Source organism: Poecile atricapillus, chromosome 24 (assembly GCF_030490865.1).
Source record: "Poecile atricapillus isolate bPoeAtr1 chromosome 24, bPoeAtr1.hap1, whole genome shotgun sequence".
In the NCBI taxonomy this organism is placed as follows: Eukaryota; Metazoa; Chordata; class Aves; order Passeriformes; family Paridae; genus Poecile; species Poecile atricapillus.
Window position 1 is genome coordinate 1065881 of NC_081272.1, and position 284315 is coordinate 1350195.

The 284315-nt window shown below is 50.9% G+C and overlaps 2 protein-coding genes across 2 annotated transcripts; both read left to right on the forward strand.

Moving 5' to 3' along the window:
* Positions 1–12066: 12066 nt before the first annotated feature.
* Positions 12067–197774, forward strand: HIVEP3 (HIVEP zinc finger 3). Its single transcript, XM_058856761.1, has 11 exons — positions 12067–12320; positions 12463–12572; positions 81521–81592; positions 104118–104210; positions 124404–124498; positions 145021–150711; positions 154859–155004; positions 178827–179002; positions 187367–187465; positions 192549–193609; positions 196231–197774. Exons 6-11 carry the CDS (start codon positions 145597–145599, stop codon positions 197005–197007), a joined length of 7374 nt encoding a protein of 2457 aa, XP_058712744.1. The 5' UTR covers positions 12067–12320; positions 12463–12572; positions 81521–81592; positions 104118–104210; positions 124404–124498; positions 145021–145596; the 3' UTR covers positions 197008–197774.
* A 38847-nt stretch (positions 197775–236621) lies between these two features.
* On the forward strand, positions 236622–240808 carry EDN2 (endothelin 2). Its single transcript, XM_058856804.1, has 5 exons — positions 236622–236777; positions 236991–237123; positions 238122–238241; positions 239525–239629; positions 240314–240808. Exons 1-5 carry the CDS (start codon positions 236720–236722, stop codon positions 240423–240425), a joined length of 528 nt encoding a protein of 175 aa, XP_058712787.1. The 5' UTR covers positions 236622–236719; the 3' UTR covers positions 240426–240808.
* Positions 240809–284315: the final 43507 nt, after the last annotated feature.

Genomic DNA, 284315 nt, shown 5'->3' on the forward strand with positions numbered 1-284315 from the left:
TGGAGGAATTGATGGAGAGACTCCCACCACCCAGACTTTGGTGCTTGACATTGCTCAATAATCCGATTAAAAAACATAATCAATTAAAACCAGCATAAAGAAACATCCCTAAAATTCATGAATAAAAAAAGGGATGGATCATTAAGGCCCCGTTCCTGGAGGAGAGGCTCCCACTTTCAGGGATGCAGCAGGAAAAGAGGGAATTCTGTGGTTTTTCTCTCACACTTCCTAGTAAATTAAAATTTGGGAGCGCTGCAGATTTCTGGGCTTTTGGGAGCAGAGAGAGGCTAAAAAATGGTTATTTCAGCTGAGGAGAAACGCTGCAGGTTGGAAATGAAAACACTTCCTCTGTGGTTTGCACGGAACCTGGAGCTGATGTTCCTCCTGACGTCCATAAAAACCCAGCCTCTCACTCCTGTGTTTAAACAGCGAGATTAAAAAATGGAGCAGTTTAATTAAATTTCTCTCCTAAATGGGGAACTTCTGGGTTTTCTTGAGGAGTGCAAGGTAGAGCCTGATCTTCACCTCCCCGGGTTGGGGCTGGCTTGTCCTGGGAGATCCTGGTGTGGGATTTGGGGAATAATGCTCCAGCCACGCCTGTGGCCTCATTGCTCGCCTCAGCAACAGCTGGGAAACCTCAATTTGTCCTCACACACTGACAAACCACATAAAATCCAACAGTTTCCACATGTGTTTTAAAAGGAATTAAGGAATTTTCAAATTCTATTCATTTGTAATTCTGTTACTTCTATTAATCCCAGGATTGATGTTTGGCTGTTGCCTCCATCCTGCTGTGTCAGGTTCCCCCAGCTGAGCATCTTCCAAATGCCCAAAAAAGTCCAGCTGATGTCCCAGATGTCCTGGTTGTCCTGCCAGGATGGAGGGTTTGGAACAGGATCTTTGCTGATGCTCAGGTCTCCCTGAGGTACCATCAGATTTTGTGTCCCAAGGTCACTCTCCGACCTGGAGGCTTCTCCATGGAAAAAAGAACCCCCAGGTTTGTGTTCAAAAAGAGGGCAGGGAAAATGCCCTGAGCAGCTGATCCTGGCTTTTCTGCCCAGAAACTGCTGGAATTTTGGGGAATTGGACACAATGGAGGTTAAAATATACGGGATTTTCATGAGGCAACTCTGAAAACGCTGAGGAATCACATCTGCAGTGGCTTTGTCAGCCCAGGGTTGATGGTGCTGGACCTCAGAGTGGGGGTTCCTGGGAGAAATTTCCTTCAAAGTTCCTTAAAAACATCAGGAATTCATCATTCCTGCGGGCTGGGGAGAGCGGTTATTCCCTTTTTTAGGATTCCAGCCCTGGTTTAAGCTCAGCTTTTCCTTAGAGGAAGAAAGAGACCAAACCTAAGGGCAGGATCCCAAAGAGGGAACCCAAACCCAGTGGGGGATCCCAAAGAAGGAACCCAAACCCAAGGGGGGATCCTAAAGAAGGAACCCAAACCCAAGGGAGGATCCCAAAAAAGGAACCCAAACCCAAGAGGGGATCCCAAAGAAGGAACCGAAACCCAAGAGGGGATCCCAAAAAGGAACCCAAATCCAATGGGGGATCCTAAAGAGGGAACCCAAACCCAATGGGGGATCCCAAAGGAGGAACCCAAACCCAAGAGGGGATCCTAAAGAGGGAACCCAAACCCAAGAGGGGATCCCAAAGAGGGAACCCAAACCCAAGGGGGGATCCCAAAGAAGGAACCCAAACCCAAGGGGGGATCCTAAAGAGGGAACCCAAACCCAAGAGGGGATCCCAAAGAGGGAACCCAAACCCAATGGGGGATCCCAAAAAAGGAACCCAAACCCAAGGGGGGATCCCAAAGGAGGAACCCAAACCCAATGGGGGATCCCAAAGAGGGAACCCAAACCCAAGGGGGGATCCCAAAGAGGGAACCCAAACCCAAGAGGGGATCCCAAAAAAGGAACCCAAACCCAAGAGGGGATCCCAAAGGAGGAACCCAAACCCAATGGGGGATCCCAAAGAGGGAACCCAAACCCAATGGGGGATCCCAAAGAGGGAACCCAAACCCAATGGGGGATCCCAAAAAAGGAACCCAAACCCAAGGGGGGATCCCAAAGAGGGAACCCAAACCCAAGAGGGGATCCCAAAGGAGGAACCCAAACCCAATGGGGGATCCCAAAGGAGGAAACCCAAACCTAAAGAGGGGATCCCAGGAATCACCCATGGGTTTCTCTTTCAGCCAATTTTGACATATTTTGGACAGGGAAATTCTGAGAAATTCCATGAGAAATCCTGAGAATTCCAGAGAAATCCCCCCACAGTTCCCCCAGGCTTGACTCTTCATAATTTTTGAACTACGGACATTTAATTATTTATAATTTATAATTATTTCTATTATTTATTTTATTCATGGCTGAAGCTGGGGATGCTGCAGCTCTGTGACACCTTGGCAAGGCCAGAGCTGAAAACACAATTAATTTATTGCATCATGAATTAATTTGTAATAAATCTTCATTAAAAGCCAAAAAAAATCACTTAATTATCTTTTTTTTTTTTTTTTTTTTTTTTCCTTTCAGGGGGTGTCACTGCAGGGCACCTGTGGGAGGCCAAACAGCTCCATTTTCCTGCTTCTCTTCCCCTTTTTCCTGTCCTTTGATCCCAATTCCAAGTGATGTTTGAGTTGGCCCAGTCTGGCAGTGATGACACCCTGGGTAATAGACAGAAAATAAAAAAAAAAACAACAGCCCAGGAATAATTTTCCTGTTCCAGACTGGAGTCTGCAAGCACCGAGAAGAAGTTCAAAATAAATAAATAAACCCCCAAAAAAGCCAAGTTGGGAATTGCACACCGAGCATGTTTTCCATGGAATGACTGAGGAAGGAGCCCGGGAGGTCAATTGAGTAGAAATTCGAGTTAAGACAGAGCAGTTCTAAATTAGGAGCTGCTTTGGCAGAAAATCTTCAGCTGGAGGGAGCCTTGGCCAAGAAGGAGTCTCAAGGAGGCTCATTAGCACCCCAGGAAGGAGGGTTTCCAGTTAAAGGGATTTCTGACATGGGAAGGACTGAAATCCTTCCCAAATTCTGGAATTTGAGGGTCAGGTTTCTGCCCAGGACTTTGGGACATGGTTAAACTCGGCTCAGATCCATGAAGGTCGTTTAAAACATCCCGAGGGTTGGCACAGGATCCATCCCTGGAGGGGTTCCAAAGCTCTGGATGGGGCACCTGGGGACAGCGGGAATGTTTGGGCTCTGGGAAGGGCTGGATCTGGTCTCAGAGGGCTTTTCCAGCCTCCAGGATTCTGAGATTCCATGAAAAGAAAACCCAGATGGCTGAAGTCTGACTTTCAATGTGAATAAAAGGCTCTGAAGGAGAGTTTGGTCCCCAAACCAATCCCAGCCTCTAAAATAATCCCAAACCTTCTGGAATCTGCGCTAATATTCCCTGGCTGAAGCAGGAAATCGGATCCCTGGGGATTTGGGCAGTTTTTGCTGGAAGATCCTGAGGTTGTCCTGACCTGCAGGATGGGAGCAGAATGGGATTTATGGAGCACGGGGATGTTCTCATCCCCTTCCTCCCACCCCGGGGGTGTCCAGGTGTGCCAAGGGATCCCAAGAGGAAAAACGAGGTTCTGCAAAGACCTGAGGCCACACCTGAGCATTCCCGTGGTGCTGGAGAGGAGGGGGAGGCTGGGAGGAGGGAAATTCAGTGGTGATTAATTCCAGTTTTTAATCAGTTGGTTTAATAGAGATCCAAATTCTTCCATGCTTGAGGTCCCCTGTGTGCTGGTCACTGCTTGATATCAATATCAAATGCATATTTTTGGTGTAAACAATCAATATTTCAGGCCAGCTCTCACAGCTCAGTGTTTATTCAACCTTTTAAAATCCATTTTTGGAGCTCCTACCTGCGGCTGCCACTCAGCTCCTGGCTGAACTCATTTTCTCCAGGGTTAATGAGAACAAATCCTTTGAACTCCCTGCTCATTTCTGTCTGATTTGGTGCAGGGCTCTCCCTGACTGCCTTTCCAGGGAAATTGCTTATAGGAATTATCAAGGGTTCCACTATGAAAAAGTTTGATTCAATTAATTAGAAATTCAGGACTTGGCCTTTGGCCAAAATGTAATTTATTTTCCCCAAGCCCGATTTGAAATGAAATCTTTGGGCAGGTTTTAAGCTAAAAAAAGAATAATCACAAGTTCTCTTAGCTCTTCTTTTCTACTGTTAAAAAAAACCAAACCAAATAAAATCCAACCAACCAACCAACAAAAAAACCCTCAAAAAAAATCCCCAAGCCCCAGTGACTGAATTGTGCAGAAATATTTAAATATAAAAGTGAAATCTGGGGGGTTCTAAGCCAGGCCTGGCTCTGCAGGGTGTTGATCCCAAATCCGTCAGAGGGGCCCAGTGCCTGTACTGGTCCCAGTACAGCTCTGGAACTTCCATGGAATTGTCCCAGGGTTTGGTCCACAGAAGGTCAAATGGATTTTTTTGGTGGAAATAATCAATATTTCTGGCCAAGTCTCCCAGCTCAGTGTTTATTCAACTCTTTAAAATCCATTCCTGGAGCTCCTGCCTGTGGCTGCCCCCCAGCTCCTGGCTGAGCTCATTTCCTGCAGGCCCAGCCTGGGCTGGGATCAGAGCAAACCCCGGGATCATCCTCAGGGTGGAATTCTCACCTGCAGCTCGAACTGCCCCCCTCCCCCAAATTCGGGGTTACTGAGCCACTCCAAAATTCCCAAGCCTCCTTCCTGGTGGAGGCACCTGGATACACCCAAACCCCCAGGGACCAGGACCTGAGCACGGCCCCAGGTCATTCCTGGGCCACTCTGCCAAGGGCCTGAGGCCAGGCTGTGGGGGGATTTCTGTGTCCCACATTCCCAACCTGCTGAGGATCCTCTTCCCAAGCTGATCTGGATCCTCTTCCCAAGCTGATCTGGGTCCTCTTCCCAGTCCTGGTGAGGATCCTCTTCCCAAGGTGATGAAAATCCTGTTCCCAACCCTGGTGAGGATCCCAGATTCCCAGTCCTGGTGAGGATCCTGTTCCCAGTTTCCCAGTCCTGGTGAGGATCCTGTTCCCAGTTTCCCAGTCCTGGTGAGGATGCTGTTCCCAGTTTCCCAGTCCTGGTGAGGATCCTGTTCCCAGTTTCCCAGACCTGGTGAGGATCCTGTTCCCAGTTTCCCAGTCCTGGTGAGGATGCTGTTCCCAGTTTCCCAGTCCTGGTGAGGATCCCATCCCCAGTCCTGGTGAGGATGCTGTTCCCAGTTTCCCAGTCCCGCTGAGGATGCTGTTCCCAGTTTCCCAGTCCTGGTGAGGATCCTGTTCCCAGTCCCGCTGAGGATGCTGTTCCCAGTTTCCCAGTCCTGGTGAGGATGCTGTTCCCAGTTTCCCAGTCCTGGTGAGGATGCTGTTCCCAGTCCTCAGCCCCTCTTTGCTGCCGTGTCAGGAACGTGTCCAGCTCTGCAGCTGGAATTCCCATCCACGCCCCCAGAGCAGTTCTGGCACTGCCGGGGTCTCTCTTGCTCCAGAGGAAATTTCTGTCCTGGGGTTTTGCTGCTTTCCCTGTGGTGGGACATGGGAAGCTGAAGCAGGAGGAGGATGGACAGAAGATAAACTCAAACCCCTGCTTGGATTTAAAATGAGCCCCAAACTATTTAAAGCTCAGGCTTTTCCAGAATTTTAAAACTGGATCCGCCTTGGTGATGGTTCTTTGGGATCAAGGGTAATTCCAGAGCCAGCTGGGATAGGGGGCCATGGGTTTTCCATCTTCCCTGCAGCAGGGAGCCCACAGGACCTGCAGACTCTCTTCCCTCTCTCCCCACACCACTCACCCCCTCCATCCCTCCACCTGGACTTTCTGAACAATTCTGGAATAATGAGGCATCCGTGACATCTGGGATGTGCTTTGATGTTCACAGAGGAGAAAGTGGTTCCAAAGTCAGGGATTTTCCTGGTCCTCCTTTTAAATCATCCCTGGGTTGAATCCAAGAGAAGGGATCAGAATTCCTGATGAATTCCTGAAGTGGGAAGAGGGCTGGAGAGCCCCAGGTTCCTCCTGCAAGGCTTGTGGCTCCTGTTAAAATTAACCCCCGTGGAGAAAGGAGAGCAACTCCCTCCCTACTACACCGAAATGATTTTATACTCACCCCCAGCCTTTATTTCATCCTCCTGCCCATTCACTATTTTAATTATGATTTTTTTCCCTCCTCCCTGGGCAGCCAAACCTCTCAGATTTTGCCTTTTGGTCGGGTTATTTCGGGAACTCATTAAATGCCTGGGTCACGTGCTTGTTATTAGAAAATGAAAACAACTCGGTGGCTGTGCCACGGGAGAGGCTTCCTGGTGAATTACCGGAGTTAAGCAGTGGCTTAACAGCTTGAGACTCCTGGAACATTAGGCAGGGTTTTTTTAGACCTTTAATGCACGGCAGATTACGGCGCTTCCTGCTCGGAAAGGTTTGAGGTTGTTGTTTGCGGTTGTTTTAATGGGGATGCTGTGGGGGGAAAACGCAGGACCCAGAGAGCGGCCCCTGGCTGGGGACAAGGCTTTGAGTAAAGGGAGGGGAAACCAAGCCATGAGCGAGGCCCATCCTGGGGCTGGGACCGGAGCAGAATCGTGCTGGGATCCGCCAAACTCCAATTATTGGTGTCAGACCTTGAGAAATCATCCCCCGGCTCGGGGTTTGTGGGCTGTGTGTCACACGTGGATGTGGGGTTTAGGGAAGTTCTCACCTTTTGCCCAGGCCTCTGGCTTGGGAAGCTTGCAGCTGCCTGCAGCAGCTTCACTGAAGCACCCAGCACCCCAAAACCCCCTCTGCTTCACAAGTTCTTTAATAACAGCTGATTATTCTATTACAGAATGAATTATTTATTTAATAGGCACAAAAAAGAACAGACATAAGGCAAAACAAACTAATATTGCACAGGAATAAAGATAAAAAGATAAATTACTCATAGCTATATTCAGCATGAGCTTAAAGGTGCATATTAATGTTACAGCTAGAGAAGAAATAACTTAACTTGGGATTCAATGGATCTCTGTTTTCCCAGTTTGGGTGATGGTCACTCTGCTCTCCCAATTTGGGTGATGGTCACTCTGCTCTCCCAGTTTGGGTGATGGTCACTCTGATCTCCCAGTCTGGGTGATGGTCACTCTGATCTCCCAATTATGGGTGATGGTCACTCTGCTCTCCCAGTTTGGGTGATGGTCACTCTGGTCTCCCAGTTTGGGTGATGGTCACTCTGGTCTCCCAGTTTGGGTGATGGTCACTCTGATCTCCCAGTTTGGGTGATGGTCACTCTGGTCTCCCAGTTTGGGTGATGGTCACTCTGATCTCCCAGTTTGGGTGATGGTCACTCTGGTCCCCCCTGTTTGGGTGATGGTCACTCTGGTCTCCCAGTTTGGGTGATGGTCACTCTGGTCTCCCAGTTTGGGTGATGGTCACTCTGGCTGCCCAGTTTGGGTGATGGTCACTCTGGTCTCCCAGTTTGGGTGATGGTCACTCTGCTCTCCCAGTTTGGGTGATGGTCACTCTGGCTGCCCAGTTTGGGTGATGGTCACTCTGGTCTCCCAGTTTGGGTGATGGTCACTCTGATCTCCCAGTTTGGGTGATGGTCACTCTGCTCTCCCAGTTACAGGTGATGGTCACTCTGATCTCCCAGTTTGGGTGATGGTCACTCTGATCTCCCAGTTACAGGTGATGGTCACTCTGATCTCCCAGTTTGGGTGATGGTCACTCTGGTCCCCCCTGTTTGGGTGATGGTCACTCTGATCTCCCAGTTTGGGTGATGGTCACTCTGATCTCCCAGTTTGTGTGATGGTCACTCTGATCTCCCAGTCTGGGTGATGGTCACTCTGGTCTCCCAGTTTGGGTGATGGTCACTCTGATCTCCCAGTTTGGGTGATGGTCACTCTGGCTGCCCAGTTTCAGTGATGGTCACTCTGGCTGCCCAGTTTGGGTGATGGTCACTCTGCTCTCCCAGTTTGGGTGATGGTCACTCTGATCTCCCAGTTTGGGTGATGGTCACTCTGATCTCCCAGTTACAGGTGATGGTCACTCTGATCTCCCAGTTTGGGTGATGGTCACTCTGGCTGCCCAGTTTGGGTGATGGTCACTCTGGTCTCCCAGTTTGGGTGATGGTCACTCTGGTCTCCCAGTTTGGGTGATGGTCACTCTGGCTGCCCAGTTTGGGTGATGGTCACTCTGGCTGCCCAGTTTGGGTGATGGTCACTCTGCTCTCCCAGTTTGGGTGATGGTCACTCTGCTCTCCCAGTTTGGGTGATGGTCACTCTGGCTGCCCAGTTTGGGTGATGGTCACTCTGGTCCCCCAGTTTGGGTGATGGTCACTCTGGTCCCCCAGTTTGGGTGATGGTCACTCTGGCTGCCCAGTTTGGGTGATGGTCACTCTGGTCCCCCAGTTTGGGTGATGGTCACTCTGATCTCCCAGTCTGGGTGATGGTCACTCTGCTCTCCCAGTTTGGGTGATGGTCACTCTGGTCCCCCCTGTTTGGGTGATGGTCACTCTGGTCTCCCAGTTTGGGTGATGGTCACTCTGATCTCCCAGTCTGGGTGATGGTCACTCTGGCTGCCCAGTTTGGGTGGTGGTCACTCTGGTCTCCCAGTTTGGGTGATGGTCACTCTGGCTGCCCAGTTTGGGTGATGGTCACTCTGCTCTCCCAGTTTGGGTGATGGTCACTCTGCTCTCCCAGTTTGGGTGATGGTCACTCTGATCTCCCAGTTTGGGTGATGGTCACTCTGGTCTCCCAGTTTGGGTGATGGTCACTCTGATCTCCCAGCTTGGGTGGTGGTCACTCTGATCTCCCAGTTTGGGTGATGGTCACTCTGATCTCCCAGCTTGGGTGGTGGTCACTCTGGCTGCCCAGTTTGGGTGATGGTCACTCTGGTATCCCAGTTTGGGTAATGGTCACTCTGATCTCCCAGTTATGGGTGATGGTCACTCTGATCTCCCAGTTACAGGTGATGGTCACTCTGATCTCCCAGTTTGGGTGATGGTCACTCTGCTCTCCCAGTTTGGGTGATGGTCACTCTGCTCTCCCAGTTATGGGTGATGGTCACTCTGATCTCCCAGTTTGGGTGATGGTCACTCTGCTCTCCCAGTTATGGGTGATGGTCACTCTGATCTCCCAGTTTGGGTGATGGTCACTCTGGTCCCCCAGTTTGGGTGATGGTCACTCTGGCTGCCCAGTTTGGGTGATGGTCACTCTGATCTCCCAGTTTGGGTGGTGGTCACTCTCTTTTTCCCAGTAGCCATTTAGGGGTTTAGATGCCACCTCGTGACACTTCCACAAGCTCTCACAGCTCTTTTTGTCACTCGTGGCTGTGGGAGCTGAGGCCCATGAAGGCCACCAAGGCCTGGGTGGCACAGGCTGGTGGCACCTGGGGATCCAGGCTCCCATGGGTGGCATTGGTGGGACCCCAACATCTCCATCAGCACCCCAGGTTCTCCTGGAGGGTGCCTTGCACACCCCGGATCATCAGTGGAGCTGATGGGGTAGATGATGGAATGTCTGGTTTTGGAATTCCTCTCGGAGTTTGGGAGAGGAGGAGCAGCGTGAACAGCTCAGTGGGGTTTTCTTTTGCTCAGTGGGGTTTTCTTTTTCTCAGTGGGGTTTTCTTTGCTCAGTGGGGTTTTCTTTTGCTCAGTGGGGTTTTCTTTTACTCAGTGGGGTTTTCTTTGCTCAGTGGGGTTTCTTTTGCTCAGTGGGGTTTCTTTTGCTCAGTGGGGTTTTCTTTTGCTCAGTGGGGTTTTCTTTTGCTCAGTGGGGTTTTCTTTGCTCAGTGGGGTTTTCTTTTGCTCAGTGGGGTTGTTTTTGCTCAGCAGCCCTATTCTCTCATCTCTCCTCTCTGGTTTCAATGCCTACAGTGACACACAGTGGTGATGGGCTCTGCTGTGCCACAGCACTGCCTGGACCTGGGGGACACTGGAGATGGTGGCAGTGGTGACCACCGGGCTCCCCTCGCAGGAGGATCCACCTGCTGATGGGGTTTGGGCTCCAGGCTGCTCCTCACATGGCCAGATAAGGAAGCGTTGGAGCTTTCACTCTCCCATCCAATCTGTTGCCCATTTCCCACGGAGTTTTCTGCCAATCAGCAGGGAACTGCAGGTTCCCTAAGCTGATTTGTGCCACAAATGCTGCACTCAAATCCTCTTTAGTTTCTGTGACAATGCAATTTTTTTTTTTATCCTTGTGTAAGCAGCCAGGAAATAAAAGTTGGCTTTTGGCTGTCGTGCTTCCCCTGTTCCCCCCTCGGCTCCTGGAGAGCCCAGCAGGCAGAGGTGGCTCCATTGTTCCTTAGGAGAACATTTTCCATTGTCCCTGGATGTGTCCACCCTCCATCTGCAGGTGTTTGCAGGGGAGGTGGATGCCGGTTTTCCTCAGGGTTATTCCATTCTGACATTCCATTGCTTCGGATTTTTGGATTTCTTTTTTTTTTTTGTCCTCACCTGCTTGGAGAAGGAAAATGATCGGATGAGGAGAAGTCTTGGGCTGTCTTCCCGCTTGAGGTGGGGATGGGATCACAGAACCTCAGACTGCTTTAGGAGGGACTTCAAAGCCCCATCCTGCTCCATCTCTTGGGCAGGGACACCTTCCACTGTCCCAGGTTAATCCAAACCCCATCCAACCTGGCCTTGGACACCTCCAGGGCAGCTTCAAGCAAGCCCCTATTTCCAAATCCCAGCTATTAAAAAGAGAAAGAAAATACTGATCTTGTTACAAAGGTCTGGAAGTGAGGAGCAAGCTGCGAACAAATGCCTTGAAAAAGGGTGGAAACTTCAGGAACGCTCCATTTCTCAGGGCTCATCCCTCCGAGCGGCCCCGGTGGCTGCGCTGTGCCCGGGCAGGCGGCTCCGGGAGCGGAGCGGATCCGCCGGATCCCCCCGGCCGAGAAAAGCGCTCCTCGCCGGCAGCGCCGCTCAAGGTCAAGCTGCTGGCAGCTCCATCCCTCCGGAGCCGAGCCGGAGGGGCAGAGAACCCTCAGCGAGCACCCAAATCCCTTCTCCGGGATGTGCCCGGGGGTGCCGGCGGCCGGGGAGAGCCGGGGGTCCCGGGGGGAACGGGGCGGCCGCGGGCGGGCAGCGATGCTGCGTCGCCGCTGACATTTCCGCCAGCGAGTGCCCAGCCAATTGGCGGGGCTGGAGCAGCCACACATGAAATATGATGATTTTCAGCAGCAGGAGGAGGAGGAGGAGGAGGAGGAGGAGGGGGAGAGGGCGGGAGAGCCGCCGGCTCGCATGCCGGGGGCTGCGCACAGCCTGGCCGGAGGCGAGCGCGGCCGGAGGAGCCGCAGCACCCCGGGGATGGCCCCGAGCGCTGAGCAGGAGGATGGCACCGCCAGCCAGGTGGGCCGGGCACGGTGGCACCACGGCCGGGGGACGCTGTCCTGGGGCCCGGGGACGCGCAGCTTTGGGGGGATCCGTCCTGTCCCTCCCCAGAGCTGAGGGCTCGGCGCTGTCCCCGGCGAGCTGTGGCACTCACGGGGCCACCGGCGCTGCTTAACGCAGGGCTGAGCTCTTTTGGGGGGGTTTCGGTCGGCTTTGGTAAAAACCCGGAATGCCAGCCCTGGAAGGACGCGGTGTTGCTGTGCCAGAGCTGCTCGGTTCAAACTTCGCAGCCTGGTTCTCAGTTTGATGGGAAGCACTTGACAGAGCTGCTCTGTGCCTGGCGTTAACCCTCTCCCAGCTCCGGCCGGGCTGGAAACTGTTAACCCCGAAAAAAATTCACTCGCAACAAATTTAACCCCGCTAAGGAGCCACGGCAGAACTCCGGGAATGGCATCCAGCAGCTGCTCCTTTTTATAATGACTTTGCATTTATCCCAGAGCCGGCTGGCGAGTTCGCACTTTATTATTATTATTATTTCCCCGAAGGGGAGGGGGTCCGATTAAAAATAATAATCATACAATAATATTCCCGAGGCAGCCCTGGGAGGGCAAACCACACCTCCCCGTGCTCCGACTGTGCCACCGCTGCCGCTTTATTAATTTCCCTGCGCCGTGAGTGACAGTCCTCCAGAAGTGATAATTGGTGCGCTGTGTCTTTAAAAGGTTAAAACCCTTTTCAAAAAGGCCTCGACTCATAGTGGGAAAAGACAAGAGAGGCTTTGGCTGGCTTTGGATCCAGAAAACAGCTGCTGATTAGAGTCTGCGTCTTCGGGCTGAATTTATTACATATTTTTCAGCAGCAGGGATTCTAGGAGGAAGCTTCCGTTTGGGTTTCTTGATCGTGGTTTATTTTTATTCAGAGGAATAACAGAGGAAGGATTTGTTCCGGCTGGAGCATGCTCACAACCTGCAAGACCTCCCATTATTAAACTGCCTACTTTGGGCTTTAATATCCATGTGGTATTTTTTTGATTTTTATTAGCGTTATTATTATTTGGCAGCGTGCATCTATCTCTATTTTTTTTTCTTTTAATTTTTAAATAATTTATTCCGAGAGGAAGCTGATCTCGCAATGAGCTTTCTCCTTCCTTACTTGAAACAGGTGCTAATGAAAGAATGCAAATAGCACCGGCTGAGCCGAACATTTCATAAAGAAGGGAACAGCCACCGACCCCAAGCGCTCCGGGATCTGCCCGCTGGCCCCCGGCAAAGGTAGGCACGGGGGCTTTTGTCGCTATTTTTTGCTGTTGTTCTCTGCGTGGATCTTTGGGATTTTTTTTTCTCGCCCTTCCTTCCTTCCTTCCTTCCCTCCCTCCCTGGCTCGCTGCGGGTGCCCAGCCGGCCGGCCAGATTCCATTTTTCCTCCCCGGAGGTGTCAGCCCGGCGTCCCCAGCCCCGTGTCCCCGTGTCCCCAGCGGGGGCGGCCGCGCCGGGCGAGCGCCCCGAGCCCGGCGCTGTCAGCGAGCCCAGCCCGGAGCCGCGGCCCCGCCACGCTCGCAGCTACTTTGCCGCTTAATTAGCCCTGGCTGTCGCATGAATTTATCGTCGCTTGACAGCAACTTCATTTTCTCCCACCGTGCGGGGAGGAGGAGGAGGAGGTGGAGGAGGTGGAGGAGGAGGAGGAGGATGAATTGGCGCTGGCTGGTGGGAGGCAGCGCTGGGGGCGGTGGGAGGCGATCGCGGGGTGTGACAGGGACGTGCCAGCCGGCCAGGGGCGTGCGGAGGGACACGGGCTCGGGGACGTGTTGCTCCGGGGACAGCCGCGTCCTCCCGGGGCCCCGCCGGCAGCCGGAGCCCGGGGCCTGCGCCGCTTCCATCGCTTCCCTCCCCGCTGCCTGCGGCTGCTCCCTGATGCTACAGCGCCCAGAGAAACGCTCCCATCAAAATAAAATAAAATAAAAGATTCCAAGGCTCGTTCCAGCAGCGAGGTCCCTGCTGGTGGCTGGATCCCTGCACAAAGCGCTGGGGTTGGGTTTTTTTTTTTTTTTTTTCCTTCTCCTGCTTGATTTTATTTGGCTGTAGCATTCGGGGACCAGCTGGAGGTTTGTCCTTCGGGAAGCCCGAGTTTTTCCCGCTGTTGGAGGCAGGTGGAGGCATCCGCAGCCCCTTGCGGTACCTGCCCGCGGCTCTGGCCGGGTTTTGTGCCGTGTTCCCAAGCCCGGGCTTGCAGCAGGGACTGCAGTGGCTTCTCCAAGGGCCAAATCCAGCCCTCCTTGGGGTGATCCAGCTCCTCTGGCTGCGGGAGCCTCCGAGGGCAGGGATTAGCCCTTTGTCTGGAAGTTTGTGTTTATTTTTCGGCGTGTTTAAGTGTTACATATTTCAGTTCTGGCTGTGCACGCAGGATATTTGGAAGGGTTTTTGCCTGAGCGTTCAGGAAAGGATCTGAAAGAAAAAGTTTCCCCGGATGAGTTGTGCGAGCTGAGGGTGGGCAGCACGTGAAACAAAATATTCATTTTATATAAACAGACCCTTGAGGCTTCCTCCAGAGAGAACTTGGGAATGCCTGACCTGACAGAGGAAAAGTACCCAAAACTCAGCGTGCAGCCTGGTCTGGCCATCCCTCCCCCATTCCAAAAGCGGATGATTTTTAATTAAGAATTTGACATGGGGTGTGTGTGCAGGAAAATGGGATTAAAATGTGCTCTGGAGGCAGCAGGATGGGAATATTCCTCTGCTCCTGGTTTGGGCCGGGAGAGGGCCGGCAGCACCTCGTGTCCCTTGCTCTGCTGCTCTAAAAGACAAATCCAGCTGCTGATGGCTGCTGGAATCCCCCAGCCTCGGGTTTTGGGATGTGAGAAGGTGGATTTTTCCCAAAACCCTGCGTTCCATGTGCCGAGACAGCTGCTGCTCCCGCAGGATTCATTCCTCGCCCTGCCAGTAACGGAGTTTGCCCAATGCTACTTTTTATATTTTTTTTTTTTCTTTTGGAGATTGCGAATCCTCCGAGCTGTACCAGATCCCTGGGGGGGGTCTGGCTTTGTTCCCTCCCCTGTGGCTCAGCCGGAGCGCTCGGATCTGTCCCGGCAGTGCCATGTGCTGCTCCTCCCCATGGCCAGCGCTCGCTCTGCTCAGGGAAACGCTCGGGGTGAGGCGAAGAAAGCCCAAGCGAGGGGTGACTGAGGGGGGACAGGACGGGAAGGCTTTTCCCCTATGGGAGGTGGCATTTCCCCTATGGAAAATGGGGTTTTCCCTATGGAAAATGGGGTTTTCCCTATGGAAAATGGGGTTTCCCCTGCGGAAGGTGGCAATTCCCCTATGGAAGGTGGCATTTCCCCTATGGAATGTGGCGTTTCGCCTATGGAAGGTGGTGTTTCCCCTATGGAAGGTGATGTTTCCCCTATGGAAAATGGTGTTTCTCCTATGGAAAATGGTGTTTCCCCTATGGAAGGTGATGTTTCCGCTATGGAGATATTTCCCCTGTGGGAAAGGTGTGGATTTTCCCTATGGAGATGTTTCCCCTATAGAAGGAGGTGTTTCTCCTATGGAAAATGATGTTTCTTCTATAGAAGGAGGTGTTTCCCCTATGGAAGGTGATGTTTATCCTATGGAAAATGCTGTTTCTCCTATGGAAAATGATGATTCTCCCATGGAGATGTCTCCCCTATGGAAAATGGTGTTTCCCCTATGGAAAATGGTGTTTCCCCCATGGAAGGTGATGTTTCTCCTATGGAGATATTTCCCCTGTGGGAAAGGTGTGGATTTTCCCTATGGAGATGTTTCCCCTATAGAAGGAGGGGTTTCTCCTATGGAAAATGGTGTTTCTCCTATGGAGGTGTCTCCCCTATGGAAGGAGGTGTTTTCCCTATGGAAAATGGGGCTTTCCCTATGGAAGGAGGTGATTCTCCTATGGAAAATGATGTTTCTCCTATGGAAGGAGGTGTTTCCCATGTGGAAGGAGGTGTTTCCCATGTGGAAGGAGGTGTCTCCCCTATGGAAGGAGGTGTCTCCCCTATAGAAAGTGGTGTTTCTCCTATAGAAAATGGTGTTTTCCCTATGGAAGGAGGTGTCTCCCCTATAGAAAATGGTGTTTTCCCTATGGAAGGAGATGTTTTCCCTATCAAAGTGTCTCCTATGTGGAGTTTTGGTTTCTGTGCTGCCTCTGGGGCCATGCACGTCTTCGTGCACAGCCCAAACCCTCACCCAGCCACGTGGGCAGGAGACCGTGGGGTTTGTCCCAGGGTTTCAGGGGAGGTGGTGGCACCTGAGCCCTGCCTGGAGCTGCTCCGAGGCCTCTGTAAAACCTGAGGGCCACTGAGAATTGGTGGCCCTGCATCCCCGTGATTTTATCATCTCAGCCCCCTGAGAAAGGGAAATTAAGCCCTTTTTGTCCCAGGGTGCTCCCCAGCAGAGTTGGTGGCACCTGGGCCCAGCCTGGAGCTTCTCTGAGCTCCTTTGTACAACCCCGGGGTCCGGGGGGAATTTGTGGTGCTGGATCTGCAGGGTTTTTATAATTTCACCCCCACTGAGAAAGAGAAAACTGTTTTTGTCCCAGGCACTGCAGCCCAGCTCGTCTGGCACTGGAAAGGATTCTGGTCGTTATTTTCCTTGAAACAGTCGTAAAACTCCTGTAAACACGCACAAAACACGAGGCTGGGGCCTCCAAAGGTCTCTCCAGCATCTTGGCTGTTCCTGGGAATGGCTGTGGCAGTTCCATGGGAATGGGGAGATGTGCTGGGAATTCAGAGAGCAGCTGATGGGCCAAAGAGTTTTATGGAACCCTGGAGGAGCCGGGGTCAGAGCGCTGAAAGTCCTCCTCCTCCTCCTCCTCAAGTGCTCTTTAATTCTGGATTTCCACCTGGATAAAATTCCCAGAATTTTCTTTCTGCTCAGGGGGAGGGAGAACAGGAGAACAGGAACTCCCTCATTTTTAATAGGGCCAGGAGTGGGGGAATCTGTGCCTGGTGCTGGTTTTGACTCTGGATTCATTTAGGGTTATCAGCCTCCCTTTTCTCCATGTCCTGCTGCATCTGAATAACGTGGGATAGCCTGGGAATAACATGGGATGGATGGGAATAATGTGGGATAGCCTGGGAATAACATGGGATGGATGGGAATAATGTGGGATAGCCTGGGAATAACATGGGATGGCTGGGAATGCTGAGCCCAGCTCCCTGATTTATTTCCCTCTGATACCTGAAGAGGAGCTTCCAAAATATCTCAGAGGGCTGGTGCTTGATATCCATATTTAGACATATTTTTGGACCCATATTTTGAACCCATTTTTATCTGTATTTTGGACCCATTTTTACCCACATTTTGGACCCATTTTTACCCATATTTACTAGTTTTTGCCCCTATTCCTGACCCATTTTTAGCCCTATTTTTGACCCATTTTTAGCCCTATTTTTGACCAATATTTACCCATTTTTACCTCATATTTATTCATTTGTACCCCTATTCCTGACCCATTTTTACCCCTATTTGCCCCTGTTCCTGACCCATTTTTACCCCTATTCCTGACCCATTTTTACCCCTATTCCTGACCCATTTTTACCCCTATTCCTGACCCATTTTTACCCATATTTCCCCCTATTCCTGACCCATTTTTACCCATTTTTACCCCTATTCCTGACCCATTTTTACCCATATTTTCCCCTGTTCCTGACCCATTTTTACCCATTTTTACCCCTATTCCTGACCCATATTTTCCCCTATTCCTGACCCATTTTTACCCATATTTTCCCCTGTTCCTGACCCGTTTTTACCCATTTTCACCACATTCCTGCCCTTCCTGTGGCACGGCTATCAGGACCCACAGGCCACATCTCTCCTTTTAGCTCTTTAAAAAGCTCTGAAACTTTTTCACGCCAAGAATGGAAACGTCGCAGCTCCCTAAGTCAGGGATTTGCTCTCGGTGCTGTGGAGGGAGGTGGGGGGACCAACGTGGCCTTTTTTGTTCCTTTTTAACCTTTCTGCGTCTTTACTTTTCCTCCTGTGTGGGAAACGGGGAGGAGGGAGGGAGGGGGAGCCTCCTGGCCGAGCTCGCAGTGGGAGTCCCTGGCAGATTGAAAATACAAATAATAAGTTCTGACTCTAAGCCCCAACTGCAGACAGCAGCTCTCGCTGGGGTTTTGGGGTTGTTTTTTTTATTTTAGATCATTACGTGCTGGGCAGGCTCTGGAAAATGCTGTGGAGCCAAATGGGGTTTGAGAAATCCCAGGGCTGTGGGTGCTCAGGGGGATCGGGGCTGTTGCAGGAGGAATGTCACACCTGGAATTGAAAAATGGGATCGTTTTAGCAGGCTGGGACAGTTTGGGCTCTCAGGGGGCTCTGGGATGCTGCTGGCATCCCCAGGGAGCTCTGGGAATTGCTGTCCTGGATGTGCAGCTGTGTCCCACGAGGCCCTGACCCCAGCAGGGAGAGGAGGATCCCATGGGATCCTTCCAGTGGATTTCCCAGTCCTGGAGCAGCCCAGATTTTCCCGTTGGAATTCAGCCTGTCCCTGGATGCAGGAATGCAGCAAGTCGGGATAAAACTGCACAAAAGCTCTGGGAATGGGAGGCCTGCACCTGGCAGGGCTGATTTTCCTTTTGCCGCTGGAATTTTGGGATGCAGCGGGAGCCTGGTCCCTCCTGGGCCCATCTGCACAATCTGTCTCGCCCCCCTGGCTGCTCCTGTGGGACCTCGGGAAGGAGCTGGGACAATAAATTCCAGGGCAGGAGATGCCCATGGATCATCTCCTGCCTCCCTGGGGGAAAGGGCCGGGGCTGCTGCTGACTCAGGGCTGGGATTTGGGGGCTGCAGGAGCCAGCAGTGAGCAAATCCTGATGTAACCGGGGCTGCTCTGGGATCAGCGAGCCCAAAATTGAGCACTGAGTAAAGGAGGGATGAGAAAAGCTGGTGGTGATGTCAGGGATGAGCTCAGGGGCCTTGGAAAAGCACCTCGGATCCAACCAAAACTTCTCTCCTGCTTTTTTAGCTGCCTGGAGAGCTACAGCATATTTTATAATCCCAGTGGGTGCTCCTGGATGGATTTGTTCCTGCTGGATGGATTGGAAAACAAAAGGTCCAGGACGTCTGAAATAACCAAAATTGGATTTTAGATGGAATTTTATGCACAAAAGAGCAGATTATTGGGAAAGGCTCAGCTGCACCATCCCAATCCCTGTAACCCCCATCCATCCCCCTGGGTTCCAGAGGAATTTCCAGTCCTCCCCAGCCGATCCCCCTTTGTGTTTTAGACCATGAAAATAAATTTATCCTCATCCCTCATCTCTCTTGTCCTTTCCCTGCCTCTGTGGTGCTGTTCAGAGTCCCTGCATTTGCAGGGATATTCATTTCACCTCCGTTTTGGTAGCTCGGGCTCGTATTTTGAAATTTTTTTTTTTTTTGTTTCCTGTACTTCTGGCATCATAGGGAATTTCATGGGAGAGTGCAAATTGCCGAGACAAACAACTTGTTTTGTTTTGAAGGGCTGTTCCAAAGCAGTTTGGTCAGATTTCTCCTGAAAAAAAAAAAAAAAAATAAAAAAAAAAATAAATCCTCCTTGCTGCAGGGAATTTGGGGCAAGAAAGGAATTCTCCTGTGCAGCAGGAATGTCCCCAAAACCACATGGTGATATTTGATTGATTATAACTTGGATTAGTTAATTGGAGAGGAATTCTGTGCAGGGAAAAAACAAAAATCTGGTACCTGGCAAGTGAAGGGGAGAGAAGGGAAATATTTAGGGGTCAGGCCAAATGGACTCTGAGGGGCACGGGGGAGCAGGAGAGCAAGAACTGCAGATTTAAACAAAAAAATCAGATAATTATAAAGATATTGCTGCTGGAGCCAAATAAAGTGGGGTTTTTGGGCTGTTGAGCCTCTTTTGGTTGATGGTGAGAACAAAAAGTGCTTCTCAGCTGGGGCAAAAATGACATTATTTCACTCCTAATTATGCTGGATCCATCAGTGGGAATTAATTTGGCTTTGGGAAGTCAGGAGGACCTGAAAGCGAAAATCCTATTGGAAATTTTGTTCCTAAATTGCAGAACGGGAATGATTTTTGTTCCCCCATCCACAGGTGGGGAGAAGGATGTGGGATTTATTTCTGGGTTTTCCTTTGGGGCAAAAATGTCCCTTGGCTGTTCCTCCTGGACACCTCAGCAAGGGCCCTGGTGTGGGGTTTGTGTGGGGCCAGGGCTGTAAATGACATTTCTGTGGGGTTTGTGTGGATCTAGAGCAGGAAACACCATTTCTGTGGGGTTTGTGTGGGATTTGTGTGGGGCCAGGGTTGTAAATGACATTTCTGTGGGGCCAGGGCTGTAAATGACATTTCTGTGGGGTTTGTGTGGGGTTTTTGTGGGGCCAGGGCTGCAAATGCCATTTCTGTGGGGCCAGGGCTGTAAATGACATTTCTGTGGGGTTTGTGTGACCCCAGGGCTGCAAATCTCATTTCTGTGGGGTTTGTGTGGGGCCAGGGCTGTAAATGACATTTCTGTGGGGTTTGTGTTGGGTTTTTGTGACCCCAGGGATGCAAATGCTGTTTCTGTGGGGTTTGTGTGGGATTTCTATGGGGCCAGGGCTGTAAATGACATTTCTGTGGGGTTTGTGTGGATCTAGAGCAGGAAACACCATTTCTGTGGGGTTTGTGTGGGGCCAGGGCTGTAAATGACATTTCTGTGGGGTTCGTATGGGGTTTATGTGGGGCCAGGGCTGCAAATGCCATTTCTGTGGGGCCAGGGCTGTGAATGACATTTCTGTGGGGTTTGTGTGACCGCAGGGCTGTAAATGACATTTCTGTGGGGTTTGTGTGGGATTTGTGTGGGGCCAGGGCTGTAAATGACATTTCTGTGGGGTTTGTATGGGGTTTATGTGGGGGCAGGGCTGCAAATTCCAGTTCTGTGGGGTTTGTGTGACCCCAAGGCTACAAATGTCATTTCTGTGGGGTTTGTGTGGGGCCAGGGCTGTAAATGACATTTGTGTGGAGTTTGTGTGGGGTTTGTGTGGATCTAGAGCAGGAAACACCATTTCTGTGGGGTTTGTGTGGGGTTTGTGTGGGGTTTGTGTGGGGTTTGTGTGGGGTTTGTGTGGATCTAGAGCAGGAAACACCATTTCTGTGGGGTTTGTGTGGGGTTTGTATGACCCCAGGGCTGCAAATGTCATTTCTGTGGGGTTTTTTTGTGGGGCCAGGGCTGTAAATGCCAGTTCTGTGGGGTTTGTGTGGGGTTTTTTGTGGGGCCAGGGCTGCAAATGCCAGTTTTGTGGGGTTTGTGTGGGGCCAAGGTCTCAAATGCCACTTGTGTGGGGTTCATGTGGGGTTTGTGTGGAGTTTGTGTGGGTCTAGAGCAGAAAATATCATTTGTGTGGGATTTGTGTGACCCCAGGCCTGCAAATGCCACTTCTGTGGGGTTTGTGTGGGAAGATTTTCCAAATCTTAGGATAATATCTAGATCAGGAGGAACCCAAGGAAGTTGCAATCATCCCGTATCCACGTTATCCCGAGCTTTATTTTGGGATCTGAGTGCACTTTAAGGCCTGTTCTGAACCAAACTGAAAATTCCAAGGGTGATTTCCCAGCTCCCTGCCCATAACAGGTTGCTCCTGTTGCTATTTCTGTTTGTGTTTATCCATATTTTTTTCCCCAATCCATTTGGATTTTGCTCTGGAGAAGCCGCTCAGGGCCTTGTGCTGTCTGCAGGAGCCCAGCCTTGACTCAAATCTTCATTTTATCATAAAAATAGCATAAAAATGTTCATTATGGACCATCTTTCCTGGCTGAAAAACCCCAAAATGCCCTCGGTAGTTGGGAGCAAAGGTGAAGGAGGTGGGAGAGGGTGTGAATATCCCAGAAAGTTGCGAAGTGCAGCATTCCAGAGTGGGAATAAGAGCTGGAGGTTGAATGTGCAATCACAACCTCCCTTTGTCTGCAGGCTGTTGATCGGGCGAAGCTGCAATCTCGTGGCAATAAATAGATATTTAAGATAAGCTCGGCGTGTAATTAAAGACTTCTGCCTCACGGCCAGATGCGCTGCCTTTATCTTTGTGTAAATGAGAGCAGAGCGGGGCTCTGCCTGTGCTGAGTGCCCAAAAAAAGGGGGAAAAAAGGTTCTTTGTCCCAGTTTGCATCCGTTTGCTGCAGGGTGGGAGGGAGGGAGGGATTGGGACCTTCCCTTCCCCAGGGAAATTGAAAATCTCAGTGGTCTAAGGGCGAAAGGGAATGAAATGTGTTGGTAAAAGGTGTCGCCTTCATCCAGGAGCGTTCCCCTGATTTTCCAGTGTTTTGGGATGGAAATTGAGGAAGGGAGGGATGGAGTTTTAGGGAGGGAGGGATGGGACCGACTCTTCCCCAGGGAAACTGCAGTGCTACAAAGGCTAAAGAGAATGAAATGTGTTCATAAAAGGTGAACCCTCAGCCAGGAGCCTTTCCCTGATTTTCCAGAGTTTCGGGATGGGAATTCAGGGAGGAAGAGATGGAAGTTCAAGGAGGGAGGGATGGGACCATCCCTTCCCCAGGGAAGCTGGAAATGTCAGTGTTCTGAGGAGCTAAAAGGAATTAATTGGTGATAAAAAGCGCACACACACAGCCAGGAACGTTTCCCTGATTTCCCAAAGTTTTGGGATGGGAATTCAGGCTCCCCGGGGCGGTGACTCTGCCCCTGCATTAGGGCTCCAGTCCCAACAATTTTGGGATCTCTGAGGTTGGAAAAGCCCCCCAGGACCATCAATCCCCACCTGTCACCAGCCCAGAGCCACATCCAGGTGCTCCTTGGACACCTCCAGGGATGGGGACTCCAAACCTCCCTTCCAGTGTCAGATTCCCCCTTTCTGCATCCCACAGAGCTGGAGCAGCACCCAGAGCACAGAAATCCTGGGAAAATGTGCCCTGGGGGTCTTGGGGGATGTTTGGAACTGCCAGGAAGGGCTGAAAAAATCCCCAAAATTCTCTTGGATCTCTGACCCCTGCAGCTCAGCAGGGTGGGAGGTTGGAAGCATGAATGGTCCTGGCAAAAAATCCACCTGAGAGGGGAGAATTCCATCCTGGAAGAGCCTTCCCGGCCCTTTTCTGTTCCAGGACCCCCTGGAACGGGAATTTTGTTCCAAGCAGTGCCTCTTTTGTTAGTGGGGTCTGGTTTCAGCTTTTCCAGCCCCGCCTTGGATTTCAGATCCCAAATTTGGGCTGGAATCCGTAAAAAATGGACGAGAAGTGATGCTGTGTTTTGGGGATAAAAAAATGGGAAGGAGGAGAGGAAAGCAGAATTTCTTTTGGGATTTGTACCTCTGGGAATTCCTGCTGGACTCTGGGATGGGATTTATTTGGAATTTCTTGGGTTCATGTATTGGAATTTTGCCATCTTTTTCTTAATGAGGTGGAATTGTTGGATTAAGTTTTTGAGTAGTTGTTTGTTTTTTTTTTTTTTTTTATGGGATTCCTTTATTTTTGCAATGAACTCTTGGTGTTTTACCTCTCTCCTGCCTCCCTCTCCCACTTAGACCAGCCCAAATCCTCTCTAAACTCAGTATTTGTACCTTGACCCTGACTAACTCTGACTTTCAGTCAAATATTTGGCTCCTGGATGGTTTCCCCCATTCCAAACCTGACGAAATGGCAGAGCCAAGCTCCCACCCAACAACCCCACTCTGCTTTTTGGGAAATGGGTTTTTCCCAGGCTAAACCCTTTTAAAACCCTTAAAGCTGCGTAAGCAGCTTAAACCCAGCTAAAGCCTGAGATCATTTTAAACAGCTTGTGCCAATATAAAGACTTAGATTAACTTAAATACCTTAAACAGATCTGCAGCTTTAGGGGAGAATTTGGCCAGATTTGGTTGATTATTTGATTTGGGTGATTTTGGTGTCACCACTGGGTGACTCTGCCCAACCACTCCTGGCTGGGAGACAAAATCTGGGAATTTTGGGGTTTTTTTTACACTTTGGATGTTCATTTTACTGTAAACATGGCAGGAAAACCTGAATTTGTGACCTTAACCCTGCCCTCATGCTCAGCTCGGGATCATTTGTAATTCCTGGACACTTGGGGTTGTTTGGGATAAATCCACAGCTGATTTGCAGGAAAATGTTGGATTTTGTTCCACCTGGTGAGGATTTTCAGTGCCTGGGCTGCCCTGTGCAGTCTGGATTCTCCTAAATCACTCTCAGAGCTTTGGAAATCCCAGCTTCAGTGTGGTGGCTTAATTAAACCTCATTAAAAACGGGAATAAACGGGGGAAGCAGTCCAGACTCTGAGGGGGTTTCTGCCTGCTCCTCACTCCACATCCGCCCGGTGTCCGTGTGGGATCTGATCCTTCCATTTATTTGGAGATGGGAAATTGGGATTAATTCAGGCTCGGAGATTTGAAGAGTTTGGTTTATTCCTGAATTAAATCAGGAGGAGTTTCACTCACCTGGAGAGAAGAGTTGTTCCCACTGAGGCATTTCCTGGGAGCTGATGGAGCAGCAGCCCCTGGAATGTTTTCTCCAGGAGATAAAATCCCCCAAAGCTGAAAGGAAAAACCATCAGGGAAAACTTCCACTTGGAATTCCTCAGCTGGGAAAAGGAGCTCAGGCACTTCCCTGCTGCTGGAATTTGGGATGGGATTGATCCCCTGGGAATTCCTGTTGGAATCTGGGATGGGATTGATCCCCTGGGAATTCCTGGTGGAATTTCAGATGGGATTGATCCCCTGGGAATTCCTGCTGGAATCTGGGATGGGATTGATCCCCTGGGAATTCCTGCTGGAATCTGGGATGGGATTGATCCCCTGGGAATTCCTGCTGGAATCTGGGATGGGATTGATCCTCTGTGAATTCCTGCTGGAATCTGGGATGGAATTGATCCCCTGGGAATTCCTGTTGGAATCTGGGATGGGATTGATCCCCTGGGAATTCCTGCTGGAATCTGGGATGGGATTGATCCCCTGGGAATTCCTGCTGGAATCTGGGATGGGATTGATCCCCTGGGAATTCCTGCTGGAATCTGGGATGGGATTGATCCTCTGTGAATTCCTGCTGGAATCTGGGATGGAATTGATCCCCTGGGAATTCCTGTTGGAATTTGGGATGGGATTGATCCCCTGGGAATTCCTGTTGGAATCTGGGATGGGATTGATCCCCTGTGAATTCCTGTGGGAATCTGGGATGGGATTTATCCCCTGGGAATTCCTACTGGAATCTGGGATGGGATTGATCCCCTGGGAATTCCTGCTGGAATCTGGGATGGGATTGATCCTCTGTGAATTCCTGCTGGAATCTGAGATGGGATTGATCCTCTGTGAATTCCTGTTGGAATCTGGGATGGGATTGATCCCCTGGGAATTCCTGTTGGAATCTGGGATGGGATTGATCCCCTGGGAATTCCTGTTGGAATCTGTGATGGGATTGATCCCCTGGGAATTCCTGCTGGAACCTGGGATGGGATTGATCCCCTGGCCCTGGGAACACCATCCCATGTCCCAGGAGGATCCATCCCTCCTCTCTTCCAACTCCTGCCGCCAGCTTTGCTCCAGATTTCCATGGGAAAGCGCTGATGCTGCAGCAGAGCTCCTGGGAAAGTTCCTCCCTTAAAATAAAACTGGAACAAGGAGCCAGAATGGGTAAAAAAGGGGAAAAAAAAAACCCCAAAACAGGAAAGGATCACAAAGTACCAAAAAATAGGATTGTGAGGAAGGATGGAAGAAGATGGAAAAGGAGAAATAAGATCCCGTGGGTTTGGTCAGAACATTTCCTAGAGAACAGTAAAAGTAAAAAATAGCCCAATTCCCTGAAAATTCCCAATAAAAGGGTTTTTTCATCCATACTCATAAATCCACTTTTAATGTGGATTTTTATTAAAAATGTTCCTTTTCAAACTTGGATTTCCTGAGCGTCTTTCTCATAACCTCCCACTGCTTTTCCATCTCTGCTGGGACATCCTCCCATGTCAAATATTGCTGCTGATTCCTGAAAATTCAGCAGGATTCCCGGTACCTCACTGAACTCCCAGCTTTTCCCTTCGGGACAGAGTTTGCTAGCGGAGAATAGCACTTCAAAAATTTAAATAGTAAAAAAAAAAGCTTTTTCTTTAGATTATTTCATGTCTCTAAGTGTTTTTCTGCATCATTTCCCATTTTTTTCCTCATTTTTCTCATGAGACGACCCACCAGAGCAGAATGATGTATGTATATATATATATTTATATATATTTATTTATACAAAGAATAAAAAATACTTTTTTTTTTTTGCCCCTGCAAAGTAGGAGTCAGGATCAAAGGAAAACACAACAATTTTGGATATTCTTGCTGGAACATCCAAAAAATTCTGTGTTTTTAGAGATATTGGTTGTTAAGGGGGAATAACAGGGAGATTGCCATGGTTGTGGCTGAAAGGTGTGTTCAGGTGGGGATATATTGATATATTTATATAAATATATCTTTATATATATAAGAAATAATAGATATTATATAATATATTATATATATTATAGAAAATATAAATATATTATATTAAATATCTTTTATATTTTATATTTTACATTCTATATTCTATATTATATTGAAATATATTGTATAAAATATATTATATAAAATATATTATATATTATATAAAATGTAAAATACAAAATATTAAATATAAAATATGTTATGTAAAATATATTATATAATATATAATATATAAATATAATATATAATATATAATATATAATATATAATATATAATTATATGTATTTATATATTATATAATTATATATATTTATATATTATATATATATATATTTATGTCCTCTGACTGCTCCCAATCTGTTGATGTTCAGAAGCTTTTAAAAAAGAATAAATTTAAAATCCAATTTTCCTTCCCCCAGGGACGAAGACTTACAAACCCCTGAATAAAATGAACTAAAATATAATTTTAATTAATATAATTATCTATATATGCAGAACCAACCAAAGGCCAGCCCAGCTCAGGTGAAAACTCTTGTCGGATCCATCGGATTATTAATTCATGGCATAATCAAAGATGGAATAAACGCAGCTCATTGCTCAGAGGTGATTTTCCAGGAATTCCCAGCCAGGAGAGCGGAGAGCGGCTCATGGGGAATTGGGGATGAGGAAAACCTGGGAGAGGAGCCCCCAAAAGCAGCTGTGGGTGGAGCCTCTCTCTTGGTATCGAGGATTTTGAGGAATTCCCTGAGGAGAAAATCAGCCAGGACAAGAGGGGAAGGGATGGGAGGAGAATTCCTGGGGAATCTCAGCTGCTGTTGGACAAAAATTCCGGATTCTCCGGTCGGGGAGATGAATTCAAGTGAGGATAAACGTGAGGAGCAGAGAGGAGAGAGGAGCAATTCCCTGATCCGGAGGAGACTGAGGTTCCCATCACCTCATCCCTGGGAATGGATAATGCCAGAGCTGAATCTGGGATTTGCCAAATCCGCAGCAAAAATCCTCAAACCCACATTAAATAAAACAATTCTTGATGATTTCAGAGCCCTGGGGAGGGCAGAGCAGGGACTGGAGTGGGAGAATCCTGGGGCACAGAGTTCCTGCAGCTGCTGGGATATTGTTTGGAGAACGAGGAATGCTTTTCCTTAGGGAAATCTTTAATCAGAATCTTAATTCTGGAGTTTTCTCAGCACGTTGGCTCCCGAATTTCAGCTGAGAGCTGTGTGGGCTTTGCCTCCTCAGCCCTGGCTGCGAGGACCAAGCCGTGCCTGTCATAAATCATTAAACACAGAGCGGGAGCTGCTAATTGATGACACGCGGCCATTCCCTTATTTTATATTTGGGATTTCCTCACGGGAATTTCCCTCCTGGATGGGTGGGAGTGGGGGCTGCTGCTCTGGGGAGCTCTGCTCAGGTTTTTGCTCACCCCCAGGAGAGCTGCAAACCTTCCCTGGTCCAGGTGAGGGCACAGGGGAATCTGCAGAGCCGATAATTAAATTTGGGATTTGCTGCTGGTTTTCCTTGTTTGCCTCAGGAGTAACAGTGAGATCCCTTCTGGCCCCTGAGCTCTGACATCCAGGAGCTCAAATCCTGCAGAAAACCTTGGAAATGCTCCTGTCCCAGCTGATCCTGGGGTCTCTGCAGGGATTTGTCCCCTCGGTGCCCTCCTTGCCGCTGCTGCAGGAATTGGGGAATCACCGAAAGATTTGGGTTGGGAGGGATCTGAAATCCCACCCAGGAATATTCCCACTGTCCCAGGCTGCTCCAGCCCGGCCTTGGGCACTGCCAGGGATCCAGGGACAGCCACAGCTGCTCTGGGAATTCCAGCCCAGCCCCTTCCCACCCTCCCAGGGAACAATTCCTGCCCAAGATCCCACCTGAATCCCTCCTGGTTTAATTTAAAACCGTCCCCCTTGTCCTGTCACCCTCTGCCCATGGGAAAAGTCTCTCTCTTTTTAATCTGCTCCCTTTAAATCCTGCTGGAGTCAAAAGCTGAGCTCAGCTCCTTCTCTTCTCCACCAGTTGCATTTCAGAAAATAATTACATCGTGTAAGAATTGCTTTTTTTTTTAAAAAAAAAAAAAAAAAAGGAAAAATGAGAGAAGACGCAGCATTTGGAGAGTTTGGGAATGCAGGACCACGAGCTGGATGCTGGAGCCTCTCCCAGCCTGGAGAGTCCCGTTCTCCATCCAATATCAGGGATTTGGGGATGCCAGATACACGCGATTCCCGATTTTCTCTGCTGCCGGCAGCTCCAGGCGAGCCTCAGTTCCTCCCTCGTTATCAGGGCGGAGATCAAAGCGCATCATTTAAAGAACAAATGCAGTAAATACCTGGAATTTATGCTCTGCCTCTTTTTGGGAGAGGGGATTGCCACAACAAGCTCGAGCTGATCCCGGGATTTGGCACCAGGAGCCGGGAGGTGACGTTACCTGAGGAGTGAGGAATTGCAGGATCCAGCCTGTTTCGCTCAGGAATTCAGATCTGGGAATATCCTCAGGATTCTGTGCTGACTCAGGGTTCTTTTCATCTTCCTTGTTGTGATTTATTTTTATTTTTATTTCTGAGCGATTTAGTTTTTCCTGCTCCGGGCCTATTTTTAGCATCTGGTGAAAAGTCGCGCACCTTGAAAAGGAGAAGCAGGGGGAGAGGCCGACTCTTATAAAGTTTATAAAGGGTTTATAAAGGCATTTCTGTCACTCTGGAGCACCTTTGCTCCACGAAAATTGTCCCTGAAGTGTCACTTCATCCTTTTAGTGCAGCCTGGAACTGCGGGCACAGCATCAGGAGCCCTCTGTGAACTTCCTCCCATCCCATCCAACAGCAAAACTTTCATTTTAAAAAATGTTTAAACTGGTTTAAACATTGCAGTTTCAGTTCAGATTACCCAATGCAGCACCAAATAAGAGATGGGTGCAGCCAGGGTGGGTTTAGAGGTGCAGCAGCCGTGAATCAAATTTAAATTCTTTGCTGTTGTAATACCCTGAAATCCCCTGCCCTGTCTATAAATTACAGGCTGATTAATTTAGACCTGTTAATGAAATAGTGCGGGGTAAAGCCCACCCCGAGGAGAGGAATGAACCCACAGAAATGTTTTTTGTAGATTTTGTGAGCAATTTAAAGGCATTTTCTGCCTTTAAACCCTTCAGTGATGCTGCAACCCTGATGTTTTAATCAGCTTGGAAAAGTATGGTGGGGGTGCTTGCTAGGGTGTGCCCACAAGGAGGTTTTTTATCTTTTTCAGTGGTTTCTGAATTTAAAATTGATATTCTTTGCCTGTGTTCCTCACCCTGCAGGATGCAGGGGCAGAAACTTCTCCTTCATCATCTGCAGCAGGGCCGGGATTGCACTGGATGATCCTTGTGGGTCCAGCTCAGTTTATTCCGTGATTTTCCAAGAGTTTCAATTCCCTGGTTTGGGGTTTCCTGTGCCAGCTGCTGGGAGAACTTTTAAGCGTGTGATGAACCATAAAAACACCACTTTGTCAAAAGAAAATGCGATGATTTTCAGCATTCCCACTTTTTTTTTTTCCTTAAGGCATGAAACCCAAAAAAACCTGGGAATGCCAGGCTGTGACCTCTCACTTTTCCCTTTCCAGAGGGGTTTGGAGGCTGGAAGGGAAAAGTTCCCTCCCTTTCCACCTTCCCCGTGCGGCAGATGGGGAAAAGGTGAAAAGCCACGAGCTCTGCTGTCGCTGCCCTCCCGGGAGCAGCCATTTGGCTGCTGCTTATCCCGAATTCTCCAGCAGGAAAAAGTCACAAATCCCGCAGAATTCCCAGCTCCAGGAGCAGCTGGCTCCGAGTCCGACAGGTGGGGCTGGGAGGAGAGGAGAGGGTTTGGGAGGATTTGTCCTTTGCTGGATCCAAGCCTGCCCAAATACCGGGAATTCCCAGCGGCGCCCCTGACATATCGGGAGCGGAATTCCCGGGGGAATCTCTGGGTTCAGTCAGGGGTCTCCTTGGAAGTCAGAAATCTGGAATTTCCACGCAAAGCGGGACAGGGAATAAAGCTCCACGCGCAAGGGAGAGTTTGGAGGTGTCCTGTGGCTCATGGGGACATCACCCTCGGCTCCACGGAAATCCCAGAGGAAGCCACGGAATTCCAGAGTGCTTTGGGTTGGAAGGGAACTAAAATCCCATCCCATCCCACCCCAGCCATGGCAGGGACACCTCCCACTGTCCCAGGGTCACCCCCACTGTCCCAGGGTCACCTCCCACTGTCCCAGGGTCACCCCCACTGTCCCAGGCTGCTCCAAACCCAATGTCCAGCCTGGCCTTGGACATTCCAGGGATCCAGGGGCTGCCACAGCTGCTCTGGGAATTCCATCCCAGCCCCTCCCCACCCATTTTTCCCGGGAGCTCCGGGATGCGGCACAAAGCTGTCGGAAGCCGGAGCCATGCGGCGCTTCCCGCTGACAAAGGGAGGGATTGTGGCTCTGGAGGCGCTGGAAAAAGTGGAATTTGTCCCTTGGCTGGGGAGGAATCCCGCATTGTTCCTCCGGGCCAGCCCCAGGGATCAGCCTGGAAGGCAGTGGGGGAGCGGGAGGAAATTGCTGGAGTGGATTCTGCCGGGATTTCTCACTGGAATTTAGGAATTCTTCCTAAATATTCTGGAACTTTTAGGAAATGTTGATGTGTTGTTTAGGAGGGAAAGGCAGTGAGGAGATCCTGGAGCTTTCCAGCCTGGAAATCCCATCCTCTACGGAATTCTGGACTGGCTTGGGTTGACCCCAAGTTGTGCCTGACCTCAGTAAAAGAGCCTTGGAGGAGATCTGGGGGGTTTTTAATGGAAATTAACCTCAATCCCAAGTAATTGTGATCCCAAATCATTGAGATCCCAAGTCACTGTGATCCCAAATCATTGAGATCCCAAATCATTGAGATCCCAAATAATTGTGATCCCAAGTAATTGTGATCCCAAGTAATTGTGATCCCAAATCATTGTGATCCCAAATCATTGAGATCCTAAATCATTGTGATCCCAAGTAATTGTGATCCCAAATCATTGTGATCCCAAGTAATTGTGATCCCAAATCATTGTGATCCCAAATCATTGTGATCCCAAGGCTCTGGCTCTTGTGGGTGCACTGCCCTTGCCCTAATCCCAGATTTCCCCAGGATTTGGCATTTTTACCTCAAAACTCTTCCAGATGAGCCCAAACAGCTGCAGCCCTGTTTCGAGGTGGATATTTTTCACTTAGGTTTAGAGACATCTTTTGGAAACAAACATTTCTGAGGAGTTTTTGTGAATATTTCTGAGGAGTTTTTATAAATTCTTGTGTCCCTCCAGTATCTCCAACAGCACCAGGCTGCTCCTGAGTCCTTTTCCACCCAAAACTGACTTTAGAGCTTGCAAAAACCATCCAGGCTGTCCAAAAATCTCTGTAATTCCAGCAAATCCAACCCAGCCCGGCGCATTTCCAGGCTGTGCAATCAGCTGGCCCAAGAGGACGGACAAATCTGGATCTTGAGTGGTTCTTAGAGTTTAAACCACGGTGAGAAAAGGTAAAAAGGGATAAAAACGAAGCTGTGGCCTCCCCAGAGCTGGGGTGTGACCCATCCTGGGCTCTGGCAAGGTCGGAGCTCCCAGACAGGAGAACTTTTCAAAGGAACACACATGGATCCCACCTCTTCTTTTTTTTTTTGGGATTAATATTTCCTGAGCGCTTTTCCTTTCAAGTGGTTCTGTTTGCAGCCAGGGCCTTGTTCGAATTAAAGAGGCTTCCCAAGCCTTTCAACCCAGCAGGTGTCCAAAGGGGGGAAAATTCCCTTTGAAGAATCCCAGGGTTCCAAAAAAAAAAAAAAAAAAAAAATTAAAAAAAGGGGGAAAAAAAAGAGTCCCAGAGTTAAAGAAATAAAAATAAAAAAAGGGAAGAGCAGCAAATGGTGGCTGGTGTGGTGTGAGGGGAGCTCAGGCGGGCTGGGAATCCACATTTTCCAGGGAAAGAGGGATTTGCAGGCAGGTTTGGGAATGTTTGTGGGGTCTGAGTTAATCTCTGTGGTGTCACCAGGGATTTTGGGATGGGTGCTGGAAAGGGAGAGAGGATGGAAAAAGGAGGTGGAACCTGGCAGGGCTGGTGTGCTGGGAAGGGAGGGAAAAACGGGCAGGAATCCCTAAAGGCAGGAGTTTGGTTTGGATATAAATGAGATTTCACGTCCCTTGGCTTGGATGAGATGTGGAGGAGTTTGGGGATGAAATCCGTGGGTTTTAGGGATGAAATGAAAGGAATTTTTAATGGAGCACAGTGATTTTGGGATGGGACACGGAATTTGGGATGAAATGCGGGGATTTGGGGGTGAAATGCAGAGATTTTGTGTGGATCACAGTGATTTTGTGATGGGACAGTGATTTCCTGATGAAATGCAGGGATTTCCAGATGGAATACGCTGATTTTGTGATGAAATGATTTTGGGATGGATCACGGTGATTTTGGAACGAAATGCAGGGGTTTCCTGCTGAAATGCTGGGACTTTGGGATGGAACTCAGTGGTTTTGGGATGGAACTCAGCGGTTTTGGGATGGAACTCAGTGGTTTTGGGATGGAACTCAGCGGTTTTGGGATGAAATGCAGGGATTTTGGGACGAAATGCAGGGATTTTGGGACGAAATGCAGGGATTTTGGGACGACATGCAGGGATTTTGGGATGACATGCACTGATTTTGGGATGACATGCAGGGATTTTGGGATGAAAAGCAGGGATTTTGGGATGACATGCAGGGATTTTGGGATGACATGCAGGGATTTTGGGATGAAAAGCAGGGATTTTGGGATGAAGTGCAGCCATCTCACACTGACCTGACTTTTCCCCCTGCCCTCCCAACCCAAACCTCGGGATTGGGTCATTCTGGTGATTTCCAGTGTTCCAGGATTTGTACCGTGCTACCAGGAATGAACAGGAATTAAGGAATTAAGAATTGGGAAAGGCTTGGTTGCCACAGTGCCCTGGCAGCTGTGGCTGCTCCCTGCAGTCCTGCAGGATTGTCCTGGCTGTGTTTCCAGGATCATCCTGCAGCACTCCAGGCCGGAGGAGCGGGAGCAGATCCCTCAGGATCCTGCAGGATTGTCCTGGCTGTGTTTCCAGGATCATCCTGCAGCACTCCAGGCTGGAGGGGCGGGAGCAGATCCCTCAGGATCCTGCAGGATTGTCCTGGCTGTGTTTCCAGGATCATCCTGCAGCACTCCAGGCCGGAGGAGCGGGAGGAGATCCCTCAGGATCCTGCAGGATTGTCCTGGCTGTGTTTCCAGGATCATCCTGCAGCACTCCAGGCTGGAGGAGCGGGAGGAGATCCCTCAGGATCCTGCAGGATTGTCCTGGCTGTGTTTCCAGGATCATCCTGCAGCACTCCAGGCTGGAGGAGCGGGAGCAGATCCCTCAGGATCCTGCAGGATTGTCCTGGCTGTGTTTCCAGGATCATCCTGCAGCACTCCAGGCTGGAGGAGCGGGAGCAGATCCCGCAGGATCCTGCAGGATGGGGGCTGAGATGTCCCGGAGCTGGCAGGGAGGGGGTTCAGGACGAGCCCCCCGCTCCTTCCCTGGCATCCTGATGTTCCCACGGGGAATCATGGAATTGTTAAGGTTGGAGAAGCCCTCTGAGATCACCGCTAAAGCCATCCCTGTGTTCATGGACTCTTCCAGGGATGGGGAAAAGCTCCGGCTGCAAGGGAAGGAAATGGAGGGAAAACCCCCAAATCCCCCCGTGCCTCGGTAATTGCCCAGGAACTTGGATGTGCTTTTTAATCCGGGCAGAATTTCCCTGGAAAGCAGCTTAGAGGGTTATTTGTAGCCTGTCATTAGCTGATTATCACAATGCTGATTGATGGGGGGCAGCTGATCCCGAAAAACCGCAGGGATAACCTGGGGAAGGGCAGGTGTGGCCTTTAGGGGACAGAAATTAAACACCCAACCCCAAAACACTCCTGGAATTAATCAGGATAATTCCAGCTGTTCCCTTCGTTCATTTCCCTGGGTTTTCACCGCTTTTTTTAATCCTACCTGGTGCTAAATGTGGAGCCAAACTTCTCCTGGAGGGGTTGTGGGTGGAAGGTGAGCTGATAGAATTAATAAATTACAGGTGAAATGATTAATTACAGATGAATTAATAAATTACAGATGAGCTGATCAAATACAGGTGAATTAATAAATTACAGGTGAAATGATAGATTACAGATGAATTGATCATTTACAGATGAATTAATAAATTACAGATGAATTGATCAGTTACAGGGGAGCTGATCAATTACAGATTAATTAATAAATTACAGGTGAAATGACAGATTACAGATGAATTGATAAATTACAGGTGAAATGACAGATTACAGATGAATTAATAAATTATAGGTGAGCTGATCAATTGTAGATGAATTGATAAATTACTGGGGAACTGATCAATTGCAGATGAACTAATAAATTACAGATGAGCTGATCAAATATAGGTGAATTAATAAATTACAGCTGAAATAACAGATTACAGACAAACTGATCAATTACAGATGAATTAATAAATTACAGTTGAATTGGTCAGTTACAGGTGAGCTGATTGATTACAGGTGAGCTGATCAATTACAGATGAATTAATAAATTACAGCTGAAATAACAGATTACAGATGAATTGATCAATTACAGAAGAATTAATAAATTACGTGTGAGCTGATCGATTACAGGTGAGCTGATCAACTACAGATTAATTGATAAATTACAGGTGAGCTGATTGATTCCAGATATGCTGATCAATCACGGTGAGCTGATCAATTACAGATGAATGAATAAATTACAGGTGAGCTGATTGATTACAGATGAATTAATAAATTATGGATGAAATAACAGATTACAGCTGAATTGATCAATTACAGATGAATTGATAAATTACAGGTGAGCTATAGATTCCAGATATGCTGATCAATCACGGTGAGCTGATCAATTACAGATGAATTAATAAATGACAGGTGAAATAGATTACAGATGAACTGATCAATTACAGATGAATTAATAAATTACAGATGACCTGATTGATTACAGATGAATTAATAAATTACAGGTGAGCTATAAATCCCAGATATGCTGATCAATCATGGTGAGCTGATCAATTACACATGAATTAATAAATTACAGGTGAACTATAAATTCCATGCTGATCAATCACGGTGGGCTGATCAATTAGGGCTCCTCCAAATTAAGAACACTCAGGGCAGGAGCTGGGAGAGCGTTGGAAGAGCAGAAACAAAGGGGAAGTTTGGGAGATGATAAATTGTGTAGGAAACAGCTCAATAGGGAATCATGGAATGTCCTGAGTGGGAAGGGACCCACGGGGATGATCAATCCCAAATCCAAACCCTGCCCAGACCCCCCAGCACCCCCAGCCTGGGCATCCCTGGAGCGCTGTCCAAAGGCTCCTGCAGCTCTGGCAGCCTCAGGACTGTGCCCATTCCCTGGGGCACCCTCTGGGGGAAGAACCTTGCCCTGATATTAGCAGGAAAAAAGCTAAAAAAAACCATTTTGGCTTAAATTATCCTCGAGCATTTCAAGTCCCACTCGTGCACAGCCCCTGATGTGGCACCTCCGTGGAAAAAAACACAGGGAAAAGGTTCCCATCCACTGGATCAGCACTGGGAAGAGAGCTCAGCGTTTGGATTTTTGGATCCCCATCCTCTCCCGTGGCTCGATGTTTCCTCCTCCTCCATCTGGAACGAGCCCAGAGGATGTAAATTGTCCTTAACCCTCTCCAGATGCTCGATCAAAGGTGCAGGGGGAGCGCAGGGGTTAAAGGCCGGGAGGGGAAAGCAGATGTGAAACCGAGGTGCCAGAGGCGCCCTGGGGCTGGAGAATGGGATCTGTAGCTGGGATGCGCCGCTGGGAGCAGCAATTCCAGAGGGAAAAATGGATTCCTTCACCGTGGGACTTGGGAGGCCGTGACAGCACAATTTGCTCTGCTTGGATTCTGATTTTTTTGGAGGTGTTGGGACGATTTCTGTTTGGTTTTGGTCGGATCTGGAAGTTCAGTGCCAGGAGTGGGGCTGTGTTTGCTCTCACAGCCCTCAGGTTTTGTTGGCTCCAGGAATTGGAAGCCATTCCCTGTGTCCTGTCCCTCCAGGCCTTGTCCCCAGTCCCTCTCCAGCTCTCCTGGAGCCCCTGCAGGCCCTGGAGGGGGCTCTGAGCTCTCCCTGGAACTTCTCCTCTCCAGCTGAGCACCCCCAGCTCTCCCAGCCTGGCTCCAGAGGGGCTCCAGCCCTGGAGCAGCTCCAGGGGCTCCTCTGGGCTCTCTCCAGGTGCTGCTGATGTTGGAATTCTGTTGGAATTCCGAGCTCTGCAGGTGGGGAATCACCTGAGCGGGGCAGAGGGAAAGAATCCTCCCCTTTCCTGCTGTCCCTCTTGCTGGAGGCGCAGCCCTGGTGGGATTTTATTGGATTTCTGCACCCCCAAAATGGGATTTGTTTAATTGGAGGGTGCCCAGGTTCCTGGAGCAGAGGATTTTGTGCTCCAGAGGGATCCAGGAGCCTGCCTGGATCCAGCTGGATATTTTGGTGTCAACTGGGCAGATTAAATTATAATCCCATTAATTTAAAGATTTATGTAGACGCCCTTCGTGGGGACAAATTCTTCCTTGGAATATGGCAAATATGGAATATTCCTTATTGGAATACGGCATTGTTCAAAGCTAATACCTGCAATTTTATATTTTTGTATTTATAAATAAGGCATCACCAGCAATAACAGGGGATGGAGGCAGAGGGAATCTGCCCTTGGATTCCAGCTGGGACACTCCCCCTGGATCACAGGAGCTGCCTCAGGCACTGCACCACCCGTGGCTTAAAGGTGAAAATCCCAAGGTTTTATTCCTGACCCGAGCTGTTCCCTGCAGCTGGAACGTGCTCAGCTCTGCCTCCTTCCCCTCTCCTTCTGTCCCAGCCTGCAGAGCCATTCCTGGACGGAATCTCAGCTCCTTAAACCCACAGCTCCCCATTCTTTATTATTTTATTTTTAAGGAGAGAGGCAGGCAGAGGATTTGCCGGAGTTTATTTGACCTAGTTAAGGGGAATATCAGCTTGCCTCAGGCAGGTAATTAATTTGTCCACACTTCCCCCCTGCTCGCGGCGTGGTGCCCGCTGCCAGGCTCTCCTGCAGGTGAGGATGAGGCTCCGCAGCTCGCAGAATTCCTGCCTGGATTTGCAGCTGCCGAGAGCAGCGGCAGCAGGAGAGCTCCAGATGGTGCTGGTTGGAGGCCGCAGAGCTGAGTGCGGATGATGAAGAGCTGCCCCTGTTGCTCTGCCTTTGGCTCCGGCAGGGCTGAATTCAAGGGTATTTCTGCCTCCAGAGGAAGATCCTGGTGGATTCCTTCTGTGCTTGAGTTCTTTCCTTGGGAGGTGTTGGGATGGTTTGTGTTTGGTGTTGGTCGGATCTGGAAGTTCAGTGCCAGCAGTGGGGCTGTGCTCATTCCCAGCTCCCAGGAGATCAGCCTGGGAGGAGCAGGATGGGGCTGGTCCCTGTCCCTGCTCCTGGGACAGGTTCTTTATTTATTGTTTATCCCAAGGTGACACCAATCCTGTCCCCTGCTCCTTTCCTTTTGCACTGCCTCTTCACAGCTCCCTGTTCCTGTCCCCACCTGGGACAGGTGACACCAAGGTGACACCAATCCCATCCCCTGCTCCTTTCCTTCTGCACTGCCCAGCCCCAGCTCCCTGTTCCTGTCCCCACCTGGGACAGGTGACACCAAAGTGACACCAGAGTGACACCAATCCTGTCCCCTGCTCCTTTCCTCTGCATTGCCCATCCCCAGCTCCCTGTTCCTGTCCCCATGGCCAGGACAGGTGACACCAGAGTGACACCAAGGTGACACCAATCCTGTCCCCTGATCCTTTCCTTCTGCACAGCCCATCCCCAGCTCCCTGTTCCTGTCCCCATGGCCAGGACAGGTGACACCAGGGTGACACCAATCCTGTCCTCTGCTCCTTTTCTGCACTGCCCATCCCCAGCTCCCTGTTCCTGTCCCCATAGCCAGGACAGGTGACACCAGGGTGACACCAAGGTGACACTGACCTCATCCCCCTGCTCCTTTCCTTCTGCATTGCCCCTCTCCAGCTCCCTGTTCCTGTCACCACCTGGGACACGTGACACCAAAGTGACACCAAAGTGACACCAGCGTGACACCAATCCCATCCCCTGCTCCTTTTCTGCACTGCCCAGCCCCAGCTCCCTGTTCCTGTCCCCATGGCCAGGACAGGTGACACCAGGGTGACACCAAGGTGACACCGACCCCATCCCCATCCCCTGCTGCTGGCACACAAACCCCTCGTCCCCCAGCGCTGATTTTGTCACTGCTGTCCTGCTCCAGGCTCTGCATTTGTGCAGCTCTGCATTTGTGCAGCTCTGCATTTGTGCAGCTCTGCCCTGCACCTTGGGGCTTCATTTTTAGCAAAGCATCGAACGAGGTGGGCACGGGGCCAAGGCACGGTGGCAGGGAGGTGACAGTCACCCTCCCAATGACAATCACTTGGTTTCAGGCTCAGAATCAGCCCAGCTTGGGGGGAAAAAAGGCAGATTTTTAATATTTAAGTCTCTGCTGTAGGAAATCCTTGTTTGCCCAAACTGATGTGGTTCTCACAGGTGTGGAATCATCAGTTCCCTCAATTTATTTATCCTCATTTTTTCCCCCATCCCACTGGAACAGAGGGATGTTCAGCAGGTAAAAAAAGTCCCTGGAGGGTTTTTTTTTAACCTGGAAATCCTGAACTGACAGAAAGACGAACCCAAAACTCTTGTCTGGTTTAAATAGTAGCATTAAAAGAAATAGAAAATAGAAATTTTCTTGGTAGCTGTGAGGACCTCTGAAAGAGAAGATCGAATTTAATGAGAAATCATTAAGAGGGATAAATAAGATAAAGCTGAAACTTCTGGGGCCTGACCCAAAGGTGTTCTGTGAGGTTTTTGGAATTTTTTTTTTTCATTGTTTTCCTAGATTTTCCTTGTTAGTGATGGTGGTTGAAGGGCTTTGAAAACAGACTAAAGGAAATGGAGATAACACCAATAAAAAGGTAAGAAATCAAAGGATCTGATGCAAGAAAAAGAACAATTAACACACCAAACTTCCAGCTGGGAGTTCCTTGGTCAGAACTTGAGGGGCCTTGTCCCATTTGAAATTATCAGAATTGCAGATTTTCCACCACAAATTCTTGGGTGAACCGGGATCCCAAGAGAAAGAGAGACCAGAGAATCATGGAATGGTTTGGATTGGAATGGTCCTCAAAATCCCTTTTTATGGATGGGCAGGGACACCTTCCACTATCCCAGGTTGGATTCCAACCTGGCCTCGGACACCGCTGATTTTCCTGCTGTTCATTCTGACCCTGGAGCTTCAGCTCCGGGATAATGGGAATGGGGATATTTTTCATCCCACCTCCCTGAAAATTGGCTTTTTTTTAATTCTAATTTGTTTTTCCCCAGTGGAAAAAAAAAAACAACAAAAATCATCATCTTAAAGAGTACAGCATGGTTTTGTTGTTTTTTTTATTTTTAAGTGGAGAACAAACTGGAATAAAGAATATCCTTTGATTTATGTGGTAATGACAAAAACCCTAATGGACATTAGAGGACAGGGAATATTTGTTTAATGCACCGTTGGATCATTTCAGTGCCGGTGCTGGGAAGCACGGGGCTGTTTTTTCTGGAATTTGTTGTGTTTTGGGGAAAAGCAGCGCTGTTTCTGGAAAGGAGAAGGGGTTTGGGAGGCATCGGGAAAGGCAGGAGTGAGGACAGGAGAGTGCTGGGAATGGGGAATGATGGATTAACAGGAGCTGAGCCAGGAATCCTGGAGAGCTCCGAGCAGCTTTGGAGGCGTTTGGATAAATAAAGAGGTTTTGAAGCTGTGACCCCCAGAACAAACATTTCCCGGGGTGGTTCCAGAATTCCCGAGCCATCCCTGCCGGCAGCAGCAGGAGGGGAATTCCCAGCCCCGGGAATGGGCTTGGGATCCTGCCGGGACAGGCACTGTTCAGCCTTTTTGGGGAGCCGATTCCTCGCTTTCATTTCCTCTCCCAAAATCCAGCCCAGCCTTGTTGTGGCTGCCCAGCCCCCGGGAGGCTGCAGGAGGATGAATTCCCCCGCTTGGGAATGATCACATCCATGTGCCTCGCGTTTCTGAATCACCGCTTCTCACCCCGGCTCGTGTCAGCAGCGCTCCCTTCCCTCCCAACACCCCCTTCCCAACATCAAACCCTTGTTTCCAAACAACTGGCAGGCTTAGGATGAGGGGGAAAAAAAACCGGGAAAACATAAAGCCTAGTCCAGAACTGAGGGAAAAGCTTTGGAAGCCGTGAGGTTTTAAGCGTGGAGCAGTCTGAGGTTTTTGGGGTGATTATTTATTCACTCGTTGGCATTTTCTCTCATGGGTTTTGAGGATTTAGGGTCAAGTTTTCTCGGGGTTGGTGCTGTTAAAGAAAAGTGGAACTCTCCCAGAGCTCCAGGAACGGGGCCTTTAAGGGAAGCAGCGTTGGGATATTCTGGGGAAACGCTGAGTTTGCAGCTTTCAGATCAATCTCGGGCAGAGCAGCTCGGAGTGACAGGGCTGGAATGGGATCCCTGAGGCTGGAATGGGATCCCTGAGGCTGGAATGGGATCCCTGAGGCTGGAATGAGATCCCTGAGGCTGGAATGGGATTCCTGAGGCTGGAATGTGATCCCTGAGGCTGGGACGGGATCCCTGAGGCTGGGACGGGATCCCTGAGGCTGGAATGGGATCCCTGAGGCTGGAATGGGATCCCTGAGGCTGGAATGGGATCCCTGAGGCTGGGACGGGATCCCTGAGGCTGGGACGGGATCCCTGAGGCTGGAATGGGATCCCTGAGGCTGGGACGGGATCCCTGAGGCTGGAACAGGATCCCTGAGGCTGGAATGGGATCCCTGAGGCTGGGATGTGATCCCTGAGGCTGGGATGGGATCCCTGAGGCTGGGATGGGATCCCTGCTGCTGGGATGGGATGAGATCCCTGCACTGGAATGTGATCCCTGAGGCTGGGACAGGATCCCTGAGGCTGGGACGGGATCCCTGAGGCTGGAACAGGATCCCTGAGGCTGGGATGTGATCCCTGAGACTGGGATGTGATCCCTGAGGCTGGAATGGGATCCCTGAGGCTGGAATGGGATCCCTGAGGCTGGAATGGGATCCCTGAGGCTGGGATGTGATCCCTGAGGCTGGAGCGGGATTCCTGAGGCTGGAATGGGATCCCTGAGGCTGGAATGGGATCCCTGAGGCTGGAATGGGATTCCTGAGGCTGGAATGTGATCCCTGAGGCTGGAGCAGGATCCCTGAGGCTGGAGCAGGATCCCTGAGGCTGGAATGGGATCCCTGAGGCTGGAATGGGATCCCTGAGGCTGGGATGGGATCCCTGCACTGGAACGGGATCCCTGCCACTGGGATGGGATCCCTGCTGCTGGAATGGGATCCCTGAGGCTGGAATGGGATCCCTGCCGCTGGAATGGGATCCCTGCTGCTGGGATTGCTCTGCCTGTGTCCTGTTCAGGGAGATCCTGTGGGATTTTACCCCTGGCTGGAGGGAACCGGGAAGGAGGAGTTACCATGTTCTGTTTCTTGCTCTGAACGCCTGGAGGGGAGCGCTGGTGATGGAATCACTCATTCCCGTGCACACACAGGTGTCTGTGTCCACCTTCCATGGAATTGGGGAATGGTTTGGGTGGGAAGGGACCTCAAAACTCATCCAGTTCTACCCCCAGGGACACCTCCCGCTGTCCCAGGCTGCTCCCAGCCCCAGTGTCCAGCCTGGCCTTGGGCACTGCCAGGGATTTATGGGGGGCAGAGATTTCACCCCACCTGTGGGGACTCAGCTCAGGGTGTGAAATGCCCTGTCCTGGGGGGGATCTCAGTTCAGAGCCTCTGGTTTGGGGCCTGTGCCCAAAATCCGTGTGGAATTTTTGGGAATGCTCTCAGTGCTGGGTGAAGCCGTGGGGCTGCAGCAGAGTGAACTCGCCATGAACCGCGAGCGTGGGCTGGGCTCAACCCCCGGCTGCTTTCAAATCCTGGGCTTAAAAGGAGCCTGTGTGTTCCAGGGGCAGCAGGGGCCAGCTCTGGCCATTTCTGTCACAGCCCTGGCCCTGTCACAGCTCTGACCTGATCCCTGTCCCAATCCCTGTCCCAATCCCTGTCACAGCCCTGTCCCAATCCCTGTCACAGCCCTGTCCCAATCCCTGTCCCAGCTCTGTCCCAATCCCTGTCCCAATCCCTGTCCCAATCCCTGTCCCAATCCCTGTCCCAATCCCTGTCCCGATCCCTGTCCCAGCCCTGTCCGTGTCACAGCTGTGTCCTGATTCCTGTCCCAGCCCTGTCCCAATCCCTGTCCCAGCCCTGTCCTGATCCCTGGCATCCCATCCCAGCCCAGCTCAGCCCAGCCCAGCCCATCCCATGGATCCCATCCCATGGATCCCATCCCATGGATCCCATCCCATCCCTCTCGGGGGCTGGGTGGGGACAGGAAAAGCAAATCCGTGGCTCTGAGGTAAAATCTGCATTAGGAACAGATCCCCAGGTTGGGAAAAGGGTTTTCCTTGGAAATGTGTCCTGAACTTCCTCAGCTGAGCACTCTGGGAGCAGGGTGGGATCAGGGTGGGATCCCACATTGATCAGGGATGGGATCAGGATGGATTCAGGTTGGGATCTCACATGGATCAGGGATGGGATCAGGATGGGATCAGGATGGGATCCCACATGGATCAGGGATGGGATCAGGATGGGATCCCACATGGATCAGGATGGATTCAGGTTGGGATCCCACATGGATCAGGGCTGGTGGCAATAACAGGAGCTCTCTCAGGGCTGCTCGAGCATTTCCCAGACCCCTCTGAGCGCAGCTCTGCCGTGCATTTTCCCGTTAATTGGCCTCATTAGGCAGGGAAAGGAGCCGTAGCAGAAGCAGGACTAACAGCCGAGAAATGGCTTTTCATTTGGAATCCTGTAATTCCTGCTCTGGCCCGGAATTACCCTGGAGAACGGCTCATTTTCCAGCCCTCACAAACCCGCGCCCAGTCACGGCCGGAGCCTCCAAGAGCAGAAATCATTTGGGAGAACCCGAGCCTTAATCTCGAGTTTAATCCCCTTGCGTAGGGCAGACACCGCCGCTCACCCACCCACGGCCGGGGCTTTAATCCAGGCTCTTCCCAGCCCCGATTTGTGGCAACTCCAACACTCGAAACCCTTGAGAAGCAGAAATTCCCGCGGCCACTTCATCCCCAAGCGCCTCTCGTCGCTTTTGTGCCGCCGATAACCCGGGGGAAGCCTGGGGATTATCCTGAAAACAAGAGCGGCTGTCTCCCCTCGGCAAAGGAAAAAGGATTAACTCCTCGCTGGAAGCAAATTAATTCAGCCAAAACATCATCAGCTCACCTCCGGCAGGTCACCGAGGGCTGATGAAGTGGCTCAGTGGCTGTGACCCCGCTGCTCCTTTGGTTTTGTCCTTGGAAATAAAATTCTGAGACCCATACTGAGATTTTTGGGGCTGGGATACGCGCTAGCTTTTAAAAAAAATTAAATAATAATTAAGGAGAAATTCATTGGATTGGGTTTTCTCAGGCCAGGGGTTGGATCTTGAAGTGGCCATCTCTGCTCGGAGAAGGAAAAAGGATTAATTCCTTCACTGAAAACACATGAATTCACCCCAAAACAGCATCAGCGGGTCACCCAGGCCGGAGGAAGTGGCTCAGTGGCCGAGTGACCCCGCTGCTCCTTTTTTTTGGTGAGTTTCTGGAAGCCAAATTCTGCCACCCATACCAAAAATTTCTGGGCTCAGCAACCGCTGGCTTGCTTTAATTTAAATAAATTTAAATAATTAAATAATTAAATAATTAAATAATTAAATAAATACAAATAAATAAATCAATAAAATCAATACAAATAAATAAAGAAATAAAATCAATAAAATAAATCAATAAAATAAATAAATAAATAAAAGTAAATCAATAAAATAAATAAGTAATAAAATAAATAAAAATAAATCAATATAAATAAAATTAAATCAATAAAGACAATAAATAAAAATAAATAAAATCAATAAAAATAAATCAATATAAATAAAAATTAAATAAAATAATAAAATTTAAATAATAATTAAGAAGAAATGAATTGGGTTTTCTCAGGCCAGCGAGGCAAAAATATTTCCACCCCTGCCAGAGCTCTGGTCACTGGGAAATGGTCAGGAGTTTTGTTTCCCTGAGCTTGGGGAAGCCTTTTGGAGAGGACTCAGCTGGTGGCTTTGGAGGCCTAAGGAATGCAGGAAGTCCCCGCAGAGGATCAGCTTTGCTGTTCCGAGCCGTTCCCAGCTTCTCCAAGGAAATCCCATCCGAACATTCCGTGAGCTCCCCACGCCCCCCGATGTTCTGCAGGAGGTTCTTGTTGGAATAAACCCTTTTCTCATTGGATTCTTTTCCTTTTTCTCTTCCTTTTTCCTTTCTTTTCCCCAGCCCCGTGCCAGGGCAGGAGGAGGTTTTTCCCCTGGAGTCAGGAGTGGCTGAGTCCATGGGGTTGAAGGATTTTGGGAGTGTGAACACAAAACTGCCCCGAGGTCACTGAACATCCCAGGGAAGGGAACGGCCTTGGATCCTCCCCAGATCTGGAATTCCAGGCTGGAATTAACAAGGCCTGGAGGCTCCAGTGTCACTGCAGCGCTGTTTGGAGGGAAAAAATGGGAGATTGGCATGGCCAGGGAAGAGGATCCAGTGGAGAATCCGAGTGGGGAGCTGTAAAATTGGCTTTTAGTTTGCAGTTCATGCCCTGGATCAGACGTAAAACATGGACATATAGGGGTATTTTATGGGTATAAATTTATATTTGTAATAGAAATTTATAAATTATCTATTATATATATATATTTAATATATTATAATACAATATAATATATATTATAGTATATATTCTATTATACATTCAAATATAATATAATATAATATAATATAATATAATATAATATAATATAATATAATATAATATAATATAATATAATATAATATAATATAATATAATATAATATAATATAATATATTTAATATATAGTATACTGTATAGTTATACAATATAGTATAAACGTATATATTTATATGATAGAGTGTATTTTATAATTATAGAGTATATTATACATTCAATACCATATATTCTGTATTAGTATATTATTACATAAAAAAATTTGAAATATACTATATGATATAGTACATTTGATTGGATTATATAATAAACAATATATAATATTAACACTTTATTTCTGCTATAAATATATTCTAGATATAATAGATATTAATATATAATATATAATATATAATATATAATATATAATATATAATATATAATATATAATATATAATAATATATATTATATATTATATATTATATATATAAAAAGATAATATATATAAAAATACATTCTATATAATTATATATATATGTTATAATACTACTAATAATGTATCAGTGTATAATGTATCTACCCTGTATAATACACGTATAAACGTATAAAATAGTCCATAAATATAAAAAGAAATAAATAGAATTCCAGGATCACCGGGGCTGGAAAATCCCTCCAAGGTCACCAAGTCCCGATCCCCATCGTGTCCCCAGCCCTGAGCCCTGAGTGCCACATCCAGGAATTCCCTGGACACCTCCAGGGCTGGGCACTCCAAACCTCCCTGGGCACTTCCAAGCCCTGATCCCCTTTCCATGGGGAAATTCCTGCTGCTGTCCCCCCTGAGCCTCCCCTGGCCCAGCCTGAGCCCGTTCCCTCTCCTCCTGTCCCTGTTCCTGAGAGCAGCTCCTGATTTTCCCCCATTTCCAGGCAGGAATGTTTGCGGGATGAGCCCCTGGGCTGGAGCAGAATCCAGGGATTCTCTGAGCCCCTTCAGCCCGGGATTTTCTGGAACCCCCTCCTTGTGTTCCCCATCCCTGTTTCCAGCGCTGCCTTTGCTCCCCGTTTTTGGAATTTCGGGCAGGATTGGGGCTGGGGCTGGTGGAGGGAAAAAATGAACTCCAAGCGGGAGCGGGAGGGCTGAAATCAAACCCCATCCTGCCTTGGAAAACAAACAAAAAGCAGTTAAAAAAAAAAAAAATAAGAGAGAAAGATTTGCAGACCCTGCCCAGATGGTCACCGCAGGGTCCCGTGGGGAGCGGGGATGGAAATCAGGGAAATAAGGGGATTTTAATTCCTGCAATCATCACCATCCTGTCAGCTCGGCGCTGGGGAGAACAATCAACAGCTGACTCTGATGGGACATTTCGCGGTTGCCATTGGAAACGTTCGCGGCTCCTTCCAAAAACCCCGAGCCGGGGGAAGGATGCGAACGCCGAGTGCTGAGCACGAGATTCCTGCTCGCTTTCCAGCAGGGATTTATTTATTTCTTTATTTTTTTTTTCCTGGGGGTCATTTGAGGATAAAAGCAGACAATGATTGATCAGGGGGAAAAGTGGCTCCATCTGGCTCGGGGATCCGACGGTTTTGCGCCGCTTTCCCAGGTAGTTTTCCCGATTAAGGAGCTCGATTCTATCCCGAAAATAGAATTTTAGATTTGTGAGAGAGGCTGAAAATCCCCCGTGGTTTCAGCAGAGCTCCGTGGTAGTGATACAGAAACATTTTTAATTGCAACCCTCTGCTCTTAACAGCCTTTCATCCACGTGTTCCCTTTTTTCTGCATCCTTAAAAGACTCCTTTTGGATGTCTTGTGGCAGAAATGACTCATCTCACCTGACACGAGGAGGGAAAAAACCGGAGCCTGCTTTTTTCCCTGCCTCCTTTCCTTCTGATCTCGGAATTTATAATTCCTCTGCTGTGTTTAAACCCTCAGCATCCCCTCAATTACGGCGTGAGGAGAAGAAAACAACCCCGGGCTGGGCTGGGGGAGAGGAGCAGGAGGAAGGACAAGGCAGTGGGGTCCTGGGAGGGGTTTAGGGCTGCTTGTGGGGTTTAGGGTCAGGTTTGGGTTTGTCCCTCTGTTTATACCCCTCAAGTGCCAAGAAAACCCACAGGGAAAGGAAAAGGAAGAAGAAAAGGGGAGAGGAAAAGGGAAGAGGAAGAGGAAAAGGGAAATGGAGAAAGAAAAGGGGGAAAGGAGAGGGTGTGTGTAGAATTCATCCATTTTTTCCCTCCAAATCTCCAGGCACTGGAGGTCACTTGGAGGGAGTCACAATGAGCTGGGACCTTTTAAAAGTCATTAAGTCCAACCCTCTTAATGAGCAGGACACCTTCCCCTAAACCACTTTGTCCAACCTGGCCTTGAATTTTTCCAGGGATGGAGCAGCCACAGCTTCTCTGGCCAGTATCTGACCACCCTTGCAGTAAAATAAACCCTTCCTTGGATATTTCCAGGTTTGGGGCATCCCGTGCCAGCCTTTGAGCACCCTCACTGTAAAAAAAACCATCTCCTCCTTACTCCTAAATCCCCCCAAACTGCTCCTGTGTCCCCCCTCCCACAGCTGAAGCTGCTGGCAAACAAAATGTGTATTTTTATTTCTTCCCCACGTTTCACCTGATGTGTTTGTGTTCGTATTCCTGTGGCCTGAGTGCTGAAATAAACCCCCAAATCCCGAAATATCCCTTTCCTGACCTCACCTCTGCCCTGGTGACAGCAGCACCTTCCCGGGGGGACATTCAGCCTTCGGATACCCCAATAACCCCAGGGGCTCACATTTCCCCTCCTCCCTCCCCTGAGTGCCTCAGAATTATCCTTCAAATTTTGGCTGAGTCAGGCAGGTTGGGAGGGAAATGTTGGAATATTCTGGGGAAGGCTGGGGTTAATTAGTGCTTTATATAATTAGTGCTTTATAAGTGCTGGCTGTTGTGTTCTGGCCTGTTGATGTGTCTGTCATGCTTCCCTCCTTCCCCTGCGTTTCCCTGGGGTTGTTTTGGTTTCTCTCTTTCTTTTTTTTTTTTCTTTTTTATCCCAATTTATTTCCTCCTCTCCCGGTGACAGAAATTGGAATCCTGAAGCTCTGGCAGCTGCAGAAAGGTTCAGGTTTGCTCCCTCTGCTGCTGCGAGAGGTGAAAATAAAAGGCAGGAAGGGGTGAATGAAATCTGCAGTGCTCAGAGCTGGCAGCTCTGGCTCAAGTCTTCTCCATTCTCCAAGTTTCTCCTGATTTTCCAGTTTTTCCTGGCCATGGACCTGACCTCCTGCTCACTTTTCCCATTCCCTGCTCATCCTCTCCTGCTGTTAAATCTGGCCCAGGGCAGTGTGGGATGAAATCAGCTCTCCTGAATTCCCAGCAAGAGAGCTGCCCATCCATCCTTTCCCTCCTTATTTTCCAGCTGTCCCAGCCATTCCCGGCCCGCCAGGGCTGTCCCGTGCTGCGGGATGCGGCTGGAATTCTTCTCCAGCTGGAATTCCTCCCCAGCTGGAACCTCCTCGCGGCGCAGGGTGAGAGATTTAAAGGCTGTTTGAAGATTTGTTTCCTACTGAAGTTGATCCAAACAGACAAACCAGGCTGGGGAAAGCTCCAATCCCAGATTTTCAGCTTGGAGAGGAGGGATAACATTCCCTGAGCTGGGAAGGACAGCCCTGGCTCCCAGGAGTGACCACGAGCTGTCACCTCCTGGGGCTCCATGGGGAAGGCACTGGGGTTGTCCCACGCCAGAGGGACCAGCCAAAAGCCATCGCTCCATGATTTCTGTGCCTGGAATGAGCAATTCCAGGGGGAAAAACTCCAGGAAAACCCCGTCCTGTTTGTATCCCAGGCTTTGGGGCTTTGGGGGGGACACAGGGACACCTTTTCATGTCCCCTCCAAGCACCCCCAGCCTTGCTGGCCTTTCCCAGGTGTTGATTTTCCATATTTTCACATTCCAGGTTGCTTCCTCTCCCACCTGTGCCTCATTCTCTGTAATTAACCAGCGGGCTCATTAATTGCCCTGTGTTAATTCGGGGTGTGAATTGAAATGGAAACGAGAGCCGGAATCTCTTTGTTTTCTGCCCGGTGCCCGAGCTGGAGCTGGGCTCCCTCCCCTCATCCTGATCCATCCCTGCCTTAAAACCAACCCTGGATCCGTTTCCTCCTTTTCCACCGGGTGTTTGACAATTTTTCCTGCTGTTCTTCCCTCGTTGTTGTTGTTTCTCCATCTGTCTGTCATTCCGGGGAGGCTGCGCTGGCTTTAATTAATGAGGATTGTTGTTGGATTTGCGCTCATTATTCCTTCAGGAACGGGGCTTTATTTCTCCTGTTGGTTTTCCATTTGGAGCTGGCCTTTTCCAGCACAAAACCTGCTCAGTTTAAAGGGGATTATTGGGGTTGAGGGCACTCCGCCTAGGCAATACTTCCTTTTATTCTTAATTTTTACTTTGCTTTTAGCTGAAACCTGCATTTTTCAGCTGGGGAATGCCTGGGTGTAGAACAAGGAGATTTGGGATGGGTTAAACCCCAGTACTGGTGACTAAATCTGACTTTTAGGAGGTTTTTAGGCAGTCCCAGAGCTCTGGGCACACGTGAAGGAGGCAGGGACAGATCCATGGTGTGGCAAATCCTGGGATTCTGTGGGTTTGCACTGAACCCACTGCAAATGCCACGTTTGGAGCCTTTGGGATTTTCCTGGAGAGCTCTGGGACCAGTGGGATACTCACGGAGCTCAGGATCCCAGCCTGGATCCCAGCCTGATGTGTCCCTGCATCCTTGCTGTGTCTGAGTGCCTGAAAATCCCCTTAAAACCAGGTTTAGACCCCAGCACTGGGGTTTGATCCAGCTCAGAGCTCCTTGTCCCACACCCAGCATCATTCCCAGCAGCGGGAGGAAGGATTTGGGTGGGGATTTTCCTTCGGGTGCCTCTGGGACACCCAGCCCTTCTTAAACCAAGCCCAGAGGGTTCCATGGGTGCTGCTGAGCTCAGCCTACCTGGACCAGACCCAGCACTCGAGTGGCCACTGGGCTCGGGTTGTGCTGCTCCTGCCCAGGCTGTGACTCAGTGATTTCCTCACTTACTGGAAACCCAGCTCGGTGTTGCAACACCGAAAAAATCCCTCAGCCAAACCCAGACATTGACCAGAGCTTCAGTCCTGAAGGGAGAAAACTCTGCCTCAGGAATCGGGGTCGCTGCATCTTCTCCCAAATCTCAATTTTTAGACCCTGGGTTGTTTCCATCGTCCCTGGCCAGGCTGGATGGGGCTGGGATAGCAGAAGGTGACTCTGGGTGGGATTGAGGGGTCTTTGGAGCTTTTCCCAACCCAAACTATTCCACGGTTCTGGAGCTGTGAGAGCTGGGGGTGCTCAGCTGGAGAGGAGAAGCTCCAGGGAGAGCTCAGAGCCCCCTCCAGGGCCTGCAGGGGCTCCAGGAGAGCTGGAGAGGGACTGGGGACAAGGCCTGGAGGGACAGGACACAGGGAATGGCTTGAGATTGGCAAAGGGGAGATTTGGGTGGGATCTTGGGAAGGAAATTTAAAGCCCCAAAGGCAAAACCAAAGGGCCCTTTAGGACTGGCCAGGCCCTTTCTGAGCTCTCCCTGGAGCTTCTCCTCTCCAGGTGAGCACCCCCAGCTCTCCCAGCCTGGCTCCAGAGGAGCTCCTTCCCAACCAGCTCAGGGTGGAGCCTTCCCTCCCTTTTTTCCCCGTTTTCCCTCCTTTTTCCCACCTTTTCCCTCCTTTTTCCCACCTTTTCCCTCCTTTTTCCCACTTTTTCCCTCCCCTCTCTCCGCTCCAGCAGGACCCGCTCCCCACCCCGGCCAGAAAAGCGTTAATGGCACAGGAGGAAGATTTTTTTCTTCCCTCTCCCCCTGGAAGTTTGGGAAGCATGTGCCTCGATTTCCAGATAAAGTAGCCATTGATGGGAATTCCGGGAATAAAAGGAGCTTTTCTTTTTCCCTGGCATTGAGGCTTTGTCCCGGGAGTTCGGTGAATGCGTTTGTGTGTGAGCGTGGAGGGGGTGTAGGAGCAGCCCCTGGCAGCAGGAATTTATTTAGAAACCGCTGGATTTTCCCCTAATCCATCTTTTTTACACCCTCTGGAATCATCACTCAAATGCCTTTGCAATTTCTGAGGTGTCTGATGGGACACAGGGATAGGAGGGAGATAAAATCCCTCCCCCTGCCCCGTGCAAATCACCCTCAACCCTCTCCCAGCATCCCTAAAAGCTGTTTGGTTCCCAAGTTTTGCCCGGGAATGTTGAGAATTTAATTCCTTTAATTGAGGGAATCACGGGAATTGTGCTGATGGTCTGCTGGTATCCAAGTGGGGCACAAATTGTGGGGGAATTTAAATTTCTGTGGGGAAGGAGCAGATCCAGGGAGGGAATTCTGTGCAGCTCCAGGATGAGGGAATTTGGTGTGATTCCAAGGATGGTGAGCACGGGTCAGATGCTCCATCCCAGTTCTGCAGCAAAGAGAGATTTCTTTAAAAAAATTATAAATATCTGGATAAAATATCAACATTCCTAATTAAGGAATAGAAATCCGGGATGAGGGAATTTTAATTCCCGTGTAATTCCAAGGACAGGTGAGCACAGCTGAGATGCTCCCCCCCAGTTCTGCAGCAAAAAGAGGTTCCAAATTAAAAAAAAAAATATATAAATATTTGTGTAAAATGTCAACTTTTGTGAGGAAGGAGCAGAAATCCAGGGAGGGGATTTTGTGCAGCTCCATGATGAGGGAATTCTGTGTAATTCCAAGGACAGGTGAGCACAGGTGAGATGCTCCCCCCATCTCTGCAGCAAATAGAGATTTCTTATTAAAAAAAAAAATTATAAATTATAAATACCTGGATAAACTTCTGTGAGGAAAGAGCAGAAATCCAGGGTGGTGGGAAGGCAATGCATGGAAAGCATTTTTTTGGGAAAAAAAGGTTATTTCAGGGAAAAAACCACAACTTCCCAATCCTTAGATTTGTCCCACCTGTCCCACTCCACCCTCTCCCTCCTGGGCACTTCCAGCCTCACCTGCTCCTTCTTTTCCATGGGAATTTCACCTGGAAATTTCCTGTGGATCCCTCTGGCTCCCTGCCTTCCACGGAGGGGAAATTCTGGGGTTTAATGGAAGCTTTGCAGCCAAATGGGATTAATTTGGGATATTTTTTAGCAGGAATGATGCATTTCAGGTCCTGGCAAAATCAGAAAAATTTGGGTGACAATTGTGCAGCCCAGAGATGTTAATTTGCTTTATTTCGAGTCAGTGTTGGGAAATGTGTTCAATCCCAAATCCCTGCTCATTCCTGTTAACCTCCCTGAGTTTTTTTAAAAATGGGAAAATCCAGAAGTGTTTGAAGTTCCCCGCTCTCCGCAGGGCTCTGGGTTTGTCAGGGTGAAACAGAGGAATAATTAAGGATGGAAAAAAACCCATGGAATTATTAACGTTGGAAAAAACCTCCAGCATCACCAAATCCTCCTGCAAATCCCAGTTCCATCCCAGTGGATGGCTGGGAATCGTGGCCAGGTGTTTGTGCACTTGGCTTTTACAAAAATGCAGCTTTTAAACCCATTTTGGGGCCTGTGAGGGACTTTGAGGGGGCAGAACTCCCCGTGGCTGCCCTGATTTTTCTGGCTGAATTTTGGGAGGAAAAAAGTAAATTTGGGCTAAAAATCCTCCCGGCAGCTGCTCTGGGTTCTCACAGGAGGGGCAGAATTTGACTTCAAGCCACCAAAATAAATGGTTTTACCCAAGCCGGTAATGCTGGAGAATTCCTTTTATTCCCAGATCATTTTTCCCCCCTGTGGTTGTCCTGGGAGGTTCCTCACCGCGATCCGTGCCCGGCCAGGCTGGCAGTGCTGTAAAAAAATCCCCCAAACATCCCAAAAATATCCAGGGAAAGGGAAAATTAAACCAGAACAGGTCAGGCGACGGGGCCCAGCCCAAATATCGAGCGAGGCCTCTAATAACCGACCCGGGATAGCAACGGAACGTGCCTGGGTTATTTTCCCGGGAAAAGGGGATATTTTGGAAGGGGTTTGAGGCTCGGTAATTGTGGCTTGAGTGGTTGTAAACAGCCTGGCTGTAATTGAGGCTGTGGGGTCAGGGTTTAATTGCTGTTTTCTGGCTGGGAATAGAAACCTCCCGCCGTGCCCCCGGCGCGCTCGGCAGCTCCGTAGGGAAAAATTCCCATTCCAAGGAGCTCTGCGGGAGGATCGGCTCCCCTTCCTCCCCAGGCGGGGTGTGCAGGGCCAGGGGAGCGGCCCCAGCGCCTCTCTGCTCATCCAGAGGGACGGGAATGAATTAAAGTCCCAAACGGTTCTGCTCCTGCTGGAATTTGGGGTTGGAATGTGGAGAAGGTGAGGGAATGTTCTCCATGCCGAGCCTCCATCACACTCGGTGCCTCCTCAGGACACAATTCCCACAATCCCGGGATGGTTTGGGGTTGGGAGAGACCTCAAAGCCCATCCCTGCTTTATCTCTGGGACATTTCCCCCAGGCCAGGTTCCTCCCAGCCCCATCCAACCCACAATTCCCAGTGTTTCAGAAGCTTCTGGAATACGGCTGGAATTGTGCCACGGCAGCCCAATAAAAGTTCCTGTTTCCCTACGGAGAGTCCAAACAGGAATTTAAAGGGAAAACAAAGCCTTCAGCCGGCCTGCAATGCTGGATTTTATCATTTGGTTGCACTCCTGGAGGCTCCTGATGTTTGACTCGATGGCGTTTGGAGAGGCGGTGCCGTTTATTCCCGATCCGTGAATGAAATCCAAGCGGGAAGGGCAGCAGGAGGTGTCCTGTGCTCCCTCCCTGTGCCTGCCAGGCTGATTTAACGTCCCCTTCCTCACCCTCCTGTCACCTTCTGAGCCACGACCGAGTAAATAAATTCAAGAAATCATATTGATTTATAAACCAGTAAATTATCTTGATTTATAATCAATCCCGACTGATTTTAGCGGGAATTCTGAATCCCGGCGTTCGCTCAGAGCCGTGAGGAAAATCAAAACGCAAAATCCAGTGGGATAAGGAATTCCTGGAGGCACAACCCTCCCCTCCTCACCCCACGCTCCCATCGCTCCCAGCAGCTTCCCAGTGCCTCCCAGTCTGGCGGCTCGGGACGTTTGGGAGCAATTCCAAGCCTGGAATTCTCGCTGCTCGTGGCTCTGGGATGGCCGGAGCTGCTGGGAATCTTGGGTGATCCCCGGAGGAGATTTGTGTTCTCCTGGGGATGGAGATACAGGAAATTCCAGCCCGTGGCTGCTCCTCGAGCTTCCCTCTCCCCCAGGAGCTGGGAATTCCTCATCAGAGACGCTGGGAAAGGAAAACTTTTGCAGGAAAAGACTCAAAAAATAAGATATTTTTAAACCAGCAGGCCAAGAGGCGTCTCCATTTCATCCCAAACATTTTCAGTTTGTTTGGAGAATTTTGGGATGGCTCAAAATCCAAAGTTTTCTTTGGATCCGGCCTGGAGGATTTGGGTTTAATTGGTTTCCAGTGACACCACGGAAATGGAGCTTCCTCCTCTTTTATTTATTCACCCCAGCTCTGCTGAGCTGCGAAGTTCAGCTCAACTGGAATAAGAGAAGGAGAAATAATTCTGTTCCCATGAATTTCTTGATTTATTTTGGTTCCGAGGCAGGAATGTGGGGGGAAAAATCTGATTGAATTCCAAGCCCAGTTGGATAAACCAGGAGTGTTTTGGGATGTTCCTTGGGATGCTGGATTTGTGCTTTTAGAGGTGTTTTCCAGGGATTTGGGAGAGGTTTCTTCCAGCCCTGTCTCCATATTCCTGATGTGGAATGAGTCTGGAATAATTCATTGATTGGGGTCCTATTTTGGGGGACCCAAACATGGCAGAATTTTGGGAAAAATCAGGATGCTTGGACGAGGGAATTTTTTACCTTTTTCTAGAGGACTCCAAATCTTGAAACTTTGAATTAGGAACATCTTGGAATAGCAATCCAATACTTTTACACGTGAAAAATCCTTTGAAAAGTCCATTTTTTGGGTCGTTTCTTTTGCTGTTTTCACAGTTCCTCACCCCATGTGTAACTCAGGTGCCGCTGGTGTTGTTTATTCCATTTATTCCATCAGGAATCGCTGTCCTGGAGCCTCAGGCAGGGCTCCAGCTCCGGGCATTTGGAGCCTGAGGTTTTCCTGTGCCCGTCTCACGCTCCCGGCATGGCCCTGGCATCCATCTGCCAGCCCCAGCTGCTCCGTGGAGCTGAGATCCATATGGGCAGGGGAGAAAAGATCCCCTTGGACCCAGATCCACCATGGAATTCGCTTGGAAAATCACCTCCTCTCCTGTCCTTCGGGAAAGAATTACTATTTCTCACTCTTCGTTGCACCATTTTTGCCACTCTGCGGTTGTTTTGATAGGAGTCAAAGCAGGGATGAAGTCAACGGGGGGTGCTGCAGGTTGGGATATTTCCATGAGAACCGCTCAATCCTGATTTTTCTCCTTGGGATGCTGTTTTTCCTTGGAGAAGCTGCTGTTTCCCAGCTCCAGGAGAAGCTCTGCTGCCCCGGGGAAAATCCTCTCCAAACCTCATCAGCTCCTGGGGCTGTCACACGTGGGAAGATGGGGAGGGAAATCCCATCCTGGTTTTGCTTCTTTCCCGACAAATTCCCTCTGATCCCTCCCTCCACTCCAGCAGGATCTGGATGCTCCCTTCCCACCCTGCCAATAAATATTTGATTTTTGCTGTTTTAAACCCATTTCCTCCGGGTTCTCTGGTGAGATTCCCGCCTGACAGCTCCGTGTGGGAATGAGCTGCCCTTCCTGGAGCCCCGCTGTGGCTCCATGGAGAACTTTTCCAGAAATCCCTGGGCCTGAATTTTGTGTTTAACGGGGGAATTTTGTCATTTTTTCCTTGACTTTCGCCCTAAACCCCTCCCACAATGCACTTTAGGTAATGAGGGACTATTTTGGATCCCATCCTAATTCCTTGATTGGAATTAGCTCTTATCTGCTTGGCACTAATCAGGGAACAGATCCGGGGGGGTTGGAATTGCTTGGGCAGGTTGGATGAGAGAAGAGCCCTGGCTGAGAGATCTCGGCCCCCCCAAAAGAATTCCCAGGAATTTTCCAGGGCTGGAATGATCCCAGCAGGCCCCTGAGCCCTGCAGCTCCTCCAGAGCTTCGGTGCTGTCCCAAATTCCAAAGCCCAGCTTCTCCGGAAAAGGAATTAAATGATTTAATAATGAGATATTTTGATATTTAGTGCTAATAATGAAATATTTTGATATTTGGTGTGGGTGGGGGTGTCAGAGGCTGCTTTGAATTCCAAGTACAAATCAATTTTAGGGTTGAGAAGCTCCAGCTTTTGGTGAAATTTTCTGATTTCCTGAGTTTTGGATCTTAAAAAATCCTTGGATTTCACAAGGGCAGCACCCAGAGGCTGTGGGGATGTGCCTGTGGTGGGATTTTCTCCATTCTTTGTGCTGGGTGGTGAATTCCCCATCCCACTGACATCCCACTGCCATTACCCTGCATTCAGCATAAATAAAAATAAATAAAAATTATAAAAGATAAAATAAATAAAAATTAAATAAAAAATAAATAATAAAAGAATAAAATAATTTATTATGTTTATATTTATTTAAATAAACGAAATGAATAATTATAAATATATAAATATATATAAATATATATTCACATTTACGTCTATTCAATTCTATTTCTACTATAAAGATATATTAATATAAATTATAATATAAATAAAATAGAAATAGAAATACAATAAAATAATTATATTATATATTATATTAATTATATAACGATTATTATATAGTTATATAATATTAATTAATTAAATATATTATATTATATTATATTATATTATATTATATTATATTATATTATATTATATTATATTATATTATATTATATTATATTATATTATATTATATTACATTATATTACATTATATTACATTATATTATATTATATTATATTATATTATATTATATTATATTATATTATATTATATTATATTATATTATATTATATTATATTATATTATATTATATTATATTATATTATATTATATTTATCAAATAATACATAAATAAATACAAATAAAAATTAAATAAATAAAATCAGAATAAATAAGATTAAACAAAACACCCTGATATTTATTTAGAAGGCAGAGTGCTCCAAACCTTCCCAGTCTGCTCCTTCTGGGAGCCGTGACTCCAATTCAGCACCGTAAGAAAAAGGGAAAAAGGCTGGATGAGGCATGGCCTGATGCTTATCTGCCAAATGGAAGCCCTGCAAATCTTCCTTTCCACCTGTATCCTGTTTTTTTTTTTTTGGGATGACGCAGCCCTGGAGCTTTTTGCTGGCTGGAAAGCCCCGAGTCTGGAGACTTTTATGGGGAGCCAAAAATTCCAACCACTGCATCCCGGCCCAGCAGCGCTGCCAGCCCAGGATTTTGGGATGGTGCCGGGATTTATCTCCGTTCCTGCCCCTCCCAGCCCTCGGCAAATATCCCTGCACCTCCAGCCCTTGGGTTTCCAGGTAGCTCGAGGTGAAGTTGATGAAGAGCTGGTAATTAATGCAGAGGGGTTGGTGCCTTCCAGGTGAATCTGAAACCCTCAAGTGCCGCTGCTTGCATCTGATTTGGCCTTAAAATCCTGGCCTTGGATTCTTTATCCTTGTGCGACTTCTCCTCCCAAACCAGGTCAGGAGCAGGGAATATTCCGTGTTCCCTTGCAAAGAGCGGGAAAATCCAGCACAAACCCTTCCCAAAGGCCTCGGGTGCCTCATGGAAGGACAGAAAAAATTGTTTTGTTCACGAGGAAAGGTGGGAAGAGGATTTGCAGAGTTTCAGAGACTTTCCAGAGGTTCCCACTGGGAATTTGGTGGTTTTGTCCCTAAGTTCTGCCTCCAAATCCCTCCAGAGGGTGGTGGCAACTGAGAATTCCTTAATTAATTTCCTTAAAACTTAATCCTGAGATAAAGATGAGTTTTTGAACCTTCCCAGGACCAAAATATATTGAGAAAGAGATTTCTAAACAACTGGCAGGGCACCACATCTGTGCTGTCTCTTTTCCCTCTGGTTTTTAAGTCATGGCCTCAACTCCAGCTCTGGAATTCACAGATTTCACCAAGCAGGAGGAGCTATAAATCCAGGGATTTTTTGGTGGATGATTTCCTCACATCCACGCCTGAAGACAGGGATTTGACCTTGGAACAGCAAATCCAGCAGTGCCAGCTCGGGTTGGGGGCGGAGAGCAGAGCTGAGTTTGATCCCTGAGCAGCGAGGAGGTGGAAGGGGAGCTGCTGGAAGAGCAGGATTGGATTTCCAGATGGAATTTGGTCGAGGACAAAAGCCGGGGAGCAGCTGGGGGCACTCTGCGGGGCGTGGATGTGGGGAAGGCCTTGGAGCGTCACCGGGGGAGAAGGAGCCGGGAATTCCCGCTCTGGGGTGGAGGATCCTGGGGGAAGCTGAGAACCAGCTCTGAGCCGAGATTTTGGGGTGGAACTGAGCTCAAGGGATGCTTGTCCAGAATTGTCTCCCTGGCCTTGCAGGAACGGGGCTGGAAAGGCCGAGATCTGCCATCGCCCTTCCCGGGGTCCCGGGAGATCCGGGAGGGAGAGATCAAACAGGAACAAAAAAAATGAACAAATTCTGCTGATCCCGTTGATTTTAATCAAGTTATGAACAAAGCCAAGGCCCTGCGAGCTCCAGGGCTTCTGGATTTTGTGTGTCTGGGGCTGCAGGATTTCCTCTTGCTGGCTGAGGGTTGGCCACAGGTTTTCCAAGTTCTTTCTTGGAATTGTTCTTTCTGTGGCCATAGAGGGACAGAAAACTGTGATGAGAAAATCATGGAATGATAAACTCAGAAACAGTAAAAGTTAGGCCAAGGTTGTTGTCTGATGATCTCTCCTGCAGTGGCTCCCAGAGCTGCCACTGAGCTTCTTCTTTCTGAAGAATGCTGCTCTCTTCTTCCTTATTTTATTTTATTTTATTTTATTTTATTTTATTTTATTTTATTTTATTTTATTTTATTTTATTTTATTTTATTAGTTTTTATTTTATTTTATTTTATTTTATTTTATTAGTTTTTATTTTATTTTAATTTTTATTATTTTATTTTATTTTTTATTATTTTTATTTTTGATTTTTTACTCTTTAATTTTACTTATTTTATTGTTCTTTTCTTTTCTTTTCTTTTCTTTTCTTTTCTTTTCTTTTCTTTTTTTTCTTTTCTTTTCTTTTCTTTTCTTTTCTTTTCTTTTCTTTTCTTTTCTTTTCTTTTCTTTTCTTTTCTTTTCTTTTCTTTTCTTTTCTTTTCTTTTCTTTTCTTTTCTTTTCTTTTCTTTTCTTTTCTTTTCCCTTTTCTTTTCTTTTCCCTTTTCTTTTCTTTTCCCTTTTCTTTTCTTTTCCCTTTTCTTTTCTTTTCCCTTTTTTTTTCCCTTTTCTTTTCCCTTTTCTTTTCTTTTCTTTTCCCTTTTCTTTTCTTTTCCCTTTTTTTTTCCCTTTTCTTTTCCCTTTTCTTTTCCCTTTTCTTTTCTTTTCCCTTTTCTTTTCCCTTTTCTTTTCCCTTTTCTTTTCCCTTTTCTTTTCTTCTCATTCATTCAAACAAGCATCTCACACACAGGAAAAAAATAAAAAAAAACCAACAAAAAACCCCAAAATCATCTGAGTTTCAGCTGTGCCTCCAAATGATGTCAGCTGTGAACTTCCCCTCTCGCTCACCACATCCTGGTGGGGTTTTCTGTGCCGAGCTCCAGTCAAACCCTTCCACAGGAGGTAAATTTAGCCGAGCACCCACTCGTGATCAGAGGCGTGGGCCGAGCAGCGCCCGCGGGGGCATCGAGAACTTCTAATTATAGCAGGGCTGGCTTCCTCTGCTCTCCCAGAATGGTGTGAAAATCGGGTGAAAAGTGTGTAAAAATTGTGTAAAAATTGTGTGAAAATGCAGTGAAAATGGTGTGAAAATGGTGCAAAAATTGTGTGAAAATCGTGTGAAAATCGTGTAAAAACTGTGTAAAAAATGGTGTGAAAAGTGTGTGAAAATTGAGTGAAAATTGTGTGGAAATGGTGCAAAAATTGTGTGAAAATGCAGTGAAAATGGTGTGAAAATGGTGCAAAAATTGTGTGAAAATCGTGTGAAAATCGTGTAAAAACTGTGTAAAAAATGGTGTGAAAATCGTGTAAAAATTGTGTGAAAATGCTGTGAGAATGGTGTGAGGATAGTGTGAAGATGGTGTGAAAATGGGGTGAAAATTGTGTAAAAAATTGTATAAAAATCATGTGAAGATGGTGTGAGGATAGTGTGAAGATGGTGTGAAAATGGGGTGAAAATCGTGTGAAAATGGTGTGAAAATCGTGTGAAAATGGGGTGAAAATCGTGTGAAAATGGGGTGAAAATTGGGTGAAAATCAGATGAAAACCATGTGAAAATCACATGAAAATGGTGTAAAAATCATGTGAAGATGGTGTGAAAATGGTGTGAGGATAGTGTGAAGATAGTATGAAAATTGTGTGAAAATTGTGTAAAAATCACATGAAAATCGTGGGAAAATCATGTGAAAATGGTGTAAAAATAGTGTAAAAATTGTGTAAAAATGGCATAAAAATGGTGTGAAAATGGTGTAAAAACCATAAAAATGGTGTGAAAATCTCCTCCTGCTCCGTGTCCATCCTGAGCCGTGCCCTGGCTCAGGTGACGAGGGCAGCCTTGGTTTGGCTCGCTCAGGGTGAGCAGGGCAAGGATTTCCTCACCAATTTCCAGGAGACCCTTGAGAAGTCACTTCCATTTCTATTCTGGAGAGCAAAAAGAGCTGAAATGGCCCCAAAACTGAAGTGGAATTGCTGAATTTCCATCTCCTGTCCCCGTGAGGAAGGTGACAGTCGTATCCCGGCTCTCAGGCGGTTTTGGTGAGGTTTTTTTTGGGTGGATTTGTTTTTTTGGTGGATTTGGGTTTTTTTTTGGTGGATTTGTGGGGGTTTTTTGGTGGATTTGGGGTTTTTTGTGAGTTTAGGGTTTTCTTATGGATTTGGGTTTTTGGAGGGAAGCAGAAAGCTGCCAGCTGAGGGTCCTGATGTGTTGTGGCTGTGTTCTGCAGGGGAGATGGCTTCACCCCCTGCATGGGATGGGATTTTCCATCTGGAGACACCTGGGATGGGATTTTCCTGCTGGAGGAGCTTGGGATGGGATTTTCCTGCTGGATACACCTGGGATGGGATGGGATTTGCTTGCTGGAGAAGTCTGGGATGGGATGGGATGGGATTTTCTTGCTGGAGACACCTGGGATGGGATTTTCCCACTGGAGAAGTCTGGAATGGGATTTTCCTGCTGGAGAAGTCTGGGATGGGATTTTCCCGCTGGAGGAGCCTGGGATGGGATGTGATTTTCCTGCTGGTGAGGCCTTGGATGGGATTTTCCTGCTGGATACACCTGGGATGGGATGGGATTTGCTTGCTGGAGACACCTGGGATGGGATTTTCCTGCTGGAGAAGTCTGGGATGGGATTTTCCCACTGGAGAGGTCTGGGATGGGATTTTCCTGCTGGAGAAGTCTGGGATGGGATGGGATGGGATGGGATGGGATGGGATGGGATGGGATGGGATGGGATGGGATGGGATGGGATGGGATGGGATGGGATGGGATGGGATGGGATGGGATGGGATGGGATGGGATGGGATGGGATTTTCCTGCTGGAGAAACCTGGGATGAGCTCAGCTGGGCACAGCAATGGTGCTGGGAATGCCAGAATTGGGGCTTTCATCTCTGGCTCGAGAGCTGACGATCCGTGTGGGACCCTTCCAAAATTCCGTAAAAAAACAAGTTCTGTAAAACATTCCGAGAAATATTCCGTAAAATGTTCTGTAATATCACTTGAGCTGCCTGGCTGAAAATGAGATTCCCATTGCAGGGAGAGCTAAAAAAAGGGATTTTTAGGGGATGCTGCTGCACCATCCCTCCCGAGGGGGGCACAGCAGCCGTGGGCTGTGTCCTGTGTCCATCCCAGTGGATTTTGGGATCCCTTCCCTCTCCCAGTGCTGCAGCTGGGAGGAGCTGGAGCTTTGTGGGGTGCAAAAAGAGGAGAGATTTGGGTTTTTCCCCAAAAACCTGCCCTGAAGCAGGTGCCGAGCGCTGTCATGAGATATTCCCATGAAATAAGGGGGCGTTTCCAAGAGAATTCATCCTGTGGCAGGCAGGGAATGGCTCTGGCTGAGCAGATCCAGAATTCCCACAGATAAAATTCCAGACTGTCTAGGCTCTGTGATTGATCCTGGTGTTTTTATCCCCGGTGTTTGTCACCCAGGGGTGGTGATGGAGCGCTCCCAGAACTTTTATTTTGCGGTTTCCCTCGGTTTTTCCTTCACCTCTGGGGGTTTGAGTTTGCTGAAGTTCTCTGAGTTTGCTGAAGACCTTTTTGGGGATGGTAGAATCACAAATAACCGAGGTTGGAAAAGATTTTTAATCTCCCCAAGTCCAGCCATCAACCCAGGTTCAGTTTATAGCACGAAATAAAATTATTCATTCTACATCTGGCATTGGGGCAGAAGCACAATATCCCTCTTTTGGAGCATTATCAGGAAACAACTCCCCATTAAAATCTTGATTTCAGGGCTGTGAAAAAACAAACCCCAACCCTCACATGGTTTGTTCTGCTGTTTCACGGATCACCTGAGCATAACAGACATAAAACACCTCAGGTTGTAATAAATGTGCGCAGAATCACGAGATCTGCAGGGAAAACCCCGCAGAATTTCTGAATTTCACCAGGGTTTGGTTTCATTCGGCTTTCCAGGGCTCCTCGAGGTGGGGAGGAAAGAGGAGGCGCCTTGGCTCAGCTCAGGAGAGGAAGCGTTTGAGCAAAAACTCAGCTTGGAGAGAAGTTAATCAAGGGCAGAGCAATAATTAGTGGGAGACGGAGCGATAATTAAGCAGCAAGAAGCAGCCAAGGGCGCTGGGAGGGAGCGCAGGGATTCCAGCAGCGACAAAAACCTGCGGAATTCTCCCCCCAAAACTGGGATTGGAGCTGAGGGGGGACTGGGAGAGAATTCCAGAGCTGCACCCAAAAACCTGGATGGGAGAGCTGCCAAATCTGCCAGGGCAGGGATCAAAAATCACCTCGGAATTCCTCATTTTCCCAGAGTTTTCCCTCTAGAAATCCCAAACTTGGCATTTTTGGTTCCTTTTCTGAGTTTTTTTGTCAGTGTCCCCACTCTAAAGCTCCTGATTTACAGGTAATGGCAATAAATACAATAAACACAATAAACACAGAGAATAAATACATTAAATAGCAATAAATGCAATAGATAAATAGCAATAATTACAATAAACACATAGAACACATAGAATAATTACATTAAATAGCAATAACTACAATAGATAAATAGCAATAAATACAATAAACACATAGAACACGTAGAATAAATACATTAAATAGCAATAAATGCAATAGATAAATAGCAATAAATACAATAAACACATAGAATAAATACATTAAATAGCAATAAATGCAATAGATAAATAGCAATAAATACAATAAATACAATAAACACATAGAATAAATACATTAAATAGCAATAAATAGCAATAAATACAATAAACACAATAAACACATAGGATAATAGGATAAATACATTAAATAGCAATAACTACAATAGATAAATAGCAATAAATACAATAAACACATAGAACACATAGAATAATTACATTAAATAGCAATAAATGCAATAGATAAATAGCAATAAATACAATAAACACATAGAACACATAGGATAAATACATTAAATAGCAATAAATGCAATAGATAAATAGCAATAAATACAATAAACACATAGAATAAATACATTAAATAGCAATAAATAGCAATAAATACAATAAACACAATAAACACATAGAATAAATACATTAAATAGCAATAAATACAATAGATAAATAGTAATAAATACAATTAGCACGTAGAACACATAGAATAAATACATTAAATGGCAATAAATAGCAATAAATACAATAAACACATGGAACACATAGGATAAATACAGTAAATAGCAATAAATACAATAAACACATAGAATGCATAGAATAAATACATTAAATGGCAATAAATAGCAATAAAGACAATAAAGACAAATAGCACAACACAGAATAAATACATTAAATAGCAATAAATAGAAACAAACACAATAAATACAATAAACAGAGTAAATACAATAAGTAGCAATAAATAGTAATAAATACAATTAAGACACTAAATACAATCAATACAACAAATAGCAATAAATACAATTATCACAATAAATACAATCAATATAACAAATAGCAATAAATACAATCAATGCAACAAATAGCAATAAATACAATTATCACAATAAATACAATCAATATAACGAATAGTAATCAATACAATCAATACAACAAATAGCAATAAATACAGTTATCACAATAAATGCAATCAATATAACAAATAGCAATAAATACAATCAATACAACAAATAGCAATAAATACAATTATCACAATAAATACAATCAATACAACAAATAGCAATAAATACAATTATCACAATAAATGCAATCAATACAACAAATAGCAATAAATACAATTATCACAATAAATGCAATCAATAAAACAAATAGCAATAAATACAACAAACAAACACAATAAATATAACCCAGCCACGTGCACAGGGACAGAAATTCCCCATTTTTTTGTGGGTAACAGAACATTTTGTGTCTCACTGCTGCGTGATGTCACTTTTGCCACTTGTTTAGTTCCCAGCTACATTCACATAGATAAAAATATTAATATTTAATGCCAGGTGACAAACCAAAATTATATTTACAGATTATTTATCTGTGTGTTCCCAGCCCAGCTGGCAGTGATATCAACCAGCAGAGGATTAAATTTAAATTCAAATTTAAAAATAAAATCCCAGATATCAATAATGACATCTCAAAAAAGGAATTTTCACCCCTCCACGCCCAGGGGCTAAAACCAAAGCTCGAGGGAATTTCAGGCCAAAAAATTTGGATTTCTCTGAGGAATTTGCTCAGCACAGGAGCTGTGAGGGACCAGCACGTGCTCGAGCAGACGGAGCTTCGTCCACTTCAGATCGTGCAGAGGTATTTCATTCTCTGTTTATTTAATTATCTATTGATTTATTCATTCATTAATTTTTTATTTCATTTTATTAATTTTTTTTTTTTTTTTTAGAGTTTTTTGTTGGTTTCGTTGTCCAAAACCAACACAAATTGTCCAAAACAAACACAGAAATGAGATTTTTTCCTCCTGGCTGGGTGTGGATTTGGGCTGACTCTGCTGTTAATTTTTAGAAAGAGGCAGGAGATTTATCTCAGCTGCTCAGGCGTCTTTTAAAAATTAAAAACATAGAGGAAAAAATGCTAAAAAAATTCACAAAAAATCCTAAAAAATTCACAAAAATTCACAAAAATTCCCCAAAAAATTCACAAAAAATCCTAAAAAAATTCACAAAAATACTCAAAAAATTAACAAAAAATTCACAAAAAAGTCACAAAAATGTCACAAAAATTCCAAAAAAATTAACAAAAAATGCTCAAAAAATTAACAAAAAAATTTCACAAAAATTAAAAAAAAAATCACAAAAAATTCCCCAAAAATTCACAAAAAATTCCCCCCAAATTCACATAAAAATTACCAAAAAATCACAAGAAATTCACAAAAAAGCTCAAAAAATTCACAAAAAAGCTCAAAAAATTCATAAAAAATTCACAAAAAAGTCACAAAAATTTCACAAAAATTAAAAAAAGAATTCACAAAAATTCCCAAAAAATTCACCAAAAAATCCTCAAAAATTCACAAAAAAAATCACAAAAAATTCTCAGAAAAGCTAAAAAAAATCACAAAAAATTCACAAAAAATGCTCAAAAAATGCTCAAAAAAATTCACAAAAAATTCCCAAAAATTCCCAAGAATTCCCCGAAATTCCCAAGAAGTGAATGTAGAAGCGATCGCCACCGGGGATTTCACGTTTGCTGGGCGATACGACACCACAGATAATTGGGCGCCAATTGATATTTCCCTTTTTTTCCCTTTCACTTGTCCAATCTGCGGGGTTTTTAGGGAATTTTCCCATCCCTCGTGATTCCCGGGATGCTGAAGGTTGGGAAGTTGCCAGGCAGGGCAATAATTGCAATATTTGATCCCGCTGGAGCTCGGGCCTTTATCTATTCCCAGAGTGTTTCCTCTGGCACGGGCTCGCAGGAAAATACTTTCTGGCACTGTTTTCCATTAGATCCTGGAATAATCTCCCGGAGGAAGTGGCGGGAGTCCAATTGTTGAGCCAATTAAAACAATGGCTCGGGATTAACCCCTTCAGGGCTGCGGGGAATTAAACCGGGCAAAAAATTAAAATAAAATAAATAAAGCAGAGTATTTGCAGATCCAGAGGTTAAAACAACCTCGAGCTGTGGGTATCCCTTCCACATCGTTCCTAGGGAATTGGGATTTTAATTTTCCCTGTTTGTGGCTCAAATTAACCCTGAGCTGCCCAGAGAGGGTGTTCAGGCCGGATTTTTGCCATCTATACATTGATTTTTTTTTAAAAAAAGGAGCTGTCTGTGACAATGGCGCTAAGTGTGATGGGTTTTGTCTCTTTTTTTTGTTATCCTCCCTCCCCGGTCGGGCAGGCTGTGATTCCTGGGAGCGATATCTCACCGGGAATGAATGGCAGGAGCGAGACAAAGAGCTGGCTTTGTGCGCTGATGAATTAGGAGAGCATGTGGGTGGCTGCTGAGCAGCGCTGCCTTCCTCAGCCTCCTGCCACCCATCCTGGTGTTTTCCTCTGGAAAAAAAAATTATATTTTTTTTGAGATTGAGAGCAAAGCAGGGAGAAAAATTCTCCCTCAATAAATCAGGGCGGCTCAGGCGGTGTTAAAGGTGTTGAAAGGAGCAGGATCCGGCCCGGAGGATTTGGGTTTGATTGGTTTCCAGTGACACCACGGAAATGGAGCTTCCTCCTCTTTTATTTATTCATCCCCAGCTCTGCTGAGCTGCGAAGTTCAGCTCAACTGGAATAAGAGAAGGAGAAATAATTCTGTTCCCATGAATTTCTTGATTTATTTTGGTTCCGAGGCAGGAATGTGGGGGGGAAAAATCTGATTGAATTCCAAGCCCAGTTGGATAAAACCAGGAGTGTTTTGGGATGTTCCTTGGGATGCTGGATTTGTGCTTTTAGAGGTGTTTTCCAGGGATTTGGGAGAGGTTTCTTCCAGCCCTGTCTCCATATTCCTTGCTCAAGGATATTCCACAGGGACGTGGAATGAGCCTGGAATAATTCATTGATTGGGGTCCTATTTTGGGGGACCCAAACATGGTAGAATTTTGGGGGAAAAAACCAGGAATTGAGAGCAAATCAGGGGGCTTGGGGGTAAAAATGCTCCCTGAATAAACCAGGGTGTCTCAGGTGGTGTTAAAGGTGTTGAAAGGAGAAGGAGCTGGGCTGGAGTTACTGAAATTAATGTTATCATGATCATCTCAAAGCATCCTCTGCTTCTGCTTGCTGTTACATCCATGAAAAAACACCCCAGAGCTGTGGGAAATGATAAAAGTGGTGTTGGATCGGTGATTCCCAGCCATCCCCTCCTGTCCTGCCGTGCCTCAGCTCCCTCCCTGCGCTTTTCCAGCTGTCCCCTCGGGAAAATTAATCCAAAACACCAGAGCTTCATGTCCAGAAATGAGACAGAGGAGTCCTGGAACTTTATTCTAATAAAGGGAGAGGCCATGGGGCATTCCCTGGGGTCTTTCCAATTTTTGGAGGACTCAGCCTCCTTTTTATCCCAATTTCCCTCTCTCTGTCCCCACTGGCTGAACTACTTGATGGGTACAGACTTCCTGGAGTGCCTTATGCCTAGGATTCCCCTCTGATGTACAACCCTCCTTCTTCATTTTTAATTCTCATGGAATTTATTGCGTTTCCCCATTCTTTCCTTCAGTATCCAATTTCATTTATCAGCTCTGCAGAGCAGCTGGGGCTGCTGCAGGTGCTCAGGGCCCTCCCACTCATCTGGCTCGGGTGTCCTTGGGGTCAGGAATCCATGGGGGAGCAGGGAAAAAGCAAGGAAAAGCAGGATGAGCCCAGTTGTGACCCATGGACCCTCTGGAGGACCCCACTCACCTGGCTCAGGTGTCCTTGAGGTCAGGAGTCCATGGAGGAGGGAAAAGTGGGATGAACCCAGTTGTGACCCATGGATCATCTGGATGTCCTCCCACTCACCTGGCTCAGGTGTTCTTGAGGTCAGAAATCCATGGAAGAGCAGGGAAAAGTGGGATGAACCCAGTTGTGACCCATGGATTATCTGGAGGACCCCAGGCCCTCCCACTCACCTGGTTCAGGTGTTCTTGAGGTCAGGAATCCATGGAAGAGCAGGGAAAAGAGGGATGAACCCAGCTGTGACCACTGGACCCTCTGGAGGACCCCAGACCACCTGGCTCAGGTGTCTTTGAGGTCAGGAGTCCATGGGGGCTTGGGATGAGCCCAGCTGTGACCCATGGATCATCTGGAGGACCCCACTCACCTGGCTCAGGTGTTCTTGAGGTCAGAAATCCATGGAAGAGCAGGGAAAAGTGGGATGAATCCAGCTGTGACCACTGGACCCTCTGGAGGACCCCAGGCCCTCCCACTCACCTGGCTCAGGTGTTCTTGAGGTCAGGAATCCGTGGAGGAGCAGGGAAAAAGCAAGGAAAAGCAGGATGAGCCCAGCTGTGACCACTGGATTATCTGGAGGTCCCCAGACCACCTGGCTTAGGTGTCCTTGAGGTCAGGAATCCATGGGGGATTGGGATGAACCCAGTTGTGACACATGGATTATCTGGATGTCCTCCCACTCACCTGTCTCAGGTGTCCTTGAGGTCAGGAATCCATGGAGGAGCAGGAAAAGTGGGATAAACCCAGCTGTGACCCATGGATTATCCGGACATCCTCCCATTCACCTGGCTCAGGTGTCCTTGAGGTCAGGAATCCATGAAAGAGCAGGGAAAAAGCAAGGAAAAGCAGGATGAGCCCAGTTGTGACCCATGGATCATCTGGAGGACCCCACTCACCTGGCTCAGGTGTCCTTGAGGTCAGGAGTCCATGGAGGAGGGAAAAGAGGGATGAACCCAGTTGTGACCCATAGATTATCTGGAGGACCCCAGGCCCTCCCACTCACCTGGTTCAGGTGTTCTTGAAGTCAGGAATCCATGGAAGAGCAGGGAAAAGAGGGATGGACTGAGCTGTGACCACTGGACCCTCTGGAGGACCCCAGGCCCTCCCACTCACCTGGCTCAGGTGTTCTTGAGGTCAGGAATCCATGGAGAAGGGAAAAGAGGAATGAACCCAGCTGTGACCACTGGATTATCTGGAGGACCCCAGACCACTTGGCTCGGGTGTCCTTGAGGTCAGGAATCCATGGGGGATTGGGATGAGCCCAGTTGTGACCCATGGATCATCTGGATGTCCTCCCACTCACCTGGCTCAGGTGTTCTTGAGGTCAGGAATCCATGGAAGAGCAGGGAAAAGTGGGATGAATCCAGCTGTGACCACTGGACCCTCTGGAGGACCCCAGGCCCTCCCACTCACCTGGTTCAGGTGTTCTTGAAGTCAGGAATCCATGGAGAAGGGAAAAGAGGCATGAACCCAGCTGTGACCCATGGATTATCTGGAGGACCCCACTCACCTGGCTCAGGTGTCCTTGAGGTCAGGAGTCCACGGGGGTTTGGGATGAGCCCAGCTGTGACCCATGGATCATCTGGATGTCCTCCCACTCACCTGGCTCAGGTGTCCTTGAGGTCAGGAGTCCATGGGGGCTTGGGATGAGCCCAGCTGTGACCGCTGGAAGCTTCGGAGGGCCCCAGGAACGCTCACGACCTCCCAGGAACCTCTCAGGTCCTCTCAGCTCATGGTTTATCCCCGGCTCTGCCAAGTTCCCCCAGGTTTTGAGGGACATGGGAGAGCTGCAGAAGGTTTGTGACACCTGCCAGAGGTGTCATCAGGAGAAGGAAAAGTGATTTTGTTCTCCTGGTGGTGGAGCTGAGGTGGTGGGAGGGCAGGGCAGAGCTCAGCTGGGACACTGAGTGGGAAACAGCTCCAGGAGAGGAGAACCCAGCCAGGTTAAATCCTCTTGCTTCACTTTCCATCATTCTTGAGGAAAATATCCCATTTCCTGAGAAACTAAAGGAAAACTCACCTGGCACCTCACCTTGTGCATTTTATTCCCCTTAATGGTTACTTGCTTGAGAAACCTTCCAAAAAAAGGGAACAAAAATTTCCAGAGGATCCAGTAGAAAATGAAGAAGTCGTTCTGTGGGTTTTTTTTTTATATTGATTCAATCAATTTCCCTATAAAACTTAATAATATACTAGATAAAACTTAATAGAAAACTGGATTAAATTGTGGAGCATCTTTAGTCTATTAGCTTTCCTTCTCTGCAATTAAATCTTAAATTTAAAAACAAAATTTTTTTATTTTTTTTTTAAATTGGGGGTTTTTTGTTTGTTTTTTTGTTGGTGTTGTTTAAAAAACCAACAAATTTAAAAGCAAAAAAAATAGCAAAATATCTGGGATTTTTTGGGGTTTTTTTGGGTTTTTTATTGTTGTTGTATTCAGAAGATAAAATTCTGTCTGCTCATAATTCTGGGACTCTGGGAGGGAGCTGGATCTGCTGCTGGAGGTGGAGCAGGGCTCGGTGGCTCGGAGAAAGAGGAAACCCAGCAAAAGCTGAGACAATTCCTTCTCACTGGGGATGAATCTGGAATTGAGAGCAGAGCTCCTCGGGCCCTGAAGTGGTTCTGCAGAGCAGACCCAGCTTTTATTGCCTCTGGAAGAGCTCGCAGACACTTGGCAGCAGAGCCCAGAAAATCAGGAGGTGAATGCAAACCGCAGCTCCCATGGTCAAACCCTGGGCTCTGTCCTTCCCCCAAACTGCAGGAAAAGTCTTTTAGTGCAGGGAGAAAACATCATAAATGAGTTTTTGGTCTCTTGTCCGAGTCAATCCAGGAGGATTCTGATGCAGGAAATGTTTCCTTGGATAGACCTGTCGTTTTTGGAGTGCTGGAGGTTACAGAGGGGAGGCCCAGAGCCCTCTCCTGGCACAGGCAGAAAGGACAGCTGGAAAAAAATGGAACAGCCGGAAAAATAAAACAGCTGGAAAAATAAAACAGCTGGAAAAATAGCCATGGGATGGGATGGGATGGGATGGGATGGGATGGGATGGGATGGGATGGGATGGGATGGGATGGGATGGGATGGGATGGGATGGGCAGGAGGAGGGAAGGCACAGACACTCTGGTGGCACTGAGGGCAAATTCTGATTTATGTCCCGAATTTAAGCGGTGAGAGGGCTCTGGGTGACACAAATGGGTAAAATAAAAGTGGGCTGGGGTCGTGGCTCCCCTCCAGGCTGGCCCAGCCCTGCTCGGGGGTGAGGACACCCCGGCTGGGTGAGGTGGGAGATGAGGATTGGCACGAGCAGCTCGGCAAAGGGCTGGAAGGGGGGCAGGAGGTGCCTGAGGAGTTCTCCTGGATTTCCTTCCCGGTCTGAGCAGCAGCTCAAGCCAAGGTTTAGCTGTGACTGGTGTAGTAGGAACTCTTCCGTGCCACCAGGGTGTAAATGTCCTTTAAAAGTGAAATTATGGGATGACTGAGGTTGGGAGAGACCTCCAAGATCTTCCAATCCAACCTTCAACCAAATTCCCGCTGAGCCCTGTCCTCATCCGCTCGGCTTTTGGCAATTCAGGGATGGGCACCCAAACCTCCCTGGGCACTTCCAAGCCCTGATCCCCTTTCCATGGGGAAATTCCTGCTGCTGTCCCCCCTGAGCCTCCCCTGGCCCAGCCTGAGGCCGTTCCCTCTCCTCCTGTCCCTGTTCCTGGCAGCAGAGCCCGACCCCCCCGGCTGTCCCCTCCTGCCAGGGACTTGTGCAGAGCCAGAAATTCCCCCTGAGCCTCCTTTGCTCCAGCCTGAGCCCCTTCCCAGCTCCCTCAGCAATTCTCCAGCCCCTTCCCAGCTCCCTCAGGAATTCTCCAGCCCCTTCCCAGCTCCCTCAGGAATTCTCCAGCCCCTTCCCAGCTCCCTCAGGAATTCTCCAGCCCCTTCCCAGCTCCCTCAGGGATTCTCCAGCCCCTTCCCAGCTCTGTTCCCTGCCCTGGCCTCGCTCCAGCCCCTCAGAGGCACAGAGGTGTTCCTAAATTAAACTTTCCCATTCTGAGCACACCCCAGAGGATTTTGCTGCCTCCACTGCTGTTAAACCCCCGGCTTTGAGCACTTCCAGCATTCCTGTGCCTGTGCAGAGCTGCAAAAAGCCTGTCCAGCAGCGAAACCATCGGGAAGAGAAGGATTTGGGGCAGGAGGGGTCAGTCCTTCTCCACCCCTCCATGCAGAAGGAGGCTGGGAAGAGCAGGTGGAAGGTCTAAGAGATAAAACCTTCCCCTCGCATTCTCCTCACTTCCAGCATCCCAAACTCCTCCTGGCTCTGAGCCAGGTCATTTCCAAGCCCAGAGGTCCTGGAAGATGTGTGGGGAAGTGGAAGTGCTGTCAAAAATAAAGGAGCACGGAGAGAGGGATCCTCTCCCCGGGGCAGGCACCGCACCCTCCCCTGCCCTGCCGCTCTCTCGGCAGAGGAATTTGGGTTTTGCTGCTGATGGAGGCACTCGGAGGCTTTAGGTGGAAGTGGGAAGGCTGAGCCCAGCATCAAGACAGGGAAAATCCTGGCTGGAATGAAGGAAAATTCATATTGAGAGCACAGGAAGGCGAGATCTGACACGGGGCAGGGGGTTCCAAACTGCCCCAGCACCAGGACCCCACATTTTTGGGGGTGCTGTGGTGCCCGGGCTGGTGCTGCACACCCTGGGCACTGCCAGGAGGGTTTAAACCCCAATTCAGGTGAAATCCTGTCAGGTTACAGACACTGCTGTGGCATTTTTATCCCTCCAGGTCCTACAGACGCTGCTCAGAGCTGCTTTTGGGGCATCAGCTGCGCTGCCAGTTCCCATAACAACTTGTGAATTCTGCATCGCAAAGCTGCTTTCTTTTAAAAAAAGAAAAAAAAAATTATTATTAACGATAAAAAAGAAAAAAAAAAAGCCCAAATTCTCTTGTCTTTTGTCAGCTCCTGAAGCACTCGGATCCCTGGCAGGCTGCCTCTTCTTTTCTCCTCCTCTTCTCCTTGTTTGCCATGAAAAGGAGCCCGGGCTTACACTGAGAAGGGTCATTACCATTATTTATAAAGAAAAGGGGATATCGCCCATCCAGCTTTACAGATCCCGGGACTTGGCAAGCGCTGAGAGGAAAAGAAGAGGGGGATGAAAAGGTTTGGGTGTGCTGGGTGCAGATTTGGGTGATGGATCGGGCTCTCCCTGACAGGTTCATTTAGAGCTTCTCCTTGCTCCGGCCTTCCCCAGCTGCTGCCGCTCGTTCCTGGCACTCGAGGAGTTAAAACAAGGAGTTAAAACCGAGTTTAAAGCTCCTAACGGGCAGGAAAGGGGGATAAATACCATCGATAAAACTGGAGTTTGGAGGATTGCTGCCTCCCCTGCCCCTCGGCGCTCTCGGCAGAGGAATTTGGGTTTTTTTTTTCCAAATTGGAGGCTTTAGGTGGATGGGGAAAGGCTGAGCCCAACATCAAGACCAGGAAAATCGCGGCTGGGGTGAGCTCAGATCGCAGTTTGAGTTCTGAGCGCAGGGAGATGAGAAGAGACACGGGGAGGGGATTGTAGGGTGTGTAAAACACCGCAGAATCCTGGGGGAAAACACCCAAATATTTCAAATATCTCGACATTTTCTGTGCGGGCATTTCCAGCCCGCACTGACCATTACCAAGGAATAAAAATTATCATTTAAAAATAATGATAAAAATAATAATAAAACCATCCTGGTTTTGAGATGAGCCAATCCCTGTTCTTATCAGTTAAGATATTTAATTAATTAATTATTTTTAAATTAATTAATAATTTAATTATTTTAATTGAACAGGAGGCACTAATGGATGGGCAACATTTTGTGCTGCTGCTTTTCTTCTCCTTTCAGAGAACCCCAAAATGATTTGGGTCCGGAGGGACCATAAATCCCATCCCTAATCCATAAATCCCATCCCTAATCCATAAATCCCATCCCTAATCCATAAATTCCAGCCCTGCCACTGTCCCAGGCTGCTCCAGGTCCCATCCAGCCTGGCCTTGGGCACTTCCAGGGATAAAAATGTCATTTTTTTCCCATGAAAACAGAGTGGAAAGGGCTCTGAATTCAGCCATACAGATGCTGAGGTCCATCAGATGTGACTTGGAAGCTGCAGACAGAGAAATTCTGCAAATGTTGGCACCCGAGGAATTGAAATTGTGGTGGGATGGAGCTGGGAACGGGAAACACAAAGGGCTGTGGGCACAACCTGTGCTCTGGGCAGTTAATTGCTGGGTTTTGTAATTAGCAGCCCCACCAGATTTTAATACGGTGCCATGGAAGGGTTAAAATCCTGAATTTATCCAAGGACCATCCATCCATCCTCTGCCAATCACAAATTCCTCTCTGCTCCAAGCAGAGCCGGGTTTGGTGCTTTTAAGAACAGTGCACTGCTGCTGAGGAGGAGGAAAATTCCCATTTGAACTCGATTATCCGACAATTTCGGTGTAATTGCACGAAAACAATATTAAAGTTACATTAAGGTACTGTAGATAATGAGTCGACCTCGCTGATATCACAGCACTGGCCTGAGTTTCTTGGCTTCTTCACCAGGAGCAGAACAAGACAGAAAAAATACAGAAAAGGAAGGAAAAGAACCTTTTCATGGATGAAAATCCCAGTTTTTGAACATAAAAAAATAATAAATCAAAAGTGGTATAAAGTGGGATAAATCAAAGTGGTGGGGGCAGCCACGATCTTGCCACTTCTCAGCTTTGCAAACGAACCTCCTTTAATTAAAGCTCACCTCTCCCTTCCCATGAATTTTTAGGAAAAGCAAAAAGAGCTGTGTTGGCTGCAGCACCAGGAACATTCCTGATCTTCCTTGGGGATGATCCTGCCCTGCTGCTGGGACAGGGAGCTGTCCCCTCGTGACAGGGACACCGAGGGGCTGGAGCGAGGCCAGGGCAGGGAACGGAGCTGGGAAAGGATGGAGAATCCCTGAGGGAGCTGGGAAGGGGCTGGAGAATCCCTGAGGGAGCTGGGAAGGGGCTGGAGAATTCCTGAGGGAGCTGGGAAGAGGCTGGAGAATTCCTGAGGGAGCTGGGAAGGGGCTGGAGAATTCCTGAGGGAGCTGGGAAGGGGCTCAGGCTGGAGCAAAGGAGGCTCAGGGGGAATTTCTGGCTCTGCACAAGTCCCTGGCAGGAGGGGACAGCCGGGGGAATTTGGGATCTGCTCCAGGGAACAGGGACAGGAGGAGAGGGAACGGCCTCAGGCTGGGCCAGGAGAAGTTTAGGTTGGATTTTTTAGGAAAAATTTCATCATGGAAAGGGTGATCCAGCCTTGGGTGGTGGGATCACCATGCCTGAAATATTCACAAAACCCACGGATGAGGTCTTGGCTCAGCGGTGACCACGGTGCTGGCGCTTGGTGGGACTCAAAGACCTCGGATGTTCATCCCAATTCCGTGATTCCATGACTCCAGGGACACTTCCCAGGGCTCCAGAACTCATTCTGCTCATTCCCACATTCCTGGGGAAGCCCAGGAGCCCCGTGGGGAGCAGCAGGAGCCAGCAGAAGCTCCCCCAGCTCCTGTCCCAGCCTGGGGCCATCTGCCAGCTTCAAGCCGAGCCCCGGCGCCCCGGCTGGGCCAGGATCTTGTGCAATTTCCCCTTTTCCTGTTTGTCCGAGCCCTGGATTTTGTTTGCCTCCCTCTCCAGATCAATGGGAGACGTTGCTCAATTCTGGAGCCGCTGGGAGCCGTGGCACTCCCAGGGCCACACGTGAAAGGTGTTCCTGACATCCTTCCTTAAGGGGCCGTGGCGTTTTCTCCTCCTTTCAGAGAATTCCACCATGGTTTGCTCTGGGAGGGACCTTAAATCCCACCCAGTGCCACCCCTGCCATGGGCAGGGACACCTTCCATGATCCCAGGCTGCTCCAAGCCCGTTCCAGCCTGGCCTTGGCCACTGCCAGGGATAGGAATTTTCATTTTTTTCCATAAGAACGCAGTGAAAAGTGGTGTAAATTGAGCCATCTGGATGCGTTTTTGTGTTTTTGGGAAGCAGGGCACCACCCTGGTGCCTCCCTGAAATCCAAATCCAGGTGTGGGAGAGCCGGAGGGAGCAGAGCCCGGAGCCCCAAGGGCAGGTGAGGATTTTTGGGTGTGTGTGACTCAGAGTTTTCATGGGAGCTGTGAAGATCCCCTCCCCAAAATCCAGGACTTCTGCCATGAGAGATTTGGAGTGCAGAGCTGAGAGGGTTCTCCAGGGGAATTTTTACTTTTTGGGGAGGCACTGACTTTGCATTTCTGACTCTGCTGTTAAAATAATTATTCCAGTTGGACTGAGCTGATCCAGTCTGTGCCAGTGCAGACGGAATTCCCGCTGGAAAAGGGAATTCCAGAGGGTATTTGTGTCCTGCTGGGTGTCACTGGGCTCTTTCGGGACACAGGGCCAGGAGCTGCTGCTCTGCCCAGGAAAACAGAGTTTGGGAATGAGAGAATGGAGAAAAATCAGCTTTTCCCTGTGGAAAGCTTAAAAAAAAATCAGCTTTTTCCCCTGAGGGAAGGAGCTGTTGGAAATCTGGGCTCCAGGGGGGGAAGAGGAAGGTGAAATCAGCTTTACCCGCAGCCAAGGGACCCGTCCTGGCCCTCCACCTCAGTGCCCTTCTCCTCTCTGGCAGTCTGTGATTCTCAGGCTGAATTCTCCTTCCCACAACCTGCCTCATTAGCAAAACACAACTCCCCAGAAATTTCTTTTCAATCTGGCGTTTCCACCCGTCAATTATTTGCAGGTTTTTATTCCCTCACACTTTTTTTTTTTTTTTCCCTTTTTATTTTTTTTTCTTTATTTTTTTTCCCCTTCTTTTTCTTTTTTTGGGCTTCAACGAAACACGCAGCTTTTTCTTCTTCTTTAACTTCTTGTTAAAGGCATGGATTTTTCCAGAGTGCAGAATCCTGCACTGCTGGACACGGGGTTTGACCACACCTTTCAGCAGGAACCTCACCCTAAACGGGCAGAGGAGGAGTTTTGGGGTTGTGTTCCGTGCAGAGGAGGTTCCACAGCATCACCCCGAGACATTTGGACAAAAAACCTGGAAGGATGGAGGAGATGACTCTGAATCTCTTTGATTCTCTGCTCCAGTGTTCCAGAGCATCCCAAAAGTTGCTCTGAAGTTTTATGTACCAGCATTGCTGCGTTCCCGGGATTTTGCCCTGCTCCTGTTTCCGTGGTTGGATCTGGGATTGCTCTTTCCCGTTTTTTCCCCTCTTTATTTTCCCTTTTTTTCCCATTCTGCTGGAGATTCCAGTGGGGGGCACTGCCAGAGCTGCCTGACCTCTGCAGCATCCCCAGGCTGTGATTTCTTTTACATCATTTCAAGTCAAACCCAGATTTTCGGGCTCAAACCCCTGCCCTGGGTCAGCGCAGATCCCAGAGCCTGGCACCCCAAACCTTCTGCTGGACACCTCAGTGCCCAGCTGTGCCCTGGTGCCTCGGCCATCTGCTGCTCCCGGGGGTCCTGGCAGGGCTCTGACCACCCGAGAGGGGCTCCAGATGAATTTTTGGCCCTTCCTTGCCGCCATCTGCTCGGGATGGAGCCGCGAGCTGCGCTCAGGGGATGGGGCAGCCTGAAAGGAGCAGCCAGGGGAGGGAAAATCCCGCGGAGCCGAGCTCGGGGACATCTCAGGACATCTCCAGGTGCCACCAGGAGGGCTCGGGGATGTCGCTGGGGCTGGGAGCGGGCTCGTGTTGCCCGTGACAACCCGGGATGGAGGCTGCTTGCCAGGCACACACAGACACACGTGCGGGGTTGCCATGACAACCAGCCCGGGGTTCTGATGGATCCTGGGCATCCAAAGCACCTCCCTGGGGCTGCAATCCAGGAGGGAAAGGGCTGCCTTGGGGCTCCACCCGCCGAAAAAAATAAAAAAAAAACAAAAAAAAGGGGAAAAGTGCGGGTTAATGATGGAAAAAGTGGGGAAGGGGAGTCAAAAAGGTCTCAGTGCTGAGCCCCCATCCTGAGGGGGATTCTGCTCCTCTGCCCTGCTCAGATGATTCCCACCCTCCAGAGCTGCTTCAGCCCTGGGAATTCCAACAGAATTCCAACATCAGCAGCACCTGGAGAGAGCCCAGAGGAGCCCCTGGAGCTGCTCCAGGGCTGGAGCCCCTCTGGAGCCAGGCTGGGAGAGCTGGGGGTGCTGAGCTGGAGAGGAGAAGCTCCAGGGAGAGCTCAGAGCCCCCTCCAGGGCCTGCAGGGGCTCCAGGAGAGCTGGAGAGGGACTGGGGACAAGGCCTGGAGGGACAGGACCCAGGGAATGGCTTGAGATTGGCAAAGGGGAGATTTGGGTGGGATCTTGGGCAGGAATTGTTCCCTGGGAGGGTGGGGAGGGGCTGGGCTGGAATTGCCAGAGCAGCTGTGGCTGTCCCTGGATCCCTGGCAGTGCCCAAGGCCAGGCTGGACATTGGGGCTGGAGCAGCCTGGGACAGTGGGGGTGACCCTGGGGACAGTGGGGGGTGACCCTGGGACAGTGGGGGTGACCCTGGGGACAGTGGGGGTGACCCTGGGGACAGTGGGGGTGACCCTGCCATGGCTGGGGTGGCCCTGGGTGGGATTTAAGATCCCTTCCAGCCCAACCCATCTGTGCCTCAGTTGTCCCGTAATTCCATGATCCCCCAAGGCAGAGGGATGGAATTCCCTCTTCCCTGGTTTAAGGCCACCCCTCTCAGTTCTCTGCTTGTCTGAAATGAAACCTTCGCCTCCCCGGGCGGGGGCACCTCACACAGAGGAGCTCCCCGGGAAACCGAGCCCAGCCCTGCTCGGCTGCCCCCAGAGCAGGGCCCTTCCTGAAACCATCCAGCCCGGGATCGGGAGCCCTTCCCGCAGGGATCCATCCTGGAGTTCTGGAGCCCTTCCCGCAGGGATCCATCTGGGATCGGGAGCCCTTCCCACAGGGATCCATCTGGGATCGGGAGCCGTTCCCGCACGGATCCATCCAGGGATTCGGAGCCTTTCCCACATGGATCCATCCCAGGATGCGGGAGCCTTTCCCACAGGGATCCATCTGGGATCGGGAGCCCTTCCCACACGGATCCATTCCAGTCTGGGATCGGGAGCCGTTCCCGCACGGATCCATCCCGGAATTCTGGAGCCCTTCCCACACGGATCCATCCCAGGCTGGAGGAGCCTTTCCCACATGGATCCATCCGGGATTCGGAGCCCTTCCCACACGGATCCATCCGGGATTCGGAGCCCTTCCCACACGGATCCATCCGGGATTCGGAGCCCTGCTCTGCCGTCCCGGGGCTGCTCCCCGGGCAGGGAGAGGCTGAGGAGCTCCAAGGGAGCTCTGGAGCTCTGCAGAGCTGAGCTATTTCTGGAGCTGGAATGTGCGCGCGTCCCGCCTGGCTCCCTCCAAATGTTTTCCAAGCAGTGAAGGAGGTAAAATAGAGCAGCTCTGTGCCGGATCCAGCTTTTCCACGCCTTCCTTCCCCGAGCCTGCACGGGGATGTGCTGGCCACCGGCAGGGTGGGGCTGCGGACAGGGGACAGCGGCTGGGTGCAGGCTTTGGGGAGGAAAAGCTCGGATTTGGGGCAGGGTTGGCAGCTCTGAGAGCAGGGGAGTCACGCTGGGAGAAAGGATGGGCCGGGAGAAGGAAGGACTGGGGAGAGGGAAGCGGCAGAGCAAAGCATCACCCCAAGGTATCACCCTAAAACATCATCCCAAATCATCACCCCAGGGTATCACCCTAAAAACATCATCCCAAATCATCACCCCATATCATCACCCTAAAACATCATCCCAAAACATCACCCCAAATAATCACCCCATGGTATCACCCTAAAACATCATCCCAAAACATCACCCCAAATAATCACCCCATGGTATCACCCTAAAACATCATCCCAAAACATCACCCCCGGGTATCACCCTAAAACATCATCCCAAATCATCACCCCAGGGTATCACCCTAAAACATCATCCCAAATCATCACCCCCGGGTATCACCCTAAAACATCATCCCAAATCATCACCCCAAAGCATCACCCTAAAACATCACCCCAAGGCATCACCCTAAAACATCACCCCAAGGCATCACCCTAAAACATCACCCCAAGGTATCATCCCAAATCATCACCCCAAGGCATCACCCCAAGGTATCACCCTAAAACATCACCCTAAAACATCACCCCAAGGTATCATCCCAAATCATCACCCCAAGGCATCACCCCAAGGTATCACCCTAAAACATCACCCTAAAACATCACCCCAAAGCATCACCCCAAAGCATCATCCCAAGGCATCACCCCAAAACATTACCCCAAAGCATCATCCCAAGGCATCACCCCAAAGCATCACCCCAAAGCATCATCCCAAGGCATCACCCCAAAGCATCACCCCAAAGCATCACCCCAAGGCATCACCCCAAAGCATCATCCCAAGGCATCACCCCAAAGCATCACCCCAAAACATTACCCCAAAGCACCATCCCAAGGCATCACCCCAAGGCATCAGCCCAGCTGCTGCACCCCTGGCTCCAGCTCCCCTGCGGGATGAGGGTCACGAAAACCACTCTGGGTGGAGCTCTGGGCACACAGCTCCAGAGCCCCCTGTGCCTGGCACCTCCAGGAGGGACACCAGGACACAGCTCTGCCTCCCCTGCGGCCACGGGGTGTGCAAAACCTGGCTGATGCAGAAAAATCCCGCTCGAGTTATCCCTGCACACCCCCAGCCCGTGTTTCTGCTGTTTCCCTTCCTCCTTTCCCTTCCCTGGGTGACTCCAGGCACCCTCATCCCCTCCCCATCTCTCCTCCCCTGTTCTGGCTCATCCTGGCAGTGCCCAAGGCCAGGCTGGAGGGGTTTGGAGCAGCCCGGGACAGTGGGAGGTGTCCCTGCCATGGCTGGGGTGGGATTTGAGGTTTGGCTTTAACCCAAACCATTCTGGGATCTTTGCTAAGCCAGCCCCCAGCCTTTCGAACATTATTTTTCCTGGGTACCATCCCATAACCTTCCCCATTTACTTCTCTGTTTAAGTTTAGCCCCACTGAGGTTGGGAGTGGATGAACCATCCTTGACTGTGCCCGGGGCAGGGCTCAGCTTTATTTCCCAGCTCTGAATTGCTCAGGACAGGGTTGAATTTGCAATCGGGATCTGATTTTAGGGGAAGCAGAAACCCCACCAGGCTCCCGTGCCTCGTCTTTGTGTCTCTGGAAATTCCACGTGCAAAGAAAACTCTGCAGTTCTGTTCCCCCAAAACGATTTGGTTGCTAGTGAGGAGAGCACAGGGAAAAACGTCCAAAAGATAAAGATAAAATGGTGACAGAAGGGTTGAGATAAGGGGGGAAAGGGCAAGAAGGGAAAACCCTGAAGTGTGGAGGGGAGCGAGGAATGAAATCCCTGATTTGGGAGCAAGGAATAAAATCCCAGATTTGGGAGCGAAGAATAAAATGCCCAATTTGGGAGTGAGGAATAAAATCCTAGATTTGGGAGCAAGGAATAAAATCCCAGATTTGGGAGCAAGGAATAAAATCCCAGATTTGGGAGTGAGGAATAAAATCCCAGATTTGGGAGCGAGGAATAAAATCCCAGATTTGGGAGCAAGGAATAAAATCCCAGATTTGTGAGCAAGGAATAAAATCCCAGATTTGGGAGTGAGGAATAAAATCCCAGATTTGGGAGTGAGGAATAAAATCCCAGATTTGGGAGCGAGGAATAAAATGCCCAATTTGGGAGCGAGGAATAAAATCCCAGATTTGGGAGCGAGGAATAAAATCCCAGATTTGGGAGCGAGGAATCCCAGGTTTGGAGAGGCTGTGTCTGTGATACAATGACACACATTCCAAGCTGCCTGATCTCACGAATCTCTCTTCTTTCCCACCCCAGGCACGCTTTTCCTATGAACCCCTGAGTCTCCTCCAGCTCTCAGAGGATGCCCCTGTAGCAGCTTTGGCACAGGTAAGAGCTCAGCCCTGGCCCAGCGCCTGCTCCGGGGGTCCTGGGGGTGTGGGCACCGCAGAACCCGTGCCCTCAGACCTTTGGGGTCCAGCCCAGCCCTGGTTTTGTGATGGATTCTTCACTTTCCGTGGGGTTCCTGCGGGTTTTGTGCCCCTCTGAGGTGACACAGCCCCAGGGGGTTGCAATTCCTGCAGCAGACATTGGTGACTGAGCACTGAGAGATGTTTTGAGGGGTAAGGACTGGTCCAGACTTGGTTTTTCCCTTTGTTTCTGCTGACAGAGGGCTCTGGTTTGGTTTGGTCCCATGCACGCAGAGCTTTTCTGCTCCCTGCAGCCGTGCTTTGCAGGGTGAGGGTGGAGCTGGTAGCTCCTGCCGCCGTGATTTTCCTCCTGGCTCTATCCAGCAGCTGAAAACCTCAAATATTCCGAGAGAGAAGCTGCTGCTGGGTCTCTCCCCTTGGACATGACCAGCAGTTCCCAAATCCCACCTCCCCTGCAGCTCTGCCTTTTCCCCCGGCAAACTTCATAAAGTCTCCTCATTTACCGCTGGAGTTTTGCCCTTCTAGAAGATGCCCCAGCTTCGGGGGGAGTTTGTGGGGATGAAAGTGCTGTTCACGGAGCCCTTGGAGAGCGCTGTGCTGCTGGCCACGGACACCATCTGCCCCTGGACATTTCAGGGACCCCATTCCGGGGCTGGTGCCAGCGCTGGGTGGGTTTTAAGGACTGGGAATCGCTTGGTTGATGTGGGACAGGCGACCGCGGGCCTGGAGTGGAAAACGGGATTGTTTTCTGCCCGCTTTGGAGCTTTATCCATCGGGATGCGCGTCCCGGGGCTGCAGCCGGGCTGGGGGGTCTTTCCCCGGGTCAAATGTGCTGGCACAGGGTGGAAACTCTGCGGATGGGCGGCCACAAGGCGCAGCTTTGTTAGGCGGGACCTGAGGGTGGTCGGGGCAGTCCTGGGGCTGAGCGACAATCGGAGGGGACAGGTTGTGCTCCCCGGGGGCAGCTCGGAGCTGATTGTCCCCCGACCTTTCCCTTCCCGAGTGTCCCTCGCCGTGTCCCCGGCTTCTGCCCTCCGCTCCCGGCGGCAGCGGGACAATAAATCCAATAAATTCATCTGCTGCGTCGTCTGGCCAGCCCCACACCCCCTCCCTCGCCGTCCTTTTTGGCAATCTGTCATTCCGAATTTTGGTGCGGGGCCAGGAGCCGAGCAAAAAAAAAAAAAACAACTCCTCGGGCAGCTGGAGCGCGACACAATGGGGTTTAAATGGGGTTTAAATTGGCTTTAGCGTGTTTGTAAACAACGGCGCTGGAGCGGGGCCCCGCCCGGGCGGCAGCAGACGGAGCTGGGGAGGCTCTGCTGAGATCAGAATTCATTACCCCGAGCAGCAGGAAAAGGGGAAACATCCCCCGGGATGGCCGAGGATGCTGCGGGGATGCTCCGGGGAGGTTTCAGCTCGGAAATCAGCGAGGGAAGATCAGCGCAGGGAATGAAAGCTTCTGGCCTGTCAAAATAGCGCCGTTTCTCCTGGGTTCACACAGCTTGTTCCTGCTGGGGGAAAAAAAAAAAAAAAAAACCCAACAAAAAAACCACCCCAAAAAGCCAACCGACCAAAAATAGTTGAGTGCTTTCTTTGCAATAGGGAATAAAATGAAAATCCTTTACTGAGGAGGATTTGAGGAGGGAACGACAGGGAGGGGGAAAAAAGGAGTTGGAGCACAGGGGTTGGATGATCCCAGGTCATCAATTTTGGTGGAAAATCCTGAATTTCCAGGGCTCAGTTGCTGAGGGCTGTGAGGGGATCCCTGATTGCACCCAAGGGAGTGGGGAAATCAGGGAAGGGAAAACTCAGAGGGCTTTGGAAGGAGCCCCTCGGGTGTGAGCCCTGCTCCTCGGGGGTGGCTGCAGCCGCTCGCTGCCCTCCGTGCAGGAACTGGCACCGAGGCTCAGAATGATGATCTAATTAATGGATTCCAGACGTGCTGGGATTAAAATTTACTAAACTTTGGAAGCGGAGTAGAGGAGATGAAATGTAAGCAAAGGTTGGGAGGGGGAAGGAGGGGCTGTGCCAGGCGTGGTGGCCTTTGCTGGTGGGTGCTGAGGGATGCTCAGGTTGTCCACAGACAACTCCAGCTGATGGATTAGACAATCCCAAACAGGATCACAGAATATCCAGAGTGGGAAGGGATCCACAGGGATGGCCCAGCCCAACCCCAGCCCTGCCCAGACCCCCCAGCAGCCCCAGCCTGGGCATCCCTGGAGCGCTGTCCAAAGGCTCCTGCAGCTCTGGCAGCCTCGGGGCCGTGCCCATTCCCTGGGGAGCCTGGGCAGTGCCAGCACCTCTGGGGGAAGAACCTTTCCCTAAATCCAGCCTGAGCCTGGCCTGGCCCAGCTCCAGCCGTTCCCTGGGTGCTGTTCCTGTCCCAGAGCAGAGATGGGAGCTGCAGATCCCTGAGCTCTGCCCTCGCTGTGCTCTGCTCCAGCTGGACACTCCCACCCACACCTGGTTTCTCTCCAGCCCGGAGGTTTTGCTTTCTTTGTCCGCTTGCTCTGGGATTTTGCTGACCCCTCCCTCTCTCCTGCAACCTGGACACCTCTGGCCATGAATTCCCTGATCCTATTTGAAGTGAAAATGAAGTTTCTTTTCCATTTCCCTCGATTCTTTGCTGGTAAAATATCATGCTCTATCCAGCCCTGCCTGTCTCTCCATGATAAGAGACATCAGCTCTGTATTTACTGCCTCAAAAATGATACAAAAATGCTCTGGGATGGGAACCGAAGTCAGGCTCTGCTCACCTTGCCTCTTCCTCTGCTCCTCTCTTGCTTGGATGTGCTCAACCCTGCTGGACTTCCCAGGAATAACCGAGTTTTTTGGGCTGAGTGGGGATGTGGGGTGTCTGTAAACCCTCGCACGGGGCGCAGCACAGGCCCTGGGTGTGGATTTTTTTGGGAATGCTGTTTTGCCTGCCGGATCTCCAGCATCCCACATGAGCTGTCTTCCCTCCTGACAGCTCGGGGAATAAACTCCACGCTAATTTTAGCTCTCCCTCCAAGGTGGATAGCTGAGGTTTGGGCACCATCAATGCCTTATTCATCAACCTACAAACACTGTAAAAAGAAAGAGGAGGAGGAGGAAGGGGCAGCGAAGGTCCCACCCCGAACGTGTCTGCCCCGCCAGCAGCTGCAGCTCTGGCTGGCGGGAGAACAAGCCAGGGTTGTTCCTTCCCCGGCCAGGAAAGGGCTGGGTGTTTATGCTCAGAGCCCTGGCGGTGTGTGCAGGTGGCACATGAAAACCTGCCACCATTTCTCACCCTGTTTTTCCTGGACTGGCCTTAGCTCCGTGTGAGAGCTCTGAAAATTTCCTCGTGGGCGCCTCTGGCGCTGGATTTTGGAGCCTTTGGGTGTTGTTTGGTGTTTAACCCTGGGGGGTTTCTCTCTTGGACAGAGTTTTGCCCAGAACACACATTTTTTTGAGCAGCTTGGTGGCTTCTGGCACTTGGAGTCTGTGGAGTGCTGGGATTTGGGATCATTGGGGTTTCTCACTGGATAGGAGAGCAGGGAAAATGACTGGGTGGGGATGAGACCTCTTCCAGCAGGGAGGAGGGCGGTGATCCAGGAGCTGGGTGTGGCTCTGAGGCTGTTTATGACCTTGACCTCTGCTGTGACCTTGACCTGTGACCTTGACCTGACCTTGACCTCTGGCCTTCCCTTGTGACCTTCCCTTGTGACCTTCACCTCTGCTCTGACCCTCACCTGTGACCTTGACCTGTGACCTTGACCTGTGACCTTCTGTTCTGACCCTCACCTGTGACCTTGACCTGTGACCTTGGCCTGGGACCCTCACATGTGACCTTCCCTTGTGACCTTCTGTTCTGACCTTCACCTGTGACCTCACCTCTGCTCTGACTCTCACCTGTGACCTTCACCTGTGACCTTCACCTGTGACCTTCACCTGTGACCTTCACCTCAGTTCTGAGCTTCACCTTTGCACCCCCCAGAGTTGCTCCTGTGGCTGTGGCACTTGGGGACACGCTTTAGTGGCGCTGGGTTGATGATTGGCCTTGATCTCGTCCAGCCTTGGTGATCCTGGAATTCCCTGGGCTCCAGCTGAAGGAGGCCCCACTCACCTCCAGCCTTCCTCTTCCTCCAGAGCGAGAAATGGGGGGAAAATGGGGAAAACTCAGAACTGGGTCCCTAATCCCACAGATCTTGGTGTGTTCCCCAAGTGAGAAATGGGGGGAAAATGGGGAAAACTCAGAACTGGGTCCCTAATCCCACAGATCTTGGTGTGTTCCCCAAGTGAGAAATGGGGGGAAAATGGGGAAAACTCAGAATTGAGTTCCTAATCCCACAGATCTTGGTGTGTTCCCCAAGCAAGGAATGGAGGAAAATGGGGAAAACTCAGAACTGGGTCCCTAATCCCACAGATCTTGGTGTGTTCCCCAAGTGAGAAATGGGGGGAAAATGGGGAAAACTCAGAACTTGTCCCTAATCCCACAGATCTCGGTGTGTTCCCCAAGTGAGAAATGAGGGAACAACAGGAATAAACTCAGAATTGAGTTCCTAATCCCACAGATCTTGGTGTGTTCCCCGAGCAAGAAATGGAGGAAAATGGGGAAAGCTCAGAACTGGGTCCCTAATCCCACAGATCTTGGTGTATTCCCCAAGCGAGAAATGAGGGAGCAATGGGAAAAAACTCAGAATTGAGTTCCTAATCCCACAGATCTTGGTGTGTTCCCCAAGTGAGAAATGGGGGGAAAATGGGGAAAACTCAGAATTTGTCCCTAATCCCACAGATCTTGGTGTGTTCCCCAAGTGAGAAATGAGGGAGCAATGGGAAAATCTCGGATGAGCACCTCATCCCACAGCTGTGGAGATCTTCCCAAAATGAGAAACAGGGGAGCACTTTGAGAGTCCTTAACCCCACAGCATCTGGTCTGTTCCCAAAATGGGGAACGACGGGAAACATTCAGAGCTGAGTCCCCAATCCCAGCGCTGTTGGTGTGACCCCAAAGCAAGAAATGGGGGGGTGACTCAAAAGCTGAATCTACAGCTGTCAGGATGTCCCCAAAGCTTCACCTCGCGGCTCCAGGAGCTGCCAAACCCAAACCAGCCCTCACCATCTGGGTTTTGATGGGTTTGGCTTGGCAGAGGACAAAAAAAAAGGGGGTTTGTGGCTTGTCTGGTGGAGCTGGACTGCAAAGTCCTGGTGGGGATGCACAAGTGGCAGCTGGGGCTGGCCCAGGAGGGAGCAGCAGCTCCGGGGAGGAATTCCTGGAGGCAGGAATTGCTGCAAAACCCCAGTCTCACGTGGCCCTGAGGTGGAGCTGGACAGCAGCGATGCTGCAGCTCTCCCCTGGTATTCTGGAGGGGGAAGTTGGACTCATCACTCCACACCACTCTTGAATCGAAATTCCACCCTCACAGGGAGGAATTTCAGCCGCCCCTCAGGAACTGCTCACTGAGCTTGCCCGGCAGTGAGTAATTCCTTTAATTCCTTCTCCACAGGGAACCCAGAGGCTTGGTTGGTGTCTGTGAATGTAGCAGGGCTGGGGAGGGTTGTGAAAAGCAGAGAGCAGCTCCTAAAATCCCTTCTCTTGGAGGGTGCCCGGGCTCTGAGGTCACAGAGACAAAATCAGGAAGTTTTTTGCATTTTGCATTCAGAGTTATGAAATTCCTGCTTTAATGGACTGAAGCTCTGGGCAGCTGCGAGGAAACGAGGCTCAGACCGGGTGTAAGGCATGGATGGAGCCCAGCGAGGATAAAATAATTCAAATTTGAATTTGAATTCTCTGTTTCTGAAACCAAACCGTGGCAGGCTGCGGTGCTGGGAGAGGGGGAAGAAAAAAGTGAACTCCAGGTTCTGTTTGCACTGAAATATTTTTGGGCATGTTTGGGTTCTTTGCTGTGGCAACCAGAGGGGTTATTTTTAGAATTCCTCCCAAGATGCTCCTCCATGCCTCACTGAGCTGCTTGGGAAGCAAAGCTGTCCCAGGGGGTTTCGAGTTGCAATGAGCATTAATTCAGAAAAATTCCAGAGGAATTTGCTGTTCAGGACTGAGCAGCTCCTCTGTGAGATCCCTCTGGCTGCGTGTCCAGCCTGGACCTCCTGCTGGGCATCCCCAAATCCCAGCTTTTAGGAATGGGAAGGCTCGACTGCAGAATTAAACCAGGGATAGATGTTATGGCAGCTCGGCTTAGCAGTTCCACGGGGTAATCCCAAAATATCCGTTGGCATTTGCAGCCCCAGCGCTCCTGGCCCTGAGCCAGGCAAGGGCCTCCAAGTCTATCCCAGCCAAGATCAGATCCCTGCTTTCCTGGGGACTTCCACTGGGGAAGGGGACCCGGCTTTGGTTGGGATTTTGGGTGTAATTCTACGATTCATGGGATCCTGGAAGGGTTTGGGTTGGAAGGGGCCTTAAATCCCACCTGATTCCATGGGCAGGGATTGTCCCAGAGTGCTCCAGCCTGGCCTTGGACACTTCCAGGGATCCAGGGGAATCTCAGCCCCTCACAGGGAAGGATTTCAGCTCAAAATCCTCCGGGATTTCCAAAGCTGTCGCTGGGATATTTCCACCTTCCCGTTTCCAAACAAAAAGGATTTGGGGTGTTCAGGCTGGAGCATTTCTTCCTTCGGGAAAAAAAACCAGCCCAGATCCCAAAAGAACCAAAAGCAATCAGAAGATCCCCAAGAAGATCCAGCAGGGAAAGGGAAGCTGCTTTTCCAAATGTTATCCCTCATATTTCATTGTCCTTCATCCGTAATCCCTTAAAATCACTGGCATGGATTGGGAAAATCCATTGGGAAAACCAATGACTGTCCTTTCCCCACGGCCTGCTTGGGAATACTTTGTGTTTTGGGATGTGTTGTTCCTCTCTTGGAATGTTTTCCAGGATGCTCTGCAATGTGCAGATTCTCAATTCTTTCACAAATTCTCAAATTTCTCAAATTCTTTGAGAGTTTTGGAAAAAAAAAATCGATTAAAGTGCGCAGAGGAGCATCCACAGATGGTCGGGTTTGGAGGAAAAGATTTGCTGAACTCCAAATATTGATGAGTTATGGAATCACACGATGGTTTGGGTTGGAGTGACCTCAAAACCCATCCCATTCCATCCTCCCACTGGCTGGAAATCCTCAAAGAACACCCAAATTCCAATCCCTAAGGGTTTGATAGCCCAGAGAGGATTGGAAAACCTTAAAAAATGCCAAATTCCAAACCCCAGAGGTTTGATATCCCAGAGAGGTTTCAAACCCAGGGATTTCAAACCCAGCCCCAGATGGGAAATCAAAGACTGGGGGAATTTAGGCCCAGGGATTTTAAATGCATTTCAATATTTGAGTCTTGAAGGAAAGGGGCAGCAGAGCTGTTAAAATTCCCTGTGAGCATCCTCAGGTGAGGGAGATTTAAGGAGTGGGTTTGCCTGAAGGTGTTAAACAAACACAGCCATCACCCAGGGAAAATGAGGGAAAAAATCAGGAAAAGGATGTGATGTCAACATTTGTGACAGGGGAGCACCCAGCTCCTGAAACATTTTACTTTTAACGAGATTTATCTCCAGAATTCATTGTTGTTTTCAGTTATAATCCAGCCTTGTGCTCCTTTCTGCAGCCATAGAAGCAATTAGAATATTTGTTTATTCTCCACACTACTGTTGTTTAGAGGAACAAAAATCAGCTTCTCCCAGCCAAGGAGCCAGGCAGATTTTTTTTAATTTTTTTTTTTTTTTTTATTCAAACCCATGTGACCAGTTCTGATTTAATCCTGGAAGCTGCTGCAAATTTTAAACTCCAAAGTTTTAACGGCCTCGTTTGCCATTTCGTGTTGATGCAGATAAACAAAATGGCCCTAATTTTTCCTGGTTGTTTTCTTGTTTCTTCGCTTCTTATTATCATCATTATCATTATACCACAGAAGCAAAATTAAGGAGGTGAATAAACAGCATTTTCCAGGTGGGGCAGGTTCATTTTCAGGTTTGTTCTGGGTACAGAAAATAAAAAATCCACTCTCTGCATTGGGAATATTGAAAGCAGGAGGCCCCTGTGGAGCCAGGGATGTGCAGGTGGCGTCAACGGCGAATCTGAAATCTGTGACAAATTTAATCTTCATGGAAGGACCTGGAGGGGCTGGAGCGAGGCCAGGGCAGGGAACAGAGCTGGGAAGGGGCTGGAGAATCCCTGAGGGAGCTGGGAAGGGGCTGGAGAATTCCTGAGGGAGCTGGGAAGGGGCTGGAGAATTCCTGAGGGAGATGGGAAGGGGCTGGAGAATTCCTGAGGGAGCTGGGAAATGGATGGAGAATTCCTGAGGGAGCTGGGAAGGGGCTGGAGAATTCCTGAGGGAGCTGGGAAGGGGCTGGAGAATTCCTGAGGGAGCTGGGAAGGGGCTGGAGAATTCCTGAGGGAGCTGGGAAGGGGCTGGAGAATTCCTGAGGGAGCTGGGAAGGGGCTGGAGAATTCCTGAGGGAGCTGGGAAGGGGCTGGAGAATTCCTGAGGGAGCTGGGAAGGGGCTCAGGCTGGAGCAAAGGAGGCTCAGGGGGAATTTCTGGCTCTGCACAAGTCCCTGGCAGGAGGGGACAGTCAGGGGGAATTTGGGCTCTGCTCCCAGGAACAGGGACAGGAGGAGAGGGAACGGCCTCAGGCTGGGCCAGGAGAAGTTTAGGTTGGATTTTTTAGGAAAAATTTCATCATGGAAAGGGTGATCCAGCCTTGGGTGGTGGGATCACCATGCCTGAAATATTCACAAAACCCACGGATGAGGTCTTGGCTCAGCGGTGACCACGGTGCTGGTGCTTGGTGGGACTCAAAGATCTCGGATGTTCATCCCACCAAAATTCCATCAAGCCCTTAGAAAGGTGTAAAGGGATACATTTGTCTGGTTATTTAATCTGCTCAGAGAGTGTGGGAGCACGTGGCCTCTCTCAGACATGTAAAAACACCCAGCCTGTTAACACAGTGCATAATTAAGCCCTGGAATTCATTGCCAATGAAAATCTCGCCGTGGATTTTTAATAACGTTTTCAAAAAAAGAGACAGCCACGTCTTTTATTAATAAAACGAGACACGGCTCTGTTCTGGGAGAGGGATGAAACAGCCAGGCTGCTTCAGGAGCGGCCCTACATGTGCAAGCTGAACCCTGCCTTGCCTGGTGAGGCAGATTTTTGATTTTTTTGTGGGTATTTTTCTTTTCTGCTTGAGATTCTGCTCTGGTTCGCACCTGTTTAGAAGGGCTGTGCCCAGGGAGGTGTTGGCAGAGCCGAGGTGCAAGGGGATTAAGGAGCTGCTCAGATAAACCCCGGGTTAGCTGAGGCACTTCTGGGCCATTTCAGGTCATCATTCAGCATAAAAAAACCCCAAAAGGTGTCAACTCCTGCAGCCCCGGGGTGTTTCTGGAGCTGGTTTTGTCTGGGGATGGGGGGGCACCGCTTTGCTCTGGATTCCTTTTCTCTCTCAAGCAGCTCCGGGGCACTCGGGGGTGACCTGGCTGTGGCTCCTGTGGTGCCACCTCATGGTCACAGAGCCACAGGAGGGTTCGGGTGGATCCCAAATCCCATCCCAACCCCAACCCCAGCCATGGCAGGGACACCTCCACTGTCCCCAGGGTCACCCCCACTGTCCCCAGGGTCACCCCCACTGTCCCAGGGACACCCCCACTGTCCCCAGGGTCACCCCCACTGTCCCCAGGGTCACCTCCCACTGTCCCCAGGGTCACCCCCACTGTCCCAGGGTCACCCCCACTGTCCCCAGGGACACCTCCACTGTCCCCAGGGTCACCCCCACTGTCCCCAGGGTCACCCCCACTGTCCCCAGGGTCACCTCCCACTGTCCCCAGGGTCACCCCCACTGTCCCAGGGTCACCCCCACTGTCCCCAGGGACACCTCCACTGTCCCCAGGGTCACCCCCACTGTCCCAGGGTCACCCCCACTGTCCCCAGGGTCACCCCCACTGTCCCCAGGGTCACCTCCCACTGTCCCCAGGGTCACCCCCACTGTCCCCAGGGTCACCTCCCACTGTCCCAGGGTCACACCCACTGTCCCAGGGTCACCCCCACTGTCCCCAGGGTCACCTCCCACTGTCCCCAGGGTCACCCCCACTGTCCCCAGGGTCACCTCCCACTGTCCCAGGGTCACACCCACTGTCCCAGGGTCACCCCCACTGTCCCCAGGGTCACCTCCACTGTCCCCAGGGTCACCCCCACTGTCCCAGGCTGCTCCAGCCCCAATGTCCAGCCTGGCCTTGGGCACTGCCAGGGATCCAGGGACAGCCACAGCTGCTCTGGCAATTCCAGCCCAGCCCCTCCCCACCCTCCCAGGGAACAATTCCTGCCCAAGATCCCACCCAAATCTCCCCTTTGCCAATCTCAAGCCATTCCCTGTGTCCTGTCCCTCCAGGCCTTGTCCCCAGTCCCTCTCCAGCTCTCCTGGAGCCCCTGCAGGCCCTGGAGGGGGCTCTGAGCTCTCCCTGGAGCCTCCTCCTCTGCCCCAGGCTGTGCTGCTGCTCCCCACTGGGTTCTGCCATCCTGGGGGACAATCCCGGGCAGGGAGATTGTCCCTGCTGTGCCCTGGGCAGGGCTGATCCCACTCTGGAATGAATATCCCGAGCTGGACACCTGGGAATGCCACAAAAGCATCGCCCACCCGGCCCAGCTTTGCCCTGGGCACAGCTCAGGCACTGAAAATGCTCTTCTGTCTTTCCACTAAAAAAGCCTGAGCTAAAACAAAGCCCTGGGATTTGTCCTTCTTCACTCCCGGGAGATTTAGAGGGAAAGAGGACTTTTGGGTATTTAATTTTTTTTTTTTCTCTGCGCAATAAAATGACCCAAGATAATCCTTTGGCTGATTTTACACCCGTGGCACGATGCTGTGCTGGAGAATGAACTCGGGGCAGTTCTAACCCAAAAATTCCTTAAAAATTCCAGAGTCTGGAAGGTTTGAATTCTAAGTGAGAAACTTTGATATGTCCATTTCAATGAGTTTATTTGAAATTATTTTTGTGTGTGGCCTGGAGCCTCCATTTCCTAAATTTCTATGTTACAACCTCATGTTTGGAAGGGATTTTTGATGCGTTTCCTCCTCTAAAATGTTTGGGATTAGTTGGGGTTTGTTTTTTTTTGCTGTGGCGTTCGTTTGCAAATATTGCACAAGCAGGGTTATAAATAATGTAAAAACCACGGTGAGGGTGGGCAGGTGACACTCCTGGAGGTGAGGGTGGCCAGGTGACACTTCTGGAGGTGAGGGTGGCCAGGTGATATTTCTGGAGGTGAGGGTGGCCAAGTGACACTTCAGGAGGTGAAGGTGGCCAGGTGACACTCCTGGAGGTGAGGGTGGGCAGGTGACACTTCAGGAGGTGAGGGTGGCCAGGTGACATTTCTGGAGGTGAGGGTGGCCAGGTGACGTTTCTGGAGGTGAGGGTGGCCAGGTGACATTTCTGGATGTGAGGGTGGCCAGGTGACACTTCAGGAGGTGAGGGTGGCCAGGTGACATTTCTGGAGGTGAGGGTGGGCAGGTGACATTTCTGGAGGTGAGGGTGGCCAGGTGACACTTCAGGAGGTGAGGGTGACCAGGTGATGCTTCTGGAGGTGAGGGTGGCCAGGTGACACTCCTGGAGGTGAGGGTGGGCAGGTGACACTTCTGGAGGTGAGGGTGGGCAGGTGACACTCCTGGAGGTGAGGGTGGCCAGGTGACACTTCAGGAGGTGAGGGTGGCCAGGTGACACTTCAGGAGGTGAGGGTGGCCAGGTGACACTTCAGGAGGTGAGGGTGGCCAGGTGACACTCCTGGAGGTGAGGGTGGCCAGGTGACACTCCTGGAGGTGAGGGTGGCCAGGTGACACTCCTGGAGGTGAGGGTGGCCAGGTGACACTCCTGGAGGTGAGGGTGGGCAGGTGACACTCCTGGAGGTGAGGGTGGCCAGGTGACACTCCTGGAGCTGAGGGTGGCCAGGTGACACTCCTGGAGGTGAGGGTGGCCAGGTGACACTCCTGGAGGTGAGGGTGGGCAGGTGACACTCCTGGAGGTGAGGGTGGCCAGGTGATATTTCTGGAGGTGAGGGTGGCCAGGGGACATTTCTGGAGGTGAGGGTGGGCAGGTGACACTTCTGGAGGTGAGGGTGGCCAGGTGACACTTCAGGAGGTGAGGGTGGCCAGGTGACACTTCTGGAGGTGAGGGTGGCCAGGTGACATTTCTGGAGGTGAGGGTGGCCAGGTGACACTTCAGGAGGTGAGGGTGGCCAGGTGACACTTCTGGAGGTGAGGGTGGCCAGGTGACACTCCTGGATGTGAGAGTGGCCTGGTGACACTTCCAGGGCTGTGGAAATAACGCCCCTCGTGCTCTCACGTCCTGTTACAAACACAGGGCTGGGATCCCTCTCCTCCCTCTCCAGCTGGGAATTCTTCCCCTCTCCCTCTGGAGCCAGCAGAGTGAAAATTCCCCATTCCAGGCCGTGATTCACCTCCTTGAGATGAGGATCTTGCACTGAAGTGAATCCACTCCAGAGCTTCCTGCACAAAAGGAGGCGTGAAGGAATTTGCTGTGGAGGAACCGGGGTGGGATCAGTTCCAGCCGGGAAGCACGGGGCAGGCGCTGGGATATTTTTATTGGGAATAACTCGGCGGCCTGGGCTGCCAAGAACAGCAGATTGGGAAAGGTGTGCAGGGCTTGAGCCCCCCCAGCCACTCTGTGCTCCGCATTTCAAAGGATTCCTTTGTGCCGTGGAGCAGCTCGGGAGATTCCAGGCAGGGAGGAGGAATTCCGGGAGGCTCCCAGAGTTCCCGGAGTTTGTGACAGCAGGTGAGGGGTGGCACCTGCTGGCACTTCCTCCTTCTCAGAATTCCAAATCCTGAAAGCTGGAATTTCCAATCCTTGAGGCTGGAAATGCCCTCTAAGATCAAGTTCAAGCTTCTCCTCTTCCAGGCTGGAATTTCCAATCCTTGAGGTCGGAAAAACCCTCCATGATCAAATCCAACAATCTCCTCAAGGTTGGAATTTCCAATCCTTAAGGTTGGAAAAGCCCTTCAAGGTCAAGTCCAAGTTTCTCCTCTTATAGGTTGGAATTTCCAATCCTTGAGGTTGGAAAACCCTCCAAGATCAAATCCAACCGTCTCCTCAGGGCTGGAATTTCCAGTCCTTAAGGTTGGAAAAGCTCTCCAAGACCCAGTCAAATCTTCTCCTCAAGGTTGGAAAAGTCCTCCAAGGTCAAGTCCAACCATCAAGGTTGGAATTTCCAGTCCTTAAGGTTGGAAAAGCCCTCCAAGGTCAAGTCCAAGTTTCTCCTCTTCCAGGTTGGAATTTCCAATCCTTATGGTTGAAAAAATCCTCTGAGATTAAGTCCAACCATCTCCTGCTCAAGGCTGGAATTTCCAATCCTTGAGGTCAGAAAAACCCTCCATGATCAAATCCAACCATCTCTTCAAGGTTGGAATTTCCAATCCTTAAGGTTGGAAAAGCCCTTCAAGGTCAAGTCCAAGTTTCTCCTCTTATAGGTTGGAATTTCCAATCCTTGAGGTTGGAAAACCCTCCAAGATCAAATCCAACCATCTCCTCAGGGCTGGAATTTCCAGTCCTTAAGGTTGGAAAAGCTCTCCAAGACCAAGTCCAAGCTTCTCCTCAAGGTTGGAAAAGTCCTCCAAGGTCAAGTCCAACCATCAAGGTTGGAATTTCCAATCCTTATGGTTGGAAGAGTCCTCTGAGATCAAGTCCAACCATCTCCTGCTCAAGGTTGGAATTTCCAATCCTTGAGGTTGGAAAAACACTCCATGTTCAAATCCAGCCGTCTCCTCAAGGTTGGAATTTCCAATCCTTAAGGTTGGAAAAGCTCTCCAAGGTCAAGTCCAAGCTTCTCCTGCTCAAGGTTGGAATTTCCAATCCTTGAGGTTGGAAAACCCTCCATGATCAAATCCAACCATCTCCTCAGGGCTGGAATTTCCAGTCCTTAAGGTTGGAAAAGCTCTCCAAGACCCAGTCAAATCTTCTCCTCAAGGTTGGAAAAGTCCTCCAAGGTCAAGTCCAACCATCAAGGTTGGAATTTCCAGTCCTTATGGTTGGAAGAGTCCTCTGAGATCAAGTCCAACCATCTCCTGCTCAAGGCTGGAATTTCCAATCCTTGAGGTTGGAAAAACTCTCCAAGGTCAAGTCCAAGCTTCTCCTCAAGGTTGGAAAAGTCCTCCAAGGTCAAGTCCAACCATCAAGGTTGGAATTTCCAGTCCTTAAGGTTGGAAAAGCCCTCCAAGGTCAAGTCCAAGCTTCTCCTCTTCCAGGTTGGAATTTCCAATCCTTATGGTTGAAAAAAATCCTCTGAGATCAAGTCCAACCATCTCCTCCAGGTGGGAATTTCCAGAATTTTCCAGCAGCCACTCCTATTTTTGAGAATTGTGCATTTCTTAGTTTATTTGAAAGCTTTCACTGAATTTTGGAGCTGAGGATTTAATTTCCTGACACATCAAAGACCCAAAATCCTCACTCAGTAAATTAAAAAAACCCAAACCTGAAATGACTCAACTATAAAATTCCAGTTGTTGCCTGAATGGTGAGTTTTCCTCACTTTTCTGGTGGTTTTTGGCAATTTTGGGGTGTTTTGAGGTGGTTTAAGGGTGTTTTCAGGAAGTTTTGGGGTATTTTGAGGCAGTTTCAGGGTGTTTTTGGGTTGTTTCAGACTGTTTTTGAGGCAGTTTTAGGCTGTTTTGCAGCAGTTTTAGAGTGTATTTAGGCAGTTTTAGCATGTTTTGAGGCAGTTTTAGGGTTTTTTTTTTTGCATATTTAGGGAGTTTTGAGGCAGTTTTAGGGTTTTGAGGCAGCTTTAGGGAATCCATCAGTGTTTTGTCCCTCGAGGAAGTCAGAGCTGGCATTCCCAGCCCCATCCAGACCTCACTCAGGATGAATTTTGGGATAAATCCAGTGACCAGGATGATTTATCCAACACCTCCCGTGTCATTTGGTATTTTCCTGGGCCTTGAGCACCATGAAGTGACCGATTTAAAAGAATCCAGGGTGAAATTCCAGCTCGGAGCCACTCCGTGGGAATGAATGGGCAAATTGTCGGGAAAACTTTCCTGTTTATCTGCGTCCACACGGATGAGACTGGGGGAGTCAGCCCAGTGGTCTGAGGGGAATATTCTGGGAGGAATAGTTAAAATATTTAAAAATGTATAAAAATAATAAATGGAGCTGTCAGTTCAGCTGGAGCAATGGAAAAATCCGGGGAAGAGGGAAGGGAAGGGAAGGGAAGGGAAGGGAAGGGAAGGGAAGGGAAGGGAAGGGAAGGGAAGGGAAGGGAAGGGAAGGGAAGGGAAGGGAAGGGAAGGGAAGGGAAGGGAAGGGAAGGGAAGGGAAGGGAAGGGAAGGGAAGGGAAGGGAAGGGAAGGGAAGGGAAGGGAAGGGAAGGGAAGGGAAGGGAAGGGAAGGGAAGGGAAGGGAAGGGAAGGGAAGGGAAGGGAAGGGAAGGGAAGGGAAGGGAAGGGAAGGAAGGGAAGGGAAGGGAAGGGAAGGGAAGGGAAGGGAAGGGAAGGGAAGGAAAGGAAAGGAAAGGAAAGGAAAGGAAAGGAAAGGAAAGGAAAGGAAAGGAAAGGAAAGGAAAGGAAAGGAAAGGAAAGGAAGGAAAGGAAAGGAAAGGAAAGGAAAGGAAAGGAAAGGAAAGGAAAGGAAAGGAAAGGAAAGGAAAGGAAAGGAAAGGAAAGGAAAGGAAAGGAAAGGAAAGGAAAGGGAAAGGAAAGGAAAGGAAAGGAAAGGAAAGGAAAGGAAAGGAATGCACTGGAAGGTGTCTGTGTCCCTTCCCTGGTGCAAACAGGGCTGGCACAGAGAGAATCCAAGCTGAGAGCCCTGCAGGTGCTCTCTCCTATTCCCAGGGATTTCCCAAACTGGATTAGGGCTGGGAAGCTGCTCAGGTTGTACAAACCCACTAAAAATAGGCTAAGATGCTGCTTAAAGCCCTGTAAGAGCTGATCCCAGCAGTGAGAAAACATCACTTGAGGCCGTTTGGTGCCCACAGGTGAATTCCCAACTTTCCAGCTGGACCTGTTCCATGCTGAGAATCCTGGGGGACATCAGGGTGACCCTGGCAGGAGCTGGGGGACCCTGGCAGGAGCTGGGGGACCCTGTCCCCCATCAGGAGCTGGCAGGGACAGCCCGAGCCAGGGGGCACAGCCAGCCTGGCTCTCCAATCCCAAATTCCTGCCGGCTCCTTCCCGGAGCCCGCCGGGATTACTCAGACTTGGCTGCAGCCTCCGCTCCCAACATATTGTTTGACAAATGTCAATTCTGAAGGGGGAAAAAAAAAAAAAAAAAAAAAAAAAAAAAAAAAAAGAATAAAAAATAAAATCATTTAAATGATTTCTCCGAGACGGAGTTTCAGATTTAACATCGAGCAGATGCTCTGGCTAAAATTAGCATAATGATTCCTCGTGCCTGCCACTTCCCAGGACATGTGTCTGTAATGGGAGCCTTGGAATATCAACCCAACTTCGCAGGGAATTTTTGGGATAATTGAAGACTCTCCCTCGTGGGCTTGAGATGTTTAACGAGCACGGGGACCTTTGGAATTAAGGAATTTTGCAGATGTGGAAAGCCTGGGCTGTCTGAGTGATGGAGGTTCCTGGGCAGCCAAACGAGCACTGCCCTTAATTAGGGGTATTAATTACCCTTTGTTTGCCTAATTGCTGATGGATGGCTGAGAAGGGTCTAGGGTTTCTGGGGCCAGACTGTTCCAAATAAACCCACCTCAGGAAAGGTGCCGGGAGGGATTTCCAGGAGCAGGGGGAGCTCAGGGGTTCCCGGTGCCGCTGCCTGAGCCTGAGACTCCTGAAGGTTCTCATTTCCTGTTCAGAGATTGACAGCTCGGGTTGGAAAAGGTTGTTAAATATATCTGAAATCTGGTGCCTTCACAGGCTTCTGCTGCTCCACATTTCCCAAGGGGAGGGGTGACGTGGAGAGAACATTCCCTGTCCTGGGAGTGGGAATGCTCAGGCTTGGGTGTTGGGGCTTAAAATGAAAAAAAATCTTCATGGAATGATTTGGGTGGGAAGGAACTTAAATCCCATCCAGTGCCACCTCCAGGGTCACCTCCACTGTCCCAGGGTCACCCCCACTGTCCCAGGGTCACCCCCACTGTCCCCAGGGTCACCCCCACTGTCCCCAGGGTCACCCCCACTGCCCCAGTGTCACCCCCACTGTCCCAGGGTCACCTCCCACTGTCCCCAGGGTCACCTCCACTGTCCCAGGGTCACCCCCACTGTCCCCAGGGTCACCCCCACTGTCCCAGGGTCACCCCCACTGTCCCAGGCTGCTCCAGCCCCAATGTCCAGCCTGGCCTTGGGCACTGCCAGGGATCCAGGGACAGCCACAGCTGCTCTGGCAATTCCAGCCCAGCCCCTCCCCACCCTCCCAGGGAACAATTCCTGCCCAAGATCCCACCCAAATCTCCCCTTTGCCAATCTCAAGCCATTCCCTGTGTCCTGTCCCTCCAGGCCTTGTCCCCAGTCCCTCTCCAGCTCTCCTGGAGCCCCTGCAGGCCCTGGAGGGGGCTCTGAGCTCTCCCTGGAGCTTCTCCTCTCCAGCTGAGCTCCCCCAGCTCTCCCAACCTTCCCAATCCCAACAGTTTTACATCCCCAGATGTTTTCCCTGGATGGGAAGATCCTGACCCAGGAAGGTGAAATGATTCCTTGAGGGCTGCGCAGGAAATCCGTGGGAGAACTGATAGGAAACCTCCCAGTTCCCACACTGGATTCCCAGTTCTGTGCTGGGAACCTCCCAGTTCCCACCAGGTTGCCCCAAGAGCAGCTCTGCAGCCGTGTGGATGTTAAAGCTGGAATCCTGGCAGCATTTTTAGGCTGTGTTAATGGATTTTAGGAGGGGAGGGATGAGCTGGCAGCAGCTGGAAGCGTGCAGGGCACTGCAGGGTGCTCCAAGGAGGTGCTGGGCAGCAGAAAGGGTGGAAAAATGAGTAAAACTCAAAACAAAAAACCCCACCAGGAGAGGCAGGGATGGTTTGACAGAGGCCTTTTCAGGCAGTGGGTAATTTTTGAACAGCCTGGGCCAGTCTGAGGTGAGGGATGGGGAGGAAAAGGCTCAGAGCTCTGGCTGAGGAGGGAGATGTGGTTGTTTAACCCCCCTGCTCCTCAGGACAGTCCTTTCCTGGCTAAACAGCTCCTAACAAAGGATTTCCACAAAAGTCAGCGTGGCCTGAACTTCACCCCGTGTTTTCCTGCCCCTGCAGTGGGAACAGGAGTCTCCGGGGAGCCTGGGCCTTCATTCCCCAATTTGAGCCAAACCACAATTTTCTGCCTAAGAGAAGCCACCAGGAGCAGGCAAACACCTTTGTGTGGACTGCCCTGAATGGCCATTTGTGCTGTTTAAGGGAAAATTACCTAAAAAACACCTTTCAGGCCGTTGAGGCACAGGGATTTGAGGGTGTCACGGGCCTGTGAAGGGACCTGGGGAAAAACAAATCTTAAAAAACCTCCAGCGTTGTTTTTTTAACCCAAAATCTTCCACGTGCTCGTGGCTGGCTCTGTGTGAAGCAATTTGACACAAACATTCTGCACTTTGCTATCAATTCTGTTGCTTTTTATTTTTCCTTTCTACAAGGGTTCTGAGGGAGAGGACACACGCAGGGAATGGTTTAAGGTGAAGGAGGGCGGGGATGGAGGGGATTTTGGGCAGGAATTGTTCCCTGGCAGGGTGGGGAGGGGATGGAATTCCCAGAGAAGCTGTGGCTGCCCCTGGATCCCTGGCAGTGCCCAAGGCCAGGCTGGATGGGGCTGGGAGCAGCCTGGGATAATGGAAAATGTCCCTGGGGGAGGCACTGGATGGACTTTAAGGTCCTTTTAGCCCAAATATTCCATGATTCTGTGAATTCCTGGGGCTGTGAGAGGCAGCTGGTCGGAGCAGAGGTGCTGCAGCCTCTCCCTGCCTGCCCTTGTGACATTTTCACAAGAGCTCATTCTCAGCTCCATCTGGGAACAAAATAAACCAAAAAAAGGAAGGAAGAGCGTGGATGTGTCAGGAGGAGCTGATCTGTGTGCCTGGGCTGCTAAAATCCCAGCCCAGGGAGCTGCTGGGGGCACTGGGGGCTCTTCCACAATCCCTGAAGTGTCACCAAGCTGGGGACAGCGAGTGAAGGAGACATTTCTGTGGTGGCTGCTCCTGCTTTGGGCTCCCTGTGATTCTCTCCATGCTCTGGGAGCTGTGCTCCATTTATTCTGTGTCCACCCAAATATGTGAGGCCGGTTTGATGAACAAATTTGGTTTCTTGTCCTTCCCAGTCCCTTCTATTGCCAGAGGTCCCCCTGCTCAGTCCAGGTTTTGTGGCCTCCACGTGACAAACCTTGGGCTGCTCCCGGCCCATCGTGGAGTCGTTAAGGTTGGAAAATAATCTCCAAAGTGATGAAATTCCACCACTAAGCCAGGCCACGCTAACCCAGGTCCCCAGGTGCCACATCCACACCATTTCTGAGCACTTCCAGGTCACCCCAGGTGCCCTGGGCAGTGTTTCTGCTGCCTGACCATCCTTTCAGGGGATAAATTTTCCCTGATATCCAACTTAAACCTCTCCTGGTGCACTCTGAGGCTGTTTCCTCCTGTCTCAGCAGGGCTGGGCAGTGCAGAGCTCCAGCTCTGACCCCAAACCAGAGCAGCTCCCATGGGAGGAGGAGGAAACAGCCCCAAGCCCGGTGTTTATCAAGTGAGGTTTGGGGAGCTGAGAGTCCTCCAGGGCCCTGTGGTGGATCCAGAGTCTGGCTGCACCCCTGGAATTCCTTAAAAACCTCGAGCACCTGCACCTGGTGACACCACGGTGACACCACGGTGACTCAGGCTGAGGGACAGGGAGGGGCAGCAGGGGAGCAAAAATTAAACAAATCAAAAAAACCTCTTGGTCCCAGACTCTGAAAATGAAACAAATAAAAGCTCTTGATCCCAGGCTCTGAAAATGAAACAAAAAACCCCTCTTGATCCCAGGCTCTGATTCTCGTTTCTGGCCGGAAGGAGAGCAGCTGAAATTGGGTGTGAAGCGGGGCTCTTGAGGAAATAACGCGCTTGCAGGAAATGTGTTATGGGGTATTTCCTTGGCTTTAGCACCAAGAGCATTTTTGGGGGAGCAGTTTAGGGGCTGTTGGCTCTGGGGATGGCTGGAGATGAGCCAGGGCTGGTGTTTTGATAGATTTATTCATTCTCCTGCAAAGCAGGAGCAAAGGGACAACTCCAAAAAGCACAAGTTCCTCATTTTGGTGTCATTCTTTCCATCAGGGAGACTTCACAGCAGCTTTTTTTGACTTTATCGAGCTGGAGCCAGCTGGGAATGGAGCCAGTGGGCTGGGGGTGATGGTTCTTTTCTCTTTTGTAACAATTTTGGTGTAGTGAAGAGGTTTGCTGTGCCAGCTCTGGGTGCAGCTGCTTTCCCCAGGGAATGTTTGGCCAGGTACGCAGGGAGCAGCAGGCATCAAACACGCCCTGAGGGGCTGAGCAAAGCAATCCTGCCCAGGGCTCTCGTTTTCCCCACGTCCAGCAGGATTTGTGTGGCCCCGGAGGGAGCAGAAGCGTTGTGCTGAGTAAGCAGATGTATTTTAAATGTAAACACAGCCTGGGCTGCGGGGCTGTGCTGCTTTCTCCTAAAAAAAAAACCCCAGGCTGCCTCTTCCCAGCTGCCTGGAGCAGCCAGGGGTGTCTGGCTCTGTGCTTGGGCTGCCCAGAGCTGGGATCCTGTGTGGGAATTGCCAGGGAATCCCTTTGTCCCCCCTTTTTTTGGCTTCCTCTGTGTATGCGAGTGATCACAGAATCCTGGAATGGTTTGGGTGGGAAGGAAATCCCATCCAGGGCCACCCCAGCCATGGCAGGGACACCTCCCACTGTCCCAGGCTGCTCCAAACCCACCCAGCCTGGCCTTGGGCACTGCCAGGGATCCAGGGACAGCCACAGCTGCTCTGGCAATTCCAGCCCAGCCCCTCCCCACCCTCCCAGGGAACAATTCCTGCCCAAGATCCCACCCAAATCTCCCCTTTGCCAATCTCAAGCCACTCCCTGTGTCCTGTCCCTCCAGGCCTTGTCCCCAGTCCCTCTCCAGCTCTCTTGTAGGCCTGCTCCAAACACCAAAAATCCAACCATAAAAACTATCTGAGCCTAAAGCGACAAATATACAAAAACCCCAAACACAATCACCTAGAAAATAAATTTAAAAAGGAAAAAAATTAAAATCAAAGCCTGGGATGTGTTGTAGGGATACATCAGCCGCAGAGTCTTGGGTGGGTGTGAAGAACCTGGAGCTCCCTGAGCTGGAAACCCGGATGGGATCGGGTTATCCCGGCTGTCCCTGACTGTCCCCACTGTCCCGGCTGTCCCCACTGTCCCTCATTGTCCCCACTGTCCCGGCTGTCCCCACTGTCCCTCCCGCAGCCGCGGGGATGCTCCGGGAGAGGTTCCCGTTCCCTCCGCTGCCGCTCCCACGCCGCATCCCGAGGGAAGGGCTCCGGCCCTCGGCTGCCCGGAGAGGAGGGAAAATCGCGGAAAAGCTCGGAAGGGAGAGGAAAAGCTCGGAAGGGAGAGGAAAAGCTCGGAAGGGAGAGGAAAAGCTCGGAAGGGAGAGGAAAAGCTCGGAAGGGAGAGGAAAAGCTCGGAAGGGAGAGGAAAATCGCGGAAAAGCTCGGAAAGGAGTGGAAAAGCTCGGAAAGGAGCGGAAAGGAGCGGAAAATCGCGGAAAAGCTCGGAAGGGAGTGGAAAAGCTCGGAAGGGAGAGGAGAGGTTCCCCCGCCGTGCGCTGCCGGGAGCGGCCGGTGCGGGAGCGCCGGGAGCCGGGACAGATGGGGAGTGACGAGGAGGAGGAGGAGGATGTGGGGGAGGAAGGCGGCGGGAGGGATGGAGAAGGAAGGGAGGGAGGCGGCGGGAGAGCCGCGCTCAGCCCCGGGCCCGCAGCGCTGCCTCGGCCGCCGGGACCCCCCGGCTCCCCCCGGCCCCTGAAGGCGAGGACGGGTGGGAATCACGGCACGGGCCATGGGAAAGGCTGTGGAGAGCACGGGGGCAGCTCGGAGCCGCTCCCGTGTCGGGGCATGGAGGATTCCTGCGGCTCGAGGATCCCTGGGGCTGCGGGATGGCCGGGGCTGGAATATTCTCAGGAGCGGAGGATTCCTGGGGCTGGAATATCCCCAGGACCGGAGGATCCCTGGGGCTGGAATATCCCCAGGACCGGAGGATCCCCAGAACTGGAGGACCCCCGGCGCCGAAGGATTCCCAGAGCAGGAGGACCCCCAGGACTGGAGGATCCCAGGATTCCCAGAGCTGGATAACCCCAGGACTGGAGGATCCCTGGGACTGCAGGAACCCCAGGACTAGAGGATCCCTGGGGCTGCAGGATTCCCAGAGCTGGATAACCCTAGGACTGGAGGATCCCCGTGGCCGGAGGATCCCGTGGCCGCTCGCGGAGCCCCAGCAGCCGCTTGACAACAGGAAACAATGTGGAGTGAATGGAAAAAGGGGGAGGCGCTGCCCGAGCGACTTCCCTTGACATCACTGCCCAAATAAGGAGCTTTAAACCAACCTTTTCTATTGCAGCGCGGCAGAAGATCCCCCTGGAGCCGCGGGGTCCAGCCTGGCGCCGGCAGAGCCATGGGAGAGGCGCGGCTGCGGCGCGGGGGGCGAGTGCAGGTAACGCCGAGCGCGTCCCGCCGGGCCCGGCCCCGTGCGCGCCCGCAGAGCGCAGCCCCGGCCGCCGCTCCAGCGCGGCTCAGCCGTGCCCAGAGCCGGGAGGGCTCGGCCAGCACCGCTGCCACAAGGGCACTCACCGCTGAGGTCACCGCGATGAGTGACCAGGAGCTGGGTGTCGGGGATTTTAATTTTTTTATCTTTTTTTTTTTTTTTTTTTTGGTTTTCCCCCCTCTCCCGGGCACCCCGCGCTGTTGGACAGCCCGAGGGGGTTGTGGCTCTTGATCGGCCGCCAGCACCTCCGGGGGCTGCGCTGGCACCGCAGCAGGCTCGGGTTCTTAATTGGCGGGCGGCCCTAATGAGGGAGCCGGGAGCTGAGGCTGCGGCTGAGCGCTGGCAGGGCTGGGCTGAGCTGTCTGCCCGTCTGGGACGGATTTCCTCCTTATCGCTCGCACAGGAAAAGCGAGCGGGGAGCCGAGGGGTTGTTCTGGGGCCACACGTGATGCGACAGGAGCTGTGCCAGCGAAACCCCTGCCGGAGCTCCTGCCAAGCAGGATGTTGGATGTCCCCGGCCGAGGGCTGGACCTGCTGGCCCTGGGCTTGACCCGCGGGCAGTTTTATCCCTTTTAAGCGTTCCTCGATTAGCACCTGCTCGTCAGCAGAAAATGAGGCAGCTTTAAAAATGCATTAAGGCTGAGTAAATGAGCGCTAACGAGTTAAGCTCCTTAATTCTCCTCGATGGAAATTAATAACGCCTTTGATGCGCCCAGAGGTGCGATCGGCGGTGCCTCCCGGGCTCAGCCTCTCCATGCAAATGCGGGCATTGTTATTCCGGAAAAAGGAGCCGTGCGTGGTTTTTGTTTTTCCCCCTCCTCGCTGGCCGTGCCGAGAGGACCTGGCACTTTTACCCAGTCCCAGGCTGCTGTGAGGAAGCGGCTGGGGCAGCTGCCAGGGTGATTTATGGTGTGAGCAATACAATCCCAGCCCCGCTCCGCCGCCCGGGGATCACCTGCAGCTCCCAGGATTTCAGTGCTGGGGAATTGCTGCTGTCAGGGCACGGAGCCAGCTTTTACCGTGGCTGTCTGGTGGCCCCTCTGTCCTGAGTGCCGCCTCTCCCGGTTTATTTGGCACCGCTGACCCTCCGGGAAGGTGTTTGTGCTTGCGGGGACTCGTGATTTTCTCACAATCCCAGCGCTTCGGGAACTTTTCCTGCGGGTTCTTGTGGGAAAACCTTCCCGATGGGGGCAGAGCGCGTTCCTTCAGCCGGAGCAGGTGGGGTTGGTGGGATGCTGTGATTCTCACTCGGCTCAAGGGTGTGGGAAGGCTCCAAAATGTCACTCTGTCCTCACCCCCCCTGCCTTGCCCTCCTTAGCCGAAGGGGTGCTGGGAACAGGATTTCTTTCACCCCTTCAGGAGAGGGTGCAGGGGCCCTGGGGCAGGACAGGGGGGGTTTGAGCTGTGCTGCTCTGAGCTGATTCCCAGGAATTCTGCCCCCAGGGATTGCCCTGGGGCTGCTGAGGGGTTTTCTGGAGTCCTCGCTGAGGAAGGGAAACCCGGGATCCGTAGCGGGCCTGTGTGAACTGTGCATCAGAGAAAAAACGTGCAGGAGTTACTGGGTAATTAATTAATGAGTGTGTTGGCAGCCAAGTGCCGCAGCAGGGCTGGGACTGTGTCCTCGGGGGCTCAAGGGCAGTGCAAGCCCTCTGAGGAGCCCAGGAAGGGCTCTGGCAGCCCGAAGGGAGGGGATTTACGCCCCGTGAGTGACCATCCTCATCCTCACCCACAACGGGCACTTCTCCCCTCTTCTGTGCTGGCCCTCCTCCGTTCCAGGAGCGCCGTGCAGCTCCTTGCCCGCGCTGCTGGCCGGGAACGAGGCACCCCCAGAAGGTTTCTGAGCCCCCTGCGCTGCTCAGAGGCTGCCCCGGCTGCGGGATGGGCGGGGAGGGCAGAGCCAGGAGCGCAGGTTCTGCTTTGGTTCTGCCGGCCGAGCTGGGCTGGGGGGTGGCGGCAGAGTCCCAAATGTTTGCAGTTTGCTCTTGGAAAACACGGCTCGGGAGAATGGCTCAGTGTTCGGGGCAGCGTGATCGGATGTGGGGAACCACCCCGGGGAGCCGCGGGTGAGTCCCGGCAGCGGCGCTCCCGAAAATAACATTTATCCCGAAGCGAACAACAGAAGCGCTGTTGAGAAACCTCCCCCGGGCTGCGGGGCCGGGGCAGCGCCGCCCTGGGAGCTTTCCCGGGAAGCCGAGGGAGCAGGGAAGCGTGTCCTGAAGGGAAATCACCGCGGCCATCCTGGGGATTGGGTGGCAGCCCGGTAATGAGGGGCTCCTGGGATCTCCCCGCGCGTCACTGGCGCGGTCCCAGGGCCGCGTCCAGCTGCTCCAGCCTCAGCAAAGCTGATTATCCTCCTCCTTCCTCCTCCTTCCTCCGTCCCCCCCGCTCGCCGAGGCTCCTGCTGCCTCCCAGCTCTGCTGTCAGAACTTCTGGCCGCACGTGTTGAACGCCAAAAATGCCTCAGCAGCCTCTCAAGCGCCTGGAAGCCTCGGGTTTCTTGGCAAGGGGAGGGTCAAACGTCGGGAAAAAGGAAAATTACCCTCTGGGAAGGAGAGCGATTTATTTCAAATATACATTCAGCACCATTGTCTGTGCCTTTAGAAAGGCTGCTTGTTAGGGGATTTTATGGCTCTGCTGGGATCTGCGCGGCTGCTTGGGATGCAGGGAAATGTTTCTTCTCTTTTCCACCCTGCCTGTTACACTTGCCGAGCTCTCCCTTCCCACCTCGGGCTCCTAAACCCGGGGCCGTTCCTCGCTGGGCTGAGACCACCTTGCGAGAGGACCGAGGTGATTTGTGCTCTCAACTGGAATTCCAGAAATTGGGCTTTCCCAGGGCGCTCAGCTGGGATCCTGCTCCCCGCAATAGGGGCGGGAATCGCAAATAAAGGAGATTTTTATCCTGGCCGGCTCTAATTACGAGCCTGCAGAAGGTGAAGCTCCTAACGAGCATCAAAGGGCTCATTGTGTTTCCCTGCCGAGGGGGCTGGCGGGGTTCAGGCACTCAGAAAACATTTGGGGAGAGTGGATGTGGCCATAAATCTTCCTTGGCCTCCACGCTGCCTCCTTTTCTCTGCCAAGCGCCGAGCCCAGCCCAGCCTCTCCTCCCTGGGAAGCCCAGGCTGTCAGAAGCCCCCGCAGCGCTGATTTTTGTCCTCTTCCCACTTTCTGGAGCCTTCAGGGAAGGTGAGCAGGGCTCGCAGGTGCGGCAGGTGAGGGGATGGGCCCCGCAGGGCTGGGTGGGATGGGCACAGCCAGCCCTGGGTGTTTACAGTGGAAACCTTCTGAGCAGCCTCTTCCCGCAGAGGAACAGGAACCAACCCATCCAGGAGCTCGCTGGTATTTTTGTAACCATTTCTTGTTGTTGTTTGTTTCCAGTTGGACGGAAAAATTACAGTCTGGGGACGCTTTCCTTCCTTCTGGGAACCGCTTGGCAACTTTTTGAGCGGGGATAAGTGAGGGGGAAAACATGAGATCAGGTTTTCCTACCTTCCCAAAAGGGACTTGCTGTGAGCAAGGGCTGCTGGCAGCTCACTGCCACCATCCTGGGCGCTTTTCAGGAGCGTTTGGGACCAAAATCACAGCGGAGCATCTTCAGCATTGGGGGAAACCTCATTAAAGCCTTCCTTGTGCTAATGAGGTTTTCAGCTTCAGCAGCTCCTCAGTCTCCAGATCCTGAATTGTCTTTTAGCCCATCCATCGTTCCTTTCCCAGACTTTGGAGGGTCACCTGTTTAAGTGTCAGCAGGTTTTGGGGTTTCAGTGATTTTGCTCTGGTTCTCCAGTAACCCCACAGAGTTTGGGTGGGGTTCTGTCAGAAATCAGCAGGATTCAGCTGAATTCAGGATTTGGGGCTCTCCCAAATCGGATGCACCGAGACATTCAGGGCTTTGCTGAGCCCTCACTTGGTGCTGCAGATCAGAGGGGAAACCCCGGGAGAATCCCATAAATCCGAGCCTGGCCCTTTTCCCAGCAAGCTTGGGCTGGAGGGCAGCGATTCCCTGGAATCTTCCCAAGGCTGAACCCCGACTTTGCCCGGCTCAGGCGGCCTCTCCTGAAGGGTTCACTCGCCCAAAAGGCACCGAGCCACACGAGCAGCAGCTCTGGGACCATTTCTCGTCACTTTTCAGGGCAGGAATTTCTGCCTCAGGTGTTCCAGGACTGGCCTCCTCCATCCTCAGCCCTGGGATGAACCCGCTGGAGGTGAGGGAGGCTCCTCGTTCAGGCTGGAGGGATTTACAGTGGAAATTTGGAAACTTTCAGGGTTTTTAGGAGCTTTCAAGGGGTTCAGGTAGAACCCCCCGAGCCCTGGATTTGTGGCTGGTTCCTCCTGCCTCGAGATCCCCAGGGAAAAAGGTGGGATGGGAAGGCTGTCCCCATTCCCTGCTGGATCCCAGGGGAGGCTGGGAGTGACCCCGGGACAGAGCTGAGGGTGACAGGGATGAGCCTCAGCTTTTTCCATTGCTGACTCTTCAGATGGCTGCCCACGGGTTTCCTGTGTTCCCTTTCCTCAAGGCTTTTGGGGTTTGTTCCCTTTCTGGGGACATTTGCTGAATAAATGTGTAAGTTAAAGTGACGGGAAAAGATGGGGCTGAAATGAGTCAAGTAGAAATTAAAAATAGGAAATTAAATGTAATAATAATAATAATAATCTTGATTATTTCTAATTAATTAATTCTTTAAATATAATATATTTAATAAAATTAAATTATAATTAAATATTTAAATATAATATATTTAATAAAATTAAATTATAATTAAATATTTAAATTATAATTAAATTATATATTTATATATTTATATATTTATATTTTTAAAAATTATATTTTTATAATAAATGTATATATTTCTATATAATAAATTTATATATTTTAAAATTTATATATATTTATTTTTTAAAAACTATATTTTTTATAATAAATATATATTTATATAGAATTTTATATATATTTTAAATTTATATTTATAATATATAAAATATAAAAAAAATTTATATAAATATAAAATTTATATATAGATTATATACAAATATAGATAAATGAATTTATATAAATATATAATTATATAAATATATAATTATATAAATATAAATATATAATTATATAAATATAATTACATAAATATATAATTATATAAATATAAATATAATAAATACATAAATTCTAGAAATTCTTATATTCTACAAATTCTTATAGAACTTAAATTTCTAATATTAAAAAAAAAAATCTTATTTTTTAATAAAGTCCAGGTGGGTGGATTCCCATGGATACTTTTGGAAAGCCCTGGAATGTTCCCATCACCTGTAAACCAGGTGTGTCACCCAGGGCTGGAATTTTGTCCCAGGGATATAAATGTGATAAACGCCCCTTCAGCCAGCCTGGGATCGGTGATTCTTTAATTCTTTGTACAGAAATTGCTCGGATTTGAGGCCCCTTGGCGTCCCAGCTGCTGCCTGAGCAGGGAGGAGGAGGATGGAGGGGCAGGACAGAGCTTTCCTGGCCTCCAAAACCCAAAACCTGCTGGGTCTTTGCACATTTTGGAGAGACAAACGCAGTTTGGGCTGTGTTTGAGAGGAAGATCCCTCACCCCGGGGGTGGGGAGCGTTTGTCTGCGGAACAAAACCCCGCAGTGGAAGGTCAGGCTGGAACCAGGGGCAAAAATAGAGCTGGAGATGCCTCCAGCAAACGTGAAGCTGCTGTGAGGCGGAGGGGAAGTGGAGCTGGGTGTTTAATTACCCTCCCACCATCTTGCCCGTGCTGCTGAGGTATTTCCTTCATGACTTTCTCAGGCTAAAATTAACAAAACCTGAAGAGAAACCGCTCTTGCACCGCTCTGTTTACGTGAGAAAATTGGCTGGGGCGCAACAGTGTGACCACTGTGAGCCTGGAATAAGCGTGTGCTTCTTCTGGGAGCGAGCATCCCTGCTGGAAGTCGTCCTGAGAGGATTCCAAAGGGTTTGGGGCCAATCTCCTTCTGTGGAAAAGTGCGTGCCTCAGTTCCCACTTCTGTAAAATGGGGTTAAAAATATTCTCCCTCCCTCCCAGGAGCGTTGCCACACTCGCCCCGCAGCAGTTTGCAAAAGACCACAGAGGGTTTTTTTTTTTTCCTTCCACCAGGGTGAAAAAAAAAAACCAAAACACATTAAATAAAAATAAATGGCTGCTATTTTAAATGGCATTCCCAGGAAATGGTGTTGGGAGCGCTTCGGGCACGGGGAGTGATGGTGAATAACTGGAACCTGCCACAGGATCCCGGACTGGTTTGGGTGGGAAGGGAATTTAAAGATCCCAAAGGGCAGCGGGAGCTGTTCCAGGCTGCTCCAAACCCAGGCAGCTCCGAGGGGGCCAGGGCAGCTGGGGAGTGAAGGAAAAGCCAAAAATTCCCAAATCCATGGGGAAAAGCCAGGTTGCTGATTTTCTGAGAATGGTCATGGAACGGTTTGGGTTGGAAGGAAATCCCATCCAGTTCCAATCCAGGGGCTCCTTCCACCATCCCAGGCTGCTCCAGCCTGGCCTTGGGCACTGCCAGGGATCCAGGGACAGCCACAGCTGCTCTGGCAATTCCAGCCCAGCCCCTCCCCACCCTCCCAGGGAACAATTCCTGCCCAAGATCCCACCCAAATCTCCCCTTTGCCAATCTCAAGCCATTCCCTGTGTCCTGTCCCTCCAGGCCTTGTCCCCAGTCCCTCTCCAGCTCTCCTGGAGCCCCTGCAGGCCCTGGAGGGGGCTCTGAGCTCTCCCTGGAGCTTCTCCTCTCCAGCTGAGCACTCCCAGCCTTAATTAATCATTAATTAACAATTCCCAGCCCTGTTCACCACTCTGGGCTGGGACATCTCTGGACAGCCACTCCAAAAACTGCTGGAAAGGCTAAAAGAGACCCAGAGATCGTTGAAGATTTTAGTTGGCTCCTCACCTTTGCAGCATCCTCAGTGCCTGAGGGGTTCCCTGGCGAGCTCTGTGTCATTCCAAAGGCAATCCTGCCCAATTCCAGGGGTGTTCCTTAGCCCCAAAGCCTCAGTGCCTCACCCCAAGGGCAGGGCTGGATGGGATCTCGGGAAGGAATTGGCAAGGGTTTGTGCCAGGCACAAAACCTCTCACCCAAAATCGTGGCTGTTCAGGGCTTTTTGGTTTTTTTTTTTTTATTTTTGAGCCTCTTTTTGTCAAATCAGAGCGAAGGGAGCAGTGGCTTGGGTTGTGTGCTTTAAAAATCCCTTTAATTTAATTTATTTAATTTATTTAATATATTTAATTTATTTAATTCATTTAATGTATTTAATAATATCCTTTAATAAGGTGATAAAAGGATCCTTTGTCACACAAATAAATGTGTTGGGCTCTTCCCAGGCCAGACAAAGCTCAGGAGGGTTCTGGAGGGATGAGAGCAGTGGAGAAGCTTCTTGTGAGGGTTCTGGGGAGCAAAAAGTTCAGGTTTTATTGCAAAAGAAAATGAGATTAATTTGTTCTTTCCTTGAGAGTGAGGAGTTGGAGCTGGGGAGGGCTCAAACCCCTTTGGGAGGTGTTTGATGGAACAAAAGCAGGGTTCTGGTAAATAAATCCAAGTCAGAGGTGCAGCGTGGTGGAGATGCAGCAGGAGCTTGGGAATGTGCTGGGGATGCAGCAGGAGCTTGGGAATGTGCTGGGGATGCACCGGGAGCTCCACAGGGATGGGAGCTGCAGCTGTGCCCAGCACAGACCCCAAATCACTGCTTTAATAACGGGGGGCTCAGGGGAGCCCCCAGACCTGGCCCTTCCCCATCCTGCTGCTGCCAGAGCTCAAACCGCCTTTCCCAAATCAGGACAGAGCACCTGGGGCTCAGGTGGATAAAATATCTGGAATATTTGATATTTGGATTGACATCCAGCTGCTTTGGGCATGGCTCATCCCTCCATCCACCAGAGTTTGGAATTTACTCCCGGATTCTGGCTCGGTGTCCATCATTTGGTGCTCAGGGCTGGGTTTGTGGCCGTCCCCAGCGCTGGTGTGCGGGAGAGGCAGAGCAGGGGATGTTTTCCATCTCTCCCTGTTATTTCTGGCTCGGCTGGCTGCTCTGTAATCGCTCTGGAAACTGTTGTGCTTGGGGGTTCATCAAGGAAACGCTGCGAGCTCTTCTGGGGAGAAATGTCTCCAGCAAGTGGCTGCGATGGCGGTTTCATAAGGGCTCCCTTTAATTGGGAACAGCGTTTGCAGGAGGTTTTTGCTGGCTCTGATTCCCAGGGAGGCGAGGAACAGCTGAAGGGAAACGGCAGAGAAGAGAGGGGGGTCGGTGCTGGGACTCTGCTGCTGCTTCAGGGGGGAAAATAAAATAAATCAGTTCTCGTTTTGAAGAGGGGGAAAAGTTTGAAGAGACAGGGGGGTGTTCTCGGGGCCCTGGAGTGGAGGAATGTGAGAGGGATGGGAATGGGATGGATGGGATTTATGCTATTTAATATTATTATAATAATATATTTATTATATCTAGATATAAATATTACATATATTTTACTTATATTGTATATATTTTATACATAAGATATATAATATATATTATCATATAATATTATGGATTATATCTTCTTATATATTATATATAATATGTATTTTACATATATTATATATATTTTACATACATGTTATATCTATTTTATATACATGTTATATCTATTTTATATATATTATCATATATTATAATATATTAATTTTATATTACTAATTATATATTTTTACTTATTATTAATTATATATTATTACATATATGTCTATATATTTTATATTATTTTTATGATCTATTATTTTTATTTCTTATTGTTTATTATTTATTTGCATTACCCAGGTTTTGGGGTGAATTTTGCAGCTTTTGGGATTCATTTTGCAGGTTTAGGATGCATTTTGCAGGTTTTGGGATGCATTTTGCAGCTTTTAGGATTCATTATTCAGGGTTTAGGATGCATTTTGCGGGTTTTGGGATGCATTTTGCAGGTTTAGGATACATTTTGTGGGTTTTGGGATGCATTTTGCGGGTTTTGGGATTCATTATTCATGGTTTAGGATGCATTTTGCAGGTTTTGGGATGCATTTTGCAGGTTTAGGATGAATTTTGTGGGTTTTAGGATGCATTTTGCAGGTTTTAGGGCTTTGAGGAAGGGAAGGGGAAGTCCCAGGTGAGCTGCTGGTTGCTCTGCAGTCTCCCTGGGCTGGAGCTGCTTTGGGATTGTGGTTTGAATTCCTGCCCTGCTGCCTGTGGGGTTTGGGTCTGGCCCCCACCTGGCAGAAAACGCTTTGTGCTCCTCTTTGTGTTGATCAGAACCGGGATCTGAGCCCGAGCTGGGAGACGGCAGCGCCGTGGTTTCCCCAGGGGGAGCATCCAGCAGCTCTGGATCCCATCTTTTCCTGCTCATGGATGGGTTGGGAGCTCTGGATCTCTGGATCCCATCTTTTCCTGCTCATGGATGGGTTGGGATCTCTGGATCTCTGGATCCCATCTTTTCCTGCTCTCAGATGGGTTGGGAGCTGTGGATCCCATTGATTTTCCTGCTCATGGATGGGTTGGGATCTCTGGATCTCTGGATCCCATCTTTTCCTGCTCTCAGATGGGGTGGGAGCTCTGGATCCCATTGATTTCACTGCTCATGGATGGGTTGGGATCTCTGGATCTCTGGATCCCATCTTTTCCTGCTCATGGATGGGTTGGGATCTCTGAATCTCTGGATCCCATCTTTTCCTGCTCATGGATGGGTTGGGATCTCTGAATCTCTGGATCCCATCTTTTCCTGCTCATGGATGGGTTGGGAGCTCTGGATCCCATTGATTTCACTGCTCATGGATGGGTTGGGAGCTCTGGATCTCTGGATCCCATCTTTTCTTGCTCTCAGATGAGTTGGAAGCTCTGGATCCCATTGATTTCACTGCTCATGGATGGGTTGGGATCTCTGGATCTCTGGATCCCATCTTTTCTTGCTCTCAGATGAGTTGGGAGCTCTGGATCCCATTGATTTCCTGCTCTCAGATGGGCTGGGAGCTCTGGATCCCATTGATTTCACTGCTCATGGATGGGTTGGAAGCTCTGGATCTCTGGATCCCATCGATTTCCTGCTCACAGATGGGTTGGGATCTCTGGATCTCTGGATCCCATTGATTTCACTGCTCTCAGATGGGTTGGGAGGATGCTCCAGATCTCTGCAATTTCCCCTTCATTGCTGTTCACCACTGATTTAGAATCATCATCCCTGGCTGGAATTCACACATTCCCAGGAAAACTGCGTGGTCCCAGCTCCAGGGAGCTCACCCTGGCCGGCAGAGGGAAGGGAAAGGGTTACCCCAGGTGGGTTGGGGTGTTTTATTTGTGGCACTTCAGGGGGTTCTTTGTCACCCAGAGGCTGAACAGGAAGGCAGCTTTGTCTGCTGTACATATTTGATGGTTTGCATTTTAATAATTACCTTAATAAGTCGCCTCTCGCTTTATTTTGGGCTCTCTGGGGGTTTTCTGTTTGCTTAACGCTCCCCAGGCCGTGCCAGCACTCCGGGGTGATTTATGGATGCTGCTGGATGTGGCAGGAATTACGGTGCTGGCAGCCCCACCTCAGCCCCGGTGAAACGGAGCCCTCCCCGCTCCGGGAGAGCCAGATGGACACACATTCCTCCAATCTGATGACCTCAGCAATTAATTATTTATCCAGCTTTTAATTTTGCATCCATCACTCTCTGCCTCTGCCTGCCCTGACTTCCCGAGGAGCTGCTCAGGGGGGTGAAGCCTCCCTGGACACCTCGGCAGCTTTGGAGCTCTACCCTCATCTTCCAGCCCAAATTGCTGCTTCCCCCAGAGCCCTGAGCAGGACAGAGGATGCTGTGAATCCCTCCTGGCCCTGCTGTGAGCAGGAGCCTCTTTTTCCTCCAGCTGTGGCCAGGGATGTGTTGGATTTTTCTCCTCATTTGTGCCCCAGCAGGAAAATTTCTGCTTTCCTTGGGCCTTGTGCTCCAGGGCTTCCTGCAGGGAGCTTCCCTAAAAGCAGAAGCTGAGGATGTTTGGGCTTGTTTTGCAGCTTTTCTTCCTATTTTTTTTAAGGATTAAGGGTGGCCTGGCAGCAGGGCACTGACATTTAGGATAATCTGCTGTGATCCAGCATTAGTTCTCATGGATGTGGCTGTTTCCCTCCCTGCCTGTGTAGTTTGGCTCATGGGTTCAGGATTGCTGTGACCCAGAAGGAGACACCTCGGAGATATTTGTGGGATTTTCTTCTTCCCTTGCAGCACTTAGGGGATCTCTGATCACTTCCAGACCCTCTGGGACGGATGGGATTTGTGTGCAAGCCCCAGAGCTGCTGAGTCTCTCACACTTGTGGTTGTTTTCACACTTGGTTTTATAGAAGGCAGCAGTAAAAAAAGGTGCAGGGTGGGGTAAACGATGGTTTTGTGCTCCTGTCCAGCCTCCAGCTGAAGCTGTGCAGGATCTGGGCAGGGTGGAGTGCTCAGAGCAGCTCTGGGGGATTCTGCTCCAGCCCTGAAAGCACCAGGGCCTGTCCCTCCACCTCCCTGAGGCCTCCCAGTGCCAAACTGGGAGTGGGATCTTTCCTCTTTTTAGGGCAAAACCAGCACAGATCATTAAAGATTCTCCATTGGGTATCCAGATCCTCCTGCTGGGTTGGGATTGCACCTAAAGGGTCTCTGCCATGGGGAATGAAACGGGGAATTTGGAGCTTTTTGGGGTGCAAATGGCCAGGGCAGCTCTTGGGTCTGGTTCTTGGGTCCTCTGCCCCTCTGGAGCCAGGCTGGGAGAGCTGGGGGTGCTCAGCTGGAGAGGAGAAGCTCCAGGGAGAGCTCAGAGCCCCCTCCAGGGCCTGCAGGGGCTCCAGGAGAGCTGGAGAGGGGCTGGGGACAAGGCCTGGAGGGACAGGACAAGAGAGAAGGAGTTTAAACTAAATGAGGATGGGTTTAGATGTGATATCAGGGAGGAATTCTTCTCTGTGAGGGTGGGGAAGAAGAGAAGCTGTGGCTGTCCCTGGATCCCTGGCAGTGCCCAAGGCCAGGCTGGAGCCCAAGGACAGTGGGATCTGTCCCTGCCCGTGGAATGGGATGACTTTAGAGCCCCTTCCCACCCAAACCACTCCGGGATTTTACGATTTATGGTTATCAATGATTCCATTTCATGAGTCCAAGCAGAGCCCCCCAGTCTGGTGTTGGGAATGACCTCAGAGCCCCCACACCCAACCCCAAACCCTCAAATCCCACATTTCCCTTCCTCCCGGGGAGCTCTTTCTGGATGCCCCTGGCTCCGCTGCTCCTGCCCAGCCCGTCCCGGGAGGAGCTGCTGGGAATGGCCGCGATGAAATTTTAATTAAATGCGGGGCCGTAATTTGCAGCCAACGATCGGCGGGCGCTGCCAGCTGCTCCCGGCCCCGCAGGACCAGCAGCACCTCTGGGAACCAGCCCAGGTCCACTTACCCCGGGTTTTATTCTCCAGCCCTGGGCAGACCGGGTCTGTTGAATATTTTATGGCGATGCTTTGTTGCCATCCTTCCTGTGAGTCATTTTTCCAGCAGAACCCCGTGCTGGCCATGGTATTTAACCCCTTTTTTATATTTAGCCCCTTTTTTTATATTTAATCCCCTTTTTATATTTAACCCTTTTTTTATTTAACCCCTTTTTTAATATTTAATGCCTTTTTTATTTAACCCCTTTTTTATAATTAACCCGTTTTTAATATAATCCCTTTATAATTAACCCTTTTTTTATTTAACCCCCTTTTTTATTTAACATCTTTTTTTTATTTAACCCCTTTTTTATAATTAACCCTTTTTTATTTAACCCTTTTTTTATTTATACCTTTTTTATTTAACTCCTTTTTTTATTTAACCCCTCTTTATTTTAACCCCTTTGGAAGGTTCCAGGGTGGGCTGGGGAATCTGCTGTAGGAAAATCTGGTTTATGTCCTTTGCTGCTCAGCCTGCCCGGGGGAAGGTGGCAGCGCATCCCTAAATCCCCTGGAGCATCCCCAAAACCCCTGGAGGCATCCCTAGAACTGCTGGAGAATCCCCAAATGCCCTGGAGGCATCCCCAAATCCCTTGGAAGCATCCCCAAATCCCTTGGAGCATCCCCAAATGCTCAGAGGTGTTCCCAAAACCCCTGGAAATATCCCCAGATCCCCTGGATTCATCCCCAAAACCCCTGGATTCATCCCCAGATCCCCTGGATTCATCCCCAGATCCCCCAGATTCTCAGGCTCAGGGTTTGGAAGATCTGGCAGAGCTTGAATTTTGGTTTTCCCTCATGACTGAGCCCCCCTGGAGCTCAAAATTGAGGTGATTCCATGAAATTCTGCATCCTGGGAAGGAGGGTTTGGAGCTGACAGCGCGGGGATGTTTGTGCAGCCCCCAAGTGATGGGATGAGCCCTTTTGGAGGGATTTCCTGGGGTTCCCTCCACTTTTCCTGGTGTTCCCTCCACTTTTCCTGGTGTTCCCTCCACTTTTCCTGGTGTTCCCTCCACTTTTCCTGGGGTTCACTCCACTTTTCCTGGTGTTCCCTCCACTTTTCCTGGTGTTCCCTCCCCTTTTCCTGGTGTTCCCTCCCCTTTTCCTGGGGTTCCTTCCACTTTTCCTGGGGTTCCCTCCCCTTTTCCTGGTGTTCCCTCCACTTTTCCTGGTGTTCCCTCCCCTTTTCCTGGTGTTCTCTCCACTTTTCCTGATGTTCCCTCCACTTTTCCTGGTGTTCACTCCACTTTTCCTGGTGTTCCCTCCCCTTTTCCTGGTGTTCCCTCCCCTTTTCCTGGTGTTCCCTCCCCTTTTCCTGGGGTTCCTTCCACTTTTCCTGGGGTTCCCTCCACTTTTCCTGGTGTTCCCTCCCCTTTTCCTGGGGTTCCCTCCACTTTTCCTGGTGTTCCCTCCACTTTTCCTGGGGTTCCCTCCACTTTTCTCCATCCCACAAGGAATTCTGCCTGTGCAGGTCTGGCTCTCATTGCACCCTGAAAATTCTGTCACCACTAAAACCTCTCCAGTGGCTTTCCTGAATGATATTTTGACTTTTTTCCCAGATTTTAACTGCAGAAAATGACTCAGGGATGGTTTTTGGGGACATTCCTTGTCTTTTCACTCTGTTCCAGACCCTGGGCCTGGGCACAGCTCTGTGCTGTTACTCTGACACGTCTCCGAGGGCAAAAATACACCCAAGTTTCATTTCAAAAACTGCAGTGGAAACTTTCTATGGAAAGAAGCCACCCCAAAAAGCCCCTGAAAGAACAAAGCCCGACAGAACGACTTCCTTTCGCTGCCTTCTTTTCCGTTTGCATCAGCCCTTGGCCTCCCTGGGGCTCTGCTCTTGTGGTTCTTTGGTGTCATCCAGCAAAAGCGCAGCACAACCTCTGTGCACCCAGGAGAATTCGATGCTTTTTGGGTTTTTAGATCTCTCTGATAAGGGAAAAAGGAGAAAAATGCAAAAAAAACCCCAATCTCTGCTGTGCTCCGTACCGATGGAGTCGGTGGCAGGAGTGGGGTTAAGGATTTGGTGAGGAGGATGGAGGAAAGGACTGGTGGCACAGAAATGGTGAAAATGTGGGAAATTCCTGGCCAGGGAGATGGGAATTGTGAGGGATTTCAGCCATGGGGGTTGAGTTACTGCTGGCCAGGCTGGGAGAGCTCAGCTCTTGGAGGGTGGTGAGACAGGACCTTGTGCCCTCCTTCCCTCACAAAACCTGCCTGGAGCTCCATCATTTTCATGGCATCGAGTGACCTCGTGAGGATCTGGAGCCTGATGAGGTCAGAGGTGGAGATTTGCAGGAGAATCCAGAGAAATTCCCCTTTTCCAGCTGCTCATCCCTGCTTTCAGAGCACCACAAACTGCTGGAATCCCTTTTCCTGCTCGCTGGCTCCCCTCAGACCACGGCCCCAGGCTCCTCCATGGCCCCTTGCAGCCTGGGAACGTGGAAACAAATGGGAATGCTGGGCTTGGGAAAGGTGCATGGAAAATAAAGAGCCAGGAGGGAGATGCCCAGAAGGAGAGGTGGGACTGGGCCTGCCCTGGTGACCGTGGTCAGCCCATCATGACAAGGCCTGGCTTTAATTCCCTGGAAAATGACAGGGAATGAAGATGACAGCAAAGCTGTGCTCAGGCACGATCCTAATCTTGCCCCTGATGTTAATTCATCCTGATTCATCGCTCAAAGCACGAGAGGCCGGGCAGGAAATGAGCAAAAAGCATTGCTGAGAAAAAAAAAAATCTCTGATTTCACACTTGAGGGTGTGGGGAGCAAAGCTTTGAGGATGCTGCACTACAATAGATTCACTTTTTTTTTTGGTTTTGGCTCACGAAGGGCTCTTTCCCCTCACCCTTAGGAGCACTGGATGCAGTTAAGCTCAGGAGAAATGGCCCTTTGCAGCTTCTTCCTCTCATCAAGGGTAAATCACACAGAAATGGGGGAGTTTTGGGTTTTTTTCCATCTTAGTGGGTGAATGGCCACTGCAGGGATTCAGCTCCTCAGCGCTGTCACCTCCTGAGGGTTTCAGCTTGGCTGGGCCCTGTTTTCAGCTCAGAATCAAGAGCCTGGATGCTTCGAGCTGCTCGTTTATTTGGCCACCTCTTGTGCTGGGGGGATGTTTGGGATGCAGGGCAGATGGAGATGCTGAGCTGCTGCCCTGCTCAGAGCCACTGCCACAGCTCCATGCTGAGCTTCACAGAGCTCTTCTCAACCCCCAAACAGGGATTTCTCATCCAAACAGCTTTGGAAGCTTTTATCCCACAAAAAAGGAGGAGCAGAAGGCTGAAGGGAGCTGCCCCAGCCTCTCCTTCTGGGCAGCTCCCTCCTGGCTCTTTATTTTCCATGCACCTTTCCCAAGCCCAGCATTCCCATTTGTTTCCACGTTCCCAGGCTGCAAGGGGCCATGGAGGAGCCTGGGGCCGTGGTCTGAGGGGAGCCAGCGAGCAGGAAAAGGGATTCCAGCAGTTTGTGGTGCTCTGAAAGCAGGGATGAGCAGCTGGAAAAGGGGAATTTCTCTGGATTCTCCTGCAAATCTCCACTTCTGACCTCATCAGGCTCCAGATCCTCAGGAGGTCACTCGATGCCATGAAAATGATGGAGCTCCAGGCAGGTTTTGTGAGGGAAGGAGGGCACAAGGTCCTGTCTCTGAAAAGCTGGGATGAAGGGGTGGGAAGCAATCCCAATTCCCACCCCCCTGGAGGGGACAGGAGCAGCTGTGGCTGTCCCTGGATCCCTGGGACCCAGGGTGCCCAGTGGGTCTGGCAGTGCCAGCAGCCCCCAGGAACGGCTGGAGAAGCTCCCAGGAGCTGCCACCCTGCCCTGGCTCAGGAAGCACAATAGGAATTTTTGGGAATTCGTAGCTGTGGCTGGGATATGAATTTTTAACTCCAGCTGCTTTCCCAGGGTCGTTGCCTGGAGGTGGAAGCCTCCCTGATAAAAGAGGCTGCTAAAGCTGCTTCATCTCCACTGCCTGCACTGCTCCTTTTTTGTTATTTTTTCCCTCTTTCAACCTGAAATCCTTTGTTCCCAGCCCGGGAGGGGCCGATGCCTCCCAGGTAAGAGGGAGCTGAGCAGCAGGAGCCTGGCTGCTGCTTCCCAGGGTGCTCCTGAGCAGGGCTGCAGCTTCACTTGGCAGAGAAATGCAGAAGGAAATGTTGGGCTGGTTCAAGGCCAGCAGTTATTTCCACTGGTGTTCCTGTGAGTGGAGAAGCCTCAGCAGCCAGGGAGGGATTTGACAGAAATTCCCCCTCACTGTGTGCTCCTGAAATGTTCTTCTGATTTTATTTTATTTTATTTTATTTTATTTTATTTTATTTTATTTTATTTTATTTTATTTTATTTTATTTTATTTTATTTTATTTTATTTTATTTTATTTTTTTATTTTATTATTTTATTTTATTATTTTATTTTTATTATGTTATATTTTATGTTATGTTTTATGCAATATTTTTTTATTTTATTTTGTTTTATTTTATTTATGTTATATTTTATGTTATGTTATGTATGTTATATTTTATTTTATTTTATGTTATTTTGTTGTATTTTATTTTGTTTTATTTTGTTTTATTTAGTTTTATTTTGTTTATGTTATATTTTATATTATGTATGTTATATTTTATTTTGTTATTTTATGTTATGTTTTATTTTATTTTATTTATGTTATATTTTATTTTATTTTCATTTTATGTATGTTATGTTATATTTTATTTATGTTATGTTTTATTTTATTTTATATTTTATTTTATAATTTTATTTTACGTAATATTTTATTTTATTTTATTTTATTTTATTTTATTTTATTTTATTTTATTTTATTTTATTTTATTTTATTTTATTTTATTTTATTTTTTTATTTTATTATTTTATTTTATTATGTTATATTTTATGTTATGTTTTATGCAATATTTTTTTATTTTATTTTGTTTTATTTTATTTATGTTATATTTTATGTTATGTTATGTATGTTATATTTTATTTTATTTTATGTTATTTTGTTGTATTTTATTTTGTTTTATTTTGTTTTATTTAGTTTTATTTTGTTTATGTTATATTTTATATTATGTATGTTATATTTTATTTTGTTATTTTATGTTATGTTATGTTTTATTTTATTTTATTTATGTTATATTTTATTTTATTTTCATTTTATGTATGTTATGTTATATTTTATTTATGTTATGTTTTATTTTATTTTATATTTTATTTTATAATTTTATTTTACGTAATATTTTATTTTATTTTATTTTATTTTATTTTATTTTATTTTATTTTATTTCATATTTTGCTATGAAAATGAAAATTCCCTCGTGATAAAAGCCTGCTCTGGCACTGATCTCTCCCAGGTTCTCCACAGCCAGGTGGCAGCGAGGGCTTGGTGATCCTGGGATCAGGGAATGCTTCAGGATCTTCCCAGCCCATCCCTGTGCACTCCATTCCCATCCTGTGGGGTGAGATGGAAATCCTCCTGCCCACCGGGCTGGGGCTGCCCACAGCAGTTTTTGGCATCTTCAGTGGTCTCTCCACAGATTCCAATCCCAAACTTCCATCCCTTCCCAGGACGAGGCTGCTCCTGGTGGGCAGGGCAGCCCAGTCCTGGATTCCCCTCCAGATTCCCAGGAAAACATCAATATTCCAGATTCTGCTGTGGCTGGGGAGTTACTGAGTGCTGGTGTGACAGAGCTACCTACTCTGCCTGGAAACTGCTGCAAGCTGGAGGGAATTCATTTACTCACAGATAGATAAATTGATAAATTTCTTTCCATCTGAGGATGACTTTCCTGTTCAATGCTTGCTCTGAAAAAAAATCTGTCCCCAGTAAAGTTCATGATATCTTCACATACCATGGTGAGTGTAGCCACAAGATGAGACGGTCAAAACATCACTTTTGTTCAGATTGAGCAGGAAGGTGCAAAAGTGGGTGCAGGGCAGCCCAGTCCTGGATTCCCCTCCAGATTTCCAAGGAAACATCAATATTCCAGATTCTGCTGTGGCTGGGGAGCCCTGCTGAGGTCACACAGGGCAGAGGAACCCAAGAGCAACACCCTGCGAGGCCAAACTCCAACCACTGGATCGGGAATCACAGAATTACGGAATTATGGTTGGAAGGAACCTCAAATCCCACCCAGTGCCATGGCAGGGACACCTCCCACTGCCCCAGGGGCTCCCAGCCCCGTCCAGCCTGGCCTTGGGCACTTCCAGGGATCCAGGGGAAGCTTCTCTGGGCCCTGGGGTGATCTGGGAGAACCCTTTTGACCTCTTGAGATCACTGGGAAAAATCCCAGCTCATCCCAGAAGCTCCCTGAGCCCAGGTGTGCAGAAGGAAGGTTTTGTTGGTGACAATCCCAGCCTAAACTGTCCCCAAACGGAGCTGGGACCCCTCTGCCATCCCAGGGAGGGACCTGCAGCAGCCTCTGCTCAGAATCCATCCCTGGGCTCTGGGAAAACGCTAAAAAACACTGGCAGTGCCTCAGGAGCCATCACCCCCAGCCAGATTCCTGCTGAGGAATCACAGCAGCTCTGCTGAGCCTTCCACCCGCAAAGGAAGAGTCTCTCTGCCCTGTGGGAAGGCAGATTGGTGCAAAAATAAAACCCTGTTGAGATCCTGTCACACGTGGGGCACCTGCAAAGATGCGAGTTGAATATTTTTCCATTTTTCTCTAATTAAAAGGGTCATTTGGGGATTATTCTGCTGGGCAGGGCTCCCCCTGCATTGATCCTGGCCCTCTGGGTGATGTTGGCATGTTGGTCTCTTCAATCTCTGTTTCTTCTCCACAAAATTGATGTAATTTTACTTCTTTCCCCTGTGCAGGCAGATCCCTCTGCCTGTGTGGGTGATGTGCTGCAGGGGCCACGGCCTCAGCTGTTAATTTGGTTAATTAAGTTGGGTAATTGAGCCACTGAGTTGCTTCCTAAGGGGTTTTTCTACCCTTGGAAACAAAGAAAATTGACAGTCCAAGGTAAAGCTGCCTCCTGATGGGCTGTGCCTTAAATTCCCTGATCCAAGTGTTGGAGAGCCCTCGAATTCCTTGAATTCCCAGTCAGGAAACACTTCCTGGTGTCCAGCCTGGGTTCCCTGGTGCAATTTAGGGCTGTGACACCCCTGGCAAACCCTAAAGGTGATTTATCCCTTCCCTTTGAAGGCCAGGGCGATGTCTCCCTGCTGTCTTCACTCAAAACGAATCCCCGTGCTGGGAATGTGAGTCCCCATCCCTGGAAATGTCCAACAAACACCTGGATGTGGCACCTGGGGACGTGGCTTAGTGGTGGCCGTGGTTTGTGGTTGGACTGGATGATCCTGGAAGGATTTTCCAACCATAACTGATGCCATAAATGTGATTTTCCTCTCGGGATTTCCAGCCTGTGCTCTCTCCATCCATCTCGGATCGTTCTCCTTGTCCTCACTGGGAATTTATCTGGGGTTTGAAATGTCCAGCACCGGAACCTCAGTGGGGCCAAAGAGATGGAAAGTTCCCTTTGTTTATTTGTTGGACATTTTGCCTCAGCACCACAGCAAATGTTTGGTTTTATTGCATTATTTCACGTTCAGCTCCTGTTCACTTTGTGATCCGTGGAAATCCTGAGATTTCCCAAAATCCCACCCCTTTCAATCCCGTGTCTCCCTGGTGAACATGCCATTGATTATTCCTGCCTCACCAATTCACCCACCGTTCCTGAAGTGTCTTTTTCTCTTCTTGTTTCTTCCAGACCATTTCTACAATTTATCAAGACCATTTTGACTCCTAATCCTGGCCTCCGAAGCACCTGCAGCCTGTCCCAGCCCGGTATCCACAGCAATTTTAGTAAGAAAAATTCTTATTTTCCATCCTCCAAATCCATTTTAAAGGTACCAAACTGTGCTGGAGCTCCCATTTTCCCTTTGGTGTTGTGGACTTGGATTTGATGATCCTGGTGGGTTCCTCCCATCTCAGGATATCCTGGGATCCACCCTTAAAGTGCTTAATTTTCCTTGGAAAAGGTCCAAAAGGTCCAAAATGGAGCCCAGCTGGTGCTGTCTTGGTGGGATTTGTGTCCCAAAGAGGGGGTTTCATCAGCTTGGAACGTTTGTAATGAAAAATCAGTTTATTTCTGGTGCCAGGGCCTGAGCAAGGCTGGTTCTGTGCAGGGTTTGGAGTGGGAAAGGGAAGAAATTATTTGGGTGGGCAGGAATTGTTCCCTGGGAGGGTGGGGAGAGGCTGGGATGGAATTCCCAGAGCAGCTGTGGCTGTCCCTGGATCCCTGGCAGTGCCCAAGGCCAGGCTGGAGCAGCCTGGGATGGTGGAAGGAGCCCCTGGATTGGAACTGGATGGGTTTAATTCCAACCCAAACCGTTCCATGACCATTCTCAGAAAATCAGCAACCCGACTTTTCCCTGTGGATTTGGGAATTTTTGGCTTTTCCTTCACTCCCCAGCTGCCCTGGACCCCTCAGAGCCGCCCTTGGCCAAAGCCTCGTTCCCCAAGGAGGGTTTGGGGCCGAGACCCCGAGGGCAGAGATGCAAACAGGGTTTAATTCACGGATTTAAAGCAGCTCTGGGTGTCCAGGTGGATGCTCCATATCCTTGGAATTTTGCCCTCTTTTAAACACTGAATCCCGAATCTGCACAGGTTCATTTTGGTGGGGATGGCAAGAATTCCAGGATTTATTTCTGAGGAATAAAAGCTTTATTATAGACCAGATTTATTACATTATTCACCAGATTTATTACATTTATAATGTAAAGGGGCAGAGCCACAGGCTGCCGACAGTGTCCCTGTGACTGGCAGGGCTTAGAAAATAAGAAATGAAAACAAAACCAGGACCCCAAAGGTGATCAGGTGCAAATAAAATTAATTAATTCCTAGTTTTTCCCTCTGGAGGAGTCTAAGTCTGGGTTTTGCCCTGGTGTTTGTCAGAGAATTCTTGGTTTCAGGCCTTCTCTGTGCCATCCACGATTTAAATTTAAACAAAAAGAAATTCCTGATGGTTTTCCACCTCAGAGTTCCTAGAGATGATCGTGGATTGGGCTTTTCAGCCCCTCTGAAATGCCATTCCCATACTCAGGGGAGGGAAACTGAGGCACGAGAGGCCAGAGTTTGGCTCCAGGGCTGAGCTGGAGTGGGAAATGCCAATTCCCCGTGACCTGCCTTGCCCAAAGTTAAAAAGACATTGAGAGGAAACCAAGTTCTGGGAGCAAAACCTTGCAACTTGATATTTTCAAGGGCTTTAATGACATAAAACTGATTTACTTTGAGGCGAAAAGCTTTAAATATCCCTGCAGAGAGTACCTAATGTGCATGGTTTTGTATTTATTCCCTGAATTTCGGTGGATGGATGGATGGAATATAATTCCCAGCCATAATGGAATTATATTGGGAGGTGCTCTCTGGCAGGGTGGTGTTAAAAGCAGGTGCACAAAGGGAATTCTGTTTGGAGAGAGGGAAAAAAAAACAAACCCTTGTGGTACCAGTGAATGATCCTTAGCCCTGCAATAAACCTAATCAGGTTAATTAGCATTAATTTGGCCGCCTGGCTTTTATTTGTGCGGAATAGAAACGCATCTAAGGAGTTTTGTTGGAAACCTTTTAGAGTTTTAGTGATATTTTCGAGTTCTTTCGCCTGGCCAATGTAAAAATCTCTGGCTGGTTGGGCTTTTAGGGAGAATTATGCTGCACCCAGCATTTAGAGCCATTAATTCTCCATCTCCTCTTGCACCTTTCATTGTCAGTAAATCCATTTCCTGTCCCCATTCCCCTGGAGATGACCCAGCTCTCCCTGGGTGTCTCCAAATGTGGTTTTTTGGAGTTTTTTTGGGGAATTGTATGAAATCCTCCCTCTGGCAGCAGCCTGGTTGTGCTCCTGCTCTGCTGCCCCATCCCACACCAGGCTCTTTCCCTCAGATTACAAATTAAATTACAGGACCACCCCTCCTGTAATTTCCCACCCTGGGCCTCACCCAGAGCTGCCTCTTTTCCCTCTTTTCCCTCTTTTTTTCCCTCTTTTTTTCCCTCTTTTTTTCCCTCTTTTTTTCCCCTCTTTTTTTCCCTCTTTTCCCTCTTTTTTCCCTCTTTTTTTCCCTCTTTTCCCTCTTTTCTCTCTTTTTTTCCCTCTTTTCCCTCTTTTCCCTCTCTTCCCTCTCTTCCCTCTCTTCCCTCTTTTCCCTCTCTTCCCTCTCTTCCCTCTCTTCCCTCTCTTCCCTCTCTTCCCTCTCTTCCCTCTTTTCCCTCTTTTCCCTCTCTTCCCTCTTTTCCCTCTTTTCCCTCTTTTTTTCCCTCTTTTTTTCCCTCTTTTTTTCCCTCTTTTTTTCCCTCTTTTTTTCCCTCTTTTTTTCCCTCTTTTTTCCTCTCTTTTCCCTCTTTTCCCTCTTTTTTTCCCTCTTTTCCCTCTTTTCCCTCTTTTCCCTCTCTTCCCTCTCTTCCCTCTCTTCCCTCTTTTCCCTCTCTTCCCTCTCTTCCCTCTCTTCCCTCTCTTCCCTCTCTTCCCTCTTTTCCCTCTCTTCCCTCTCTTCCCTCTCTTCCCTCTCTTCCCTCTCTTCCCTCTCTTCCCTCTCTTCCCTCTCTTCCCTCTCTTCCCTCTTTTCCCTCTTTTCCCTCTCTTCCCTCTTTTCCCTCTTTTCCCTCTTTTTTTCCCTCTTTTTTTCCCTCTTTTTTTCCCTCTTTTTTTCCCTCTTTTTTTCCCTCTTTTCCCTCTTTTTTCCCTCTTTTCCCTCTTTTCCCTCTTTTCCCTCTTTTCCCTCTTTTCCCTCTCTTCCCTCTCTTCCCTCTCTTCCCTTTCTTCCCTCTTTTCCCTCTTTTCCCTCTTTTCCCTCTTTTCCCTCTTTTCCCTCTTTTCCCTCTTTTCCCTCTTTTCCCTCTTTTCCCTCTTTTCCCTCTTTTCCCTCTTTTCCCTCTTTTCTCTCTCTTTTTCTTCTGCCCCTGCCTTTTCTCCTCCCTTCCCTGCTGCATCTTCCCCTCGCTGTTTCCCATCCCTGGAAAAGCTGCTGGGATTTTATCCCAGACGATTCCTCGCTCCTGCCCAGACGGATCCGTGTGGAGGGAGGGCTGGAGCTGCCACAGGAGGGAATTTTCCATCAGCCCCAGCCCCTCCACTCCCGCTTTGGATGGAATTCCTTGCAGGGTCTGGAATGGCTTTGGGTTAGGCCAGGCTGAAGGAGCAGGGGATGAGGATGAGGATGGGGATGAGGGCCCAGGGGTGATGACAGAGCCTGGTCCTCGTCACCTTCCGAACTCGCAGGGCTGCTCTTTGCCCTTTGATTTTCCTGCTCACAGCATCCCAAATGCTGGGAAACTCCTCCAAATCACCAAATTCAAACTTGGGCCAAATCCCACTGGGCCCATGGGGCCATCCACTCGTTATTGGAGCACCTCCAGGGCTGGGCACTCCAAACCTCTCTGGGCAACCCCTGCCAAGCCCTGATCCCCTTTCCATGGGGAAATTCCTGCTGCTGTCCCCCCTGAGCCTCCCCAGGCCCAGCCTGAGGCCGCTCCCTCTCCTCCTGTCCCTGTTCCTGGGAGCAGATCCCAAATCCCCCCGGCTGTCCCCTCCTGCCAGGGACTTGTGCAGAGCCAGAAATTCCCCCTGAGCCTCCTTTGCTCCAGCCTGAGCCCCTTCCCAGCTCCCTCAGGAATTCTCCAGCCCCTTCCCAGCTCCCTCAGGAATTCTCCAGCCCCTTCCCAGCTCCCTCAGGGATTCTCCAGCCCCTTCCCAGCTCCCTCAGGAATTCTCCAGCCCTTTCCCAGCTTCCTCAGGAATTCTCCAGCCCGTTTCCAGCTCCCTCAGGGATTCTCCAGCCCCTTCCCAGCTCCCTCAGGGATTCTCCAGCCCTTTCCCAGCTCTGTTCCCTGTCCTGGACTCGTTCCAGCCCCTCCAGGTCCTGTTTGCAGTGAGGGGCCCAGGACTGGCCACTCTCAGGAGGAATTAGGTGACACTGTGGGAAGGCTGAGTTATCTCCTGCTCCTTAGATAATCATGGAACGCCTTCCACCACCACTTCTTCCCCACAGCTCTGAGCACACACAGGTTTTAAATCTCCACTTGAATTCCCAGAGGAATCATCTCCTTCCCCATTCCTTCCCTCAGCCATTATCTCTCATTCGATGCGACAACGCCATCGACTCTCCAGAGCTCTGTGGGTCACTGTCCCCGCTCAGAACGTGCCCTGCCACCTCCCAGACACCTCCAGGAGAAAGAGCTTGTCCAGTGTTTAATGTGACACTTCAGCCTTAGGGAAAAAGAAACAAAAAAAAAAAAAATGTGGAGAAAATCCAAAACTTCCTCCTGCCTGCGCAGGCCTCTGTTACAATCAGCAAATCACCTCCGCCGTTTCACCTCAGGGTAAAACTTGGAAAGCTCAGCTCCTTTCTATGAATCACCCTCAGCAAACAGCCCCAATTAAGAGATAAAACATTGCTACCACAACAGCAGCTTGGGCAGGGATTTATTTTTAGAAGCTGCTTAAAATAGTGCGTGGTACCTCGCTCAAAAAACATCCCCTGTGTGCTGGTACGGGCTGATGTCAGAGCAGTGAGACGCTCCGGAGGGACACACACTTCACACCCTCCCCAGGACTCCTGCACAGCACCAAGCTGAGAGAAAACACTGAAAAAAAACAGGGAAGGAAGCCCAAAATTGGTCTTAACACCTCCCTGCCAGCATAGTGTAAGATGCCAGGGTTTGAAGAGAGGAATGTTTTGGAAGTGCCAACATTTCCCACTAAAAAGCGAGGAGAAAAGGCTCTGTGTGATTTTGGGGAAAGGTTTTGGTTTCTGAGAGCCAATCCTGGGGCTGAAACGGGCTCTGGTGCAAAGTTTTGGTTTGAGAGGCCACTGACAGGGAGGTGCCACTGTCCCTGTGGGACCAGCAAGGATCTGGGGACAGCTCCTAATGTGGCACTACCAGCACAACCCTCTGCAGCTGGGAAGTGATGGAAAAGCAATCAGGATCACAGAATATCCTGAGCTGGAGGGGCCCCCAAGGATGATCCAGTTCAGCTCCAGCCCTTCACTCCACCCAGGTCACCTTTGCTGCACCCACAAAAGGTTCTGTGCTGCCAGTGGTGGGCCCAGGGCTGAGCAAGCAGGTTGTGCTTGGCTCCTTCCTCTTCAGGAACAATCCAGGGTGTCCTGTGGCCTCACTGAGGGAACCTGTGCCCTCACCTGGGCATGGAAACCTTCTCTGTGTCCTCACCTGGCCAAGGGAACCTGCCCTGTGCCCTCACCTGGACAAGGGGAACCTGCCCTGTGTCCTCACCTGGGCAAGGGAACCTGTCCTGTGCCCTCACCTGGGCATGGGAACCTGTCCTGTGCCCTCACCTGGGCATGGAAACCTGCCCTATGCCCTCACCTGGGCAAGGGAACCTGCCCTGTGACCTCACCTGGCCAAGGGAACCTGCCCTGTGTCCTCACCTGGGCAAGGGGACCTGCCCTGTGTTATCACCTGGGCATGGAAACCTTCTCTGTGTCCTCACCTGGGCAAGGGGACCTGCCCTGTGTCCTCACCTGGCCATGGGGAACCTGCCCTGTGCCCTCACCTGGGCAGGGGGAACCTGCCCTGTGTTATCACCTGGGCAAGAGAACCTGCCCTGTGCCCTCACCTGGCCAAAGGGAACCTGCCCTGTGCCCTCACCTGGCCAAGGGAACCTGCCCTGTTCCCTCACCTGGGCAAGGGGAACCTGCCCTGTGCCCTCACCTGGACAAGAGAACCTGCCCTGTGCCCTCACCTGGGCAAGGGAACCTGCCCTGTGCCCTCACCTGGGCAAGGGAACCTGCCCTGTGTCCTCACCTGGCCACGAGGAACCTGCCCTGTGCCTTCACCTGGACAAGGGGACCTGCCCTGTGCCCTCACCTGGCCACGGGGAACCTGCCCTGTGCCCTCACCTGGGCAAGGGAACCTGCCCTGTGCCCTCACTGACGTCCCCAAGCAAAGGGAACCAGAATCTGAGCCAGAGCTGTGGCCCAGTCAGGGTCCAGGGGAGGTTGTACCAAGCTCTGAGGTTGCCAAAGAGGCTTTTCTGCCCCTCTGAAGTGCTGAGGGGCAGATTTGGGGCAGTTTTGACACTTTTGAGGCAGCTGAGATTGGAGGCTGCACTGACACCCCATGTGCCCCAGCTCTGACACTCACGGCACCTCCTGAGCAGGGAGGGACCCCCAGGATCACCCAGCCCCGCTCCTGTCCCCACCCAGGCCACCCCAAAAGCCCCACCCCGAGCACAGCAGAGATGGCCACAAGTGCTGGCCCTGTGGAGATGTGCAGAACAACAGGAAAACCATCAAAGGGCTGGAAAGTCGTGTGGTGATGCCAACAACCCCCAGTGGGATCCTCCACAGCGTTGGGTGTGGGTCTGGACACTTCCTGGGGTGAAGGTGCCTTTCAGGGGGTGACAGCACCCTCAGGAACTCTCCTCTGAGCTTTCTGGGGTGCCCCAGCCTGCTGAGAGGGCAGAGATCCTCCTGGAAGTGCCTCCTGGATGAGGTGAGGAGGCTGCACCGTGCAGCCGGAGGGAAAGGAGGTGGGAGGAAACCATGGCTGCTTGTTTACGCCGTGAATGGAAAAAAAAAAAGAGAGGCTTATCGTGATCAAAGCAGGCAAAACAGGACGTCAGGGCTGAGCTCTGTCAGGCACTGCTGCTCCAGGGCCCTGGGTTTCAGCTGCACCCAGGGAATCCTGGCTTTGTGAGCCTGCCCAGGATTCGCTGGCCTTGGACTTGGGAGCCTGGGATCGCAAGTGCTGCTCGGTAAATTCGTTTAGCTCTGAACTGGGAAAGGAGCAGAGGGTCAATTTTGGGCTAATTCTGACCTGATTTGCCGTGCATTTCAGGAATAGCTGCCTCAAAGGCAGCAGAAACAGCTGAAAAATGAGAATTGTTACCAAGGCAAAAGGGTGCCCGAGGCTGAGGCTGAGCAGAGGGGAACTGGTTTTATTTGCAAGGGGTCAGGCTCTTTAAAACGGTGTTTCCTTCATTCATCTTCATTAAGGAAATGACACTCAGAGTGAAAACGAAAAACCCCAGGGAAATAAAACCCCTCCAAGCTTTTTGTTTTTTTGGTTCGACCTTCTGCACTGTGGGCCCTCCATGACCAGAGAAAATCGTGCTGGTTTCTGGTTTCTGACCATTGCTGCTCATCCAAACCCATTCCAGAGCGTCACAGTTGGCCTGTGCAGACCACAGGCCCAGCTGCAGCCTGAGGGTTTGTGTGAGATGTGGAAAAATCTGATTAAAGAGGAGCAGGTTTCCAAGAATTCCCCACGGTTTGGGAATGCAGGACGTGTTTCTCATACCCCAGACAGATCTCCAGCAGCGGTTGTAGGTGAATTACAACAAGAATTGCTGGGTTTAAGGAGGGCCCACAGAGATCTTTGGGGTTTGGGGTATTTCTTCTTTCAAGAGCAAAACCAGCAACAACAATAAAAACATCTGGTGTTGAATTTTAGAGGTCTGGGTAGTGAAGCCAGACAAAAAAAAACCTAGAAAAAAAGGGAACAGAATCTTAGCAGAGAAGAAATCGATCACCAGAACATCCTCACTGAGAGCTGCTGCTTCTGCCACCGTTTGTAGACTTTAAATCAGGACTTTTTCCTATTTTCCTCAAAAAAATCAAGGGCCTTGACTGCAGCAGAGTTGTTTTTTTTTTTTGCTGAAATTCCCTGTCTGCAGTGCCCCATAAACACGAGCATCAGCGTTATCCAGTGTTAGTCTGGGGCTGAGAGAGGGGTTCCCAAGAGCAATGCTCTCTCCAAATTTCAAATTTCACTCCAGTTCATTGCTGGTGGTGACTTTGAGGAGCTTAAGGAGGCTCCTGCACAGCTCACAAAGCAAAAGCTGAGACCTGCATGGGTTATTCTGCCCCCTGAGCAAACAAACAATCCCTTGTGCTATGATCCTGTTTAATTTAAGGCATTTTGGGTGATTATTTTCTGATTAAGGGCGTGATTTTCTGGTTAATTTGGGTGATTAAGTTCTGAGCCCTTGAACTCCAGCTGTGGGTGTGAGACTGACACATTTGGGGAAGGAATGGGATCTTCCAAACTGACTTTTAGGAGAGAAAATAAAAACCAAACCCAAAAGGGACCAAAACCCTTGAAAAACAAAGGCTCACAGAATGGCTTGGGCTGGAAGGGACTTACAGACCATGGGCAGGGACAACTTCCACGAGACCTCGTGTTGGACATTTGGGTCTTTTTGGGTGGGAGATCAGAGTTCTGCTCATCTTCCCGAGCATCCTCCCTGTGCCACCAGGGCAGGGCCAGATTTCCTTGTCCGTGGATGAGCTCAAAAGGCTCAGAGAGGAAAATCCTGCACAGCTTTTGGAAAGCCAAGGCTGTAATTTCAGCGAGCTCCTCCGCGGTCACCCCACCGCTCGGGTTCCCCGGGCCTTGCCCCCTGTGGGTGTGGGGTGAGCAGCTCAGGAGGGCTCTGGGGTTTCCTGCAGCCTCAGGGATGATTCAGCACCTTGCAGGCAGCTCAGCTCGGGCTGTTTCGGGGTGCGTGAGCACCATTCCTGCAGCACCGCCTCGGGTGATGGAACAGCGCGCGGAGCTGCTGCGAGAGCACCAGGGAAACTCCTGGGTGGCTCCTGCCAGACCCCGAGGGGCTGGAGCGCTGCTGGGGGAATCTGAGCCACCCTCAAGCTGTGCTTTGTGCAGGGTTTCCGAGCCCCGGGGTGCTGCCGGAGGTGTGGGACCACATCCTGCCCACAGCTCGGCGCGAGGAGAGAATTACTGAGCTTGAAGAGTTCAGAGGAGACCCAGGAGCCTCTGTCACACCATCCCACGGGCAGGAGGCTCCTGCTGGCCCTCAGCTTCCCACCCCGCCACCGGTTGGTCACTGGTTGGTCATTGGTTGGTCACTGGTTGGTCACCGGTTGGTCACTGGTTGGTCACTGGTTGGTCATGGGCTGGTCACTCGTTGGTCATTGGTTGGTCACTGGTTGGTCACTACTTGGTCACTCCTTGGTCACTCCTTGGTCACTGGTTGGTCACTGGTTGGTCACCACTTGGTCACTGTTTGGTCACTGTTTGGTCACTGGTTGGTCATTGGTTGGTCATTGGTTGGTCACTGGTTGGTCATTGATTGGTCACTGGTTGGTCACTCCTTGGTCACTGGTTGGTCACCGACTGGTCACTCCTTTGTCACTCCTTGGTCACTCCTTGGTCACTCCTTGGTCACTCTTTTGTCACTGGTTGGTCACTCCTTGGTCACCACTTGGTCACTGGTTGGTTACTCCTTGGTCATTCCTTGGTCACTGGTTGGTTACACCTTGGTCACTCCTTGGTCACCGGTTGGTCACTCCTTGGTCACTCCTTGGTCACTGGTTGGTTACACCTTGGTCACTCCTTGGTCACCGGTTGGTCACTCCTTGGTCACTCCTTGGTCACTGGTTGGTCACTCCTTGGTCACTGGTTGGTCACCAGCTGGTCACTCCTTGGTCATTGGTTGGTCACCGGTTGGTCACTCCTTGGTCACTCCTTGGTCACTGGTTGGTCACCGACTGGTCACTCCTTTGTCACTCCTTGGTCACTCCTTGGTCACTGGTTGGTCACTCTTTTGTTGCTGGTTGGTCACTGGTTGGTCACTGTTTGGTCACTGGTTGGTCACTCCTTGGTCACTCCTTGGTCACTGGTTGGTCACTCTTTTGTTGCTGGTTGGTCACTGGTTGGTCACTGTTTGGTCACTGGTTGGTCACTCCTTGGTCACTCCTTGGTCACTGATTGGTCACTGATTGGTCACTGGTTGGTCATTCCTTGGTCACTCCTTGGTCATTGGTTGGTCACTCCTTGGTCACTGGTTGGTCACTCCTTGGTCACTGGTTGGTCACTCATCAGTCACTCCTTGGTCACTCCTTGGTCACTCATTGGTCACTCCTTGGTCACTCCTTGGTCACTCCTTGGTCACCAGTTGGGTTTAATGACTGGCCCTGTGCACAAATCCCAGTTTCCGTGCCCTGCCCAGCTCTGGAGGTGCTCAGGGCGCCTCTCTCTGTTCCGTTGTTCCGTTCAAACCCCAGAACTCTCCCTCCAGCCCTGCTGCCCTGCTCTGGGATCTCCCCGCTCCCCTCCCCAGAGCTCTCACCCCGAGCTGTCCCCACTGCTGTGACAGAAATGTCACTCTGCAGAGCCCAGAACCCTCAGCCCTGTACAAAACCCTGCTCCGTGCCTGTCAGGGCCTGCAGCTGTCCTTTATTTGGTGCTCAGCCGCCAGGCAGGAATGCTGGCCCCTGGAGAGGGGTTTTTTGGGGTTTTTTTGTGCTTTTAAAATTTTTTTTTAACCTTTCCTAACGAGGCTGGAGGCAATTTCAGACTTGCCTCGTGTCCAAACATTGCTTTGTCCATGGAGGGAGAGGCAGAGGTCTTGTTACAGCGCTGGCTGCTTCTCCAGAGGGTGGATTTAACAGGGAATTGTCCTGACCCAGTTTATTTGGGATTATTGTGGGGTCTCTGTGCTCAGGGCTGCTTTGCAGCAGCCCCCCAAAGAAGGAGCTGCTGGTTAAAGGTTCAGGGCTGTGTTTGGTAAATGGTGTTTGGGAGAAAAAAAAAATAATTGTTCTGCTCTGGGGCACACCAGGAAAAGCCCAGTGGGAGCAGAGCTGTGAGGATTCCTGGATTTAATCAAGGAATCTGAACAAAAATTCAAAAACTCCTCATGGTATTTCTTACCCCGACACAGTCAGAGGGGGCTGAGGATCCACTTCGCCAGCAGTTGATGCATTTAAGTGTTTTTATTTGGTTTGTTTATTTTTGTTTAAAGCAGCCTCTTAATCTCAAGTTCAGATGTGTGGCTGCTTGTGATTTTTGACTGAGAATTTCTTGCTTGCACTGAAATAATGAGGTTTTTTTTGTGATATCTCAGCTGTTCCATCAGAGATTTCATCCTAGGGAGGGTTTTTGAAGCATTTTTCCTCTCAGGGCTCTGCAGAGCAGGAGGATTTTTGGATCAGAAGCTGAATACATGAGTAATTTCTGGCCCTGGGTTCTCTGCAGGTTTCAGTTCTGTTTTTTTTAAAATTTCTTAGAAAAAGGTAACTCACATTTAAATAAATAAAACCGATTAGATGTGTTAAGGAAAATATTTGTCCATTTTTTTCTTGGCAAACACATTTAAATTCTTATAAAAATACCCCCCAAATGAAAGTTTTGAAGCCTATTTTTTATTCAGCCCTGTGCTAAGCTGAAGGAAGGTGATCCCAGATTTCCTGGATGTCTATCCACAGGGATCTATATCCACTGCCTTTGCTAGGGATGGCTTCAAAAAGTATTTATTTGCTTTGAAATCTTTAATATTCGACCTGCAGATCATGTCCTTGATGCCATTCCAGCTCTGAGCCCCGATGAGCTCAGCTGGGAAGTGCTGGGAGACGTTTTCAAGGTGTTTTCATCACCTGTGTGAGCTCGTTTCTAATGAAACAGAAGCTCACACCTTATCTGGTTAGAGACTGATTGATAACAAACGTGCACAGCACCGGCTGATGGTGGGAGACGAATTCCCTGGGTCTGGCAGGGTTATAAAAGGAGGTTTTGTGGCCCTGGGTGGTCTCGTTCTCCTGGTCTGTGTGGAGGTGGTGCCTTGCTCCTGGCTTGGGTTTGTTGGGATGATTTATCCAGTCCCTGGATGTGGCAGCAGCAGGTACAGCTGGAATTCTGCCAGGACACTGGGCCTAGGACTGGTTTCCTTTTGATTCAGGGGGATTTATGGAAAGTAACTTTGGGCCTCACTGGTGGCTCTTGGGGTCCTCTGCCCTCACCAGTAAATCTGAACGGCAAAAGGCACCAAAACTGAGTTGTTTTTCGTGAATCCTGTGGCTGCTCCATCCCTGGAAGATCCTGATGTTTTCTGTGCCATCTGGATCACCAGAAACTGAGACCTGGAGAAGGCTGACCTTGTCAGAGCTGGACAGAGTTAAAGAATAAAACAGGGATTTCTTGAGAGGCCTTAAAAGTCACACCTTGGGCAGTACAAGAGCCTGGCCAGGGCTGCATCCAAAATGGACCAAAAATGGTCACAAAATGGACAGCTGGTCACCAGGGCTCACATTTTTATAAGTTTTGGTCCATCTGCATATCAGGGTTAATTGTCCAATTACAGCTTCAGGTTATGGAGTCCCATCCTTGTTTCCTCTCTCCAGCCCAGCGTTGTTTCTGCTTCTGGGCCTGAAACTTGTAATGATTGTCCTTGGTATCAAACTGGAAAAAGGAATTGTTTTGTCTGCCTGCTCTGTGACCAGCACTTCATATGAAGCTTTAAACTACACCTGGGCAGAACAGAATATCAAAAATATCAAAGCTAAAATTTAAGGCATGGGTCCCAGGCCAGGCTGGAAGCAATCTGGAGGAGCAGGAGGTGTCCCTGGGGACTGGATGAGCTTTAAGGTCCCTCCAAACCATTCCATGGTTCCATGTCCAAGTGAAAATCCAGCAGGTGGATGCAGCAAACACAAATCTTGGTGTGCTCCACACACAGATCACCATTCCACAGTGTGGGAATGGGGTTTTGTTGGGAATGGGGTGAGGCTGGGGGTCTCTCCTGGGGTGAATCCTCCTGCTCATCCTTTGCCCCGCTCCCCCTGTGACATTCAGGTGTTGGGGTGGCCTCACTTGTGTGGCTTTGTCCTCCTGGCTGCATCCTGAGCTCTGTTCCCATTTGGAGCCCTCAAACCCTGGCAGGGATAACGGGAAGGGAAATGTCAGGAAGTGGCACTGTCTGAAGAAATGGAGCAAGGAAAAGGCAGCACCAGAGTTCCTGGGTTATAAACTGGCATTTCAGTCTTGGAATGGCTGTTCCATCCCAGGCACAGGCAGGAGCTCCAGGTTCTTACTTTGATAAAGGATTATTGAATTAATGATTGTTTGTTCTTTGTCCTTCAGCTTTGCTGGAGGCTCAGCAGATTTGTCCCACCAAAGTGCAGAGCTCTTCCCCATCCAAATCCACCTCAGGTGTCCCAAAGATCCACTCCAATCCACTGGAAGCAGAAGATGCTGGGAGAAATATTTGGCCAGGCTGCATCCCAGTGTAGGAGTCAGGAATGGGGAATTTCTGAGGGATGCAGTGGGATTGAGAGAGTGGAGATTCTCTGGTGTGGAGGAGACCCTGTCTGGGGCTCTGAGGATGTGGAAAATCCCGCTCTGGGTTTTGTCCCGTGCCCCCAGCCAGTGCTGCTGCTGTGGATTCCTGAGGAACAGGTTTATGAGGGGAAAACCAGGAGAGAGGGACACGCAGCCAATGGGGTCCCTGCATAAATATTTGCCTTCATCTACAAGAAGGATCTGTTAAGAAGAGGCCAATCACCTGGAAATGACCCAAAACACGTTCTGGTGCTCGTTAGGCCCTGCCTGTTTCCCTGGCACAAGGTGTATTTTTGTAGGAGCAGACAAGGCCGTTCTGTGAGCCTGTGATGACAGGGGAGCAAACACTGCCCAGACTTGACTCTCCCTGCAAAGCTCCCGACATTCCCTCCAAACTCAGTCATGCTTTCTCTCCCTTTCCTGTTAAACAAATGCATATCTTGATTTAGAGTTATTTGTGCTCTCTGTGTGTGCTTCAGAGATCCAAAATGTTTTTTTCCCCCCTGGATCTGGTGTGGGGAGCATCAGGATCTTCCTGGGGGGGTCAGGTCTTCACACCCTCCCCAGCTGTCTGAAATTGGGATCTGTCTAGAACTGGGATTTGGTTTGGAATTTTTAATCAGAATTGCACATGGAGGTGTGTGTGTGTGTGTGCACAGACACCGCAGGATGAAAATACAGATATATATAAATATCCACACAGTCCTTTGGAAACGAGGCTTTTGCTAAAGGGAAAAACTCCACCTCGTGCAGCTGGCTCTGCGTTCCCTGGTGAATCCCTTCCCAGCAGCTCCACCTTGCCTGGGAAAATATTTACCTGGAGAAAAGCTGTGTTAATTAACCCAGCTCTCCCCACAGCTGCCCTGCCACGGAGTGGGAACCCAGCAGTTTATGGGGCTGGGGGTGGCACTGGGGACACGCAGGGACTCGCTGTCTTTAATTCCCATTTCTGGGTTTGTCACTGTTTCTGTTGGGTGACAAAATGTAAATGAATTTCAGGATATGCTCCCCATGAGGCTCAGGGAAAGGGAGATTTCCAGCTTGAGAAAGGATCAGAAGCTCTGGGTTTGCCTGTGGGGAGTAGAAAGATTATTTATTTCTATTTCTGCCTTTCTTTTCATTGAGGATAGAGAAAACCCCCATTGCCTTTGGTCCTGAATCAGATGGGGAAGTTTCCTTGTTGAATTTCCACTGAGATTCCAATTGTTTTTTTCATTTAAACAGAAATCTTTCAGCATCTCCTCTGTATATTGAATTAAATAAGATACAGGCTGGCACAAAACAACACTGTGTGTTGTTGCTGTGTCCAGAAAGTGAAAAATCGGACTTGTTTTGATTTTTCAAGGGCTGCACACAGGTGCAGGAACTCCCAATCAAAAAAAAAAAAAAAAAATCCCAAGCAAAAATACTTTTGCACCATCCTAATTGAGGGAATTTAAAATATATTTGTATTTTTACAGTATCTTCTATCCTTTAGAGCACCCAGGAACTTGGTTAGCACAAAGCTGGAATTCCAAAGCTGGAATTCTCTTCATGGAGAGAGCCTTGTGAGGTCCTGCAGGGCAGCAGGGAAAGGAAAAAAAATCCTGCCCAGCAGGGTGGGAATTGCAGGCTGGGGTTGATTTTGTGGCATCTTTAGTGGTCTGTCCACAGATTTCCATCCCAAATTTCCACCCCCCTCCCAGCCTGGGAGCCCTGGTGTGGCTGCTCCTGGTGGGTAGGGCTGGATTCCCCTCCAGACTTCCAAGGGAAATCTCAATATTCCAGATGCTGATGTGGCTGGGGAGATCACGGGATCTGGAATCACAGAATCGTGGAATGGTTTGGGTGGGAAGGAATTCCTGCAGCATTTCTGCCCCTGCCTTCTGCATCCAAATCAAACTGGCAGCTTTTTGTGGCACCAGCTGGAAGGATCCCTTCAGTGGGGCTGTACAATAATCTCAGAGTCGGTTTTAATTCCATTCTGTTTAAGTCTTATTGCACTTTGCTTAATTGCTTCTGCTTTGTCCTTAACGAGACAAAGAGCAGTTTGTGTGAGAGTAAAATTGTCAAGTAGCAGAGCTGGAATTTGCATGTTAAAAGGTTCCTTTTCATTGTTTTCGTCGCCTCCCAATCCCTCATTTGGTTTTGTTCAGTCCTACAAAGCCCTGCAGGTGACATCACCGGCCTGGCTGTGTCCTGCCAGCGCATCCTTAGGGAAAACTCCTCTGGATCATGGCCCAAGAAGGTTCTGAGTGGGCAGGACCAGCCCTGCTCACTGGATCGAGGCAGAGCCTTCCTGCCCCAGCCCTCCTGCAGCCTTGCAGTGCCGGGCACTTCGCAATCTGCCAAAAATGTATTTGTAAAATACACCAAAATTCCTCATTTTTCCCATTAGGGATTGGATCCAGCTCCCACAGCAACCAACAGTCAGGAAAGCAGGAGCTGAGCCAAACAATGAGCCAGCAACCCATGGAACTTCAAGGGATTGGTGTGGGAATTCATGGATTGGTGGATCCATGGATTATTGTGTGTGAATCCATGGATTAATGTGAATGAATCCATGGATTAATGTGTGTGGATCCATGGATTAATGTGAGTGAATCCATGGATCGGTGAGTGAATCCATGGATTAATGTGAGTGAATCCATGGATTAATGTGTGTGGATCCATGGATTAATGTGTGGGAATCCATGGATTAATGTATGGGAATCCATGGATTAATGTGTGTGAATCCATGGATTAATGTGAATGAATCCATGGATTAATGTGTGGGAATCAGTGGATCAGTGAGTGAATCCATGGATTGTTGTGCATGAATCCTTGGATTGGTGTGCGTGAATCCATGGATTGGTGAGTGTGAATTCATGGACTGGTGGGTGAATCCATGGATTAATGTGTGTGGATCCATGGATTGGTGAGTGAATCCATGGATTAATGTGTTTGGATCCATGGATTAATGTGTGTGGATCCATGGATTAATGTGTGTGGATCCATAGATCGATGAGTGAATCCATGGATTAATGTGTGTGGATCCATGGATTAATGTGTGTGGATCCATGGATTAATTTGAGTGAATCCATGGATCGATGAGTGAATCCATGGATTAATGTGTGTGGATCCATGGATTAATGTGTGTGGATCCATGGATTAATGTGTGGGAATCCATGGATTAATGTGAATGAATCCATGGATTAATGTGAGTGAATCCATGGATTGGGGAGTGAATCCATGGATTAATGTGTGGGAATCCATGGATCGGTGAGTGAATCCTTGGATTGGTGTGTGTGAATCCATGGATTGGTGAATGAATCCATGGATTAGTGTGTGTGAATCCCTTGATTGGTGAGTGAATCCATGGATTAATGTGTGTGGATCCATGGATTAATGTGAGTGAATCCATGGATCGGTGAGTGAATCCATGGATTAATGTGAGTGGATCCATGGATTAATGTGTGTGAATCCATGGATTAATGTGAGTGGATCCATGGATTAATGTGTGTGGATCCATGGATTAATGTGAATGAATCCATGGATTAATGTGAGTGGATCCATGGATTGGTGCTGCTCCTCAGTCTGCACAGGCCTTGCTGTTTTTTTTTCTTTCCCCCCCTCCTAGTTTTGATGGTGATATTTCTGGGAATATTTAGCTCTCAAATATGCAGATTTTGCAATAATTTCTCTGTTGTGACTCAAATGCTTTTCTGGAAAACCTCTTTGAAGTGATGAAATTCCCTAGATTAACCCTTTGCTTTCAATTAATGCAGAGTTGGGTTCGTTCATGTTTTCCTCAGGGACCTTCTCTGCCTGGAAAGGTGGGAGGGAAAACTGCTGTGGGACAAAAATGAAAGTGAATAAGCCCAGCCTTTTAATCCTGGATTTTTTTAATGAGCAGAGAAAGTCTCCTGGCTGTTTCCCCATCTGTTTCCAGTTAGGAGGATCCCTGTTTATCCCTGTGGGTCTCTCCCTTCCCGGAGGATCCCGGGCCCCCAGAGCTGCTGAGTCAGAGCACAGCTGGGGAACAGGGAAGTGTCCCCAGCTGGAAATGGGGACTCGCTCAGGCCAAGGAGAGATGAACTCACCCAGTTTCGCGCAGGAAATGTGTAACCAGAGTGGGAATTGAACACAAATCTCTCCAGTTTGGCCCCAGGTTTTCTTCTCCTCTCGGTGACCCATGGCAGCTCTGCAGATGTTGCTCAAGTCTGAGGATCCAAACACATAAATTCCAGAATTCTGGAATGGTTTTGGTGGGAAGGGAACTTGAATCCCATCCCATCCCAGCCATGGCAGGGACACCTTCCACTGTCCCCAGGATCACCTCCCACTGTCCCAGGGTCACCTCCCACTGTCCCAAGGTCACCTCCCACTGTCCCAGGGTCACCTCCCACTGTCCCCAGGGTCACCCCCACTGTCCCAGGCTGCTCCAGCCCCAATGTCCAGCCTGGCCTTGGGCACTGCCAGGGATCCAGGGACAGCCACAGCTGCTCTGGCAATTCCAGCCCAGCCCCTCCCCACCCTCCCAGGGAACAATTCCTGCCCAAGATCCCACCCAAATCTCCCCTTTGCCAATCTCAAGCCATTCCCTGTGTCCTGTCCCTCCAGGCCTTGTCCCCAGTCCCTCTCCAGCTCTCCTGGAGCCCCTGCAGGCCCTGGAGGGGGATCTAGAATCTTCCCAGAACCTTTTATTCAGGCTGAAGACCCCCAGCTCTCCCAGCCTTCCTCACAGGAGAGGTGTTGGGATGTGCTGAGAGGTTTGTGGAAGGTGAGCGTGGAGCTCACCCATGATTTCCTTGAAACTAAAGCTGGTGTAAATGCAGAACTCCATACTGAATATGAGCTTTAGAGGAAGGGCTGGGTGAGGAAGAGGAATAACCCCCATTCCCTGGGTGCTGTCCCTGTCCCAGAGCTGAGATCAGAGCTGTTCCTCGGGAGCAGCCGCAGATCCCGATGAATCTCCCCTTTTCTTCCTCCTTCCCTCTGGCTCCTTGGTGCAGAAACCCTCCCAGGCTTCATTTCTTTCCTCCCATTTTTTGTTGCACTGTTAAATTTTCCTTGGAGAAGTCTGAGTCTGGATGAACTGCATCCAGCCAGGAGAGTTATCCTTTGCCACTGGCATTTCAGGAGCCTCATTCCCGGGAATAAAGATGTGCAGAGTAGCCTGAGCTGGCCCAGCAGGGCCCTGCTCGCTGCTGTAGGCAGCCAGGTGTGTTTGTTTGTTGGCCTCTTCTCGAATTGTTCACTTTTGTGCAGAATTCCTAAAACACCAAAACCATCTGGGGCCCATGTGTTGATCAGAGGAGAATGAGGATGGTCTGAGCATTTGGGGTGATACTGAATTAACTCAAGGATTTTCTTTGCAAGCCTAATTTTTAAGCACTTAGGAATTGATATGTGGCCTATAGGAGAAAATTCAGTTTTATAATGTTGTTCAGGTTGAGTTGGGAGTTCTTAAATGGGAATATCTGAGCTTGTGGCAGCTCACTCTGCTCTTGGTGAAAAAAATCCCTGCTTAAATCCACTTCTACCCAGTTAATGTTCTCTGTCCCTGCTTAAATCCAATTCTCCCAAGTTAAAAATCCCTGTGTGTCACGAGTGGGGCAAACCCCAGCACTCTGTGCAGAAATCGAGGTGATAAATCAGCTCCACGAGTTTCTTTGATCTTGAATAAATGCTGGGCTCAAAGTCTAGCCCAGACCACAGCCAGGGTTAGTCAGCATCGAGGGCTCTCTGAAAAGGGGTTTCAAAATGTAATTAAATCCTTCTCACAGCAGTGATCCTGACCTCCTCAGCAAGTCAGGGCAAGAGCAGGTGCTCTGCAGGTCCTGGGAAGTTTGAAGCTGGTGCTGGAAGGGAGCAGGACCTGGATTTGAGGAAAAGGAAGGTGAAGTTCAAGGCTAGGACTGATTTAATGTCATTTCCCTGAGGTGTGGTGTCACAGCGGGGAGGAAGAAAAGCCATTTGTCGAGTCAGGGGAATGTCCCTGAGCTGAGCCCCTCGTGGGGGATCCATTGTCCCCACTGGGCCCCTGCCTCTCCCCGTGAGAGAGCTGTGTCCAAGGATTTGCACCCTAAATTTGGCCATCTGAGGGGGCAGTTTTCAGAGAGCTTGTCACGTCTGGCTGGTCCCAATGTGTCCCAGGGCGACCCAGTATCATTCAACTCTGCTAAATTTAGCTGAATCCCCTTAAACTCCATGTCCCTTTTTGTCACTGAGCCCACAGGGTTGTAGAAGTGAGGAATCCCTGGAGGACTTTGTGGTTTCTCCTGCTGGCTCTTCACCCTTCAGGAGGAAGCTGGAGCCATCACTGAGCTCAAATCTCAGTCCCCTGCTCCTCCCTGCTCTGCTGGACTTGCACTTCAGCCCCATCCCCGGGGAACGCAGGACTTGGAGCAATTTCCTCCAATTAATCCTGTCCTAGCAAGGTGCTGCACCTCCGGGCAGGCAGTACCTGCAGAAAGGACAAGAATTAATTAGTCATTATAAATCACACCTATCAATCCGCTTCATTTAAAAAGCACCACCCTTCTTTTCCTTCGGAGCATCCCACCCATCCTCCTCTCCATCTCTTGGAGACACAGGCTGATTCCAGCGCTGTCAGGGTGCAATTCCAGCGCTGTTCCCTCCCGGAGTGTCCCATCACGAGCTGTGTTTGCTGGCTGGGGTGGTTATTGGGGTTTCAGAGGTCCCACACACGCTCATTTCAGGGGGGTTTCCCTTTAGAAGCAGCGCACGCGCCTGCCACAGAAATTGGATTTGCACCTTTGTTTGGTGACAAAAGGGAGGAAATTAAAGAGGCAACACTTCAATGAAAGCTCCTCTTTACCTGCCTTTGGATTAGCACAGCTCAAGAGCAGCTTTTATCCGGAGAAGATGCCTTGTTATTTGTCAGGGATGTAAGAGGCATGAGGCAGAGCCTTGGAGTCAGTCACTTCAGAAGGGAAACACAATTATAAAAACTTTAAACCCCTAAATGTTTGCAGGAGATTAGGAGGAACTGGAGTTTGAAAGAGTTTTAATTCATTTTTCCAAACTTTCTCTGCTTCAAGTTCCTGTCTTTGGTTGCTGCCTCAGAGCCAGGTTTTGTGAGCACTAAACCGAGTCCCTGAGGTTTGCCTGAGCACAATTTATGTTTAGGTTGCCATTAAAAGTAATGTCTTTTGAATGGCAGACATTCAGTGCGTTGTTCTGAATTATTTGTGTGCAAAATATTTACAGTTGAACCCCCCCCCCCCAGAAGGAGCAGCGGTTAATTACTTACACACAAAAGCTAAAGTCATTTTTCTTGTCTGTTTTTCTTTTGGATGTAATTACAGAAATGTGGGAAATACTTTTCCAAGGCTTTTGAACTCCAAAGTGGAACAGAAGGAAGACACCAGGGGGACATCCACCGTTCAGTGTTATTTTCCTTGCACAGGAGAGAGAGAGAGAAAGGAAAAAAGAAGAAAAAAAAAAAGGATCTTTCCGAGATGAGCACCAAAGTCTCAAGTTTTCAAAGGTTTGCATAACAAACAAGAGACACATTGTGGGTTGCATCTTGACTTTGAAGGCTTGCCACTGTCAACTGAAATAAAATGGCAAGGTTTAAAGCCTTAACCAAGTTCACAAGGAAAATATTTGGACTGAAAGTTTTGGAAAGTTTTCTCTCTTTGAAGTAGTTTGTCATGTGTTACCAATGTGAACTTTATTGACCTTGAAACGTTTTTTTTTTTGAATCAAATAGCAACTAGTGACACTTTAGTAAAATCTTAAATCAACAACCATCTCCTGGCGGCTCCAGCTTCGTAGCAAATGCAGGCAAAACAGGGAATCTACAGAGGAGACCTTTATTATTCATAAATGAAGCCTGCCAAAACCTTCCCGAAATAGCATTCAAAGACCCTTTTAAGGTCATGGATCCTGAACAAAGCCAGAAGAGCACAAAAAAGGCTGAGGAAAGTCCAAGAAAGAGGCTTCCCAAAGGAGAGGCTTTCCAAGGCAGTATTTCATCCCCAACTACGTACCAGGGCAGCTCTGCTCCTTCCCAAGGAACCCCTCTCCGAGATATCATCTCGCAGCAGCACTTTCCCGGCTCCTTGTCCGTTCCTCGGGAAGAGCCTCAGGAGAAGCCCGGCCACCAGAAACAACCCAAGCCCTCCTCCTTCGACCACCCTGCCCACGTCCCGCAGCTTCAGCAGCACGCACTGGCACCAGCATTCATGTCCCCGGGGAAGCCGGAGCACGTCCTGGAAGGTCCCACATGGCAGCTAGTTGATCCAGTCAGGCCAGGGCCCTCCGGCTCCTTCCCGTCCCCCGGGCTGCACGCCCACCACGGCCAGCTCCTCCCGTCCCACTCGCCCATCATTCCCGCAGAGGACATGCCGGCCGTGCAGAAGGTCTTCATCCCCCGCCCCGCCCAGGTGTCCCTGAAGCAAGCTGAGGAGGTGCACAAGAAGGAGAAGAAGCCTCAGAAGCCGGGCAAGTACATCTGCCAGTACTGCAGCAGGCCCTGCGCGAAGCCCAGCGTGCTCCAGAAACACATCAGGTCCCACACGGGGGAGAGGCCCTACCCTTGCATTCCATGCGGCTTCTCCTTCAAGACGAAGAGCAATTTGTACAAACACAGGAAGTCTCACGCTCACCGGATAAAAGCTGGGCTGGCCTCAGGGATCGGAGCAGAGATGTATCCGTCGAGCCTGGAGATGGAGCGGATCGGCGGGGAGGACTTTGAGGAGCCGACGGAAGGGGAAAGCACGGACTCGGAGGAGGAGACGGCAGCGATGTCGGGCCACGCCGTGGAGCTGTCGCCCAGGCAGAAGCACACCCTGCTCTCCAGCAGCCTGCTGAGCGCGGGGAGCCAAGGCTCCAGCCACGACCGCTGCTCATTGTCCCATTCCAGCATGTCCCAGTCCCTCGAGGACAGCTCCCAGTTCGTGGAGCCGTCGTCGGAGCACGCCCTGAGCCATAAGTCCGAGGACACCCACACCATCAAGCAGAAGCTGGCGCTGCGCCTGAGCGAGCGCAAGAAGGTGATCGACGAGCAGGCCTTCCTGAGCCCCGGCAGCAAAGGCAGCACGGAGTCCGGGTACTTCTCCAGATCCGAGAGCGCCGAGCAGCAGATCAGCCCTCCCAACACCAACGCCAAATCTTACGCCGAGATCATCTTCGGGAAGTGTGGGAGGATCGGGCAAAGGACGGCGGCGCTGGCTGCAAACACAACCCCGGGGTTCCCACACCTGTCCGGTGATGAGAAGCCCAGCATGGTCCCGCTGTCTGTGCCTAGAACGCAGGTGATCGAACACATCACTAAGCTAATCACCATTAACGAAGCCGTTGTGGACACCAGCGAAATCGACAGCGTGAAGCCCAGAAGAAGCTCTCTATCAAGGCGTAGCAGCATCGAATCCCCGAAGTCTGGTGCGTACAGAGAACCGTTTCAGTTCGATATCAAGTCTGGTTCCAGCAGCCAGCTGGATGCAGCGAAAGTGTTGGCGTCCCACGGTGAAAAAATGAAGCCCGAACAATCATTGTTGTCACTTCAGCAATCCCACAGTGCCACAGAGACAGTGCCTCTCCTAAGAAGCCACTCAATGCCTTCTGCTGCATGCACTATAAGCTCCCCACACACCTTTAGAGGTAGCTACTCATTCGATGATCACATCATGGAGCCGGAAGTCTTAAGCCGCAGCCAAGCGTTTTCCTCCCACCCTCGAATGCTAAAGCGCCAACCAGCTATCGAGCTACCCCTGGGAGTGGAATATGTCTCGGAGGAGGTCGGCTCTGCCAGCAAAGAAACTGTTCCCAAACCTCCCGAGGAGCCTGAAACCAAGGAAAGCGATCTAACCAAAAAGTTCCGCAAGGGCCCGAAGGCGAAAGGGTTCATGTACGAGTGTAACGTGTGCGGCGCTCGCTACAAGAAAAGGGACAACTACGAGGCCCACAAGAAGTACTACTGCTCAGAACTGCAGCTCTCCAAGCCCCGCTCTGCCACATCCCACACCTCGGCGGAGCCGGAGAAGAGCGCGGCGGATCCCGACGTGTGGCCCCAGATGATGCACTACAAGCTGGGCAGCACCTTGGAGCTCACCCCGCTGCGGAAGAGGAGGAAGGAGAAGAGCCTCGGGGATGATGAGGAACCTCCAGCTTTCGAAGTGTCTGACACCCCCTCCTCCAGCACCGGCCCGGGCGCTCAGTTTGCAAACCCGGCCTCGTCTGACGTGGCTCTAAACCTGACCCGTGAATCCATGAAGTCACCAGCAGACTCGGGAAAATCCGCACCTTCTGAGGCCAGCGCCAGCTTCCATTCCAGGAACACCAAACCGGCTTCGAGCGCGGAGGGCAAGGAGAGGAGGACAACCTCCAAGGAGATCTCTGTCATCCAGCACACGAGCTCCTTTGAGAAGTCGGACTCCATCGAGCAGCCCAGCAGCTTGGAAGAGGACAAGCCCTTGTCCCAGTTCCCGTCTCAGTCCACGCCCCAGCACAGCCGCCCCCCTCACTCCCTGCAGCCCAGGCTGGTCCGCCAGCCCAACATCCAGGTCCCCGAGATCCTGGTCACAGAAGAGCCGGACAGACCAGAAACAGAGCCAGAACCTCCTCCGAAGGAGCCAGAGAAAACCGAGGAATTCCAGTGGCCGCAGAGGAGCCAGACTCTTTCCCAGCTCCCCGCGGAAAAGCTCCCACCCAAGAAGAAGCGGCTTCGGCTGGCAGAAATGGCCCAGTCCTCTGGGGAGTCCAGCTTTGAGTCCGTCTCCCTCACCCGGAGCCCCAGTCAGGAGAGCAGCCTGTCCCACGGCTCCAGCCACTCCATCTCCTTTGACCGGGATGACCACACCAAGCCAGAGTCAAGTAGCCAGCCCTCCGAATCCCAACCAAAACCTCCTGGAGTCGGCTCCCATATGCTGATGGTCCCCAGCCACCATCACCATTCCAGGGAAATGCGGAGATCTGCTTCCGAGCAGACGCCCAACGTGTCCCACCCTTCCCAGATGTCAGAGACTCGCAGCAAATCCTTCGACTACGGGAGCTTGTCGTCCACTCCTGCCTCCACCCCCGGCCCCTCCACCTCCTCGGCCCCCCAGGAGAGGAGGAAATGCTTCCTGGTGCGGCAGGCGTCCCTCACCAGGCACCCCGAGCACGAGCCGGACCCGGCCCCGCCGGGCTGGCCGGACACGGAGGATCCAGCTCCTTCTTCAAGTAAACCTCCAGCCACGAGTTTGCCCCATCAGCCGACCTCGTCCTCCCCTTTGCCCTCTCACGGCACCTACCCGAGCGACAAGAGCCAGCCAAAGGACAGCCCCGAGCCATCCTACAGCCCGCCATACACAGAGGCTCTGCAGGTGTTCCACCACCCCGTGCCACAGCTGGCGCTGCACGAGAAGCACTTCATGGCCCCCCAGGTTTCCATATTCCCCTACCAGCACCTCCTGCCGCAGCCAGGGCAGTCTGCAGAGCTCTTCGCCGCGCACACCATGTCTGACATCCTCTCTGCCCAGTTCTCCATGCCTCAGATCCCTCCCTCCATATTCCAGACCCCGCCGCTGCCCCTCCCACAAACGCTCATCCACCCGGGCCCGCTCCACCTCGCTCCTCCCTTGATGTCTCACCCCGCCGAGGTGTCCTTCAGGCACCCTTCATTCCTGCCCGTGCACTACCCCGGCTCCTCCCCGATCCCCTCAGCCTTTTTCCTGCCTCTCCAGTCTCAGTTTGCCCTCCACTTGCCAGGTGATGCCGGTGGACATTTGCCACAGATCAAATCCGGTTTGTTCTCGGCAGCAGGGAGCTCCAGCCTGTCCCCGTGCACGGATTACGACTCGGACAGCAGGTTGCACCCTCTGACCTGCGCGGCGAGTCCCGCGCTGTCTGTCACCGTCACCCAGCTCGTTGTCCCCACCCGGACGGAGCCCATGGTGTCGCTGGTGGTCCCGGTTCGCATCCAGACCAACATGCCCTCCTACGGCAGCGCCATGTACACCACGCTCTCCCAGATCCTGGTCACGCAGTCCCAGTGCAGCTCCTCCACCATCGTCCTCCCCAAATTCGATGACCACCAGCCCAAGGGCGCCCTGGTGTGCAGCGCTGATGTCCACGGGCTGGGTTTTGACCTGGCCCAGATGATCACAGAGGAGCAGAGAAGTCTTTTCCAGAGCCCGTACCTGCGAGTGCCCCTGCCCTTACCGGAAAGAAAGGGCTACATGCCCCTCACCTGCCCCTCAGACAGCGTCCTCGGCCTGGAGGGGGGCCCCTCCACAGTTGGGGGGAGCAAAAGGATGCTGTCCCCAGCTGGCAGTTTGGAGCTGACCATGGAGACCCAGCAGCAGAAGAGAGTGAAGGAGGAGGAAGTGTCTGAAGCAGAAGAGAAGCTGGAAGTGGTGAAGCCACCCGGTGCAATAGAGGAAGGGAAAAAGCAGGATAAATCTCACTTCCTTGCAGAAAGCCAAGACAGGGTCGAGGCTGAGACACCACCCGGCGTGTCCGTGGAGCAGTCGGAGCCAAAGGAAACCCCGAGCAGTTCCCAGCAGGCAGCGTCCCGGTCGGGTTCCCCGAGCTTTGAGGCACTGCAGGAGTACGAGCAGCCAGCTGGCAAACAGTTCCTCAGCCAGGAGCCTCTGCAGCCCGTGAAGAAGGAAGACTCCAAAGAACCGGTGGAGCAGCCTCCACCAACCCCTGCCAGCGCTGCCCCCGTGCCCGAGGGCGCCGCCGGCGCGGGGAAGGCCCGGGAAGGCCCAGACACCAAGAAGGTCCTGCAGTTCCCCAGTCTCCACACAACCACTAATGTCAGTTGGTGCTATTTAAACTACATCAAGCCAAATCACACCCAGCAAGCCGACGGCCGCTCCTCGGTGTACGCCAGCTGGTGCATCAGCCTCTACAACCCCAACCTGCCCGGGGTGTCCACCAAGGCAGCCCTGGCCCTGCTGAGGTCCAAGCAGAAGGTGAGCAAGGAGACCTACACCATGGCCACCGCTCCGCGGCCTGAGGCAGGCAGGCTGGTCCCGGCCAGCTCCAGGAAGCCCAAAATGACCGAGGTAATGCAATCCTATCTCTTTCTCCTGATCCATTTGGATGCGTGGGTGGAGGGGGCTGAGTGCCGGGGCGTGGCTGTGCTGAGGTTGGTTGGGGTTTACTCGTCCCGCTGGCGCTTTGGGAGGCGCCTGTTCTCGGTGAAGCTCTTAGAGTGAAGAACCCAAACCCCGCTGAAACCCCAAGCCAGGAGGCAGGAGAGCCTGCTCCGAGGCCAGGTTTCTGTTCCCAAGTTCCTACTTGCTTTCTAACCCAAGAAGTAGGAATCACCACCCCACGAACCACAACTGCTCCAGCACAAAGGATTATACTTCATTTGCATTTGTCTTGATATTTCAAACAGCTTTACAATTTTTAATTTTTTTTTAATTTTTTTTTTTTTTTTTTGGTTTAAATGCTGTTATAATTCCCTACATTTTGCATGTTAGAAATGAAAAAAAAAAAAAAAAAAAGGATTACCTTGGGGAAATGGGATTCTGTCTGGTTGTGCATCTGCTCATCTCACATTAATGAACATAGAGAGGCATGCTTAAAAGTATTTAAAAAATATTAAAAGGAGATTTGCAAGTGTATTTAGGCCCCTGAAGAAGCACAAAGGCTGTCAGTGGCATTTATAAAAGTGCCTCAGTGGGTTTTGTTAAACACCCCTGTGGTTTGGTCCGTTTGGTCCAGAGCTGTCCACCTGCTCTTCCAGGTATTTAAGGATATTTTATGCCTGGTTTTAGAGTTAAGACTTCACTGGCTTCCCAGGGTCAGAGCTCCCCCAAGGCATTGCCCACACAGGCACAGAAGTCTTTAAGACCCTCCTGTGAGCTGCCTAATTTTATGTATCTCATTTTAAAGCCAGACTTTACCCTTCCTGCTTAATGCTGAACCAAACAGATCCCTTTAATCCAGATCGTGTTCATGTAGATTAGCAAACAGAATCACTCTAAAGATTTTGCAATTTGATATTCATCTCAAGTCAATTTATATTGATGGATTATTCATTTTATTTCTGTGTCATGAAATGAACTCTGAATATTAAATTTATCATAATCGCTGCTGCAGCTGCTGCTTATAAATATGTCTTAAAATACGCAGTAGAGTCGCTTTGATTCAATAAATCTTTATTTCTATTCAGCATTTCCATCCCTCTCCTGCAGAAATCCAAGAGGCAGATTTCTAGGGACACAGGGGCAGATAATTACCTGAGCAGCGCAATAACCACGCTGAGATTTATGCACTATTTTTCCAAGGGGTTTTATCGGAGCGGTGCCGTGGCATCCTCGATTTGAATCCCTAAAGGAAGTGCCTGTGCTGCTCTGAGCTCTGCTCTTTGCCATGGTGCTAAAACCCACACCCAGGGGGTGTCCAAGAGGTACCAGACCCTCCCACCCTGAAGGCACAGGTTAAACATCAATGGTTCAGCCCTCACTCATCCAAATCCACATTTCACTGCATGCATTTCCCCCCAAAGCCCTCAGCAAACCCCTCCAGGCAGTGGTGCAGGTTCAGGTTCCCATGGCACAACTTGCAAAAGGAAGAGTCTGCCCTGCCCAGCTCACCTGGGTGGATCCTAAACCCAGCCCTCCTCCCCCGAGAGAGCCGCAGTGGAGATAAACTGAATTCTTGCCGAGCACAGAACCCATTTTCCCATTTCAGTGGGAGTGAAATCCCATTTCAGTGGGAGTGCAGGGTTTAAAACACGCACGGCCGGGGAAGCAGCGGCTGCCAGGACGTGCGGTAGCATCGCTCCAGGGTTGGGGATCCAACCCTCAGCTAACTCCGCTCTGGCTCCTTCCCTCCAACACCCCCTCCTTTATGTAACTGCAGGTTGTCAGTGGAGCTCCCAGGAGATGTGAAGAAGCTCTGGTGTTTTGTACAGTTGTGCATGCAGCAAGCAGTAGTTCTGTACGTGCTGTCTCCGTCCTTGGCTTGGGGTTTAAATTTCCAGTGGGATTTGCTGAGCAGATAATTCTGGAATTCTGGAGTGGCTGCGGGCTCCAGCGTGCATGTAGGGATGGCTGGTGACTGTACTGGGGCTTGCACACTCTGTAAATTCAAAGATTGTAAAAGGGGATAGTAGTGACTGTATGATTTTGGCTCTCTGGTGCCTTTCATCTGTCAATGTTTTTGTGCTTTCGAAAGTTGCAATAAATAAACCTCGTGCTGCATCCAGCAAGTCAATTGTTTTGTATTCCTCAGCAAACCTGGGAAGCTTGTCCCTAGCAGTGTTCTTAGCCTGTAGCTCCTATCAGGAGGTGAAGTCACAACCCTGAAAGTTTAATTTTTGAGGGTTCTGAGCATCTCCTGCCGCTGATTTCCTCCCTGTCATCTCCATGCCCAGAGCCTCCAGCTCAAGACCATTCCTGCTGTTAAATGGCTCAGATTATTCCTGGCACTGTTCTACCCCTGAGCCTTTTGTCATGAGATTCCTGGAACTTTTAGGGACACAGGGACCACTCCCAGGAGGCTCCTAGGATGGGTGTGTGGATGGTGTGGATGTGGGGCTGATCCAACCCCGAGGACAGAGAGCAGCCCTGGGTGCACTGAGTGCTCTGAGCTGAGCTCCTGGAATTCCTGGGAAAATTTGAAATGCTTGACCCCGGTTTTGCCAAGCGACTTTTGAGTCCATCCCTCCTCCTGCTGAGCATCCTGTGGCAGCTGGGGGAGCTGGGTTATTTCCCACTGGATCCTCTTGGAGCTGCTCACTCTGTGGCTTCCCCCAAAACCAGGGGAGACAAAGAGGCTCCACTGGGGTGATTCATCCCCCTCCAGACCAGGCTGAGGTGGGGCAGGTGAATCACCTGGGGAGCCGCCACTCCTGCCAGCCAGAGCCAAGGGTGACCAGCTGGGCTTCTGGGGCTGCCTTCAGGCCAAAAGCCCTGGAGAAAATGCTCTCAGGTGCCTGCAGCCTGTTTCCATCAGTTACAGAAAATGTGAGGATGTGGATTTGGTTGAATGTCAGAGTTACTGTGGGAGAAGTTACCTGGGGGAAGGAATCTGCTTTCTTTTCTCTGGAGACTCCTGGGTTTGTCCTGGTAGGATTTAGGGGGAAACATCCCACCATTTCACTCCAGGTTGAAGAGCTCTCCTGCATTTGTCTTGGTAGGATTTAGGGGGGTAACATCCTAACATTTCACTCCAGGTGTGGAGAGCTCTCCCTGGGTTTGTCTCAGGATTTAGGACATCCCAACATTTCATTCCAGGTGTGGAGAGCTCTCCCTGGGTTTGTCCCAGGATTTAGGACATCCCAACATTTCACTCCAGGTTTGGAGAGCTCTCCCTGGGTTTGTCTCAGGGTTTAGGACATCCCAACATTTCACTCCAGGTGCGGGGAGCTCTCCCTGGGTTTGTCCCAGGATTTAGGACATCCCAACATTTCACTCCAGGTGCGGGGAGCTCTCCCTCATCCCACCCAGACCCACAGAGGCAGCTTTGATGTTTAGGTCCATGCTCTAATAAACAACATTCATCATGTAGGTGAGGTGTCAGGGCATGACTTAAACCTGGGGCCAGACAGGGTTTAGACACAAAACCCCCTCAACGAGTGGCAATTTAACAGTGAAAAAACAGATTTGACCCTGGGAACATGTGGGGAGGTTGAGGATTCTTTTCTCCCGTGGGTTTTGTGGCTTTCTCTGCGCTGCGCCCTTGGCAGCGGGGTTGCAGTGAAAGGAAATCACCCGGGAGCGCTGCCTGGCGAGAGATTTATGTCAGGCTGAAATCCAAATCTGTGTGAATGTGGGGGAAACCCGGAGGTTCAGTGTAGGAACTGTGCAGATGCCTCCTCTCCAGACCTTTCAGACGTGTATTTCAGAGAGAGGAATACCCAGGGACAGGTTTGGGAACAGAGACCCCACACGCTCAGAGTCTCCCCAGCCACCACGCTTCTCTTCATCCTTCACTTCTCCAGCTGGCAGGAGCTGGATAACCTGGAGGGAAGCAATTAAAAAACCTGTCAGGGGTCACAGGAAATACAACACAACCCTCAGGGCCCCAAATGCAGAAGTGAGGCCCCGTTTGTTAGGAGGGTGCCCCAATTCCAGCCCGTGGTGTGGGGAGCAGCGCTGGGGACGCTGCGGGCTCTGCTGGGGCTGCTTGCTCTGTGTCTGCCTGCCAGTGATTCTGTCTGTAATCATGGATTGTTTTGCTCTTTTGGGGAGATAGGTTCATTTGCCTTCGCTCCTTTCTAATGAAGGTCGAAAAGGTATAACTAGAGCTGAGAAGGAAGAGGAGAAAAGGGGAAAATCAGAAGAAGAGGCTCTTGTGACCAAGCGAGGGGAGCCGGTGAGGATCAAGATCTTTGAAGGAGGGTGAGTGTCTCGTTTTATTTCTCTTCCTGTGTCTCACACTTGTGTAGAGTTGTGACAATGATGGCAGGGTGACGCTGGAGGTGAGCAGATGGAGCTGATTCCAGCTTATTCTCCACAGCCACTGTAAAAACTTGGCCCTCCAGATCTGGAGCGCATTAATTTCCTATTTTTGAGCTGTCTTTAAGTCAGCAGTCACCTGGATCTCTTTTCTGAGTGGGTGGTTGAGTGAAGAGCACAAACCCATCTGGCAGCTGTCTCTGAAGTGACAGAGGTGCGCTCTGTATCTCCTGAATCTTCCCAGAGCCTTCTCCCGAAAATGATGTTCCCAGTCTGAGGAGGATCTGGGCAGGTCTCTCCTGATGCCCGGGGTTTGGGTGGGGAACAAAAGAAGAGTTTTGTTCATGTGATTTCCATCCCACCCAACCGAAATAGCTCCAAACAGAATGGATGCAAGGCCTTTATTTGATGTGTATCTTAAACCTCGGCTCCAGGTAATTCAGAGGGCACCTCAGGAATTCAGAACTGGTCTAATGCTGCCGTATATTTTTTAAAAAATTTTAAAAGATAGCTCACAAGCAATGTGTCTGTGGGTTGCAGTTAAAGATCATCCTTCCTGGGTGTTGCAGAGGGGGCCAAATCAGTGCCAGCAATTTCCAGCAGGATTTATCAGCTCTGCCCTTGCTGTTGGGTGGTCTTGGTGTCTGTGTGTTAGCAAAAGGCTTTCATTAGGCTGTGCTTGTGGTTTTTCTGCTGTTACCAGATGAAATTTGCTTTTATTTTAAAATACCTCGTTAGCAGATGGTCCAGCTAGCAAAGCAAGAGGGAAAACAGAGCTTTGGGACAGGAAAGCTGCTGGTTGTTCAGGAGAAGGCAGCTCTGCCCCGGGTGTGAGCTCTGTGCGCCCAGCTCGGGTTTGGGCAGGGAGTGGGGGATGCAAAGAGCCAATCCTGCCATGGCTGTGGCCAGAATGAGAGCTTTGATGGGCTCAGGAAATCTCTGCCACCCTCCTGCAGCAGGTGGGACCCGTGGGACCCACTGGGATGGGTTTTATTCCCTTCAATCTGCTCTGTGCCCTCCTGAACCGGTGCTGAGCTCAGTTTTAAATTTCCCGTAGCTCTGACTGTGTCCCTCTGGCTGCCACTCTGTGCCAATGAGTGACACATCAGGAGGTCACAACCGTGAATTCCATGCCTGAATCCTGTGTTCAGTTCCCAAATTCATGGCTCTGCCCAGGGCCAGCAGGACCCGTTGTGCTCCCAAGCTGCTCCGTGTGCTCCGTGCCTCATTCCCACAAGGTTTCTGATGTCGGGGTGGTCAGGGCCAGCAGCCAGGACCTTTTCCTGCTGCCCTTTCCCAGGTGTCTGCCAGGACCTTTTCCTGCTGCTCTTTCCCAGGTGTCTGCCAGGACCTTTTCCTGCTGCTCTTTCCCAGGTGTCTGCCAGGACCTTTTCCTGCTGCCCTTTCCCAGGTGTCTGCCAGGACCTTTTCCTGCTGCTCTTTCCCAGGTGTCTGCCAGGACCTTTTCCTGCTGCCCTTTCCCAGGTGTCTGCCAGGACCTTTTCCTGCAGATTTCACCACAGGGTGCCTGGTGCCTTCTTCAGGCTCCCAAATGGATCAGATTCCCTTTCCCGGCCATCTCTCGAGAATGTTTTACACAAAGTGCAGCCGTTTTCAAGACATTATCCCATTCTCTTCTTTTACTTTTCCTCCCTATAAAAATGCCTTCCTTGACTAATTTTCCCCCTTCTTTATTGGTTTCACACTGAATGCTGCTGGCCAGGCCCATCCTTCCAGGGGGATGCAGTTGGATTCAAAGCTTTTGGATCCATCCCATGCTTTGCTGTCTCGACCAAGGAGTGAGATTATACAGAAATTCACAAAAGCTGCACTTGCTGCCACTCTTTTAGCTCCTTCTTCCCCTCATTTTTTTATCTCTTTGGAGCTCTTGCCTTTCTCTCTGACATCTTCAACACTTTTCATTCTGTAGAGTCTTCTGGCTTCCCCAGTCCCATCACTTTCCCCCTCTGCCTCTCCTCAGAGCACTTCCAGGACCATCTCTGAGGTTTCTCCAGCTGGAATCTTATCCCTCAGCTTTCAGGGAAGACCAGGAAAGCCAAATCTCCTCTTTCCACCATTCCCACTTGTCAGGAAGGAGCTGATGAACCCACCCAGAGCGCTGGGGGCAGCTTGGCTTCCCTCGTCTCCCTTGGAGGTGTCTCCTCCACAGACCTGGGAGTGGATGGCTCCTTCTGTTTTCCCCCTGGGAAGGGGTTTGGACCCAGCATTTGCAGGTTCCTTGAGCCTGGAGGTTTGTGCCTGGTTTGGGGTCAGGGCTCAGTAGCACTGGGGCTCACTCTTGGCGTGAAGGGTTTGTGCTGCCAGCTCAGGATGTGGCCCTGGGGCTGCCAGGAGGACCTGGCTGTGGAGGTTCCCAGCTCCTGGTGGGTTCCCAGCCTTTCCAGCACCGGCCTCCCGATGGGAAGAGGCTCTGCAGAGCCTTTGCAGGGTCTCTGGTTCCCTGGAAGCCTCAGGAGGGACGTGCACGGTCTGACCTGAACCTCTCCGTAATTAAACTGGGAGTGGGATCCGCGGAGTTTTCCACTGAAAGAACAAATTCCTCTTGGAGAGCAAGCCTTGAGGTCACTCCACGTGTAACCTCAGCCATGACTTCTCATTTGAAATCTTGGAGTTCTGTCAGGCTGGATCAATCCCCTCTCCACTCAGATGGCCCCAGCCCTGGGCCCTTGGAGTCATTTAACACCCCAAGGACGGGCTGGAGGCTGCGCAGGCTCCTCGGGCTTCCTCTGGGACAGCCAGAAACAGCCAGGTCAATGCCTGAGCTCCTCAAGGAGCCAATCAAGATATCCATCCTGAGGGATGCTGCGGTGGTCTGGAGCGGGGAAAATGATCTCTGAAGGTCAGGCTGGCCCCCAGTGCCGCGGGAGAAGCGCTCTGGTTCCTCGGTGTCACCTTCAGCACCCCCCTGGGGTGCCCATTCTGCAATCTGACATCATGAAACCAGAGATTGGTATCGACCTGCTGGCAGAGCGGGGTCGGTGCTGCTCTCAGGGGCTGCTCAGGGACCTGCTCCCTGCTTGCTGCCATTGCCACCATGGAAGCTGAGAGCTCAGTCCATGTCCTTCTGCCTCACAGCCCAGCCCCCTGTGCTGACACGGGGACAATTAATTGGTTTATTTAATTAGTTAATTACAACCGGTGGGAAGAACAATACCAAGATATATAAAGCTAAAAACCTTAACTGACATCCCCAAACCAGTGCTGTGTATGGTGAAAACTACATTTTCTCTTTGGAAAACTGTTCCTTTTTTCCTGCTTTAGGGGGAAAAAACCCCGCTTACGGTTGTGATGTTGTGATTGGAGACAGGAATATCTGAGTATCCCGGCATTCCCACCTTAAAAAACACCTCCCTCCTCACCATCCCATGGAAAAAATCCACACATCCACAAGAAGGGCTTTTCACTTCCAGAGGGATGCTCAGAGTGGGGGTGTGCCCCAGACCCTGCTCTGCACTTTGGAGGAATCCAAACCCTTCCCTCTCTGTCTTCCCCAAAATGTGACAGAGCTGGAAGTGCCCCAGGCATGGGATCTCCTGAACTGGGATCTCCTGAACTGGGTTGGAAGGGAACTTAAATCCCATCCAGTGCCACCTCAGCCATGGCAGGGTCACCTCCCACTGTCCCAGGGTCACGTCCACTGTCCCCAGGGTCACCTCCCACTGTCCCCAGGGACACCCCCACTGTCCCCAGGGTCACCCCCACTGTCCCCAGGGTCACCCCCACTGTCCCCAGGGTCACCCCCACTGTCCCAGGCTGCTCCAGCCCCAATGTCCAGCCTGGCCTTGGGCACTGCCAGGGATCCAGGGACAGCCACAGCTGCTCTGGCAATTCCAGCCCAGCCCCTCCCCACCCTCCCAGGGAACAATTCCTGCCCAAGATCCCACCCAAATCTCCCCTTTGCCAATCTCAAGCCATTCCCTGGGTCCTGTCCCTCCAGGCCTTGTCCCCAGTCCCTCTCCAGCTCTCCTGGAGCCCCTGCAGGCCCTGGAGGGGGCTCTGAGCTCTCTCTGGAGCTTCTCCTCTCCAGCTGAGCACCCCCAGCTCTCTCAGCCTGGATATTTTACTCCATTCCTAGATATAAGTAAACAATTCCTGTAATTGACATTTCTGAGTGTGAGGGGTTTTCCTGAGCCCGTTTGCTTCGCACGGCTGGGAGAAATCGGTGCTCAGACTCTTCCATGAGGGCTGGTGGTGCCAGACTGACCACTCAGCATCTCCTGGGGCTTTGGTTGCTGGATTTCCCCTGTCCTGATTCCTCCTGGGATTCTCCAAATCACGGGATCGTGGAGTGGTTTGGGTTGGAAGGGACCTCAAAGCCCCTCTCATTCCAACCCCCACACGGGCAGGGCTGCCCCATGAAATCCCATCCCGGGCATTCCAAGCTCTCCCTGGAGCACCAATTTAAACCCTCAAGCATCAGGCTGTGCCCTGGAGTTTATGCTGCCGCTGTAAAGGATATTTTAATTAAAAAGTGGGGTTTTACATGTGGAATTTTGGGTGGTTTTCCAGCCAGGATTTCACCAGCAGTGCAGAGGGGGGTGTTTCATGTCCCTCTGAGCCCCCCAGGGACATCTCAGCAGCTCCAAAACTCCAAACTCATGGTGGGACGCTGGGGAGAAGGAAGAGCAAACCCTGGATTGAGCAGAGCTCATCCGAGCTGCTGGCAGCTCTCCAGAAATCATCTCCAGGCCTCATCTCCCTCCCAGAATTTGGTTTTCTGAGGGGTTTTTTTTTTGGTTTTCATGGGGTTTGGGCGTAGCCTGAAGGGCTGTGAGGCTCCCACTCACCAGGATCCATCCCAGGTGCCAAGGAAAGGCTCTGGAGCTGGGCCAGGCCAGGCTCAGGCTGGATTTAGGGAAAGGTTCTTCCCCCAGAGGTGCTGGCACTGCCCAGGCTCCCCAGGGAATGGGCACGGCCCCGAGGCTGCCAGAGCTCCAGGGATGCCCAGGCTGGGGGTGTTGGGGGGTCTGGGGTTGGATCCCTGATCCTGTGGGTCCTTCCAGCTCAGGATATTCCATGATTCTCATAAAATAACCTGAGCATTGTAAATCCAAGCTCCTTCTCTTTTTAAATAGCGCAAGAAAACCACTTTTCCTGCTTAAAAAAACTGATCCAAAAAGAGACAAAACACAGAGTGGCAATTTAAGGAAGGAAAGACTTTTACATTTTCCCGATGCTGACAAGATGAAAGGGGGAATTGTTTAAGAGGCAGCTCAGCTGCTTGAAAGATGCATTCCTTAATAAGAGGAGAGAAAAACAGCAAGGAGAGAAAAATATTTGCAAAATGAAAGGAATCTGTGCTTTTTACTTTGGAAAGCATTATGTTATTACATTAAAATATCCTTAAAAGCCAATATGACAAAAAGCTTCAATTCCATAAGAAGCAAATGCTTTTTTTCCTCCCCATAAACCGTCTTTCATGAAAATTTTGATTTTTCTCGTTAATTTTGGGTTTAGTTAAAAAAGAAAATGTTTTCCCCGGGTAACTCAGGGAACAGTCAAAATGAAAAATCAATTTTTTTCCACCAGTTTGTCCAGGAAATCTTTTCTTGGATAGGGAGCAGCAAGGTAACGGGCAGGAAAATGCACTTGGAAGAGGAGGAAAGGCAGAAATTTAAGTGAGAGCAGGAGCAGTAAAGGTGTGGCTGGCTGGGCTCTGAGCTTGGACACCTCAGCTGTGTTCTCATGGCATCCCAGCCTGCTTTAAAGGGGATTTAAATCCCAGCAGCCCCATCCAGCCCGGGCTGAGGTTTGTGTGGAAGAGTTGGCAGAGGGAAGGTGTGGGGTGGCTGTAGCACCTTCACTGCCCAGAGCTGCCCGCCAGGAGCTCCTGGAGGAGAAATTTTCTGTATTTTTTCTGTGTTATTCACTTTAAACGGGGTTAATTTCCAGTGGAGCCGCAGCTGGAGCTGCAGGCACGGCCCCAGATGTTACAAACAGGGTCACAACTGGTTTGGGTTGGGAGGAGCCGTGGAGATCAGCTCATCCCGATGCCTTGGCGTGGGCAGGGAATGCTGCCAGAGCCCCGGGCTCGGAGCTTTGTGCTCTCCTGGATTTTGGGACAATAACCTGGGAGCTGGAGCCTTTGGGAATGGACCTGGAGGGTCTGTGCAGAGCAGCTCAGCATCAGCCCCGTCCAGCCTTCTTCCTTTGGTGCTCCTTAGAGACAGGGGCGTAAAAACCTCCACAGAACCCCACTAAATCCTGCACATCTGAGTCCTGAAGCATGGCCCCTTCCCAGCTCCATCCCAGGATTTTCCAGGCTGTTCCTGCTCTGGGTGCAGCGGGGCCTGGGGAGTGCAGGATGTCCCCCCGTGCCTTTCCTGTGGCTGCAGCTGTGTTTGTGCCGAGCAGTTCCTGGACAAGCTGTTCCCTGGCCTCCCCAGCAGCTCCCGGAGCGCTGGAGCTGGGATGGGGGCTGCTGGGCTCCTGACTCACCAGGACTCTTGGATAAACCCTTCTGCTCTCAGCCCTCCCATTTCCTGGGGAGTGAGGGGACACACAAACTCCTCACGGCTCTGTCATGCCTTTAAAATGTCTGAATATTCCTTGCTGGGAATTGTTGATATTTCCTGGACACCTCACTCGAACTGCGTTCATTGTGCAGTTCATTCCTGTTTTCCCAGGAAATCCAACAAACTCAGAAGGATTTAGCTGAGGTTGCTGTCTGGTTTCCTTCATTATTTTTCCCCAGTTATTCCTGCTGGTGCAGCCAAGCCCCTTTCCCTGACCCTCGTGGGTGCTAATTTCCCACAGCCAATTATTAAAAAATGTTGTCTCCAGCTTCCTGCCTGACCTCGTGTGGGATGCTCGAGTTTCTGCACGGATTTCCTTCCCTCTAAGAACCCTGTGAGCATCTGAGCCCATGGGATTCCCCCGTGGTCCCTGGAGGAGGAAGAGGAGGAGGAGGAGGAGGAGGAGGATGCTCTTCCTGAGCTCAGCATTCCCAGGGGTTTTCCCAGCATCTCACTCCACTCACCACGGGTTTTATCTTCTCTCTGTCAAGAATTCCCATTTGTTTCCAGCTCAAATCAAGACTTAATAAATGGGATCAAGCAGGAAAATGCCTTTGCTGCCCCTCATGGGTACCTGTGTCACCTCTGGGGAGAGAAGGGTGCTCCAGTGCCAGACTGAGCACCAAAGGAATTTAAAATCTTCTCATTATCGCATCTTTTCCAAGCAATTTCTTTGCTTGTAACACCCTGTGGATCCAAGGATCAGGCCAGATGGGTAAAGAGGAGCAGCTTCAGCTCGGATATTGGGTGCCTGGGGAGGACAAAGCAGGGTTTCCCTTTCTCCTGCAGAGCAAAGATGAATTTGGGAGCTCAGAGGGAGAGAGGGAGCACTGCCTTGCTTGGGAAATCTCCTTGCCAGAGGCTCTCAGTCATTCCTTGGCAAAAATGGGGCAAAATCGAGGATGGCAGGAGTGGTGTTGCATTCCTGTCTCTCCTTGGGGCTGGATAGACCATCCCAGGTCTGGAGCTTCTTCTCTTTCCTGGACTTTCGGGTGATTTCATCTCATTTTGGGGTGGGGATTTGCTATGAAACCCTGAGTGCACAACTCAGGGTCATTCCCTGCAGTGAGACCGAGGTTTTTGGGGTCTGGGAGGGGGACAAGGGGAACTTGGGGGAGAGCCTGAGGATGGAACCTCTGTGCTGACATGATTTTGATACCATTTTCAAATTATCAATGTCAGGAAAATTAATCCACAGGCACCAGAGGTTTATGTGCAGAAAGGAGACAGAGGAGTCCTTTTCCAAATGGATTTGGTTTCAATATAACTGAATTCATAAACCAAAATGAACAAAGAACATTCAGACTAGAAAGTGCCCGTGGGTGTTCCAGGTCTCCAGGGCTGTGGGCAGAGCAGAGCAGGGGGAAAACAAATGTGATGTCTGAGAGCAGCTGAAGGAACAGACGATCAGATCACACAGGTGAGGGGATTCCGGTGGAAAGGAGGAGGATTGGATCACGGGGATGGAGAGGGGCAGAAATGGTCAGAAGGGAGGAGCTGCAATTATCCAGCAGGAGAGGGAAGGGCTGGAAGCTCCGAGCTCTCACAGCAAAGAGGGATGGAGAGAAGAATGGCTCAAGTTGCTGCCAGCAGAGAAGGGAAGAGAGGATCAGAGCTGATCTTGGGATAGGGAAACGCCAAATTCCCGGGAATGGCTGGATGCAGGTACCAGCTTAAAGCACTCCTGGTGCTTGCACTTCCAAGGGGCTACCTGCCCTCACTTCCCGAGGAATAAACATTTCCTGCAGTTTAAGGCGCTTTCCTTTGTCAGGATTTGACAGGATTTAGGGTTTTGAAATTTAATTTGAGGATTAAAACGCAGAAGAATTTGTGTGAAGCCCTGCAGCGAATCCCTGATCACCTGGGCTGTCCTTCCTCATCCCGGCTTCCCAGGCATGACACAATGCCTGACTCGGAGCCACTGGGTGACAGGGGCCAAAAGTCTGCAATAATGAGCTGTGCCTGTGAGCAGAGCATTCATGGGCTGCTGGCAGAGCTCCAGGCTCTGGGGTTTGCACTTCATCCACATGCTGACATAATCTCTGCCATTAATTCCGTGGAAAATCGGAGCAGGCCAAGGTTTTTTATCAGATTGACTCGGGATTAGGCAGTTCTTAACATCTGCACAGCCAGGCAGCCTCTCCTGTGCAGGGCTGGGATTTATGGGAGCCTTTCATGGATTCCAGGCCCTGTGCAATCAATTAGGAACCAAACAGAGCCAGTGCCTGCTGCTCCATCGTGCTCCACTGGGAGCAGGGCAGGAAGGTGACTCTGAGAATTCTCACCTGGCTTCTGGGACTTCTGTGGCTTTTCTAATGATGAAAACATGATTTTGGGGAGACAGCTCTCTGTGCAAGGCTGGTGGTGTGATTCCTGTTTGGTGTCTTTCTGGCTTTGTGCGATTTTTTTCGTTTAATGTTCCCAAATGTGGTTGGTTTCCAGTTCTCCTTGGTGTGAACTACCACAGAGTGCTGGGGATGGGAGATGGATGTGGGATTCTTGGGAATGATGGAAATGTTGAAGGTCTGTGAAGAAAGTGTGGCTAAATTGTGGTTTTTAAAAATGACATGAATTTGGGCAAGTATTTCCTGCAAAATCCATCCCCTGACCAGGGATCTGCCTGGAGAGGGACTCCTGGGGGTGGGAATAAAACCATCCCCCATCCCAGATCTCATTACAGATTCTCTTCTGGAGAAGTTTTCCTCCTCTGCAGACTTTGGCAGGGAGCACACGCCTCACCCTGGTGTGGGGACAGTGACAGAATCCAGCAGCAGGACTGGGAGCACTGGGAGATTTTCCAGTGGCCCCCAGTGTGGAGCTGGAAGGGGAGCAGCTCTGTGGAGCTCCGGAGGTTGGGGATTTCATCCTTGGATTCCATCCTTGGGCTGGGAGAGAGGATGAGGAGGTCACTGCTCCTCCTGGGATGCTGCCGGCGCTCAGAGGCTCTGGGATGTGCCAGGAACACACGGAGTGAACGCCAAGAGGGACAGAGAGAGCTGGCCAGAGGCTGCTGCCGCTCAGAAATCCAGGGAATAGCTGGAGGCAAGGAACTGCAGATATTTAGTTATTTATTTTTAATATCCTAAGCCACTTTTCGCGGTTTAATTTATTTCTCAATTTTTTACGGTGAAGCTTCTCTACCTGCTTTTTAGTTCCAGCCCTTTTCTCGAGGAGGAGCTCCCCAGGGATGAGTTGCAGGCGGATTCCTCCCAAACCTGGCGCCAGCCTCCGTCCCAGATTTCAGGATCCGCCAGCCCAGCTCGGTTTCTGCGGGCTGGAGCAGCGGGGAAAGCTGGGATCTCTCACTCCAGGAATTCAAAGGCATCTCCCAGCCCTGCAGGAGCTCAGGGAGCCCCACAGAACCAGGGGGTGCAGGATCCCTCTTTAGACCCCTGTGTTTGTGTGGAAAACCGGAATTCAGCCCAGCTGCAACTGCAGGTTCCTTCAGAGCCTCAAACAAAAAGAAAATGTGACCTAATAAGATGATAATAATATCAAATAAGCTGCTCTTGCTGCTGTTGAGAGAGGACTGAAGAATTCCGAGATTTTTGAACTGGAAGAGGAGCAAATTAGGGCCAGGGTCAAACCCTGCCGGGGATGCTCACCTGGCATTCATTTTTTTGGAAATTCAGGTGTTTCTGAATGCTCGGGTTCTCTCTGCTCCTATCTGGTACATTTGGCAGAAGGGAATAAGCAGATGGAATGCAAATTTTATACATTTTTCTGTTTTTTTGGGGTGCTCTGTCTCCTCGTAGAGCCCGGCCCAGCCTGGTTTGTGTGGGAGCAGCACGGTAGCGGCGCTCCCAGAGCACAAACACCTCTCCCATATGTTTCAGCTCAGCACTTAAACCCGTGCTTCTCAACCTCCGTGGGTGTCTTGATATTCTTGTTTAAACAGAATATTCCATGGCAGAATTATGGGGGGTTTAAGGCTGCAGGAGCCTGAGCACTCACAGGGCTCTGGTGAGAGGTTCACCCCCCTCACAAAACCCCAAAAAGTGTGGGGTTGTCTGCAAAGCCTCGGCCTGGGGCGTGCCAGCCAGGGGGGGCTGATAAAACAGGAAATTCTCTCGAAGAGGAGCTGAGTGAGGAGATAAAAGCAGAGCCCTGCGCTTGGCAGGAGAGATGATGTGGGGTGGGAGAGCTGGAGACCACCAGGGAATTGGGGCTGGGCACAGGGGAGCTCCCAGGTGGGGCTGAAATGGAGAAATACCATAAAATAATGTAATATAATGTAATATAATGTAATATAATGTAATATAATGTAATATAATGTAATATAATGTAATATAATGTAATATAATGTAATATAATATAATATAATATCATATCATATCATATCATATCATATCATATCATATCATATCATATCATGAATAGAATATATTATTATGTATTATACATATATTATACATATATTATACATATATGTATTATATTATTATAAGTATATTATACATATAATGTATAGTATAATATGATATCATATAGTATATTATAATATGATAGTATATTATAATATGATAAAATATTATAATATGATAAAATATTATAAGTATAATATAATATAATATAATATAATATAATATAATATAATATAATATAATATAATATAATATAATATAAAATAATATAATATAATATAATATAATATAATATAATATAATATAATATAATATAATATAATATAATATAATATAATATAATATAATATAATATAATATAATATAATATAATATAATATAATATAATATAATATAATATAATATAATATAATATAATATAATATAATTAACATAACATAACATAATATGATATAATATAATGTCATATCATATCATATCATATCATATCACATAACATAACATAACATAACATAACATAACATAACATAACATAACATAACATAACATAACATAACATAACATATAACATAACATAACGGAATAAATATCTAGTAAATATATAGTAAACATATAGTAAATAAAAAGTAACTAAAGGAGCCTTGGGGTGTGCAGGCTCGATGAGGTGTTTCCCAGGCATTCACTGAGGCCAAGCAGGGTGGATTTTGGTGTGCACAATGTACAGGGGATGATGTTTTATTCCGCGGCTCGGCTGTTGCTTTGTGGATATTTCCCTTTTCCCCTCAATACTGACAAACACAGTGAGGTGTGTGAGAGCAGAGGGTCACAAAGAAAGGAGAATTATTGAGCCAGGCTGGGAGATTTAGAGCTGCCACGTGCCAGTCTGGCTGCAAAGTTGCTAATTACAATCATTTATTATGAATTCAGCTCCTCATGTGTTGGACCTTGAGCTAAATTTGTTGATCTGGGCTTTCCCAGCAGGGAATTCCCGAGCTCTGGGGGGTTCTGTGGGTGCTGGATCTGCAGCTGGGCTTTCCCAGGAGAGAATTCCTGAGTTTTGGGAGGTTCTGTGGGTGCTGGATCTGCAGCTGGGCTTTCCTAGGAGAGAATTTCTGAGTTTTGGGAGGTTCTGTGGGTGCTGGATCTGCAGCTGGGCTTTCCCAGGAGAGAATTCCTGAGTTTTGGGAGGTTCTGTGGGTGCTGGATCTGCAGCTGGGCTTTCCCAGGAGAGAATTCCTGAGTTTTGGGAGGTTCTGCGGGTGCTGGATCTGCAGCTGGGCTTTCCCAGCAGAGAATTCCCGAGCTCTGGGGGGTTCTGTGGGTGCTGGATCTGCAGCTGGGCTTTCCCAGGAGAGAATTCCTGAGCTCTGGGAGGTTCTGTGGGTGCTGGATCTGCAGCTGGGCTTTCCCAGCAGAGAATTCCTGAGTTTTGGGAGGTTCTGTGGGTGCTGGATCTGCAGCTGGGCTTTCTCAGGAGAGAATTCCTGAGTTTTGGGAGGTTCTGTGGGTGCTGGATCTGCAGCTGGGCTTTCTCAGCAGAGAATTCCTGGCCCCTCTGCAGACCAACATCTCTGGGGTATCCTGGCATGGAACACCCTGGGCTCTGTCTGGGGGAGGTTTTATTCCTTCCAGTGAAGAGCATCAGCCTAAACCAGCTCCTAACCCTGCCCCAATTCCTTCAGGAGTCCCTGCTCCTCCCATTCCCAGCCTGCCAGCAATGCTGGAGAGCTCAGGACGTGGCAGCAGGAACAGCAGCCGCTTATTTTTGCATCTTTTTGTCTCTGTGGCCTTCCTGCGTTCCCTGAGGCAGCGTGACTCGTGTCACCAGAGCCGAGGTCACCTCTGGAGCAGGGGTTTGTGAGCTGTGCCTGGGATCAGATGTCTCCGAGTCCCTCTGGCTCCGTGCAGGGAATTCCCAGCTGGGTTGGTGCTGCTGTTGTTGGCAGCCTCTCTCTGCTCCCTGTGGCTCTGAATCGAAGCCACCTGTCCCAAACGGGGACCTGCGTGTCCCTCTCTGCCTTGAGGAAAGTGCTGCAGCGCCAAGGATGCTTTTGTAACTTTCTGGAGATAAAAATGGATCCATCTGAATCCCAGCAGAGATCCTGGTACATCTCACAGGCTCCCTGGCAAAATGCAGAGAGGAAGCGCTTGGGGCAGGGAGCTGGGAGATGCCCCAGTTTTATTCTCTTTAATGGAAATAGCCTGGAGTGTTAGTGCAGGAAGGGGATTCCTGAAATCCAGAGGGCATGGGCTTTATTCCCCTGATTGTGGATTCAGGCTGGAAAATCTCTCTGAGATCGTTGGGTCCAACCACTTGGCACTGCCAAGGCCGCCACCGATGGTTTCTAAATCCCTGCAGGAATTTAGAATCCAGCACTGCCCTGGGCAGCCTGTTCTAACTCTTCCCATGAGGAATTTGTTCCTAAAATCCAGCCTGAACATCCCCTGGCACAGCTTGAGGCTGTTCCCTCTCTTCCTGTTACTCACTGCAAGCCAAACTTGCCCAAATCCACTTCCAGGTGGCCGCTCACCTTGAAGGGGGGACCAGGAGCTCTTCCCATTCCTTGGGGTTATTCTGGCTGCCAGCCCCGGGAAGGGAAGCTGGGGGGAGCAGGGACACAAGCCCTGGAATTCAGCTGCCATCAGCAGAAGCTGCTGTGCTGGGATCAGCCAGAGATTGCAGGTGACAGCCCCTCGGTGCCACCAGCAGCCCCCAGGGGATTTTCATATTTATTTTCCATCCTGTTTGCACGCTGTGCCTCTGCTCCAAACCCTTCCTGCTGCACAAACACTGCTCTCTGCCTCGCCTCTGGGAGGTTTCCACGGGAAACTTTCCAAGCAGGGATCATTTCAGCCCGCTCCAGGAGCATTTCCATCGCTGCCTTGGGAGCTGCTCCTGCTCCATCCTCGGGAGAACCTTCCTGGGTCACGGGGGAGCTGCTCCCGTGAGAACCGCGGAGCTCCCGGCCTTGGGAAAACTTCTCCCGGCCGGAGAGCTCCCATCTGGAGCGCTGGAAATCTGGGAAAGGGGTTGGGGAAAGAGCAGGAACTGAGACTTGCCATGGCTGGGATTCCCCAAAGGAATCACACAGGGATGGCTGGGTGCTGCTCAAGCTACAGAAGAGTGTGCTCATGGCTTAATACTACTACTATTATTATTATTATTATTATTATTATTATTATTATTATTATTATTATTAATAATAATAATAATAATAATAATAATAATAATAATCATCATCATCATCATTATCATTATCATTATCATTATCATTATTTATTATTATTATCATTATATTACATACATCTAATTTTATATAATTATGTATTATATAGGATATACTATATATAACTATATAGTATATATTATATGTTATATATATCACTATATATAATATATTGTGTATAATAATATATATATATAATATATATCACTATGTATAAAATATATTACATTACATTACATTATATTACATTACATCACATTACATTACATCACATGACATTATATTACATTACATTACATTATATTACATTATATTACATTATATTATATTATATTATGTCATGTTATGTTATGTTATGTTATATTATATTATATTATATTATATTATATTATATTATATTACATTACATTACATTACATTACATTACATTATATTTTATTATATATACATCTGGACTGTAGGAGCACCAAAAGCCCCTCCTGGTGCTGATGGATTCAGCAGGACTGAATCCATGGATTTGGGATTTGGGGCCTTTTTCCAGGTGTTCCACAACCCAGCCCCCCATTCCCTTAGTCCAGGTGAGAGTTCCCACCTGGAATCCCTCACCTGCCTGGAACTGATGTGGAATTTTGTAGGACGAAGCTTTCCATCCTCCCTGCTGCCGTCCAGAGGGAGTGATGGTATCTCAGGCATCCCTGGGATCAGTCCTCATTTCCTCGCTGGGCTCTGACAGCAGGCAGGAAATGAGAAATAATTGAATCAGTTCCTACAAATTGGTTTGTCTCGGATCCAGTCTGAGGGATGGGGAAGGGCCTGGGCTGCGTCTGAGGCTCGGAGCATTTCTGTCTCCAGCAGATCAAGGTGCAGAATTTCATTAATAACCGCAGCCCCCAGGTGCTGGGAGCAGCAGGAAGGTTGATGGGATGGGCTGCTCGGAGGTGATAATCCCAGCCCAATCCATCAGATCCTCTGGGATGTCGAGGGGTTGTAATAACCTGAGTGGCTCTGGGAATTCTGTCAGTGGTATTTATATCTGGAGATCAGAAATTCATCAGCCATCAACGCCCAGTGGTGATGAGGGCAAGAACAGAGCAGAAATTGGTATTTTTTGGTACTTTCTGAGGATTTTTGTTGCTGTTGGCTCTCAGGTTGTCTCTCCTGTGCTGTCACCTCAGGAAAAGAGGGATGGGGCAGCTGGGCTTGGTTTCATTTGCCACTTTTCAATAGAGCCAGAGGCCCCCCTGCTGTGGGAATAAACCCAGCCTATCATTATTAATTATTGTAATTATGTATTAGGAGCTTTCCGTGGGGCCTCTCTTGGGGAGGTGTCAGACTCCTGGAACTGTTTGATTCCCCTCTGAATTCCAGCAGAGCCAAGGATGGATCCCAGAAGGATCAGCTGGTGGGATACCCAGGATGGTGCCAGCGAGGACAGGGATGTGCTCCAGCTCTCGGGAATTGCACATCCCAGAAACCGCAGAGGGAGCAGCTGCTGCTGCCAGTCCCACACAGGGAAAGGCCTTGAGATTCCAGAGGGGACCATTTCTCCTGGAAAACCATCCTGCTGCTCCCCACCAGCTCCTCCTGGAGCTTCTCCTGGCCAGGCAGGGGCTGTCCCTGTCACAGGGCGAGCTGGTGACGGCGTTTGGGAATCAAATGTTTGTGCTGAAGTTGTTCCATCACAAGTCCACATCCCAAATCCTCAGAAATCCAGACCCTTCCTGTTATTCCTGGATGTCACAAGGCCGGCCCTTGGATGGGGATTGGGTTATTGGGAGTAACAGGCAGAGCTTTTGGATGTTCAGGTCATGGATGGGTATTCCTGGCACTGGTGGAGAAGGAGGAGAAATCCAATATTCCCAGCGGGGCTGGAGCTGCTGGAAGGGGAAATGTTTGGGTCTGTGTTGCTAAGGAGCAAAAGGCTGGGGATAAACACAAATCCTGAGCCGAGCACAGACCCTGCTCCCCTCCAGGCTGGGTTCAGCCCCTTCTCAGAGAGGGACAATCCCCAAGGAGAGCTCCTCCTGCCCGTGCTGCTGGAGAGGAGGAATTCATCCCTCTCCTCACCCCCAAGGGGCTCCTCCCGTGGAGCTCCCAGAGCTGACAGAGCCGTGGGAGAGGAGGGCACTGCCAGAGCATCCCGGCCAGAACCTTCCAGAAAAGCTTCCAGGAAGAGGAGCTGAGCCCCCGTGGGACAAGAGGGAAACAAAAGGATGTGACAAAGCAGACAGAGCCCAGAGGAGGGGTCTGGTCTGAGCCAGTTTTGTGGCTCTTTTGTACACAAAAGTCAGCGTTTCCTATTCCATCCCTTAATAACAACGGGGTCAGCGTTGCTGGAGTTGGCTGAGGGGAAGCTGGAAGTGACCACAAATCCCTGGATGAGTCCCCTGGGAGAAGGGAATCGCAGCTTTTCAAGTTTGCTCAAGTGAGGCAGCGGCACCAGGGAAATGCCTTTGGGTCATCTTGGGAAATACTTCACAAATTTGGCACAAATTAGGGCTGGAAATTCCCTTCTGTCCCTGGGAGCACTCGGGGTATTTGAGTGGATCCCTGGCCAGACAGTGAGGAAACACGAGGATCCTGAAGGATCCGTGGCCACCAGCTCCATGAGCAGAGGCACGTGGTCAGTGCAAGGCTCTTCAAGTCTCTAATTTTATTTTATTGAAATAAACTCTTCATCAAATAAATTCTGTCCAAATGCCATGTTCTGTAGCTCTGACTGCAGTTCAGGCCTCACCCACTCCCGTGAGTGCCCAAAGGCTCCTCATTCCCCCCTCCAGGGAGAGAAACCTTCACAATAAAATGCATTTCTTGCTGTTAAAAAATTAATGCAAATTTGGAAATATCAAATCACTTGAAATCACGGAATGCTTCGGGTTGGAAGGGACCTCAAATCCCACCCAGTGCCACCCCTGCCATGGCAGGGTCACCTCCCACTGTCCCAGGGTCACCCCCACTGTCCCAGGGTCACTCCCACTGTCCCCAGGGTCACCCCCACTGTCCCCAGGGTCACCCCCACTGTCCCCAGGGTCACCCCCACTGTCCCAGGCTGCTCCAGCCCCAATGTCCAGCCTGGCCTTGGGCACTGCCAGGGATCCAGGGACAGCCACAGCTGCTCTGGCAATTCCAGCCCAGCCCCTCCCCACCCTCCCAGGGAACAATTCCTGCCCAAGATCCCACCCAAATCTCCCCTGTTCCAATCTCAAGCCATTCCCTGGGTCCTGTCCCTCCAGGCCTTGTCCCCAGTCCCTCTCCAGCTCTCCTGGAGCCCCTGCAGGCCCTGGAGGGGGCTCTGAGCTCTCCCTGGAGCTTCTCCTCTCCAGCTGAGCACCCCCAGCTCTCCCAGCCTGGCTCCAGAGGGGCTCCAGCCCTGGGAGCAGCTCCAGGGGCTCCTGTGGATTTGTTTCCATAAGTGACCTCACTCCAGAACAATTTATTCAGGAATTTTAGGATCTCTGCAGTGTAACAAGTGCCACAGAGCCCCCGAAGCGAGATCCTGCAGGGAATAAAACCCTGGGATAAGGCCAGGAGGCCGAGCCAGGATGAGGGACAGAGGGACAGAGGGACAGAGGGACAGAGGACAGGGTCAGGGACAGAGGGACAGAGGGACAGAGGGACAGAGGGACAGAGGGACAGAGGGACAGGAGACAGGGTCAGGGACAGAGGGACAGGAGCAGCCTGGAAGGACAGAAAGCAGCAGTGGCCTCCAGAGCTGTTTGGAGAGGCAGAAGTGGCCGTGTCACTCACTGGAGAGTGGCCAGCCCATCCTGGGGGGGCACAGGACAGGTCACCCGTGGGGATTTCTGTGCTAGACTTTCCCTGGGAGTATTTTATGAATCAGCTGGATGAGTGGTTGTTTTTTCCCTTTTTCTGTCTCCTGTTTTATTCTGTTTCTGTTTGATCTTCCAAGGGAGCTGCTGGAGCAGCGCCCAGGGCTGAGTGTGAGCGCTCACCCACGTGAATTTTGTGCCATGGTCAGACCTGTCTGACTGCTGTGGGCAGACAAACCCTCCCCAGCCTTGCCTTAGCTTTAATTTATCCTCAAAACATCCAAAAAACCGTCGAAAAAATGTGCCTGCATAATTTAGCTGATATATTTTTGTATCCTATGTTGGGACCCAGCCCCAAACACACAAAGGAAATTGGACAGGTGAGAGTAAAAACTGAAATCTTGAGTCCTCTGGGCCAGGATTTACCAAAATGGAAAGAAAACAGAAAAAAGAGAAAAGCTCAAAGATTGAGTTGTGAAAAAAAAATAAGTGAAGGAACTTACAGTCAGTCCTGGGATCATGAGCACTGAAACCCAGCAGGGAGAACTTTGTTGTTTTTTAATGAGATGCACATAAGAAATGGAGAGGGGTTTTTTGTGCATGTGTTGTTTAGGGTTTATTTTTTAGGGTTTGTTTGCTTGTTTGTTTGTTCATTGGGGTTTTCTTTCTTGTTTATTTTTTTTTGTCTTTGTTTTTTTCTATTAATCAAGCAATTTTGGTAAGGGTAGAGCTGTGAATGAAAAAGTTTCCTGAAGCAGAAGTGAATTTGGGTGGTTTTAAGTCTGGTATCCTCAGGAGGTGGAGGCAGCAAAAGGCTGGACATCCTTCCAGAGGGAAATCCCAGGAGTTCAGGAGGGCTGGACATCCTTCCAAAGGGAAATCCCAGGAGTCCAGGGAGGCTGGACATCCTTCCAGAGGGAAATCCCAGGAGTCCAGGGAGGCTGGACATCCTTCCAGAGGGAAATCCCAGGAGTCCAGGGAGGCTGGACATCCTTCCACAGGGAAATCCCAGGAGTCCAGGGAGGCTGGACATCCTTCCAGAGGGAAATCCCAGGAGTCCAGGGAGGCTGGACATCCTTCCAGAGGGAAATCCCAGGAGTCCAGGGAGGCTGGACATCCTTCCACAGGGAAATCCCAGGAGTCCAGGGAGGCTGGACATCCTTCCAGAGGGAAATCCCAGGAGTCCAGGGAGGCTGGACATCCTTCCAGAGGGAAATCCCAGGAGTCCAGGGAGGCTGGACATCCTTCCAGAGGGAAATCCCAGGAGTCCAGGGAGGCTGGACATCCTTCCAGAGGGAAATCCCAGGAGTCCAGGAGGGCTGGACATCCTTCCAAAGGGAAATCCCAGGAGTCCAGGAAGGCTGGACATCCTCCAGTGAGTTGGGAGGAAGGCAATTAATGATCAGTAATTAGTGGCACTGCGGTAGTTACACATTTATCCCTGATCTGGCAAATTTTGCCGGAGACCTAAAGAATAAATGAGATCATTTAATCCCAGAGCAGCCTGTCAGGAACTTCCCAAGGATTGAGGCAAGCCAGATGAGTGGGCAGCCTGGTGACAGATGAAATGTGCCGTCAATAAACCCAAAATCTGACACCGAAGGCAACAACCCGGAGCTTGACTCGCCTCACTTGACAGGGAACCAAACCCAGGGATCAGATATCCCATTCCTGCTCTGTGCACCCTAAATCCAAAAAGCAAACAAGGGATTTCATCAAATGTTAAAACCAGTCGAGGAAATACTTCTTCAGCTGCTGTGGGAGCCTCCAGGGGTGTTCTTGATACAGCAGCGAGCTTCAAATGGTGAAAATTCACAAAATTAATTGCCCACCTCAATAATTAAACCATAACCGCTGTGACCAGCAAGGTCACATCAGCAAAGCCTTTGCAGGGCAAGGTAAAATCCTGGTGGAATTTAAAAAAAAAAAAACAACTTGAAAAAAGAATCAGGAGGGAAGGGGTGATTCAGGCCAGCTGTGAGAAATGAGTCCCCCAGAAACCTGCTCCTCCTCCCTGCCTGCCAACCACCAAACTTCCTTCCCCACCGCCTGCCCGAGGTTTTATCCTGTGGTTTCCAGCCACATGGAGATTTTGGATGTGGCTCACAGAGCTGAGGGGGAAAAAAAGAAGTGTTTGTGGCTAAAAAGAATGGTCAGGAATTTGTAACAGCAGATACTGAGAACCAAACCTCCTACAGGCTGCAGAGGAAGAAACGCTCCTCGGGTTTGGGTTTCAGCTGAAGGGAAGGAGCTGAGACAAAGCTTTCTCCAGGTTTGTGTTTTCCCATTGTTGGGTTTCCTGTGCCTCCTGACAGGGATTTTGGGCCCATTCTGGGGCCATCGGGTCTCTGGCGCTGCCGAGGCTGCGCCGGCTCCTCCTGCTCAGAGGAGGGTTTGCAGTGCTGGCCCAAAAGAACCTTTCAAAAATGCATCAGAGAGCTGAATTTCTATTTCTGTGTGTCTGTTTGAAAGGACTGGTCCCTAAATCAGCCTCAATGACCATCGACTCCCCGTGTTCCCAACCACCCCAGCCTTGAGGGGAGGTGGCACTGCAGGAGCTGGGAGCTGCTAACCACGGGATTGGGAATTCCACAGGGCTCTGGAAGAGAAACCCAGATTTGCTGACACAAACCCCAGCTGTGGCCATCCACAGGATGTGCTGGCAGCAAATCTCGTGGGGAGAGAAAGGTGCTGTGCCCAGGGTAAATCCTCACACGGAGTGAGCTGCGGCTGATTTGTCTTTCTGATGCAAATCCTACGGGCAGGGGAGCTGGGAAAGCGGGATCCCACTGAAGGAATGATGTCCATCAATCCCTCAGAGCAGGCAGATGGCATCTGCAGAGCGTTCTCTGGGTCATGGCGCTGTCACCTCCTGCTTTCTTCCTCTTTGGTTTGGTGTTCCTTGAGATCAACTCGCTTTTCCTCTGTCTCCCCTCTCCCTGCCTGTTTTCCACGCGGTCTCGGGGAGCTGTGGGGGAATATCTGTGCTGAAGTGTCGGACCTGCAGTGCCTGATTCCGGATTAAATCACACGTCTCTTTCACTGCAGCGGCCGTGGCTTTAATGAGGCTGAGGAAGGGACACAAAAACACTTCCATGGGAGGGTGTAATTCAGGGCAGCGCGAGCACGAGGCTGATGAAGGAGAAATTCCAGGTTTTCAATGGCCAGGTGGTTCCCAGCACACTGACAGGCAGGAAGGAGGCAGAGAGGGAAGCCTGCAGTACAAACCTGAGCAGAAAAAAATTCAGGATTCCTGATTCCTTTTGCTCCTTCTGATTCCTTAACATCGATGAACAGAGAAGGGACATCAACCACCCCTAACAAACGTGTGCCCTGGGATCCTTTAGGGTTAAATGGAGATAACTGGGCATACTGGGATGGAGACTGGGGCACTGGCTGAGCTCTCCACACACCAGCTCAGGCCCCCTGGCCAGATAATGAGATGATGGGTTTTGATGTTGGTGTTTTTAGGGTTTTTTGGGGATTGTGATGGTTTGGAACAGCACGATGGGTGGTGACAAAATGAAGTATTTGGGCCAGCAGCTGACCCTGGTGATGATCTAGAGAACTCCTGCTGATGCTGGAGGACAAAAACACAAACTGGCCCCCCACATGCAGCTGCTGGACACCAAAACCTGGTTTATGCTGCTGGTGCAGACTGGGGCTGTCTAACACCCAGATCTCCTCTATTTTCTCTAATCCATGTCCAAACCTGAACCCGTGAGCTCATCCCCTGAATTTAGGAGCAGCTCCTCTCCCTCTGAGCATCTCCCAGGTCTCTGTGCAGAGCCAAGGGGCTCAGCCAGCGCTGGCAGCACGGGGAGGGTTTAGCCCCAGCTCACTCCCAGCACCCAGGAGGATCATCCTGAATTCCAGCTGCAGCTCCCCCAAACACCCCCCTGGAGCTGGAATTGCCTGGATTCTCCCTGAGAGAAAGGAGTGAAGTGTGTGGGAGATCCAGGGGTGCCTGCAGTGGGACTCAAACACTTCCAAGTCCACCCTTGCAGGAGCTGGAGGTGTTCCCATGGGTGCATCCATTCCCATCCTGTCAATTCTGGGCTGGATGAGAGGTCCTTGTGTGGCTTTCTGTGACCCTTGTTTTCCTACATTACAAATACATGAATTTATTAAATATTCACTCTCAGAAGTGCTCAATCTATTCCAGTGCAGCTGTTTCTGTTCAAGTTTCTCCTCAGTCTGGCTGCTGCTTTCTCACCCTTCTGGTTTGGAATAGGCTTCACTGGGAAGATACTAAAACCTGACTGATGGTGTTGGATGCCTCTGGATCTCCTATTAAGAGGCTTTAGACAGCCTGATTTTTCCAGGGTGGATGTTTGGAGACTTCTGAAGACCAGACTTAATTCCTCCTGGGTAGAAAAATGACTTGCAAGAAGTGCCATGCTTCAAAAATTTGGCCTCTTTAAGATCTGAGGGGAGCAATTTCGTGTTACCTTATTCTTCTTGTGCTGCAAGTACAGGAAATTGCAGACTTCATTTGCAGAACAGCAGGAGGCTGAAAGATTTGTCTCAGTCTTACAAGGGTTTTTCAACCCCCCCATCCTGCAGCCTTCCCCATGCACTAATGCCTGGACAGAAAATAAAATATATCATGGGAAGGAAGGATGACCGATCTCATTCTCTTGGGTAAACCTAAATCGTTGTCCTGTGCCAAAGATAAAAGAGCCTGGAGTCTGCAGTGTTTACATTTAATGGTAGCATGATTTATTTATTAAAAAAAAAAAAAAAGGGAAGGAAAGGATGTTTTCTTCTCTTTGTGTCCATTCTGGGTGTCTCATTCAGGCTGTGCAGGGGTCACGGGGGGGTTGTGGCACTGGTGATTTCTCAGGTGGCTCTGGCTGCAGCCCTGGTGGGTGGGAGGTGTCCCAGGAGCTTTGGCTGGGATGAGTTTTCCCAGTGCCCAGACTGGGCAGGCTTTAAACAGCAGGGAGTGAGAGGCAGCTGGGCTGGGCTGGGACAAACCCTGTTCAGTCTGGGACAAACCCTGTCCAGCCTGGCATGGGACAAACCCTGTCCAGGCTGGGACAAACCCCGTCCAGTCTGGTCTGGGACAAACCCTGTCCAGTCTGGCCTGGTCTGGGATAAACCCTGTCCAGTCCAGTCTGGGACAAAGCCTGTCCAGCCCAGCCTGGGACAAATCCTGTCCAGTCTGGTCTGGTCTGGGACAAACCCTGTCCAGTCTGGTCTGGGACAAACCCTGTCCAGTCTGGGACAAACCCTGTCCAGTCTGGCCTCAGACAAACCATGTCCAGTCTGGTCTGGTCTGGCCCAAACCCTGTCCAGTCTGGTCTGGTCTGGGACAAACCCTGTCCAGCCTGGTCTGGGACAAACCCTGTCCAGGCTGGGACAAACCCTGTCCAGTCTGGGACAAACCCTGTCCAGCCCAGCCTGGGACAAACCCTGTCCAGTCTGGCCTGGTCTGGCCCAAACCCTGTCCAGCCTGGTCTGGCCCAAACCCTGTCCAGCCTGGTCTGGGACAAACCCTGTCCAGCCTGGCCTGGCCCAAACCCCATCCAGCCTGGCCTGGTGGCCTCAGCTCGTGTTTTAGGATGGGGGTTCCCCATGGCTCAGCTCAGCTCTGGGCTCTGGTGTGTGCAGAGCAGCAGATGCAGGGCACGAGAAGGTCCCAGCACAGCAGTCAGGCGTCTGGAGACATCTGGGCACAAGCTTTGGGTGATAATTCCCATTTAGCCTAATTACCCAGAGCTCCCAAACAGCAGCCAAGACCTGCGGTGTCAATAACGCGCTGAACTAACCCAGCAAAGTTGTGACTTCTTCTGTTGAGGTGGGAATCTTCTTTTTTTTTTTTTTTTTTTTTTTCCCCTTTATCACGCCACCTGTTGCTCATAGGTACAAATCAAACGAAGAGTATGTGTATGTGCGAGGCCGTGGAAGAGGGAAGTATGTTTGTGAGGAGTGTGGAATTCGCTGCAAGAAACCCAGCATGCTGAAGAAACACATTCGCACGCACACAGACGTCAGGCCGTACGTCTGCAAGTACTGTAACTTTGCTTTTAAAACCAAAGGTAAGCCACAGCCAGCTCCCAGCTCCTCTGCTCCGGGCTCTGCCAGCCTGCCGGGGCCACTGGCCAAGGGCATTCCCAGGAGTTGGAGGGAGGGGGATGAGGGAGTTGGAAATCGGTTGGTGTTTTCACAAGAGCAGCTCTGCGTTAAGCCAGGCTGCAGCAGAGCCTCCCTGCCATCCTCCCTGTGCTTCTCCAAGGGAAAAATGCTGAAATGCAGCTTCCCTGGCAGGGCTTTCCAGAAAAAACCACCCCAGGGTGAGAGCAGGAGCTCCAGGCTCCTGCCTGAGCCCCTGGATCCAAGCTCTGGGTGGCTTTTCCTGCTGGTGCTCTCCAGATCTGCCCATCCTCATCCTCTGCAGTTGCATGTGGCTTCCACATTCTCTGTATCACATCAATGGACCTTTTCCCTCAAGGCCTCCATCCCAGGACATCGAGCCATCAGTGCCACCGGGTGTTCACTGCCATGGCCTCGGGGGGGGTGAGCGCTGGCAAGCCACTAATAAATAAATAAATAGCAAATAAATAAAATAGCCTGTTCCAAGAGAAACGGGGAATGGGACTTTCCAAATGGGCCAGAGGTGCCTTTAACTCCTTGCAGGGGTCTGGCACCGTGGGTTGGACAATCTGGTGGCAGCAAGTCTCGGGATAAGGCAGCAAAGCGTGGGGCTCAGATTGTTGGTTACAGCTTGACAGAGGCAGATTGTTCAGGGAGCCTGTGGACAGTGCTCTCAGGCACGTGGGGGGATTCCAGGGTCATTCCATGCAAGGACTGGGTGATCCTTGTGGGTCCCTCCCAGCTCAGGATGTTCTGGAGCTCCAGCAGTGTCAGAGGGATGGGGAGCCCAGAAGGAGCCGGTGTCCCCAGGCTCTGTGTGGGCGTGGGGAAGGGTGTGTGTGCTCTGGGGCACGTCTGCTGGCCCGCAGGGGACAGAGGAGGACAAAGGAAGTGACCGGGGTGGGCAGTGCCTTTGGTGGCTTTGCTGGGAAGGCTGGCGGGGATTTCTGGGTGACAACGTGCCGGTGGTCAGCGGGGCTGCGGGAGAACGGGAAGTGATACCGGGTTTGAGGCCAGATTCTCATGCTGCACATCCCAGCGACGGTTCTTCCTCTCCCTCCCATCCTGGAGCTGTTTCTGATTCATTTCCTTTCTCGTCCCTTCTTGCTTTGACTTGGTTCCGAGGTTTTCCTTGGAGAGCTGAACCCGCTCAGCTTCTCCCATCACTCCACCTCACTCCCACCATGCTTCTGTAGGGCTTTTGCCCAGGATGCTGGGATCAAACCATCCTCTCCACCACCTCTCTGGCTGCTTCGCTCTTCATCTCTGCTCCCTTGAAGGCCACGATCTCTCAGCTCTGGCTGCGCATTGCAGACACTTCCCTTCTTCCGCTTGGCATGGGCAAGGGAGCATGGAAATGCTTCCTTCCACAAGGCAAAAAAAAAAAATCATCAACGCTCTGTTGGGATTTGGATGGCAAAGTATCCGTTTGCCTCTGGATGCATGGAACGGGCAGAACGTCCCCGGATCGGGATTTATGGATAAATAGTTGCATGATGGTGACTTGGAATTGCATGAGAATGACTCTTTGCTGGGAGGGGGTGACGGGCAGAGCTCTGGGCTGTGCTCAGACTGCCCAGAAATGGGGGAAAAGCTGTTTGGGGTGGGCACAAGGAGCTCTGGAACAGCAGGGAAAAAAGCCCTGTGTGCATTGATAAAAACATCATTCGGTGATGGAGAGTTATCAGCAACGAGAGTTTGGGATCGCTTCAAAAATCACCGGCGGGGCAGCGGGAAAATCTGATTTTTAAAGCAATTTCAGACTCTCGTTGGTAACAAGAGTGACCTGGAGGAGGGGGCTTTGCAGAGCTGGTGTTTCCCATCTCGTTTTGCAGGGGTTTCTCTGGGCCTGGCTCCTCCCTGGCTGGGTGGGATGGCAGAATGCAGAAGCTGCAGCTCTCCCTCCTGCCGGGCTGCACTTGCACTGACACGGAGCTTTTTTAGAAATCAGCTTTCCAGAGTTAATTTTAGCCTTCAGCAGCAGCTCCAGGGGGAGGTCTGTGGAGCTGGCTTCGTTTTGGCCGGGGTAGATCTCTCCAGCATGATCTAATGCTCTAAACTCTCGAGTAGGCTGGAAGCAGTTAAATGGGATTTTATTGTTATTATTATTTTTAATGAGGATCTTTATCTGGTTAAAATGTACCTCACCCCCCCCCCACCCCTCCCGCTCTAGAGAATCCACGTCTGTGTTCCAAGAACTGGGAAAACTTTTTGCTTTAAATATTTCCCTTTATTCACTAATTGTCTGCTTTTTGTGCCTTTCTGTCACTGGAAGCAAAGCTGTTCCTTTGGCTTACAGAACTGCAGGGAAAATTTATTTTTGTTATTATTTTAAAGCAAATCCATGAGAATTTTTTTATTTTTATTTTTTATTTTAATTAATTTTTTTGGGGTTTTTTTGTTGTTTTTTTTTTTTGGTGTGTGTGCTCACTCAGCTGATGGGAACAACAGCCTTGGAAATTTGATTTGTAGAGATTTGTTTGATTTGGTGTTTCTGGACCAGATCTAAAGGTGCCTCTTTAATGAGGTGTCTCTCCCTCCACTGCGGTGCAGCTTTGTGGCTGTGGCCTCCAAGAGGGTCTTTAAAGGAGTCTCAGCAGCTTCTGCATTGTTTTCTGGGCAGGAAGGAAATGGAGAAAAAGCAGTTTTCCCTTTCAGGAAGGTCAGGGAGAGCTTTTCCCTTCCCCTCTCTCAGAGGGGGTGAGCTGGGATGAGGGGCAGCGCTGGCACATTAATTCCCCTTTTCCAGTTATTTTCCGTCCTCCTTCAGACTCACATCAGCCTCTCACGTCCTGGTTGCTTCCAGTTCCCTCAGAATTTCTGGACAAAATGTATGGAACAGCTCTGAGTGGATGCTGCCTCTGCCTGGAGGTCAGAAGGGACGAGGAGCTTCACTTTAATTTAAAGGGAGCTGTGTAAAGGACACGGTGCCTGCTGGCTGGAGACACCCATTTCACAGTCTGGGCCACTCACCAGACACCAGACTCAGCCAGAGTCCTCAATAAATTCATTTTCAGTTCCTTCAATCAGCCCCTGACAGCACTGGGGGTACTGCACATGTGAATATATTAAAGATATTAAATCAAAGGTATTAAATGCATCCCCCCCAGCCCTTAAAGGGCTTCAGAGTTTATTGTTATTGCAGCTCCAGCAGCCTGAGCCTCCTCTGGAAAGTGCAGAGAGGATCCAGCTGGCGGAAAACTCTGGCAGAATTCCCTGCTGGGAGAGCAGGGCACAGGGATGGACAGAATTCCCAAAATATTCCAAGGGCTGGGGCCCTTCCAGGGCCTGAGCATCCCCGGGAGCCGCTGGGCGTGGTCCCTGAGCTCCTGGAGATATCACAAACATCCCCTGGGATGAGGAGAGAGTTATCCTCAGGGATTTCCTGCCTGGACATCGTGTGGATGCCAGGCCAGGAACAGAAAATGACCCAATGATCCAGCCAGGAGATAAACACTGAGCAAAAGAGCTCTGGAACTCTCCAGGGAAAAGGAAAAAAAAAATCAGGACTCAGGGCTGAAGCAAAGGACCAGTGAAATATTCACTGGTATTTTCTGTAGCCAGTGCAGGCTTTAAAGTCTCAGCCTCACTGGGAATTCTGCTCAGTGTTAGCATTTGGAAACCTGCAGATCCCGGGTACCTTTCTGGAATATCAGCTTTTGGCTGATGCAGGGGATAGGTCTGGTCCAGGAGGTGGCTGCTGTGTTAGAGGCTGTGTGGATACGAGCAGGCTGCATGTGCAAATTCACTCCTTTAATCTATATGTCAATAAGGATAAAAGATAATAATCGATTTTTTTTTAAAGAATTGAACTCCTCTGCCCAATGAATTCTGTAAATTAAAGCTTTCCTCCTCATAAAGTCTCACCTGGGGACGTCAGCTCCACACCAAGGCCTAAATCAAGGGCTGTGCAGTATTTAAATCCCACATAAAACCTGTTTCAAGGATTTATTTGGGACGCAGAGTATCAGTTTTGGCTGTTTCTCTGCGAGTGAGGGCATCTCCCAGCAAAATCCCAGAACCCCAGAATGGTTTGGGTTGAGAGGGATCCTAAATCCCATCCAGTGCCACCCCCAGGGTCACCTCCCACTGTCCCCAGTGACACCTCCCACTGTCCCCAGGGTCACCCCCACTGTCCCCAGGGTCACCCCCACTGTCCCAGGGTCACCCCCACTGTCCCCAGGGTCACCTCCACTGTCCCCAGGGTCACCCCCACTGTCCCCAGGGTCACCCCCACTGTCCCAGGGTCACCCCCACTGTCCCCAGGGTCACCTCCACTGTCCCCAGGGTCACCCCCACTGTCCCCAGGGTCACCCCCACTGTCCCAGGGTCACCCCCACTGTCCCAGGCTGCTCCAGCCCCAATGTCCAGCCTGGCCTTGGGCACTGCCAGGGATCCAGGGACAGCCACAGCTGCTCTGGCAATTCCAGCCCAGCCCCTCCCCACCCTCCCAGGGAACAATTCCTGCCCAAGATCCCACCCAAATCTCTCCTTTTCCAATCTCAAGCCATTCCCTGGGTCCTGTCCCTCCAGGCCTTGTCCCCAACCCCTCTCCCACTCCCTCCCTGATCCTTCCCTTCTCCAGGTGAGCATTCCCAGCTCTCCCTCCTCTCCATGGAGTCTCCTCCTTCCCGAGAAGCTGCTGCTCTCCTTGCAAACGATTTCCAATTTCCAATTTCCGTGACAATTGTCATTCCTGTGAAGCTCTGTTTGTGTCACGGCGCTGCCTCCTGCGCTCGGCCATTTGCCGGATTTTTGGGTTTCGTTGATTTTTTTTTCGGTTGCTGCTGAATGGCTCAGGTTTAGCAGCAGAATTAGAAAGGCTGGTGCATCCCCAGCACAGACAGGATCGTTTTCCCAGGAATCCCAAGGCTCCAGCTCCCTGTGTTCTGCTTTAACTCCGTCACCTTGAAAACACAAGAATGGCTCTCCCGGAAAAAAAAAAAAAAAAAAAAAATCAATTCCCCGCATGGAATTTAACTGGGAAATCACTTGTACTTGATGAAGCTGCTTGAGGAGCTTTGGGAAGCCTGGAGTCACAGCATTCTCCAAACAGCCCAGGCATTTGAGCTGCCCCGAGTCCCCATCAGACCTCCCAGCACGGGCAGAGCTCAGGCAGCTGCAGCACATAGCTCTGGGCAGGCGTAATGGGAGCTGTGCTCACTCTGGGCCCACAATTCCCCACCATTCCTGAGGGGTTTTATTAAATATATTTAATTTTATTTCAATATATTTATTTATTTCAAATCTGGGAGGTTTTTTGGTAAACAATCCCCAATAAGGACCACTTACCTGTTTAGGGTTCAGTGTAATTCCTCTGCTGTTTAAACCCAGCCTCCCTGCTGGGCTGGCTTGCTCCCTCAAAGATGTTTTTCCATGGTTTCCAAGGAAGCAGTGCTGTGTGGTTGTGGTTTTATTTTTCTTTTTATTTTTTTTTTTCCTCTCCTTTTTTTAACTTGGGAGCCAGAACTCTGCGAGGCAACAAGTGGCTGTGAGTCTTCCCTTGCAGGATTCAGCTCCAGCTTTCACTTAAAGTGGTGTTGATTCTGCTGCAAGTCCGTCCAAGGACTCGAGTGTTTTATCCTGCCAGCGTTAATTAAGGGGTCTAAAAAAGCACAAACTGGAAGGAGATATCCACAACTGGTCAGATAGATATTCTTGTCCCCCAGATTGCTCCCAGGATGATCACTCAGCTTCTCAGCCAGTGGAAAGGAGCTTTTAATTCCCTTAAAATGATGCAGAGGGGGCAGATGAGGCTCTGTCCTGCTGAGTCTCCCTTCCCTGAAAAGATGCAGCATCCCTGTTTTGTTGGGGCTCCTCCAAGAAAATTTGCACCCAGAGCTTTGCAGGAGGATCTCAGCCTTTACCTGGTCTGAGCAAGGGTGGAGGAGAGACAGAGCAAAGGAAAAAGGAGCTGGAGGGGAAGGAAACAAAGCTTGGAAGGAGTTGGTCCTTTGGGGTTAATTTGTTGGTTCTGGGGGCTGGGAAAGGAGGGCAGCAGCCACCCCCTGCCCTGCCCAGGGACACAGAACAGAGCAGGAGGTGGCACTGGTGGCTCCTGGCACAGCTTGTGTGGCTGCTGAGCCCCAGCAGAGGAGCAGGAGAGCTCTGGCAGCCCTGCCCAGGGACAGGGACACTGCTGTGTCCAACCTTTGGACCTCAGAGTGCCACTGAGCCTCTCCTCAGGAATTCCTGCTGTTTCCAGGGCTGGCACAGAGGATTTCTGGGCTGCTTTTGGGGCTGGGGGGGCACCAGAAGGCCTGGGGATGTCCCCTCCCCACCCAGCTGGATCCCCACAAAGCCCCTGCTCACAGCAGGCACTGCCCTGGGCTGATTTTCTGTTTGCTGCCCTTGGAGAGGCTCCAGGCAGGGATTTTGCTGTGGGGGCTGAGCAGGAATTTCTGTGGGATTTCTGTGGGATTTTCTATGGGAGCATTTCTGGCAGCGGGGCTGTGAGGTGTGAGCCGGACAGGCAGCAGCACAGGGCGGATTGCAGCACCCTGACTCAAGCAGTGGTTTTCCTGGTTTTCACTTCCAAAATGAAATTCCAGTTCCATGAGGCCACAGTTGGGTCTGTGGATGTTTCTTTTTTTTTCATTTTCAGGCAGTGGTGATTTGCTGGGAGCAGGGGTGAGCTCCTGGCTCGTGGGGTGGGTTTGGGGCCACGACAAAACTCCTGCTTTGGGGTGGAGAAAAGCTCTGATTTGGAGCAGGGAGCTGAGCCAGGCCAGCCTCATCCTCACACCTGAGTGTCCTGAGCGTGGGGCTAAGGGCAGCTAAACACGAGGCTTCAAAATAATAAATCTCCCTTATTTGGAACTGTTTTGATGCATTTGAGTTGTTAAAATTGCCCTGCATCCCCATCCAGGGTGGGTGCCAGACACACGGGGATATTGAGTCAGCCTTTGTGTCTCGTGGTCCTTGCTGCTGGAGCCTCTCCATTTTATATAAAATGGGCTGAAATAAATAATTCATGGGCTAAGGAGGGATCAAGGTGGCAGCTGGGTGAGTTGTGGCACTCTCTGAGAGCTGAGGGCACCACAGGCAATGCTCTGCTGCAGTGAATAGTGGATATTTTTATCCCTGATATCCAGAGACTCCCTGTGCTCCCACCAGCTCAGGGACTGGAGATTTGGGACTGCAGGACCTCAGTCCTCGCTGGAGGTTGTAGTAAAGTGGCAGAATTCTGTTTTTCCTCTTTTATTTTTTATTATTTGATGAGCAAGCCAGGCCTGGTGTTCCTCAGTGTTCAGAGTTCCTCAGAGGGCGCATCAGGGGATGGGAAATTCAAACATTCCCTCAGCAGGGCCCAGGTTTTCTTCTCATCCCCCCTCAGCCCATAAATCCCTGCAAGTGTCCAGGGCCAGCTTGGAGCACCCTGGGACAGTGGGAGGTGTCCCTGCCCACAGGGCTGGATGGGCTTTAGGGTCCCTGCCAATCCCAGTCTGGGATTTTAGAGATCTGGAGGAGAGGAAAAGGGAAAATGGGACATTTTTGCTTTAATTCTATTTCATTTCCCACCTACCTGCTTTTCCCCCTCCAGCAACTGCTCCCCTTTGCTCTGCATTTCCCTGGGCTACCAGTGGGGTTAATTAGTGTCTAATTAACCTGCCTGTAATTTGGGAGGTGGAATTAGAGAGGTGCCCTCTGATGCCCAGGAGTTATCCCAGAGCAGCCCCCAGTGACCCCACATCCCGTTCTCCTCTCCCAGAGCCTGCTCCTCCCATCCTGGCCCCGAGGAAGCCTCTTGAGGACCTTTCTGAGCTCCAGAAGGTTCCCAAGGCTCCTCCTGCTCAGGGAGCTGAGTTTTCCCGGCCCTTTGCTGCATTCCAGAGCACCTCAGCCATTCTTTTTTTGGGTGAAAAATGGGAATGTAGGGTTTTTCCGTCTTGTTGGCGGCTCAAACCCTCATTTTATGGTAAATTCATAAAATCATTAAAGCTGGAAAAACCCTCCGAGGTCATCCAGCCCAGCACTGCCAAGGCCACCAGCACTGCCCCACGTCCCCAGGTGCCACATCCACTGGTTTTTTGAATATTTCCAGGGTGGAGCTGCTCTGCCCTGTGGTGCTGAGGCTCTTTCCTCCCTCCAGGCAGGTGGGGCTGTGTTGGGATGAGGTTCCAATCCTCCTTTCCCACCAGTGACTGATGAGCTTGCACAAGGAAAAAAAAAAAAAAAAAAAGAAAAGAAAAAAGAAAATGATCTAAAAAAAAAAAAAAAAAAAAAAAAAGAGGAAAAAAAAAAGAAAAAGAAAGGGGAAAAAAAAAGGAGCCATATTTGAGTAAAATATATTTTCTGCTTCTTTTCAGGGAATCTGACTAAACACATGAAGTCAAAGGCCCACAGCAAAAAATGTCAGGAGCTGGGCGTGTTGGTATCTTCACTGGTGGATCTGGAAGCCGAAGAAGGTAAAACCTTCCTCTTTCTACATCAGCTGTGGGTGCTGAGAGAGGGGCAGGAAGGAGCCAGCAGGGAGCTCTGCCCTGCAGGACACCCCACCACAGAGGGGAGCACCCCCAGCCCCTTCCAGAAGTTTCTGTGTGTGGGGCAGCTGTATCCATGGCAGGCTTCCTCCCACCTGGTTAAACCAGCTCTGGATTTCCGCTGGGAATGGGAATATTCTGAATATTCTGCTCCATGAGCAAAGGCCCGTCGCTCACTGATATCAATATTAAATACAGCAGCCAGGGAGAAAGGCAGAAAATGGGATTTTGCCCTCTAATGGCTGTGGCCGTTTGGATGGATGAGAAAATAACACAGGAACGGCAGAAAGGTGTGTGAGAAATCCCAGATCCCAGCTGGGATCGCAGCCTCTGCTCTCAGGGTGAGGGGCTGCAAGCAGCCCTCCCCTGTGTCCTCTCTCTTCCTTCCAAAGAGGCTCAGAACAAGAACTAAACGGGCTGATTGAATTAAATAATAATAATAATAATAATAATAATAATAATAATAATAATAATAATAATAATAATAATAATAATAATAGGCTGTGATTTCCACGTGACACAAAGCAGCACAGGAAGGTTGCTGTGCTTTCCTCTGGGGGCAGGCAGGGAGGGAGCAGCAGTTCCTAAAACTCCCTGGATTATTTTAAAGCGGGGTTGTATTTCACTGGATTGTTTGTATTTCTATTTAAGGGGCAGCAGAAAGCAAGGGGTGTTACTATAAAAGGAGATTGGAGTATAATTCCTCACTCCTGCCTGGGCTGGGCTCGCTGGGGTGGTACCAGCTGGGGAGAATAAATAACACACATGGAATGAGATGCAACCTCAGACAAAGCTGTCGGCGGGACACGTTCCCACCAATTCCCTCTTCTCCTTCCTCGCTCCATCCCTCCCTCCCTCCCTCCCTCCGTGTCCTGCCCTTCCTCTCCCCATGAGCTCAGCAGGATGAATTTTGGAAGCCTGAGCTCTGTTCCTGCCTGCAGGGATCGTGTCAGGAGGCCAAAGCAATTCCCTGGGGGTGTCCCAGGACTCACTGGGATGTTTCCCTGGCTGGGATTTGTGGTGGCAAATGCAAACAGCTCCTCAGTTTGGGGCTGGCTTCACTTTCCCTTGGCTCCTGAGCCCCGGCCCTGCTCTGCCCCAGCTGGGGCAAAGAGAGGAGAGCACCAGGAGCAGGCACAGCTCCTGTCTGTCCCCCAAAAGCAGAGCCAGGGGCTGGCCCACAGCTCTGCCAGCGAAACGCATTCCTGTTCCCAGCAGGAAATATGCGTGGCTCAGCCTACAGCTGGGAGTTTGGAATAATATTTGTTCTGAGCTCAGTTCCTCTGGGAGTTTGGGAACAGCCCGGGCCCAGCAGCCCCGTCAGCGGGTAGGATTTCACGGTGCCAGCCAGAATCCCTCTCCAGGGAGAGCTGCTGGGACAGCTCTGCCTCCAGGGATTTCTGGAAGCGGGATCAGGAGGACGCTTGGCTGGGGAAGCAGCAGGGGAAAATCCATGGCTGGGAATGCCGAGCGCTTGGGGAGCGGGCACTGGAAAGGGCCTGGCATTCCAGAGGAACAAAACCGGGCTTTGCAGCCCCTCCAGGGGACGTGGGGACATGGGGACATGGGGACATGTCCCCTCTGGAGCCACCGCGAGCTGCTGCCCAAAATGTGCCCTGAGCGGGTGAGGGACAGCTGGGACAGGGACAGGGCACGGCGGGAGGGAGCAGAGAGCCAGGCTGAGCTGGGGGACAGCAGGGACGGGATCTGGCACACACGGGTGGCACACGGGTGGCACAGGGGTGGCACACACTGTCACAGCTGGCACACACAGCTGGCATACAAGTGTCACTCCTAGCTGGCACAGGGGTGGCACACGGGTGGCACAGGGGTGGCACACACTGTCACCGGTGTCACACACAGCTGGCACACAGCTGGCACACACGGGTGGCACACACAGCTGGCACACACGGGTGGCACAGGGGTGGCACAGGGGTGGCACACACTGTCACAGCTGTCACACACAGCTGGCACACAGCTGGCACACAGGTGTCACTCCCAGCTGGCACACAGCTGGCACACAGGTGGCACATGGGTGTCACACAGGTGGCACACACGGGTGGCACACGGGTGGCACAGGGGTGGCACACACTGTCACAGGTGTCACACCCAGCTGGCACAGGGGGGGCACACACTGTCACAGGTGTCACATGCAGGTGTCACCCAGGTGTCACACTGGTGTCACTCCCAGCTGGCACACATCTGTCACACATCTGTCACACAGGTGGCACACACTGTCACACACAGCTAGCACATGGGTGGCACACACTGTCACCGATGTCACATGCAGGTGTCACACAGGTGGCACACACAGCTGGCACACACAGCTGGCACACACAGCTGGCACACACAGCTGGCACATGGGGGGCACGTGGGTGTCACACAGGTGTCACAGGTGGTACACAGGTGTCACACAGGTATCATACCCAGCTGTCACATGGGTATCACACCCAGGTGTCACCCAGCTGTCACCCAGGTGTCACACACAGGTGTCACCCAGCTGTCACCCAGGTGTCACCCGGCTGTCACACAGCTGTCACACAGCTGTTACCCAGCTGTCACCCAGGTGTCACACAGCTGTCACACAGCTGTTACCCAGCTGTCACCCAGGTGTCACACAGCTGTCACACACAGCTGTCACACAGTTATCACACACCCAGCTGTCACCCAGCTGTCACCCGGGTGTCACACAGGTATCACACCCAGGTGTCACACAGCTGTCACACAGCTGTCACACCTAGGTGTCACACAGCTGTCATCCAGGTGTCACACCAAGGTGTCACCTGGCTGTCACACAGCTGTCACCCGGGTATCAAACACAGCTGTCACACAGGTGTCACACACAGGTGTCACCCAGCTGTCCCCCGGCTGTCACCCAGCTGTCACACGGGTATTACACACAGCTGTCACCCAGGTGTCACACCGAGGTGTCACCCAGCTGTCAGCCGGTTGTCACCCAGCTGTCACACAGGTGTCACACCTAGGTGTCACCCGGCTGTCACCTGGGTATTACACACAGCTGTCACCCAGCTGTCACCTGGCTGTCACCCGGCTGGCACACGGGTACTACACACAGCTGTCACACAGGTGTCACACCAAGGTATCACCCAGCTGTCACCCGGCTGTCCCCCGGCTGTCACCCAGCTGTCACCCAGCTGTCACACAGGTGTCACACCTAGGTGTCACCCGGCTGTCACCCGGCTGTCACCTGGCTGTCACCTGGGTATTACACCCAGCTGTCACACAGGTGTCACACCAAGGTGTCACCCGGCTGTCACCCGGCTGTCCCCCGGCTGTCCCCCGGCTGTCACACAGCTGTCACCCGGCTGTCACACAGCTGTCACCCGGCTGTCACCCGGCTGTCACACAGCTGTCACCCGGCTGTCACATAGGTGTCACACCAAGGTGTCACCCGGCTGTCACATAGGTGTCACACCAAGGTGTCACCCGGCTGTCACCCGGCTGTCCCCCGGCTGTCCCCCGGCTGTCACACAGCTGTCACCCGGCTGTCACACAGCTGTCACACAGCTGTCACCCGGCTGTCACGCACTGCCCGGCTCCGCTGTCCCGTGTCCCGGGCGTGTCCCCGCGGCAGTGCCGGTGTCCCCGCGGTGCCTCTGCCGAGCTGCAGTGACATCCAGCGGCTGCTCCCGGCCCTCCTCTGCGGCCTCACCGCGATTTACCCAGCTCGGAAAGCTCCCGCTGCCCCTTCAAGCGGCAGAGAGATGTATTTTAACCCGCAGAAATATTTCAAACCCTTTGGAATTTGCTTTTTTATCCTCCAAGCTCTGATTTACAAAGCCCCAAACCCTTTGAACCACAGCTGGAATTTATCCCACCCAGGGAAAAATCCACAGAGGTTCCTTCCGTCCCCTTGTTTGATTTTTTAGCAAAAGTCCTGCCTTGCTGGTGTTTATCTGTCATGAAATCCAGGCAGGAAAAAGCCCAACACGTGCAGTTGGTGGCAGCTTTGGGTATTCTGGAGTCACCATTGTAACAAATAATTATCAAACCCCACTGAAGGATGAAGGTGTTGCTGTTCGCATCTATTAAAGGGATTTTTTTTTTGTATTTTAGAGCAAATAAAGATTGTGGTGGGTGCACAGAGGGGACCGAGGGCTGTGTGTGCTGACAGCTGGAACTGTAACTGGGGTAGAGTGGGATCTACTGGGACCTACTGGGATCACCAGAGAGGGCAAGCTGCAGCTTCAAAGTGAGATAATCAGACCTAGGAACAGCCAGGTCCTCTCTCCTCTTGTGCCTTTAGAGCTTGTGAGCAGATTTAGCACAGAAATAGCCCCTTACATGTGTTTTGTGAGTGGATTTAGCACAGAAATAGCCCTGAACGTGTGTTTTGTGAGTGGATTTAACACAGAAATAGCCCTTACATGTGTTTTGTGAGTGGATTTAACACAGAAATAGCCCCTTACATGTGTTTTGTGAGCAGATTTAGCACAGAAATAGCCTTTAAATGTGTTTTGTGAGTGGATTTAACACAGAAATAGCCCCTTACATGTGTTTTGTGAGCAGATTTAGCACAGAAATAGCCTTTAAATGTGTTTTGTGAGTGGATTTAACACAGAAATAGCCCTGAACGTGTGTTTTGTGAGTGGATTTAACACAGAAATAGCCCCTTACATGTGTTTTGTGAGTGGATTTAACACAGAAATAGCCCCTTACATGTGTTTTGTGAGTGGATTTAACACAGAAATAGCCCCTTACATGTGTTTTGTGAGCAGATTTAGCACAGAAATAGCCTTTAAATGTGTTTTGTGAGTGGATTTAACACAGAAATAGCCCTTACATGTGTTTTGTGAGTGGATTTAACACAGAAATAGCCTTTAAATGTGTTTTGTGAGTGGATTTAACACAGAAATAGCCCTTACATGTGTTTTGTGAGTGGATTTAGCACAGAAATAGCCCTGAACGTGTGTTTTGTGAGCAGATTTAACACAAAAATAACCCCTGAGTGTGTGTTTCACACTCTGTGCTTTGCGTTTGCCTCCAGGAACCAGTGAAGACCTTTTCCAGGACTCTGAGGGGCGGGAGGGATCTGAGCCCATCGAGGAACACCAGTTTTCAGACCTTGAGGAATCTGACGACGATGACGACAATGAGGACGAGGAAGATGAGGAGGAAGAGGAGAGCCAGGACGAGCCAGCACCGAAGCTGCCAGAAGGCAAACCCGGCGCCCTCCTGCCGCACTCTTCGGGGGGCTCCCCTTCTCCTCAAGAGGAAGGCACAGAAACACCCACAGCTCAAGAAGCTGCTTCCAGCAGCCCAGAAGCAGGGGAAGGCCAGCAGGCCTCCTCCTCCTCCTCCTCAGGGCTGGAGACCAAGTGGTCAGCAGACAGCAGCGACGTTGCTGTGTGCCACAGCTTCCTGAGCCTCCACAGACCAGCTTTGACCTCCACCGAGCGCCTGGCTCCCGCTGAGAGAGAGTCTGTCACAAGGCCACAGATGTCCTTGGTCGTGGACCTGTCCAGCTCCAAAGACACCTCCCCGAGGAAAAGGTGGTCCCCGAGCCAGGACTGTGGCAGAGGGGGTGGCAGCAGCAGACCAATGATAGCGAGGAAGCACTTACTGACCAAAAACGAAACCTCCCCCAAACGCTTCTCCCCCACGGCAGAGCTGCCCTCCCTGAGGTGCCTGTCCCCGGGGAGGGGGCTGTCCCCCTGCCAGCGCCCCTCTCCCAGGAGGGAGGCGTCTCCCCTGAGATGTGTGTCCCCAAGGCTCGAGCTGTCGCCCAGCAGGCACCTGTCCCCCCGGAGGGAGCTGTCCCCCAGGACTGCCCTCGCCCCCGATGGAGAAGCGTCCCCTGCCCGGCGCTCGTCGCCCAGCAGAGAGATGGCGTCCCTGAGGTACTTCTCCCTGAAGAAAGTCTTGTCTCCAGGCTGCTTGGAGCTGTCCAGGTATCCACCCCCTGGCAAAGAGGACTTGCCTGGCACTAGCAAATCAGCAGAGGACAAAGTTCCAAGCTCGTATCAAGCCCAGCCCGGGATATTCTCTTCGATGCCTCTACCTCACAGGTTCTTTGGCAAAAACTTACAGCTCTACGAGTCCAAGCTGGTAAGTCCAGAGCCCTGCTGCCCTCTGGTCCCCACGGGGTGGTCTCTGACACGGCTTTTGGTGAAGGCTGGGATGCAGAAGTGCACAGGGACCCGGAGAACAGGGACAGGGGACAGCACTGGGTTTCGCAGCCATTTGGGCCCTTCTCAGTCAGAGAGACATAGAGTTATCCCTTCTCCAAGGGGTTATTCCCACTCCTGAGCCAGCCAGTCCTGCTGGGACAATCAGTGAGGACAGCTTCTTCATGATTAATTGTCACCAAGAGCCTTTGTGTTCCTGGGAATTTCATTCCCATCCCTGAGGTTTTCCCGGCTGGGCTGGAGCTGTGACCATTTTCCAGCGGTCAGTGGCCTGAGCCAGCCCTGCAGCAGCCCTGGCTGAGCCCTGTGTCCACCCACAGGGTGGATGAGCGGCTGAGAAATGTTTGTTTGGACATCTCTCATTTCATCTCCCTCCTCTCCTCAGCACAGAGAGGGGTTTCCCACTGGCTCCAGAGCATTATTTAATCTCCCCGCTGGATAAATCAAATCCTGTGGGTAAAGGAAAATCGCCTGTTCCTCCCAGTGCTATCCCAGCAGGCAGATTGATGTGGGCTTTGGTGGGATGTTTCCCATTCCTGCTGGAGTGCCTGGCTCTGCTGTCAGTTGTGCTGCTGACCGTGAGATCCACGGGCTGTGGGGAGAGGCTGCAGCCCCCAGGGACAGAGAGAGGCCGTTATTGATCCCCTGCCACCCCAGATGCTGAGCCAGGGCTTCTCCCATGCTAACCTCCCATCCTGTGGTGCCTCCTTCCTCCTCCTTCCCACCCCGAGTCTTTGTCTCACCTCCTCAGAGACTCCCCTTTATTTTAGGTCCAAACCTTGGCTTCCTTTAATGCTGTTTCCCTTTCCTGTCAATTCACTTCTTGTGGTGAACCTCAGGGCTCTGGGAGCCCTCATCCTTCAACTCTTCTGTCAGGGCAACTTTCTGCTGCCCCTGCTTGGAGCAAATCCCCTCAGCTCCCAAATCCACAGCAGGAGACAACGTTTTAAGCCCTGCTTGTCTGCCATTCCCACCTTTCAGCTCCTTTGCTCACATTTACCTTTTGGCTTCGTTTTCCTGCTGCTTTTCCTCACCCAGAGCCGCCACTGTTACTTTTCCATGTGCCCCCAAAGCAACGGCAAAAACCCACACGGAAAAATTCCCCTTTATCAGCACAATGGACAGCTGGGCTTCCATTGCAAAATTCACATTCCTGGTAAGGCCACAAGAGACAGAGAGACCCGAGGAGGGTTTATCAAGTCCCATACAGAACTTGAAGATGATCTTAGCTCAGTTCCAGTGTCAGGCTTGCTGCCAGGTCTCACCACGATCATCTCTCTTCCCACTGGCCCTGCTTAGGGCAGTCTCTCCTCGTGGTCATGGTTGCACCACTGAAATATTTGTTTGGGCTTTCCCAGCATCCCTGAAGTGACTTAGACAATAAATATTTAGCGGTGTTTGGGCTTGTCACTGCTGACCCAGCACACGCTACCTTTGGTGGCTCTTCCTTTTTCTCTTTCCTGTTCTCTTTTGCTGCTTTCCTCTGCTGCCTCCTCAGGGATCCAGCTCACAGGACCAGGGAATTATTCCCCATAGTCCTACAAAGAAATGTGCCCTCCAGTGGATCCTCACATTTTAGCTCCAACCCCATCTTAATCAAAAGTTGATTTCGGTTTTTGTCGCTTTCTCTTCTTGGGAGTCCTGTGCAGGGATTTAGTCATTACCTCATCACTAATTAATCCATTTCTGTTTAGCCACATATCTCTCCATGATGTACGTTAGGAAACTATGGGAAGCACCGAGAAAGAAAGAGGAAAAGGTAAAGTGTAGGGTCGGAACCCTTGATTTGCACAGAGCACCCCGTGAGGGTGGTGGTGGTGGTGGTGGGGACCCCACTGCTGGGTGTTGATGCCACCTCTCACTGCGAGCATCCCTGCACTCAGCAGCTGTGAGGATGCTTTTTTAGGAAAGCACAGTGAGAATAAATACATAAATAAATAAACAGCCTCATTCTGGGCTCTCAGGGACCCCCTGCACTGACAGGGATCAGCTGGCAGCAAACACTGGCAGCGTTTCAGAGGCAGCTCAGAGCAGGGGTAATGGTTTTAAACTAAAAGAGGGGAGATCCAGACTAGAGCTGAGGAGGGAATTTTTTACTCTGAGGGTGGTGAGGCGCTGGCACAGGGTGCCCAGAGAAGCTGTGGCTGCCCCTGGATCCCTGGGAGAGCCCAAGGCCAGGTTGGACGGGGCTGGGAGCCACCTGGGATAATTAAGGATGTCCCTGCCCACGGCAGGGGGTTGGACAAGATGGCCTTTAAAGGTCCCTTCCAACCAGATAATTCTCTGATTTTATAACGATCCAGGCCTAAACCAAACCCCTGGATCTGTGCCCCAGCACACCCTGGGCGTATTTCCCCCAGAAGTGAAACGCTGCGCGTTGTGCTGCCCCACACCTTAAAGCTCCGGGGTTCCACACATCCCTCAAGTGACTGAGCTCCCCAAAAATCAGATTAAAACACTGACCACAGCCCTTGCTGCTGCTGCCGAGGCCAATCCCCCGTGTGTCCCACTGACCCGGCTCTCTTTTTCCCCCCGGCGCAGAAGACGGAACCCCGCAGCCCGCCCTGCTCCCCCGGCGCCCCGCAGCCCTCGTGCCCCCGGCCCCTTCAGCCCCCTCACGACCTCCACGCTCCCGGCCGAGGCGAGGAGAACATCTTCAGCCACCTCCCGCTGCACTCGCAGCAGCTCGCCAGGACCCCGTACCCCATGATCCCCATCGGGGGCATCCAGATGGTGCAGGCCAGGCCCAGCTCCCACGCCAGCCTGGTGCCCGGCCCCGTGCTGCCCCTCCAAGCCGGACACTTCTCCTCCGCCCAGCTCAGCCGGGCTGCCAGCAGGGACGAGGAGCCCCGAAGCCCTCCAGAGTCCGTGTCCCCCGTGGCCAAGGTCTCCAAGTTCGCCCTGTCCCCGGAGCGGGCGGGTGGTGGCCTCTCGGAGGAGAAGACGAGGACTAGTGAGCTTCAGCAGGAGCTTGAGGCCGAGCCCAGCCTGGCGGAGCCCCCGGTGTCCCCAGGCAGCCCCGGCGCGCCCCAGGAACCCTCTCCGGAGCCCTCGGCCTCGGAAGAGCCCTCCAAAGCCACGGGCAAGCAGCAAGCGGGCAGCTCGAGCAGCCCTTCGGAACCAGCCTGCACTTTCATCTCAGCCGTCCCCTCGCTGGCCAGGGACAGCCCCTCAGAAGCCCCCCCTGGCCACCCCCAGCCCTGCTCCCTGCGCCCCAGGAACCTCTCCGGAGAGCCCGGCGGGAGCAGCCCACACCCAGAGCACTCCGATTTAGGTCAAACTCACAAAAAGGTGGATGAAAACGCGGGAAGTACTTAAGCCTCCGCCAGCTGTTCCACCTTTAGGCTTCCTCTGTAAAATCAACAGACATTTTCAACACTATTTCCTTTAGTATAATCATAAGAAGCACTCTAGTGAATGACCAAACCCATGGAAAATTCCTGGTTTTCTTTGTCCCAGTCTGGTATTATCTCCACATGTATGCAGTTACTTGTGCCTTTTTCTATACCTTTTGTTGCTTGAAATGTACAAAACTGTTTGAGGCTGTGAATATTTTTTTAGAGTTTTTTGGAAAGGGGGTTTGTTAGACCTTGTCTTTTTTGCCATTTAGGTGCGCGTTATCCTGGGCCTGAGAGATGCAGAAAGGAAAGGGTTAAGTATTTTAAAGAGTGAGAAGATGCACTGAAAACAAAAGCAAAACAGAAAAAAAAAAACTTTTTTTTTATATTGATTAAATGATTAAAAAAAAAAAAAAAAAGAAAAAGAAAAAACCCCAAACCCTTGCTCCTGTGTACAGAAGTTTATGATTCGTATTTATTACATGCTTTATTTAATTATTGCAAAGTGCTTGGGTTTTTTTTTTTTGGTTGTTGTTTTTTTTTATTTTTTTTTTTCCTGGCATCCCTATGGTCGTGCTTTAAACAGTTGAAACTGCTTTACATTTGAAAAACGTGTTTACCCTGACCTTGTGACTGAAAGTAGCACTTCCTTGAGCAGGGGAGGTTCCTTGTGTGCAGGGAGAGGAATTGTCCCTCAAAAAGAGGAGAACGAACTGCGAGCAGCCCTCCCTCCTCCTGCAGAACCCAGCAAAGCACTTTTCTTAAGAAAAAAAAAAAAAAAGGGACAAAAAAAACCGAAAAAAAAAGGAAAAAAAGAAAAAAAGTTCTTCTTCTTCAAAGGTTTTCCTGCGAGAAGGTAGGAATGTGTGAATGTAGAGCCCGTGCCAGGAAGGGTCTCTCGCTGGACGAGCCTCCTGCTTGCTTTGCTTTAATCCTCCCGCGGCGCCCGGCAAAGCCCTGCCCGTGCTTGAGCCCTCCCTGGGCTGGGGGAGCCTCTGCAAACCCTCCCTTGATGTCGGAGGGGGGTGAACTCGGCCTTGGAATCCTTTCTTTTCTCCCTCCAGCATGTTTGAGTTGTGGACAATTCAAACTGCCCTCATTGCATCCCATTATCCCATCCCATCCTGTCCTGTCCCATCATCCACTCCATCCTGTCCTGTCCCATCCCATCCCATCCCATCCCATCCTGTTCCATCCCATCATCCCATCATCCCATCATCCCATCATCTCATTATCCCATCCCATCCTGTTCCATCCCATCATCCCATCCCATCCCATTCCATCATCTCATTATCCCATCCCATCCCATCCCATCATCCCATCATCCCATCCCATCCTGTCCTGTCCTGTCCCATCAACCCATCCCATCCCATCCTGTTCCATCCCATCATCCCATCCCATCCACGTGTCCCATCCTGTCCCATCCCATCCCATCCCATCCCATCCCATCCCATCCCATCCCATCCCATCCCATCCCATCCCATCCCATGGATCCCATCCCATCCCATCCTGTCCTGTCCCATCAACCCATCCCATGGATCCCATCCCATCCTGTTCCATCCCATCCTGTTCCATCCCATCATCCCATCATCCAATCCCATCATCTCATTATCCCATCCCATGCCATCCCATCATCCCATCATCCCATCCCATCCCATCCCATCCTGTTCCATCCCATCATCCCATCCGATCCCATGCCATCCACGTGTCCCATCCTGTCCCATCATCCCATCCCATCCCATCCCATCCCATCCCATCCCATCCCATCCCATCCCATCCCATGGATCCCATCCCATCCCATCCCATCCCATCCCATCCCATGGATCCCATCCCATGGATCCCATCCCATCCCACCCCACCCCAGGCTGGCTCCCGGTGCTCTGGGAGCTCCAGGGATGAGGAAGGCTCTGGGCTCTGCCGAGCCTCTCGGTGACTCTGGCTCTTGTTCTCACCTTTATTTCTTTTCCCCCGTGGGACATCCCCAGCTCAGCCCTTCTGGCGCGGACAGGCCCCGTTTTTGGCTGTTTTTGGGAGATGAAAATGTGACGCTGAATGGTGACTGCTTGCAAAGTCAGCTTGTTGTGCATGCGCTGCAGCTTTTTCCGGAGCAGAATTTTCGGGATCAGCATCCCTGGCAGAGCAAAGACCTCAACTGCCGATAAATCCTGTACCAAATCCAGAGCTACCCTGACGGAGCCATTCCTCTGTCACAACTTTTTAAACCACAAAGCTTCAAGTCGTTTGCCCCAGCAGGTTCTTTACTACTTCTGAGGGTTTTCTGGTCTATGGAATCTGTACAAACCTGTTTTTTTTGTTTTATTTTTTAACAAAAAAAAAGAAAAAAAAAGAAAAAAAAAAAAAGAGAAAAATTAAAAAATATAAAAAGATATAAATATTTAACCAGTGGACCAGTTCTTTCTTCTTTCAGAGCTGTTCCACTTTATCGGGTACGTAATACACTTTTTAAAAAAAAATAAAAATACAAAAAAAAAATTAAATAAAAAGAATCAAATAAAATCCTGAATGAGAACATATTTCCTTGCCAGACTTGATGAGCTATGAACTGTTCCCGTTTCACGGGCAAAGAATAGAAATTTTTTAATAACCTTCTGTCATTTTTTCTACTTTTCATTCTTTTTTTTTTTTCTTTCCTTTTGCTCTTCTTGTAAAGGAAACGAAGTACAAAAAAGAAGATATCATGGAAATACCATTAAGGCTGTGACACTGACCAAAACGATGTCCAGAACCCTAATTAGAGCTTTTATCAGCTTTCCCTTTTTGCCATCTCCCCCTTTTTTGGCGCCGAGCCTGGAAGCTGCTCCCGCGGGCAGCTCCAGAGGCAGGAGCAGGGCTGGACTCGAGCTCTTAAGCTGCAGTTTAAACCCTCCCCAGGCTTTAAGCCCGAGTTTAATACGCGCTTAACTCCTGGGTGAGTGGGAGCGGAGTGCTCAGGGCTGGTGTCGGCATCCCTGGAAACCATCCATGAAATTCCCAGATTCCTGCCACTTTCTGCCCCTTGTCACACTCTTAACTTGATCCAAGGTAGCTTCTTGTATTTGATTTTACACACACACACACACATATATATATATATATATAAATATATATATATATATATATGGCACATAAAAATACCACAGTGGTTGTGTCTGGTTTTGGGCTAGATCAAATCTGCTCAGCTTTCTTCTGTAGCTGCATTTCAATCTTTAATCTTATTTAAATTTTGTGTGGATTTTTTATTTTTTTTCTGCTCTGTCATTTGTGGGAAGAGGGGGAGGGGGGAAAAAAAAGCTCGAGAAACCCCCGAAGTCTTTACATGGGTTTATTGATTATTTTATTGTTGTTGTGGAGGGCTTTTTATTATTATTATTATTATATATATATATATAGAATACACACATATATATAATATATAATATGTAATATATATAATATAATATATAATATAAAATATACAATATATAATATACGTTATATATAACATAATATAATATATTATATAATATATTATATATAATATATTATGTATTATATATTATATATTATATATTATATATTATATATTATATATTATATATTATATATTATATATTATATATTATATATTATATATTATATATTATATATTATATATTTGTGTGTGTATATATATATATATATATATATAATAATTATTATTGTCATTATCAGGATTTTTAAGTTTTCCCAGCATCTCAGCTGCAGAGCATCCGCACAGTTTGTGTGTAGCCATCCAGATCCTTTCACCCGGGGCCAAAAAAAAGCCAGGAAAAGGAGTTTGGGAAAGGGTGAGGAGCTCCCGGGGCCATTCCCTGCCCGGATCCCATCCCCAGCCCGGCAGCCACGGAGCGGGGCAGGCAGGGACCGCCGCAAACTCAGGAGATGGGCACAAAAAAAGCCGAGTCCTAACCCAGTTTGGCTTCTCTGGCTGGGGTTGAAATGGTGCTTCACGCTGTACCCAAGGGGCGAGACGGCTCCCCATAAAAACAGCTAATTGCTAATTAAGGGCTAATGGTCGCACTGCCAGCTCCGAGGGAGCCGCTGCCCGCCAGCACCAGCATCTCTGTCTGCGGGCACGCACCTGGGCAAGAGCGGCTCCCTGTGCCCTCTGTGCATCCCGCAGGGATGGCATTCCCGGGATTTTCCTCGGGATGTGGTTATTCCCAACCCTCAGCGCCGGCCGCCGCTCCCAGCCGGGTCCCCTCGCTCAGAGCCCATTGCCGGGCGCTGATTTTCGCGTCGCTCCCAGTGTCTGTTCTCCCTGCAAAACCGGGACGGGAAATCCCTTTTTGCTTCCCACAAGGGCTGCGAGGGCGGCTCTGTTGCTTTGCAGGGCAATTAGCGGCATTAATTGCCAGAGAATGTATTAATAATGCAAATAGGCAAACGAAAAAGCGGAGCCCGGCCCTTCCTTTTCAGCAGCAGGTGGAAATAAAACCCCCTCGCTTTTCTCACAGCAGAGCTTCTCCGGTTTATAATCGGTGAGGGCACACGGCCTGGCTGCTGCTGTGTGCTCTGGCTGCTCCATCACCCCAATCCCTGGGATATTTCCCTCCCTGCTGAGCTGTTTCGGTGGCTCCCACCCGTGCAGGTCCTGGATTCCACAGGGATGCTCTGGCAGCCAGAAATCCTCCTGCAGTCACTCCCTGACAGCGCTCCTCACACCAGGGCTGACATCCAGAGCTCACAAAGCTCTTGGACCTTGATCCCGAGCACCTCTGGAGTTTCAGGAACTCCCTGGAGCTGCAGCAGGAATTCAGTTCCTAAACTGAGCTCGGGGCCTTGCAGGGCCGAGCAGACCATGGGATGAGGAGAGGGCTCCCCAAAACCACACCATGCTCGAGGCAGAGCTCTGCCAGCCTCGAGTATCCCCAGGTCCTTGGCTGGATACCCTGCTGGCTATTTCATCATGAAATAGCTGAGAACTTCCAGCTTTCCACTGAGAAATGTCACCTGCTCCTGAGGGGTGACATCCCAGCCCTGGTGTCCCCAGTGTCCCACCAGTCCCAAATGCTCTGATCCCAAATCCAGCCCTGTCCGAGCTGCTGGCTCCTGCTGGCCCCTGGGCCAGAGCAGGGAATTCCCACCCAGAGCATCCCAAATCCTTCCTGCTGGGGCTGGGGCTCTGCCTCCCCCTCCTCAACAAATCTGCAGCTTTCCCTGCCCCTGGTTTTGTCCAAAATCCACAGGGACAGCACCTGAACAAGCAATATCCTCGGAGAAGTCATTCAAATGATCCCAATTTCCGTGCAAAATCCTCCAGGATTTGATCTAGCCCTTCCCTGCTCTCCTTGCTTTTCCTCTCTTCATCATTTGCTTTTTGTCTTTCCTTTCCTTTTAACATTTCTGTCTATTGCACAGTATTTACAAATAAAAACGTATTGTAACTTATTTACAAAAAAAAAAATAAAAATAAATAAAACACAAAAAAAGAGAAAAAAAGAAAAAATAAATAAATTAAAAAACATCAGTCCTGATGGCATAAAACCAATCTGTTTTCATTACTGAGATATGATGGCACTTACGATCACTTTAGTAAATGTAATGTAAAAAAAAATTAATTAATAATAATAATAATTAATAATGTGTACGCAAATTTAATATACATGGTCTCATGTAAGATAAATATTTGCCTTTTTTTCTAAAAGGTGTATGTATTCTGTAAGTGGAATAGTCTGTAGAAAGTTTCTATATGTTCTTAAAATGGCAATACATTCCAAAAAAATGGTACTGTAAATATGTACAGCGTCCAATGGAATTTGGTAGTTTTGCCTGTAATTTTATTTGAACTCCGGTTTCTACACTTGCATCTTGCAATGTCTGTATGGTTATATCAGTGCAAAAAAAAAAAAAAAAGAAAGAAAAAAAAACAAAACAAAAACTGCAGGTAAAAAGCACAGTCTGATGTAAAAACAACAAAAAAAAAAAAAAGAAAAAAACACACAAAAAACAAGAAAACAGAAAAAAAAAAAAAAAGGAAAAATATTCAGTATTTGATGTTTGTGACCCTTATTGTAAATGACATCTGTACTGTGAATGAGAAGTTTTTACAAGTATAATATTGCCTTTACTACAGCTCAGATTGTCTGCTCGGTCTGGGCGTATTTTTAAAAAAACAGCATGTTGGAATAAATTTTAAAGTCCCAACATATCACTACGTGTGTGAGTGGCACTCTTTAATTCCCCTTTCATTTCCCAGGTCCACCTGGCACATCTGGATAAATCCTGGTTCTGCTGACCCCCCAGTGCAGGGGGAGTGCTGCCCTCATGGAAATTGTATTTTTACACAATTATAAAATACATAATTGTATTTTTTTCTCCCCAGTTTTTCTTCCTTTCCCCCCCCCAGTTTTTCCTCCTCACAGGGCTGAGACCACAAGCGATGGATGCTCAGAGGTCAGGCTGAATTCCCACAATGCCAGACTTGTTTGGGCTGGAAAGGACCTTAAAATCATCCAGTTCCAGCCCCTGCTGTGGGCAGGGACAGATCCCACTGGAGCAGAGCGCTCAGAGCCTTGGACACAAATTTTAGGGGAAAAAAGAATAGGAAAATTATAAAAAATGTCTGGAATTTCCCCCTTCCACTTGTACCTCACAAGGAATTGGGCTGCCCTTAGAGCATGAATTCCCTTTATTCACCTGGAAATCCTTCTGGGCAGCTCCTGCCCTGCTCCTCTTCACCCCATCGGCCCCAGGGCCTCAAAAACTCCTCCAAAAAAACAATCCAGGTGGGATTTCTCCCTGTGGTGTTGCAGCTGGGGCAGCAGAACCCGCTGCTCCCTGGGGGAACAGTGAATATTTCACTTCTCCAGGGCTGAATTCTAAAGAGGGAGGTGAGGGCAGGGCTGGGGGAGGTTGGTGGGTCTGTGCTAATCTCAGAAAATTTGTGTGTGGAGAGGAGGGAGAGGTGCTGGGGACAAACCCCTGCCCTCCCCCTCGCTGAGATCCCCCGGAATTCAGCAAAATCTGCTTTTCCAGGAAGGAGCTGCACCCAATTCCCAGGCCTCCTTGCCTCAGTTTCCCCAGCTGTGGGCTGCCCACTCCAGCCCAGCGGGGCCGAGCTTTGGGTGCCACCCCCTTGCTCCAGGGGCTTCCCATTCCTGCTGCTGCCCCTGAGCTGCAGGAGAAGTGGATGGAGCACCCAAAAACAAAATAAAAGCTGGAGATGTGTGAAGATTCCCTGCTGACCACTTGGATTTTCCTCTCTGGGGGTGGAAGGCAGTGAGCCTTGCCTGGAGGAAATGGGATGGTGACGTTTGTTCCACCCCCAGCCCCTCCTGACATTCAGTAGGGGAATAATTTTTTCCTTAAAAAGAGAAATAAATCATTCCTGCAATGTTTAAACCTGCTGGAGGCAGCCTGAGAACGCTGCAGTTAAACCCCAAACCTGGAGCCAATTTGGGTCACAAAGATCTCCAGAGAGGCTCCAATTAATCAGGTGTCCCAAGAAATTCCTTCCTCCGAGGGAGCCTTTGTTTTCCCGACCCAGAGCAGACATTTCCTGCCCTGGGGAGACAAATGTGGGATGGAACTGCTCAGAATCCCTTGGCTGAGGCTCCAGGCTGGCTCCCCTGGGAAGTGCAGCCGTGTGGAGAAGGGAAGGTGGTGAAAACACTCCGAGAAGTTCAAACCAGTGCCTCCCTCTCTCTGGGAGGATGAAATTCCTGCTGTTCTTTGGAAATCCTCGAGTCCCACGGTGAAATGGTCGCTCCTTCTGCCCAGGTTCAGCCTCCCAGCAGCTCAGGGAGGAGGATTCCTCTCATAACCAGGCCCTGATGTGCATCGCAGCCATAAAAGCACCTTAGAAATCTTCAGTCTTTGACCTTTCATGGGCCTGTCAGGTGAGGAATCACCTGGAAAAGACACTAAAAATCATCTTGTGCCCATGGGCAGGGACACCTCCCACTGTCCCAGGCTGCTCCGAGCCCCGTCCAGCCTGGCCTGGGACACTTCCAGGGATGAGGCAGATGCTCAGAAGAAGCTGCTCCCGAGGGGTTTGAATCCACTGCCAGCCACAGAAGAGATTTCTTTAAGACCTGGGATTCGATGGATTTTCTGCGGCACAGTCCAGTACCCCCAGTGTCCTCTGGAGCAGCTCTGGCTGTGCCTGCAGACCTGGCTCCCCTAATCCCAGCTGGAATCTGGGATTCCTTAATCTGCACCTCAGTCTGCTCTGCTCTGATCCCAGCTGGAATCTGGGATTCCTTAATCTGCACCTCAGTCTGCTCTGCTCTGATCCCAGCTGGAATCTGGGATTCCTTAATCTGCACCTCAATCTGCTCTGCTCTGATCCCAGCTGGAATCTGGGATTCCTTAATCTGCACCTCAATCTGCTCTGCTCTGATCCCAGCTGGAATCTGGGATTCCTTAATCTGCACCTCAGTCTGATCTGCTCTGATCCCAGCTGGAATCTGGGATTCCTTAATCTGCACCTCAATCTGCTCTGCTCTGATCCCAGCTGGAATCTGGGATTCCTTAATCTGCACCTCAGTCTGCTCTGCTCTGATCCCAGCTGGAATCTGGGATTCCTTAATCTGCACCTCAGTCTGCTCTGCTCTGATCCCAGCTGGAATCTGGGATTCCTTAAAATCTGTACCTCACTCTGCTCTGCTCTGATCCCAGCTGGAATCTGGGATTCCTTAATCTGCACCTCAGTCTGCTCTGCTCTGATCCCAGCTGTGCCTGGGGCTGGTGTCACACAGAGGGGAGGAGAGGCTCAGACTCCAGGGATCTGGGGCTCCACCGAGCCTGTGAGGAACGGGGATTCGGCTCCGGGGATTTGGGTCCCCAGGGAGCTGGGAGGAGGAGGAGGAGGAGGAGGAGGGATGGCTGGGGATGCAGTCAGGGACAGCTCCTCCCGTGCCCCGTGTGACAGAGGGGACACAGCCCCTGTCCCTCTGCCCTGGGCTCCTGCCCACCTCGGCCAGATGGTTTGGGGCCGTGGCTCCCTCCCAGGAGGAGCTGGAAGGGCTGGAAGGGCTGGCACGGCTGGTGATCGTTGTTATGACAACCGGAGGAGGCTGCTGAGAGCAGGGAACGGGGAGGGAGGGGAGGAAAAGGGATCGGAGAATCAAAGAGTCAGAGAATCGTGGAATCATTAGGCTGGGAAAGACCTCCAAGGGCATCGAGTCCAACCTCTGGCTGAATCCCCAGTGAACCACCCCACAGAGGATTTTGTAGGGCAGAAGGGGTCAGGGCAGTGAGGGGCAGGCTGAGGGGTGGGCTGAGCACAGGGAGGGAGGGAGAGCAGCCCTGGAGATAGAGGGAATCCCCAGGGATGGAGGGAATCCCCAGGGATAGAGGGGCCCAGGGATGGAGGATCCACCCCAGGGATGGAGGATCAACCCCAGGGATGGAGGATCAGTCCCACGGATGAAGGATCATCCCAGGGATAGAGGGCAGCCCCAGGGATGGAGGATCAGCCCCAGGGATGAAAGTTCAATCCCAAGGATGAGGGATCAGCCCCAGGAAAGGAGGATCAGCCCCAGGGATGGAGGGAATCCCCAGGGATGGAGGATCAGCCCCAGGGATGGAGGATCTGTCCCAGGGATGGAGGATCAGCCCAGGGATGGAGGATCAACCCCAGGGATGGAGGATCTGTCCCAGGGATGGAGGATCAGCCTCAGAGATGGAGAATCAGTCCAAAGGATGAAAGATCAGCCCCAGGGATGGAGGATCAGCCCCAGGGATGAAAGATCAATCCCAAGGATGAGGGATCAGCCCCAGGAAAGGAGGATCAGCCCCAGGGATGGAGGGAATCCCCAGGGATGGAGGGGCCCAGGGATGGAGGATCAGCCTCAGGGATGGAGGATCTGTCCCAGTGATGAAGGATCAGCCCCAGGGATGAAGGATCAGCCCCAGGATGCCCATCAGGACTGGGGCTGTGCCTTGCTCCTGACACTGCTGGGCACAAGAAGGGCCTGGCCCTGCAGGGCTGAGCCCCAGCAGCGCAAACATCACCAGGGGTGGGACCCTGGTGGGCACAAACTGGGAGAATAATGCCCAGAGCAGCAGCCTGAGGGTTATTGCAGCAGATCCCTCCCGGGGAGCTCATCCTGCTAACAGGCACTGCTCGGACAGGCAGCAAAACAAACCCAAAAATCACCTGAGGACAAACCCTCTGTCCTGCTGGGGTCACCAGTGCCCCCTGCCAGCCCCAGAAAGGACACAAAAAACGAGGTGCAGAAGTTGCCAGGGGATGCCTGAGGTGTTTTTCATTTCAAGCTGGCATCTCCTGACATGTCCTTCTCCACAAAGCCACAGCTCCAGAGGATGAAGTGGAAAGCTCTGGTCCTGGAAGCGTGTGAGCACTGGGAACTGCCAGCACCGCATTGTTCTCTCCCACCACACTTTTCCCTCGCAGCTCTCTGCTCCTGGGATCAGCCTGTCTGCTGAGAACCCAGAATTTTCACTATAAAAATAGATTTCCGAGTATCGTGGCTGCAAAAAAAAAAAAAAAAAGAGCTGGAAACCGTGACCTTATCTTTCCTAACATATGGGAAAAATGAAGGCTGCAAAATGTGTTATTCCTTTAACCTCATAACTTCGGAGACACGAGGCCAGCAGGGCCCTGTGTGACACCGAGCTCTAGCAGAGATCTCTGCTTTTAAGATCTCTGTAACCCATTAGGGTGCAAATTTATGAAAGGAGTCAGGCTGGAGAAAAACCAGGTGGTGTTTTAAGGTGAGCGTTGTGCTCCAGGAAGGGATTTTCAAATTGTTTTTTACAAAACAATTTTTGTAAAATTGTTTTGTAATTTTGTAAAATTACAAAATTTTCTGTGCCCGTGGCTGTTGGCCTGGGATGTGGGTGACATCCAGGGTTGGCACTCAGTGCCAGCTGGCAGGGGACACGTGTGGGGAGATGAGGAGATGAGGGTTGTGGGGAAGGATGGAGGGATGGATGATGGATGGATGATGGATGATGGATGGATGGATGGATGGATGGATGGATGATGGATGATGGATGGATGGATGGATGATGGATGGATGATGGATGGATGATGGATGGATGATGGATGATGGATGGATGGATGATGGATGGATGATGGATGGATGATGGATGGATGAACGGATGGATGACGGATGGATGGATGATGGATGGATGATGGATGATGGATGGATGGATGATGGATGATGGATGATGGATGGATGATGGATGATGGATGATGGATGGATGGATGATGGATGATGGATGATGGATGGATGGATGGATGATGGATGGATGGATGGATGATGGATGGATGGATGGATGATGGATGATGGATGGATGATGGATGATGGATGGATGGATGATGGATGATGGATGATGGATGGGTGGATGATGGATGGATGATGGATGGATGGATGATGGATGATGGATGATGGATGATGGATGGAAGATGGATGGATGATGGATGGATGATGGATGATGGATGATGGCTGATGGATGATGGATGATGGATGGATGGATGGATGGATGATGGATGGATGGATGATGGATGATTGATGGATGATGGATGGATGGATGGATGGATGGATGATGGATGGATGGATGATGGATGATGGATGGATGGATGGATGGATGGATGGATGGATGGATGATGGATGGATGGATGATGGATGGATGGATGGATGGATGGATGGATGATGGATGGATGGATGATGGATGATGGATGGATGGATGGATGGATGGATGGATGGATGATGGATGGATGGATGATGGATGGATGGATGGATGGATGGATGGATGATGGATCATGGATGGATGGATGATGGATGATGGATGATGGATGATGGATGATGGATGGATGATGGATGGATGATGGATGGATGATGGATGGATGGATGATGGATGATGGATGATGGATGATGGATGGATGATGGATGGATGATGGATGATGGATGATGGATGGATGGATGGATGGATGGATGGATGGATGATGGATCATGGATGGATGGATGATGGATCATGGATGGATGGATGGATGGGTGAGGGTTATGGGGAAGCCTCTGAAATGTGGGTTTCTGCTGCTCAGTGGAAGGAGCCCAGCTTCCTGAGGCAGACACTGCGGTGGTGGCTGAGGCTGTGTGAAATCCCAGCTGTGGGAACCCCCTCCCACCCCATCTTCCACACCTTCCTGACTCCCTGTGAACGTTTGTGGTTAGCACCCCCTTTCTGAGCTCCTCCTTCAGGGCCAAACCCCACAACTCCCAAACTCTCAGGGCACCAGGAGATGGGGCTTTCACTCCTTCTCTCCCAGCCCAGCCAGCAGCAGGAGCCTCACAGGCTGCACGGAGCAGCAGCAGTGACAGCTCCTGCTAACACCAACCCCATCTTCCAGGGCTCGATATCTCTGGCTGGAGACCTAATAAGTGCTGAATTGGTGTGTGATTTAATGAGCCGAACTTCAAAGCTGCTGTTTCCACACCTAATTCACTCATCAGGACTAATAACTGCAATGGGTGCCGGGTTTTATTTTTTATTTATTTCCTCCTAGCAATTTATTATTTACCCAGTTGCTTTACAGCTCCTAATTTAATAAGTGCAATAACCCAGGGGTACTGCTTCAGTGAGGAGGAGAAGCTGTGAAATCCAGCTTTGCTGGACACCAGAGGTCCCGTTATAACGTTTGAAGCCCTTTTATGACATTGGCAAGGAGGAGATGTGGAGCTCTATGCCTCACCAGACAGCTCCATCCCCAAAATGTGCTGGCAGCTGCTGGAAGGGGAGGGTGGCAGCGCTGGATCTCCTGTGGATTTGTGTCCTGCAGCCTGTCTGAGCAGGGATGGAGCCAAAGGGCTCCTGGGGATGGCAGAGCACATCCCCTCCGGGCAGCTGGCTCATTTTGGGGCTCTCCTCACTCTGCCTCCCCCTCCCAGGGATGTGCAGGAGGGAGCCATCCCAGCCCAGGTTCATCCTGGGGTTCCAGTGATGGCCACAAACCCCACTCTGCCCCCCGTGGGGACTTTTAGGGGTCTAAAGGAATTTTTCTGGAGGGGCAGAAGTTTCCAGGATCCTTCCAGGGATGTGCAGACAGCTCTGGGGGTGAGGGAGGGTGTCCAAAATCTGTCCAAAATCCCCGTGTGCCCAGCACCAGGATAAATAAGAGCTCACTCTGCCCTGGCACTGCTCTGACAGCTTGGGCACTGCTGGGTCATCAAGAATTCGCCTTTTTCCCCCCTGGAGCATCCTTGAGCTCCTGCAGCTCCCTGGATCTCCTCGGATGTTTTCCAGCTGTATCCTGGGGAGGAACCTGAGCTGGGCTGTGCCCCTGAGCTCCTCCTCAGGCGTGATTTCAGACTGTTGTTTTCAGAGCTGCTTGAAGCCCGATCCCTGTTCCCAACAACCCCCGTCCTTCCCCTTCCCCATTTCCCATCCCCGGGTTTCAAAGCGCTTTTGCAGACATTAAAGAGCTGTTCCCCAGAACCCCAGAGGCTGCGGCTGAGCCGAGCCTGCTCTGAAATGTTCCTGCTGTTGCTGTGATACCGGCTGGAGCTCGCTGCAGCCGCCAGCCTTTTTATTACAGCTCCAGCTCGCTCCCAGGTTAGGTCATTCCGCAGATAAAAACCCAGCCAAGGGATGTGGCCGAGCTGGGATCTCGCTGGGAGCGCCCGGCAGATCCAGGGATGCTGCCTGGCATTCATCAGCCCTTGGGGCAAGCTCACATCCCCCTCTCCTGCCCTTGCACCATCCTTTCACACCATTTATTCATCCTTGGGGCACCGGCCGCGCTCTTTGTGCAGGCTCCAAAGAATTCCGGGTGTTTGGCATTCTCTCCGCTAATCAGGCACTTCTGGAGAAGGGGAAAATCCTAATAAACCTGCAGCGAGTTCCCCTGCTGCTAATTAGCAGCTGATCCATTTTCCTCTGGATTTAAGTGGGAAAATAGCAGCGATCGGGAAGAGCCGCATTCCTGGCCCATGAGCTATTCCCAGACCGGCAGCCCTGGGAGCATCCAAGGCGAAATCTCGGCTCGGCTTTCCTGCCTGCGGAGCACGAGGAAAAGGGGCTGCGTTTCCCATTTCGGGGCTGCTGCTGCTGCTCGGAGCCAGCACAAATTGCAGCCAGATTTGGGGGGTGAGCGGGCAGGGACCCACCCGGGCTCCCAGCCACGGGGCTGGGCTCAGCCAGGGAGCAGCAGGAGCCACACAGGGCCAGGGGTGAATCCAGGGGCTCCAGATCCAAACGGGGCTCCAGGTCCAAACGGGAATTCCAGATCCAAACAGGGACTCCAGATCCACACAGGAATTCCAGATCCAGACAGGGACTCCAGTTCCAAACAGGAATTCCAGATCCAAACAGGAATTCCAGATCCACACAGGGCTCCAGATCCAAACGGGGCTCCAAATCTAAACGGGAGTTCCAGATCCAAACAGGAATTCCAGATCCAAACAGGAATTCCAGATCTAAACAAGGTTCCAAGATCATCAAGTCCAACCTTTGGCCGATCACCAGCGCATCAACTGAACCCCGGCACTGAGTGCCACAGTGAAACATCTGCTGAGCAGAGCTGGGCACTCCAACCCTCCCTGGGCACTTCCAAGCCCTGATCCCCTTTCCATGGGGAAATTCCTGCTGCTGTCCCCCCTGAGCCTCCCCTGGCCCAGCCTGAGGCCGTTCCCTCTCCTCCTGTCCCTGTTCCTGGGAGCAGAGCCCGACCCCCCCGGCTGTCCCCTCCTGCCAGGGACTTGTGCAGAGCCAGAAATTCCCCCTGAGCCTCCTTTGCTCCAGCCTGAGCCCCTTCCCAGCTCCCTCAGGAATTCTCCAGCCCCTTCCCAGCTCCCTCAGGAATTCTCCAGCCCCTTCCCAGCTCCCTCAGGGATTCTCCAGCCCCTTCCCAGCTCCCTCAGGAATTCTCCAGCCCCTTCCCAGCTCCCTCAGGAATTCTCCGGCCCCTTCCCTGCTCTGTTCCCCTCTCAGTGCCCCATCCACCCTGCTCCGAGGAAACTCTCCCATTTCTGCAGAGCAGTGATGGGACCGTTCTCATCCCCATTCTCATCCCAAATCCCAGCCCCTCCTGGGGCTGTCAGGATTCCCTGCTAGCTCTGCAGGGTTCCCAGCCCGGGTGGAGATGTGGGTTGGAGGGGACGCTGACAGATGGAGTTTCCATCGCAGCCACTCATGGAAGGGCCTAAACAAGATTTCTGTCACCTCACACGAGCTCTGGGGGGTGCTGGGGACACCCCAGTGCCACCCTCCCTGTCCAGCTGAACCTCCCAAGCAGAGCAGAGGGGCAGCAGCCGCATTTCCAGCGCTTCACTCCAGCAAATTCCTGCTTTCCCAGCAGGACAAGCCCAGGGCAGCTCCCTCAGCCGCTCCAGGGGAAGGAGATCCCTTCTCCCCGGCCGGGGGATGCTCGCAGCAGCCCCAGCGAGCCCCATCCGCCGCAGGAGCTGCCAGGTGAATTATGCGCGTCCACCGAGTGCCATCTAGTGGGATTTTATCCGTATTTCCTTAAAAAAATACCCCAAAACAACCCCAACCCTGCATTTCCTTCAAAACCCCAGCGCTGTGCACGGATTTGATGCACGTCCGAGAGGAGAACACGAATTAATTAATGCAAATTCTCCCTCTCGCTCGCTCTCCCGGCAGCTCCTTCCCAGCGGTGTTTTTGCAGCTCCTTGCGCGATGTCTGCGATTTCCTGGCACCACATCAATCTTGATTTACAGGAGGAAAAAAAATCGCAGCTTTTTTTTTGTTTTGTTTTGTTTTTTTGTTTTTTTTTTTTAAAGGGCCCTGCGATTCAGGGGTACTACGGGGTGGAGAATTATTGTAAAATGTTGAATTTTAAAATTCTTAATTAAAAATTAATTCGTTTAAAATTTAAATTTAATTAATTAATTATAAGTTTAAAAAAAAATAAAAAAATCTTGAAAATCTTAAAATCCTGTTGTAAAACCTAAATTCTCTTTTAAGATCCATTGTGTGTTCCCCCTGCTGTTGGCATCCCATGGGACATTTGGGGACCAGGCAAAGCCTGATCTTTGTGCTCCTGCTTATTCCAGCCTGGAGCCATGGAAGGGGGACTGGAAAAATCTCTGTAGCGCTTTCCTGGCCCAGCTGTGCCCGTGGGGGTCCCTGTAAGGTGGAGAACTGGGAGAAAGTGGGAGAAAGTGGGGCAAACTGGGACAAACTGGGAAAAACTGGGAAAAACTGGGAGAAACTGTGAGGAACTGGAAGAAACTGTGAGGAACTGGGAGAAACTGGGAGAAACTGGGAGGAACTGGGGGGTCCCTGTAAGGTGGAGACTGGGAGAAACTGGGAGAAAGTGGGGCAAACTGGGAAAAACTGGGAAAAACTGGGAGAAACTGTGAGGAACTGGGAGAAACTGGGAGGAACTGGGAGAAACTGGAAGAAACTGGGAGAAACTGGGAAAAACTGGGAGAAACTGGGAGAAACTGGGAGGAACTGGGAGAAACTGGAAGAAACTGGAAGAAACTGGGAGAAACTGGAAGAAACTGGGAGAAACTGGGAGGAACTGGGAGAAACTGGGAAAAACTGGGAGAAACTGGAAGAAACTGGAAGAAACTGGGAGAAACTGGGAGAAACTGGGAAAAACTGGGAGAAACTGGGAAAAACTGGGAAAAACTGGGGGTTTTCTTGGGATGAGGGTTTTTCCTGGGATGAGGGTTCTCCTGGGATGGGGATTTTCCTGGGATGGGGATTTCCCTGGGATAAGGGTTTACCTGGGATAAGTATTTTTCCTGGGATGAGGATTTTCCTGGGGTGAGGACTTTCCTGGAATGGGTATTTTTCCTTGGATGAGGGTTCTCCTGGGGTGGGAATTTTCCTGGGATAAGGATTTTCCTGGGATGAGAGTTTTCCTGGGATGGGGATTTTTCCTGGGATGAGGATTTTCCTGGGATGAGGGTTTACTTGGGGTGAGGATTTTCCTGGGATGAGGGTTTTCCTGGGATGGGGATTTTTCCAGGGATGAGGATTTTCCTGGGATGAGGGTTCTCCTGGGATGACAATTTTCCTGGAATGGAGATTTTCTTGGGATGGGGATTTTCCTGGAATGGGGATTTTTCCTTGGATGGGGATTTTTCCTGGGATGAGGATTTACTTGGGGTGAGGGTTTTCCTGGTGTGAGGGTTTTCCTGGGGTGGGAATTTTCCTTGGATGAGGGTTTCCCTGAGATGAGGATTCTCCTGAGATGAGGATTTTCCTGGGATGAGGATTTTCCTGGAATGGGGATTTTTCCTGGGATTAGGATTTTCCTGGGATGCTCTGTCCTTCCCTTCCCTTCCCACTTGCATCCCCCCAGCCCTGCCCAGCACGGCTGCTCCAGCTCCAGCCCCTGCACGCTGCAGCTGTGGAGCCGGCTGTTCTCTGCTGCCTGGGCACCGAGCAGGCTCCTCCAGGGAAATGCTGGAAAAAATGGGATGCAGGAGATGCCCCTGGAGAGGGGAGGGGTGACTCCTGTGACCACCCACCCTCTCTGGGGGACGAAACGCCAAAGAGCACGGGGGAGAGGCTTCAGAGCCTCTGGAACAGCTGGAAAATCCCTCGTTTGGAAAAGAATTCGGTTTTGTGGCAGAATAAAGGTGTGGCCGACCAGCCTGGAGAGGAGAAGGTTGTGGGGAGACCTCAAAGCCCCTTCCAGGATCTCAGGGGGCTCTGAGGAAGCTGGGGAGGGACTGTTCATGGAAAACTGGAGTGACAGGAAAAGGGGGAAAGGTTTCAGGCAGAAAGAGGGGAAATTAAGGTTAAATATATGGAAGGAATTGTTCTCTGGGAGGGTGGGCTGGAATTGCCAGAGCAGCTGTGGCTGTCCCTGGATCCCTGGCAGTGCCCAAGGCCAGGCTGGACATTGAGGCTGGAGCAGCCTGGGACAGTGGGGGTGACCCTGGGGACAGTGGGGGTGACCCTGGGGACAGTGAGGGTGACCCTGGCACAGTGGGGGTGACCCTGGTACAGTGGGGGTGACCCTGGGACAGTGGGAGTGACCCTGGGGACAGTGGGGGTGACACTGGGGACAGTGGGGGTGACCCTGGGGACAGTGGGAGGTGTCCCTGCCATGGCTGGGATGGGATGGGATTTAAATGTCCCAACCCAAACCATTCTGGGATTCCTAAATCCCATCTGCCATAGGATCAGTGACGTGGTGCTGGTTTATCCTGAACTCTTAAAAATCAGGAAAAAAATAATCACCGGCTGAGGGAATTTTCGTGTTCAAAAGGAACCCTAAACTTGTATTTTCTTTCAGGATGAAATGAGAAAGGAGGAGCTGCCAGAGCGGTGTCACTTCTGCTGCTCTTGTGGGGCCACTGAGTGTCTCTGTCAGAGCCAGTCCTAGAGAGCATTAATCACGCTTTACTCACTCCTTACTCAGATCACCACCCACAAACGCCTTGTGTGAGCCCTGAGAAGGGAAAAGGATCCATTCCCAGCTCTCTCCCTGGGTTTGTTTGCACACTCATCACCAGGAGACACAAAAAACACCAAAGCTGCCTCATCCCCACGGCCAGGAGCCCCCAGCACTGCCCTGCCTGTGCCTGGGGAGTGCTCTGGGGGCTCCAGGAGTTCTCTCCTCCATGGAATTCCTCCCTCCTGCCCAGGATGGGCAGGGAGAGCTGGAGAAAGGCTCCATGGAACCCCCAGTCCAGCTGGAGCTCTGCATTCCCAAGTGGGATCCCTGGGCTTGGAAACATTTAGCTTGGCTCTGGCTCCTGTCTCCACACTCTTGGCTTCTGCTGGGCTCCCTTGTTTGCTTCATTAATCCTCAGATAGTCCTGGAGCCTGGGAAACAGCTCCATGGGCATTCCCGGGATCAGCCCATGGCTCCACACGGACAATTCCTGCTCCTCCTGCGCGGGAAGAAAGGAAAAGTCGTTCCATTTATCCCAAATGAGCTCCCCTTCCCCACGAGGATGAGAGGGGGGAGCACAGCCCCGTCCTGCAGGTGGAACTCACCACCATCCAAAATTCTGCAGGTTGGACTCACCACCACCATCCAAAATTCTCCCGCAGGTTGGACTCACCAGCATCCAAAATTCTGCAGGTTGGACTCACCACCATCCAAAATTCTCCTTCAGGTGGGATTCACCACCATCCAAAATTCTGCAGGTAGGACTCACCACCACCATCCAAAATTCTCCTGCAGGTTGGACTCACCACCATCCAAAATTCTCCTGCAGGTTGGACTCACCACCATCCAAAATTCTCCTGCAGGTGGGATTCACCACCATCCAAAATTCTCCTGCAGGTGGGATTCACCACCATCCAGAATTCTCCTGCAGGTGGGATTCACCACCATCCAAAATTCTCCTGCAGGTGGGATTCACCACCATCCAGAATTCTCCTGCCTGCTCCTGAAGCCACACCAGGAGCGACTGCTCAGTGCAGCACCACAAGCCGAGGGAAAACGCCCCCCTGTTGATGTTTCCCTTGGATTCAAGCACTTCCCGGTGTCCTCCATCCCTGGAGGGCCCGTGGCCACCGTGGTGGCCCCTCAGGAGAGCTGGGCTCACGGGTGGGGTTTGCATTTGAGGCTGGCTCAGGCTGTTGGGCACAGGCCATAACCCAGCAGTGTTTATCTAAAACAGATTCCAGCTTGGACCCGTCTGTTCTCCAGAGACCTCGGCCACAGCCAACATGGAAGCAGCAAAGGGGCCCCTTTTGGGAATTTGGCCCGAGCAGAGTCAGAGCTGCTGGTGGTGGTCCAAGAATTGTGATTGATTCTGCCAACAGCCCCCCCTGAGCACTGCGAGGGGCTGGGGCTGCCCAGGGGGGTGAAACCTCACCCCAGGAGCTCCCCCGTGCTCAGAGCTCTCGGCTCTGGAACCGGGGCTGGGATGGGAACACGGGGCAGGGGCCCTGCCTGGGACCAGCTGCTGGCATCTGCTCCCTTGGGGACAGCAGAGCATCCAGAGGGGACCTGAGGGGACACAGCAGAGAATCCAGAGGGGATTTACAGGGAGCAGGGGCACAAAAGAACTCCCAGAATGGGTTTACAGGGAGCAGGGACACAGCAGAGCTCCCAGAGGGGATCTGCAGGGAGCAGGGGCACAGCAGAGGATCCAGAAGGGATCTGCAGGGGTACAAAAGAGCTCCCAGAATGGATTTACAGGGAGCAGGGGCACAAAAGAACTCCCAGAATGGGTTTACAGGGAGCAGGGGCACAGCAGAGACTCCAGACGGGATTTACAGGGAGCAGGGGTACAGAAGAACTCCCAGAATGGATTTACAGGGAGCAGAGGCACATCAGAGAATGCAGAATGGATTTACAGGGAGCAGGGGCACAGCAGAGAATCCAGAATGGATTTACAGGGAGCAGAGGCACAGCAGAGAATCCAGAATGGATTTACGGGGATCAGGAGCACAGCAGAGCTCCCAGACGGGATCTGCAGAGGACCCCTGGCTTTGTCTCTGTGTGACACAACCTCCCATCACTCTCGGGATCACTGGCTGGACAAAGCTCCCAGACCTGCACCAGAGGAGGGTGAGGACCTCCATGGCCCTTGTGCATCCTCAGGACCCTGTGGGTGCAAAGCAGCGCTGGGAACAGGGTGTGCCAGGCACCCGGGGCTCCCAGCTCAGCCCAGGCTGGCTTTGCAGCCCTCCCGAGAGGCACAGATGACCCAGAGAAGGTTCCAGGTGTCCCTGGCGTGGGGTGAGGAGTGGGTTCACCAGTTCCAGCCACTTTTTTGGCTCATCCCTGCTCGGTCCCAGCTGTGTTGCCACTCGCTGCTCCTGCAGTGCGCAGGGAGGACCCCGAGGGCTGCCGGGCTCAGGGAAGGAGCAGCTCAGAGGGGGAAGAGCCGTGGTTGATCTGTGCCAGCTGCGGGCACCTTTCCCCAGGGGGATCTGCTGAGCTCCGCGGTGCTGCTGGAACAACCTCTGCCGCTCCAAACCACAGGGGTGTTATAAATGCATATCATATTATTGGCTTTTCGCAAGTATTATAATGAATATTATATGTATAAGATTAGAAAATTTAGCTGTAATAATACAGTCTTTATTTCTGTTATTAATGAAACTTAGAAATAGTGGTATAATACATGTATGTTAAGCTATGACATAGCATTAAAACAAAAACTTCTTTTGTCTGTGTAACCCAAAGACTGAAAAAGATAGCTGGAGATTTTTTTTTCTTTTGTAAACTATCTTATCCAGATGAAGACAGCAGTGACCAGAACTCTGGGGGAGGAATTTATTGCATTTCTGGTATCAGGGAATGTAAATCTCAATGGTGCCAAGAAGATTGATCTATTGGGAAGGGGGCAAGAGAAAACTGAACAGAAGAGCACCAAAGATCCTAAGAAGAATGTCTGAATATGTGTGAGAATTTATGGATATGTGTGAGAATTTATGGATATGTAGTAGGGTTCTGTTTTTAAGGGACAATCCTTTGTCAGTGAGGTGAATGCAGAGACACCCGGCCATATCTGTATACTTTATTTTTTTCTCCTAATTGTTTTTTTTTAATTAAACTTTTAAATTCTATAAAAATTATGTCAACCTCGTTTTTCACAGGGGGAAAGCCCAGGAAAAGGAACCCAAACACCGCAAAGCCCCTGAGCGATGGGCATTTCCCAGCTCCGGGCAGATTACTCGGGGTTCCAGCTGCACCGTGCCCTTTCTCACCGCTTCACCATCCTCCCACTGCCTCCTCCCTGCAGGAGGATGGGGCCAGGGCTTGGAACCTGCCTGGCTCTCCAGGGAGGTTTCCCGGAGCTGCGATGCCCGGCAGAGATGCCGCCCGCAGCCGGGACACACCGCAGGCTCTTTTTGGGCTGCCTCACACCAGAGGGATGGAGCAGGAGAACAGGAATTGTGTCCCGGAGCGGGGCAGGCGAGCAGGGCGATCACTCAGCCGCCGGGGGAATGAGGCAGCAGCTATTTATAGCCGGCAGATTGCTAATAACTGGCACGGGGAAGCCTTCAGCGGCTCGGTGCGGCTCATTCACACCTCCCACAAGGGAGACAAAGCCGCCGTGCTCCGTCTGAAGCGCTGCCAGCCCGCTGCCACCTGAGTCAGCCTCCCGCAGCTCCCGAGCGCGTCCAGGATGCGCGGCCAGAACACAGGTGATGCCGCTGCTGCTGAATTCAGCATCCACCCCCTGCCCGCACATCCCCGACACCTTCAAATCCTCCCCCTCTTCAGGAGCTGATGGTTCACCCTCATTGTTGTGGCTCCTTCTCCTGCTCAGCCTTCCCAGGCTCCCTGGGCTGACCCCAGCTGTCCCTCAGCTAAATGCTCAACAGTTTCTGATGTCAAAAATCGACTTCTTTTTTTTTCTTTTTTTTTTTCTCCTGGCAGTTTTTAATCGCTGTATAAATGAGTTTTGGGTTTGTTTTTTTTTAAAATTGTGTGTTGTATCAGCTTGGTGCAGTTGCTCAGCAGTAAATGAGTGAATGGGACATGAGAATGAACGACCCAGCCTGAGTTTTATCCCTGCCCTGACCTCCCTGGAATTGTCAGGGCAAGGCTCACGTTGGGGATTATATCAGGTATGGCAAAGCTGTGACATCTTCCCCCTGGAATCCCATCCCATCATCTCATCCCATGGATCCCAAATCCCATCCCATCCCTCCCACTGTCCCCAGGGTCACTCCCACTGTCCCAGGGTCACCTCCCACTGTCCCCAGGGTCACCCCCACTGTCCCAGGGTCACCCCCACTGTCCCAGGCTGCTCCAGCCCCAATGTCCAGCCTGGCCTTGGGCACTGCCAGGGATCCAGGGACAGCCACAGCTGCTCTGACAATTCCAGCCCAGCCCCTCCCCACCCTCCCAGGGAACAATTCCTGCCCAAGATCCCACCCAAATCTCCCCTTTGCCAATCTCAAGCCATTCCCTGGGTCCTGTCCCTCCAGGCCTTGTCCCCAGTTCCTCTCCAGCTCTCCTGGAGCCCCTGCAGGCCCTGGAGGGGGCTCTGAGCTCTCCCTGGAGCTTCTCCTCTCCAGCTGAGCACCCCCAGCTCTCCCAGGTTGTAAATTTGCTGGTTTTGGTGTCTGATTCAAGCGTTACCCTCTGGAAATTTCCCTGCCTGGAGTGACCCAGGATTGCCAGGCCAGCTCTGGTGTCCCTGTGCTAAATCCTGTCCCAGCTGTGGTGGGGCAGGGGGAGCTGGGCTGGGCACAGGGCGGGTGCCACCGGGATCTCCTGGGTCTGGGATTGCCAATCATGGAATCATGGGATGATTGAGGCTGGGAAATCCCTCTCAGACCATCCAGCCCAACCATTCCCCCAGTATTTCGAAGCCACCCCCAGGTGCCACATTTACCTGTTCTTTCACCACTTCCAGGCAGATTATCCCGGGTTCCTGTGCCCCTTTTCCTGGTCCCTCACACTCCCACACCCACTGGCCCCCAGGTGAGTCAGTGAACACGCCCCGGTGAGTGAACACCCCCCCAGATGAGTGAACACCCCCAGGTGAATGAACACCCCACAGGTGAGTGCAGCACCCCCAGGTGAGTGAGAGAACACCCCCAGGTGAGTGAGAGAACACCCCCAGGTGAGTGAATGAACACCCCCAGGTGAGTGAATGAACACCCCACAGGTGAGTGCAGCACCCCACAGGTGAGTGCAGCACCCCCAGGTGAGTGCAGCACCCCCCAGGTGAGTGAACACCCCCAGGTGAGTCAGTGAACACCCCCCGGTGAGTGAACACCTCCAGGTGAATGAACACCCCCAGGTGAGTGAATGAACACCCCACAGGTGAATGAATGAACACCCCACAGGTGAATGAATGAACACCCCACAGGTAAGTGCAGCACCCCCAGGTGAGTGAATGAACACCCCACAGGTGAGTGCAGCACCCCCAGGTGAGTGAATGAACACCCCACAGGTGGGTGCAGCACCCCCAGGTGAGTGAATGAACACCCCACAGGTGAGTGCAGCACCCACAGGTGAGTGAATGAACACCCCACAGGTGAGTGAATGAACACCCCACAGGTGAGTGCAGCACCCCCAGGTGAGTGAATGAACACCCCACAGGTGAGTGCAGCACCCACAGGTGAGTGAATGAACACCCCACAGGTGGGTGCAGCACCCCCAGGTGAGTGAACGCCCCCAGGTGAGCTCATCCCCGCGGGATCCTCTCCTCTCCCTGGCGGATTTGGCTCCTGCCCTCACTTCGGGGCCCATTCTGTCACTCCCAGGCCTTTCCCTGATGCCAAAGCCGGCTTTTGTCAGCCGGGCACGTCCGCGTTTCTGAGGCTGGAGAACAAAGAGTGCCCGCAATTCCTCAGTGCTGAGTCAGCCCGAGGCACGAAAGCCGTGACCAAAATTGGTGCAGAGAAGGTGCCAGGAGCAGCAGCGCGCTGGGATTCGCACATCAGCATTGCACAGGGCCCGGGGCACGCCGCTCGCTGCTGAGGATGCTTTTGTTCTCTCCTCTGAGTGTTTGCAAAGTCCCGGCCTTCTGCAGATAATCCTCCCATCCGGCCTGTCCTCCCAGGAGCTCTCCAGGCCAAAGGAAGCATCTCAATGGATTAAAATACTTTTATTTTTTTTTTTTTTTTTTTTTTGATTGACCACACAGAGGTGTTTGCCTCTTGACAGCTGAGGAATGTGTGGTGCCCTGGAAGGCTCCCACGGCTCTGCCCACACCTACGTGCTGGGGAGCAGCACCTCGGAGAGGCTCTGCCCTGCCTTCGGCTGCTCCAGGTCTGCTCCAGGACTGCCCCATTCCAGCACCGAGCTCAGCCCACACCCACAGGGGGTCTGAGAGGAGATACCAACACCTGTGAGGTCCTGAAGGCTCCTGCAAACCTGAGTGAGGGTCCTGTGGTGGGGATCTCAGAGCTACAGAACATCCTGAGCTGGAAGGGACCAACAGGATCATGAATTCCAACCCTCAACAGCCCCAGCCTGGGCATCCCTGGAGCGCTGTCCAAAGGCTCCTGGAGCTCTGGCAGCCTCGGGGCCGTGCCCATTCCCTGGGGAGCCTGGGCAGTGCCAGCCCCTCTGGGGGAAGAACCTTTCCCTAAATCCAGCCTGAGCCTGGCCTGGCCCAGCTCCAGCCGCTCCCTGGGTGCTGTCCCTGTCCCAGAGCAGAGATCAGAGCTGCCCCTCGGGAGGAGCAGCCACAGGTGTTGCTCCAAAGGAATTCACACCATCACCTCCAGGCTGCATCCCCAAATAATTCTCCTCTAAAATAATAATTTCTCCTCTAAAAGTGGCTGGAGAGCTCCTCCAATGATTGTTTGCCCAGAACCTGGGATTTTCAAGAGTATTTTAATAAGATTTGCAATCCTCTTCCTATGTCTGCTGCTGATGCGCTTCTGAGGTCAGCCAGTATCACAAAAAGCAGTGCTGCACCTCAGCCTGGGATTTAGTTTGGCTTGCACAGGGTGGAGAAGCTGAAGCTGAGGCCACTGTGTTGATCCCAAGGCTGGAGCCCCTCTGGAGCCAGGCTGGGAGAGCTGGGGGTGCTCAGCTGGAGAGGAGAAGCTCCAGGGAGAGCTCAGAGCCCCCTCCAGGGCCTGCAGGGGCTCCAGGAGAGCTGGAGAGGGACTGGGGACAAGGCCTGGAGGGACAGGACCCAGGGAATGGCTTGAGATTGGCAAAGGGGAGATTTGGGTGGGATCTTGGGCAGGAATTGTTCCCTGGGAGGGTGGGGAGGGGCTGGGCTGGAATTGCCAGAGCAGCTGTGGCTGTCCCTGGATCCCTGGCAGTGCCCAAGGCCAGGCTGGAGCAACCTGGGATGTCCCTGGATGACTCTTAGGGTCCCTCCCAACACAAACCACTCCGTGTTTCCATGACCTCTTCTCCACCATCCACGCTCCCTCCTCACGCTGTGACACAGCGGTGACATTGTCCCTGTGGCTCCTGCTCCAATGCCTGGGGACAGAACCCCCGGGAGAAGCTCTGCCAGGGCATCTCGTGCGTGCAGGGCTGGGTGGGGAAGCTCTCCCGGCTGCAGGAATGCGCTCTCCACGAACCCTCACCCCAGGAGCTGCTGCTCCCTGCGCCTCCTGGGGTTTCATCATCTGTCTGCAGCGCACAAGCCCTTCCTCAGCTGGCATCTGTCACCAGGCAGATAAATCAGCTGCCTCCCAGGGCTGCTCACACATTTTCACACCTCTCTCATTATGTCATTAACCCAGGGCAGATCCTCCCTCCTCCCCAGCTCATCCCTCTGACATCCCCGGCCCAGGCTCTGCTGCTTCATGTCCAGGCAGCCGCTGCACGGCAGGCATCTGCTGCTGCCTGCAGCTCCCTGTGCAGAGCAGCCCCCGTGGCTGGCTCTGGATTCCACAGGTTAGAGCCCCAAAACCACGGGGATTTGAACAAAAAACAGGGCAGGGGATGGCTGAGCACCCAAAGCATTCCCAGCCTCTCCTGGGTCCTGACTCAGGAGCAGGAGCAGCCTGGGATGGTGGAAGGTGTCCCAGAACATGGCACAGGGTGGGATTGGATGAGTTTTAAGGTTCTTTTTGATGCCTGGAGAGGCTCCCTGGAGCAGAGGCTGGGCAGAGTTAAAGGAGTGTCGAGGTTTAGATTTGCCAATTTTGTTTTCCCGGCCAATGCACCAAATAAATGTCGTGGTTTTAAGGCAGTAACTAAAAATTTACTAGAAAACTTACTTATTTCTTGCTGTGAGATATGGATTAGAACAAGAGCAAAACAGGCTTAAAACATAAAAGGAATAAAGAAAGTTTATTAACAAAACTACAAGAATAAGAACACCAGAATAAACCTAGAGAAAACCCTTTTATCCCCCACTAGCCACTATTCCCTTGTTCACATGACAACATAGAGACAAAAAGGAGTCAAATGGGGATTTATTGAATTAAATTTTATTAAAAGCCCTTCAGAGGATGCACCTGGGGCAGTGCCAGAGCCTGGCCGTGGCTGCACCGAGATGGACACCCAGCCACGAGGTTCCACACTCGGAGCAGCTCTGCTCCATCTCACCTTGGGGTCACTGTGCAGTTCCAGCTCCAGCTGATGCAGTCCCATCCTCCCAGGCTGCTCTCCTCAATTCCCTGCTGGTTGTGCTGTTTGGGCCCTTGGATCTGGGGTTTGGGGGCTGGAGAAGGATTGTTGTGTGTGCCTGGGCTGTGAGGAGAACTCGCTGACACTTTGTGTGAAGTTCAGAACCTGGAAAATATGGGAGTTAAAACCTCAGGCATCACCTCTGACCTGGCAGGGCAAATGTGAGCAGAGGGCTCTGAAGCTGCTCCTTGTGGAGCCCTTTCCCTCTGTGCTGTGCACAGAGAACATCTGGAATCCCCCTGGGAGGATTCATGGAAAGGAAAAGTTGTCTTCCTGTGCCTTCCACACCAAGTCAAGGTTTCAGAAAGGCTTTTCTGAAACGACCTTTGCGTGGACAAACCTTCACAGGCCACAGAGAGCTACAAAGGTTCTGGTTCTCGCCTCCAACACTTCAGAGGAGCCCAGAGGAGGTTTGGAGTGCCCTGACAGACACACTGGGCACCACCCCGGATGCTCAACCCCTGCCAGACACACTCTTGGTCTTTTATTTTGCTGTGGATGGTCTTTGGGACACAACCTTTGGGACACATCCCTCTTGTCCAGACTCTTGGGTGCTCCTTGATGTAGGCTCCTGAAGAAGTCTTGGGTTCTGAAGAGCAATAACGTCCCTCTGCCACTGGGAGCCTTTCCCTGTGTCCTGTCCCTCCAGGCCTTGTCCCCAGTCCCTCTCCAGCTCTCCTGGAGCCCCTGCAGGCCCTGGAGGGGGCTCTGAGCTCTCCCTGGAGCCTTTTCTTCTAAGATCTCTCTTGCCTGTGCTCAGTTTTCCCCCCTTGCTCTCATGAGCTGTGAAACTCCAGGAATGAGGGTTCCTGCACAGGCCACTCCTGTGGAAACCTTGGTGGGGCTGCAAAGGGGAGGGTGTGCCCTGATCCCCTCGATAGGACGGGGGGAAATGGCTTTGAAAGAGGGTGGGATTAAATACCAGGGAGAAATTCTTCTCTGTGAGGGTGGGGAAGCCCTGGCACAGATTTCCAGAGCAGCTGTGGCCATCCCTGGATCCCTGGCAGTGCCCAAGGCCAGGCTGGACATTGGGGCTGGAGCAGCCTGGGACAGTGGGGGTGACCCTGGGACAGTGGGGGTGACCCTGGGACAGTGGGAGGTGACCCTGGGGACAGTGGGGGTGACCCTGGGACAGTGGGAGGTGACCCTGGGGACAGTGGGGGTGACCCTGGGACAGTGGGGGTGACCCTGGGGACAGTGGGAGGTGTCCCTGCCATGGTTGGGATGGCCCTGGATGAACTTTAAATGTCCCTTCCAACCCAACCCATCCCATGATTCCATGGATTTCCACCATAAATCAACTCCAAGGAGTGATAACACCCAATTACCTTTAATTTGCAGCCTGATCATGCAAGGCCTTCCCCAGACTTCCAGCACCAGAGTGAATTCCCCTCACTGCCTCCAACCCCGTGGGGACCAGACAACAACCACGCACCCACCCAGCCTTGCAAACTCCTGCAAACACCTTCTGCCACCTCTGCTGAGGAATTCCTGCGGGGATTTGGAGGCAGAGGAGTTTTCTGTGTGTGTGTAAGGAGCACCCATGTCTCCAGCAGTGCTGGATTCCAGCTCAGGCAGCCAGGTCCTGCTCCTGTCCCCATGGATTAGGGAGCACACACACACACACACTCACACACTTGCACACTCCTCTCATGAAAACTACTTTTGTTCTGTCTTGTTTTGTTCTCTTACACAATAAAAAACCCCTGCTCAGCGTGGAGGGAGAAGCACAGGTTGGGCCAACCCCTCTGCTGTTGAGACACCCTGCAGGGAAATCCTGTCTGCACCGTTCCTATCACTCGGCAGCCGGATTTTGGGGATCCATCCAACCCCACCGTGCTTGCCAGCCTTACCAGCGTTGCTCCCTGGCCCTGTGCTGCTGAACCCCATCAGAATGTCACCAACCCATGGGGACAGCCATGCCAGGAAAGGGGAGAGCAGCCCGAGCTCGGGGCTGCCGTGAGGACGTGCAGAACCTGCGTGGCACCGGGCCCGCTGTGCCGCCAGCGGCCTGGGCAGGAACGCTGGCACCCAGGGCACCGCCAGCCTTAGGAGGCACCACGGGTTTTAGGTTTCTCGAGGCTTGAGCACTTAATCCCCTCCGGATCGAGCTCTGCGCGCACGGGAGCCGCTCGTGCGCGAGCCCTGTGGAGCCTCTCGCAGCGGGCGTGCCGCGCTCACCGGTGTTTTGGCAAGACCTGGCCCATTAGGGCATGTGCAGGCCTTGCCAAAGCCACAGGAAAGAGGCAGAGCCGAGCCCTCTGAGCCCTCAGACGTGTGTGAGTGCAGCAGCCTCAAAGGTCGGGGGTTGCAGCGCTTCCCTGGGCTGGGGGGGAGATGCCAGGTGGGAATGACCTCACCTGCTCTGTGCCCTGGCTCCTCCAGAGCCCCCTGGGAAGGAGAAATGAGATTTTCTGGGATGGAGTATATTTTTCGTATTTTTGGGAAGTTTTTTAATTTTTTTCTATTTTTTATTATTTTTTATTTTTATTTTATTTTTATTTTTATTTTTGTATCTTTCCTCGGTATTTGCACAAGTAGCTAAATACTGGCTAAAATAGAAATTTGGGAGTAAATGGGTACAGTGAGGCCTTGAGGCCTCTTTCTTCCACTACTTCATTTATTCTGGGATAAGTGAGCAGTTCTGGTGTTGAACCTCCCGAGAACATTCCCAGTTCAAATTTCCCTGGTAAAAATCCCCATCTTTTGCACTTCCCACTGATTTAGGCAGCTCTCTGCTCAGGCTGGGCCTTGTCTGAGCCCTGACTTGTGGATTTACCATTCAAGCACCTCTGAAAACCCTTCTTCTCTTCTCTTCTCTTCTCTTCTCTTCTCTTCTCTTCTCTTCTCTTCTCTTCTCTTCTCTTCTCTTCTCTTCTCTTCTCTTCTCTTCTCTTCTCTTCTCTTCTCTTCTCTTCTCTTCTCTTCTCTTCTCTTCTCTTCTCTTCTCTTCTCTTCTCTTCTCTTCTCTTCTCTTCTCTTCTCTTCTCTTCTCTTCCCTTCTCTTCCCTTCCCTTCCCTTCCCTTCCCTTCTCTCTCTTCCCTTCCCTTCCCTTCCCTTCCCTTCCCTTCCCTTCCCTTCCCTTCCCTTCCCTTCCCTTCCCTTCCCTTCCCTTCCCTTCCCTTCCCTTCCCTTCCCTTCCCTTCCCTTCCCTTCCCTTCCCTTCCCTTCCCTTCCCTTCCCTTCCCTTCCCTTCCCTTCCCTTCCCTTCCCTTCCCTTCCCTTCCCTTCCCTTCCCTTCCCTTCCCTTCCCTTCCCTTCCCTTCCCTTCCCTTCCCTTCCCTTCCCTTCCCTTCCCTTCCCTTCCCTTCCCTTCCCAATATTCAAATGCAGCCCCTTGGGCTGAATCACAGCCACAGCCGGTGTTGATAAACATCCTCCACAAATCAATCCTCCACAACCCTCTCCAAACAATCCTCCTGATTGTTCTGAAACCACCAAACCAGCAGCAGAGGTCACAGAATCAGTCGTCATTACGGATTTTGCAACACCTCGTATCAGCTTTGGAACGGGCTGTGTAATTTAGGTTTAAATTTAGATTTCAAACTGCAACACTTGTTTTAATACGCTAAAATGTTGTTTAAGATAAGAGAAAATTGCAGTTTTTGCTCACAATAACACATTCCTGCGACCTGAGATAAAATTGCTTCTGAGATTATTATTTTTTTTTTTTTTAAATATGAAACTCCAAATAATTTGACGTCATTTTAGGTCAGAATAGAAAATCACAGAATTCCCAGCGGAGCAGAAAATCGGGTTGCTCCCCTCAGCTTTGATCCCTCTGGACTTGGAGTCAAATCCCCAGAATTCCAAGCTGGAAGAATGGAATTTCATGGCAAACTGGTTAACCAGTAACTGAAATTACAGCTCCATCTGGCCAAGGGCAGAGACATCCAGCAAGAAGACACTGCCCAGACTGATCCCGTGCCAGGTCCTCCTTGGGATTCCTCAGCACCTAATTACTCCCACTTTAATTAAACTTTCTTGTACAACTTTCCTTGTTTCCTTCCCTAACTGATCTGCTGCTGGAGCCTCTCATCTCCTCCCAAAAAAGAGCTGGATGGAAATTATGACCATCTTGGAGATGTTTTTGCAGCTTTGTTGGGTTTTTTTTCCCCCCTCCAAATTGAGTGGTTCTGACATCTTTTAAAAAGGAGATGTTTTGGAAAGATGCATGTCTGATTAAAATGTGATATTTTGACAGATATTTTTTTTTCCCCCTTACAATTTTGAGTCCCTCAGTAAGGAAAATTAAATAAATTAAATTGTTTTCCAACCAACTGCAAGACTGAGAGCTGGAATAACTTTGCTGAAGGTAAAAAACATTCAAAAACTCAGGAGCTAATTTCTCCTCTAGCCCTAATTTAGGGGGGAAAAGCAAGATATTCTCAGTGTTCACAATTTTTAGTGTTTTAGCATCAGCACTTTTTTTCTGGAAAACTTTTGTAACCCCTCTGGGTGCTGCCATGGATCTGCACATTGTTCAGAACAATGGGATCCGTCCTGCAGGCGGCACAATCAATGCCCCGATGCGCCAATAAACCATATCAATAATTAATAATTAACCCCCTATTAAAGTGCTGAGGTGTAAAGGGCAGACACTTGCATTTTGTTTGTTTTCCTCGCTTTTCTCCGAGCTTTATGTCAGCATCCAGAGGGACTTTGGCAGCCTGGGGAAGGGGGGGCCTGGGAGAACCTCGAGGGGTTCAGGAAGGCCAAGTGCAAGGTCCTGCACCTGGGGAATCCCAAGGGCGAGCAGGGGCTGAGGGAATGGATCAAAACCAGCCCTAGAGGGGAAGGAATTGGGGATTTTGGGGGGATGAAAAGCTCAGCAGTGAAGGTTTGCAGCCCCCAAAGTACCCCCATGTCCTGGGCTGCATCCAAGGAATCCTGAGCAGCAGCTTGAGGGACAGCTTCTCCTTCTCTGCTCTTCTCAGGTGATTCCCCACCTGCAGAGCTGCTCCAGCCTTGGGAATTCCAACATCAGCAGCACCTGGAGAGAGCCCAGAGGAGCCCCTGGAGCTGCTCCAGGGCTGGAGCCCCTCTGGAGCCAGGCTGGGAGAGCTGGGGGTGCTCAGCTGGAGAGGAGAAGTTCCAGGGAGAGCTCAGAGCCCCCTCCAGGGCCTGCAGGGGCTCCAGGAGAGCTGGAGAGGGACTGGGGACAAGGCCTGGAGGGACAGGACCCAGGGAATGGCTTGAGATTGGCAAAGGGGAGATTTGGGTGGGATCTTGGGCAGGAATTGCTCCCTGGGAGGGTGGGGAGGGGCTGGGCTGGAATTGCCAGAGCAGCTGTGGCTGTCCCTGGATCCCTGGCAGTGCCCAAGGCCAGGCTGGACATTGGGGCTGGAGCAGCCTGGGACAGTGGGGGTGACCCTGGGACAGTGGGAGGTGTCCCTGCCCAAGAGCTTTAGGGTTCTTTCCCTCCCAAACCATTCTGGGATTTTCTCTTTAACTTCTGCCTTGTTCTCTGCATGAATTTTTGTCCCTGACTGATTTCTGCAGCTCCCTTACCCCAGCTTACCCCACACATCTCCCCTAGAAAAAAAAAAAAGACGAGGTCAGGAATGGATTTAAGCTGCTGAACATTTCCAAACTGATTGCTGGAAGTCACTTTGTGACATCTGACCTGTTCCCACTGCTGTGCCTGAACCTGGAGCACCTCGGCAAGGGGGGCTTGTGCCTGTCCAGGTGCCAGGAGCCCCTCCAGGCTTGTCCCAGCTGGAAGCAGCCCTGTTGCACAAGCTGCTCCCCTGCACTTGCTGCAGAGGCTCACAGAGCACGGAGGCAGCTCCCAGGTGGTGATTAATTGCATGACACCTATTGTAATTACAAATTCCAGGTCACTCATCGTGCTGGAAAGCTTGAAGGGGTTCAGCCATCAGGGTGGAGCCAAGGCAGACATCCCTGTTAAAGTGTTCCAATGAACACTCAACACACCAGGAATGTCTCCACGGGGCTGGTTAAACACACGCTGCACTTTGCTTTTCTTGCCTTTTGGGCACTAAAATGTGTGATCAGGCAGGCACACGGGACTGGCTGTAATTGTCATTCACTTTATTAAAAAAAAAAACCTTTCTTAACTGCAAATATTTCCTTTTCCATCCACAGAGAAAGGGGGAATGCTCTGCTTCCCAGGAAAGGAGCAGTTGGGAGCCTTTGGAGCCCTGACATTTTCGGAAATCCTCAGCAGATTTCTTGGTGTGGGAGAACTGCAAATTTTTTCAGTGTTTCCCTTTTTGAGAGCTCCCAGAGCAGGATGGAAAGGTGTCACAGGAGCACGTTTATTATGATTTTAAAGGTCTGTGGTTTGTGACTGTCACCAGCAGAAGGCAGTGCCAGAAGGGGCCAGGTTTGGCTGCTCCTGAAGGTTTTATCCAGCTCTAATAGAACAGGAGAGCCCTGCATGAAGCTGAATGTGCTGACCACGCATCCATACATTCCCAATATTCCCGGTTTATCCAGCACTTCCCTGGATTTAATTCAGCCTCGTGTCCCAGAGGAACATCTTTCTTCCCCCCCACTTTTATCTGACTCAAAGCCCGGTCACTTTGTGTAAATTTAATGACATTTGTGTAGCGGGGTCAGGATCTGCAGCCAGACAGCTCAGGCCATGTCACAGGTCTCGGAGACATTCCTTTTGTTTTCTACCTCAGATCACACCTCTCTCTTCCTGCCCCAGAGTTCCCTGCCTGACAGACATCCCGGGGCAACCCATCAGCACCAGAATCCCAGGAACACCAAATGTGCCCTGATCAGTGGATTCTGAGAGCTCCAGTTAAAGGGCAAAGCCCTGCAGAAAGGGATCAGGATTTGCTTCCATTCTTGTGCTTCCACTTTGCTGTCCCACAGCCACTGGTGGCCACTGGAATTCAAATTCTTGGGCAGGAAAGTGTCCCCAGGTCCTTCGGGACAGCACCTCTGGCTTGGTCTCTTCTGCCTGAAGAGCAGAACTGGGATAATCCATCCCTGCAGAACAGAACTGGATAATCCATCCCTGGAGAGCAGAACTGGGATAATCCATCCCTGCAGAACAGAACTGGATAATCCATCCCTGGAGAGCAGAACTGGGATAATCCATCCCTGGAGAGCAGAACTGAATAATCCATCCCTGCAGAACAGAACTGGATAATCCATCCCTGGAGAGCAAAACTGGATAATCCATCCCTGGAGAGCAGAACTGGGATAATCCATCCCTGCAGAACAGAACTGGATAATCCATCCTTGGAGAGCAGGACTGGATAATCCATCCCTGGAGAGCAGAACTGGATAATCCATCCCTGGAGAGCAGAACTGGGATAATCAGGAACAGAACTGGATAATCCATCCCTGGAGAGCTGAACTTCATAATCCATCCCTGCAGAACAGAACTGGATAATCCATCCCTGGAGAGCAGGACTGGATAATCCATCCTTGGAGAGCAGAATTGGATAATCCATCCCTGGAGAGCAGGACTGGATAATCCATCCTTGGAGAGCAGGACTGGATAATCCATCCCTGGAGAGCAGAACTGGGATAATCAGGAACAGAACTGGATAATCCATCCCTGGAGAGCAGGACTGGATAATCCATCCCTGGAGAGCAGGACTGGATAATCCATCCCTGGAGAGCAGAATTGGATAATCCATCAGGATACCAGGCAATCATTCCTCCTCAGGCCTGATTCCAGCAGGCTGGCCCTTGGCACGGTGGCCTGCCATGGGGACAGGTCACAGCCTGACCTTCCTGGATGTCACAAGTGGTCCTTGCCAAGGCCACCTGCCCCTTTCCACCTCCCTGGGAAGGATGGAGCCAGCACATCCCAGATCTTCCTCTCCCTGTGTGACCCCACCTCCTGCCCTGGGGACACCTTCACCAGTGCAGCAGAGACCCCTCGTGTTTGTGGGGTGGGCAGAGGCAGCAGTGCCAGTGCCTGGGGCCAGGCTGCCTCTGCCCAGCTCTGAGAGGGACCCTGGGGTCCCTGGGAGCCTCAGAAGGGGAAAACATGTGAAGATCCCACTGTGACCACGACAAAGAGCCCTTGGAGGTGTGTTCGGACAGCCACAAACGCAGGACAGATCTGTTACCAGCCAGACACACACACACATTCATGGCTTTGTGTTTCTCTCCTCAGGGCTGTGTTTCAGGACTGGCTGGGACTCACTGGGTTACTTTTGCTGCTGAAATCCCACGTTCAGCTCCAGCAAGAGGTGCCACCTCCCCTGGGACAGCGCAGAAGGGACAGCCCAGAGCTGGGGTGGCTGCAGGGAAACCAAGTGGGACCTTGCAGAGCAAATCTTGGAGAGGTGAGTCTGGATTTTCAGCAACAGCCCAAGAACAAAGCCAGCCCAAGCCCTGAGGGTGGCCCAGCTCTGACAGTCCTCCCAAGGTACCAGTTCCCATCAAGAGAAAGGAGCCAAAAGGGAATTCAAGAGCTGCCTCAGGAGAGGCCTGGATGCTGCAAATGAACTTCAGGATATTCTCCACAGAGCTGGCTTTAAGCCAAAATAAGGAGAAACTGGGATCTGGAGGATTCCTTTGTATTGTTCTTGTTGTTTAGTAGCCTTAAAAAATAACAATTAATAAAAACTGTTAAAAAATTGTTGAAATTATTGAAAAATTTGTTGAAATTCCCCAGCCACCTCTGTTTCTGCAGAACTCTCTCCTGTGCCCCTGGCCATCCTCAGCACCTTTGGAAACCCATGGACAACACTCCAGATTCGCTCTGTGTCAGCTCAAAGCCTCACAGAGCTGAGGAAACTCTGCCCCTTTGCCTTGCAAGTATCCAGACCGTGGTGCTCACCCTATTTTCAGTGTGTGAGACATCTCCTTCAGCCTCCCTGCACCTCACTGAGATCCTCCCCGCCAGCAGTGAGCTGTGATTTATTGCAGCTGATGTGCTGAGCTGGGGAGGGCAGGGGGGGCAGTGAAAATCCCAAAGGAAGCCCCACTTGACAATGTCTCTTTCCTGCATTTCCTCACAGCGGCTCCGTGGGGGATGACCAACGCTGGAAAAATGTTGCTCATGTCCCGGGACAAGAATTATGATTATTTGCTGGGCTGCCATCCACCATGGGGAATTCTGGCTCGTGACATCACCCCATTGTTCCTGCTGGTGCCAAGAGCACGCTGAGATCCCGACTGCTCAATGGTTAAAGGCCTTTCCTGTTTGCTCACTCCTTGTTTCCAAACAGTGCCGCTCGTGAGGGCCGCATGGGATGTCTCCTGTCTTGGGCTGGTTTGTCCCTTTCGTCATGTCTGCCTGGAACTCCTCACAGTGACATGAACAATGTGCTCCCGCAGTCAGAAACAAAAGGGAAAAAATAACCGCAGGAGGCAAAGCCCATCTTTGGCATTTAGGACCCCGTGCACGCCTTTGTTCCTTCTTTGGGAGCCGTGTTTGTGCAGCACGCCCGGCCCTGCTCCAGCCCTGTTGTTTTTCTTTGTGATTTTAGTTTGGTGATAGTGCCAGGAGGGTTGGCCTCGGGAAGCTGGCCGTGATCCTTATCAGGGGAACAGCGGGGACAGTGGCAGGAGCTGTGCAGGTTCTCCGTGCTCTGGAGGTCAAGGAGAACCACGGCTCCCAGAGAGGGCTGATCCCCCAGCCCACAGCACGAGGGGATCGAACATCTGTGGGTGTGGGACACCAAAATATGAGATCTAAAGGTATCACCAGAGATGGTGAAGGGTCTGGAGAGGCCACAGGAGGAGCAGCTGAGGGCACTTGGAGTGTCCAGCTGGAGCAGAGCACAGCGAGGGCAGAGCTCAGGGATCTGCAGCTCCCATCTCTGCTCTGGGACAGGGACAGCACCCAGGGAACGGCTGGAGCTGGGCCAGGCCAGGCTCAGGCTGGATTTAGGGAAAGGTTCTTCCCCCAGAGGTGCTGGCACTGCCCAGGCTCCCCAGGGAATGGGCACGGCCCCGAGGCTGCCAGAGCTCCAGGAGCCTTTGGACAGCGCTCCAGGGATGCCCAGGCTGGGGGTGTTGGGGGGTCTGGGCAGGGCCTGGAGCTGCACTGGATGATCCTGTGGGTCCCTTCCAGCTCAGGATATTCCATGATTCAACCTAAACCAAGCAGGTACTCTTGGAAGCACCACAGCCACCAGAACAATCACTGAACCACAGAATCACTAAGGTTGGAAAAGACCTCCAAGATCACTGAGTCCCTGTGGGGATGTGTTTGGTGCTGAAGCAGCTGCTCCACCTCCTCTTTGGGCATTCTCCCTCACACACCATAAAGGCAAAACAACTTTTTAAAGTGTTGTTTTTCCACAGGAACTCTTTAGCTCTGGACAAAGCTCTCAGAGCTGGCTCAGTTCAAAGCCAGTTCAGTGCCAGCCCCACCTCGTCTCTGCAGGGTTCCCACATCCCTGCGAGAAACAGCGGCATTCATCCCTAGCCCCATGTCCTGCGGGATCTTTGAAGCTCTGGTGCCAAGCATCCCAAGGTGTGCTGCTCAGGCTGGTGCCTGCTCAGCACAGGAGGGCTTTTCCTGGAGAAAAAAAAGGGAATTCAGGCTCCCTTCCACAGGCAGGGATGAGCACGAGGGTGTAACATCTGCTCCGATTTCAGCCTGGTGGGATTTATGGGAAAGGAAGACAACAGTTGAGAAATCTTTGGATGAAAGGCCTGGTTTGTGAAGGTGTTTTTGCACCTGGCATGACAGGCAGATAGCAGCAGGCACTTCCAGCCTCACGCAGATTGCAGCTACGTGGAGCTCCAGCTTGGCAACGTGAGCTGGGTGACAGAGCCCCGGCCACAAAAGAGGAGGAAATTCCTTGGACCCAGATGCCCAAATCTTGGGGTCAGCTTGAAGACTGTGGCTCCTTGCACGAGGGCTCTGTGTGACAGGGCTGATCCCTTCAGCAAACCAACTCCTCACGGGCAGCACCCCTTCAAAGACAGCGCCCTTTTTTGTACAAAATGATGTCATTTACTCGCCAGCCTTCCCACGGGGTGAGCAAACACGGCTGCGTTGCCTTCCCCACGTCCAGGGGATCGTCTTTCAGCCCGCAGTGGCCTGGATGAGGAGCGCAGGAACGGCAGCCAAGGCAGATTTATTGTATCACTGGGCTGGCATCTGGAATGTCACACACAACTCTGACACAACTCTGAAACTTGGCACAGCTGGAATATGGGCAGTAACAGGTAATGCTGCTTTTGTGTTTCCCTGTTTTCTTTAGAATAATTGTTGCACTGGTACAGAGGTTAAACACTTCCCTCTGTTTGCTTTGTTTTATGAGCTCTATCTTGATTTTCTTATTAATTTATCATTTGCACTCTGCCTGATTTTCACTGCCTGGCACATTCTCTACTGTGTTATTTTCCTGGCGTGCCCATACACACATTTTTCATCCTCCCTGGCCTCTGTGCCCCCTCACTTCGTGCCTTCTGTAAATGTCTGTGCTCTCCTGTGCAGTTTCTTTGCTCCCACTGTTTTTTCCCTGCACACACCCCTTGTGTGCACTTTGCATGAGCACAGAGAGTGATTCCCACCGCTGCTTGGACCAAGGGAATGTCAAATCCTCCAGACTTTGCCTGCAGGACTGCAGTCATCACCTGTTTTACTTCCACGAGCTGCTGTGAGCAGAAGCTCTGGCTCAGGATCCATTTTCCTCACTCTCCCTCCCTGCACTTTTCCTTATTTCCCTTTCTTTTCCCGCGTGCACGTGTTCCTGTGCATGAGACCTCAGTGCGGCTGTAATCGCCACCACCTTGCATCTGCCCATGACAACAGGGCCATAAAAAGCTGAACTGCTCATGGTAAACAAATAAAATACACTCCCTTTCCCAAGAAGTTTTTGAGGACCTCTTGCAAAAGGCAAACGCGGGGATTTTGTTTTTCTAAACCACTCGCAGGATTTGCCCAAGATTTGCCATTCCTGGAGCTGCCATTCCAAGCTGGATCGGTGTTCCCAAGGAATTCAGGGTGCCTGGAAGCTGTGATCCATCCCTGGCATGGTCAGGACCCAACATTTGCCCGGAGGAATTTCCTGCTTCTGCCTGACACACCGCGGGCAAGGTGAAGGGCTTTGACTCCTCCTGGTGCAGGCCAGGAGGAGACTGTGCTTCACATGATTCCAATCCCAAAAATCTGCAGATAATGGCAAATGTGCCACATGAATGCTGAAGCAAAATCAGACAGTGCTCGGGCTTATTTATTGCAAGAAATTTTAATTGCTCTAAGTAGGAAAAGTTTTAAAGTTGATTTAGAAGAAAGAAAGTGAAAGCCAAGACTGTCATTGAATAAACTGAGCAGAGATTTCAAGAGAGATTATCAATTTACATTTTCATTAAGTTGAGTGAAATTAAGACATTTCAACTGAAAACTCGACTTTGATCTTGAATCCTGCCCACTTTGCGCGGTTTTAAGCATCCCCCGTGGGCGGGGGAGATGCGGGGAGGCTCCCAGGGGGACTCTGCCCGCAGACCCCGCTGCTCTCTCTGCCTCCACCGCATCCCCAGCCGCGCTCGGGACCCCTCGGGGTCACTCCTCCCCGCATCCCGGACACCATCCCCGGTGTGCCCGGCGCTTTCTCCGCGGGTCTGGGCAGGCGGAGGGAGGCGGGGAGGAGCGGGGGCTCCGCGCCGCCCCAGCGAGCCCGGCGTTCCCCGGGGGCGGAGCGGCTGACGCGCCGGGCCGCGGCTATAAAGCACCTGCCGGGGGCCCGCCGGCTCCAGAGCAGCTCGGCGGCTCGGCTGGAAGAGCCGGGACAGCAGGAAAAGCCCAGGAGAAGCCCCAAAGCCGGCAGCGCAGAGCCGCGGTCATGGGCAGCCACCCCGGCGTGCTGCTGGCGCTCGCCCTCTGCGCCCTGCTGGAAGCCGGTGAGCCCCGGGCTGGAGCAGGGCTCGGTGCCCCGGGGGTGCCCGCACGGGAGGGGGGATCCCCTGAGCCCCCTTGGCACGGGGAGGGGGTCCTGGGGTGCCCGGGGATGCGGGACCCTCGCTCCGGGGAGCTCCCGGCGCTCCCGCACACGGGGACACCGGAGGGGACACGGCCGCTCATCCCTCCCTCCCTCCCTCCTTGTGCCGCTGCAGGTCTGGGCCATCCCCCGGCCGAGTCGCACCTGGCCGCGCCGCCGAGGAGCAAGCGATGTTCCTGCAACAGCTGGCTGGATAAGGAATGCATCTACTTCTGTCACCTGGACATCATCTGGGTCAACACACCTGGGTGAGCAGGAGCGCGGCGCTCGGGGTGGCTCTGCTGATGGGCAGGGGCTGTACCTTCCGCCGGAGCAGGGTGGGAAAGGCTCCCGGGGCTGCGGGGCTCGGGCAGCACCTGCTCCAAGGTGCACGGGCAGCCGAGAAAGGGACAAACTGTGCTGCTTCTGCTGCTGCTCAGGTGTTTGTCCAACCCCCAGGGCTCGGGCTGAAAGCACAGGGCGCTGCTCCCTCCCGGGCTCGGCTTTTCCTGAGGTTTGCACCTCTGCGAGCCCGGAGCAACACGGAGATGTTGTGGCTGCAAGTCGGGGAAGTTCCTCTCCCCGCTCGCACCCGGTAAGGCCGGCTGCCTCCTGCCAGTATTGTTAATGAGACAGCGGAGGGCTGGCACTGCCAAGTGCTGCCCTCAGGAATGCTGGAGCAGCTTTCCCAGCGCTTCCAGACCCGTGGCCATCGCACTGGAGCACAACACATGCGCTCAGGTGTGGTTATAATCGCGCTCGCTGACATGCATTTACAACTCGCTGCTTGCTCGGGGAGTAGCTGCAGTCCCTGCCAATCCTCTGGGAGAGGAGATTGCCATCAGCAGAGCGTGCTCGCAGCTCTGGGCTGTGAGCACAAGAAGCTGCTCCGGCCCCAAGTGTGCTGTGCAGTGCCCTGTGTTAAACCTGCAGGGCAGGAGAGCCCTGGCACTAGAGCTGGGCTGGGCCAGCCGAGCTGTGCCACCCATGGCAGCCCATGTGGCAGCTCTGGCACGGGCACCTGGGCTGCTGCAAGGAGAGAAAAGTGCCCGTCCCAGCCAGCACGGACATCTCCAAACAGGGAGGGGTGAGCTGCGAGAGGAGCTGGAGTTTAAAGGCTCAGACCTATCAGTGACCTTTTCACCGTGTGTCTATAGATGAGCCTTTATTATCCTGGCACTGGCTTGGCCGCCTCCCAGGACCCTGTTATAAACCTGCTGGCCAATAAAAAGCTGGTGGCATAGCTGAATTCCTTTGTGTTTCCCAGGCACACCGCTCCCTACGGCTTGGGCAGCCCGCCAAGGCGGCGCAAGAGGTCAGCGGGCAGGTGCGAGTGCCGGCACTCCAGGGACAGCTTCTGTGCCACCTTCTGCCAGGGCAGGCCTGGGTAAGCGCTGGGGATGCTCAGGGGTGAGGGACAGGCCGGGCTCAGGAGCCCCAGGGTCTGCCCAGCTCCCTGGAGATGGCTCTTTGCCAACAGCTGGGATTTGTCTGGTGGCTTTTTTCTCCCCTCCCGAGAGCCCTGGCGGTGTCAGGGGGTGCCTTGGGTGAGAGGCAGCAGCGTCACCTCCATCCCTGCTGCTGCTGCTGCTGGGGAAGGGCTGGGTGTGCTGGTGGGAACGGGGAGCTGGCGTGGGGATGAGACAAGTGAGGGTGTGGAACTTTGGGACACCAATGTCCCCTGCACAGCTCAGAGGGGAGAGCTGGCAGCATGTGGGAGCTGGGACAAGTGAGAGTGTGGATTTTTTGGGACATCAGTGTCCCCTGCTCGGAAGGGAGAGCTGGCAATGCACTGGGAATGGGGACAAGTGAGAGTGTGGATTTTTTGGACAGCAGTGTCCCCTGCTCGGAAGGGAGAGCTGGCAATGCACTGGGAATGGGACAAGCAGGGGTGTGGATTTTTGGGACACCAGTGTCCCCTCCTCAGAGGGGAGACCTGGCAGCATGTGGGAGCTGGGACAAGTGAGAGTGTGGATTTTTTGGGACACCAGTGTCCCCTCCTCAGAGGGGAGAGCTGGCAGCATGTGGGAGCTGGGACAAGTGAGAGTGTGGATTTTTGGGACACCAGTGTCCCCTGCTCAGAAGAGAGAGCTGGCAATGCACTGGGAATGGGGACAAGTGAGAGCGTGGATTTTTGGGACACCAGTGTCCCCTCCTCAGAGGGGAGACCTGGCAGCATGTGGGAGCTGGGACAAGTGAGGGTGTGGATTTTTTGGGACACCAGTGTCCCCTGTACAGCTCAGAGAATACTGGCAGCACGTGGGAGCTGGGACAAGTGATGGTGTGGATTTTTGGGACACCAGTGTCCCCTGCACGGCTCAGAGGGGAGCAGAGCAGGGCTGCTCCGAGCTGGGACTCAGCAGCTGAATGTCCCGTGGCCACCTCAGCTGCTGGTGCCTGTGGGGTCTCAGTTCAGCTCCAGCAGCGCTGCTGAAGGCAGGGACGTCGCTGTGGATATCTGTCATTAATTCCCGATCATTAAATACGCCTGTGAATAGAGGAGCTGTGGCCCGAGGGAACAGCAGTCAAAGTGAGCGGTGAATAGCTCCCAAATAGCTGCAATTAACCCTTCAAAGCCGCGCATTCAGCTGTCTGTCACCGGGCCAGGCTCCCCCTGAGCTCCCCGCAGCCTGGCTCTGGGTGGCTCAGGCTTCTCCTCTTGCTCTTCAGGTACCTCCAGAGTCTGAAGCTCCCCATGAGCTCCGGAGCATCGGCGAGGTCTCTGCAGAGCGGTGCCACGAGGCCTCCCCACCACGGGCTGCTGAGAGCTCTCAGGTGAGCAGGGCACCTAAACCCACCCTGAAAATGTGGGATTGTGGCCCCAGGCTGCAGTTACCACTCAGACCTGACCTTCTGCCGCCTGCCTGCCTCCTCCTGTCCCCTTTAAATGGGGAGATTTGGCTCTTTCTGCTCCATCTGAGGGAGCCAGGGCTGTGTGTGCCCTTCCCAAACCAGAGAAATTCCACACAAAATGTAATTCTTGGTTGGAGTGGGGAGTTCCTCTGGTGTGGGACAGGCAGAGGGACAGAAGAGGGAGAGGGGGATGGCATCACCTAGGAAGATAATTTATTGGGCAGAAACTTCAAACCAAAGGACAGAGCTTTTCTAACCCCACATCAGGGAATTTGGGGAGAAACAACAACCCCAGGAGTGGAATTGAGCGAAAGGCAAATTAATGAATTGGTGGCAATTAAATCAGAGGCAATGGGGGCGCTTTCTGAAAGGTGGATTTGGGGAAGCAGCACTTTGGGTCATCCTTGAACCCTCTGCCACCTCACTGGGCTTGGTGGAACTCCACTGTGCCTTAATCCAGCTGTGGACAGAAATTCCTGCTCTTCCTTCCCCCATTCCTGCCTCCCAGCAAATTGTAGTTGGGGGGGGGATAAATGCCATAATTCGGGGTACTGAGTAGGGGGAAGATGGGCTGGGGAGTGACCACGGTGTCCCTTCTGCTCCCAGGGACCTCAGGGCCTCCAGCCCGCGCTCCAGCCGCCGCCAGCAGCGCTCCCGGAGGGACACACAGCCACCGGCTCTGCCCTGGGAAAAAAACACCTGGAGGAAGAAGAGATAAGAGGCAGGTGCACACCAAGCTCACCAGAAGAATTTGGAGTCCTGTGGGCGCCACCAGCTCCGCTGATGGCTGTTGGAGCTGAAGGGAAGGCCGTGAGCGGAAGGAAGTGGAAGTCTCCGTGCTCCTGCTGCGTGATCCGGCACTCAAGGGACTGCTGTAAAGGGAAAAACTCTCTCCGTACAGCCAGAGAAGTGTCCTGGAGCTGAATTGTGCCTTTTTGGATCAGGCAAGGGTCGTGCTGGAGCAGCACCAGCCAGACCCTGCCCTGGAGCCTCGGCAGGGGCTCAGCCCACGTGTGGTGGGTGAACTGGGGGGCTCTGGGCAGTGCTGGACCCAGCCCATTTGTGGTGGGTGACCTGGGGGGCTCTGGGCAGTGCTGGACCCAGCCCATTTGTGGTGGGTGAACTGGGGGGCTCTGGGCAGTGCTGGACCCAGCCCACGTGTGGTGGGTGAGCTGGGGGGCTCTGGGCAGTGCTGGACCCAGCCCACGTGTGGTGGGTGAGCTGGGGGGCTCTGGGCAGTGCTGGACCCAGCCCACGTGTGGTGGGTGAACTGGGGGGCTCTGGGCAGTGCTGGACCCAGCCCATCGCTGGCCTGGGCTGCTCTGCCTCGGAGCTGGCCCCATCCAGAGGGGTTTGGCTGCTCACTGTGGTCACGGAAGAGCTGCCCCCAGCCCGAGCCCACCTTTGCACTATTCTGTCAGTCAGTGCCTGAGGATGAAGCTGCCGTGGTGGAACAGCTCCCAGTTTGTATTAAATGTTTATTTCATCATCACCTGGAGCCAGCTGAGCAGTCAAGGGCGCTCACTGGCTGAGAAATCACTGGGGTGGATTTCCACTGAGGTCCTGGCTGAGTGGAGGATCAGTTAGCCCAGGGAGGGCAGCAAACCCAGGTGTGGCTGCTGTGGGGCTGGCTTTGAGCAGGGCTTGAGCCTGGTCTGTGACCCCATCTCATCCCCTTGGACAGCCCCTCAGTGAGGATTTCCAGCTCCTGAATAACCCAGCTCTGCCTGGAGGGAAGGGCTGGGGCAGAGAGGGGTGCTGGGGAGAGGGCAGCAAAGCCTGGCTTGCTGCTTGGCTTAGGGCAGCTCTGAGTCAGGCTCTGGGCAGTAAATGACCACTCAGGGGTGTCAGGTCACCGTGGGAAGGGGAACCTGGGTGGGGAATGCATCAGGTGAAGGGCAGCCAGGTAGGGATGGTGTGGAGGGAAGGACTGGTGGGAACAGGGCTGGAGCTGGGTGATCTTTAAGGTCCCTTCCAACCCAAACCCCGCCGTGATTCTGTAAGAGAGCGCAGCCCTGTCCGAGCTTAGGCTCGGGTTTGAACCCAGATCTGCTGGCTCAGGGGAGAGAAGGAAAAATTTGGGAAAACCACTGAGCCCAGGGCCTAGAAACCAACCTTGCAGGCAAGGGCAGCCTCAGGGCTCCAGAGCTGTGCCACAAATGCACTTTTGTCTGCCTGGGCAGAGCTCTGCAGGAAGCCAGGGCTGCACCTGGGCAGGTGAAGAGCTGCTCTCCACTGCTGGGTCCTCTGCTGCCCACGCCAGGATTGCACAGGAGCTTTGGAAAGGCTGCTTGAAGTTGGAGGTGGACCAAAATCTGTGGCTGTTGCAAGTGTAGTCCCGATGGACAAGAAAAAGAATTCCTTGATTTTGCTTTAAGCCCCGGAGAGGGGAAAAACAAGACCAATTGATTGTATTGTGAATGAAACAGCAGATTAATCATTTGGTCCCCAAAGCTGCAGAGAATCTGTTTTTATCTTTGACCTTCTGAAGGTTGGAGTCACTCTAAAAAAACCAAAAGAAGAAAATCCTGAAAGGGTTTGTTCCAGAGGAAATTTTGCACATGGTTTAATGTGAGTAATTTAAAATAAAACTACTGCTGTAAAGTACTCTGTCAATCTCCTCGTGTGTGTAATGTCCCAGCCTGAAGTGACTGATTGCACACCTGCCATATGTAGCATCCTGAAATCTGTATATTTATTTAAATCTATTGATTTTTATTTTTTTTTTAAGACAGTGATTTTCAAGATGTAATTTGTAATAAATAATGACAACAGTCAATGGCGCTTTGCTTCCTTCTGTGGTGGTGGGTGAGGTGAAAGGAATCCAGGTGGCCAAAAGGAGTGGGAATGGGGAGGCTGGGAATGATCCTGGGCACATTTCAGTTCCAAGTGAACCCATCTAGAATCCATCTGGCTGGCTTAAACATTCCTGAACTTCACACCTTCCTCCTTCCTGGATTTCTCTGGGAACAGGGAAGGGAAGTCATCCCCTGGTGGTTGTGGATGTGGGACCAGTTTGGATCCCTGCGCTGAGGGATCCTGGTGGTGTTTTCCCATGGCTGAGTCCAATCCTCCCCCGTGGCTGCGGGGTCAGCAGGGCAGGGACAGACCTTCAGATCATTTTTAAAATGATAATTAATTATATTATTATTGTTATTATTGTTGTTGTTGTTATTATTAACACAGCTCAAAAGCCATCATCTAAAGGATGATGTGAAGCTGCTGAAGGCTCAGGAGGGGCCCCAGCCATTCCCATTCCCTGATTTTCCTGGCTGAGCTGCCTCTCCCACGGCCAAGCCTCCACCCCGGGGCTTGGTGTGAAAACCAGAGTCCTTCAGGTGTTTCTGTGACAATAAATCATCGCTCCTGGGACTTAAATGATAAAAAGGACCTGGAATTAGAGGTAAAAGGGGGGAAAAGGTCCCTTGAACCAGTGTGAATTTCCTGTGTAGTATGTACAATACCTGCAGTGAAATTCTCCCCTCTTCTGCTCAGCTGAACTCCAGAGCAGGCCTGGAGTGGTTTTGGTTTTGGTTTCATTTCCATGGTGTCCTGCTGGGGCCGATTCCAGCGGTGTCCGTGAGGGAAATGAGGATTTTGTGCATTTCCCAGGAAAGATTTCCCCACCCTCTGCGATGTTCACTGAGCCAGCCCTGCGATTTCATTTGCCTTCCTCAAGCCCCAAAGGAACCTTGGTCTCAGAGGGAAAATATTCCTGTTGGGGGTGCCCAGAGGGCCCTGGCACCAGGGGAACACCACAGCTGGGGAAATGGGACCACAGGTGACGCTCTCCAGCTCTTGGAGCAAAGAGAGAAAATCTGAAATAATCACTGGAGACAGGGGGTGGTTTGGGAGGATTTTTGGTGCCCTAACATCAATTAACTGAGGGAATTTGGACACAGGAATAACGGGAAATATTCCAGGGAGGTTCCTGTGGGGACACTTTGCACTCAGCAGCGAGAAGCAGAGAAAGAAATCCTGGAAAGTGCCAAAAGCTCCTTGCTGGGATGTCCTGCAACACCTCACGGTGCCACCAAGGGCTGAGGGACAACCTGAGCCTGGCAGGAGCTCAGGTGGGGCCTGGGCTGGTGCCAACCTCTGAGCAAAGCTTTAATTACGAGCCCTAATTAGGTAGTGCCCGAGGGAAGAAGATGCTTAAGAGCATCTTAATTAGGGTGAAAAGGGATGAGAGAGGAGCTCCATGCTTATTCTTGAGGTTATTGAGTTTGCTGATAAAGATTAGCTGAAGGAGGCGGGTTTTATTAATTCTCACAGCTGACAGGAAAGAGCAGGGTAAGAAAACTTCATTTAAGTGGAAAATCCAGGAAATCAGGCAACTTCCAAAGGCAGTTCTGAGCATGACTGATGGGGCATCTTTAATAAGTTCCAGCCTTTTCCCTAGTGATGATTCCCAAAATGGACACCTCGTGGCCTGCACGCGACTCTCCCATTTTTCAGGAATTCCTGGAAAAACAGCCCTTCCCTGATGGCCCACAGGCAGCAAAATTTCCCTCCTGCACCATGGGACACTTCTGGCCTCATCAGGATGGGCAATATTTATTTTTTTTTTTATGGGGTTTTGTTCCATTTTAATATTTATTTTAATATTTGTTGGGGGCAGATGTGACATAAAATAGGATGAAGTTGAAAGGAGCAGCCAAAGCTGTGGATGAGACCCTGACAGGCCACCAGAACCACGGAGATTCTGCAGGTAGGCTTTGCCACAGAAATGGCTTTTGGTGATTTTGGCTTCTCGCCTCAGGTGGGCAGGGAGAGGGGAGGAGCTGGAGGAGAAAAGTGAAATTTAATCCAGCCAGATTAAGGGATCACGCAGTTTAAAACTGCATTAATTAGCTGTGCTGGGTAACGAAGGAGCTCCAGGAAAGCACACCCTGGATCCCACAGGAGAAACTCTTTGTCCCCTGTGCTGGGGACAGGGAGGGAGGTGCCACCGGCTCAGCCTGTGCTGGGAATTGTCATTCCTGAGTGCCTCTGGAACATGCTGGAAGCACAGCCTGGGAAACAGGGTGGGAACTCCCTGCTGAGCATCTTCCCCCAGGAATCAGTGGGGAAACACCTCGAGCGCTGCTTTCCAAGGGGCAGAACGACAAAGCTGATCTGAGAGACTTTCCCAGACTCTGGGATCTCATCTTGCCTGTGGTGGGGCTGTTCTGGCAGCAGCCACAGCTCAGAGAGCCCAGAGAGGCTGAAAACCCAACTGGGAGTTGTGAGAGACCCCAGAGAGCTGGAAAATCCAACTGGGAGTTGTGAGAGACCCCAGAGAGGCTGGAAAACGCAACTGGGAGTTGTGAGAGACCCCAGAGAGAATGGGAAACCCAACTGGGAGTTGTGAGAGACCCCACAGAGCTGGAAAATCCAACTGGGAGTTGTGAGAGACCCCAGAGAGGCTAGAAAACCCAACTGGGAGTTGTGAGAGACCCCAGAGAGGCTGGAAAACCCAACTGGGAATTGTGAGAGACCCCAGAGAGGCTGGAAAACCCAACTGGGAGTTGTGAGAAATTCCAGAGAGGCTGAAAACCCAACTGGGATTTGTGAGAGACCCCAGAGAGGCTGGAAACTCCAACTGGGAGTTGTGAGAGACCCCAGAGAAGCTGGAAAATCCAACTGGGAGTTGTGAGAGACCCCACAGAGCTGGAAAATCCAACTGGGAGTTGTGAGAGACCCCAAAGAGGCTGGAAAACCCAACTGGGAATTGTGAGAGACCCCAGAGAAGCTGAAAACCCAACTGGGAATTGTGAGAGACCCCAGAGAAGCTGGAAAATCCAACTGGGAGTTGTGAGAGACCCCAGAGAGAATGGGAAACCCAACTGGGAGTTGTGAGAGACCCCACAGAGGCTGAAAATCCAACTGGGATTTGTGAGAGACCCCAGAGAGGCTGGAAAATCCAACTGGGAGTTGTGAGAAATTCCAGAGAGGCTGAAAATCCAACTGGGAGCTGTGAGAGACCCCAGAGAGGCTGGAAAATCCTCTCCCATCTCCCTCCACAGACAGGGCTCTCCCCTTGGCACCTCCTTCCACTCTGACCTCGTGTCCCCATTATCTGCAGCACGTGCTGCCCAATTAAGTCACCCTGGCAGCTTTTTTGGTTTTCATCCATGAAAATCCTCACACCTTCATCCCAGCAGCGAGACCGAGATCTGGGGTGGGGAATGAGCCTCTCCCCAGGGATTTGATGGCAAATCTGAGGTGCTGCTCTGTGACTTTGTTGTTAAAAGGGAATAATTCTCCCTCCAGCTCCGTTGCAGCAGCAGGAGGAGGAGGAGGGAGCACAAGCGGAGCAATTAAGAAAAATGTCTTTGACCTTCAGCAACTTAATCAGTTGCCAGTGTTCTCCCTAATAGTGTGCTAATGGTTAAGTTCTTCTGGCTGCCATAAAAAGTGCTATAACTGGAGGCTACAATAAAGTGCTGATCAACCCATCAAGTGAGTCAATCCAAAAGTAATATCTGTCTTTGTAATGACTGTAATAAAAGCCATGCCAAAGCCAGGAGATGACGTGAATAAAAATGCTGCTTAATTATGCTGGGCTGCTCTGCTGGGTGCTTGTGCCACACTTCCAAGCCGCTCTTGGGTGACATTGCCACTGCTGCCTGGGGAAGCCAGAATTTTTTATATTTGTGTGCTCCAAGCAGAGTCCTGAGGGGTTTGGAGAGATCTCCATCCGAGCCAAGCAGAGTTTTGGTGCAGAAAAAGGTGTTGAATTCGGTTTGGGGCTGTTTGTCCTGGCAAAATGCAGGAGGGAGGCATCAGTTTGATTCCCTTTGTGAGAGGCTGGGAAGAGGGTTCACAGATTTTGGGTGTCCTGGCATTAAAACAGCACAGGGTGAAGGCTCCCTGTGCTAAAAAAGGGATTGGTGACAGGAAGCAGAAAGAGGAGAAAGCCAGGACCAGTCAGGGGAACCTTTCCAGGCACTGGGGTGGATCTGAGGGGCTGGCAGAGGTTGAACCCTGTGTGCTGTGGAAGGCAGTGACCACACGCCCTGCTAAGGTCACTCACAGGTGGAGGAGCAGAGGGGCTGGAGGATCTTTCCTTGATTTTCCTGGGACTGGGGGCTCTCAGCACCGCCAGGCACTGCCCAGGGCAGGATGGAGCAAAACCCCCTCCAGAAGCCAAGTTTTGTCTGTGCTGCCCCTTGCAAAGGCCCAGGTGGGTAAGAGAGCAAAGCAGCCCTGGAATCTGGAATCTCCCACTTCGGGAATTGTCCTGCTGGGCACGGGGGCCTTGGATGGAGCACAAAGGGACGGCGAGGAACACCTGCTGCTCCCGCTGGAAGGATGGCTGCTGCCTTCCTCCAAAACATCCCGCTGCTCTGGGATCCCTGCGAGCACAAAGGGCGCCGAGGAGCAGGAACCCAGCGTGGAGCTGGTGGCAAACACGCCGCAGCCTTTCAAGGAATGGCCGAGCGGATCCCTCCCCCGTGGCAGGGAAAACAGGATGCAGGCCACATTCCTGCTCGCATAGACAAGGCTTCCACAGCAGCACAAACACATTGCTCAGTTCCAATTAAACCCTTTATATCACCTTGCTGCTGATAAGCTTCTGATTAATGAAAGAATTGTCTTTTTTTTTTCTTCCCCCCCCCCCTCAGTGAAGTCCCTGGCGTTAATTGTTTTTTCCCTCTTGCATTTCTTGTTTCAAAGGCGCTTTCGAGGAGGGCTGCTGATTGTGCTGGAAGTTGTGTGGGAACACTTAGTCTCTTCCTGGTTTTGTTTTTTAGGGGCTAAGTGCTGCCGCTGAGAGCAGCAGGTCCAACAGACAAACCAGCCCAGCGAAATCCTGCCCCGATAAACAAGTGCAGATTCATGTGTTTGTCCATGACACAGAAAGCGCCAGAACAATGATTTGGTGACTTTTGCCAGGGTTGTTTCCTCTGCAGAGCCGACTTCCCCGGCGGAGCCTCAGGTGCGTAGCAACAGCTCAGCAAAACAAAAAGCCAACCACGGCCAGGCTTTAGGAAAACATTATCCCGGTCCCAAGGGTGGGGCTCTGCCTTCCATCGGAGCTGGGACTGGCCAGGTTTCTCCTCCATTGGCCAAAGTCCTGGGAAGAGCTGTGGCTCCATGGGACAGGTGGCTCAGGTGTCCCTGGGGCAGGTGGCAGTGACACCCCCAGCCCAGCGGGAAGGAGCAGCTCATGCCCCACTGCTCAGGGGGGCTTCTCCAAGGCCTGGCTCCAAGCTCTTTTCCGAGATTTTTTTCACCTCTCATTGTTTTTGTGGTGGTTTCCCAGGCTCCAGTGGGATAAACCAGCTGGGAATGGCTTTGGGGGATACTCTGAGGAAGAGCCAGGAGGGCAGGAGTGCCCTGAGGAGCCAGGGGAAGGTGACACCAGTTCTGTGCCCAGCTCTGGGTGCTATGCTGGGCACGGGACCCTCTCACACCACAGGTGCAGCCTCGGGGGGCTGTGGATGGGAGATTTGGGCTGCTCATGAGCTTGGCCAAAGTCTCCTTGAGGCACAGATTTTTGGATTTGGCTCCAGCAGGGAAAGGGAGAATTCCCCAGCCTGAACTGATCCAAGTGTCAAACCAGCTGGACAGTCAGATCCTGCCCCTTGAGGGTTTGCTCCCTCTCAGCCTGTTTTATGATGTGTAAAACCTCAGGTGAGCGGTGCTGAGCAAATACAGAGGTCCCACACACGTCCTAAATCTAGAGAGGAATTATTCCCTTTTTGCTGCCGTGGGAATGTGCCAGCTCTTGGACACGGGATGGAAAAGGGGGCTCAGCAGTGCCTCACAGCCCCTGCCCGGGAGATTTGTGTCCCATTCCCTTGGGAAAACAGGAGCCCAAGGCTGCAGCCCCTTTTTTTTTTTTCTTTTTGCCTTTCTACACCTCGAGCTGCTCCTGCAAGCTCACCTTGCTCTGGCTGCTGAGAGAGGAGCTGGAGGGCTGCCATGGGGGGCAATTGGAGAGTTCTCAGGGCCGTGACTCGTGGCTTTGGGAAAGGTAAGAAAATTGGGGGAAAATGAAGTGCAGCTACTAAAATAAAGACACTGGGTAAGTTGCAGTTCCTGAGAGGCCACGGTTCAGCTGCTGTTTTATGGGTCACATCCCCAGAGGGCTGTGTAAAGTACTTTTCTCTCCTAGCTCAGAAATGTTAAAGATCACGAATCTGTATGAAAACGACTCCAGTTTTACACTGACTTCAACATCTGGCTGTGTAGAGAATGTCAGTGTGGGTCTATTTAAAGGGTTTTTTTTGTGATTCTGAGCCAGCAAATGTCACGTTTGAAGTGTGCTTTTCAACAGGGAGTCTCTGGAAAGAGCGGAGTCTCACATCCCACCATCGATCCAGGAGCTGGGATTTAAGGAAGATGTCAAAACCAGGTTGTAACTCCAGTTGCTACATCCTGGTTTTGGGGAGGGATCCCCTTTCCAGTGAAAAACCTGGAGTTTCATCCCACCTGGGCGTGGTGCCAGGCTCTGCTCAGGGGAGCCCAGGACAGGACAAGGAGCAGTGGCCATAGGATAAAACACAGCAAGTTCCACCTCAACACGACAGGGAACTTCTTTCCATGGAGCATGGGAACAGCTGCCCAGGGAGGGTGTGGAGTCTCCCTCCTGGGACATCCCAAACCCTCCTGTGTCACCTGCTCCAGGTGACCCTGCTTGGGCAGAACTGTGATGCCAGAGGTCCATTCCAACCCAGTATTCCATGATTCTGAGGTCCTGTGGGCGGCTGTTTGTGGGATCTTGGACTGAAACCCACTTTTCTGCCCCATGAAGCCCTCCAGCCTCATCTCTGTGTTTTTGGCACCCTGGGAGCCCGGTTCCCACTGCCTGGGCCGTGCCCTCTCAGATCAGGGGGAGCAGGAGAGCCTGGGCAAGCTGGAACAGCACCTCCACATCTGATGCTTTGTTCAAGGGCTGCTCTCTCTGTGTCACCTTTGAATTTTCGCCAATTAGCCTCTAGAGTGTGATTTAAATATTGTTGCTAATGTTAATGGAGGGTGTGCATGTTTTTGTATTTACAGCTCGCCTGCAGGCCTGGAATAACACTTGTCATCCAGACAGGAGAAGGAGCAGCAGGGTCAGAGTGCTGGTGGTGGAGAGGAAAGGTTTGCTGCCCATCAAAGATGTCCAGTCCTTCCTGAGGTCCTGCTCAATCACCAGAATTGATAATTTTGTAGAAACCCCTTGAAATGGGTGACAGATCTTTACCCCTGGTGTGAGTTTTCAACTTCTCAGGAAGCCTCTGATGGGGAAGGGGAACAAGACAGGTCCTGGTGTTCCCTGGTGTCCTGAGTGTGGAGGAAGCCACTTGTGACTGGGGTCAGAGCAATGATTTGCTCAGATCATCCCACCCTCACCCAAAGAACGAACCCCTGAATGTGGGAAGCCTTCCAGAGCTTGATGGGCTGGGAGCGGGGATGGTGCTGGGCTTTGCAGCACAGGCAGGGTCAATTAAAGGTTCATCTGTGGGTCTTGGTGCTGCTCCAGCAGAAGGAATTCATCATGGTGAGGTTCAGAACTGCCCTGCCTAAAGAAGGGGTGGAAATCGGGTACTGAGAGAGAGCTGCTGCTCCCAGGGCAAGGGCTGAAAGCACTGCAGCTGCAGAGTGGGGAGCCAGGGACACAGCTGCCTGCTCCCCTTGGGTTGGGAAGGGCTGGGAATGCTGGTGATCACCGGCACGGGGTGTGTGGGGAGACCTCTGCCTGGATTTCCTGTAGGGTAACTCCAGGACTGTGGCCAAACAAAGCTTTGGTGATCACGTTCACCACTTAGCAGAATCACAGAACCATTCAGGTTGGAAAAGACCTCCAAGGTCACCAAGTCCAACCTTTGGTTGAATCCCAGCATGTCACTAAACCAGACCACAAAGTGCCACCTCTGCTTGGTTTCTGAGCACTCCCAGGGATGGTCATTCCCCCTCTGCCCTGAGCAGCCCCTTCCGATTCCCAACAATTCCAGAGAAGAATTTTTTCCTAATGCCCAGCCTGAGCCTCCCTGGTGCCTACCTGGATTTTCCCACCCGTTAGGTATGGCATTTCCATAACCACATTGCTTCTGAGTTTCACTGCCAGTGGGAGAAGCCTGGCTGGCCACGGGGAATCAGGAGAGCCTCTCTTCATCCTCACAGCTGGATCCATCAGCTTTGTGCTCCTCTGGATTCCATGTCTCCAGAGGCAGTGGGGGATGCTGTGCTGGAGAAGAGGGATCCTGGCACCATCTTGGAAGCAATTCTGAAACCGATAAGGGAGTTTTGCTTACGGGTGCAATCAGGCAGGAATGGAGGACAATCTATCCTTCTGTTGACCTGCCTGTGACACTGATCTAGAAAATTATCGGGAGTTTAAAGAAGCAATTCTGAAATCAAGGGATGGTGCTTCAAGGAAATCTGTTATGGTTTATTGTCATTGGAACTCTCGTCCTGTACTGGGGCTGTGAATTATTAACTCCATGTTCTGTAGCATGAATGAGTTGGATGCATTATTTTTTCCTCTGCGTTTGTTAGTGGAAAAGCCAGGCCCAGCTTCTCGGAGTGGAGCCGCCTGCAGCTGCTGGAGGGACCAACTCAACTGAATAAATAATAATAACTCAACTTCTGGCTGGTGCAGAAGTTCTCAGTCTGAGCATGGTTTGCCAGCAGCAGTGAGGAAGTCGTGGTGCAAAGCAGAACTCTGAGAGCTCCTGGGCACTGCCCAGGCTGAGCCAGCCCTTCTTCCCAGAGGAAAAAGCACTTTAATGTCACTTCAGGAGTTTCAAGTGTATTTAATGAGTGTCTTTCTTAAAACCTGTGCCACCACTGAGCAAGGAGACATCGGAACCAGGTGGTTCCCTCTGATGGGTAGAAATGGAGGAACTTCCACAGGGAGCAGCTGATCAGAGACATGGGCTTGAAGGACAAAGAAAATGATCCTGATGATCCCCAGCTCTGATCCCACGGGGAACTACGCTCTTCAAGAATATCAGATCTGCCCTGGGAGTGGGAGGTGGTGGGGAGGCTGCAAGGGCACGAGAAATCAAGAAATGTGGGATGGTTTAATCCTCTCCCAGAGTCAGGAAGAAAATGTGTCAGACATGGAATCAGGACAAATATGCCCAGATTCTGGGAAATCCATTTGGATGGAGAGAGCACGTTGGGAATGTTCTATTTTAACTGAGCTGCTGAAGTCTGAGGAACCAGGAGCAGGACCAGCAGTGCTGAGGGCACTGCCGGAGGCCAGCAGGGTGTTTTGGGGTTAAAAAAGAGCTGTAATTTTACAGCACAGCCATTTGAGTGGCCAGGTTTGTCTGGAAGGAAGGAAACGAGCCTGGAAAAAACAAGTTTTGTCTTTGATAACCCCAGACCTGAGGAGCTGCCGTGGTGCCTGAACACCAGGAGATGTTTGGCAGAGCAGCTTCTTGCCCTGGAGTTGGTGCTGGGGGTTTGGACAGGGTGGAATATTCAATCCCTCTTGGAGAAAAGGGGGTTCTTCCTTTGGTAAAAGAGCGATTCTTGTCAATTCTTGTAATTCTCTTTGGTAAAAAGTGATTCTTCTCTAATCTTGTGCTACAGATCTGGGAATTTGGCACCTGTACTCTCTGAATTCTGTTTTACCTCTCCCAGAACATCCCCAGATGAGATGGGATTTTGTACCAAGGTGGGAATGAGACCCTCCAGCATCTCCTGCCGTGCTCAGGGCCCCAGGTTGTCACCAGAAATCCTTCCTAAGCAGAGTTTGGCAGGTTCACAGCTTTATCCTGAAAAATAAGGAGACACCTCATTATGAAGTGTGAGGAGACAGGGTGGAATATTCAATTCCTCTTGGGGGAATGGGGTTTCCTCCTTGGTCTCTGATAAATCAGTCGTTCTGAGCTAATCTTGTGCTGCAGGGCTGATGTGGGTTGTAAATTCAGTCCTAGAACACCTAAATTCTCCTCTAGAACACCCCAGATGAGACAGGATTTTGTACCAAGGTGGGGCAGAGACCCTCCAGTGCCTCCTTCCATGCCCTTATCACGAGGTGTGGGGTAAGGAAACTCTTCTAAGCTGAATTTGGCAGCTTTCCTTCACTTATTCTGAAACACAGAGACACAAGATCTGGATCCATCCCTCACCCGAGCCATGTCCTGCTGTCAGAGAGACTCCAGCACTCAGATCTGGCCAGACAGACAGACAGACAGACGTGCTGAGCGCAGAGCTCTGCCCAGCAGCACCCTGTGGTGTTCTTCCCTAGGAAATGTTGATTTAACCCTCTCAGGAATCATCACTCCTCAGGGCAGTGCTGCTTTGAAGTGGTTACCAGCCTGCTGAGCAGTAAGTGCAGGGCGTGGTGTCTCCCTGCGAGGCAAGGGTGGCATTCCGTTTCCTGGGGACAGAAGCTTTAATAAAGGGAGTTTCCCTCCTCTCGGTGGGCAGGTGTGAGGCAGCTGCTGTTCTGGGTGAGGTGCAAAACTTGGTGCAAAAACCACAGCGAAATGCTGCTTTTTGTTAAGGCTGCTTCACGCTCGGTCAGTGGCACAAAACTGAAGGGTCCAACTCAGTAGGACAGAACACTGAGTGATTTCAGAAGTTTCTGTTGCTGCTCGGGGCTGAATCAAACCTGCAGGCACAGCTCTGTTCACAGGGGAACTGCAGTGCTGCCTCACCTTGATCCCAAAAGGGTTAATTCAATTTCTGTTGTGCCCATGGACTTTTAGCAGGGAAACAAGGCACGTAAAATTTGGTCAAAACCTGGATCTCCGCAGGTGTGGCGGCAGGAAAACACCTCAGGTGTGGCGCCAGGCAGGGGTGGTGCAGGGGAACTCCATGGACCAGGGTTTGCACTGGAAGCACGGATATTTCCCTGGCCATTCTTTCCCCAGCGCTGTATTTGGTCAAACAGCTGCCACCAGAGGCAGAGCTCCGGCTCATCCCTGTTGCAAAACACCTGGTGAGGTGTGAGAGATGCTCCCTGCCCGTGCTGCAGCCGCTGCTTACTCATCCCAGCGGGTGCAGAGCTGGTCCCTGGGCATTTGTGTTGGCAGCTCTGCTGGAACACCTTCCCTCTTGGCAGTGGTTATGTAAGGAGCTAAAAATGCTGGGCTGACTCACGGGTGTCTGAGCAGAGCTGTCGGAACAGGAACGGAGCAGTGAGTTCCCCCAGCCACGGCTGCACAGCAGCTCCTGGAGACCTCTCCCCTCCTGGTGCCACCCCTGCTGAAAACCCCCTTGCTCCCTCTTCACTCTTTACTTTGCTCTTAAGACTGAGCAGCACATAAAAGAACAGTGATTTTACAGGAACCTTGAATTTGTCCACCAAGAGGTCCAGCAGCTCTCAGAAGAGCCGTGATCACCAAGAGTTAACAGAGGAGCACAGCAGGCCAGAGACAGAAAGAGGAATATTATGCTCAATATCTCAGTGCCACCAGCTAAAAAACTAAACCAAACCAAAAAACAAAAAAACAAAAAAAATAATAAATAAACCGAATCAAAAACCCCAAAAAGCGCTTCTGCTCTCCAAATGATGTCGGAGCCCCTCCAGAGCTTGTCAGCCGTGCCTCTGATCCCTTCAGCAGCTTTTTTGTGGCCATCCCAAGCCCCTCTTATCTCTGGGCCCCAGACATTCCATCTCCCTCTGTTGTCTTTTCCACCTTTCCATTCTCCTGCTCCCTTCCTAAGGAAAACTTCAATCCAGAAGCCCCTGGAGTTAAGGGAGGATGGATCCAGGTCATTTTCCTGCTTCACAATCTCCTGCTCTATCCACTTGTGGATATCTCAGTGTTTTACTCTTCCATCCTTCCCAGCCTGACCTGCTCCTTGCCTGATCCATGTCCCCCTCCAAGGGAGACTCAGGGGGCACCTCAGATCTTCTTCCAGGAATGACTTTTCCTGACCTGGGCTCATATTTGAGTTCTCCATCAGCTCCAAGCGAGGTCTCCACCAGAGAGGCAAATTTGTACTTTCGTGGGTTTTGGTTTTTGTGGTTTTGGGTTGGTTTTGGTTTTGTTTTTTTGTTTGGTTGTGGTTTTTGCTGTTATTTTTTGGGGGTTCTGGGGTTTTTTTTGTTGTTGTTTTTTTGTTTTGGTTTTGGTTTTGGTTTTTTTTTGGTTTTTTTTGTTTTATACTTTTGTTGTGCCACCTCAGAGGTTTTGTCCCACTGTCTCCAAAGGGACGTGATTTTTCCATAATTGATGAGGACTCATAACTGTATTTTCCCTGAAGTTTTTAACCCATTGTGCTTCACAAATCTGGACTCTACACCTGCATGAAAGGAGGTGTAGCCAGGAGGGGTCCAGGCTCTTTCCCTAGACACCTGGTGATAAACAAGGAGAAACAGCTCCAAGCAAGGTTCAGGTTGGATATTGGGAGAAAATTCCCCACTGAAAGAGTGTTTAAATATTGGCACAGGCTGCCCAGGGCTGCTGAGGCTGCCATTCCTCGAAGTGTTCAAAAACCAAACAGAAGTGTCTCTTGGAGATGTGGTTCAGTGGGCATTCGGTCAAAGGTTGGATTTGGAAGTCTTGGAATTCTTTTCCGACCTTCCCATGATGACTCATCTCTCCTGTGACATAACCCAGCGGTGCCATTGTCACAAACAGAAATAAACTGAGGAGCAGGATTCATCCCTCTGCTGCTGCTTCCTCGCTGAGTGCCCCTGGTTGCTGTCCAGGGCTGCCCATTCCAACAAAACAGAAACCTCTCCTCGCCTCAGCCCCCGTGGAGCCAGGACGTGGAAAAGTCTCTGTGCATCAGCACCTGTGGTGCTGCAGGTGGGAAACCTCAGCTCCAGAGGGAGCTCCAAACTCTGCCTGCTCACCTGGGACAGGCAAATGTCCTCAGCAGCTGGACACAGGAGAGGTCAGAGCAGCTGTCCCTCACTGTGACATTCCTCTTGGCTCGTGCCATGACATGAGGAGGTCCCAGTCCCAATCCCAGGCGGAGTCCCAGTCCCAGTCCAGTTCCAATCCCAGTCCCAGTCCCAATCCCGTTTGCGGTCCCAGTCCCATTCCCAATCCCAGTCCCAGTTCCAATCCCACTCCTAGTCCTATTCCTCCTAATCCAGTCCCAGTTCCATTCCCAGTTCCAGTCCAAGTCCCTGTCCCATTTGCAATCCCAGTTCCAGAGTCACAGAGTCTCATTCCATTTCCCATTTCCATTCCCATTCACATTCCCATTCCATTTCCCATTCCATTTCCCATTCCCATTCCCTGTCCCATTCTATTTACCCATTCCCATTCCCATTCCCTGTCCCATTCCCATTCCCATTCCCATTCCCATTCCCATTTCCATTCCCATTCCCATTCCCTGTCCCATTCCCATTTCCCATTCCCATTCCCATTTCCATTCCCATTCCCATTCCCATTCCCATTCCCATTCCCATTTCCATTCCCATTCCCATTCCCTGTCCCATTCCCATTTCCCATTCCCATTCCCATTCCCATTCCCATTCCCATTCCCATTCCCATTCCCATTCCCTGTCCCATTCCATTTCCCATTCCCATTCTCATTCCATTTCCCATTCCCATTCCCATTCCCATTCCCGTTCCCATTCCCATTCCCATTATTTCCATTCCCATTCCCATTCCCATTCCCATTCCCATTCCCAGCTGCTCCCTCCCATGTCTCTGTGCTGGGACATTCCAGGGATGTCTGCTCCCTGTGATTCCCAGTCCCCGATCCCACGGAATCCCGGCGTGTTGGAAGGGCCCACAGAGGGTCACCTGCTCCTGCCCCCTGCTCCAGCAGGGAAGGAAAAGGAATCTCCACCCCTTTCCTGGGCAGCTTTCCCAGCCCTCTCTGAGTAAAGAGGATTTTCTTCTTGTCCAGGTGGGATGTCCAACCTCCTCTGTGTGTGGAAGGGCAACAGAATCGCTCCAGCATGGAGCTATCCCAACAGAGATTTGAATTTACTGATTCCAGGCTTGATTTTCCCAGTGGCCCTTTGAGGGAGGGTCAAACCAAGAGGAAAATCCATGTTAAAAGTGGAGGCTTGGAGCACAAGGCACCACTCACCATTTTTTTGGACAAGAGGACACTGAAAATAGGAAAATTGGGATGCAGGTGGTTTGTACAACAGCTCAAATAGAGCATCATGGAGTCATGGAATGGTTTGGGTTGGAAAAAAACTTAAAGTTCACCTTGTTCCACCACCTGCCACGGGCAGGGACACCTTCCACTATCCCAGGTTTCTCCAAGCCCAATCCAGCCTGGCCTGGAATATTCCAGGGATGCAAGTGGGTTTCAATGGATGACCCACAGAGCACGGCACAAACTCCAGCTTTCCCATCCAAATACCTTGAAATGATAATTTTTTATTCTCTTTTTTTTCTGGAAGAGCAGGAATGAGTTTTCCCTCATCAGAAGGAAAGCAGGAGCTCTGACTCAACTCCAGAGGCACGGATTGCTTTCAAGAAAAACATGAAAACCCAACCCAACCACGCCACCAAAGCGCTGGTTAGAGATTAAAGGGAGAGGGCGGGAGCTCGGAGGAAAGGTCAGGCACACAAAGGAAAACATCTAAACCGAAAACTTGGAAACTTTCCTGCCAGTGGAGACACTTGAATTACCTCAGAACAAAGACTGTTGACTTTCCTTATAAGGAGGGAAAGTCTTGATTAAAAAAAAAAAAAAAAAATGGAAAAGCTTGGTCAATAATTGTTTTCTTCTTTATTGGTTTGCTGGGAGTTCAAACAAGCAAGAGTGGATAGTTTAGAATTAAGTAAATGTTTCATTTCAGCAAAGAAATGGATACAATTCCAACTATTTCACCCATTTTAAAGTGGGTGTTTCCCCCGTAATTTATGCACTAGTTTGCAAAAAGAAGTTTGAAACAGGAATAATTAAATACTTTTTTTAGTTCATGTTTTCAGGCCTCTGTCTTCCCATTCCTGCGTAAACAGTTTCTGAGGTAGGGATGAAGTCATGGCTGCATCTCTGAGAGCAAGGTCCTGGAGCTGTGGCCACCTGATGATGTTACCTCCTAAATTTATTACCTCCAAAATTTATTACCTCCTATTTATTACCTCAAGGGTTTCTGGAAATGTATTATCTCTTCCATGTGGATATTTGTTTTAAAGTTTGTGGTGTTAATATTTTTTTTCTCTTTCCCTTTCCAGATATTCTGCAATGGAGTTTTTCTTTTCGTTTCGTTGGAGGGAACAATGAAAATGTTGTGTTGGATGATCTGAATTTCCTCCTTCCTGGGAGCTGTGTCCCATCAGACACAGCCAGAAGATCTGTTTTCATTTCATGGTCATTATTCTTCCACTCCAGCTCAGTCCACAACCTCTCCTCTTGCTTCCAAGCAAGAATTCTGATTTTAATTTCCTTTTACTGCTGGGTCAGCTGGGAGAGCAATGACACTGCACTGTGGACCCCCAAATGGCCATTCTGGAAAAGAAAAATGGTTTTTGCTGGTTCAGAGCGGTGGGAGGGTCAGAGACCAGGAGTGTGAGTGAGAACCAGCACTCAGCACTTCACCGCCACAATACACAAATGTATTTCCACCCTTGAGCCAGCCAAAGAAACTTCTGGGCTTTCTGAGCTCCTCAGGAAGTTTCCAGGCCTGTGAAGGGCTCCAGAGGACTGTCAGGAGAAGAGGAGATGGCTCAGGGTGAGACAGTGAGCCTGGCTGTGCTGCCTCTGCCCTTCCCTGGCACAATGTCACCTCTGTCCTGCTCTCCTCAGCTCCTTCCACACCAAAATTCTTCCACGCTCAGGAGGAACAGTCAACCATTAACCACGAAAAGACTCCTAAATAATGGACAAAATCAAGGATGACTGGGGTATTATTCAAACACAGATTATTTTTTTTCTTTTCCAGCTTCCTCTGCTGGCTCTGAGTGTGGCCATAACTCACAGATTTGGGCAGGTGCCACTTGGCTTTTGGCTCGTGAGCCCGACACCGTCCCGGGCGGCCCCGTGTGTGATCTTGAAAGGAAAGGGAACAATGAACCATCCACGGATCACACGGAATTACTGAGGGAGCCCAGGACCGCAGGAGAATGAGGAAAACTCCAGGTGGACCTGCCAAAGGAGGAGGCTGGGGTGGGATGAAATGGGAGGGGGAAAACCACCAGGTTAGGAGGGATGAATTGAGAAAGTTTTTCAGCTGGGCAAGGAAAAGCCACAAGAAACCTTCACCAAAAAACTTGAGGTAGCAGGAAAGAAAAAGTGAAGGGGATGTGGAAAGGATAGACAGGAAAATTATATGGAAAATATGCAGATATTTGATCAATCAATCCCTTTCTCTCAGTGGGTAGCTGTCACCTTACTTAAGGGAAAAAAATGGAATAATTAATAATAATAATAATATAGTTAATATTCCTAAATTATAATTATAATTGGAATATACATACATATATGTATACAAATACATTTCCTATGACAATATTATAGGAATAATAAATAGACAAGCGGTGCAGATAAGTGACCTGAAGGAATTTCTGTGAGAGGAGATGGTGAAAAGCCCCTTCCCCACCTCTCTGCTTTGGGCCACACTCTCCATTTATCTTCTCCCTTTGCTTCCAAGTCATTTTGTTCTCCTCCTGCTCTCCATTATTTTGATTAAGCACTTTTGGGGGCTCTGATAGATGAAAGGCTCCATGTGAAGTGCACTGGACCAGCGTTGCCCCTCCAGTTCCTGCTTTGCCTTAATTGTGCTCTTAGCCCTTTGTTTGGGCATCCACTCATTTCATTTGTCAGGATGTTGGAAAGTGGCCTTTTCTTTGAAATTTATTTTTTTTTTCCAGCTAATTTTAGTTTGTTTTATTACATGTGCACTGCCCAAGGAGGTGATTAATAATACTGCAGTGCCTGCCGAAAAGCTTAGGCTGAATTTTTTTTTTTATTTTGACAAAATAATGGGCCTTGGAGTTTATGAAGCCTTTCCCAGAAGCAGTAGCTTTGTTCAAAAGTTCATTTTTTTTATTTTTTTTTTAATTAAAAACCTGAAAGTTTTTTCTGTCAATTTGGAAGCATTTTTATTTTGATACCTTAAAAAAAAAAAAAAAAAAAGCTCCCACCCCAACAGGAGGAATCTGAGTCAAGACAAAAATCATCCAGCTCTGGGGCCCTGGCCTGGCTGGAAGGTGACACCTTCACGTCCCTTTGGATGGAGGAGGCTGCAAAGCCACCCCACCACAAATGTCCCAGCCTGGGGGTTGCAAGCTGCTTTTCTCTTTGATTTCATCAAATGTGAGAAATCCACGCCAGGCCCAGCAGGTTCAGCAGCTCCAGGAGAATCCCAAGCGCTGTCGTGTCCCAGGTGTCCCCCACTGCTGTGTTTGGATGCATTGTCTCAGAACAGGGAATGCTAATCCAGGTTCCAGAGCTTCACCTAGACTTGCCTTTAATACCAGACATGCTTAAGGGTGAGAACAAGTTTATTCTGGCAAAACAAGAGGTTAAATTCCTCATGACGATAGATTACAAAAGAGAAAATAGAACGCGATTCGTGATCACCCTCAAGAGCAGGATTCCTTCTCAGCCCTGGTATCTCTCACCTGAGATCTCTGGGGTGTGTTTGGGGCTCCTGGCACGAAGGGAGGAGCTGCACATGGCACGGTGGCTTTTGGACAGGGATGGGGAGAGATGTGGCTCTAGATAGGGCTGGCAGCAACAGCCGCAGGAGCTGAGTGAAAGGAGAGGGCATGGTGTGCCAGGCTGGAACATTAACGGGAATTTCAGCACTGCAGGAGGCCCCAGCTTTGGCTGGAAATGGGGTCTCTCTTAAACATCAGCTCAGAGCTAGGGCACAACCAGGTTTATCCCAGCTCCAGCCCATCCCTGCTCAGGGAAATGGAAAGCAGCATCCCTGGGGGAAGATGCTCCATTGCTTTTCCAGTCTGGGAGCAGGAGGCACCTCTGAAGAGGCAGAAGGCTCCTAAATAAAGGAATCTGGGGGTTTTTTTTGACCCTGAGTTCTTTCAGTCACAGGATCATCAAGGCTGGAAGAGACCTTCAAGATCCTCAAGTCCGACCATCAAACCAGCAGCACCGAATCCCACCCACACCACATCCCCAGGTGCCACATCCAGACACCTCTGGGACTCTTCCAGAGATGGTGACTCCAGCACCACGTCCCTGGACAACTTATTCCAATACCTGAGCACTTGTTTGGTGACTTTTTGGGGTTTTTTTTTGGTTTTTTAATACCTAATCTCATGCAGTTTAAGGTCGGTTCCTCTTGGGCCAAGAGAGAAGGAACCGACCCCATCTCAAGCTCTTGTCGTGGAGTTGAGACAGAACTGGGGACCTGCTGAGTCCCCTCTCACTGCAGCTGTCCCAACACAGCTCCTGCACAAACTTCCCTTCCCCTGGGCCAGCGGGGGCAGGCGGCAGGGCTGGACCGGTCAGCTGGAGCGGTCAGCTGTGCTGCCTGGCCCGGACACCCCGCTGGACACAGGTGTCCTCCTCTCTTCCCTACGTGACATTCCACCTGCCCTTCTCCAGCAGATCCTGTGTGTACACACCACATCCTCAAAAATGCCGGGAGCTCCAGCTATTTCCCTGGCTGGCAGCGAGCACAAAGGATTTGTTCCTTATATCTGCTGGCTACTGGAAAACAGGAAATGTTCTTTCCTCGGCGCTGCTTTCCAGCCGTGCCGGGCTCTGCCTCTTCTCCTGTTCCCCGGCAGGATTTTGGTCACGGCTCTGCCTCTTTTGCGTGGTGGGGACAGACAGAACGTCCCGAGAGGACAGCTGGAGACAGAAAGAGCAGCGTGGAGATCGCTGGGGTGGGTTTATCCCAGCGGCTGCAAACATCACAGATCACTCCCTGCAAACATCACAAGCAGAGAGTTGGTCGGCATTTTTTAATTTGGGGCTTTAACAGCAGTGAGAAGGCAGCAAAAATGCACCTTGTGGTCTCCTCCTCTTGCTGGTGGCTTTTGCTCTCCACCTTTGGACAGGTCGGCACGCGTGGATCGGTGTTTTCCCTTTGATCCCCTGCGTGTGTCTGCCTTGTAATGCAGGAGATTTGGGAAGAACCCTTGCAGGGATAGTGCTGGATTGGAAGCCAGACAGGGAGGCATTTCATCAACAGGCAATAGCTTTTCTGGAAGCAGCAGGAGAGCAATCAATGCAGAAAGGTTCTTGTTTTCTTAATCACAGCTCCTGTTCTACCTTTCCTGGGAGATTTACGAGCCTCCCAGTGTTGGACAAACACCAACGATAGCTGCACATTTTTAGCATCTGAATGCTTTGCTTTGCCTGGCTTGGTGTGGAAAGACAAGTCCAGGCAAGGTGGTCCTGCAGAAAATGGTTTATTGGGACAGAGCCCTGGCCTGCAGCCACGGCCCCTTGGGCAGTGATCTTATCAGACCTCCTGAACAGAGCAGGGTTGGGCCTGTTTGTTCCTTCAGTGGAAGACCTCCGAGGAGAACCGGGGTGTTGCAAGACCCTGCTATCAATTGTTCCCTGGGCCATGCTTTCCTGGCGAGGAATGAGCAGGGCCCGTGCTGCTGCCGGGATGGCCCCACTTCAGGGGATGGAAAGCAGGGAGAATAAACAAAATCAGCTCTGTGCTCTCGGTGGATTCCAAATTCTTGACTTCCAAGGAGATCTGAATCCTTTGGGAGTCCCAGTCCCAATGGCTCTCCCTGAAGTGCACAGCTGATTTGGCAGAGTTCTCAGCGAGGATTCAGCCTGTTTCTTATTTTAGCCAGATTTGATTAGTGGGATGAACTTTACCTTCACTTAGAGCCCCCTGGAAGTTGGGCTGATGGACACTCAGCTGTGACAATGCCCCTGGGGCAGCCACAGCGTCAGGAAAAGGTGGATCAGAAATGCCCAGGGATGCAGGATTTGGAGATAAAGTTAGGGATTGTTTCGGTGGGGAGGCAGAGGGAGGTGGTGCAGGGTCCTCTTAGTGCTGCTAGCTGGAAAAGAAAGTTTCTTAATCGGGGATGAGGCTCAGGAATTCCCACGTGCCCAAGCCAAGGATGCTGTCCCAGCTCTGCTGGACCCAGGGAATCACAGAGTGCTTTGGGTTCCCACCTCCTGCAGGGCTCCCTTGCACTGGGGATCAGTTCCCTGTGGGAACACTGGTCATGGCAGGGGGTTGTTCTGCACCTGGAGTGTGCTGGGCTGGCTTGGCATGGAAAATCCACAGAGCCCCTCTGAGCAGGGTGGGAATTCAGCCGGAGAGAGGGAGGGAGCCTCAGAAAAAGGTCTGGTAGGGGAAGGTCGAGCCTGATCCTGACTCTGTGGTGTCCCCAGCAGGTCCTTCCCGAGCTCCTGACGCTTCCAGACACCAGGAGATGCCTGTGCTGGCGCCCCTGGGCTCAGGGATGCAGGGAAAGGTGCCCTCTGTGCCTGGAGCAGCTCCCCAGGGGTTGGGTGTGGTGTCCCACTGTCACTGAGCACTCAGGGTGGACATCCAGACCTGCTTCTCCTCACCTGGAGCAGGCAGGGAACAGCACCGGCGCTTCTCCCAAAGGTCTGGGAATTTTAGGAACTTTACCACAACTGGGGTGCTGAAGATCAGCTGCCATGGGAGCCCAAAGGAGGCACGAGAGAGAAATTACACTGGGGCACGGAGCAGGGAGCTCAGAACCAGGGATGTCCTGGGACTTTATCCCTTTTATTTCCTTCCTTGAGGAAACACATAAAAAGCAAAAATGCCGCCAGGCTTCCGATAATTTCTCTTTTTGGAGTTTTTTTTTTTTTCCTCTCCTAATGCTTTGAACGAGTTATCCAGGAGGGAGATGTAGGAAAAGAGGTGCTAATTAATGGAGGTGGGAAAGCAGTGACAAAGCTGAAGGGATGGATGCATTTGCAGGATGCAGAAAGAAAACAAACCATCGGGGAGCTGCAGCTTCCCAAGATCAAAACCCTGCTGATACGAGATGTTGCTTGGTGCTCCTAAAAATGAGCGAAGGAATGACTGAGGGTTTAATTGGGCCAGCAGGGGAAGCAGGGCTGATAAGGAACTCCTCATCCAGGAGTGTTTGGGTGTTTGGGTGCATCTGTTTGTTTTTGTCAGGCAGATAAGATAACTGCAGGCTGTGTTTAGAGCAGTTAAAACTGTTTAGTAAACAGATTTATATGCGTGAACACACCGGCATAGGAACACTCGTAGGGTAACTCTCAGATCAGCACCCACTTCAGGAGGTTTTTCAATCATGATTATGGTCTCTCTCATTAGAGAGGTCTTTTATCACAGAAAACCAAATTTTCCAGACAAACCACACTAATTAAACCTGGGAGATAAAATAAAGAAAAATTAAAATATGAAATAGTGGGGTTTGGCCAAAGGAGCTCCCTCCACCTCTGGTTCCTTGCTCTGAGAGAGTACAGCCAGCTTGCTGAGGCTCAAGAGGAATTGGATGGAACCCAAACTTCTCATCTTTGAGGCCTCCCGAGGTGGGAAATCGCAGGATGAGCACAGAGATGGGAGGGAGGGAGCCAAAGCTCCTCTGCAGGGTCAGCAAGAGGAGAGAGAAGATCCCACAGCTCAGCCAGGTGTGGTGTCCAGGATGTGAAAATGGGGTAGAAGGGACTGTGAAGGGACAGAAATGGGTTTTTGTGGTCAGGCCCCTCCAATCCATGGGGAGGAGAGGCCGGGAGAGCAGCTCTGTGTGGGAGCTGCCCATGGTGACAGAGCCACACGGCCTGGGGACACTCAGGAGCACCTGGAGAGGGCTCAGGTGAGGATGAGGCTGGAGAATTCATCCTCAGCCTGGCCTAGAGAAGGAGGATGTGCACTCCCAGGTGGCAGAGGATCATCCCAGACACGGACAGAAGGGTGCAATGGATAAACGAACCAATTTGTCATCTGAGGGACTCTCCAAGGTGGGAAACCCCTGATCCTGGAGCTCTGGGGCTGCAGAAGAGCCCCCAGATCTGGGAGTTTTGTCCAGCTGTCCCCTACCAATGGTGCCCTGTGCCCCACTGCCCCAGCCAGGGCACAAATCCCACCATGGAGCACTTCCCCAGCCCCTGGGCACAGCAGAGGGCCCAGCCAGGGGATGCTTCAGCACCTGCTCAAGATAAAATGTTATTGTTGCGGCCTTGCTCAGAAAACATTCCCAAACTGGAGCCTGGTTTCTCTTCCAGAGTTGTCCTGGTTTTGGGACAGAGCTTCCATTCAGGATTTGAAAAATCACAGAATCATGGACAGGGCTGGGTTGGGTTGGGCTGGTTTGTGTTGGGTTGGATTTGGTTGGGTTGGGTTGGGTTGGGTTGGGTTGGACTGGTTTGGGTTTGGTTTGGTTGGGTTGAGTTTGGTTTGGTTGGGTTGGGTTGGGTTGGACTGGTTTGGGTTTGGTTTGGTTGGGTTGGGCTGGGTTGGGTTGGGTTGGGTTGGGTTGGGTTGGGTTGGGTTTGGTTGGGTTGGGTTTGGTTGAGTTTGGTTGGGTTGGGTTGGGCTGGGTTGGGCTGGTTTGGGTTTGGTTTGGTTGGGTTGGGTTGGGTTGGGTTGGGTTGGGTTGGGTTGGGTTGGGTTTGGTTGGGTTGGGCTGGGTTGGGTTGGGTTGAGTTTGGTTTGGTTGGGTTGGGTTGGGTTGGACTGGTTTGGGTTTGGTTTGGTTGGGTTGGGCTGGGTTGGGTTGGGTTTGGTTTGGTTGAGTTTGGTTGGGTTGGGTTGGGCTGGGTTGGGCTGGGTTGGGAGCTCATCTTGTTCCATTCTCAGGGACACTTTCCACTGTCCCAGGTGGCTCCAAGCCCTGTCCAGCCTGGCCTTGGACACTTCCAGGGATGGAGCAGCCACGGTTTCCCTGTTCCAGGGCCTCGTCACCTCACAGGACCTCAAGAGAAGATTTGCAGAGCACTTTAATTTCCTCTGGAATCATAGGTGGGGTTAAAGGAGCCCAGCAGCTCAGCACAGCTGCGCTCTCCCTTTCTCTCTTGGGCACTTTGGGTCTGTCTGATCTTCTGCTGGGTCTCCTGCCCTGCAGCCTCATGCCAAGAGAAAAAACAGAGGAAAAACTTCCAGCAGAATCTCCTGGCAGGGCCCAACTGGGCCGAGGGGCAGGGTCAGTGACTGCTGGGTGGGTGGGGGGTGATGGTTTCAATATCTGGAGTCTCGGGGTCTGTAGGAGAGCCAGGGACCCCAGAGAAGCCACAGAGCTTCATCAAGGGAGGCAACGCCTGTCTGTGGGGCTGGCAGAGAACAGGGACATGGGGAAAGAGGCAGGAATTCAGATCCCACCATGCCAAAGGTGCCTGCAGAGCCAGGATTCCCCAGAGGAATGTGCTGAAGGTCCCTGGAACAGCAGTCCAGGTGAACGGCTCCAAGGGACACCCTGGATGGTGGGATGGACACCCTGGACCAAGGAGAATCCGAGGAGCCCCTGCCTGCAGCACTCCCCGGGCCAGAGATGCCCCAGAGCCCAGCTCAGCACAGCAGCTCCAGCCCAGCCTCAACCCTGCCCCTGCCAGTGCTGAACCAGAGCACACTCCAGGCTCTGCAGGGACAATCATTAATCTGTGCAAACCTGGGCATTTCCCCTCATTTTTTCTGCAGACCTGTCAAGCTCTGGAATCTCTCTGACTGCACTTCTCAGGATACACCTGGCCCTTGCTTTCCTGTGCTGAACAGCCAGGAATAAATCACTTGTGGTTTGTGAAGAGCTCTGCCTGAGATCTGGGGTGAGCTCAGAGTGGAAATCCACAGCAAAACGAAGATGGCTTTGAGGAAGAGACAAATCTGCATCAACAGAAGTCATGGATACAATCCTGAAAGTGTCATTTGTAACGTAGCTGGAGGAGTGGCGAGCTCCTGACTGCTCTCCAAGGCTTTTGCTTGGCTGGCTGTGAGCTGCCCTGAAGTTCTGTGTGTTTGCACCTCCACACACCGCCTGCCCTCAGCACTCCTGGTCTAACCTCAGCCTCTTTCCTTTCCTTTCTGGATTTCACCGACAACTTCTCCTGGGAATATTTCCCATCTAACTTTCTCTGAGGAAGCAGAATGAGTTGGCGCAGACCCCTTGATCCAGAAGGCTCTTCTGAGGGTGAGGGGAGAGGTGCTTCCAGCAGACCTCAGCCTCACAGCAGGTCATGAGCTCCAGGCTCTAAAAGCAAAAGTTTCCCCTCAGTCCTGTGGGAAGGGAGCTGCAGGTCCTGGGGTACAAGTGGAAAACCAGAAGTCCCTCTGAGCATGGAAAATTGGGCTGGAATGAGCCTTGCAGCAGAGGGAAGATGGGAGCTGTCACCTCAGCACTGTCCTCGGCAGGGAGCAAAGGCCAGCACCTCCCTCAGTGCCAGGTCCTGCCAGGGAACACACGTATTTCCCTGGACATGGCACCCAGGTCCTGGCAGGACACACACGGATTTTCCTGCACATGGCACCCAGGTCCTGGCAGGGAACACACGGATTTCACTGGTCATGGCACCCAGGTCCTGCCAGGGAACACACGGATTTCCCTGCACATGGCACCCAGGTCCTGGCAGGGAACACATGTATTTCCCTGGACATGGCACCCAGGTCCTGCCAGGGAACACATGGATTTCCCCGGACATGGCACCCAGGTCCTGGCAGGGAACACACGGATTTCCCTGCACATGGCACCCAGGTCATGGCAGGGCACAGAAGAAGAGTCTTCCTGCCTCTTCCACGCTGACAGAACTTCTTGTTCCTGCTCCTCTGTCTTGCACAGCACTAAGGTGAGAATGGGGAAGTTTGTCTCAGTGGCAGAGATGGGGTGAGGATCTTTCATCTCGGTGCCTGCTGCCCTGGACTCTCTAAATTAATGCTCTGCAGAGCTTTCAAAGGTTTCCTTAATTTCCTGCCTGGCAGACGGGGGAAGGAACTGCCAGTGAAGGAGAAAGATGTTTTCCTCCAGTGCCCCGATGCAGCTCCATCCACACCCTCTCCTTCCACCAGTTCCCAGCGCAGCACACAAACACCCCATTCATACAGGAAAATAAGGAAAGTCGGGAAAATCATTTTCCCGTTTCTCTCCCCTGCAGAAGTCAGTGAAGAAACCTCTGCTGTGCCTGGTGCCAGGAGAGGTCTCACGTTTTTTAGCCTGGGCACCTGTGGCCTGCCCAGAGCTGGGACAGGAGTTCATGGACCAGCCACAGCAATCAGCCAAATTGGACATTTCTTGTCCCCATCCTGCCACCCATCACGATTTTCCTGGTGGCAGCGGCAGCCTGCTGTGCCCCAGCATTTCTGGGGGTTCCGCTCACGCCTGTCCTGCAAGCCCAAGGAATTGATGAGAGATGAAAGTATCGTGTGGACAAAGTGCTAGAAAGAGACACAGCTCTGGAGGGTGCTGGTCCTTCAGAGTCCAGCAGCTGTAAAATATGCAGATTCTGACCATTTTTACCCCAATTGGTTGCTTTCCCTGCAGTGTCTGCTGCCCTCTCTGCTAAGGCTTGTTCTTTTTCAGAGTTCATTGATATCCCATCCCATCCCATGGATCCCATCCCATGGATCCCATCCCATGGATCCCATCCCATCCCATCCCATCCCATCCCATCCCATCCCATCCCATCCCATCCCATCCCATCCCATGGATCCCATCCCATCCCATCCCATCCCATGGATCCCATCCCATGGATCCCATCCCATCCCATCCCATCCCATGGATCCCATCCCATGGATCCCATCCCATCCCATCCCATCCCATCCCATCCCATCCCATCCCATGGATCCCGTCCCACGGATCCAATCCCATCCCATCCCATCCCCTGGATCCGATCCCATCCCATCCCATCCCATCCCATCCCATCCTATCCCATCCCATCCCATCCTATCCCATCCCATCCCATCCCATCCCATCCTATCCCATCCCATCCCATCCTATCCCATCCCATCCCATGGATCCCATCCCATTCTCCCAGTGGGATCTTCGCCATCCTGCAGCCCACCCAGGGGTTTGCAGCAGAGCCTGAGCTCAGCCTCGCTAAGCTCAGCCTTGTTAAGCCTGGCCAGGCACAGCCAGCCCTGCCGCAGCCCGGGATGTGCAGGACCCACACGCATCAGCATCCTCCACGGGCTGGGAGTGGGAAAAGAAGGATGTGCAGGGATTCCCAGTTGTGCAGGTTTGGGTGGAATGTGCTTCTCGCAGCTCATCATTCGGATCTGAGCAAGGCCTGGGGGCAGGCGCTGCAGATTCCCGGGATCAGGGCTTTGGGAAGCAGCAGTGACCCAGACACGCACAGGAGCGCGTCCATCCCTGCCCTGTGCTCATCCCTTGTACCCACGGCCCGGGAGGAGCATTCCCTGTGCCAGGGACCCTTTGGAAAAGAAGCAAATCCAAACAATAGCCCTGTGTTTCCTTTGTTGCTGCCAGCCCAGCACTGCTGTCCCTCCCCAGCCCCAGCCTGAGTCACGGCTGCGGCCACAGACGGTGACACCAGGCCGTTGTCATCCCAGGAATGCAGCGTTTTCCTGCTCCACACAAATATTTTGTACAGTGCATTTTCCAGGCTGGAAGTGCCCCCAGGAGCGCTGCTGACTAATGCTGCCACCGCAGCCCAGGGGTGCGCAGGGCAGCGAGGCAAGGCTGCAGAAGTGCATTTCCTCCCAGCAGCACATGCACTGGGGAGTGAGGAAATCGTGGATTTAACCCCTCCAGGTACAATTCCCTGCTTCTGGGCTGGCCTGGAGGAGCAGGCTTGGGCAGCTCGTCCAAAGCTTGCCGAGCAGGTTGACAGCTTGGCTCCCTACTCCAGACATGGCCATGGGGTCACTGGGCCCCTGGAGATGCTTCTCCTGGTTCCCAAGGGAATGGGAGAGCTGAGCTCTGCTAAAACCTCCTTTAATCCTGTCCTGGGGACACCCTCAGGGCACTGCAGCTCCTGCCCGCTGCTGACCTGTCTGCTGCACTCTGCTCCGAGATGAAATCCCAATTCCTTCCCTCGCTGAAGCCCTTCTGCCTCCTCACGCTGCCCAGCAGAGAGCCAAGGGCAGGACTTGTGTTTTCTGCCTCTGCCAGGTTGTTATCAGGGTGATTCAAAATAAATTTTCTGGGAATATATAGGATAAATAAATTTATTTATTTAAATTTATTTATTTAAGTAATTAAATATATTTTATTTAATTAAATTAAATAAATTTGGGATGTGACAAAGACCCCATTCCCCCAGATATCTTCATTTTACAGAGCTGAAGGACACGGGAAAGGTGACACAGTGGTCAAAGCCTTTGAAGCCCTTTAAGTAGATGTGAACTGACTCTCTCTGGGAAAAAAACTAATTTGAAAAATGAAGTTGTTGATTTTAGAGAGAAAATAAATGTTTTAGCTCAATTTTGAGTCTCCTCAACTGTGTTTAATCCAGGAGGAGCCAACATTACTGGAATTGTGGTAACCTACACAACATGGATTTCCTCCCCAAATGAAATGTTTATCCTCATCATTGAGAGTGTGGTGGGGTCAGCCAGGCTGGACTGGGGCAGCCAGAATGGATTGGAGCAGGATGGATTTGGGAAGGCTGGATTGGAGCAGGATGGATTGGGAAAGGCTGGATTGAAGCAGGATGGACTGGGAAAGGCTGGATTGAAGCAGGATGGATTGAAGCAGGATGGATTGGAGCAGGATGGATTGGAGCAGGATGGATTGGAGCAGGATGGATTGAAGCAGGATGGATTGGGGCAGGATGGATTAGAGCAGGATGGATTGGAGCAGGATGGATTTGGGAAAGGCTGGATTGGGGCTGGAGGGATTGGAGCAGCCAGGCTGGATTGGAGCAGGATGGATTGGAGCAGGATGGATTGGAGCAGGATGGATTGGGAAAGGCTGGATTGGAGCAGGATGGATTGGAGCAGGATGGATTGGAGCAGGATGGATTGGAGCAGCCAGGATGGACTGGAGAAGGATGGATTGGAGCAGGATGGATTGGAGCAGGATGGATTGAAGCAGGATGGATTGGGGCAGGATGGATTAGAGCAGGATGGATTGGAGCAGGACGGATTGGAGCAGGATGGATTGGAGCAGGATGGATTGGAGCAGCCAGGCTGGATTGGAGCAGGATGGATTGGAGCAGCCAGGATGGACTGGAGAAGGATGGATTGGAGCAGGATGGATTGGGACAGGCTGGATTGGAGCAGGATGGATTGGAGCAGGATGGATTGGAGCAGGATGGATTGGAGCAGGATGGATTGGAGCAGCCAGGATGGATTGGAGCAGGATGGATTGGAGCAACCAGGATGGATTGGAGCAGGATGGATTGGAGCAACCAGGCTGGATTGGAGCAGGACGGATTGGAGCAGGATGGATTGGAGCAGGACGGATTGGAGCAGGATGGATTGGAGCAGGATGGATTGGAGTAGCCAGGCTGGATTGGAGGAGGATGGATTGGGAAAGGCTGGATTGGAGCAGGATGGATTGGAGCAGGATGGATTGGAGCAGCCAGGCTGGTCAAAGATCCCGGTGGCTGCAGCTGAGCTGGAGGCTGCGGTGGAAGCCCTGCCCTTGCCCGGAGCAGTTGTGCAATAGCGGATGTTTGGGAGCAGATAGGTGATGCAGAAGACTTCCTTCCTCAGCTCACAAGGCAAATAATTTGTATCCTGATTACAAATTATGAGGGTTTGGAGATTGCAAGGTCAGGAGGGACCACTGTAATTATGTCATCTGACCTTGCCAAGGAGCGCAGCCTTGGAATGACACTTGGAGATTCCCACACCGAGGCCATCGGTGCTGGCTGTCCCACAGGGAGCCCGAGGGGATCTGTCCTGGACTGTGTGACATGGCAGGTCAGCCCAGCACACAGAACACACAGCTCACCTCCAGGGCTGTGCTCTCCTGCAGGACTTTGGTCTAGAGAGACCATGGGAGAGATTGGGATGAGGTGGGATGGGATGGGATGGGATGGAATGGAATGGAATCGTCTGAGCTCCCTGAAGGGACCCACAAAGATCATCCAAGTCCAGCTCTTGGCCCTGCACAGGACAACCCCTGACTCGTGTCAGATTTAGCATCACCTGCCCTCTCCAGCAAGAGCAGCAGCATTGTCCCCCTGTTTCCACATCACCTCATGCAGGGAAGAGAGGACGGTTTGGGAAGATTTGGGGTGTCTCATTCCCACCAGGGCTGTGCAGGTGGCACAGGAAAGGTCAACTACAAGCCCACACCTGAGGCTTTGACCTCTGTGGGATGTGAACGTGTTTGAAACTTGTGTTCTAATTTCTTCACTGTTTAAATCCTGGAGCTGTCAGGAGGTACAGACCACAGAGATCTGTATCAGCACACAAACAGCAGCCCCTGGTCCCACTGTGGTGCATCCTGCCCTGCTTTGGCACCACAGTGCCTGCTTAGTGCAAACAGCCCAGAACTGTTTTTACATGAATAAAGCTATTCACCCCCCCATTATTGTCATAATTAATGAGGATGTTTATCACTGATATTGTGGCAGGACCCCTGGACGAGGCTGGGGCCTCACTGCACAGCCATGGCTCAAATGCCACCACTCCCCAAAGTCCCTGAAGTCCAAAACTGAGCTGTGGCAGAGACCAAAGAGGTGCAGGGCGACAGCAGAACAAATCCTTACGTATTTGCTCCTCGGGAAGATGCAGCACATCACAGCAAGTCTGTAGCCAGATATTTGTGCTGGATAGAGCCACAAGAGTGTGACCCCAAGAGCAGGGACACTTCAGCTTCATCCCAGTGTCCCTGCTCACCCCTTGCACTGCTCAGGCACTGTTCAGGTGAGGGGTTTTGCTGCAAATCACACACAGGCAGTGCTGGGAAAAGTGCACAGAATGCACATTTGGGGCTCATCCAGAGCTCTCAAGGCTCTACCCTGTCTGAGGAGTGTCGCACTGTATTAGGAAGGGCAGAGCACCACACTGACTCTCTTCTGGGTTGCAAAGAGAGCAGGTTTTATTCTTCCTGATCTTTTATAGACAAATCCAAGAGGTACAACTCTCATTGGTCATGAAACCAACACATCACCACTGTTGGTTTCACATAGCCGGGAACAACAGCCCTCCACTGTTTCTTGCAAGAAAACAACAAGGAGACAAACATCACCTGCAGAGGTTGTTTTCCCTCTCCAAGGACTGCTTGGATTCCTCCTTCTGATTTCCCAGGCCACACTTTCCAGGCCAGTCTGAGAAAGTTGTGTGACTTGGTTTCACACAGGCCCAAGCTAATGCCCGAGGCCTAAAAATGTCTTATTTGACCACTGTCAGCTCCCACACAAGAGGAGGCTTTTAGCCCATTGCCAGTCCCTTCCCTGCCCCTGTGACGGGCTGGCACTGAGCTGGGACAGGTCCTGGGGTGCTCCATGCCAGGTCACAGCCTGGGGATGCTGTCTGTGGGCTGCCACTGGCTTTGTGCAACCCCTCAGCCCTGCTGCCTCGGGGATATTCCCACCCCAGGACAGCCCGGGGAGGAGGGAAGCAAGGCGAGCTGGCCATTCCTAGGCTGAGCTAGCCAGGAGTGGCGAGGGGACAGGCCCGGGGCAGGTGAGCCAGGCTCCACTGGAAGAAGCACAAGCAGCTTCTCCCTGGCTCTGTCCCTCTCCCACTCACCCTGTGCCAGCAGCTCTTTTACACTTTTTATCTCCGTGGGCGCTTCCAGCCCAGGATTTTGGAGCATCCTCCTCATCCCCAGTTCTGGGATCATCCCAGCAGGTGCCCCCCGGGCTGGGGCAGTGGGGGGACAGGGGCTGGCCAGCCCTGGCCCCTCTGCAGCAGGGGGACACAATGAGGATTAATCACAGCCCGTCAGAGACGCTGCGGTATTTTTCCTCCATCCTTATTTGCGTGCTAGCGCCTGGAAAACAGGATGGCGATGTTTTCCTGCCGCGCATTCCCCAAGACTAAACAAAGGAGCTTGGATTTCCAGCCCCCGCTGATCTCTGATAAATGTGGGGCTTTCAGGAATTGCTTGGGGATGGGGAGGGTTCGGGGATCTGCCCCTCTGCTTGGAGCAGAAAACCTCCGACCTCTGGCATGAGGGGGAAGGTTTTCCCTCTCACTTCTGGGGAAAATGCTGCCTGAAGAAAGATCACAGCAGTTGTGCCAGGGCTGAACCACTTTCTCAATGAAGAAATTTTCCCTAAAATTCAACCTAAACCTCCCCTGGCAAAACTTGGGGCCATTTCCTCTTGTCCTGTCCCTTGCTCCCTGGAAACATTGCCCAAACCCCACCTGCCTCCCTTAAAAATCCCAAATTTTCAGTGAAAACTCAGTTCTAGGAAGCAGAATTGTGATATTTATATACATATATTTTAAACCACTGCTTGGGGAAACTGCTTTATCCCTCAGGTGACTCATGAAAAATATTGACCAGAGCACTTCAACTCTGATTTGTGGTGTCCTCCAGTTGTGGCTCTGGGTTTGGCCCTGGATGTTCTGTCCCCAAGGCACCAAAAAGCCCAAGAACTGCCCCTCCCCAAAATAATCTCGCTGGATTAAGTCCTGAAACCTTATTACAGTTCTCGAGATAAGAGCTCATTAAGCAGCGTGAAAAAATCCTTGGAAAAGGTGATTTCAAAATCCGCCCTGAGAGGCGGCGAGGACGCTGAGGAATCGGGATGGGCTGGTTCATATTGCTGGGTGATGTTTATCTTTGTTATCCTCAGGAATTGTCACCTGGGAATCTCCTGCACCAGGGACCTGAAGCTACCAGGAAAAATGGGAAGGGCTGGCAGGAAGTTGTTTGCATATCTCTTCTCCTGGGTGGGTGACTCAGGCAAGAAATAGAGTGTAATATCTGTAAAAAATATCTGCAAGATCCCGAGGCAGGGGTGGTATCTTGGCAGCGTTTCAGGTGTCCAAAAAAAAAACCCAAAAAAACTTGGATCCTACTGGACACTGGCACACCACAAACCACAATTTTGGGCGGCAACCGAGCGGGAGCATCCAGAAAGTCATTAGGGAGTGGGAAGGGGGAGAAATCTCATCTAGAAATGGAGCTTGAGAGGGAAAAATCGCACCTGGAAACGGCAACAACAACAGAAATCACTAACTTTCTTCCCCCTTCTGCCCTCCCGCCCTATTTCTCAACAAAACTTTCTAAGTTACAGATTTTAAACCTGTTCTGAATGGATAAAAGCCTGCACCAGTGCCTGGGGAATGGCAGGAAGGCACGTGCTGTCATGATTGGAGCACCGGGAGAATGTGCTAATTACATAACAGCCCAGGAATTTGGCAGCACTGATGCAGAAATAGGGCAAATAATCCTCTTTCCCCATCACCTCCTTCCCCAGCCCTGTCTGCTTTGCTTTTTCAGGATGGAAATTTAACGTTCAAGCCCTTCCACACAGGTTTTTCACCTGGTAAAAGCTGAAAAAACAATTCACCCAGAAGTGTCGCCATACCTCAAGCCCAATTTTTCCCCCTTTTTAAAATTAAAATAAACCAAACAAACCATCTACTAAAGAGTCATATTTTGCTTTGGTGCTCAAGAAGTGATTCCAAATCATGCCAGAAGCTGGAAACAATCTTGCTTGGCCCCACTTTGCCTGTGGGCAAAGCCTTGGCCCAGAATAATTTCACATTCCTGTCACTTCCATAATTCAGACTGCAGGGACACGAGGACATCGGTGCTTTGTCACTGATGTTGAGCAGGGAAGCAATTTCCCTGCTTGATGGAGGAAAAATGGGGACAGAATCACTGCCAGTGCCTTTCCAAGCTGCTGCAAATGGTTTTTGAGTTCTTCAGGCCGGCTCCCATCCAATCCCATAAAATCAGCTCCAGGTGCTCCCTGCACTGGCATTCCCAGCTGTGGGAAGTGGAAAAAGAGCAGCCTTTAGACACTGCCAGTGCAGAGCAGCCATCCCAGAATCACGAAATCAGAGAATTCCAGAAGTCCTGAGGTCGGAAAAGCCCCCTGAGACCATTGAATCCACCCTGTGCCCGATGCCCACATTGTCCTGAGCCCAGAGCTCTGAGATATTCCCACACTGATTCCACCTCCAGGAATTCCTTGGACACCTCTGGGGATGGGCGCTCCAAACCTGATTTAAAAATTGACATTTTTACAGGAGGAAATAAGTTTGTTATTGTGAAAATGCTGGGTTTCTTTCTCACCATCTCCTCAGATGAAAAGGACTGGGCTTCCCAGAAACCTGTGTGGATTTATAGTGGGTTTTGGTGGGAACTCAGGCGTCACTCTTGTTCTTGGTGGAGCCACCAGTACAACTGTTATTCCTGTGTAAACTCACGAGCTTAGGAACAAGCTTCCTTCCTTTCTCCACCTGGAAAGAGGATCCAAATTCCCCTGGAAAGGGGATCCAAATTCCCCTGGAACGCTGGTCCTGGACTCAGAGGGGTCGCTCTGTGAATGGGAGATCAAGCACAGGGAGTGAGGAGGCTGAAGATGCTGCCCAGCAACAACCTCAGACACAAGGACTCCCCAGCACGTGCCGGCTCTGTGACCTCTGCACCTCACCTGGTGTCACCTGAACCTCGGGCTGTCCCCAGCTGTCACCTTGGCACCTCCAAGGCCATTATGACAAAGCCACCCCTGATGTTCGGGCAGGTTTGGATCCAGATCAGGAGGGGGTCTTTGTGTAGAATTCCCAGTGAATTCCCAGTTATCCTCACCAGAACGGAACCAGGGACAAAGAATCAAGAGCAAAGGCGGCGCCAGGGCTTTCTATAACCAGGGGAGGGCGGAGCATCAGCACCGGGGGCCAATGGGTTGAAGGCAAAGGGGCGGTACAAAGGTGGGGCCAAAGGGTAACAACCAACCAGGGCCCAGGGGCAGAGTGACAGGGAACCAATGGGGAAGAGAGGAGCAGGGAACATTCTGGAACTGGAGTGGAGAACAGGGATGACATCACTAAGGGGCGGGGACAAAAGGGTGACATAACTCGGATGATGTAATTAAAACTGGGCTATGTAAACTCATAAAGAACATTCCTCAAACAGGGGTTTAAGGAATTCCAGGGAATCCCACTAACCACCTCTCCTACCAACTCCTGGGATGCAACAATCTTTGAGGGATGCAGGATGCTCCACCACAGAGCAGGAGCGAAGCATGGGAAGATTCAGAGGGTTTATCCCCCAGGCAGACAGCACAGGCTGTGAGGAGCTCATGGAGGACCCTGGAATGCCTGGGAATTCAAGGAATGCCAACCTCTTCTTCAGTGGGCTTTGGTTCAAGCTCCTCCGTCATCCCGAAGCCAGAGCCAAGGAAAGCAGCCCCAGCCCGCGGTGCTTTTTGCTGCAGTCAGCACCAAAGGGCCAGCTGGTGACAGCGCTGAGGGATCTCCAGGAGGGGCTGGACCTGCCCTCAGACTCCCAAAAACACCTGGACATGCTTGGCATCCACCTGTAAAAATAACCAGTGTTCTACAGGCGTGGGTTGGAGCCCCAAGGGAAAGGAGGAGCAGAAGGAGGAAGAGGAGAAGGAGAGGAAGAAGGAGAAGAAGAAGAAGAAGGAGAAGGAGAAGGAAGAGGAGAAGAAGGAGAGGAAGAAGGAGAAGGAGAAGGAGAAGGGGGAGAAGGAGGAAGAGGAGAAGGAGAAGGAGAGGAAGAAGGAGAAGGAGGAGGAGAGGGAGAAGGAGAAGGAGGAAGAGGAAGAGGAGAAGAAGGAGAGGAAGAAGGAGAAGGAGGGGAAGGAGGAAGAGAAAGGCAGAACTCCTTCAATAGCCAAAGCCCTTTGCAGTACTTCTGCAGAGGACAAGGAAACAGCCCTGGGAGTGGGTCTGGATGCCTGGGAGAGGCTGCAATCGCTCTCTGGGCACGCTCCGCCCGTGGGGGCATCTCGAGACAGATTCCGCAGGAGGCTCCCCGGCCAAGTGCAGCGTGGCAGGGATTCTGCAGCTACTTGCACCCAGCCGTTGTCGGAGCAGGGAGCTCCTGGCTGGTACCTGAGCTGATAATTGCTCAGAAAAATTAAGGGTTGGGTAATTCCTCCCGAAATTAATTGCCTTGCTGAGCTGCCGCAGGGCACGTGCCGCAAGAAGGTTTGAAGATGATACAACCACTTCCCTCTTCAGGATTAAACCGGGTGGCAAAAGTCCACCTTTGTCATTTTGGCTTTGGGGATTCCTTTTCTCTGAATTATTAATTTATTTTTTTATTTTTAAATTTTTTTCTGCTGTTTCTGAAATGGCTTTGAGGGTCCTGAGGAGCTGCAAGAATTTATGGGCAGCGCTTTTGTCAGCCTCACCTGACGCTGGCAGCTCAGTCCTCTGCAGCAGCTCGCTTTGCTCATTTTAACACTGCTTTTATCAGCTGCTACTCCTCTCAAAATGTTTATAAACAGAGGCAGGAAATAAAAAGAGACTCGGGATATTCACAAGTGGATCTAAAGCAAGCCTTTCTCGCTGCTCTCAGTTACCTCCTCTCTCTCAGGCTGTGCAGCTGGTTTGGAGTGAAATCCTTATTTCCCCTGCATGTCTTGATTTTGGTGAAATTTTCTCCTTCTCTCTTCTTGTCTCTTGGCTCCCTGGAGGACGATTCCTCTGGGAAATGGATGCTTTGCCTCTGCTACCTCCTTCCTTCACCTCCTTGTGGAAAGAATATCCTTTTTCAGGAAAAGAAACCACAGACACATGGATTCCTAAAGAAATGGAGCTGGCACTCCCTGCCCAAGGCAGACCAACTTTATTTGTGTCTCTTTTGTGTCTCGGCCCTTCTTAAACACTCCCAATGAAGTTTTTACCACCCCCCAGGGAAAATATTCCCATCCACCACTTCTTCACCAAATTTCCCCTTTGCTTTACCTTTATTACCAGCCCAAATCATAGAGTTTTTTCACTCAGTTCACATCTTCCAGACATATTGCTCCATGGGAATGATCTCCAAGTGGTCCAGAGCTCTCCTGGAGTGTCCTGGCCTTGACCAGAAAGGATCCTGAGGGTCCTTGCAGCGCCTCTTCCATTTCTGAGAACCCAAACAGGACATTTGCCTTTGCCACTCTGGGACCAAACACAGACCTGGGGATCTGCTGCAGCCTCCAGAGACTTTCAGTATTCCTGAAGGTGTTTTATCCAGAGTGGGAGTGGAATTCCTGTCTCAACATCCCTTGGTGAGATGCAGCTCTGAGTGGACAGGACAGGCATTGGCACAAAGCACAGGCTGGGAGAGCTGGGGGTGCTCAGCTGGAGAGGAGAAGCTCCAGGGAGAGCTCAGAGCCCCCTCCAGGGCCTGCAGGGGCTCCAGGAGAGCTGGAGAGGGACTGGGGACAAGGCCTGGAGGGACAGGACACAGGGAATGGCTTGAGATTGGCAAAGGGGAGATTTGGGTGGGATCTTGGGCAGGAATTGTTCCCTGGGAGGGTGGGGAGGGGCTGGGCTGGAATTGCCAGAGCAGCTGTGGCTGTCCCTGGATCCCTGGCAGTGCCCAAGGCCAGGCTGGACATTGGGGCTGGAGCAGCCTGGGACAGTGGGGGTGACCCTGGGACAGTGGGGGTGACCCTGGGGACAGTGGGAGGTGACCCTGGGACAGTGGGAGGTGTCCCTTGGGGTGGCACTGGGTGGGATTTTAGGTCCCTTCCAACCCAAACCGTTTCAATTCCATGTTTCAAAGGGACTATGCAAGGCACTCCAGAGGAACCTGCCCGCTGCCTGTCTGAGTCTGCACCTTCCTCATCCCTCCTGTGTTTCAGGAAAAGTTAAACCTTCCTAAGCCCAGAGGAGCCCTGGCTGTGCTGAGCTCAGGGGCAGCAGGCTGTGATCGTGATTGGGACCTGCTCCTTGCTCAGCAAACTCCTCCAGCATCCTGGCTCCGAGCTGAGCTCCAGGGAGCGCAGGAAATCCAGCGGCACCCGGCAGAGCCAGCGGGGCACCAGCGCCAGCCCCTCGCCAGGCCTGCCCTTGTTTTTGTCACTCCTGTTTCACCCTAACCCGGGGTTAATCACCGACAGTTCCCAATTCCGCTCGTGGAGAGGGGAAAGGGAAATGAGGGCTCTGCCTCGGACCCCGAGCTGCTTCATTTGCTGCTTTTCCACGCTGGGAGGCCGAGGCTGTGCGGAGGCCACGGGAGCTGCCAAGGCCACGAGCCGCTGCCGCCATCCGCGGCTCTCAGCTTCGCTCCGCATTGTTCTCGCTTCCCCTCCTCTGAATCATAAAAACTCCCTGACAGCACCAGGGCTGCTGCTGTTTCTGCCATGGCTCAGTCTCTGAGGTTTTCCACTCAAGCCCTTAAGTCTGTTTAACCCTTCTCTGTCCTCTGACTGTCAGGAGGATGTAATCAAACCGCAGAGTTGGTGAGTTTGGAAAGAACCTTCCAGATCATCAGCTCCAACAATCCACCAGTGCCACCAGCATAATCCCCAACTGTGTCCTCAACATCCACATCCATGCTTTTTGAACACCTCTGGGGTGGTGATTCCAGCCCCTTTCGGTGCTTTGCAACCCTTTCAGTGAAGAAATTTTCCCTAATATCCCATTTAAACCTCTCCTGGTTCAACTTGAGCCCGTTCCCTCTCCTCCTGTCCCTGTTCCTGGGAGCAGAGCCCGATGCCCCCGGCTGTCCCCTCCTGCCAGGGACTTGTGCAGAGCCAGAAATTCCCCCTGAGCCTCCTTTGCTCCAGCCTGAGCCCCTTCCCAGCTCCCTCAGGAATTCTCCAGCCCCTTCCCAGCTCCCTCAGGAATTCTCCAGCCCCTTCCCAGCTCCCTCAGGAATTCTCCAGCCCCTTCCCAGCTCCCTCAGGAATTCTCCAGCCCCTTCCCAGCTCCATTCCCTTCCCTGGCTCCAGCCCCTTTCCTGTCATGAGATGCCCAAAATTAACCCCGACCCTCTGCATGGCAGGGGGACACAAAGCCCCAGGTGCAGTTTCAAATAACTTTGGGGTAGAAAAGTTCCTAATTGGAAAAGGTCCCACAGATCAGACACTTTGTTGCTGTGGGGATGTTTTGTGGGACATTCGCTGATAAAGTGGGAATTGCTGCAGCACAGCAGGTGCAGGTCCATTAAATCCCGGGGGTAATGGATTGGGAAATGCAGAATGCTGGTCAGGGGAGTGCCAGATCTCCCTCTTCAGGCTGCTGCTCTTCCCTCTGAAGGGTCACAGTTTACCTGACAAATGTAATTCACCCCAAACAACAATGTCTTGAGGAAGGAGAGAAAAATTACTTTTGATAAAAACCATTCACTGAGTGAGGCTGCCCTGGGACTTTGGAAGTCTATCCTAGAGAAAGTTTGCTGGACAAAGTGCAGACAAGAAAAAAAAAAGGAGATAAATGGATTTTATCACCCAGGAATTATGTAATGACCAGGTGTATTGCCACCTTTGGCTCCTCTGCACCCTGTCCTGTGTTTCTTTCCCTAGGATTTACATTTCCCCACAGTTTTGCAACTCCAAAAAGCAGCTGGGTTTGCAAAGCAGCTGGAGCTCCATGGGTTTCCCTGCCTTTCTTGGCACGGAATTTCCCCAGAAGAGCCAGCCCACAGTCCCAGGCAGGCAGAGGTGCTCTGTAATCCACGTCTCGCTGCCTGGCTCTGCCAATCCAGGAGCTGTGCAATTCCTCGGGATGCTGTGTGCACTTTTGGGGTTTGTGAAATGTTCTGGCAGCCCCTGGGGACCCCTGGGCTGGGACAGTCCCCAAAAGCTGCGGCAGCTCTGTGCCCCTGCAGAGGAGCTGCAGCTGGAATTACACTCAGGCAAGAACTCCCCCAGCCTTCAAGGAAATTTAACAGGGAATGCTCTGGCCAGGGGTGATATCCTGGTTCATGCCTCAAAACGTTAACATGAATAAAAATAATACTTACATTATATTTTTATATGCATACATATAAAAATATGTATAATTTATAATATAAAAAAGTATAAATAAAAATCTATATATAAATTTTAATATAATATTATATGTATCATATAATATATTAATATAATTTAATATATTACTAATATAATATATTAATATGTATCCATATAATATATTAGATAAATTATATTAATATAATATTACAATATATTGATAAAATAATAAATTAGTAGCAATTATGTTAATAAAATTATATTAATTTTATTATATGAATAAAGATATTTTTATTAAAGTTAATATATTACATAGAAGTTTTTATATATAATAGGAATTATATTAATAAATATATTATATTATATTATATTATATTATATTATATTATATTATATTATATTATATTATATTATATTATATTATATTATATTATATTATATTATATTATATTATATTATATTATATTATATTATCAAACTATAAATTATGTAAATTATATAAATTATATAATTTTATAAACTAAAACTATATTAATGAAATTAATTAATATATTATATTTAAATGATATTAGTAAAAATACAGAAACCCTGAATGCCTTGAGATGACACCCAGCAGGATGGACAAAGGTTTGAATGGAATTCTGAGTGCACACTCTGCTGGGAAAGTGTCCACGTGTCCCCAAGTCCCCAGTGCAAGGGGGGACACTGGAGTCAGGGGATGTGATGGTTTCTCTCTGTTTCTCTCTTTTTGACCCCAAAGCAGCGTTTTGGAGCAGGGAAATTGCACCAGGCCAGCAGAGATGGAGCTTCAGGACACAGAAATCTGCCCCAGGGGAAGGCTTGCCCTGCTCACACAAACTGCAGGGGTTTGGGGGGGCTCCACAGGGGCAGAGAGCACCCCCAGAGCCCAGCAGGAGGATCCTGTCCCCATAACTGGGCGGTGTCTGCCCCATAACTGAGCTGTGTCTGCCCCATAACTGGGCTGTGTCACCCCAAAGCCCAGCAGGAGGGTCTTGTCCCCATAACTGAGCTGTATCTGCCCCATAGATGAGCTGTGTCTGCCCCATAACTGAGCTGTGTCTGTCCCATAACTGACCTGTGTCTGTCCCCATAACCAAACTGTGTCTGCCCCATAGCTGAGCTGTGTCTGCCCCCATAACTGACCTGTGTCTGTCCCATAACTGAGCTGTGTCTGTCCCATAGCTGAGCTGTGTCTGTCCCATAACTGAGCTGTGTCTGTCCCATAACTGAGCTGTGTCTGTCCCATAACTGAGCTGTGTCTGCCCCATAACTGAGCTGTGTCTGCCCCATAACTGAGCTGTGTCAGCCCAAAGCCCAGTGGGAGGGTCCTGTCCCCATAATTGGGCTCTCTCTGCCCCATAACTGGGCCGTGTCACCCCAAAGCCCAGCAGGAGGGTCCTGTCCCCATAACTGAGCTCTGTCTGCCCCATAACTGAGCTGTGCCACCGCAAAGCCCAGTGGGAGGGTCCTGTCCCCATAACTGGGCTCTGTCTGCCCCATAACTGGGCCGTGTCACCCCAAAGCCCAGCAGGAGGGTCCTGTCCCCATAACTGGGCTCTGTCTGCCCCATAACTGAGCTGTGTCACCCCAAAGCCCAGCAGGAGGGTCCTGTCCCCATAACTGAGCTCTGTCTGCCCCATAACTGGGCCGTGTCACCCCAAAGCCCAGCAGGAGGGCCGTGCTGCTGTCTCCAAGGTGTGTCAGCTCCCAGGAACACGCCAGCAGCGCCAGGGCCACGTGGGGACCACCAAGGGAAGGGCAGGAGCGCTGCTGCAGGGCGAGAGGCTCCGTCCTGGCACGCTGGGCTGTGAGTCACAGCTCCCTGCACGGATTTGGGGAACGGAGAGAGCCTGGGATGGGTTATGCTCTCTGAAGACCCCTGGCTATGGTTTTTTATAGAAAGGCACGAGCCCAATGTTCTCCTGGATCCCATCAGAGGTTACTCCACCTGTCTGACGATTTCACCCCGAGGCTCCAGCGGGAGCCAGGCTGCACCTCTGCAATGACAGCAGCGAGTGCTGGAGCTGGAGAAGAGCTCCTGCCTTTTGACATCTTTTGAATCTGGCTCCAGACTTTTTTTTGCCCTTTCCAGCTGTGTGTGCCAGATTGGGAGCTGGCTCACAAGCCATGGCCATCCTGAAAGAGATAAATCAGTATTTATGCAGTGGAAACCTTGATAATTATCCTAGAAATGTTTTGTTGTCTCCTGCAGCCACCAGGCCTCGCTCAGAGCTTGTCCTGCTGGAGGAGGCAGCTCAAGGACTGGACTTGAGGGGGCTGAAGGCTCTGACCAAGACCCTGCAGAACAAATCAGTTACTGGGAGAAACCAAAGGATTTCCCTGTGATGTTGATTTTTGCCATTCAGGGCACTGGGACTGGAGCCTGGGCCAGTTTTGTTCCTGGAAGCTCTCCCTGCTTCTCGTGGCAGTTTGGAAGAGCAGCACACGAGGTGTGATCACGGCTGGTGAGCCAAAGGGGAGGGAGCTGCGCTCCCACAAACGGCTCAATCACGCTGCCCTTGGCGGGGGCAGGAGTTCTAATTAGCAGATGAATTTTAAAGGTGGGAGAATCGGTGTGTCAGACTGGGACTGGAGTTTGCTGCACACAGGAGAGCTGAGAAACTTCAGGCAGGATAAGGGAAAAATCAGATGTTTTCCTGTCTGGGGATCAGGGAGGTGGGAAGGAGGCAGCAGGATCCTCTGCAGCTCCCAGCACGGGGAACCAAAGGGCAAAGCATCCTTTTGGAACCTGGGGCAGGGAGGAGAAACCCCAGACAGAGCAGGAGCTCAGTTGTGCCAGACACACAATCACAGAATCAGGAAAAACATCTGAAGCCTTCCCCCAGCCTCCTGCAGACACTGGTGTGTGTGCTGGAAAGGTGATTTAAAAAAATTAAGAAATGAAAGGACTATTACCTCTAAAACCCTAAAAGAAAATAACTTTAAAAAAAAAAATAAAAATAACGTGAGAAAATGTAGATAGATTGGATAAGATAGATCTAGATTGGATAATAGGACAGGAACTGTTCCCTGGGAGGGTGGGGAGGGGCTGGGATGGAATTGCCAGAGCAGCTGTGGCTGTCCCTGGATCCCTGGCAGTGCCCAAGGC

Coding starts and splice junctions, on each gene's coding strand:
- HIVEP3 (XM_058856761.1), top strand. CDS start 145,597: ATGGATCCTGAACAAAGCCAGAAGAGCACAAAAAAGGCTGAGGAAAGT. Junction 150,712..154,858: donor GGAAGCCCAAAATGACCGAG/GTAATGCAATCC, acceptor TTGGGGAGATAG/GTTCATTTGCCTTCGCTCCT. Junction 155,005..178,826: donor ATCAAGATCTTTGAAGGAGG/GTGAGTGTCTCG, acceptor TGTTGCTCATAG/GTACAAATCAAACGAAGAGT.
- EDN2 (XM_058856804.1), top strand. CDS start 236,720: ATGGGCAGCCACCCCGGCGTGCTGCTGGCGCTCGCCCTCTGCGCCCTG. Junction 237,124..238,121: donor ATCTGGGTCAACACACCTGG/GTGAGCAGGAGC, acceptor TGTGTTTCCCAG/GCACACCGCTCCCTACGGCT. Junction 239,630..240,313: donor GGGCTGCTGAGAGCTCTCAG/GTGAGCAGGGCA, acceptor TTCTGCTCCCAG/GGACCTCAGGGCCTCCAGCC.